A 253,960-nucleotide genomic window follows, 5' to 3' on the forward strand; every position below is an offset into this window, starting at 1 on the left:
GTGGCAAGAGCCCATGCTGGTGGCAGCTCTCAGCTAAGTATGGTGTGTTACACAGATTTGTGACTAATGGGCCACATTAATTCCCAAATGGTCTTAGACTGGATGGCTGTCTCTGGCAGAGGGGGAAGATTTAGGATGGTTGCAATTCCCATCTTAGGAAGCAGCTATTTACTGTTGTTACTGCACATTGGGGAATACTTTAAAAAGCTGAAAATGTATCAGTCAGATTTGAACCTCCTTTAGCAGGGAGTGGATGTGGGTCCTGCAGCTGCGGTACAGAGCTGTCTGAGTTCACACTGGAGCATGGCACGCAGCCAAAGCCCTTCTCCAGCGCCTCTCAGAGGGGGAGGTGTCCCCACTATGTACATCAGAGATGAAATTCCTTAACAGTAAAACCTGAAAAACAGATTTAAGAGCAGAAAAGAGGACAGCTTCCTCCAGGACAGCTTTTTGCCCCCTTTTCCTAAAGGTGGATCAGATAGATGCAGCTCTGAACCGAGATGCTCATGGTAAGACCCCTTCCAGGGCAGCATTCCTAACTGGGTGACCGGGCTGCTGGTCCTTCCCTCTTGTTTGCTTATACAGAACGCACACATGCTTATGGGCATAGGGGAAAGCAGAGGGCCTTGCTGTCACCTCAGATGCTGCTGCCCCTTTGGTGTCACCCCTAAATATGGTGAAGGCAATTGCTCTCTTGTCTGACAGCAGTCAAGGCCCAAGGACTAAGCCCTGGTGTCACATGTAACCCCAGCTGGAGCCTCTGAGCCCTTTCTGTGCAACCAGACTGTGTAGCACAGCACTGTGGAGATGCCCTCAGCTGCAAGTGGAATGCCAGCAGCATGCCTGGGAGGCAGGCTACCTGTTCTCCCATGCCAGACTCTGCTCCCACTGCTGCCAGCACAGCTGGGGGTGCTCAGGCAGCACCAGTGTGTGACAGGAAGGAACACAGAGCATTGGTAGTACTCAAAGATACTATGGATGCCCTGGGAGAGCAAGTTAGCAACCTTTTCTGTCAGTGGTACCTCTAGTGGTATCTCTCCCAGGATCAGTCTCCCAGGAACTGCACTGTCAGCCCACCAAAGCAACTGAATGCGGCTTCTGAGCTCTGCCCCTCACCCTCCCAGAGAAGCACATGGGCCAGGACAGGCAGGAATCATAGGAGGCCACCCACAGAGCAGCTCAGGCAGCAAGGAGGAAAGGAGAAATGAGGGTTCTGCCAGCTACACACCTGCTTGGAGGGCCCGCAGCTCTTGGAAAGGCAGCACCTTCCCTGCTCTGCAAGGATCCCCCCAAAACCTCCCAGCTTGGCTTGGCACCAGGGGACAGTGGTTGTTCCCTTTCTGAAACACACTGGCACTTACCCATGGCGTCTATGAGCTCAAGATACTGAAAATAAAAGTCATTATTTCTTAAATGCAAAAGAGGTGCAAGAGGGGTGCTCTGGATGCAACATGAACTCTCTTCAGTCAGGCTGATAGTGCTGGGTGTGCCAGGCAGAAAGAAAGTAAAGAAATGAAAACCATCACTCCTCCCCACCCCCAAAGCCACACACACAAAAAGCCAAACCCCAGGTCTTCAAGAGCTCTCACTAGCACTCCCTTAAAGTTGTTTCTCCACCACTCAGCCTGCCCACAACACACTGATGGCTGGAATAAAGACTGGAATGGCTTCCCATAACCAATATGGAAAAACACTGATGTCTAATGAAATCCTTATACTCCAGCAAACAAATGTTACAGCACTAAAGCTTTTCTTCTTAACAGCAAAAACACATGCTTCGTCTACAGCATTTGAGACATCCCTTTCTTTGGTTTACTGATACCAGTGCAATGAGCACATACTTCTGCCATGGTGTCTCAGAGCAGGACCAGAACAGTATCTCAGATGACTGATGAGAAGGACATCAAGAACAAGAAATCCTCAGCAACTAACTGCTCTGGAAGTTAGAGACTATTTAAAATTTTTGTCTTAATACCACAACCCTTGCTATTAATTTTCTTAAAATTCACAAAACAAATAATTAGAGCAACCCTTCTTGCATACTTATGTTTCACAGACAGTTGGCCTATATGTCCTATAGGAATAAAAACTGCAGTTTATTTATGAATAAATTAATTTTGATTTATAATACAGGTGTTTCAAGTTTTCCTTTGCAATTTGTCTTTTGTTCTTACTAATGGCATCTAAATCAAAAGTATATATCTGACTATGAAGACCCTTTCTTAATAATTTTAGATAAATACATCATTTCAAGTCACAGCAAACCCCAAGAAGGAACCCCCAGCCTTCAGGACCTCTTTCCCACCACCTTGTAGACCACTTTTGAGATATAAACCTCTACCAAGTGCTTCTAAGATGCTTTGTTTTGACTTAGTAGCCCTTTGTAGTGCAATAGGAGAAGTGGCAAGAGTAGGCATGTGCACAGGGATCAGACAGAAGGTTGTCAGACAGGCAGGTATCTGAGAACTTTTGTCCAGTCAAGAAGCCACAAATGGGCCAGAGAAACTGCTCCTGGGAGAGAGTTACCAAACCAATTTTACTTTGTCCTGTGGGACCTAAATTGAGAATTTAGATAGCAGGTGTTTCTGGCTCACACAAAGGCTACTTTGGTGAAGATTCCAAGGGAGTAGAATAGCAAAGAGGTTTTCCTTCAGCAGTTTTATGGTGTGTATGTGTCCTTTTTAGCTGGAACAGCCATTTTACTAGAAGCAGAAAAATTATACAGGTTTTGTCTTCACTGCACACTTTACCTACCTGACACAATGCCAGCATTCAAAGATCAGAGACCATCAGACCACAAACACTGCTGTAAAAACAAAGACTAGTACTTCAGTTATTTCAGTAAAATCTTTTTTTTAATTGTTACAAATATACATATGAATAAAATCCCTTCAACCTGTAATGTAAGTGGGTAGCCATGTAATTTGCATCCCCTCCCTCAAAAGCTGAAATGTTTTTACAGATGTTGAACAATATTTCTCATAGAATTACACATTGAAAGGAAGCTAATATGCAGACAGAACCGAGGAAGGCCTCCAGAAAACACCAATATTAATAAAATTTCAATTGCCCTCATTCCAATCAACTATATACATTAATATATGAATGTGGAAGCATACCATGGTTATACGTAATCCAAATCCTTCTCTGTTGTGCTTTCTGATGGTACACAAATGTAAGCGTTGGTGCTTTATGTACAGTAAGAGAACAGGAAGAAAGAAGCTCCCTATGGGAGAATGTAAAAACCATACCCAAGCATTTAATATATATAATCTATACAAATTATTTTTTATTAGTGTGCTCTTTTAATATAATTACAATGTGCAATTGCATACCGCAAGAATATATTTATAGGTAAGTCACGTGCAGATCTGACACATTTACATTCAGCAGTACAACACATTACCTGCTGTACAGTGTATTAGTGAAAGACAGTGTCCAGTTAATTTGCTTTGCTTTCTAAATGCCCTAATGCAGGGCACTCTTTGTAGCTGCTTCAGAGAGATTCAAGTAGAATACATGAAAGAATAGCTGGCTTTAGGCAAAGGCATGGAAAGGAATGCCTGCACTGTAGAGACCAGAAATTAAGGACTGAATCAATGCCAGGTGTATTGTAAATCACGATTGGAAGATCAGGTTTTCTGCATGGTAATGTACCTGTGGTGAAAGAGCAGCTGACTAAAAGGGCTGTTGATTGCTGAACCCCGATTGTTATAAAAAGCTCTTGCGCTACAAAGCACTTGTACTGATTGCTAAACAAAAATAAAGTCTTTATCTGCTTCTTCGCCAGAGTCACTGGACTTGCTTCCCTGATGGCCGTCTTTACTTAAGGACCTCTGTTTCAGTTCCTGGAACTCATGAGACTGTTGCCCAGGACTTCTTTTTGCAGCTGCATAGAACAGAAATATGACTTAATAATGACTGCAGAAGAGAAAGGAAGAAGAAAAAATAACAATACAAAAAGTCATTAATGCACATTGGAGTTGCTCCTGATCCCATTGAATTAATTTGCACTAGTAGGAGTAGGATAGGTCCATTAATTCTTCAAGCCACAAAAAGGTGAGAAGAGAGAGTTTGAGCAAGCTTTATTCCACTGTTGGTTGGCAAGCAGGCAAACTTGAAACATGATACTTAGTGTTTCACTGTGACATGGATAAACATTACAGTTAGAAATGGCCTGGAGATTTTCTTCTCCTTACACCACTTCCAAAACAGAATGGCATTCTTTTTTCCAGCTGGGATGGATCTCAGACAGCGAACTCCTGACTGCTTAGGCAGATGTGCCTGCTGGGCACCCCTCAGACCAGTCACGCACATCTCAGGCACGGCTGTCTCCCTAGGCAGGACATTCACCTCAGCAGCCAAGTTACCCAAACTGCTTCTCCCTGCCCCACCACACTGCCAGGTCCCAATGTCCTCCCTGTCCCCTGATACGAAGCACATGCATGGCTCTGAGCCCAACCATAGTCTCTTCCAGATGAGACCATGGGCTCTGCACCTTGCTGTGCTTGGCAATGGGGAAAACAGGAGGTCATTTCCACTTCCCACGATCTAAAAGCAAACAGTATCCATTTTGTTCACCCAGCACTCAATAATCCCCATAAAGCCAGGGCTTTCTCCAAACCTATAAGCTGCAAAATAAATTGGAAAAGAAGGTTGTAAAACCTTGTTGAGATTCCTGATCTAATCAGTGGCCTACAACTGCTATGGTAACAAGATGGTTATGCACATCAACCAGGGCGACCTTACCCAAGGACTGTTAGCACTACAAATCCCATACTTGCACTTAAAGTGAAACTTCCAAACACACAGTGGCCCTTAAATGTGACATTGCTGCAAGTCACCACACTTCACTCCCACACAATTAAATGTTGCCATTACAAGACCTTCTTTGCTCTACCATTTCTGCTAGAGATGGTCAGCTTTGGTTCACATTGATCCTTGCTCCTGACCACTTTTGTGAATCCCTCTCTTGACAGGGCACCAGGTGCTGCTGTGGTCATGCAGCACCACCTCTCCTTCCCCATGTACCACCCACCTGTAGCCTCACCACTGCAAGGGATAGCCTGCCCTGTCACCAGCAGCAGCCTGCCCCTGACCATCTCTGCAACCATTTCTAAGTGTGGCAGGCTGTGCTACAGACTTCCAGGAATGTGGGAAGTGCAGGGAGGGTTCCCAAAGCAGCCAAATAGTTCTGAGTCCAAAATATCTAGTTTCTCATTTGTGCTAGCCTAAATATGTGAGGAAATAAGGGCCAGCAGCTACACATCCCCTGCGTTCTTATCCTGACATTGCAAGTTGGGAAACAAGAAGGGAATTTGATAAAGGTTTTTAAAGCCATTTCATAGAATTTGAGAGTATTATCCTGTAAAAAAATATTCAGGCATTTTGACCTTCCAAAACACTGTTGCTTTCCAAAGAAATAGGTGCCTGGCAATTTTTTCAGTCATCCTTAACACCATTATTAACTCCTAATAATTACCTGGCCTTTGTCTGGCCTTCATTGACTCTTCAAACAAAACTCAAAACACATCCTGCAGCCGTCATTTTAGTTTAAGGCCTGATAAATATAGGCAAGTAGTTTGCCTCATAAATGACTGAAAGATCTATCAGGCATTTAAGTCCACACAGTGCCAGAAGATCTTACCCTTGCCTCGATGAAACTGTACACAGGTGACCTACAGTGGTCTATGGCAGGATCTCAGCTTGCAAAACTTACCAGACAGGTACCTCAGAATGAACTAAAATATAATAATTTGACTATGATAGAGAGGGGAGAGTCCCAGTTTGGATGGACTATAAATTCAACTACAAATTGGACAATACAAAAAGGATAAATTTGGGGCCGAGGGAGGTTTATGTGATGTCTTATAAACAGAAAAACAGTGGGTAAATGGAACTGTGTAATTCAAACACACAGTTAAAATACTTTAGAAAAAAGTAATTTTAAACAACTGTTTAAACCAACCAGTTAAGAGGTAAAGAGAAACATGTAAACATGTACCATTTGAGAACAGGAGCTTTTATATTTTAAAAGCACATAAAGGAAACAAACATTTTTATAGCCTACTGAATGAGCTCACTGTGAATCAAAGTTGCTCCTTCGACTAACAGTGTTGAGCCTGGATTCTTTAGGTGGTGATTTTGTTTGCTTTTGCAACTGACAGTCAAAGTAATGATAAATAATCCGATTTACCCAGTTCTCAAATGGTTTTGTGAGTGATGCACTGAAACTGGCACTAACAATATTCAAGCTGAAATGTTTTTTTAAACACTAAAGTGCATGGTCTTAGAAATGACAGGTGTGCAAGCACATCAAGCAGCAGCCAGCCTACCTGCAGCATGCCGGTGTTGCTGCAGAAGAGCTGTCACAGATTGCAGTGACTGCTCTTCTGCAGAGAGGCTGCATGCACTAGGTGGGACAGGTCACTGGAGTTGACACAAAGGAAAAATGCACACACATGTTTTGTCTGAGATTTCTTTCATGCCGTGTAAATCCCATGGGGACAGAAATATGATTAGAGCCCCAGGAGATTTTTACTTTCCTCATAAGGACAAATGACAAACCCACACCCTTCTGTGGCTTCTTTGGTATTACCATTTCTTAACAATTGTTAGTCCCAGTTATCAAGCACCACTGTGATGAAAAATGAAAACTTCTAACCAGAAGCTGGCTGTGCCATCCTCTGCCCAAGCACATTAGCTTCCTCTTCTGCACTGGTAGAATACTGCCCCGGAGTGGTTTTCACGCTGCCAGATGGCTTGGCACAGTCAAGAGCTGCATCTCTGTTTTGACAATCTCCTGTTTGCTCTAGCAAGGAAAAGGATTAATTTATACTCCTAAGCTGTTCTGTAGACCCACGTACAGAAGGTAATATGAAAAATTTCACTTATCCAACCCACTCAATCAATTATTCAGAGAGCAGTAATCAGTATGCCAGTTGTTTGTTAAAATGTAGTCCAGATATCTTGGGGTATTGGTAACTGCAGCCCAATCTCACAGCCATACCGTTCAAAGAGGTGTATTTTCAGATTGTCCCATGAAGTACAGTTAAAATCACCAACATAAAGCAATTTTACAATCAAATATCATCTAATTTGTAGCTTTATTTCACAGGAGATACAATTTTGTCACTACTCGGACAAATTTGCAGTGATTTACCAGTTGCAGAAATAAATTGAACTTGCTAGGCTGAAGAGAGGCAGAAAGCAAGGACAGAGGAACGGCTGAGTGAGGAAGTAGGATAGTAATGAATAAAAAAGAAAACATGAAAAGGAATAAAAATAAAATAAACAGAATTTACTCTTTCCCAAACAACTTTATGCAAAGCCCAGCAGCTCCTTAAGGACCTCACAAGTCTAAACTATCATTGATAAAATATATACAGTGCCATGTAGGGCCGAATAAAAAAACTGCGTTTGGCTAATTTGACTGGAAAGGTTTAAGGGAGCAAGGAGTAAGAAAGTACAGTGCCTGAGTCCTGTTGCTTTTGGCAATATGGATCATCTGAATGATGACAGTGGGCTCTGTAGGCAGCACACCTTCAGTCTTCACAACCCATCATTACATAGCTGCCTCAACTTATTTTTCCCCATTCTAGGCTGTGAAAATCTGTTGTCAGAGTGTGAAAGGGCACCCCTTTGTTTCTCAACTTAAGTGATGGGAATCACCTTAGATGTCTTTCTTGAGGAGAGACCCAGGAAGGAAGACATCTCACCCCCAGATTTCAAACATCATCACTTGTGCCAGCTAACACCATGGTGAGCAACATTCCTGCAACTACTTCTACACATGTCCTATGCTGTCAGATGAAGCTTTAGCTCTTCTAAGAGTCAACTCAGGGCATGAAAATGCATCAGCAAAAATAGAAATCCAGTGCACACATGAAAATCAGCACAGAGAAGAGAGCAGCCTACTGTTGAGCATAAAAGACAGAAGGTATCAAGCCTTGCACTGGCACACAGAGACTCAGTGCCTGAGGACAGGGAGGCTAACACTGTCACACACAGAGATCCCACAGAAAGGAAAGCAAAGAGAGCAGTGGGCTGGCTGCAAGGAACAAAGTTATGGCTGCTCCCCTGGAAATGTGCTGAACCACAGAGCTGCATTTCACATTACTGTGTGACCAATATGAAGCAGCATCTTAGTTCAGACCAAACCAGCCATAAATGTACACAACATACTAATCCCTTAATTGTTCAGTTACATTATTAATACCCAGGGATTGATTGTTCTTTTGATTTGATCAAAGGAAGATGGGTGGATGAGATGCTGAATAGGTGAACGGACACATTTTCCTTGCTTTTTGCACCTTCAAATGCACAGCTCTCCTCCCTTCCAAATGAAAACAAATCAGGAGACAATGACACATAAATTTCACTAGAAAACAGCAGGTTACACAAATACTCCTACCTTCTTGAGAAAATGATCTGACTGAGGGGCTGCTCTGACCATCCTTTTCTTTATCAGAAGTAACTTTCTTCAGCACTGGTGGAAGCAGGGCAATTTTTGGGGAACTGGGGCCGGAGGGCGACTCTGGAGCATCCTCTGTGGAGTATCACAAACGAAAGGGTGAGAAGGAAAATTTGTATCTACACTAAAGCTCACAGAATGATAGGCCAAGCCTCAACAAAATACACAAACAAGAAAGAGCCAGAACCTGTGTCAGAAAAAGGAGGATTCAGGAATTTACATTACAACAAGAGAACAAATTGTATGGACCTCAGTTCAGGTGAAAGACTTTTAGCAGTCAAAGAGAAGATCTCAATTTCAGCATTTTTCATGTGTGCTGCTATTGTAGTGCAAATAGAAATCTGGTGTGACCAAGTGATTTACCTGCAAGACATAAGTAATTTGTAAAGAACAGCTGAAAAAAAACCGTGGATGGATTGTTGGAAATATTTGTTCTACTTATATTTTTGTTGTTCTGAAACATAATGAACAGATCAATTTAAACATCCTGTTTCACAATTTATAAGGTCTAAAAGTGAACCAGGGAAACAAATTACATAAAAAGCATTACAGAACTCTGTGCTTCTATGAATAATGTCCCAGAGTATAACACAAGGGCATCCATAAAGACTTGCTAAAAATAAAAAATACTTCCATCTTCTGGACTGTGAGAAAATCTGAGACTTGAACTCGAATCCATAGTTTAAAACCATCTAGATATCTTGTTTCTCTAAAAGGCTGGATATGGATTATGTAAGGCAAGTGGACTACCATCTTTACAGTCCTTTCAGGAAGACCTTTTCAGTCTTACACTAGACAGACCTCATTGGGATAGTAGGGAAGTACAGCTACAATGGATTACTTAAACAGCTTTTAAGTTTGCTTCTCAAGAAGTAAACAGTGCCATGTGTACATAACACAGGATTTAGGAAGATACATTAGCATTGACAGAAGAACTCAGAGCATCATCTGTATTGGGTATTCGTAAAAAGAGATAATTCAGTTGCAAACTAGAAATTAATCAAAATTTATCTCTGATAAGGAGACATCACAAAAAGTCAACTGTTTCACTTTCAGCACAGGAAAGCAATGAGCTTTCCAAATGCAGTTTGGTATGAACAGATACAACAATTCTTGGACCTTCCCCATGCATTTGATATGCCTGTGAGGCCACTTGGGGAAGCTCAATACCAACACAAGGAGGAGCACAGTGATCGACAAACACAGCTAGATGTAGACTTTCAGTCTTTGACAATTTGTGGACATCCGAGCTGTGTTCCTTTGCACCCAGATTAGCAAAACGTTTGCTACTATTTGTGTGGCCACACCGATGGAAACAACAGCAAGAGCAAGACCACAGAAAGGAAGATTGCTTAGTTTTCTTCATCAAGTTGCCTGGGCATCCTTAGACAGTGGGTTACTACAAGTACTAGGATAGAATTGAGACTGCAACAAAGCTGTGTTGCTTTTACTATTGACAAAAGAGCTGGCTTATAATGGGTAAGTATTAATTACTCCCTTGTGTTAAATCCACAGTATGCTTTCTCTCTCTGCAGGAAATAGGAGCTGGTAGAAACAGACAGCTCAGGTCTTTGTGACTGCCTATTTTACAGATTAAGCACCACTAAATAATCCATGCTTTCCCATTGCATTCATCTTCATGAGCATCTTACCTGACATCCCTCACTTTGATGACCATTTCTAAAATGGTCAATAAAATAAATGTAAATAAACCTAAAATCTGAAGGTGATTTTTTATGTGAACAACATTCTACCCACTGGAGTGCAGAGACTAAGCAATGCTCAGGTTTCACATCAAGGGCAGGGAGGAGGCTGTAACATCCCTTTGACTCCTCATCCTTACATCATTCTAAGGTCAACAGTGATTATGGGAAAAGTCAAGAGGGTTGCAAACTCTTACAGATGGCCATGCTCATGTTTTTTCACTCCCTGGCAGTTAATGAGCTATATTTGCTGTAGATACTTGTGAAGTCTGTAACTGGCTTTTAATTCCCCTCAATTGCAGTGGCTGTACTTTGGGAAGAGGAGGTTGTGACACTGGCCTATTAAACAGCAGACAGACAAATGCTGCTGAAACATTTCCCACTACTGGAAACCTTAATATAATATGTGGGCAGGAGGCAGTCTTGTAGGGTTATAAAAGCACAATTACAATTATCTTTCAGTCAAAAGCAGTAAGGAAATAAAGGCTAAACAAGGAAAAAGAAAGAGACAGTTGGTTTGTGCAAGCTATTAAGATTAACAGGCACTTGCTTGAGGGGCTAAGAGCAGCCTGCCACAAAACCCCTAGGCTTTAGTATATAGAGCCAGGTGTTTAGAGAAATCACATTTCTGTCAGTGCTACTACAATAGGGCTTTGATGCTGAAGTAGCTTTTCGTGCTCACTTCTTCTGTGAAAGAAGGCTAATTCAAAACAGCTCTGCCACTGCCACTACTGCTTCTTACACTTTACTGTTGAAAATCGCAGATTAAACCATTGTAATAAGTTTATTTAAATTAGGGCAAAAGGAGCTGGAAAGGAAGGCTGTGAATCCAGAGCAAGGCAATGAAGAACCTGTCCCACTCCATTTAACTTCTGTTCAGGGTGTGGTAATGGGTGTCTCCTCCACAGCCCACACAAACAGTACCCAGAGCTGGGGACAACAACTGCCCAGAGGAGCTTCTCACCAGTACGAGAGGCAGAGCGTGGTTTCTGTGGCACTGTGGGTCGTCCTGCCAGGCTGGGCTTTGTTGACTGCAATGGGGGCTTTGGACTAGTCGGTGTATTGGAAGAACTTCTTGCCTTTGCACCAGCTTCTGCCTTTGGTTCAGCTCTTGAGTTTTTTTCTGATGATGCTGAGATGGAGTCGCCTTTATTTGATGCAAACCGACTCTCTGGAAGGGTCTGCTGTTGTTTAGGCACTGAAATAAATAGACACAAAATAAAGTCTGTTGCAGCACAGAAGGCTCCATGCACAGGTATAGTGGTGTGGAAAATACCAACACAAGCTAAGACAAGCACTGATATGTTTAAGAGGATCCCTAATGTCTTATTCAAAATCACTGCAAGCAAAGCATCTAAACCTGCTACTTTTGACATGTGCTAAGATTTGTGATTCAATTGCCCGAGACAGCAATTGCATGGCCCCCTTTCTAATGTATTTGGGATGATGGTTAGCTGGACCTTTCTCCTCCTTCATATTTCTAGAAGCAGATGGCACAGCCTACCTGCTGAGAAAACAGTGATGGATCAGTGGAAAAAGCAGCTCTTGACTGTTTTGTGTCTCTAAGACAAAAGGCTGGATTTCCAAGATCAACAGAGAAATCCCAGCCCAGAAAATAAATCCCAAGTGTGTGACCAGCAGGCTACATCTTTTTATTTGTTGCTTTTAGCAAGGTCTAAAACAGATTTTGAAACTCAGCCCAGATCAAAGTATTCTTTATATAGTATTTTGATTTGTCTAATAACATTGTACATGGCTTACAGTTACCACACATTAGTAAGTTTACCAACATGTTGTTTATCCCAAACAAAGACCAAGGTATTTAGAGATCAATTTTCAGTGACTTACAAGCAGTAAGTTAGTCCCATCTAGCTGTGCAAGCCGGTAGAAAGCCTGCTGGACTCCAGGTTGCTAACAAGCAAAAAGCCTGCTCTACTTTCCCACTCTGAAGATACCAGGAGGTTGAAGGCTTATATCTAGCAGGTTCAGTGATAATCTTGGAACTTGTATGTTAACCTGGGACTTTCAACAGTCTCCACACCTTTGTTCTCAGAAAAGAATCACAAGCAAACTGAAATGCAGAATGGTAGCCTTGGTACTTGGCAAAACCAAGTGTGTGCTCACAGACGCTGACTTGACCTAGCTACCTGCTATTTCCATTTGGAAAGCCTACGGAACCTGGAAGTGCTGAGCACACACATTTCAATGGCAGTGGGAGGGAGGGGGAGTGTTTATACAATTTGTTGCAAGCCAATCTCCAACATGTTTTTCCAGCCTATGTAGCTGTTTTCCAGCCCAGCTGGAGTTAAACTCTGGCAAAGCAGACAGCTGTGTGGTGCATATAGATGAGTGTGAGTGCGTGACAGGGAGAGTTTGTGTCTGCACACGTGAAACAGCAGGACACTGCCTGCACCTCTGCATGTGTGCATGCAAAAAAAAAAACAAACAAAAAACAGGCGTCATCCAGACACAAAGCAAGGAATAAAACCCCCAAAACTTATTCTCCTTCTGCACCACTAGCTATAGTTCTCCTGTAACAATATTGAGCAATTTTCCATTAGCTTTCTTTCTTGTCTTCCTGACCTCAGGCCTTCTAACATTATTAGAACACAGTAATTTAAAATAAATTAGCCCAAGCCAAAGACTAACTATAGCTGCAACAATGGAAAGGAGCCTTGGGGAGCTCTCAAACAAGAGTGGTAAGGAAACAACTGACAGCTGGAGGCCAAAAGGAAGCGGCAAGCACAGCACAGTGTGGTGGGGGTGAAACGTGTCTTATACAGAGACAAAGACCAGAGAAAAGTTGAGGTCAGACACCCTCAGCTACTCCAGTGCCCAAAGTGTAGACTATCCTTACTCCTCTGACTTCAGTATGCTGCCATCAGGGGACACATACAGTCCACAAGGTCCTCCTCAAAAGGCTTTCAAAGCACTGATTTATTGATTCTGGCATGTTTTGAATATGATTTTTTAAAAAAGCTTTAGAAGGACATGAAACTTCAAAATTGATATTTGAAGTGTTCAATCAAGACGGCTGCATTTGGGTTTTGATTTCAGCCTGTTTTACCAGCCTTGCTTCTGTATGTTTTAGCAGTCCTGTCTGCCAGGCTAGCAGGATACCACCACTGGTGAGAACTCAGACCTGGATTTCCTAGTTCAGACCACTCCTTTCATGTAGTAAGCACAAACCACTAGAGCTGAATCCCTTTGGAAGCCCTCACTGACCAGTCCCCTAAGTATACATGGAAACCAGTCTGTCAATTTGTCCTCAGGTGGCTGCAGTGTAGCACTGACATGTCAGAGCCCAGGACTGCAGCTTGACAAGGGCATGGAAAGATGAACACAGAGGGAATTGGTGCTGTAAGCACTCCAAGGCTGAACACCATGTATAATGTGTACATTTTGTACAATGGAGAGTTGCTGTGTGCACATGAGCAGTGTCCAGGTGCTTCCACAGCTTAGCAGACAGGCCTGGCTTCAATTAATTTGTGTAAATCCTGGGAAGAGCCAGCTGCCATGGACTAGTCAGGGAGGCTGACAGACTGACAGCACTACAGTCAGCACTACTCAAGTTAGTATGAGCAGACTTAAACCTTGAAAAGTGGTCACATTTCCATCCTCAGACATACTGAACACTTCCACTTCTTTGTGCACAGGCATTTTTGATGGCTCTTGGGTTGAGCTTCAGCTTTGCTGATCCCATTAAAAGCCAGCCTTCTTTCAAAGGCATGCCCAGGCATCTGCACCAAGTACTTTCTCTCCTGTGCAACAAGAGTAAAATGTGAGCTGCAAACTCAGCCCTAGGGCTGAGTTCATGAAAAGTGCCATCCATAGCATAAAAAGTGAGCTTGTTTCTAACACTCTTCACACAGTGTTAGCTCCGACTTTGCTTAAACAATTGCAGACATTCAATCTGAAGAGGGAAGTGAGATTTTGGGCATCAGGCATTTTGCATTTTCTAGGAAATTTATACCAGGAAATTTGTACTGTACCTGTACCACTTCCATCCAGTCGTTCTGAGCTCATTGTTGTGTCAAAAGACTCTCTGGGAGCTGTGTCATTCCCAAGTTTCTGAAAGAGTGAGAAAAGCTCTCAGATTAGTAACATATCTGCAATTAATACAACTTAATGGTCCTGTTAAGAAAAACCCTCTAATTTGGAAGCTGTGAGGTAGAAAAATCACTGATAGCAAGAAATGGTGCATTCTCTCTGTTTCAGATTTTGGAGAGCTAGGTGGGAAGGAAACTACCCTGATTTGTACCTAACTCTGCCACATGCCTACCAGAGCTGCAATGACACACTGCCTTCTATGTGACAGGTCTCCTAACACAGGAGTTGAAACTGTAGGTGTTAGCTGGAAACAGCCTTTTCTCCAAAGATACCTCTGTGTCTAAGAACTCCTTGTTTGAAATAAAAGCCTTTTTCTGAAGATCTAGATTTTGAATATGACTGTTGAATTATCGTATGCTCTTCCACACAGAAGAATAACTTCTTATTTTAGATAAAATTGCAACTACAGAGGTAGCAGTACTCACATATTTACAGGATTCCTCTAAAAACCAACAGACCTTACTTACTGAAAAGTGTTTAAAGCTACCCACCACAAGCACCTCTGGGTAATCAGCACCTCAAAAGAAAGAAGACTCCTGGTTTATATGCTGATATTTTGCCTCTTATTGTCAAACATGGGTTTCTTAACATTTTGGTCTCAAAAAAACTCCCAAAAGTAGAGACTTTTTTTCATGTCATAACTAAGTCAGGTTGAAACCTGTGTATTCATCAGGGCGAGCTTAGATATGCAGCACTTGTAAAAGAACCAGCCTCCTTTTACTGACTTACCTGCTGCTAAAGCTTAGGCAGAAGGACAAATGAGAGGATTCCACAAAAGCGCCTAGAAGTAGGTGCAGGATACAGCAAGAGAGAAAGCCTTGTAAAGATAACACTAGGGTTAAAAGTGAGGGATTTTTTAAAACTATGAAAGTAGGGATAGACTTCTGTAGGTGGGCAGCTTCAATCTTGATCTTTATTTAGTATTTCAAGACAGTAGGGCAAATGACTTAAAGCAAAAGATTTGTTCTGATGACCATTGCATTTGGTTACACACCCACGCATAAGTCATGCTGATGCGTTCAGGTCACTCCTACTACTCCAACACCAACTCTGACTGTCCCTGCCATAGCATTCAGAAATCTCTACCGTGTGCCACACAGCGTACAAACATGACCACTGCCCTTTTGGGGTTATGATCTGAAAGACTGCTAAGTATAGCATGTAGTTAAAAATGAGGTAAACTGTAAACGTAGGAAGGAATAAAATGCTTACAAGTAGCAGGAGTACATACCTACTTCAGAAACACTGATGTTTTTAGAGTGAAAATAGTATTTCAAATACAAGCAGAAAGAAATTCTCTCTAAATATCCATGCTGGCCATGTTCCTTTCTCAGGCATTTCAAGAGAAGATGATTTTGAGGAGTGATGCAGAAGACAGTGTAATTGGCCTTACAGATTTACGGATACCTCCACTTTGCTCATGTAATTTCACAGCTCCTAAAACAAAGCCTCTCTTCAATACAACAGAGAATGGAGATGTTGAGTGTTTGCCATTCCTGTATAAGACCTGGCAGGGTGATGCTATCTCCCAACATCTCCTCTAAGAAGAGGTGAACACTTAAAATGGCACACTGCATTAAGGAGGGTGCTATTAGAATAATCATTAAGCTTCCTGTACTGTAAAAACTGCCCTGATAAAATGAAGTCTTCTGGACAGATGAACTTTAGAAATGCTGTGACTTGCAGGGCCAGAACATTTAGCTGTGGTGTCCATACAGACAAAACAAAGTCACCTCCAAAGATAGCAGAAACATTAGGGCTTTATGCCACTGGGCAGAAACTCAGTTTTTATACCCAGTTCTTGACTGACATTGATATTTTGGCTAAATTCTCACCTGTTCACCTCCTAAAGTTACACGTTTTTCTGTGAGACAGTCTTGGCTATATATTGTTAAAAGGAATACGACTCCCCTTTTGTTGGATTTTTCTTCTGTACCTTGGAAAAAACACATATTTTTTGCAACAATCTTTTAATGGAATGTAAATTCTCATGAACTTTCACTGAGAAATTAGTTTTCTTATGTAAATACTGAAGAAAAATGCCTAACACTTAGCTATAGTAAATTACTTAGGAGAGCTGCATGACTGTATGAAACTAATTTCACTGTAGTTCCTTCCTCCCTCTCTAATTATGGGACTACTGGGGAAATATGACCATGCACCAAGACAAGTAGAAAAGTCAGTGCTGGCACCTATTAGTGTAGTACTTAAAAATGAAATTAGGATTTGAGCATGTTTGGCTACCTGCTGTACACACATTACAAACAGCTTATGGTCCCCAGAAAATACTAAACATTGGCTGCAAAAATTTACCCTGAGAAGTCAGATCAATGCAGGTGAATTCATCATGTACATAAATAATGCCCAGGCTGTATTTTTAATAGGAATTCGTGCAAGGCGGGGAAACACTGCAGAGCTGGGTGCCACTGAGAGGGAATAAACAGGCTGTGAATGATGGTTTCCTCGCTCCAAGTATTTAAAAATCCAGTGTTTAACACTAGATGGAGCTAAAAGATCTATTTCTGTGCACCTTAAAGCAACACTGATCTGAAAATACTTGATTCTACCATTAGTGCCAATTCCCACGTTGTATTCTAAGCAAAAGAAAACAAAAATGCAGTTACCATCTTTCCATCTACTCTGCACCTGCTCATGACTTTTATCTGTAACAAGACTGTGGTAGGGTATGAATGAAATAGTAAATTCCTTCTGGCTTTGTTTTCATGTAAAATAGCTCAGAGTATAAGCAGCCATCTGTACCTTACAGGAAAATACAATTTTCTATCATACTGAAATTCTGATAAATTTGAAGACATTACAGAACTTGATATCATAACCATTCTAAACAACATAGCAGTGGGATGCTGTCTTCTGCAGCTCAAGTGTCAGGATACTGTATGATTTCATGAATAAAAGTACAAACCTAAGTTATTTGATATTGCAATGGATGAAGTATATGAAAAATGCTTTTGAACAGCACTTCAATTTTGTTTCCTCTGAACAACATTAAGGATAGATAACTCAGTACACTGCTGAGTACACTGGGTACAGATTCCTATTTCAGTTCAGTTTTATTGTCACTCTTTTAATATACGTATATGTATAAAGACAGAGTTTTGCATTCCATAAATATAAAATTGTATAAAAATAATAAAAATATTAATATTTTCTTGTAAATTAAACCTGAAATAAAAAGACTAAGCTTTCCAGCCAGTAAATAAGTTAAATGTGGTTAAAAAACCACCCCAAAACCTTGGAATAGGCAACAACTTTTACTTCTGATGGATGAAATTGAAGTTTTCAATTAATGTTATGAAAGCTCACCAACTGAAGAGAACTTTTACCTTCCCTACTTAGACAAAAATGACAGATACTAATATTCTACATCAGTCATGTCCTTCCAGATTTGACTCACTGCAGATAGCAAGTGTTAAGAACCAAAAGAGCATGAAGCATAAACAATTATGCACCTGTAAAAATCCATGTAATCTGGAATAGCTTGGTATTTTATAAGTTGTATAATACTCTTCAAAACTGTATGGCATTTTATTTGAAAACTTGGTGCTTTAGAAGTCAATTAGACTATTCATGGACATTACTTAATACCAGTGAGAAAGGAGCGAATTGGTCATTCGTCAGAAAAACTGGTTTTGCACTGAGGATCCCTTTAATGATCCATAGACAACTGTATTAATTTGAATCTGCTTACGACAAGACTCTGGTGTCTGCAGGAACAGCTCACACATCATGGCAAGCACTGTATGAGCATGAAGAAAGGTAAAAATGGACTTTGGGTGCCTTGCTTGGCCACAGCAAGACAACTCTGTAGTGTTAAAGGAAGGAAAACACAACAAAGCATGAGATGAGCTTTGTTGTAAGGTAACACCTTTTAAATTACAGGGGACAGTGATGGCAAGTGGAGAACATCTGAGTGCTCTGCACATGGAGGAGGAGGAGAGAGGTGAAAAAAGGCTGATTCTTTGGTACTTGTGCAATATGCCAATTGCAGCTTGCAGGAAGCAGAGGATAATAACGGGGAAGACCAATGGCAAATGGGCATCAGGCAAAATAGGCCAGCACAGAATGCTTTGAAGGAACACAAGGATATTCCACTCTGTACATTTGAAGAGTGAAGCAGAGCTCCTGCCCAGGATCAGCACTTCACAGAAGAGAAAATTACAGAGAGCAAAGTGAATCTAGACAGACAATTGGAAATAATTTTCAACAGGTTATTTTCTTTCATTGTTAGTATCTGAAATATATAAATCAAAGGCATAAAACTAATTAGGTGGGTACAAAAGGACACAAAAATCAAAAAGTGCAACAAGAAAAGTATATGCCAAATATTGTAAACAGTGACTGGTAGCCAGATTTACCTCTCTGCATGGAATATATAATTTAATATACAGCAGACCTCTCCATCTGTCTACATCATTTTCTGAAAGAGAAGAGCACAGCCAAGCCACTGCTGTAGTTAATTCTGCCACATACCTGAGGTACTGGTGTGCAAGGAACACACAGTAAGATGCCTGTCCTAGTTTTACCTTTTCTGAAGCAATTCCAGTTTGAACTGTAAACAAACCACACATCATACAGAGTGGAGACACTGAGCTGGGCTTAGTAGTTGCCTCCAAGTTATTCTGTGATATGTGCAAACAATTACATGTTTTCTTCTGTGTCTGTGATGGTCTGACACCAAGTGCAAGGGTAGGCATCATCCCTTCCCCATGGGGAGTGAAAGTGCAGGCTTAAGGGTGCAATTCCTGCTCCACATGTGCAGACAGTGCTGTTCATGCTCAACCAACACAGCAGAGAACAAGTCACTTGCAGGAACACCATAATCCCTGTTGGAAAGCATGACTGATGTGTCAAGCCCCAGCCACCAACCCTTGCAGTCCCAACCCACCTCTCCTGAAGACACAGTTTTTCTCTTTTTTTTAACAACTCAAAAGAAATCATATTGCCTTCACCTTTTGAGCAGAGGCTGCTCTCTTCTCCTGCTTGGCTTTCATTTCTGCGAGAAGTCCACTGCCCATCACTTGCACACCGTACCTCCGGCCTCCCTGGGGGCTTCCCTTGCTGTCACCCCTCTCAGCTTTTGCCACATCATCTGTCTGCCCCTCCTCCAGTGAGTCTGGTGTCTTTAATTCCTCAGATCGCTCTGTGCCACCATTCTGCTCTGCAGGCTTTGTCTCCTTCTTGCTTGTGTCTAAAGCTGGACTTTTTGCAGCAACCTTGGGTGAAGAGGGCTCCTCTGCCACCGACACAGTCTGGGGGCGTTCAGATTTGGAGCCTCTTGATTTGATTAAGTTAAGGAAACCACTCTTCCTTGAGTCCCTTTTCTTCTTCTCATCACCTGCTTCACTGTGCTCGCTGCTGTCTGAACTTTTAGTTGATGGTCTCCTAAAAAAGACAAACATTTCAAACTTTTCTCCAATTCCCTCTTCCCTTTTTTAAATAGTATCGAATTACTACTTCCAGGCCCAGCTAATCTTTTATATGACCCATTTATTGCCCTAGGCCCAATCATTACTTGGTGTCTCTATATTAAAAACAGGACAACTAGCATTGATCATATCATCTTGAGGATTCCTGTGCTGCTTCGTGCAGTTGTTTCTGCACTGTGCATCCAGCTGTTTCTAACACCAGACAGAGCTCTAACCAAGCTGTCTATGCATGTATATACTGGGTTTGCATGGTCAGTTTTGGTAGTAGGGGGTCTACAGGAGTGGAAGGAGCAGCAGAGAATGTGTGATGAACTGATTGCAGCCACCGTTCCCTGTCCCCTGGGGAGGAAAGGGTAGAGAAAATCAGGAGTGAAGTTGAGCCCTGGAAAGAGGGAGTGGTGGGGAGAGGTATTTTTAAGATTTGTTTTTTTTTTCTCATTATCATAGTCTGATTTAATTGGTAATATAGCAAAATTATTTTCACCCAAGCTGAGTCTGTTTTGCCCATGATAGTAACTGGCAAAACATCTCTCTCTGCCCTAATCTCAACCCAAAAGTCTCTCATTATGTTTTCTCTCCTCTGTCCAGCAGGAGGGGAGTGACAGAGCAGCTATGGTGGGCACAGGGTCAACCCACCACAACGTACAATTTCAGTCTGCTCTGTTTCCAGAGCACACTGCCTGTGGTTTGTACCTGCCCATTAGTAAAAGGAGAAGAATTGATCTAGGCATATGTTTAACACAACTTTTGGGAGATCCTGTTCCTTAAGGGCCATGCTTGAAATACGAACTAGCTGGCACAGCCACTTTCACAGCCACTTTCTCTCAGTAAGGAATACAGAGGTCACTTTTACAGTGCAGATGCTCATCCTCAAAAAAAAAAAAAAAAAAAAGCCACAAAAACCAAAAGAACAAACAAGCAAAACTAATCCCTAAAGAGCCCACCTGCCACTAAGATTTTTCTAGAGGCATCTTCTGAGCAGAGTATTCACACTTAAAGGCAAAGCTGAGGCATACACATTCACATAAAAGCACCCAAACTGGACAGAGAGCCACTGGTGTCCCAAATAAAGACAGGGATGGTGCAGGGGATGTTCACAGGGACATCTGAAAAGAGCAGCTGGCAGGCACCCAAGGACATTGCATGCCTGAGAGCACTCTGAACTTAACCTGCTTAGGACATTTTTCAAAGATACCGTAATTTAATCCCTCTATATAGTACACCACACATGGCTTCACGTGTCACTACAGACATCTATAACCCATAGTGAACATTTGCTTTTCCTGGCACAGCTATCTACTAGTCAACACTTACTCTTTTCCTCAATGGATGTCACATACAGCACACAAAGGGTCATTATAAGTTGCCTGGAAATCACCCTGGCTTTCTCATTTAGTTATGGAAATATTTTGTGCGTGCATGTGCACAAACATGCATGAATTCAAGAACATCTGCATGCATGGTTCTGTAAATATACAGCCAGCTCCAAAGCAACTGCATAAGCTCTATAACCCTTATATAAAGAAGGAGGCATCTTTCAGATTAATGTTTTGCTTAAACCTGGAATAGCACAAACTAGTGAAACACATCTTTAGCCTATTTAAAAACCAGCATAAATATACTGCCATCTATGAAAACACTGTACCCAACAGCACTCCTCACTAGAGAGAAACACCCATGTGTACAACGAGCACTGGGGAGACTCTCAACCAATACAAAGCTCTACTTCAGCTCTAACAAGCTTCACTGAAAGATAAAATTAAGTCAACTGAATTATAAAAATGCACATTAGTCATAAATCCCTCCAACATGGTATTTTAAAGCAATTTATTTCAAAGTAGCCACTTTTAAGGGCAGGTAATTGAATTCACAACGTCTTGTCTACCAAGGTATTTTCTGACTTTGACAGCTGAAACACTGGATATTTGGAACAAGAGTCAAACACAGCTTGAAAGTGCTGCTTGCCCAGCTATCAAGACGAACTTTTAAAGAAGATAACTTCTAATTTATTTTTTTTAAACTTACTTTGAATCCATTTTTGTCACTTTCTTAGTGAAAAATTCATCCACACCTTCATCCACTCTTCCCATGAGGCCATTCTGATCCCCTTCTGGTGGAACTCCAGCAGACACCTGTCAGAAGAAAAAACTATCTGTTATACAATAATCTAAGCATGTTTGCTCCAGTGATAATAATTAAGAGTTAAGACATCATAAAAATTATGTGTGCCAACCAAAATTCAGTGCAGACAGCAGAGTCACTACTGGAATTCCCCCTCTAGCCAGGCCAACTGATGCATTGCATCAAATGCAAAGTAACCCAAAACAACAGTGACAAATTGGATGCTGCAATGCATGAAGCCAGGAATCAAATGCCTTGGGCTTGAGAGAATAGAGCACTAGGTCAGTCAGACAAGCAACAAAACACAGAAAAAATAAATACTGATCAGGTTGTGACCTGAAGAGAAAGTATTTTCAACAGCTAGTTGTTTCCCCATTTGGAGAAAAACCTATGTTCTGGAATTTGGACTAAGAGAGTTAGAAACAGAGTGCCAGCAGGCTAATAAAGTCTTGTCTAATTCATTCAGTCTGGCACTTCCAAAAGCAGAGACTCTAAATACAGAATCAGATGTTCTACATTAGAAACCAAGCATAGACTTTAGCTCAATGTCTGAAAACAGCAAACCTGCTCCCCATCTTTGGTTTCAGTGTCCACATTTTGAACATGGATGACCTCAGGCATATAAACCAGGCTGGCTTTAAAATACCTGCCAACCACAAAGGCTTAGCTGGTGACTCTGCAGCCTCCTGAAGATGAAACAAGCAGTCTCCTAGGAGTATTTCTCATGTGGCCTAGCTCTTGTACGTGGCTTTGATGTGGAAAAGCTCTGTTACTAGTAAAGAGACTTCCTTTAATTTAAATGCCACTTGGAAGCCTTTTAGATGACTACAGAGGACTCCCCAAGACCCAACCCAGTTGTACTCTGGGTAGTGCTGGGGACCAGGACACAAAATAACAGACTTTGTAATTTGAAACAATTCAAATCAAGGAATCTCCTAGAAGCCACCATAACTCCAGAGTAATCCTAACTTCCCTTCTGATGTGGAATACAAACTCTTTTCTATGCTTCACTACTTTTAAAACCTGCTATTAATATCAACCCAAATCTCATTAAGTCAGAATAATGGGCTTCATGTGAACCAGTGCTTTGACAGAGCCATGAAATTTTTACTTTCCATTCCTGAACCCTGTTATTTTGTTATCAAAGATAATAGTTAATATTTTATTGATTCCTGCTGTAGCAATCTAACGCTGATCTGAAAGCAGCCTACCTGGTAATGACTGCTTTGTTGCCAGTTCTCAATTAGAACTAAATTAGCACAACGATTTATCAGATTTCCAACTCTGCCATCTTTGGTATGTTCTGTAGAGAACTTGTTTAGCTGGAACATCTCACAGTAGGCAGGAGTGCACATGCCTTCATCTGGGTTGGTCTTGGTCACAAACCTCTTATCACTGGCATCTCAATCGAAACACAAAATAAAAGCGAGTGACGCATTTTAACAGAAGTGAGAAACCACTTCATACTGATACTGGAGTCCTCCAGATAGCAGGGATTAACATGGAAGTATCAAAAGCAAGAGCATCTCCTGAAAGGGGACTAATCCTAGGATGCAATGATCTATAGTAAATGAGATCTACCTCATAAAGAGAAAACTATTTGCACCTGAAACAGTGGCAAGTTCCTAAAACTTGATGAAAGATGTACAGAAATGTGGAGGGTCTAATAAGGTCCTCAAGGCACAAGATATTCTTATAAGTGTTTATTGTAAAAATTTTTACTATTAGCATTTACTGTAAGAGAGAGGTCTGGTTTATTTTGTGTTTTACCCTCCTAACTCTAAAAAGAAAAGTGCTAAGTCTTCATTTGTCCTTTTTAATCTCTTGTTTAGCTTAAGTTTAAAAGCAAGCATGTTTCTTTGTTAGGGGAAAAACTGGCTTTGAAGCAGAAATAAGTAAGATGAATCACAATCTCTTTCATCCATTAAAGAGTCATCTATTTTGCTGTACTAAATTTTCACACATGAGGGAAGGACTCATGAGGTTAAGATCTCACAAAAATCTAAATTATAAACAACTGTTTCATCATTTTGTTTCAAAGTTAAAACTACTTGAGAGTGGATGGTTTTGAGTTTTTTTTTTCATGTCATTTTCCCCCTCTCTAAACACTAATTCCAGTAGAAACTCTGAAAAAACTATAAATCTTTCTTCTGCCTGCCCACCCAACTCAAGTTAAAAGTTTGTTTCTCTTTTTTCTCCATTTTCCCCTTTCTTTTCTTACATTTTTCACCTTCCAAAGAAAAAACCTGTTTTCCAGCAAAACCAGAGAAGTACAGCTACAATCATCTGAGACCCCTTGAATTACTAAATACAAATAATGGGAACAGCAAACAACCCAACAGAGGTGCTTTAAGAGGCAGGAAAGGTCAAGATTTTGCCTCTCATATTTCAAATGTTTTCCCTAAGCACTGCTTTCTGTATTCTTGAAGTGGCAAAACCAGCAGCAAATCAACTCTGCAAGCACTGTCACAGTCTACTCATTACTCTGACCTCCAAAATCTGTCTGTTTCATTTTCAGAAGCATCAAAACAAACATCTCAAGTCTTTCAAAAGTTTGTTTGGACTCATTTTGAGGTCCGAACTAGTAAGGAACTAAATGGTTCATAAAAACAAGACAGGGACAAATGAATTTAAATAAAAAGAGCTCATTTCAATTTCTGCAACTAAATAAACTCCCAATTTCCTAATTAGTTCAATAGGAATGAGCATTCCCACAACACGGCACTATCTATCAGGGAAGTAAGACTTCTCCTCTACAAGGAGTGACCTTTTTGTTGCTGTTGAAGAAAATACTGCATGTCCTAGTTCCAAGCCTGGTAGTGAAGCACTTGCCCCTCCCACACCCCGAATCCTTCCACCTCCCTGTGCTGATGGCACAGGATGCACTGAGTTGGGAAGCAACTGGGAGAACATGTGCCTTCTGCAGCAATGGAAGTGGGAGAAGTAAACACAGATGTGTTTTCACTACATGGAGACAAATCCATTCTTCTGCTTCCTCTGACCTTCCCAGAGAAGCACAAGGGAATGGAAAGTTGGCTTGAATATTCAATTTGCTTGAATGTTTCTCCCTTTCCAAGTGGTACAAAAACCACTCCACTTTCTGATGTGATCTTTCCCAGCATTAGGGAAATATTCAAGGATCCTCTCAGCTGGAAATCCTCAGGAAGCAGAAGAGGCCACAGGCATTATGAGGCAGCCTAACAGAGAGAGGGGCAAAGGCTGCCCCTTGATAGGGCTACTTATCATATCAGCTGTGCTCTGTTGCTGTGAGATAACTCTGTAACTCCTCCAGATCTGTCCTTACATACCCCAAGGACACACAGAAATAAATCTTTACTGATGCGGTGTGCCAAGGAAATGGAACTGTGGGAACTCCACGCACGTATATTGAGTTCACACCAACGCCTTTCGTGAACAGACAGTGCTCTTCTGTTTTGCCTTTCCAAGGCAGGCTCCAGCATGAAAAGCAGATCTGTGACTATGCAGATTTGCTGGCCCAAACACCATCTTCAGTTTAGGAGCTGTGGGAAGCTGGGTGTCAGAGAGTAGCTCCTCTGAGAGCTGATAGAAATAAGAATTCATACCAAGTTACCACATCTTAATGCAGGCAGAAAAAAGGATTAGGACTTAACAAACCCTTGCAATGTAATTGAAAAGTCTCATGATATTTTGCGCATTTCCTGTGAAAGCTCCGAGCACCTCCTGAAACTCCTTCAATGAAAAAAAAAGAAAAAAAAAAGGCAAAATAGGAAAGGATAAAACATATCCTGGATTTAGGCTGTGTCAAACAAGACAAAAGAAGTGCAATAGAGATAGCACACTGAAAGACATGCATACCAGAAGAAAATTTAAGTAGCTGCTTATGGCTTTTACACCTTCAACCATTGTCCTCGTTTAACTGCAAGACCTGACTCACAGCAAAGAGCAATCAACACATAATATTGCCAGCAATATTTTAATGTAGACTCACTGCTGCTTGGCTGGGCTGCTGCTTTTTATTCCTTTTTGGCCTTAATTTTGTAAAGTGTTCCAGTTTCCTTCCTTCCTCTGATGGCAGCTCTGAAATTAATCCAGAAGTTCGTTTGTCTGGTCTGCTGGAAGGAAACGGTGGGTCTTCTATATGGATAGGTACTTCTTCCAGTGCTTTATCTAGATCAAATTCCATTTCTAAGAGAAATCAAAACTTTCTAATTAGATTTAACATGATATTTAAAACAAAGACAGCGCCATTCCTCTTTTTGGTGGCAAACAATTATAAGCACATTCAGGGAACTTAGCCACAGTACCTCTGAGCAGACAGAGCACTGTAAGCAACTATTTACTATTAAACACATTAGCAGAGTCCCAAAACAAAGCAGCCAATGTGGGCCATGAATGCAGCCCAGAGGGAGGGAGAGTCACCTGTGCTTTTCAATCAAGGACCATCTAGAACCAACTCAGGCAAGCAAAGAAACAAAATGGTTTTAAGGAATTCTCACTTACCAAAAGCTCTGGACACTGGCCGGAGCATTCTACTGTGGATGCTTTTCCTTTTTGATTTAGGAGTCATCTATCAACACAAAACAAAACAAGAATTACTTTAGGGGACAAAAGAAATTACAACAAAATAGTTTTTAAGGCCTATGAACCATTTAAAGATCTGATTTGATTTAACATCAGAAGGGAATGGGTTTTTTTCCTCCCTCTCTCATACATTCAGAACCTTTTCTAAATTTATATTTTGTTCAACTGACTTTGAACAGAACCAGGGAGGTAATTCACTTTCCTCACTGAAAGTTCAGGCTGCACATAGGATGATTATTGAAATTGTCCAAGTATTAACTCTTTGATCCTTAATTGTAAAACAAGGGAACTATTAAAATCTCACCTCTGCAGAGACCACAAGAGACTCATTTAAAACTTAATTACTTTATCCAACATTGCACAGTTAATGACAATACCAGGAATAGTCTACCCCTTGTTCTGGTTTTTATTTTTCATACAAAATACACTTCCTCAGTTCATTTGTTAATGGCACATAACTGGGAATGTATGCTTCTGGACATCACCACACAGAACTTCCCTAGGAAAATGAGCCTTGGAGAATACAGCCCTTCTTCAAAAAACAAAACAACCTTGTCAGTGTTGGCAGTATCTGTAGCAAACATATGACTTCCCTGGACTTTAGACAACTTGAGAAGAGGTGGAAAGTTCAGCACACGTTCAACACAGTTACTGAAATACGTGCTATTAGCCTTCCGATCTTCACATTGCCAAAAAAAGGAGTACGCTGACTTAAGAGTGCAAATACCCTGACTAAAGACTCAAGTTTGTTCTTTTTGGAAGAAAGTTGTCTTTCTTGTCTTAACTGAAGCCTTCTGAAAGTTTGCACGGTGAGAAAGTTTTGCTACAGAAAATGGATGCATCACCAATTCCAAACCACTTAACACATCTCAGCATTGTCAGACTTTTTGTTTAAAAGCTGACCCGCAGGTTTTCTCAAGAGTTAATTTAAAATCATTCAGCTTCTATACAATGGGCTCCTTTTGTGGTAGAGTTGTACATGCTGGCTTTAGTGATACCCATATACTTCCACTAACTTCCTAGTCTTGAAACCTAGTGACTTCAAATCTAGCAGCTTCAAATTCAAAGTCAGCAAGATGTTATGGCTTGCCACTCATTAACAGAATTGTTAACAAAGTTTAGTAGTACCTATTTTATATCAGCCAGAAAAGACATAGTTGGCATTAACATTTCAGACAAATCATGAACTGTTTAAGGTAAACATTTGCTAGTTTTTATGAATGGAAAGTTCAGTGCACAGACTTGCATGTACTGAATTCATATTCCCAAACTAGTCATGAGGATCATTACGCCACTACTCCCATGCTCAGGGTTATGACAGATTTTTGTGACAGGACAGCTATTACCCATGTTCTCAAGACCACAAAAGGACTTGAAGACTACAGAGTGGGCAGTGATAGCACTGCCTGGGCAACAGAGCTCTGGTTTAATCGACATGTACATTGTTGGGAAAAAAAAGATACCTTCAGCTGTTGCAGGTTTCCGCTTCCACATTTGACAACCATCAGTAAATGACACAATAGTGTCAAGACCAGCCAGGAAGAAGTTTGACACCTGAGCAGACTTACTCTGACACTAATGAGCAGGCAAAGTGTTGCTGCATCAAAAGGTCAGATATTACTTTCAGAGTTACCAATGGATTTGATGACGAGTAGATGAAGGGGTGCTGAATTTTTTCAGCCAAAACTGCAGTGGACTGTGCAAGAGGTAGGCAGCTGGGCAGCCTCTGAACTGCACTCCTCCACAGCTGTCCGTCCATCCATCCATCCATCCATCCATCCATCCATCCATCCATCCATCCATCCATCCCCCAAACCTCAAACAACCAAAGCATTCGCACCTCCTGTAAGAAAGAGTTGAAGCAGCTCAGCATTTGGGGGACAGCAATTACAAGTCACTATCAGTAGTCCTGGTTTCCTTTCCAGGCATGGCCCATTTCTCTTGTTAAGGTATATTCACGTGCATTTTGGTCTGTTTCCTAATTTTTCTGTGTCTCACTGGAAGTTACATTTAGTATATACAGCAAGTCCTGTGCTAAAGTAGATCAGAAAGGAAGACAGAAAGTAGGGCTGAAGGAAGACTCTGGTCACTCAGCAGCTGCACAGCCAGGGCCAGTGTTCTGAGTGGATGAACACAGACAAGCTGAGAGCTGCCTCAGTCCAGGGCACCAATGCAAAACAGCACAGGGCAAGTTTTGAGGCTTCTGTGCAAGGACCGGAATACTCCAAATACTTCTTCAACAGCCAGGAACAGAATGATTAAAATTTCCTTCCCAGACAAGAAAATGTCCCCAGATGACCCTGCAGAGACTGTACTGATGACCATAAGCCAGTCTCTGCTGTAACTTACTGTCAGCTTGGCATGATCCATCAGCAGCTTGGTTGCTGGGGATAAAGGCAGAGGGATAGAGATGCTTCCCATTTGCTTTAACAGCATGAATAACAGCTCCACATACACTTTTATTTGAAAACCTTCTGTTTTCTAGCCTGTTTAGGAAGTGCACAGATGAAAGGCTTCTTGCCAAGTGAACTTTCTAGATCACACGCAGAGCAAAATGGGTCAAAGCATTAATATAAATAGGCCAGTGTGCTCTTTTACAAAATATTAGGCTTAATCTCTGCTTAACATCTCAGCCACCACACAGTCTGCCACAGCAGCAGAGCACATGTCATTGCTAGAGGAGATATCCGAACTCTCCAGCCTTAGCTCCATTTCCTATATTTCATGGAAGTAGTTCAGCTTTGGCAGAAGTGCATCTTCTGCCTTCTGACCACCTTTGGCCCCACAAGCATAACGTGGCTCTCTGGCCTTATGCTTCCCTTGTGGCCTTTACATAGGAATAGCTGTCGGTATCACCTCCTCTTATACATAACTTCCACAGGCTTTTCATTTTAACACACCATCTCCTGAATTCTTCCTTGTTTTGCCTACTTTTCCACGAACATATTGTAGGCCGCTTGGCAGAACAGATAGAAATATTGACTGCATCTGTGGAATTTGAGAGGATCTCTTGTAAGTCTGCATGCACCTATGTCATGAGATCTCAGGAAACGGCTCCATGAATGTACCCCTCTGCAGCAGATGTTAGCCAGCAAGCCTATACCACACTTCCAAATAAAGGCTGATTTACACACTGTCATGTGTCCTTGCTGACTTTAAGCTCCCAGGATCTCTTCCCATGATCACTTTTCCAGATTCCTCCCTTCTGACTGCCTTCCTCACAAAACTGTCTGAGCTCTCTTGAGTTTTCTGAAATTTTATTACCAGCTGTGGAAGAACACTAGTACCTTGGGAATTGAAAACAACAACTGAAATCATTCTGTTTTGAATGCTAGAAAACAAGGTACTTTCAGAAACAGGATCTCAGATACTCTCCTTGTTTATACAGATAATTGAAATTACTCTCAGTGCCAAGGGATATGCTTATTTCCATGTTTTTCTCCTCCTACTTCAAAGTAATTTATATTCAATCCTATTTGATACAGAGATTCTCTGTGACCCTCCTGTCACTTCCCTATCACACAATTTCAAACAAACTAATGAACAACTTGCTGCTCCCTCTTGAAACTTATCTCTCCAACAAGTCTCCAACATATGGGTTTTCAGCTTTGAGAACATGTCAAGGACCATTCTTTCATTAAGCTGTATGATGCTTGAATATAAAAACAAATCAACAGATTTTTCCTTCTGAGCAGTAACATTTGTGCTTTTACCTCCAACATCAGCACTCTGCATTGGTTTGGTCTTAAAATCAAGAAATCCTTTAAATTCAGATGCTACATTAGCTGAACCTTCTTGCAAATCCCATTTTATTCCTGAACCACTGCCTATTTCATTTGTAGGTGCAGATGGATGGCACTAGTCTCCCAGGAGCCTCTCAAGGCAGTACAGAGGCAAATGGAGCACAAAAACATAAACAATAAGCCAGAAACAGCAGAGCTAAAAAAATACTTACACTTGTACAGCAGAGAGTCTCCATGCAGCAAAAAAGAAAGAAAAAAGAATATGAATGGGGAAGACAAAGCAATAGCAGTTCTCAGGAAAGGAGGCAAAACCAGGAATCACCAAAATAAAGAAAACTAAAGCCAAAACACTTGGAAGTCCTAGCAGGAAAGGTGACATGCAAGAATGTGGTAAAAATCCTTTGAATTTGGAAGCGCTATATATTTTGTATTTCCAGAGGATAACCAGAGGAGTATGTGATCTCTTGTTTGATCTATATTGGGACAAATTAAGGTTTTCTGACATTTGTCTCCAATATATGGCACTTGTCAACGGTGCCAACCTGCCACCTGCTGTCCCAATGTACTGTGTTTCCATTTTGCTGGCACCAGTAGCAAGGAAAAAAAAGTAGTTCTATTACTTCCTACTCTGAAGGAAGATTCTGAATTAAAAATTGCTAGTTTGTTGTGGTGTGCAAGCAAGCAAGGAAAATAAAACAAAGCTTCTCTTGAAGGAATGAAAAAGGATGTTCTCTTGAGGTTTAAATAAACCTAAACCAAAGCAACAGCATTTCTCCTTTCCATAAGAAGGTTTAGAGGCACAGACTTTCAAGCACTTTTGGCACATGAGAAAAATGCTGTTTCATGACTAAAGTACAACCTTTTTTCTTCCCTTCAAAAATTATAAGCAAAATAAGGAAGCAGCACAACCGTCACAGGAAACGAAGCGATGCCAAATGCCATATCCCATCTCTTCTATGGCTCATGATCAACCATGCTCCTCCCGAATTTAGGGTTAGAAAAAGCAATTATTAGAAGCACGGATTTGTTTTCAAGTTGAATGGAGACTGCTGCTATAACAACACTGCAGATGTTAGCAGAATGTGGCAGTAGTAGTCATGGTCTGGATTAAACATCTTGTGAAGAAAGTGCTGCATGTTCTTGCATCCAGCTCTTCTCCTTTATTTTCCTACTGTCATCAGGGTCAGTTTTTTGTTTGTTGGGGTTTTGCCTCAGGGTTTAAGGTTTTTTCATTTTTATTTTCTTCTACCCTCAGAAACTTTGGCTTTATGCATGGGTTCTCAGCTTGCAGTGATTCAGGCAAACCACCTCATGACTCTTGTTTTTGTATGCTATCCATGGACACATATACTCTTACTCAATTTCTCTGTCAGAATCTATGTTCTCTCTTCTCTTGCCCATCTTCTACACTACCAATCACTACAGCTCACTGCTCTGAGATTATTGGAGAGACTGCAGAATCCTTTGACAAACATCTCAAAAACTGAAACAATCTTTAAAAAACTGCCCCTGCGCACTTCAAAAAATAAACCTGCAACACTGATTCTCTTTCAGACAGCATTTGTGGCAATATTCCAGTGTTTTGTGTGAATTTGATGCATAGGCAGGAAAGTTATAATATATATGCAGCTGGAAATGTGATTAGGACCAAAGTGCAAAGCAACACACATAAATGGAAGCAATCCCAGGATTTGAGGGAGTTTACAGTCTATGGTCCTGATCCAACAAGGTCTTATGGAAACTCCTACCTTCCACATTTCAGTGACTACTGAGGCATTTAAATGTTAAAAGGTGCTAAACACCTTATAGATGGGAAGTAAGGAGGGAGAAAGAGGTGAACAGCAGGCAAGAGGTTAGAGACGAAGCACCATTAAGCAAAGCAAAAACCAAGGGACTTGCCTGAAGCCATCAAAGAATCTGGCTGCTCTGCAGGGAACCTAATGCCAGCCTTCAGATCCCTGAAGCACTACAGACCATGAGGCCTCTCAATCTTTTCCCCCTTTCTTTTCTCTCAGCATAATTACAATATGAAGTGGTCTGCCTCCCAGTGTACAGGGACCATCCCTGAAGATGAAATACCAGCCCACAACCAAAAGTCCCAAGAAAATTCAACCCAAACAAAATCAGAATCTTCATCGGCAAATTCGAACAGTGTGCCAATGAGATTTGAGATGTCATAAAAATATTTCAAAGGAATTTTACAGAACATATTTTTCCATTTACCATTCCAGCTGTATGCATTTTGTGGGGTATGCCTTTTTTAGAAGGAGGTATAAGAAAAGGCATTTAATCACAAGTCCTGTTGTTTTCTTTTGCTGTAAGGAATTCTGAGCTGTAAAGCTGCCATGACAGCAGTTCAGTCAATAAACATTTCCAACACTTATTTTAGTCTCCTAACTACCTCTGACAGTGTTGCACATCTGTTGTCTCACTTAAAAATAAATAAATAAATAAATAAATGCAAAAATTTTAGGTATACTTAACAAAGCAGAGCAGCAAATTTACCAGTTCTGGTTTTTGAACATGAAATCTTTGGACATGCAGGTATTTCACCATCTATATAGAAAACCTTAGAAATGAGAAAGCTGCTATTATTTACTTCAACTACAGAAGATTTTATGATATGGTTTCCAGGGTGAAACCTCCCACGTGGCTTCTGAAAACCAGTGATGCACTTCCCACTAGCAGTGACACTAACCTGAGCCACTGTCCTTAGGATCTGCCCCTCGAGTGCCATCATCCTTGGAAAGTTAAATGCAGTGCTAAAATACATGACAGCTAATGGAGTATTTTTCAGCAGACAGGCCAGCAAAGCCCTTCCAAGTCCTGAATGTAGGGGCTATGCTTTCATATATCAGCAGAGATCTTCATATTTCAGAGTTCTGTACTCTATATGGAATATGATAGATAGATAGATAGATAGATAGATAGATAGATAGATAGATAGATAGATAGAGTAGTTTAAATAAATATGGCATACAAATAATCCCTATGTGACTTTCAGGAGTATGTGTGTTTATTTCCCTCTCTCCCTGAAGAGCTGAATTTCTAGAGAAGGAACTATGGCTCAGTATTAATTCAATTAGTCTCATACATACCATCCTGACCTTTAGAATTGCTTTGTACTGAAACATTTTTTGAAAGAAAAGGAGTAGCACTGCAGTAAGATAAGCTCAGTACATTTGCCCTTGAGCTTGTTATATTTCACTAGCCAAGAAACCTTTGCTTTTCTCCTTGCTGAGATGTGGTGCATGTACTCCGATATTTCATCAAGATTTCAGTATTTAATTTTAATTAATAATTCTGCACTTGCATCTTTCAAGTCATGTAAAATTCCTGCTAATAAATATTCCTGCATAAAAACAACCAAAGCTTTCACTATGAAGAGTGAAAAATCAAACACATGAATTACACTGAGTGGTTCCTAAAACTATTAAACCAAATGTTTAATTCCATATTCTGAATTAGTATCCTGAAAGGAACTCATGCCTGCAACTCTCACCTGAGAAAGAAAAAGCAATTCTCCATAGCATCAATTCTGCTTTCTATTTGCTCATAAAGAGGCTAACATCTTCTACAGTACCTGGGCTTCAAGATGATCCAAGAGGATGGTTCCAACTACATTGCTTTTGCTTTTATAGTTATTTTAGTTAACAAATAAGTGCAGGACAGAGAGCCGCTAGCACAAACTATATCTTTAAGTCACCACAACCTGCTTGCTTGTCATTGTTTATTACCTTCAGCTGGCAAATGCTGACCCAAAAACTACTTTGTTCATGACCTAATCTTCCATACAGTAAGAATAAAAAGCTCTTAAACTTGGCGAACATGTAGGAGTGGACAGCTATACAGGATAGCCAGTTCTTTAACAGCTACCATATATATCAGGTGCCCTGGGCAAGAACATCTTTAAAGCAACTCAGAGGCAATGTACTCCTAAATGAGTGCTCAAGACAGGCAAAATGGGGCTTAGGGTGACTTGATGTAGCAAAGGGTGCTCCTGCCCATGGCAGGAATTTGGAAGTAGTGAATCTTTAAAGGTCTCTTCCAACCTAAACCATTTGATGATTTTATGAAAAGAAGTATTGCACCTGCTCACCTAAGAGCTTCCCAGGACTGAGAACCAATGCAACTTCTGCATCTCTCCTTCTGTTCAACAACCTGAAGTGAACAGCTAACCAAAAGGACAAGCAGTCACCCAGACAAAAAACAACCAGGTGCCTTTCCACCACTGGCAGAGCCTTTGTGGGCAGATAATGCATTGCTTGTGGTGACATTTGACAGGGAAAATGCTACAGGGAGTAGCATTATCACAGTGAGTTTACCCTGGAGGGGCACCTGGACTCCATGCTCAGAATTATGATGGCAAGTTTTACTCTTGAAAACCCAGGCACACTCAAGCTGTTGTTATTTTCTCACAGAAAATATTGCTTCAGACACCTCTCCAGCATGCACAATAAATCTCTATACCCCTTGGACACTCTGAAATATTCTATGAGCTAAAACATTAAAAAAACTCTCAGCTTTCTGAATTTTAAGTCCTATCTATACTATATCAAGATATCTTCCTATTGAAAACAGGAAATAACTAGACAGGCAACTAACAAATATTCTAAGACCCTGTGTGAGAAACTGAAATACTTGAGTAGAGTATTTGAGTTTCTTCTCTGAAACAAACTGATAGAAAATGTCAATCATTATTTACCAGAGAGGATGACAAAACTCAAAAGTTGACCTATGCAGTGATGACACTAAAGTATGACATGTGATTTAAATAATGGTGCTTGGTCAAATAGTCATGGGGCAGCACATGAGCCTTGGAGGGACAGAAACACCATGACAGGACTGGGAGATGCCTACCCTGCAAAGCAGGGCTGGTCACCCACAAGCATGGAATTAAGTGTTGATTGTATAGACACAAACTTCCCAGGAGTATCTAAGTACTATGGTATTAGAAATGACTCACAGCTAAACTATACATGATAAATAGTTAAACTGTGCAAGATAAAATGAGGTTCTGTTCAGCTTTGAGTGAAACCAACCTGATTTTTCTATCACTTTGTTGTTCTATTTTGTTTTTTTTTCTTTTAGATTTTTTTAATATCTGCATACTTGAAGATTCTTTCACCTGTTTAAGTGCTTTTAGTTTCAGATTTGTATTCCAATCCTGCCACTACTCACCTCAGAAATTCACAGTAACTTGATCTAACCTGAGATACGATCTCACTGCAGAGATACATCCACCACTATGTAATGAGGCCTTAGCTGACCTGCATAATACCCAAAGAAAGTATGTTTACCTTTAAGTTCTCCTCTAGAGTAACAGAACTATGTATTGAGATGAATTCTGATGGATTTATGAATAAGGCTGTGTGATGCAGTTGCCAATGATAGCAGTGATGAGACTTGATGACTTGGAAGCTGTCTTCCTGCCTTTTGGCACGATGTATTCTTGATTTTATTTATTTATTTATTTTGAAGTTCTTATAATGGTAACCCAGCTCATCCTAACCTACTTTTCCTTGACAAAATACAGCTAAGCCTAATGGTACTCTGTAAATGCCTGCCCTAACACAGACTTTATCTCCCCTCTTCCTGTGAGGAGCTATCCTTTATCCCTGCAATATGAAATATCAGTGTTGCAGAGCAAAAAGTGGCAAGCCTTGTGTGCTTCCATGAAGCATTCTTAGTGAGACAGACTCATGCTTGTTCTATTTTCAGTAGGCTCTCCAGATTTCAGAGTAAACAAGATTTCCCCAGACAACACAGATTCAAGTACCTCATGCCAAATTGTTCATCTGAGATGCTGGAAGAATCAAAAAGCAGCAGAAAGGAGCACTCAACCTATACAGAAAACTCCTCAACCATTTTAGAAGGTCAACTTGCCAGATACTAATCAAATTGTGACACATCATGACTGCAGAGAGATGCGTGCTATAGAAATAGCATTATCACAAGTTATTCTCATGCTTCTTGCTGTTGTGCCTGTGCCAAAGGCTCCAGAGCAGAGATATTGGCAAGAACTACTGTAAAGGAGCTCCTGCTGATCTACCATGAGAAATGACAAGAAGGTTCTTATGAGCAGAGACTGTGGGAAGATGATTCTCTATCTGAACATCATCTGACACCATGGCTCTGCTGGCAGAAGGGATCCATGAGTGCCCCTTGGCCCAACCTGTGTGAAAGGGCTTTGCCCTCATAACCTGTTAACTCTGCCTAAAGAGGTTAGTGAGCTCTTGGGCGATTCAGCTGCTGGCTGAATGGGCAAGCAAATGCAGGTAGGGACAGTCACCAAGTGGAGGATGGGTGTCCAGCAGCAGGCTGTGACAGCCTGTGACACCTAGCTGGTGCCTGCTGAGATGCCTGTGCTGGCAGCCTGGGCATCCAAATTCTTGCCAGCAGAGTGGTGAATGGATGGATTGAGCAGACAGGGCTGCCATTACTCACAGACTGCACAACTGCACATTCAAGACCTTTCTGTCCACCACAGACAAATTTCTTGGTAGTAACTTTCTTAAAATCCCTGCAGGGAAGTTCAGCCCTGAAGACCAGTGTTTCAGTGGGTGGTTTGTTACTGAACTCTCCTTTCAGTGTGGTTTTTTTCATGGCACATGAAGTAAACCAATGGAAACTCAGTATCAGCAAGACAATTACTGCCACAAAGAATGGAACTGCCTTCTTGTTTGCAGCTGGGAACAAGTTAATTTTCTTCCTAGTATCTGGTACAGCGCTGTGCTTTGGATTTAGCATGAGAATAGTGTTGATAACATGCTGGTGCTTTTAGATGATGCAGAGCGGGTGCTTGCACTAGACCAAGGACTTTTCAGCTTCTCTTGCAGCCCTGCCAGCAAGGAGAGTGAGGGTGCACAAGAAGCTGTGAGCAGGCACAGCCAGGAGAGCTGACCCCAGCTGACCAAAGGGATATCCCATACCATGGATATAAATCTGGGGGTAGTTGGCCACGGGGTGGTGGCTGCTCCTCAGGGACTGCCTGGGGCATCAGTCAGCAGGTGCTGAACAATTGCACCATGTATCACTCGTTTTGTACACTTTTTCCATCATTATTACTATATCCCCTTCCTTTTCTGCTCTAAACTGTGTTCTTTTCTCAAACCATGAGTCTTACTTTTTTTCTGATTCTCTCACACATCCCACTGCGGGGGATGTGAGCTTAATGTTCAGCTGCCTGCCAGATTAAATCACAACCACTACACATCCTCCTCTCCAGCTCCAGCACAAACTGGATTTTCTAAGGCACCAATATTACAAGGACCACAAGTGCCTGGTACAGGTGTCACCACCCAAACAGAATACCCAGCAGCTGCACTCCAGAGTTCTTCCTATAACCTAAACAGAAAGCAACCTCCAAATTTATAGTACCTTTTTTTTTTTCTTAAACAAGCATGCAGTGCTGTTAAGCAGTTTATCACAGTCTTCATTTACTTCATATTGTGCCAATAATGTACCCTAGATTATGAGAAATAGCTTTTAACTCTAAGAAATCTCAGCTGGTTTAAGAAAAACAAACTATACATAAATTATCTGTCACCTCCTTCCATTTAGAGACCCAAGAAAAGACATTGAAAGCCAGGTTTCTTTTAAAGTGTTTCAGCTGGGAATATGTAACCCCTCATAAGCCTGTACTCTGTAGTCTATGCATGTAACAAGTACTGAATAAACATGTGTAAGGGCAGTAGTGAGGATGCTGCAAAACTATATATAGAGGAAACTAGGAAAATATAGGTAATAAATATTCAGTATTAAAACTAATGTATTCATAATTTGAATGAGGGTAACACATAATTTGCAAACAAGACATTCTGCAAAATGATCACACTGATTCCCTTTGTGAGGCACTTTCTCAACCACAGCACTGCATGTGTAGGGAAAGGCATAAGGAGGGCTCTGGCACTGTGCTTTGCTCCTCCTGGCAATATTTCCATAATCTGTCCTAGTTCAGGGTGAGTCAGAAATATGACTGGACTCCTACTGAAGTAGATTTGCTCACATGCCTGTGAGCCTTTTCAGAAGCCAAGAACAGTCTCACATACCATAATGCCAGTCTCTAGCTTCCCACAGAGTGATGCATTTACTGCACATCAAAGGCCCATTTCTGCTAATGCGTACAAGAGAGAAACTCAAGTGTCACAATCAATTTAATCCAGCATTCATCCAGGCTGCTGCCTTTGCCCTCATCCCTGTCTGCTTGTTTCTGCCTCTCAGGACTTGTTTTGTGGACTCAGCCAGGGGACTAGCTGCTCTGTAAACTAACCTGGGAAAGAAATCCTCTGTGAAAAGCTGAATTGTCAGTAGAATCAATTCCCACACCCAGTTTGTTGTGAGGCTGTGGGCAGGAAAGTGCAAAGTGTGTATGGGGGAAAGTGGAAATGCTCATTTCAGGAAAAAAAAAAAAATTTCTGGATTAAGTCAGTCACAGAGAGGGAGCTTTATTTGTAGTGCAGGAGAACATATAGAAATGTGGAAACAGGAAACAGGGTTTTATTGCAGTAGGTGTTCAGTCTTTCATCCAAAAAAGCTGAGTCTTTATGCCTGAGACAATTCTGTCGCAGGTAAATAGAGAGCAGCAAGAATCAGATGTGCAGTAAATCAGGGCATACCAGAGAATCTGCGCTTTGGGTTTTCTTCCTACAGCATCAGTGCACACATTCCTGAGTGTGGGCCATGATCTCCTTCTGCCAGTGAAAGCAGCTGAAGAGGTTTCTGTTGCTTTAATTCAAACTTGCTGCTGATGGGAAGGGGGGCAGGGGTTGGGGGTGGGTCAGGGGAGAAAAGCTCACAGGTAGTGCTTTATGAGTTTGGGGTGGTGTCTTTGTTTGTTTGTTTGAATAATTTCATTTTTAGTGAGCGCTACTTCTTCCTTTTCTCTGAAAACATTGAGGTCCATACACTCCTTGTCCTTCAGAACACACAATGTCATAAGGTTTTAATTAATAGAGGATCCATCAGCTAAATCTTTGACAGTGGCTAGCCAGGAAAAAATAAACCACCAATCTACAAATGTTCTGCTACTGCTGCAAATTTCTTCTCTACTCTACAGGTGAAATATATTTTTCATTAAAGAACTTTAATTTATTGCTCATGAGATTTTTTTTAAACTTTCCTCCATTGAAACCAAAGAACAATTTCTGTGGTTAAAATTAGAAAGAGATGAAAAATGGCTAACACTCAATATCCGTCACAGGCATTTCTTTCCTATTAGCCAGTAGCATTTTTTCAAACACAATTTACCATCCAAGTGTTTCAATCTTACACTGAAATGCTTTAAAGAAGAAGTTATAGGCAAACTTCTGAAATACAAGCAATAATTCCTTTACATGTTTCAAAGAACTTCCTACCATACCTCTTCATAAAACAAATAACTTCTACTTTGCTCTAAAAACAATATTTATCCCGGCTGTGTGCTTGTTACAACCAGCAATAAAGTTATATTCCTGAAAGAGATATTTTTAAAAAAAATGGGTACATGGATTCTTAGTAAAAGAAAAGCTATTTCTCTCCCAAAACATCTTTAAATTGTGTCTTGACTCTATTGAGCTCTAGTTAGTATTCTAGAAGCCAAAATAACATTCAAATAGCAAAATAATTACTTAAGAAAATAACTGTTAAACACAATCTGACAAAGAGGCTCCACTATCTTTTGGCGGGGAGTTGAGCATTATTTAATATTTCTTACTTCTGCAAAGTACTAATGCACAGGAAAGAATAAAGTACAACTAGAAGCATTATGAAAATTAAAATCAGATAGTATCTACCTATAGGGTTACACATACCAAGACATATGACATTCAGACTCAGCAAAAGAGGGTGCATTATTTAAAGTTAGTTTCAAAATGAATGAATGAGTTGAATATGTGTCATGCTCATCATATACACACAGAAAAATTTAGACAAACCATACTATTTTATGAAGTTAATCCATGATCAAGTGTAAACTCTGAAAAGCAGGCCATGGTTTTTCCTTTCATCTGAGAAAAGCAAATAATTTCTGCATAAAGATTCTTCTTTCCATCTTAGTTGCACACAACTTTTATCTAATGACTTATTACCATCAAGGCAGCCCAAATTAAATGTAGACCACTAAGACAGCTGCAGAGTAAGGAAGCATCTGTTTACTGTAGTGTAGCTCAGGGAGATCACAGACTCTCAGATGTGTAATGTTCCAGCAATCTCATCCTACGCTGGACCACTCAGTTGCTCCCAGTGTTCTTCACAACTCATTTAACAGACTGGCAAATTCTGGTATGAATGACAAGTCTTCCATACTATGGCCTCCCAGGCCATTGTTAAAGGCTGGATAAGAAACTGACCCTAAGCTGAAGCTAGTAAGTGTTAACTGCAGAGTTTATATTTAGGAAGTCCTAATTCCCACGACAGAAAATACTAGAAATAACAGGTAAGAGTCTATTTTTTCAGTGATGCATTTTGTGAGCCCATTTGTGAAATTTCATTTTGTCTTTGTGTTGTTTATACATATCTAAATTTCTACTCTGTCAGGGAAATCCTCCCAGACACAGCCACTCCACACTCTGCTTGAGAATAGGTGGGCAGGCTCTGAAATAGTGCCTCTTTGTTCCCTCTGTCACCAGCAATGGAGGTTTCAGGTCCCTTTGCTGCCAGTCCAAGCGTTCCAAACTTTTCTGTATTCGGATTTCAATCCACACAAAAACAAATAGCTCACAAACATTTTATTACCAATACATCCACTTCACTCCCAGTCATTCATATAACTTCAGTGATACACAGTCTACCTTCAATCACAATCAAATGTGAGTTCAGACCCAGTTTTTCTCCACTTTGTTCAAATACAGCTTCACAGGAAGCTGATGAATACAACATGAGGCTGTATGGTTTACCCCTGCCAAAATGCTGATCATAAATAGGCTTGCTGAAGAGAACAAGAAGAAAGAATTGATGGAGATAATGGTGGTTCTCAAAACAAATCCTGTTTTGCAAATGGGAAACAGCTTTCCCCAAAATGGTGGTCCAAGCTCAGTGCCTCTCCTTCATGACCAAAATCTCTTCTTCCAAAAACACCTTGACAGCCAGCTGGAGCACGGTTTGGCTTAGAAGAGGTGAGTTTTCTCTGGTATCCCAGCAACACAATCAGACACATCCTGTATTCCAAATACTTTTGGCTATAGGAGATTAGGCTCCCAAACAAGCACAATACTGAGCTGCAATTCAAGGTTTCAGGTTTGAGATTTGCATAACACACAGCCAGGTGCATCTAATCAAAAGGCTAAGATCTGCTTAAGGATTTCCAATGACCAAGCAAGGCTGTGTCTTGGACTAATGCCACTTTGGAAGCAATATTTAAATATCTATTTCTCATTTATGATTAAAAATAATAAAAATAAATTAGGTTCCTAATTATAGTCCATAAAACATGTGCTTCTATTCCTAGTAAAATCTCTCAGCAACTTATGTGTCTCCTGCACTGACCAGCTCATAAAGCATCGCTATGCTCCTTTCAGAGGGTTCCTTATTTCCACACAAATACCTGTGTGACACTTAAAAACTGCCACAAATCAGGTTATGTTTATCAAGAGAGTATCTGAACTCTCTAGAATTTTCCCATAGCTAAAATAAATAATTTGGAAAATGCTCTCTTTGAAGTTATTAACTCCACACAGAAGATACAGTCTTAGAGTGCTTTTAATTGCAAAAAAAAAAAAACCTCAGTGAGGTGAACACTAGCTCAGTAAAAATCCCTGTATCACTCAGCCTTTTGGAGCTGTGTCATTGTGACAATGTTAAAATTCAACAAGGTCAAGTGTTAAGTCCTGCAACTGGGTTGGGGCAATCCTAAGCATCAACACAGGCTGGGCAGAGACTGGACTGAGAGCAGCCCTGGGGAGAAGGATCTGGGGGTGTTTGTGGATGGGAAGCTCAACAAGACCTGGCAACATACACTCACATCCCAGAAAGCCAACTGTAGCCTGGGCTGTATCAACAGCAGCAGGGTGAGGGAGGGGATTCAGCCCCTCTGCTCCTATCTTGTGAGAACCCACCTGGAGTGCTGTGTTCCAGCTCTGAGGCCCCCAGTTTAAGGACATGGACCTGCTGGAATGAGCCCAGATGAGGATGATCAGAGGGCTGGAGCACCTCTCCTATGAAGACAGGCTGAAGGAGCTGGGGTTGTTCAGCCTGGAGAAGAGAGGGCTCCAGGGAGACTTTACAACAGTACCTAAAGGAGACCTACAAAAAGGCAGGACTTTTTACAAGGGCACATAGTGATAGAAAGAATGGAGAAATGGCTTCAACTGAAAGAGGGTGGATTTTGATAAGAACAGTTGGAAGAAATTCTTTACTGTGAGGGTGATGAGGCACTGGAACAGGTTGCCCAGAGAAGTTGTGGATGCCCTGTCCCTGGAAGTGTCCAAGGCCAAATTGGATTGTGCTCTGAGCAACCTGGTCTAATGGAAGATGTCCCTGTACATAGAACATGATCTTTCATGTCCCTTCCAACCCAAACTATTCTATGAATTCATCTATTTATATTTTTACTGCAGCAACCAACATAATTTGCAGTCAGGATGCAAAAAGCAGCTCCCAAATATGGATTGCAGTTTTTAATAAATGGATTCATTAGCACTGACTAAGATTATTGTCTAATGTTTATTTGATGCTTCATTCTCTTCAGAAATTAGATATTGATGAGAATCTGAGTCACAAAGGTATTTGAATCTCCGTGCAAGATGAGGGTGAATGAAGAGAATAAAGACATATAAACACTTCTGAAGATAAGTACAGTTAGCAACTAATGCATTTTTTAGAGAGTGTAAGCAGCATCACATTTTCATTATTTTAATAAAACCAAAGTGAAAGAAAACAGCAGAGTAATATGATACATTCATATAACCATGGTGATATGAGACAAAGAGAGGAGCTACTTTTTACATTTCCAGTATTACTATCATTACCAGGCTGCAAGAATAAATTTAAAGGTGACGAAATCAACCATTAGCTTAGTTTTCTATATACGAAGCCCACATGCAAAAACTACCTTACAGGTACAGTGTTCAGATGCCACACATTTTACTTGGATGTCTCTCCCATAGGAGCTAGGGCTCAAAATGATTACTGAATGCTGGCCACAGAAAGCTTCTGGAACATGATAGTACCAGTGATGAACTAGATGATGTAATCAACACCACAAGCCTCACAGGGATTTGTGATGCTCAGACAAATATTATATCAAATCAGGTATCAGTGAAACAGGAGATTTGGAAAGGAGAGAGAACCTATTTTAAGCTTGTATTTGCAATGAACGTGTGCTTTTGTTTTATAGATAGATGAGACCAACAGATAGCTGCTGCAGATAGCAGCAGCTCTGCTGCTCCTTCTCCTGTGCTGTCTGACTCTGCAGTACATATATCCAGGGAGCTGAATCAACAAGCCTGCTGCAAAAAGCTGCAGTCAGATTTTCTGCCATTTTAGCTGCTGGTGAAAGCACATGGCCAAGGAATCAGGTATGAAGGTACAGCAGAAAGCTCATTCCTTGCAGGAGTGACCACCTATTAGACTGACTAATTTGTAGTAGAGAAGCACTTCCTAAAGCTCCTGTCCACAGTAAAGTTCCCCAACAGACTGATTTGGGTGGAGGGCAATTTGAGATTGAGAATAGTTATATTTGCAATCATGTGGGTTCGCATCTTGTAAGGATGATGATATGGCACAGCCATCTTTATAATAAAGTCACACATAAATCAACTTCTGTTCATGGTCAGTAACATAACTTTCAGGCAGAAATATTTTTTGTCAGAGGTGAAAGGAATCCAAGTAGAAGGAAGACAAAGGCACAAAGCAGCATGTTGTCAAAGGATATTGTGGTCCAATTTATTACCTCAGCTCTGTGAAACTGTGCCCAGTGGAAGAGGTGTTTACTGCACTAGCAGTGTATGCAAGAGAAAGGCCCTTGAACAGGCACGAGGAAACAAGTGAAGAAAAAGGAAAAGCTTTTCTTCTGCTGAACAAGATGCAGTTCAGGCAAAATCTTCCAAGCTAACATTTACTTCTTCTAGAAGCTAATTCCTAACTTCCATTTTCTGATATCATGAATTTGCTAAATGACATTCTGAAAAGTGTCTTTCCTCATTACCTGTGTGCTTAACCACACGAGCTGTGGAATGTGTCTTACCATACACGTGTCCAGATCCTCCAAACGTTCTATCTCTGTCAACTCCTCAACTGTGATCATGGAGCGTTTAGTGGGTTTTTCTTCAGCTAACTCAATCTCCAGTGATTCTTGCTGTGGAAGTGGTTTGCCACGTCTGGTCAAATGATCAGCCTGGAGATAAAGACAGGAATACACCAGTTCAAACTTAAAAAAATACAAAGAGAACCCAACCAGAAAGTTTACAGAATTTCAGTGATCAGAAATCCTGTAAGACCAAGTACAAAAGGAAAGCTCACTTATGTTGGTTAGTCCTCACACTGGGTTTGTCTTATAAAGAAAATGAAAGTGTGAAAGGGAAGCTTTTTCTTGAAACTTTTTTTTTAAATTAACAAAGACATGTACAATATCAGCCAATATAATTTTCATAATTATTCAATGGCCAAAATATTATAATCTGCTATTCACAAAAAACAACACAGTTTTAAATACCTCAGTTCTGTTTCACTGAAAAAATAGATAGGGAAAACTGTAACAGCAGTGAAGTCTGTTTGTAGACCTGCATAGCAAAAAGTGCTACTAGGACCACAGAAGGTGTTATATAAACCACCCTGGATTGTATTTGGAATGAAGTGGGTTCATGATGCCATGAAAATGATTAAATATTTTCTAGTTCTTTTGATAACTGAAGAGAATATTAAACTAACATCTGCTAAAAGCAAATATTTTGAAGACCAGCTTTCCCAAATCAGTTGGACACAGAAATCTTCAAAGAGGCAGCTAGGGAGAGCTGTAGTCCACTGCTTCACATCAGCAAAACTCAGGGCAACCAGTGGACTGCTGTTTTGTTAACCATCAAAAAAAGGTAAATAGATGACCTGAGTCAATTACAGCTCATTTAGTCTGGTGTTTACTTAGGAAAAGCAACTAGAGAGCTGCTATGAATTTATCTCCAAGCACACTAAAATAGCTGCAATAATAATTAATGCTAATCATTATCTCATTAGGTCTGAGGTCTTGTCAAACAAGGTTTATTTTCCAAAGTTCCCTCAAACACTACTATGCCAATACAACAAACACAGACATTTGTGGGTGGTTGAATTAGTAGAACATGACACTCCAATTTAAAGAACTGGCTGAGAACTGCATCAGTGCACTTAATCTCAGATTGCAGCTGTCAGTTGAAGATTAACAGTGTCAAATTACACAGGAGTTTCTCTAGCAGCATTTTTGAGATTAGTACTCATCAAGGTTTTCATCAGCGCTCCACTATCTCAAAGAACCTGCAGCTAACAGAAACAGGACAGAGTCAAATGGTGAAAGGGACACGTTAGTCGTGTAGGTCAAAATGGATCACAAAGCAAATCAACCCAACCCAAAATATACAATCATTCCTTAGAAACCAAGAGCACTGGCAAGTAGCCAATTTCACAATACTGAAAAGCAACAAGTGTACAAAAGCCTTTAGTGGGAGGGAGGTCTAGGAGACCTTGTCCTAAACTGAAACTCTAACAAAAGAAAATTCTTGTATTCTTGGCTATGTAAATACAAGGAATAAGGAATATGAAGAGAAAAACAATTTCACTCCTGTGTACTGTGCTGGTTAAAACACTTAAATAGTCTGTCTGGCTCTGGAAACCACAATTTTAAAAGTGAGTTCTTAAACAGCTGGAAAAATTGCAGAGTATTTTCAGTGAAGTGACTCAAAGGCTGGAGAAAATGACGTACTGTGCAGGAACCAGGGTATGTCCAGGTTGTGCAATACCACTGGACAGAAACAGCCCAGTCACTGCTCATTCCAGCTGAGCTTCCTCCAGGACAAACTGGAGCCCATTCACGTGGCCTCTCCCACAGCAGGCTGCTGCTGCTGCTGCATAGCTCCAGAGACCACAGGTCGTACCTTTACACAATGCTGCTCTGTATTTCAAAGATGCATGCTCAAATAAGTCAGTCTTCTATTAAAAAAAGGGGGAGAGGGGGCAGAAAGAGTGATTTGTTTTATGCATGTGAGGACTTTCACAGAGAGGAAATTTGGAGAAATATATATAGTTCCATTATCTTGGAGAGAAAAGCATCTGAAAAAATTCATGACTGCAAGTTGAAGCCAGCAAAATTTCAATTAGAAATGAAGAGCAACTTTAATCAGAATGACCACCCACTAAGTTCTTTAAAAATAGAGTGCTGGATTGTCCTTACAAAGCCTTGTTGCATTAGAAGCAAAAAAGTTTTCTGTGGATACAGTTGTTTATTTCTTCTACTCTTGATGATGCAAGTATATCTATAATAAATATCTGTGCCTCCCAACAGCTCAGGACCTTCAAGTAACAGCGCTTTCTTTCCTACATTCTTTGTCCTTTCTCTTCAAACTTGATACCTACATTTCTGAGGTAACCTCAAAACATATGCATTCAGGGAACAAGGTCTCAGCAGTGCCTAAAGGATTCTAAAGAACGAAATCTTACCTCTCATTTCATGAGCAACCAAGCCTTATACTCTCACCTTGATAAATACCAGGACTGTTCTTAACTAATGACTCAATGCTGCATCCTGATGGCATTTTTAGTTCTACATCTGACAACAGCTCAAAAGGTAATAGGACAAGTCTATAACACAGTCTCATCTAAGGCTGCATCTTTCTTACAGCAGAGGCAAGAGCTCCAAAATCATATTTCAAAAGATGTCAGGATATCAATGAAAATAAGACCAATTTCAAAATAGAGCTGTCGAAGGAGAAACTGAAGAAGTTATGAATATAAATGGTATTGTTGAGTTCTGGTATATCATATATCAACCAATAAAAAACTCACCAGTTTGTGATGGCAGTGGGAAAGTGCATCCAGGATTTCATCTACAACTCGGTCAGACAGGAATGAAGCCACTGTCAGCTTGACTTCACTGTATGAGGATTAAAAATGAGAGAACTTCTTAATTCACACAGGAGATTTTTGCCTTTATTACACATTCAACAGTGTGACGATTATCCACAGTGCTGTCATTTTATTTGAAGTAAAACATTAGAGGGTGTCAGGATACATGACTGCAGGTTTCAGAAATAAACTCATGAATCACACAAACACAGGAGCCTCTGTACCATATTTAACCTGCTTCTAACAGTTTTCCATGAGATGAAATGAAAACATCTGGGTAAGAGAGCTGAATAAAAATAAGAAGTGAAACTCAGAGAGGAATACTCCACCATTAAAATCAGACAAACACAAATCTCAGACGAAATGGGATTAGGACAGTGCTGCCTATATAACATTACTCCACTGAACAACCACATTCATTTCCTCAATTCCTTTTTGTGTTGATCAGCTGGCAAGAACAAGTGTACAATGCTGGTTCTTCTGACAATGCTGTCACAACTTTACTTCCCCTTTTCCTCTAGGCAACCAATTTCTGTCTCAAGAACTTTGTGTCAGCCATTTTTCCACTCCACAGACATACATGGAACACCACCACACCTGCCCACTGAGCCTGGGTTTCCCTAGTAACACCCTATCAAAGAAATGTCTACCTTGAAATGTCAACCTCTACTCCCCTGGGGTCCCATCTTTGGTGACAGCACCAAATGCTCTGGCTGTGGAGGGCGGCTGATGTGGAGCCAACAAGCACAACTGCCCAAGCTGCAGCCCAAAGCTCCACCTCTGCTGCCTCTGCTTTCAACACCAACTCTTTCAACTGGCACGTGCCAGCAAGTGACACGATTTTGGTTTATGCTTTTTATATGTGGACTGAGCTGTATTGGTTTAACAACGTGTTATTTCTGCCTGGGGCTAGCATTACTGCTGAATTGAGCCTGGAGAAAAAGGTAAGGAACCCCTTGGAAAGGCAGTGCACTTCATAGGGAGGTAGAATAGTGGCCAAACTGCAGTGGGAAGAGAATGAGAGTGAAGAAATCTCTCTGAGCTACCAACGTTAATTTCAAATAATAAAAGGCAGGAAAGATCACAGTGTGGCACCCTCACCTTACTGACAGTTCCAGCTCCTACAAGTAAAAGAGACAGTATTATTGTCTTTAGGCCAAGATTCATTTGATAGGACTGAAGTGCAGAAAAACGGTTTAAGTACAGATAAACCACATTACACTGTGTAAATATATTCTTTGGTATACATTCAATATGAAAAAAAAACCAGTAAAAGGTCAGGTAAAAGCCTCCTTTTCTTTACATGACAAACTAAGAATTATTTAGGGTAATGGTTTCTGCTCCAGGTTTGTGGTTTGAATATCCAATTTTCCATTTTTAAGTACATCTGTCTGCTGTCCACAACTCCCACACAGTCTTAGAGTGATTGCTACAGCTATAAGACAAGACCAAATGTAACAACAGACAAAGCACTGCCACCACTCAAAGAAAATAGTGTCATTTCCTTCTATTACATTCATCCAGTGTTGTGTGAGAAAATAAAGCTTACTTGAAAAAGCATTAGTCATGAAAATGTTATTTGTGTACCACAACCCAAATCTTTCACTAAATAAGGGAGCACACGAATTAATGATCTAAGTTAACATCCCTAGAGATTCCAAACACACGAATCTAAGTTCCCCAGACCTGTAGGACAATTTCCTGCTCTTTGAATGCTTTAATATAGTTTCTTCTGAGTCACAAAAGCATTCCAAAATACTTCCACTACACAAACACACATACCCACAACCCAAAACCAAATTCCAATTTTGTTAGATTTATCTCCTAAAGTACCTAATTTTATTGAGGATATCAATTCCAGATTGCTCCAAGAGGACATTTTTTACAAAAGTGCGTGGGATGGAAATCTTCTCGGTGCTGGCCTCAATGAGGTCTTCACGGATGCGAGCCTTCTTCATTACGTTTGGGCAAAGGTTTTCTGCTGCATCCACCATAGACTCAAGGAGTGTCTGCAGCACAGTAAGCAAAAAATTACATTAGATACTGGGATTTACTTTAGCTGGGAAGTGACAGCATTTTTCTGGTGAATAGCACTATGACACTTTTAGACTCGTAGTTTTTACAATTCTTCTTCCGGCTTTCCAATCCATTCTTCATCCAGCTGCAATATAAGACATTTTACAAAATATAGCTTTGAGAATCAACACACTTGTTCAGAAAATGACCCGCAACTGTACTTGTTTGCCTTTTCAAATATGAAACATTTACATCTCTGTGTGTTCAACTGTCAGGACAAATTAGCTTCACTTGTGCACCCACCACTGCAGTGGATGCTCTGCTGCAGCTGCCTCCCCTCTAAACTGTGCCCTGAATCACCAATTTTCATCAGTGCTCCAGACCTGCCAATTTGTAAGAAGCATCAGTAAATGAGGAAGGGAGACTCCTGAGAACTCAGCATGCTGTAGATGGCTGGAATACACCAGCTGAATATTAAGAAGTAGCTACAAGCGTGATCTGCAGTTGGCATGCAAACCTTTAGTAAATGGATCTCATTTGTATACATGTAAATCTACAGCAAACTTTAGGTGTAGCCAACGATTTGTTTTCACACAGAATCACACAACGGGTGAAAGGCTGGAAGGGACCACTGAAGGTCATCTAGTCCAACCTCCCTGCTCCAGGTTTCCCTAGAACTCATGGCACAGAACTGTGTGCAGACAGAGTACCTCCAGTGAGGGAGACTCCACACCCTCTGGGCAGCCTGTTCCAGTGCATGGTCACCCACACAGGAAAAATCCAAAGGAGGTGGAAAAAATAAAAAAAGAGAAAGGCCAGAGCCCAGCTTACTGAAATGGGCCAACTTATCTCTGAAAAGACTGAAGGTTGATAACCTCACAGAAGAAGGTACTTACAAATAAAAAAAAAGAAAAGAAACAACATTTTTTTGGAACGGTGTACTAGGTAAGCCTAGATCTTACCTAGGCATTTGTAAATTCCACAAAAATAAGAACTGCATCCCTTGAAAACTCTGCTGATTTCCTTTTTCTTCTCAATCCCATACCACAGCTAAGTGACTACAGATTCAACTCCATTGTATCAGATCTTTATTCTCTTTACACAGCCTTACTATAATTTCCTTATGCAGACAATGAGCAAGAAAAAAACCACCACTGCTACATAAAAATTTCAATGATTCAAAGCAGTATCTTTCAGTCTGTAGCTTTTACAGTCTGAAAAAAAACAACCAAGGAACACGAAGCAGCCACAGCGTACAGGAAAGTCCAATCTTTCAACATTTGATTTAGAGTTATAAGGGACAACTGCCATTATAGCTAATAATAGATCTTGTTGCTGGGGTCTCAAGATGCCCTTTAAGAAGTCTTCCCACACTCCCTCCTTCAATCCTCAAGCAGATTTGGGGGCAGCATTACTAATGAAGAGACTTTCAAGCCTCTGTGGCCATATCCCCATGGGGGATGAGGAACTTAAATGTTAGAGAAAACTCAGCCAAGTAAACTACTAATGGCAGCTCCTGATATATCCATTTTTGCCATAGCATTTATTCACTGGTGCAACTGTGTAGTTTACTGCGAAAAAAAATCCCTGGCCTCTCAAGAGTTACTGATGAATTGTAACCATAAAAGTGATAGACTTGCTATGTTGAATTACAATTGCAGTCTAAGCTAGTTCTTTCAAAACAGATCATGTGAAAAAAATGCTCTGTCAAGGCATCACTGAGAAGTAGCAGGAAAAACTAGACCTTTCATGAAATTTCCAAAATCAATTTTTACTCAAAAAACTGAGAGAATGTGAAATTTAGAAGTCAATTAGAGTTTGGAACTCATCTTTAATTGCACAACTGAACATAATTTCTTCAATGGTGGATTTTAGCTGTTGATTTCACATGACTATTATCTACAGAAGGTATCCACAGAAACCTTTCCTTAACCCTAATTCCATGTCCAAACCTTTCACTGATGGAAAACCATAGATACCAATATTGACTGGGAAAGGGCACACCTTTCAGTCACAGGGCTGCAAGCACCAGTCACCAAGTGAAAGAAAATAATAAAGTACTACCCACAGTTGAAGAATCTTTACATTCAGGAGATAGATACAGTGAGGTAAAGGACTGAAGAATGATGATAACAAAATAAAAAATGGAACAGGTGATGGAACCAACAATCCCTTTGCTCTAGGACAAAATTCAGGAAGAGTATTTTGACCACTCCTGTTGCTACAAAACAATTGTGTTATGTAGGTTCCACTTGTCTTGCTTATTTTCCCTTGGGCCTTTGCTGACTAAATAAAAGATCTCCAGGTTCTGTGTGTCCACAGTGACACCAGCAGGAAAAGCAAAAGGCAAGAGTCTTGCTATAATTTCTCCTCTAGTCAATCCAACTCATTCCAACATATTGTTTTTCCTTACTCTAACTCGTCTCTTTCCTTGAATTAAAAAAAAACAATTAAAAAGGAAAAAAAAATTAAAATCTATTTACTTAAAATATGTTCATTGGCTTTAACCAGTTTCCAAGCTTCTTTTCAGAATCACGCTCTGGTTGCTATGGAAACTAAAAATCAAAACTCTTACAGCACACAGGATTCTTTTCCCTCAACAATTACAAGAAGAACTGTGCTTAGGTGAGTTCCCTTATCTATCCTAACAAATCATAAATTGCTCATGATGTTTTGAATTGAGCTAAAAAAATGGGGAAATTATTCTAATCCATGTTCAACACTTCCTCCTCCACACACAGAACTCAAAGGGGAACCTTTCCACCTTCAGTGAAAAATAGTAATAAAAACTAGTATTGGAGTATATGAAGAGTATTATGACTACAGTTTTTCATAAGCCACAAAACTTGAATGCCACACAGATCAAAAGTGAACATAAAAGTTCAAATACCTGAGTTAAAGTGCTTTTTGTTGTAAACGCATAAAAATATTAATTGAAGACAAATTAATTCAGGAACATTTCAAGTGCCGAAGAGGTGCTTTATTTTCACCCTCTGTAAGACTCTCCAAGATGAACTTACTGAAGTGCATGAGCCCAGCAGGAAGGGCTGACCTGACTACTCCTGTCCCAGTAATACCCCAGAAGTTCCACTGGTATATATTTTATGGATAAGTCACTTTTATGTCTGCAGAAATGTTCACCTTATTTCATATAATGGGGAAAGGGAGAAACATACTAAAAATAGAGCACCATTTTCCTCCTCATTAACTTTTTAATTTCAAAAAAGTAATTACTAATATGGCATTATTATTGTTCTTCATTATATTCCCACTGACTGAAGCATTCTCATGTTGCAACTGAAAGATCAAAGAATCTGAAGATGAAGGTTGTAAAATGTTTAAATACTGCAGAACACAGACAGGGAAGCTTAGTCATAAACAAAAGTTGACCTGAGCTGCCCCAGAGCCATATTTTTAAATTCACCAGCTTCCATACAGATCCCAACTGTCATTAAAATTTTTCAACCTTGTCTTCTTCCTGGACTGATCCTTTTGCACATGCTGTATGGATGGGTCTTCTTTGCTTGTTACACAGGAAGGGCAAACATAACTGAAGGTTCAAGTTTCTGAGCAGGAGCTGGCTGAGCACGCAGGTGAGAACACTTACAGATCAATGGCATCTATTTCAAGAACAGAGGGTTGACAGGCAACTTGTGAGAAGATTTTCTGTAAAGCCTGTACCAATTCTTTGGGCACTCTCAATACCTAAAAGTTACCCAAAAAAAAAAAAAAATCCTGCATCAAGTTCAAAAGAGACCACTGAGAAAAAATATCTGCCATGGAGTCTATAAAAAAGCAGCTTTCACTCTACTAGGACCCCTTAACTACTGAGCACTTTTCTCCAGGGCATGAGGCTTCTTATATTGCTTGAGAAATGCCTTTATAAAAGGCTGAAGGAGCAATTGATTAGTCTTCCCCTTTGAGCAGATGAAAAAAGATGGCAATAAACAGTATATGCTCCTTATGCCCACTGAAAACAGTAAGCAACATTTTTTTATTCCAACTGGGAAAAAAATCCAAATAACAAGGCCCAAAGTTTTAAGAAAGTAAAAATAGAATGACAGCTAGCTTACGTACAAATCTACAAAGAAGAAAAATGGAAGCGTGACACACTTGCATTCAGCAACAGAAAACCACGTTGAGATGTGAGAGATGGTAGCACACCTATCCACAGACCTTAAGTTGCTCATCCACTACTCTTGTGACTTCTCCAGCCATGGATTCAAGTGTCTCTTGGATTGGATTGGAGAGTGAACCATTTGCTCCTGCCCAAGAAGCTCCACCGAGGTGGTACAGATTTGGTAAGAGCTGTAAGACAGGAAAAGCATCTTCAGAAAATAGGCTCATCACTGTCTTCAAACCAGGACAAACAGCAGGAAATATCTTTGGCTAAATCAAAGTCTTCATAAATTAGAATTACCTTATCACTTTCAATACTACCTATAGCTGGTCATCTGAAGAAAATACTCTTTTGCGACACATGTTATTATTTTCACTGCCCAAACAGAGAAAAGCTGCAAGCACACACAGAACTGCTCTCAGCATTGCCAGCGTGCTGGGAAAGGCTTACTGTTTTGGAGTTCTTAGCATCCCGCATCAGCCGTTCCGCACATTTGACATCCTCCTGTACAACATCCACACCGCAGTTTCTTAAAGAGTTGAGATGATCTTGCACTTTTACACATATTCTGTCAATCATCTACTTGAAAGAAAGAAATACAGAAGATAAAACATCAGAACGTTGGTCAAACACAACCTTAATCCAGCCCAGGTATTAAATCAATAATAGCATGATGAGATTTGCAGTGACAATATAACAACTTAGACAGGCATGATAAAACCTTGAAAGTATGTCAATACTATTGAAGGAAAGAACTACATCTCATAAAGACACCCCTAAGCATTGCAAAAATAAATAAGACTTTACCATCAGGTAAAACAAATGCCGTGGAATATTTCCCCCACAGTAAGCTCCAGGATAACTGCAAATAATTAACAAGTTATGCTATTTAAGTGTTACTCTGGTTTTTTGGATCAAATTTAATGTTGAAAATGTTGTTGATATACCTAAGACTAAGGTCTAAAGGTTTCTGAATTATTAAGAAGTTCAGGCAGTAAAAGAAAGCTTTGTCACTACCCATTCAACAAACACTAACAGTGATTTCTCCAGTCTAAGCAAAATGCAACTGCGCAGGCTTCTGCAGTATTCTTTCAAAATGTAAATATTCCTAGTTGCAAGGGAATTAAAACTATCAAAGCAGAAGTTTCCATCAGACATTTCACAGTGGGATAAAATGAATTTAATCTGTACCCACAAGACAGTTCATTCAATGTGCTGCAAATGCAGGGCAGGTGGTATAATGTATCTTACAAGACAAACCATTAAGAATGCCTGACACACAGTCAGCTTTGATTAAGATATATGAGGCAGGGAAATATAATAGTTAAAAGTCTTTATCAGCCCACTTAGCATATATTAGAACTGGCTGTTTGACATTTTGAAGCAACATCTGAGCGCACACCCCATCATATAAAGTCTACAGTTCTAGCATCTTATATCATTAGCAATGAGAACTGAAATAATTTCACAGCATGCTCCTCTCTGGATCCCCATGACTCTTTCTCTTCAAAGGGTTTTGGGTGGGTATTTTTTTTTACAAGTACAAAAAGCTAATTAATTATTAGAGAGCACAAAGTCTCATTGGGACATTTGGACAGAAAAAATACACTCAGGGAATAATAATAATAATGCAATTTTATCATACTAGAGAGTCTTTTTCAGCTCTATTTTAAAACTGTTTTTAAAATCCACCCTTATTGTACACAATTTAGTACAGAAATTAGTAATTTTATTTCAAAATGACAATAAATTATGTTTCCTGAAACTTGATGTGCATGTGGTATTGGAGAAAAGCACAACTAAAACCAACAAGCTATAAAAAAATCTAAACTTATTTCATGTAGAGGTTATTAACTTGGCGAGGGGAGGAAGTGGCATTGGAACAGAAACACTACTAGAATGAAACAACTGCTCTTGCAGTTTTTAGTGCCAGTATATCTCCTTGTACCACCTTCCCCCTCAAGAGGTTAAAGTACAATTTCAGGTTCCAGTAACGAAACACTGTCCCATTAAATTTTAATAACACAGGTAGAGCACAAACAAACCAAACTGTTTACTGTTGGTTTCAACAGTAGTTTACTGGGTAATATTTTGAGTCTTTCTCTACATGGTACTGCTGCATAGAAGACCTTCATCTCACAAATGCTTTGCTTCCAAATATATTGTCATTGATAATTATTGTTTCTTGGGAAACAGTATAACCCACTCGGCACTTCTAAAAAGTACTCAGAATGAGAGACAGCTTCCTCCCCAGGCAGTTTTTAGGCACTGAGATGTCCATTGAGTAACAAAGCCTCACCTGCTGAGTGGTGCTAGTGACAATGCCTTGCTGCAGTCGATATGCTTGCTCCTGTAGGTATTTCCTGGTCTCATGGTTACGAAGCAAGTAGTTTTCTATCTAAAAAAAAAAAAAAAAAAAAAAAAAAAAGAAGGCAGTAAAGAACTCAGATTAGGAACCGGTTGGACTCTTCACATTGCAATTTGCTTTCAATTTTGCTGCTGTGTTAGAATTGGGGACTGACAAGAAAAGCTGCCTAATTATTTATCATCTGCAAACTTTATTTTGTGTGCCTCGGTGCTTAATAACCACACTGGCAAACACTAATTCACCCACAAACTAGTGAAACATGGTTAAACATTGTGCTTTTGCCAGTGTTTTCTGAAAGAGTACTCTATTTTGAACAATTTAGCAAGTTATGCTAACAAAGGATTAGATCCTGCTTTGAGAAATATTTGAAGGGACCCTGAAGTGTTCGGTGTTGTAGAGATCATGATGACTCAAGATATTTGATTAATTTCTTTTAGATGTCTTTGGTCCACTGCAAAGGCACAGATTTGAATAGCAGTATGTCTGAAGAGAAAATAAACTATCTAAAAGTGTCTAAGTGATAGTGCAGCCTCAGTTCACATGTTGGTTAATTAAAGCTAAGCAGTACAGAAGTACTCTTTAGAGGAAAGTGATTCCTGCTTGCAAGCCACCACAATTGTCACCAGCAGCAAGCACCCACCATCAGCCAGCTTCATGGCACACCCCCTAACCCTGCTCTATCAAACTTAATGAAAAGGAAGTGCTCTTTGCACATAGTGCCTAATTAACACACAGAATATAAATCCCCATGGTCAGAAGGTTCCCAGTACTTTTTTCAGAAATGCACCTACCAGTCTAGATATGGACCTGGCCAATTATATTAAATGAGATGCAATAAATATGTCCATCCCCCATGAATCACATTTTTAAAAGCAGGACTTCGATTATTTTCATGCATAAAAGAAAAAGATACTAACCACCAGCACTTCTCCCCATGATACTCAAATTACTGAAAATAATAACCATAGACATTTGCTTTCTAATCACAGTTATTGTTAAGAACTATTTATAAGGTTTTTATGGCCTTACCTTGGCTGAAGGAAAGCTACTCATTAAAGAGATGTGAAATGTATGCTTCCTGATTGAGCAGGAGGCTTGCTTGGAACTCGCAAGATTTATCATACTAAAACTTAGCTGGGAGTTTTATAACTCATGCAAGTGGAACAACTACAGATACTGCCAACACCTTTTCATCCAAGAAAAACATGCTGGTAGAATTGCTTACTTAGGGCAACACAGTGTGTGAATTTTATATGTACAATATAAAACACAGGCAGTAAATGTTTTCATCCTCCCTCAAATTAAAGAACACCCTTTGTCTTGTACTGACTGCGCTTTTTATGCCAATGTAAAAAAACGTGCACCAGTAATTCTAAACACTTGGTAATACCCACAGGCATATATCTAGCAAACACACAGTTTCTAAGTCTCCCTTTCATAATCAGGTACACAGCAATAACCAGGTCTAGCTTGCATTTTTTAGTTATGACATTCTATACCACTGCATTCCATCAGCCTTCACTCCCAGCATTCTGTGGAAAAAAAGGCTGTTGCAGCACTTGATTACCAAGTATATGTCTGTGCAAACCAAACAATCCTTGAATCCAGCAAAGAATCCTTATTCAGCCAAGCATGAAGTCTCATTCACTTAAAATTACTGTATTTTTGCTGGTTTTATTTCTGTTCACTGGTGGCATATGCAATACCTTTTGCAGCGCCTCTTCTGTTTTCTCAGGGTTTGTTTTGAGTGCTTGGGAAGCATCATTCATTGGTATAGGCATGAATCTCAATGTATAATTCCTAAAGAGGAAAAATATTTATGGTGAAAGTTAATCTAATTACTGCATTTCTTTATAATTACTGTACTTCTATATGAAAAATAGCCTAGAAGGGAGAAATAAAGTGCATCCAGCTTGTCCATGGAAGGTACTAAGAATGTATATTTCACATTTTTAAGTGGCATAGATGGAAGCTTGCATGCTCTTTTTTTTGCTGCTAATTCTTCTTTTTCTAGGACAGATGGGTAGATTTTGAAAAGCAGTTACATGGTCGATGCCCAGTGGCTGCTGATTAAAAGCCTAGCTGCCCTCTGTACCTCCGTGCAAAAGTTAACTGAACAGAACAGGGAGCATCAGTGCCTGCTGGCAACTATATCAGATCTAAGACTAAATGGAAATATTCAGTAATAGACAGATAGCAACTAAGAGACCGAGTTTTAGAAATTTACTATTTAATAACTTCTTGTGTTTACAACAATTTGAAGACACTTGCTGAATTTTTAATAAAAAGCTGACAACATAAGCATAGCATCTCCACATTGCTTTATGCAAAAAATTGTTCCCTGCATTTTCCTTATTTGCTTGTAAAATATTTCTGCAGTTTTGTTCATCTGCTGCAATAAGAAATTAAAGACAGGAGTTTGGTCCTGAGTTAAAATTACATTTAAACCCTGAGAACATCAACTGACTATCATACCACACTTATACCTAAAATGCTACCTACAGTGGTATGTCCACACAACTTCAGACTTGAGTAAATGGAAAAAGAAAAAAAAAAGAGCAGGAAGTTTTTAAAACCTGGAAAGGAAATTATTCTTTCTATTTTCAATTAATCCTTTATTTTCTGCAAACACCTCTTTCTTCTCCTTCTGCAAACATCCCACTAACCATCTGTTCCTATTCCATCCAGACTTGCACAAATATGCTTGGAACCCTCTATTTTTGAGCACTTTAAAGTTGGCAATTTCAACTGAGTCACCACCATTGATGACAGTAGACCACTCCTCACTAAATGCACTAACTCCCAACAGCAGACACCTTAAATAGTGTGAAACTCCAAGCTTCGTTCACTTCTCCCACCAGGTGCTCGGACACATGCAACACCTTTCTCTGGAGGGCAGAGTCCTCCTGAATTGCAAACATGCAGATTCCTCATTGATACAACCCAACATTTTACTTGAAATGATAAAGGAAGACTTGCATGTTTCTTCCCCAATGCAAACATGGTGATGTACAGCTGTCAGTGGCAGGCAGTCAAGGCCCCTGTCCTTCCACAGTGTCCAGCTGTCTACTGCATCAGTCAGAAACTTAACTCTTCTTTCTAGTTGTCTTATCCTTCAAAAGAACATTGCAAACTATACAGACCCTGTTATGTGTCCTCATGTAATACTTACCTGTGCATAAAAATGGCTGTCCACCACCATGGGGAGAATTTTTAAATGTCAAAGATACTGAGCTCAAAGACAGATAATTACAGAACTTGCTGATTGCCTGACAGGTGGGGTTATTTATTTATTTTTAAAAATAATTTTAAAAGGAAAAATGGTAGATTTCTAAGGATCTCTGCAGCTGTTTGACATTTAATACAGCCTATTCAATGAAATCTGTAATTGCCACTCTTATACCAGCAGTTATATATTAAATTCAATTTAGTCAAAGGCACAGTGCACCCTCCCTCACACATACAGACTCACAGAGCAGGAGGGAAAATGAAAGGTAAGGAGATTTCATGGACACAAAATCAGAGAGGTAAAACTTTAGAAGACCACTATCCTAAGGAAGGAAGGAAGGAAGGAAATCCCCTGGACTTGGGTTGCTTTCAGACACACAGTATTATTTTCATCTAAGAATTAACCAGCCCTTAGGGGAAAATACCAAGAATTTAAAGCTCACTTTTCAACTTTATCATTGTGTTGTGTTTTTCTCTGTTTCCTTGAAGCCTAAAATACTCCTCCATTCTTCTTTTTATTAACACTCCACTTGTATCTTGTAAATGAGTACATTTTTCTACAAACTCAATCATCCAGTAATTTTCTAATGCATCAATATACTCAGCAAAATACCTATATTTAAAGGATGCTAAATTTCAGAGAGATGCTCAAAGACTGTAAAGGATGCTCCAAAAGAGGTCCGCAAAACCTCTTTCTCTGCATACAACATGTGTGACAACAGTCCTACATTTCATCACATTATTTTCCCTGCAGTAACTTCTGATCCACACACTCCTCTGCTGCAGTGGAGATTTTACTTATTAGTTCTTTAAAACCAGGAATAAGATCATCTGTTTTTCAGTTCAAGGAGTGTGAGTTTCACACCACTGCTAAGGGAGGAATTCATAGCCCTCTAACAAGCTCCAGCATTTCTCCTCAGAACTTCAGCTATTTCTTCAGTCAGTCCATATGGAAAAAAAAAGTCTTTCAGAACACAAGACAATGCTGTAGAGTCCTGTGATAGAGGGGGCTCTAGGCTGCAAATCACATGCTTATCTTCATATACCACATGTTTATCTTTAAAAGTGCAGAGATACAAGGTCCTGCTTAATGGCCAAGCTGAATAGGATGACCACTGTCCTCAAATACCCTGCTGAACTAACACCTGTAAGGGACTCTGCAGAAAATCTTCTCAGCACTATACACCACCTCTCTGGGACACCCCTGGGGCAAAGTCTACCAACAGCCACACTCCTGGAATTCCCTTGCAGGAATAACATTTTAAAAAGCAATAAGCAGATGAATAAAAGCTGGGAGAAGGGGAAAGACAAAAAAAAAAACCTTTCAATTACTTCAGCCTGTTTCAAATCCCCTCAGCCTCCTGCCCATACTACAGAAGTCTACCTTTCTTTTTTGTTTTGTGGTTTGGTAGATGACTACTTTTCTTAAGATTGAAATAACACATAGAACACATATCCTCAAGCATCTTCAGTGTATTTCTTTCCATTTTGAGCAATGGTTCTTTTCTACAGAATATTGATGGCTTCTGGTATTTTTAGGAAACATATGGTGAAGAATGTTCTCAAAATGTCTTCAAGATGGATTGTTTACAGCCTAATTGTTTTCAGCCAGTAAAGGCAGTCCCTCTCTTCACATTTAAACCTTTGTTGCTTGCGGCTTAGTTTGTGATGTTATCAGTGTTTTTGACAATTTAAAAATGTTTAAGGCAACCTAAAATTACCACAGCTTCCTAGTTAAATAAATGAGGCATCACCCTGAAAAAGTACAGTGTCACATAATCAGCTGCAGCATTCCAGGGGTGTTTTTGTTTAGATTACTTGCCTTTGCCACAGGATTTCTCCCCATTCTCTATTTACTCATCCAAACACTTTGGAACAGAGGAATAAAGCTGATGCTAACCAGAAAACAAGTGTATTTCTTTTTCTACCAGACTTTCCCATACTACTGCCCATTAACAGAGAAATGTCTGCAAATTGACAAATAACCTTTGCAAATTATTGCTCACTTCTATTAATGGAACCACTGCACAATGATTTGCCTAAAATGATACATCATTTATCTAATTTCCCACATCAGTGCAACTGGATTCCTTTCAAAACCTAGCATATAAACTACAATAGTTTCATAAAACAAGTTACTTTATAAGCTCTAGCCTCATGACCCCTTACCAGGGTTAAGAAGCTCCCTTTAGTAGTTATACAGTTTTATAAGACATCTTGTCTAGAACCTAGCAATTGTAGGTTACATTCACTTTCTAAAGAGAGCCTTTGCTCCTGTCTGAGGGATTTAATGATGTGAAAAAACTTCAGCTGCTGCTTAATTTAAATCTGTAATTCTTCTCTCTTAAAAAAAAAATGTAATAACAACATATAAAGACATGTGATGGAAATAGAGAGAGATGAAAGCAATTTAACTATCCCTGGTAATGGCTGCATCTGTGAGTAAATTCATGGCAGCAAAATGACCAAGACCACAGCAGTTACAAAGAAAAACTGCAGCTCCTGAAATCATCACTATTAGCTTCAGCTAGCTACAGAAAAGAAAAAAAGTCAGACCACAAAGGCCCACTTCAGTAATTTTCTGTTATTATATACAGCTTCATTCACTAGAACAGAATTTCTGCACACTGTCAACACAAGAGAATAAAGAAAAGGGGAAACAATACCAAATTCAGAATATTAACACTAAGAGCAGAACTCAAGGATCTTAATGCTGATAGCAGCGCATGGATGAAAGAGCCACAGAGTCTCTTCCCATCCTTTTGAAGGATGTGAAGTCATGAATTTTCCCTTAGATTAAACATCCTGATGCTTAAAATTGAGAGCACTCAGCATCTTCAAGATCACATTGACTGCGGTGAGAACTGCAGCTGCTCAGATCATTCAGGACCTTTGGCCTTTTCATCAGACATTCAATTGCTTGAGACTTACTTTTCCAGTGCCACAGCTATGTCCTGGAAGCCCTGTGCAGTGATGTTATTCTTGTCCCATATTACAGTTCTGAGACGTGGTGGGAAGAGGAAAGAAAAATAAAAGTTAAACAAGAACCACTAAATAAATCATTAATGAAACTTCGCATATTGAAATAACACACTGCTGAATATTCAAAATTGCAGAAGGCAGCACTTTAAAACTTTGTCTTTATTTATATCTACATTCTTGAAATGACAGAAATTATGGACAAATACCCAAAATCCAGTTTCCCTGACTTTAAAGGGGACTCTACTGTATTTTCCATTATTAACACAAGTACCTTATTTTCTAAAGCACAATTAATAGAAAGCTTTGGACATAAGTTCCTGCTTTTTTGAGGAATAGCATCAAAAGCAAAGTTCATTTGTCTGCTTTACAAGGTTATACTGAAAAAACCAGAAAATTGCAGTAACTGGTAAATCTGTGTTCCACATAGGTTGTGTGTATTTTATAAAAATTCATGCTGATCAGAGGTCAAAATTTGCAGTCTATTACACATTCAACCCAGCACTAGGCTTATCACACTGTTCACGTGATTCCACATGCAACACAAGTAGCTGGCAATATAAACCATTAGGTTAGGTGCATTAAATTGTGGCTCTTTTGAATACACAATAATGATAAGAGTGATCAAGCCTCCCCCTCCTCCCCCAGTTGAGACCACTCAAGCAGACTGCCTGGCAATTTGCAAACACATGTTCAAAGATCTCATTAGTAGGCAGGAGAGACAGACAAGCAGATAAATTTTGCTTCTGCTACAGCACCAGTTGTAGCTGTTCTTATTAAAAAAAAAAAAAAAGGCACAAAACCAAACAAAGATTTCTGGCATTCAAAAAAGAAAAAACAAGTTAGATGGCACACTTTTACAAGTATTGACATCCTTCTGTTGCTGCAGAATTACCCTTCTGGTTTTCAGATGAAAGGTAAAAAAGAGAGGAAGAGAGATTCTACACTCACTCTGCAAACATCAGGTATGCTAAGGGTCAAATCTTGAATATTTTTGCCACTGGAAAGTGTGTTTATATTTCTACCTGGGTGTCATTTTTATAACATTTTTGGCAGAGACAGTTACCATTGCATTATTCAGTCCATAATCACACCACAGACTGTGGTGACAATATGTCAACTATGACATTCAGCATACTGTGAACTGTTTCAGTCTGCCACCCTGAAACATATCAAGACTATTTCTTCAGATACTGTGGTCATTACAGGTTAATACATTCAATAAAACTAAGCCATCCCTCCAGTGTTTTCTTGACATTTTTAATATTCAGTTCGGGCATAACAATGCAAAGGCCACAAGATCCCTGCCTCTGGTCAAAATAGCCAAGATTGTTTGTGGGAATTTATTATCCTCCAGGGAACAAATACTTGGAGATCAAGTAAAAAGTGGTCTTTTTACACTGACAATACACTGAGGGAGATTCATCTGCACAGTCTGACAAGGAGGAGGGAGGATTATCTTTCCTGATGAGGGTGACGTATTTAAAGGTCCCCATCCAGATTTGCACTGATTGAAGGTTTTACTGTTTGTGAAACACATGCTGGAGAGAAAAAACAGTGATACTCTCAAGCCATCAGTGCCAGACATGCTAAAAAGCAGTGAAGTTTTTGGGCAGATGAAGTTGCAGAGAAGATATGCCAAGGTCCATCAACACGGTAGGAAGGGGAGACAGGAAGGATAGATGGTCCATGCTGCTTCCCATTCTGAATTCCACATGCTCTTAGTTCTACAGACTGACACTTCAGAAGACAAAGAATAATTTACTTCGGTTTCCTACCCAAGTATCAGAATTTCATCTGCTGGGAAAGCCTCCAGTAAGAAGGAGAGCAGAACAGAGGAGAAGAGTAGTTAAGCACTAGAATTGAGCTCCCAGGGACACTGTGGAATCTTGGTACTTGCAGATCTTCAAAACCTTCAGGACTGAACAAGTCCCTGAGCAACCTCACACAGCTTTAAAGTTGGCCCAGCTTTGAGAAGAACATTGGATTTAATTAATAGAGAACTCCGTAAATTTTTTTCCTGTAATTCTAGAAATTTTAAAACTCTTTTGATTCCAACAAGAGGTCTTTCTGTTCAAATGTAGAAAATTTTCTTCAGTTTCAGTTAAGGAAATATTTTTGAAGGGACAACTTGCTTCTCTTGTTTTCCTGTTGTAATTTTCCTTTCTCTTAAGAAAAAGGAGGATGAGAATCCTTCCAAATAAAGACACTCCTTAGAGGCTGTATGCAGAAAGGTTCTGAAGAGAAACAGATTGAGAATAAGCCAACAACTTCAGTAATATTAAGCCATTCTACTGTTTGCTGCAAATACATTTCCCTTACCTGAGTTTGGTGTTTATCTGTAGGGCTTTTGCCAGCATCTTCGCTCCCATATCTCCCATGGCATTTCCACTAATATCCACTTTTGTGAGAGAAGTATTGCTGCCCAAGGCATTAATAATGATGGTGACCTCAGTCTTCAGCTTGGAATCTGCGAGGGACAGTGACTGTAGAGGCTGTGGATCATAGAAAAGGCACTGATAACAGAAACATCTGATAATGCACTCATTCCTCAAACACCAACTAAAAGAAGCTAAAAGTTTCCCAGACTCTTGGGGACTGTTGGGACAATAAACATCAAGGAGTTATTTCTGTGTTTGCTGCAGATCCTACAATACATGATAAAGTGGGAATCAATAACTTACAGCACAGGTATCAAACACATGCACACAAGCAGATTAAGTTGCAACATCCTGTGAAAAAAATATTTTAAAGTGGCAGTGTCTTCAACTTCCTGAGTCCTATTAAGTACAGAATTCAGTGTAAACCTCAAAAAAGGCAAGATGACAACAGCCAGCTTCACAAAACAACTTCCGGTGTCCAGTGAGTTTTGCTAAACCAGCATTCACATTTTCAGTGAGAAATACAAGTATCTACCACTCCCCTTCTCTCCTTCGGGCTGAGACATTTGCCCAAGGGCAAATTACAGCCCAAAGCATTGTTAAAACACCAACAGTTTCCTTAAAGTGCTTTATTATTGCTACTTCAACTTTAGGAGCGATTTTGCATATCTGTTCCTGCAACAAAGGGCATGGACTTCTGGAGGAAAGATAAAATTGCAGTAAATTCAAAGCAGCACTGAAATTCAAAGCAGCACTGAGTAAGTCAATAAGTGTTATTAACAACTGTGTTTTGACATCCATAACTACAATATCTTTCAGTAACTTTATTTTTTTATGCAGCATATTAAGCTGAAACTACCTTATTTGGCTCCAGCAAGTTACACTTCAAGCCTTAAAAAAAACTTCTCTAAAAATGCCCATATTTCCTCTACTCTCAATGTCCCCAACACTCAACAGCAGGAGCTCAAGAACCACAGTCAATCTATCCACATGCCTTGCAAAGATATTACAGCTCCTAAAAATGCATTTTGTCTTTGGTGGTGAATGAGCACTCCACAAAACATTTCACTTGCTCAAGTGTGAGTCCATATAGAGGAGTGTATTGCCATTATCTTGCCACTTAGGCACGTATTGGAGGATGAACTTGTGGAGCCTAAAACCCCTGAACTGCCAGCACAGGAAAATCAACACCTCATAACAATAAGCCACAGCACTCATGTTAGATCCTGAAGTTTAGATCAATGTAAATAAACCAACTAAACTGTGCACACCTTCCAGGGTTCAAGGTGCTTGCATCATACCTGCCATACAACGGGATCCTGCCCTCCAGACACCACTTGAATACAGTGATAACCAAAAAACTTGCAACAAGAAGAAATGCAGTTACTAATGAGGAAAAGCACAAAAATTTGGACGCACAGCAGGCTTATAATTAAAGTCTAACAATAAAATAAGCCACATGCTGGTTTTATTTTAAATGGAAGTTATTAAATTAATACGCTAATGCCCTTAATCTGTTTTCCAATTTTATTGCATGACATGAAGAAGAGTGCAAATAATTATTAAGAATTTAAAAGCAATATTAACATAAAAATGTTAACATCACATTTAGAATGGTACCTAAGAGCTCTTGACAGAATTCTGAGAAGCTCTTTAGCTGACAGATTCCCAGTAAAGCAGCACCACACAGCACTAGGAGAAATCAGCAATAAACCTGTGAATGTGACACGGATTCTGGTTCTCACGTGACACTTTAGAAATGGGCATTGGAATAACTGAGCTGCAGGTGATCCCTCAGACATAACTTTTCTAAATCTCAAATACCCTCCCAGGAAACTCCTTGCATTCCAACACTCTGACAAAACACTGTAGGACTGAAAACCCTGCTCTACTGTGTTCTATAAAGATTGACAGCCATACACCATCTATAAATATTAATTAAATTTTTATCTGAACACTAGATTAAAAACCCCAAATTAAACAAAAATAAGCAAAAAAAAGGAAAAATCAAAACCAAATCTCCCACAAATATGGTCAGTACTCTACAAACACATACTTCTTTTCACAACTTAATAGTTTTAGCAAGATATTGAGAAAACAGAATTCAAAGGAGCACTTTCAGTGTCTCTGCTACAGAAAACAGGTATTTTGCCTGTACAGAGAAGATTCCTTAACACAATCTTTTTAAGGAATAGAAATTGTATGATTTTATTCATTGATTCAGTAATACTTCTGCTGGGAAAAATCCCTAAGAATTAAATCAAGCTGAATTTGTTTTTCCTAAGAACAAGAATGTTGTAAAAACCCCAAAAAAGCCAATTCTGCACCAAACACTGAACTAACAACTAAAGATATTCTTCACTAGAAATTCACTGCACCTGTGCAGGAGTGATTACCACTCTGAGTAACAACACTGCGTACCAGCAGTATAACATCAGTTTTTGCAACAAGAAAAGGAATGGCACAGTAAGAATACATTATAATAGTTTGCACAGTATAGCACCTGCTTAAATAGAAAAGATATTAAAAGAACCCCAAACAAATGAATCTAAACATTACATTCTCTTTTATATAAAACTCCTGTGAAGTTCTGCTATGTTGTTTACTACTACTGCTTTTAAATTGTGCAGAATTACATTTGGATATTGCTCTATTTTAACAGTCATAGAACCAAGCCACTGATTGTTTAAATCACTGTACTCGTGACTCACATTAACACAGCAATAGAGCTATTTAAAGTGTGAATAAATATATGAAGAAGCATTTATATATGATTGTTTTAGATTAAAGCCTCTTGCAGACAATGTGTGGCCCTAAAACCATGCAGTGTGCTCTGGGCAACATCACACTCTGGTCTCTCCAACTGCATCTTAACTTTTTAATATCCTGTGGCATTAAATGCATACTCGTGGTAGAATGAGGACCACCCCATTTAAGATCCAAAACCAAATCAAAATACCTAGAGACTTAAAATAATTTTCTAAGCATAAAGGTACAGTAAGGACAATCCTAGGCAGACTTCTACAACACCTTTTCCCCACAATGCTACAGTGTCTGTCCTCTACTCTTTTGCTTCTAGGAGATGGTTCATTCTGCTTTTAGCACTTGATGAGACAGAAAAAAACCAAAACAAAATAAAAACAAGATTCCTTCACTGAAGAGGATTAACAAGATAACAAAAGAAAAGAGTACAGGGAAAGAAGAGGCAGGGTAACCCCAAAAGGATCATATCCTATATCCCAAATGTTAATGCAAGACGTGAAGGACAGACAGTTACTTTAAGTATCTAAATAAAAGGACTTTTTGGTGAATGATTTTTATTATAACATTGTTTGAAAACAGGATGAGAATACATTGTGCAGTTTAGGTCAGGAAAATGTGGTGGGTTAAGAATTACAGGAGCACATCTGACCAGTAAATAGTGTAAAAGGCAGAAAATAGAACAACAAATTATGTCACCCACAGGCTGAAAAGGAATGCAAGAAGTGGAAGTCAATGATGCAAAGAAGAGAAAGCTGCAAGAATGATACCTACAAAATTTAGCAGCTACTTTTTCCAGTGACCTGGAAGCTTCAGAAACAGAAGCCAGGGGGGAAAAAAATAAAAGTTGTAACACTTCAAATAGAAACAAAACAGTGAAAATTGAAGTTTTTGTTCTTAAGAAAAGATAGCATGAAAAAGAGAGTCATGAAATTGGGGAAAACCCCCAACAGCGCGTTTGAGAAGATGATTTGGGTACTGAAAGGACAGAGAGTGCATTGACAAGGTGTTTTAGGATATGGTCTGAGTGGGAAGAAACATTCACTTGCAACAGAAAGAAGGAATAATAGAGATAGAAAATATACTGAATTACATTTGCTGGTGATTATGTTCTTCAGGACAGCTGTGAAAGGATAAGCACGAGAAACAGGGCACGACAGAGACAAATGCCCACAGTGAAGAAGCAGGTGCTATCTGATTAAATTAAACCCTTCAGTACAGGATCAAAAGGTAAAGGAGAGAAGGGGAAGGCAGTCCTGCAGCATTCCCTTCGGAGGCAGAGTAGAAGGAAGTGGTCACACAGCACAAAACAAAAAGGCTAGTTTGGTACACGAGGTAGTAACAGAGTTCCACCAATACACTACTCAGCACAACCCTACATCTACATTGTGCAAACAAGGACTCTCATTAAGGCGCTTTCATTACAGGGGTTACCTCGATTAGAATCAGTTTTGGTATCTATATGCAGAACTTCACTGCATCACACTGATATCCCATGTTTTAAGGAATAAAATACGGAGGAAGGCACAAGAAGAAGAATCAAGAAACACAAGTACCACCAGTCCCATTTAAAAGGACAGAAAGAGCATAGAGAATTAGTTAAGAAAATCACTTCAAATACAATTGAGAATTAAGAAAAAGGGAACACGGGATATGAATCTAATGACTTTGCAAGGAAAGAGACATTAGAAATCCTGGCTAAAACTGGATTAGACACAGATGGGAGGAGAAGATAGCCAAGCAGTTACTATGGAGAGCGTGCTTGGAGGTGAGACAATAAAGACACCAGGAAAGAGCAGGTGTTCAAACAACCTGAGTCTACAGTTGGCTGTTTCTGGAGAATGAGGAAAGCTTGGTACTTGCACAGGAAATTAAGGAGTAAGAAAGGACTAAGAGTAGATAAATAAACATCTACAAGCATGAGAGTAACAGAGGATCTTAAGATCCCCTTCTAACCAAAACTAGGATGCCAAAAATAGGCAAAAAAACAAATGCAACTACAAAAGTCTTTCAGAATCATGAAAGAGTGTGGAAATTAATAAAGTGGGCAAGCATCCCAGCAAGGTACCCTGAAGAGGTTTTATGAAATTGTTCCCACGACTAAGAGAAGTTGAAAACAGCACAGTGAATAGTTTATTTGCATCTTTTGAAGAAGGAAGGAGTTCCGAGACATCACTGCAGTGACCGTGCATTTTGTCAAATGCAGCAAAAAAAAAAAAAAAAGGTTAATAACAAAGAACAGCTATCAGGAAATTATGCATTCCATAAATTAAAAAAAAAAAAATCTTACTGAGAACACTACCATTGCAATCTCTTATCAGGACACAAAAGTTCTGAAAATTTGTGCCTGAAGGGCTGTATAATTCAGACCTAAATAACTAGGTTACACATATCCAACAATTTTAAATTAATGTTTTTCAACAACCACAGATCCTAAGACTATGCTCAGAAAATGTTCACCTACATGCCACAAATTAATCCAAACTACAATCTGAAAAAAAAAAGCGAACCCAAAATGTTGGATGTATCTGTGCAGGGTTGTGGTCAAATCTTATGCAGCAAAACAGTGAAGAAAATTATCAAAATAGACTGTAAGGGTACAAACACACATGATGATAGCAGACAGAAAGATACTCACTGAATCCTCGTCTTGAATCATCTGAACTAAATTATCAAGTACTGGAGTGAGATTTCTGAGGGAAGAAAAGTTAGGAAGATGATGAAATCAGCAGTTTCTCCTCATTTATCCTCTTGTTATTTAAAAGAAAGAAAATCCTTACTTGGATTTCATGTTGTTAAAGTTTTTGCCTAATGCCAAGTGTCTTATCGATCGGTTTTTACTAAGCCAGACTACAAGGGTTGAGAGGTCAGATTCTAGGCCTGTAAAGAATCAGATTAGATTAGGAATTAAAATACATTTTCACAAAAGACCCAGACCAGGTCCAATTATTGATGCTATATTCATTCAAGTAATTATATCAGTGTACTAATTTCCAAAATGTGTAGAAAAATTTCCATTCTTCTGTCTTGAAATCTTTTTCTCATTAGTGCCTCTGCTTTTCTATGAGAATAAATACTTTCTCTAAAATAAACCCTTTAAATCTCCATGCTAATCAGCTATAACAGGCACCTCTCAGAAACATGGAAGATAATTCAGTCCCTTATCCACAGTCCAACCACCCAAGGGTAGTTCCTCACACTGTCAGGCAGAGTCTGAAGTTCCTTGGAGAATTCTGAAACAATGCTAATCACTATTAAGTCTTACTAGAGCTGTGTACCAACAGTATATCAAAGCCTTCAAAAGCCTGTAAAAAAGGCTAACATAGCAGACTATGAATAAAATGACCTGAAAAACAAGGCAAATTTTATTCTACTCATGTGTAAAAGTAAAATAACTTTTGCATTTCTAAGGCAGTTATGTATTTGAGGATTCCAGTAGCTAGATTACAATTATTTAGAATTCAGATTCACAGCAAAATTTAGATTTCAAATATCTACCCCTATTTATAAAAATAAATCTTTTTGCATAACTGGGCTGAATCAGTAGCTCTCAAAGCTTTTTACTTGTCCATGCCACCCTTCTTGGGCATTCCACTGTACTGAGAATCTGTTTCTGAAATATTTCTGCATTTAGTTGATAGAGGGACAAACACAGCAGGTGAATTCTTCCAGTTTATACATCTTACACCTTGAATCTGCAAGATGAGAAGCCAGCTCATATCCCAGGAATATCTGTGCTAGGAAGCACAGACACTCGAAAGCAGAAATATTCACCAGACTTTTCCAAAGATTCAAGCAGGCCTCTTCTGACCTGAAACTGTTGGCTCTTTGCTCCATTTTTTTCCCCTCAGCTTCATTCTCTACCAGACCTTTCCCTTTGTTCTCTCACTACACTTCCAATTCTCATTCAACTTCTCATCCTCTTGTACTTAAATCAAATTTACTCTGGATCTAATATGAACTTGGTGCCATTATTTTATTCTGCTGTGTTACACTGATCTCAAACAACAAACTTTTGAGGATATAGTTAGTCTTTCAAAGTTTCAGCTTGGTTATACTGTGAGCTGAAACAAAAATCATTTCTTGACTCCCACGACCCTCCATTCCTCTTCTGTGTACTTACCATTGTCTGAAATATCTAGGCTGGTGATATTGTGTATTTCTGCTATGCATCCTTCCAAGACTTGTGCACCTCCAGATCTTAACTAGAGACAAAACATCATCCATTTTTGCAAACTAGTTATGGTTTCAAGATCACACAGAAGACAGTGGTAGGAGCTTTGTGAATACAGAAGGCACTAGCAGCAGCAAAAACAACAGCAACAGAAGAAGTTATAGACAACAAAATGACAGCCTATGCACACATTCCTACTGTTCTCATCCTTACTCTCAGCATCTGCATACAAATGAGAAAAGGGACTCTTTCCTTTCTCTTGAAACTACCTTAATTAAATATTAAGGAAAATACTTAAATGGTTCAACAGAGCAAATCCTTTAGAACTTTTTTTTTGCTGGGCAGTGCCTGAAGGATTGGGGTGAGCATTCCCTACATGAACAGCCCAGGACATTTCTAGAGTCTGGTGACTAAAAAAATAATTAATAAATAAATTTAGACCAGCCTATCAGCTTGCAACACTGACACCCTTGAACTCCACTACAGTCAAGCCTTATAGTGAGCTCTTCTTCCAGTTCTTAGCACAATGCTAAGGTATTCATCTCAAAGATAAGTGGGAGGCATATTAAAAAAAAAAACACCTCAAATTATGCTCCCTGTTGCTGAAAGGAAAATTCAAATAAACCAATTGTAAAACAGCCATAAAAGACCATAAACAAGAGAAAACAGTAATATAGTTATTATTAACTTAAGAAATAGCAATAAAAGAAAAAAATTGCAACAATAACAATAATGCCTGGCTGCAAAGTATCAATTATGATATTATTAATCTGAAATATTACACGACTATAAAAGAAATTATAGGATTTAATGAAAAAAGAATTAAATGTTCTAGGAGAAAACATCAACATTAAGAATTAAAGTTATGAAATCTTAGACACTTATTTTTTAATGCTACTGAATTAAGACAACCTTGTTTTTCCAAAGGAACAAAAGCATTTTCTTATTTTTTGCAGCTATGCACATTTATATAAGGTGCATTTCACTTTTTAAACATCCCCCAGTACAAGACTTTAGCTAAAGTGGGAAAAAATTCTATGGAAATTTTATTTTTACATTTTCTATTTTCACAGTATTTGCTTCAAAAAGAATGGAATGCTTTTTCAAATCTCTTCAAAGCTTTTTCACCCCCTTTGCATAAAAACTGTGTGATATTTTACTTAGTTTACTTACTCGGATAAATATCCTGAGTCAACCTGCTGATATTTCTGTGGACCATCAACTTTTATCCATGCTATAATTAAAGAGCCATAAATGCCTTCTAGAAGCATTTTCCAATAAAGACTTGATATGGCACTTTTTTGAAAGTTTGAGGTATGTGATGGGTTAACAAGCAGCTGAATGACTTGACCCAAGTATTTGGAGAATGGTGGTCAAAGATAACACCTAAATCATAAATCACATCTGGATTGTAAGAAGTAGAGAACATAAGGCACCTTTTCCCCTCTCCATAAATCAAAGCCTGCCTATCCTACACCTCACCCTCTCAAAAAGCAGTCATATTGCAGCACTGTATTCAGGCCAGAAGTGCTGCAAATTTAACTCAACTTTATTGTGGCAAGAGCATTTATAGCATTTGCTGTATGGAAGACAAAATAATTCAGTTTTGCTTTGTGCTGCTCTCTCACTGTGGATTGCCACAAGGCAACCATTTTACACAGAGTGTCACATCTACTATTGAAGAATCTATGGAAGATCACATGTGGAACTGGACTGGTTGTTGGTAAGGTAAAGTTCTATACACTAAAATTATACTCACAATAGAATCCAAATGTTTATGGCTATATATACTTCGAGGGCTACAGTGGACAATTTTTCAGGAGTAGCTTTCAATCTTGTATCAGATAACTCTACATTCAAAACTTTAAATATATAAACATTTCACAAGCACAAATGGTGATATCTATTTAATCTGACAGTGATGACAAAAACTCCGCTTTTAGGTTCACAATTTGCTGCAACTGTGTTAAAATATACACATAAATATATATATATAAAAGCAGAGATGAATTGAAGTGCTCCTCGTGAATGTGGATTGTTACACTGACAAAAAGACCCTCTGCAACAGCTCCTATATGACATATGTCTGAGACTACAAAGAAAAGCTCTTATTCAGAAAATGAAGAATAACCCTTCTACAATTAAAAATGCCAAGTGTGTTCAAAGCTATGAGTTACCAATATGGCAAGGGCAAACAAAGCTGCTTACTGATTTAACAATTAAGGTAAAGCATGGAGGGTACTTACACAGTGACCAAGCTAAGGGAAGCAGAAGGGAAAAGAGTGAAATACATCAGTGCTGAGCAGGTAGAAATAAAAATGTAATTTTCATAGTAAAAATAATTAAAACAAAAAAAAAACAAACAAGCAATAGAAAATGATTAAGCTTGGAGATAATATACCAGAAAATTATGGGAGCAAATGAAAAATGGTGGGAGAGGGAAGGATTTACCCTTCCATACCTGAGTACAGGTTGCCTGATGTAGGAAAGAAGAGGGCAAAGCAGAAGCATCAGCTTTATAGCCCCCTACCAGCATGTGCTTGCAGGAACTGGGGGTAGTGGTGACTGGCTCCAAGCTTCCCAGCACTCTCTTTCTGGGTATAGATTACCCTGCCCAGATCCCAGAGGGCCAAGGAGAGGTGGAGAACGATGCTGAGGTGCTGAGAACCCTCCCAGCTGCCAGCACATCAACTTCCCTGCTGGTGGAAGCACTTCTTTCCAAAGAACATGAGAATGGATAAAGCTCAGTGATGGGGAAAAAAAATGTTAAGGGAAGGATCTAAGGAAGTGCTGTCAATTTGGAGGGACCAGCTACAGGAATGCAACACTGAGTTGGGCAGGATTCCTTCCCTTCTGTTGCAAGAGTCAGCCATGACAACATGTGCTTTGGTGTCCAGTAAATCTCATTGCCCCTTGAAGGGCTCTTTCACATCCCATCCTGGGTGTTAGTTCATGAAAGGCTAATATTTTATCTCCTGTTAGCCCTTGTTATCTACATGCTAATTTGTACTCTCATTACTTGTGTTTGTGTTTTATTGATTTATTCATTTAAGGCTATGATCATAGGACTTAATTTTTATTACATTAATTACTCCTCCCTTTTCCTTCCTTCCTCCGAAAGATAAATTATCATCCACCTGATCCTTCAGCTCAGAAGTAAGAAGAATGTGTACTTGACTTGAAAGCTTTTCTATTTGGAATTTACATGTAGCACTCTTCAAAGTAATAATATATTCCAAAAAGTCTAAAACATCAAAAACTATGATATGCATTCACAATTATTTGTTTTTTTTCTTCATCAGGAAATCTGTGCACATTCCAAAAGCAATTGACCATGAACCTAAAGGCAAGGATTACTGCACTTCAACAGGGTTATCAACATTGCATGCTTTCTGCTTAAAGGGAAACTACTGTGTTTGCAGGCACTTCTAGAACATATAATACTCAGATGGCCTTGGAAATAGCTAACAAATGAAGGCTTAAAAAAACAGGGAAGTCAGAGAAGGCCTGATCCTAAACTGGTTCAGGTTGGTTTTGGCAAGAGTCCACCACAGAGGTCTCTACAAAATGACTTTGCCTCAAGTGGCTCCCTGGGGTTGTGTCTGATCTTTTCTCATTCTGCTATAACCATGCAGGAATGACCCTGCAAGAGGATGGGCAATCCTGGGAAACAAAGTGCACAGCAAAGCACAGGGAAGCAAGATCAGGCAAATAAATTGCCACAATTGCTCTCATTTATTCTTGAGGCCATTTTTACAGTGCTTCTTATGTTAATAACTTTTACCAAAGGTCCTTATTGGCTTGAATTGATTAAAAACTGGAAAATGGAATTTCTCCCAAGGTTAAAAAGTAAACCTGCAGAAGAGGAAGCATGTCTTTGGTTCTGAAGGAAGACAATGGAATCACAGCCTCCAGGGCATTGCAGCTTCCTTTGAGCCATTCAAATTTGGGCACCTTGGAAAATCCTGCTGCTAATCACACCACCAGAGAGCAGAAGCTGCCAAGCATTCAACAGGCTGGCTCAGTGTGTAGTACAGCTGCACTGCAAGCAGGCTTTTACTGATCAGGTGCTTTAAACCTCTGTGCTCACTATTTAGGATGCTGTAACACACATCCTAACTTTTACTATAACTGCTTCTCTGAGTTCTACCTTTCCCACAGCTTTTGACTACAGAGGAAATACCTCACCCAGTGGATTTCACATGAACTCTAAAGCCTTGTCATTGCATATTTTTATCACATCCTGATAAATATTCCTTACCTCACAGCTACTGAGGTCTAAAGACACCTCCTTCAGATTGTGATTGCAAGCCAGGCCTAATAAGAGCGCTCTGAAAAAGATCAATTTTAGAACCGTTTTAAAAAAATAAAGGGCAGCTTTACATCATCATGGAAGAGGTCACAGGTTAATACACCTATAATGCAAAGATTCATTTCAAAACAACACCAGCTGAGCAGTTATTTCTTAAATGACAATGGCAACACAAGCCTGCCACACTCAGAACACTCCAGGAGCTCCTAAAACTGCAGGGGTGCAAGGCCAATGAAGAAACTCTAAAGCACCATCAACATTTAATAACATTCATCGGTGGTTAATTTTCTTAAACATTTGCTTTCCAAGACTACCAAATGATTATAAATGGAGTGTTCTGTCACACAATCAATCATGCAAATGCTCTGATTTTCCCAAAATCTAGGAAAGGTTAGGTTTTTAAAATACACAGGATGCCATGCAGCCATCCATTTCAGTCAGGCACAATGCCTGTAACACTCAAAGGCTGGAACATGATCCAGTACCATAAAATTCTCCACTTCTACAACCCAACAAGTATTTACAGATTTCAAAATGATACTCCTATCCAATGGTATCCTCTGCCTTTAGGCAGATTGGCAGACACGCAAAATAACGACTCATTGTGGTTTTCATAAATCCACTTTTAAAGCCTTACAGACTTACTATCTCAAAGGTAGTGTTAATATCACACTTATATTAATACTGTCAAATCAGAAAGCACAACAGTATGTGTAACAGAGAAGGAACAAAAAAAATCTGTGTATGCCTTCTAATATCTTTATAATAGATGCAGTTTTGAATTAATAATGCAACAGAGAAACAGAAGGACTTTCTTCTCCAACTTCATTTCAGCCAAAGGCAGCTAACCAAGTGACTTATGCATGGAGATCAAAACCAGCTCCTTCTGATAAGCCATTTGTCTACACATTTGCTATGCAAATAGTGTGTCAAAGCTATATTTAAAATGTGTGTCTTGAGCAGTTTTTTTAAAAAAACTATTTATATCTTCTGTCCTACAGGTATAATCGGACCTTCCCTATTAACAAAGTCAAATGTCTTGTGTTTATTTACTTATACTATTAATATACAGGGTGAAGTGGGGGGAAGTGAAAGTTCTGCAACAGTTTTCACACATCTTTAGATGATCTTGTCTATCTTTCTTACCCAGACATGTTTTTTATTCAGTTAGTCTGGCTGATGGTTAGTTTGCAAAGATCTTCCTTAAACATTTCCAGGAAATAAAAAAATACAGTGCAAGCATAAAAAATGCAGATTAAAAAAAAAGAGACACAGTGCTGCTTCAGTTGTACACTCTTCATAGGAAGAAAAAAAAAATTTTTCACTAACCTCTTCCCTATAAATTCACCCTAAGAAAAGCCCCTTATTTCTCAATTCTTTGTCATGAAAAGATCACCAGCCTTCAAAGGGCCTGAAGCCAGACATATTATAGTTATACTTGGCCACTATGTTTAAATCACACACATGGCAACACATGGAGAGGTTTTATCAACTGTGCATGATGCAGAATACAAGAATTGGCCTCAAAATTAGCATTTGCATGAGCAGCATATCAGAAACTTGTCTTCTTACAGCACTGACAGATCAAAACACAATTTTTGGCAATGTCTGTAAAATTCAACAAAAATGCCAACTTACACTTCAACAAGGACAAGAATACAGTGCCTCCATTTAAAATGGTGAAAAAAAAGAGTGAGCTGCAATGGAACATTAACTATATTACCTATGTACAAGGTATACCCTCTCCCCACCCACCACATGGTATCCTCACAGTACAGCTTTATCAGCAAACCTACTCCCTGAAAGGCTTGATTTACACTGTCCAAGCAAGTTCATGTCCTTCACAGGCTGCAGTGATTAACCAGTATCTTTAAACTCGATGAGTTAGCACATGCAATTAAACATACCACAACTGTAGTGCTAAAGGGAGCCCATAAAGAAATCAAATAACAATTAATCGGGGGAATTTGGAACTCAGGATGTCAGGAATCTGCATTTTATCTATCTCTTTATTCTCTCAGCAGGATTGATCTTGAATCACTTTTTCAACTTGGTGACCTCTGGTTCAAGGACCCAAACCAGGATCTCCTCCTTTGTGACTGGAGAGCTCCAACTCCAACAAAAGCTTTTTGATATACGCTCTTGAATGATGACAGGAAAGTACTATTTTGATACACCCTAGTATTTAATTTTTTTCCTTCCTGGAGCCATCTCTCATGTGCTCTTGCAGTCTTGGCAATGACAAATAAATCTGCCTGAAAAAAAGTGTTTCTATCTTCTTGTGTTTAACCAATACTGTGATTTTGATGGTTCTGGAGAAGTTTTGTAATTTCTTGCAGTTAAGAGCAAAAGGCTAAGCAGCTGTCCCACAATACACATCCTCAGTCCTTTTAACAACAGATTAACTTCCACAGGACATTTTTGAAGTGGATTAGTCAAGCCATGTAGGGTTTGAGAGGTAAAAAGAAAGTTGTCCTGCAGATCAAAGTCCTCTGCAGTGTTGTGACACACTCAGCTCAAACTGAATGAAAAATTTAGGTCAGAGAAAGAGCACATCACAGAAGTTACCAAAAAGTACTAACAGTTTCTATCCTACCTCCTAGGCAGAGGTGAATGCTGCCACCAGAACAAATGCAGTCCAGGCCAAAATACTGGACAGCTGAGAGTGGCATGGATGCTCTGAGACCATTCACACCCAGCTGGGCTTTTCAAAGATGCCCCGCACTGGAGCTTTCTCTACTAGTCAAAGAGCTTTGTGCTCTCAGCTCATCCTATGCTTCCCACCACTGCCTCTTTACTTCCACCAACACCAGCCAGATAAGTAACTCCCTCCAACCCAATTCAGTCAAATTGAGCCAGATTATCTTGAACATTACCTGAAGCAGTTTTTTGCTAATGTGTATTTTGAGTGAAAAGGACTAGGAAAATACTATTTGCTGCCCAGCTTGTAGGCAAAGAGTCCCAAGTTTTTGGGATAAATTAATATAGTAACTTCTTTCATGAGCACTGGCAATTGTACAGCACCCACCTGCTAAAATTCCTCTTACCGTAAGAGATATGCAACATGACAAGAAGAGAACTTTAATGAACCTTAATGTCTGGTGCTTCTCACCTTTCCTAATTTCTGGGGATCTATTCAGTGTCCTACAGTATTCTCTTTTTCCTCCCAAGCCAATACTGACTTTTGTAGTAGTCACATCCATCCTTGTTTTTCTTCTCTGCTGCCTTCCACCACAGGACCAATAACTCTAATTAATCAGAATCAACCATGTTTCAAAAAAATTGCCTTCTGTTTGAAAAGACATCTGTACCACACCTTCCTAATACTGGCAAAGTCTGAGCAAGCACAACCACCAAAAGTATCACATAGAACAAAGTGAAAGAACAGAGCTAAAATGGCTCCTGCAGTTGAATATGGATTTGAATCCAGTGCATCTAACTTTGCCATCAGGCCCTTCTTGGAGGTGCCAAGCAACAAGACAAGAGGCCACAGGCAGAGACTGATGCACAGGAAGTTCCACCTGAATATGAGGAAGAACTTCTTTACTGTGCAGGTGATCGAGCACTGGAACAGGTTGCCCAGAGATGTTGTGGAGTCTCCCTCACTGGAGATACTCAAGAACTATCTGGATGTAGTCCTGTGCCATGTGCTTTGGGATGATCCTGCCCAAGCAGGGAGGTTTGACCAAATGACCCACTGTGGTCCCTCCCAATCTGACACATTGCATTCTGTGATTCTGTGATATTGTACTACCCTCTTCAATACTGTACTGCTTTAAATAAAAATACTCCAAAACTACGGGCAATACTCTTTCTGCTGTTGCACTTGTCACTCTTCCCTCCTTTAGCTTTCTCCAGAGTGTATCAAAAGCTTTCCATCCCATTCTCACTAACTCCTCATTATATGCCACACCTCCGAGTTTGCCATCAACTCCTCTCCATTAGATACTCCCCATCTCCCTTCCCTGTTCTCCCTCAGGAGGCAGGCTCCCAATCACACAAGGATACATCCCTGCACCTATATCCCTACTGGGACTGCAAAATAGTGAAGATGTCCTGCTACAGATAAAGTTATGATATATATTAACGCATATTAGTTAGGAAGCTGACACTTTGAGAAAAGCCCTTTCTTTAATTAAGTCGAATAAACAACAGTATTCTGCCAGAATCACAGAGTAGCCTATCTAGACTCGACCTATCCATCTAGGCCTATCCTGACTTTAAAACACACTTTTAAATTTCATGTCTAAAAATTTCAACACAGTTCAAATCCACACATATCACAAGAAGGGTGACAGCGCTTCACAACTTCCCTCTGCTTGCAGAACCTGTTAGTCACAGGTTGGGTGACATACAACAAGGAGACTCATTGCACTTAGCATTCTTGGAAACAGCTGCCATTGCCTCCTCCCCCAAAGGGAGATCATAGCTCTGTACAATAGGTTTGTCCTCCCAAACACTGCAACAGGTTCTGTTTCATTATGGCTGTTGCAATAATGCAGTCCCAAAGGAATGGTGCTCACACAAGTCTATAATCCCATTTCACTGTGGAGCAGTTTTGTTCGTAAGCCACAAAGAAATATACCCCAAAAAATGCTGACAGAAGCTAAACAACTCTCACATTCCCACAGCAAAAAAGTATGATTAATAGTCTCAACTGTGAAATGGAAAGAACACTTTATCAATGTGTGACCATCACAAAACTCACTCCTCTAATATCAATAATACACAATGGGGGGAAAAAAAAAGAAATCAAAATTCTTTCACGTTTTTAATACGAGGCTCTCATATAACAACAACGCAAACTAGGTTTTAGGCAGAGAAGAAAATGAAATTAAATTCTTACTTTAGAGGCTCAGGAGGGAGTTTAGTTCCTGAAAGGTTAATCTGCATCAAAGCAAGTGAGCTGCTGAAAAACTGTTTGAAGGAGGGAGGGACTTCTTTTCCTTTTCTGTAAGTAAACAAATTCATTAGGAAGCAACATTTAGACACTCCTCCTTCCAATAAATAGTGAATGCAAGCCATCAGAAATGTAATGATCTTTTACAGTTTAATTGCTCTACCTTAGGCAGTTCTGTAATCAGTGGCTCTCAATTAGCTTAGAATTATAATGTCATCAAAATGTTGATTCAACAAACGATCCTCACAACTGCACTGCTGCACAGAAGACATTACTATCTACCTCCTGTTTGATGAACTACAAAGAATGACCATTTAGGTCTGGTTAATAGTGAATGTACTTACATCTCGAAGATCAAACAGGACATGAACAAAACCCTGAAATTGCTTTTTCACCACTAGAAATAATTACTCAATGCTAGAATCTCCTAGGATCAATTATGTGTCATCTCTGATAAGAACCCAAAGCTTCAACCTGAAGAAAATGGAAGCTAGTATTTTCTACAATGCAAGTACTCTAAAAAGTAAATGTTCAATCCCAAAGACTTTGTAAGGGAGTTCCTCCCAGAAGACAAAACAGGAAAAAAAAAGCATTTTTAACCATCAAATACAAACTTTTGAAACCATATATAAAGAGGAATCAAGTTAGTCAGACTTCAAAGCCTGATGCTATGCCCTTTCGAGACAAAAGATACATATATATATATATGTGTATATAGACTTTCTGTTGCATCAGTATCACACAAACACATATTATACAAAGTATCTTACTTTACAGACCTTTAGGAAAGAGCAAAAAGGGAAAGGAAATATTTTGTTTAGAATAAATAGTACCTATTTCATCAAGCACTAAGACTTCTAAGGCTTTATAAAAAAAGGCTCAGATTTATTCTTAAAAAGAAGTGTGCTACATGAGTGCAAGAAATTATAAACCAAAACACTAGAGGAGTTGAGGATAATGAAATTTAAATTGTACCTGTGAGAAAACAGAGTCCTTGAGAGGCTAAGGACAGCTAGATGCTGAAGACATCCACGAAGGAGGGCTCCACACACCTGGTTCAAAATAAGGGCAAATCATTTTACTTTATATTAACCCAAAAAAAGCACCTAGGGATGAAAGGAGGGGAATGTTTCCTTGGTGTTGAAATAGTCACAGAAATGGTCTTTACCATATCCAGCGCACACTCCGTGTTGGATAAATCCAAGTGAACGAGGGCATTTGGCTGGGCCAAAAAATTGTACAGGCTCTGTAATTATTAGATGGAAAGAATTATAGATATTAATATTTATATTATGACAACAGTTACTATCTGTCATTGCATTTTCAGCTTTTACTATAAAATCACTGAAACTTCACCCAGTCAATACAACCTGTTTTACTTTTGCAGGCTACCATTTTTTTTTTTTTTAGTAGTGGGAAAATGGAGCTCAGACTACACTTACTCAACATTTCTCTTAAAGCACAGGTCTTGTGTTACTACATTTAACTTTCACAGCAGATGATAATTAAGATGATTATTAAACAAAGATTTGTTATCTCACTCAGATTGCTGTTACATTTCAGAAAGGGTAATTTAAGCATGAGGGAAGCAACTAATTTGCACCTGAAGTCCATGGTTAGTACTTAAAATCAGCTGCACATTACAGGTTTAGGGGAGAATATAGAACAGGCAATAAGATTTTAACATTGATGGCTTCAGCACCGTATAGAATATGTCATGTAAATGTTAGCATATTTAAAGTTTCTTACTATACATCGTTTCATTTTGGGCTCTTTTTAGTCTCAGAGAGGAACACAAAGATAGAAGTGTGACCTAATTCACAGAAAAGTGGAAAGCACAACTCCACATGAAATCCAGCCAAACAGTGCATGCTTAACATTTCTAAAATAGATCCATTTTCCCAAAAATTAGGTCATTTAGCCCCTACACCTACATTACAATAGAGGTCTTCACTTTAAAAATTCCGTGCTTTCCTAGGGTTCAATTGATAAATAATAGGATTTCCTTGCTCCTGTTAGAAAACTGATTCCACAGATTAAGAGATATCAGTATTAATAATCTTTATCTTTGAACCATCCCTCTGACAGACTAAGAAAAGCCCCACTTTCTGCATTTATCTCTTAAAAGATTGTAGGTAGGCCTTAGGGTTTTTTTAAACACTGCCTGCCAAAGATTTATTACATTTTATTTTACCTTTTATTTTTACATTATTTACTATGTCATTCTCTCAGAGTAACTCACTGTGTTTCTTTACTTACATTTAACTTACATTTATTGGCTACCTTTAAAACCCTGTTGTCCCACTGACCCTTTCACCTCATGTCTGAAAAGGCTAGTTCTATGAATATGCTGATGAATCTGCGAGTAAGATATATGAAAAAGTCATAAAGTCATATCTGACTGCACTTTCAAAAATGAGATTGGTTGGCCATATCTTCTTTTGCATCTTCTAGATGTTCAATACTTAGAATTCAAAACCTCACAGTTACGTGCACATAACTATTGATGTGAAAGAGAAATGCAAATGTAACAGTCAAAAGTAAATTTACATAAATTGAGAAGTAAGTGGCTTATGTTAGGGAGGAAATAGAGCTCCACCTCAATGCCAATTGATAAACTGAACAAAATAGTTTAAAAAAAAATTACATTCTTCGAAGAATCATGGGTTCCAACAGCATGTGTCAAGGAGGTGCACAAAATTATTTATACAAACGAAAATATTGAAAAACAGAAATTAGCTCTTTATTCTCTTTATTATTAGTTCTTTATTTTATTATTAATTCTTTAAGCCAAAGGAAATAATTTGCTTCCAACCTTCCAATGAAAAATTTGTAATATTCTTATCATTAAAAAGATGATGAGGACTTTTTAATGGCATTTTGTCACTTTCAAACAGAACTCAGAGGGAATGGTAAGTCCACTGAAAAAAAGTGGCACCCTTGCACTTTTCTCATGTATCACTAGAAGCCAAAGACTAAAGCATGAACTAAAATTATGTGGATTTTTTTCAGTTGTGTGGGGCAGTTCTCTGACTTTATACCAAAGAGCAGAAATAAAATTGTTGACCTCTACCCCTGCTAAAACTACAGAAATAAAGGCCAAAAAGGATCTAAAGTGAAAGTTTTCTGCCTTTCTCTCAACCGTTAATTAAACCACCCATTCATGATCTCCCAAGTGGGAGAAAAGCGCTTACTGAGAGATCATCTCCGCGGAGCGCGTTCCCTGAGAGGTCAAGATAGACGAGCGTGGTGGCGATCAGCGAGTTGGCACTCAGTGACTGGGAAAGGCTGTTCACCCCTGCCAAAAATAGAGGTCACAACTCAGCCAAGCCAACTCTTCACAAAACTGGCCCAGAGCCTGCAAGGACGCAATTTCAGTGAACAGACAAAAGTTTAATGACTTCCTGTTGCCATCACTGTCCTGCAGATGAGGAATACAGATCACCAGGCACATATGAGACCTTTCCCTGACACAGCATGCCCAGCTCCACCAGGACCACGCTCTCCCAACTTCCCTGATGGAGTCACAGTGTTCTATATGTTCTAGATCCAGGATGTACCCAGATCCACTTTCAAACAGATTTTTAAAACACTGTTTACTCCATAACGTTAACCCAGTGTTTACCTACAAACAATAGTATTTAGATAAAACTGTTTGTGGAAGTCGATGAAAGCATCTGTGGAAGACCAAATACATTAACAACTACAATTGCCAGAACTTCAAAAGCAACTGATGAGACCTAGAAATTAAAAATATTTCAATTAATGTACTTGCCTGTGATTTCATAAAAATAGTTAATTAGAAGTATCAAGAGATGCATAAAGACCCTCAGTTGCTTATCAGAACAAACACATATTTTTCACATTACAATTAAAAAGCTCACACTGGGAACAAACCAGTCAGGGCTTTCTTCCACTGAAACTTTTCAGCTTTTCAAAATACAAATTAGGACATGGCTATTTCTGGTTCCTTCAAATCTTCGTCTTTCATCTGAGGGCTCTGCAGCTTATCATAAACGTCTCAATTTATTGTAGATGGTCTTTGCTGCCTTTCAACACTACATGTATTGTGTTTCTTACATGCATAAGCATCACTGTGTCCTTTAGCTGATGCAGCAGTTTTTTTCTAGGTGCCTGGCCAAAGCTATAATGAACTGATCTACTACACAGCATTCAATAATTTCTCAAAGCTGGTCAGTGAAATTGGATGGGCATTCGATGGATGAAACACGTCCAATCTTCACTTAAAAACTTACAAAACTGATTTTTCAGCAAGGATATGAAAGAAACAGGTAGCAACCTACTGGAGGCAAAAATACCTACAATCAGTGCTTTAATTTTCTGAGCTTTCAAATATTAAGAAAGTGTCCCACATTAGTAGTATGGCTCCCAGCTTCAGGAGGCTTTTAAAATTGGAAAATACCAAAGCACAGCAACACCTTTGTCAAGTCCTAAATCTTATCTGCTTAGAGTCATTTTTCTTTTAACTTGAGACAGTGTTGTTGAATCTATACCCTATTGCTAAAGGTAAACTGCAAACTAATACTTTTTGAAACTTCAAAAGATCTAAAAGCTCTGTTTAAATGCTTGACATTACAGCTTTGGATCCACTTTCATGAGCATTCTCAATGATGTTTACAAGCAACAACAGGAAGGAACAAATGCAACTTTGTCCTGGTTGCTCAGTGGTACCTAGTTATCAGTTGGGGTTCCAGCTGGTTTAAACTATCAGCAATTCAACATGTACAACCAATAACCAATTCTGGGAATTCAAAAGCAGAGTCTGAGTTTAAGGGAGAAGAAGAGCTATCAAACAATTCATAATGTTGCTGCTTGCTTCATACTTAAAAAGGGGCAACTGCCCAAAATCAGCCACATCAGTGAAGGCAAACAATGTTAATGAGGGATTTTTTTAATTAACCTCTGGCTTGGGCTCAGAAAAGCTAGCTTTATCTTTGAATGAGCATACTAGAATTTTTCATTTAACCAGAATCTTCAAATCAATAAATTTATGTTTGAACTTCACACTACCTCATGCTATACTCCAACAGTAATCTCACTTTGATTTGCAGACAATCTCTTATACTCTTTTACCACTCTCAGGAGGCTCAGACTGTTAATAGCTCTCAGGAACTTTGAGACACAATATTTGAAGAAAGATCAGCTGGGAAGTTGCCACCTGAACTTCACTTGTCAATGTTAGAAACTTATCTCAAATAGAAATAAGGTCAAAGCCTGTGAGGGATTGTTCTGAATTTCTGAAAATATTAAAAAAAAAAAAAATTTAAAAAAAAAAGTTGGAGGAAAAAACACATGCACTTTGGAGTCTACTGAATCCAAGATCCAAGGACTCTTTTAGACTTTATCCACAGAAAGTACTACAAGTTCCAAAAGAGCCTCCCAAGTTAAAATCAAATCATTACTATCTTTTTAGTTTAGAGAGAAACTGACAGCTTTGCAGCAACCTGAGCTGCTTCAGGGTTGTAAGAATTCCCATTTTAAGACATGGCATAAAGTGTTTTTAAGAAATGATGAGAAGCTTCCATGGGACAGCATTAATGGTAACATGTTACTCTGAAGGCCATCAGTCATCAGGTCATCATTAGACACACTGGAAAATATTTTCAGCTTTTGCTTGAAGATCATCTTTTAAAAAGTATGTTTAGGTTCTTTTAATAACCTCAGACTTCACTTTCAGTGATAAGAGTTGTGTGGGTGAATTTCATCAAGCTGACATTTATTCTTTATGAAGAAGGAAATGCTGCTAGAGCGTTCTCTTGACTCAAACTTCACAATCACTTGCCAAAATAATCCAGCTCACATGAAGAAAAGTAGAGAATGAATAAATATACCAGAACTGCATAAATTTCTGTTAAATTCACAAGTATCTCATTTCAAGAGTACATGTTACATTAGACAAGATTCTTAATCAACTGTCACCAAAAATTGAGTTAGCAGTAGAAAACAACCCTAAATTTTGATAAATGTATTTTTAGTGAAAATCATTATTTAACAAATTCACCTTAGAATTTACTATTTACTTAAGCATATTAAGAGCCATAGGAACTCATAATGAAACAACAAAAAGTCCTTTACCCCACCCATATTTCCCCAGGTCAATCCTAGAAGCTAAGGAGAATACACAGTCTGCACTTCACAGAGCAGCAATAAACAGGATAAAAGGGCATGATTTCTATCTGTTTTCAACTAATGTCCTTCATACTGTTAACTCAGACATCTTTTCCAGGTCATCAACATCTACAAAAAAGCAGCAATAATGTCAGTGTGGTTTTTCTATTTTTAACACCCATTAACTATACAGGAGACCCTGGGTTTGTGCAATCTGTGTAAAAGGTCACTGCTTCTATTATTTGTAAAACAGAAATGCAAAAAATCCTGAAAGCTTCTGACTTGTGTTTCACTGCTGTTACCGCTTTTAAAATAAACAACCATTTCAACCACAGTATCAAATCAGAAATTTGTAATTTATAAAACAAAGAAGTCTTTAGTCAGAGCAAGTCACCAGCCATTGTCACAACGCTTGGTTTCATAAAATAACTGTGTACAAAACATTTGGAAATTGCCCTACACATTTTTGCTTTTTCAGAGATTTTTTTGAAGTGCGTATGAAACATATCTTTCCTGTCAATCCTAATCTCAGTCTTCCTTTATAATACAGGTTCAAACTGTACCCTTACAAAACCAAGTCTGAGTTTATCAAAGTGCTGAAGGGTACTCAGAATCCAGCCCAGGGTTCAGCAACCCAGGACTGAAAAAACAGCAGCTGCACTGTTGAGAAAATACACGTAAATAAATTACAAAATTAATCATTTTATAATCTAGTAAGAAAAAGTACTTTTTGCATGTAAGTCTAAACGTTTTAGAATCGAAAAAGAAGTATATTTATAAAACATACCTTTAGGTGACAAGGAGGTTTTAGATAAATTTAAATGCTTCAGTCCCTTTGGAAGTTTGGCGAACTGGATGCTCAAAGATGACACACCTTTTTGGGGAGGAAAGACAAAATAGATGTCTTCAGGTGAGCTCTGTGACCTCAGGGTTTCCCAGGAAATCTCTGCAGGGGCAAACTATACCAGTGACACCTGGGGAGGAACTGCACTCACTGTGCAGGTGGGCTCTGTCATTTTATGAACCTTTTACTGATGTAATCAAGATCCCTGTTTTGCTAACCACTGAACAGATAAGAAACTTTGTTTTTAACCATCGGTAATCGTCCTCATTTAGTTTAAAAACTTTATAAAACACACATACTTTTGAGAAGGAGTGAAAGTGAAGCTATTACACACACCAAGCAGTCAGCACTTGCAAAATCTGGAAGCTTTATGTTTCAGAAAAAAAAACTAAATTAAAAAATCCAGGCTAACAAATTGAACTATGCTGTTCTACACAAAACTTCAAACTCTTTTTATTTTCTTTTGAAAGGACAGGCTGTCAAAGCAAGAAAGGCTAACATTAGCTAACATCAACCCACTTTTTCTGAGGCAAACCCCAAGAGCTTGACTGAAGCCTTTACCAAGTCATAATGGCCACTTAATTCCCTTACAGCAGCCCACAGGCTGCCAGCCAGGACACAGACTTGGAAATGCCACAACTGCTTGCAATCCTAAACAGTAAAAACCTATTAAGATGCTGACACAGACTGGACTACCTCAGCACAAATTCAACAAAAGAAGAAAGCCATAAGAAGGTACTTTTCATTAAAGCCTTTACCCTGTTTGTCCAAGTTTCCCACTCCACAAATTTAATTCTTCATTTTCAGTAAAAGACTGAAATTTGATTAAGGGGAAACATCCTAGATAACAATGCAACTAAGGTGTGAAATATGTATTAGAGGAATAAATCAACATAGAAACTCCAGGCTTAACCTGAGGTGTGAAATACAGTTGTCTACATCAATTCATTTGGAGAGAAATGGGCACAGAGAAAGAGGGTAAAACCTTCTACTTGGTTGAAAACATAGTAAATTAAAAAGCTGATACCCTTTCCACATAAACAGACATGAAACAGTCTGTAAAACTGTAGATCACATACCTAGGTTTACTCTATTTTTATTCTGTTTTACTTATCAGCGATAAAGAAGGAGCCAGCCACCTTGCAGATACTGTGGTAGGATTTGGTTTTTTTTAATGCTGTCTGTAAAAGCAGGTTGTGTACAACACTTGTGCAACTCAAAACAACACACAGATTTTTATTTTTTTGCTAAAACATTAGACCCATGAGACCTTGGAATCATTTATTGTAAAGCACAATGGTAACTAGATATCTTCACCAATTTTCAGCAAGAATGAATCATATCATACTAACAGGATTTTCTTCCGTAGCACTATAAGGACAATCAGTACCACTAAGGATACAACAAATACAATTTTTGCTGTTAAGCATTTTGACTAAGACATGCAGCAAATAGTTTTACCTCTCCATCTTTGTATTTAGCTAACAATTTGAAGATTAATTATCATTCTAGCCAACCTGAACAATTTGCACATCTTACTAACACTGGGGTTAAGTTATAGTTATAAGATACAGAAATAAGGTGCAAAAAAGAAAAAATGCTTCTGGTTGCTCTGGCCCTTGAACACCCTTTAAGTCAATCATTTTTGCTAATGGCCTAACAGAGATGAGAGTTCACATGGCAGAAGTGGAGTTAGCTGCATCCAGGCACACAGTTTGGAATTTGAGTACTACTAGGCTTCAGCATGTTTGCTTTGCATTATTTTTAACATAATATGAGATTAGATTCTGATCCTAGTACAGCCAAAAGCAAAACTGCCATTACTTCAGAGTGGCTAGATTCTTACAGACAAGACTGATATCAAACTTTCCAGGTTTTAGTCTCTCAAATATTGACAGTACCTTAAAGCACAGCCAAACACAAATTAAGAGACTGGTGTCAGTAAAAAAATTCACTGTATATAAACACTGCACTGTATTTGAACTGAAGACAGGTCCTATGATTTAGGTAAACTAAACAGACTTCCCATACTGTTGGAATACAGACAGTTGCATTAATATGTGATATTATCATGCCTTCGCTTATTGGTACTCAACAATATATAGTAGTTTAGTGTCTGTTAGTGTTCATACAGGGTACAATATGCTCTTCTCCAGAAAAAAAAGAACTCTGATTTCCCTTATAACTGCAAAATTACCTAGTTCCAGTTCCTGAAGGTGATTTTTTTCCATAGGTATTTTCCAAAATCCATATGTTTGTATGAATCGCCACTTTTACTTGTGGAATCCTTCCTACTACTCCAGTTTACCACAGTCAACTCTACCTTGCCCCCAAGGAACTTTCCTGAACTGAAAAGTTGCAATATTTGCACATTGCAGTTATAATTAATTTCTAAGCATTCTATAACCTATCTAATTTTAATGAAAAGGTCAAATCTAAATTGCATATTTGATAGGAGAGGCTGAGATGATGAAAAAACCCTACTAATCTCTCCAAGATGTAGTTTCTGCATTTCATATTTGTCTTATATGTGGATACTGTGGAATGGGTTGAATCTACAGGTTGGTTTCAAAGAAAGCACCCCCATGGATATGTTTAAAAAAATGAAAAAAAGATCCCCTGCACTGTAGAGTACCCAATGTTTGGTCAATTGTTTTGCTTCCAAGATAAAAATTGAGCTCCTTTGGAAAAAAAAAAAAAAACAAAAAACCTTTCAAATAACACAACCAAAACACACTTCTTCCAAAGCAGAATCAACAATGTAGCAGCCTTTTTTTTAGCTTACTACAGAAATTTCTGTAAAATGTAGTAGGCCTACAGCACATTGTAATAATAATGCTCTTCAGCAAAGCACTGGCTTTCATGTGGTAAGAATTCTAAACAAGGACAAGCAATGATCAGCTGGCAAAAGGTAATCAGAAGAGTTAAAGCAAGTTATGTGAACAATTTCAAATAAAAAACTACTCAGAATAGGTTAAAACAAAAACATTACCATACTTGCCTCTAGTCAAAAGAAAAGTTATACAAGTGTAGAAAGGGGAAAAAAAACTCTTCCCAGCTATTTTTCTCCTCACTGAACCAGCAAGAAGGGACACCTACAAAATTCTGTATTAACAACATTCTGAGTCCATCAGGTTGTAATTACAATGAACATCTTTTCTATTTTGAATCATGACAGCAAAGAGAACAGAAAATTTCCCCCAAATAAAACAAGAAAAGGTTCACTGTGTAAAATTCTTATTTTTCCTTCTGGCCCAACAGGAGCACAAGGTAGTCTGATCCCAGAACACTGTGTGCCTGGAATGCATGAAGTGAAGCAAATGGAAATCTCACAGGGGCAGTGCTGAAGGGTCAACTCCAGACTGAAAGAATGTAACCTTATTTTAAAAATAAATGTCTCTTGGGTGAAAAAAGAGTAGACAAGGGAGAGGAATGACTTGATACACACTGAAATCATGCTTAGCAGTGCCTAGTTTGAGAAAAGCTGAGCTGTTCAGCTTGATTTTACATCTTTTGGAATTAACAGCACTTTGCTCCATAGAAATGCCAGTTATGCCAGTATTATTGATCATCACCAAGACATCACAACAGGGCAAGCTAGCACAGAGCTGAGAAAAAAAGGGGTAATTTGCATACCGAAAAGAAGTACGGCATTACAGCTGAAATAAAAACACAAAACCATCAGAAAAATACAATCCAAGAAACAAAGTTGCCTTGTGCTTCATCTTTCAACTGATTACACTGCTTTTAAAAATACACACCTCTTAAAAACTAGAGGGCTTTGGTTTTTTTACTCTCTAGTCCTAAACAATCACTGTGTTCTATCTTCCTTTAAAATCCAGGGTTGGCTTAAGACATTTAAATATTTCTCAACACACCAGTGGATATGCATAAATCAAAAAGAATGGCAATTCCCAGTCATTTGTGAACAACAGAAATTTACAGTAACATTATGCACTAAACAATAACCTATTTTTCAGGCAAAGCTGAATGGAGCAGCAATAATCCTCCTATTACGTTTCTAGAAAGAGAAAAATGCAAATGTTACAGTACCTCTGTCTTCAAGTGGATTGCTAGCAAGGTTGATTGTATGGAGTCCTGAGTTGGGATTATGGGCTAGGGCACTGGCTAGTTTCTGTGCAAAATCCCTGCAATGAAAAAAGAGATGGAGAAGGAATCCTGTTATCTCCTCTGTCATCAGCACATTCAAAGGCTTAAAAGCATGAAGGGATGATTAGTGGCCTTTGCTACTGTAGAGCACTGACTGATTCCTCGTGGTTCTAAACAATGTTTATCTGGCTAATTTGCTGTCTTTCACATATATTTGTTATTTATTCATTCTGTGACCTTAGAGACTGAAAAGTATAAAATCACACCCTAAAATCCTTTTGACAGAGATCTGAAGGTTGCACAGAATAACTCAAAACTTGACCACATCTTTCATCTCTCTGCATGTCACTGGATTTGGAGATATACATCAACTGCACACCACCACCTCCTTCACTCACAAGCCATCCTGCTCACTTGCAGCAGCTTTCTGCCAACAGTCACTCGAACAGATGGGCTTTGCAGCATATCCAGAAGCATTTCTAACCTTACAAAACAGCAGGAATGGCTCTCCCAAAGAACAGAAGCACACTGATGAGCTGGTCTTTCACTTCTTTGTACAGTGAGAAGCATCAAAGGACATGACCAGCTGATCACAGCCTCAGCAATGGATCCAAAAGAGATGTGGAGTATCAGTTCTGTAACGCTGATCACAGCAAGGCTAGGTAGCACAGAGAGCTTTGAAGCAACCTTAACCAACTATGGTAGGCAGATGTAATAGCATGACCTCTGCTCCAAAGCCACTTGAAAGGCAAGGGAGCACTGCCCTGTCTGCAAGTGCTTTGCACAGCTGACTGCCACCACCCACAGCACTAAGTTGAAAGCTGGCTTGGGTCTTCTTGCACACCACACGGTCACACTCTGGTGGAGACACATTCCTTGCATGAATTCAGAAGGCTGATGTCTTATCAGCTCTAGGACAAATCCTCAAACCTGTTCTTGTACCAACTGAGAAGTTATGATGTGATAAGAGATGAGACCTACTGTGGGCCTTTGATAAAGTGAGGCTGAAACTTCAGCGTTCTTACTTCACCTAAGACACCAAGATAGAAAGCAAAACTATGTCTTGAACTTCTTTCTTTCTCTCTCTGCCTTGAAGTACATTATTTCTCCTCCTGTAGGCCAGTGGTGGAGAGACATAACCCATCCTTTGGAAGGTCTAAATATGTGCACGTGATAGTTGACACATTTTCTGGAGTATTTGTATCAGCTCACACAGGATAAAATGCCAATCACACCATCAAGGATTTTCTCCTCGCATTTGCCACCCGGGAGTCCCTGAACAAATCAAAACTGATAATGGGCCTGCCTATAGCTCCCATAAGTTGAAAGATTTCTTCAACCAGTGGGGGTTAAAACACATAAGGAGCATTCCCATCAATCCCACAGGATAGTCCATTGTAGAAAGAACCCATCGAACTATCAAGAGTCCTCAATCAGCAACGGAGAGAAACAGAAATTATGTCTCCTGTTGAAAGACTCTGTAAAGCCCTCTATGTTATTAATTTCCTAAACTGCACATCATCGGAACTTGACCCCCCAATACTCCGCCACTTTGCAAATTCAACCCATGCAAAACTTACTGAAAAACCACCAGTGCTAGTGAAAGACCCAGAAACACATCAAATTTCTGGACCTTTTCAGCTGATTACCTGGGGGTGGGGGTATGCCTGTGTCTCCCTACCATCTGGCCCAAAATGGTTCCCAGGAAAAAATATTAAACCATACTTAGGCCCTGCAAACAATACTCCCACAAACAAGAATTTTCCGGAGTCCGATACAGGACCACCTCAAAACCAAGCCAGTTCTGCATGGAGACGGAGGCGTCGCTAGATGACCATGAACCAGAGAAAAGACCATCCTGTCACTCGTCTGCAGACAAAACAGAAAAATCTACAAGATACTACTGTATGAGTCAATTCATAAGTCTTGCCACAAATTGCTTTCTAGTTTGTTTTTATGTTTCATGTTGTTACCTCTCTTGCCCCCCCCCCAAAAAGACCCTCATGTCCCCCTCCTCTCTACTCTTGCCTGTACTTCCCTAAACCTAATACCTATCTCCCCACTCAGATTTTTATAAAGAAAGGGGGACTGAGAAAAACACTAACTTCCCCTTTCAACCATAAAGCTAACAAAATTTTGCTTACATTCCTTATCAGAAGACCCATCCCTGTCCAAAGATGAAATTAATCTATGTGAGTGCTGTTTTTCTGCCTGGATGCTCCTCACTGTGCCACATGTCTCCGGCTGGGTTATTCCATAGCCCAGCCACAATGTTTGGGTAACCCTGGCAAGAACACTGAAGCAAGACAACTTGTACCTGTCCATGGGCAGCACAGATAACCCACTTTCCACGTGTCTAGTAGGAATCCCCTTGGTAGCAGATGACCATCACCAACTCAAAGTTCCTTCGTACCACAGGTAAGAGGCCCAATCTGGTAGACGCTTGGGACGAGTGGACAAAAATTTTGCCAAATGCTCTAGAGGAACCCCAAGAATTAGACCTGCTAGGGTCCTCCAAAGCAACACACTGTGTCAAATTTTACTTTAGACAACCAAGTCAACATTGGCCAGGAATTGATCAGACAAAAAATACATACAGAAAAGACACATTGCCAATTAACAAAGCCTATAATAATCCTAATTTGTGTAATTACACTAGTTGCATACTCTCTGTGTCCTCACTCCATCCCAAAGTGTTGCCCCGGGCAATGTTTCTTATCTGTGGTGACTTTGAGTATGGGCTGGGACCCCCTCACATCTCCAAGGGGGTCCCTGTAGCCTTGGTAAGCTTTCTATCCTCACTCCAAATAACACATTATTACATAATTGGAAACAAAAAGGTGAGTCGACACGTCAAAAGAGATCTTATTCTGAATTTGATGAAAATTGTGATAGTCAAGTTTACAACTGGAACACAGGAAAGCGAGTTGCGGTTTCCCTGTTTTTTCCTTGGATAGCGGCAGTTAAAGCGCTTGGTGACATAAATCACCTGGGGTGCTGGCTGAGCAAGCAGGCCAATGTGACATCTGCTGCCCTAAGTGACCTCTTAAGGGATGAAGAGACTACCAGACACGCATCCCTAAAAAATCGAGCGGCAACAGACTTCCTACTGCTTGCCCATGGACATGGCTGCCAGGACTTTGAGGGAATGTGCTGCTTCAACCTTTCTTCACACTCAAAATCCATCCACGCAAACATCCAGAAGCTGAAAGAACAAGTAAAGGACTTAAAAGTGGAAAACTACCCTGACTGGGTCAATGAACTTTTTGGACAATGGGGATTAATGGGATGGGTTTCATCTTTGGTAAAGGCTATTTTGTGGATTTTTGTTGTAATTCTGATGGTGTTGCTTATGTTTTCACGCCTTTTTCGTTGCTTCAAAAGAACTGTTACAGAGGCCTTCTTAGCAAATTCAGAAGGGGAGTTATGGAGGCCCATGGGCCTGCCACTGCTCCACCCATGGCCTTGCCCTGGAGGGATGTCCCTTGAATAGGATGTCCTTTGAGTGGGCTATGGTTAGCTTATCTCAACCCTCCTGGAAGGATGCTCCTTAGGTTGGCCCACCTTTTATCATGGTGAGCTATCCCCAAGCAGTTTTCTTATTCCACCATGCCCTAGTACCCATGTTAATCCTTTGTAATCCATTGGTCTTTCCCCCTTGGTACCACCCTTGCTCTCCCCTATAAAAACCCCAGTATTTCCCCCAGTTTGGAGGGGAGCAGTCATTCCTGGCTCCCTTCACAGAGCTGCTGGATAATAAAGGAATCTCTGTGGAATTTGCCATGCAACGGTTCCTGTCTCTCTGTCCCTGAGTTGGCCTGGGATAGCCTGGCAAGCAAAGCTGGAATCACTGAGCTGAAATCACTGATCAGAGCTGATCACTTGTGGCCACGGCCACCGCTTGCTGAGGCTTATCCGGCGGCGGGAAGACCAGCCAGAAGACCCCCTGGAAGGCAGTTCCTTGCAGGACTCCCTCTGGGAAGGTTGGCGGCTTCCTGGGTCTGGAGCACTGGATCTCCATGGACCCCCTTCAGTGGAGTGCTACCAAAATGCTAATTAACACTGCCCTCTTTCCTTGGAACAGATCCTGCCTACCATCTTACTCTGTGCTGAGAACCACAGTGGAGGTAGCATCCTCTTCTAGGAGACTGAAGAGCAATAGCACCAATAGCTTTTGCGTATCTGAAGTTGTAAAGCTTACTGGAGTACAGAGAAGCTCCAGGGAAGTTCAGTTTCCTTTTGAAACCCTATGTCCTTCTGGGACAAGAATTGGTTCCAGCATTGCAGATGCATGATGAAGGTCTGCCTTTAGGAAAAACATATTCTCTTCCTAAAATACAAGCAGCATGTGAATAGAAACACTCAACAAAAAGAACTTCTGTCTTGAAACTTTGCCACCTGACAGGCCCCAGGGTCTCCTGCTTTGCTACCAGCTGCTGCTGCAGAAGACTACAGATTTCCTGTAGGTCTTCATTGACATTTGCCAACACTCTGGAAATCCTCCAGCATTTCAAATGGTGCTAGATGCCTGCCCTTAGGCAACTGAATTAAGCTCCTTATGTCCAGCCAAGAAAACTGAGGTTTTGAGTTAAAAAGCAACAAACCCTTTCCTCTTGAGGAGATTCCTCCTCTTCCTTTATCCCTAGGAGATTCTTGTCATTACAATACTTTGCCTATACCTCCAGGCTTGTTTACACACTGCTCCAGCCTTTGCCAACAATATAGGCAGGATCACCAGAACGTTTTGGACAACTGGAGTGTGTGTGAACTACTTAGCAAAGGCACAGCAAATCGACTTCCACCAGAAAGCACTGGATTATCTACACTGGGCTCACAGGGCTCCAAGGCTCTGGAAAAAATAATACAACAAATACACACTCCCTGTGCAGCCTCTGCCATAAACCAAGGCACCTTGGCTCTGCTCATGGGGGAACATCTCTTCTCCCTCTTTGCTCACTATTTGTTTCAAGTAATGAAATTTGTTACTTCTTTTGGCTGCACACTTATGAACAGAGCACAAGTCTGAAACTTTCTATAAAGCATCAAGCTTGCTCTGTACGCATTACACAGCCATGCTTGGCTGAAACAAGTTTATTCAGGCTTGGAGGTAAAGCCCCAAAAAGATTCAATTTAACTATAGATATGACAGACTAAGGATATTTCATCAAGGGAAAGAATACTACCAATCTGGAAATCTTAGAACAAACAAAACAATTCCTTGAGATCTGTCTAGACAACATCCCTGTAACAGAAAAAAACAAGGATGTGTGGGAGGAAGCAACACTGTTAAGTCTAAGGACATTAAGATCTTGTCAAGAAGGGGAAGATAAGACTTGACATGACTGTCAAAGGCCCTCTGGATACCAGCAACAGGCACTTCTGTTGTTCCTCGTGTGGCAGCTGGCCACTCCCTTTGGAACAGGGCTACACAGGGCAATGTGAAAGGAGGCAGGGACATTCTGCCTGCCAGCTTTCAGAGAGTGTGCAAGCACAACAAATAAATCACTTGCACCAGCTCCTGCAAACAGACCTTTGCAGACTGGGAAGTCTGTCTTGCAGTTCCATGGAAATCACAGAATACCCTGAGTTGGAAGAGACTCCCAGGGATCAAGCCCAACTCCTGGTGCTGCACAGGACACCCCAAAAACCCCACCACAACCCTGAAATTGTTGTGCAAAGGCTCCTTGAGCTCTGGCAGGGTTGGGGCCATGACCAGTGCCTGGGGTGCCTTTTTCCGTACCCAACCACCCTATGGAGAAAGAACCTTTTCCAAATATCCAAATCCCTGCCATTTAGCATCTCCCAACAGAGCAGGCCAAGGGCAGCTCCCACCATACACAGACTGTGCCTCTCAGGTCAAGCTGCAAAGCCTGGTAGACACAAAGCCCAGCCTAATCAACAGACTGAGCTGCCCACTTAGAAATCAGTATTTTGGTTATCACATATTCCTCTAAAATACCTCAGGGATTAATCCTCTTTTCAAGCTCATTTTTTTTTGGGCCAGACTGAATTACTCTGCTGTTCCTGAACACTTACCAAAACATTAGTGATTGCTACATGCACTGAAGACTTTGAATGTTTTCTAAACTGCATCCTTTATGTGTAGTTAAAGCAATAGCAATGGGGATAAAATTTCCAAGAGCAACTAAGCTAGCACAAATCTTATCAGACAGGGGCTTTCCTTTGACATCTTGTTTTTCCCAACAGGAAGTTCACATTTCCCTAGTTCTGGGTCCTTATTACTGCTACTGCACCATAGTTTGCTGTTTCATCATTTGGGAGGATGACAAGTGTTTATGAGGTTATGGCCCAAACCAAATCACAGATATGACTGGCTGGAGATAGAAAAGAACAGAATCATCTTAAACTGACTCTGCTGCAGGAAGAAGTATGCTCTTGCAGCTGCTAGGGTTATTTCATAGAGCTTTACTCTTGGTAGCTCTTTCTTAACCCTGGTTTGGCATTCTATCACAGCTCATTAAAAATGACTGGTCTGTAAGGCAGGGGAAGGAAGATACCCAGCAACAACAGGATCTCCTAGCAAACAGATATGAGAAATGGCAAAACTGACAAATGCATCCTTGGCAAAAACAGACAGTGTTGATCAGAACAGATACACACCAAGGCACAATGCCAAACACTCTGCATGTAAATGGAGACATGAAAACCAAAGTCACAGGCTGATTATCTGTCAAGTCCTGTTAAAACTGAAAGCAGTTAATCCAACTGTGATAAATTAGGGTAGGCAACATGCAAAGGTAGTCAACATATCCTTTAATATTAACGATTATCACTAGATTTCATGGCACATACTGGAAGAAAAATGAAATTAAAACCAGGGGCTTATGTTTGAATGACAGCTATTGAAGGCAGAAAGTTCACATATTATACCAAACTCAACCTCAAATTTCTTGTGTCATGTAGGCAATTTTCTTTTAAAGTCATCTCAATTCAAAATGTACTTTAAAAAGGAGAAAAATACTCCAACAATAGGAAACAATGTAAGGCACACCAAATATTTCCCCTGTGCTTGTTTCCCTTTATTTGTAATTCTGCATAGTGTTCTGCTTCTCCCATCTTTACACTGTTCTTTTTTTTATTTTAAAAAAATTCATTAGCTCTATAGTTTATATTGTCTACATTGTCCAAACAAGCACTACAAGTACAAACTTACACAGCTGCAAGTAACTTGAACTTTGCTTCTATTTCCTGTGAAGGGGGGGAAAGCAAATACCTAGTAACTACAACTCACTGTATTTAAAACGTATGCAGGGATTTAATTGTAGGGAATATTTCTGTGTATCTTCCTTCTAAGTCTACTGCAAACCATCAAACTTACTGATCTACTTTTTTCAAAAAAGTTGTTAATGTAGAAGTCCTGTTATATTTGAGCAGACAGCAATCCACATTAAGATAACACCAGCTTATTTGGAAATAAAACCACAATTTGTTATGCAAGATGGAATAATACGGGGTTTTTTTAAAAAAACCTAAACCACTGGTTTTTAAATGGTAAAAAGGTGTTGATACTTCAACAGAAGCCATATTTGGAAAAGAACAGTACAAGCCAGTTTAAGGTTTATACCCTCTTTCAATCACTTTGCTCCACTTAGCCCGACTCTCCAGGCAGAATCTTAAAAACACCACTTTGAAGGGATTTCTTGGACATATGGACCCTCCGGAAAACCTGACAAAAAGCTTGTGACTAGAGGCTTGTCAGAACTACACAGACATTGAGCACAGCTTTTTTAATGCTTATTCTGGCTGACATACATCACAGATCCCTTTTTAGTGAGGGCAAGCAGCATCTAAGGTAACATTTCAAAGGAATTACTTACGTTCTAAGCCCGGCATTCTCTAATACCAGCTCTTCCAATCGACTGGACCTACTCACCACTCGCAGTATCTGCTCACAGAGATCAGTGGACTGCCACAGAAAAGACAGAACAGTGTTAAAGAACACAAACACAGAACAGACAGTTATTGAGTTAAGCTGTACATTGTAATGGGATCCAGCCACAACCATATTCTTGTTATACATAAATAGGAAGTAAAAATACCAGAAACATCCAGAAGGGTCAACAGAAGACTTCTGCAAAAGACTCAAGAGAAGCAGGAGGCAGACTAAAAGCAAGTATCTAATGAACAGGGCCAAAAGGGGCAGAATTCCTATAATGACAGTGAAAACAACTTAAATCACGTGGCTCAAAAACAACCTCTCACTTCATTTTTAAAGAAATTTTATTCAGATGCATGCCACTCCTGCAGAAAAAGTGGCAACTAGTGCTAAGGAGAATGAAGCCTGACCAGGAATGACAAGTCAATACAGAGAAAGATGTTAGAAGGCAAACAAAAAACAAAAAAAAAAATCCCAAAAAACCTCAGAAGCAAAAGTACCCTAGCTAGGGAGGTCCTCCAAAGACTCCCAAGGACTAGTGGTTAAAGGTCAGTATACTGGAGTATGAATTCTTCCAGCCTATGCAGAAGGAAATCCCACCTCATGTTCTTAACTGCTGTTGATTTCTAGAATTGACATGGATATTTGCAAGTGCCATGAACAAAACATGACAACAAAAGAGTTTGTTTGCTCTGCTCATTCAAATAGAGATAAAACCGTAATCATTCAAAAGCCATGCAATGAACTCTGTACCTCATCACCTTTTATTATCAACTTTTATTTTGCTTCTGGACTTGACTTTATTTTTTTTCCTCCCACAGCTCACACTAACCAGAATGCATGTGATACCCAAAGCTGAATTTAAGTCATGATCATGAAGTGTTGAAACTATTCTGTTATCTGCCTTTAAAAACAACAATGTGACATTCATACCTGGGATATCTTTGTCTTTAAGGACTGTCTGACATTTTCTAGTTTGTGCATTTTTCAGGGTTTGGGATTTTTACTTTCAAACTGACTGAATGTCCAAAAAAAAACACCCTAAACAAAACAAATCCGCTCTATCAGACATGTAAAATTTTATTAATACGTTACACAGTAAAGGTTGACCATTTTTGGTGAAGACTGTCAACTGAGCCATCTTCCTAATACTTTCTTTACCATTCACGTTTTAATAACTCAGAATATTATCACAATCTTTCTACAGTACTGTGATTGCAAGTGGAAAGTTTCATGCCTTTACTCTAAAACCACTGTGGGTAGTGTGTATCAAACACAATGTGTATCAGAGTGGGACTCCTGAAACACAATGCACTGGGGGTGGCCTCCGGGTATGTCTGACCTCATAATGACCCTTGGCAGTGTTCTTATGGCATGGATTCACTGCCCATTTTTTTGGCTTAAAAATGGAGTGTGTGGAAGGTAAGAGGTTGGGGTTTTTTAAGCAACTGATCTATTTTCTAGACTGACAAAATGCGTTTTCCACAGGAAAGCTGCTAAGAAAAAGCCCTGAAACATTCACACAAAAGTATCTCAGATAGGTAAGAGGGCCAGGTTTTATTCTGAGCAAACTACACCAGCCAGTCTTCTAACTAAGCAAACTATCTCGTTTCACTGAAGCAGAAACTGATTAATTGCATTGTACTTTTTAACAATGTTGATTTTAACAGCAAACTACAACAGCACTAAAAATACCACCAGCTTCATTCCACGCATAACTTAGAGAGAAATGTCCCAGCAGGAAAGAAGTTTTTTTGCTTATTCTTTTGCCAGGAATCACATCAGTTCATACTGAATTTTCATTGAAAATGATATCTTAGGAATATAATGAGAGCTTTACAGATCAGTAAAACTGCACCGATTTAAACAAGATTAAACTTAATTTTCAAAGGCAAAAGCTTCTGGAGGCAAGCATGAAAACAATATCTCAAACAAACCACTAACTCCACAGGTGACTATAAACCTTCAAATTTAGAAGAAATAGCATATTTTTGTATATTTAAATTGTCACTGAATTACTGCTTTTCTTGGCCCTTTTTCCAGTACTCCAACTTGTTTAGACATGCCTGCTCTTTGCTTTCAGGAACGAAAACTGATATGGAAAAATACCAGTGCCACAAAGCAGTGCTTTGGAAAACTGGGAGAGAAAATAATCAAGTTGCAATGAAAATTACACGGAAGAAAGAGCTTTATGCAAGAAAAAAGATCTTTAGAATCTCGGCATTTTCTTTTCACCTCCAAAAAGCAACTAAGATTTCTGGCTGCTTTAGTCTCCTATTAGTCACATAGTATTGTTTGAGGGAGTCAGCAATGCTTAATGAAGTTTTATGGGCTACTACTATCAACCAACGAAGTTTTCAAACTATATTATTTGAAATTTTGACAAGACTTTTCTCTCAGCAGTGTTTTTATGGTGCTAATTGACTATCAACAGTTTGTATTTTCATTATATGATTCCAGGGGGGAAAAAAAAAATTGGCGGTAGATTGCCCAGTTGTACTTGCCTAAAAAAAAAATCACTTTAAAAAATGTAATAGCATCCTTTAAAACACAGCACAGCCTAGTAGAAGCAGATAAATAGTTTCAATTTATTACTTACTAATTTCAGATCCTTGGAGGACAGCTTTGTAAACCACTGATTATACTCCAGAGCAGCAACTATAGGTATTAAGTCTCTAGAAAAAGAAAACCACTTTTACACACATTTCATACAACTGTCATTTGAAACAATCTCTTAAGTGTTCTTCCATGTCTCATTCCCCATAGTTTTGCAATGCTAATTGCCTACCATGCCCATTATAGAAAGCTCTGCATTCTAAAAAACAGCAGCAGCAGCAGCTGCATGTCTTCCTCTTATTTTAATAAACATTTCTGACTGGCCAACTGTCATCCATTCTAGCATGAATTTTAAAATCAGGAATTTGTCTGGGCTGCCATTCCTACTTTTAGCATAACTTTTTCTTCAGCATGCGACATGTTTGAGCTTCCTAATCACCTCTAATTATAATTTAGTATGATGCTAAAAAGCTTTTTTGCAGTCTGATGATTTAATATAATTCCATGACTGAATGCTTCTAGAGAACACCTCCTTGTCTCATCTCTATAGTTAAACTCCCCCAGGAAACAGGAGACCTGTAACAGGATAATGCGACATTCAGCACAAACCCTCCTTAATTGTGAAAGGGGTTTCACAAATGAAATTCTAAATTATTCCCATTTTCTTCATTACAAGCCTCTCCCTCTGTTAAGTTTCTCCAGTAGCAGACGTTGATAAATGTCACGTCTGTACACTACCCCACAGCAGAATCATTCATCAAGCACTATCACACCATTTAGCAGTGCAGCACTTGGATAAGTTTGGTGCTGCATATGAAATACTTACATACACCTACACAGAGGCTTAACAGCTCCTTAGAAACCCCTTGTCTTTATAATGAAATAAAGAGCTGCGACATATACAAACTAACTTATCAAACCAGCAAAACCGTGCCATTCAAGCTTGTTTTTCTATGGAGAAATTTAAAAGTGTTGGCTTTTATGAGCTAGTCCAACCTCAGCTCTTCATTCAGGATATGTGCAGGTAGGCACAGGTCTGCACTTAACATGCAGCACCCTTTTCCCATCTTCTTTTTATTCTTCCCCTCCTCCAGTTTTCCTCTGCAAACATGCAGACACTTCAGGGTGGTTGCTAAACCCACAGGAAAGCCAGGAGACAAGGCGACGTCACGTGGACAAGCATTCCATAGGCTATATTGGGAACTGCAGTTGCTAGATTTGGAAGTACAAGCATCACTAAGGTAACAGATCGAAGGTGCAGCATTTTGCAAGCAAAAGACTGTAGCCCACCAACTGAGAAGCTCATGCAAATTGACCATTTTCACACTCCTGCAGAGGAACTAGTGTGGGGTGCCCTTCAAGGATTTAAGCCATCTTTCCATCTTGTTCACAGCACACATCACCTTGTGTGGTGAATTCATTTCCACAGGCACAGCAGAGACTTAGCAGCTTCACGGAGTGTATGGATTTATTTCTGTCCACCACGGTGTTTTTGTTCCCACACGCACACACATTTCATCTCCATGTAAAGCAATAACTAACTGGTGAAATGTTAGGTGAGAAAAAATAACAGTCCAGAGGTACTTCCCCCTTCCTACCAGGGCAGGCAGGAATCTTTCCATGGAGTATGGAATGCCCACAGACAGAGAGTTTGCTCCTCCTCTGTGCTTCCCTGGTGAGACTGGTAGAGTGGTAATGAATTTGCAGCTTGGAAGCCCCTCTTGTCACTGCCTTTGCCTTGGAAGTGGAATGAATATAAGAGCAGTTTTTTTAGGTGAAATTTCAGTTTGTTGCAGTAACCAGGCAGCACAGCTGGGCAAACAAGGGACAGGCTGACACTGGTGGAGAGCTGCTCATGCTGTGGATCACCACCTCCAAAAGCAGCAGAAGGTACCATGAGCATTTGTAGCTCAGCCATCAGCCCAAAGGAACAGAGGGACAATGACTGGGATCACCAGCTCTGTTCCCACTACCAGGGAGCGGTAAGGCAGCTTGGAGGACTGGCAAGAGCCCAGGAACTTCTGGGCAGGAGAACTTGCCTGAGGCTGTGCCTTTTCCCCCCTTTCCTTCCCCGGCTCCATAGGGAAATGGCTGGAGGACAAGGGGTGCTCAGCCTCAGCGGCACTTTCAAGAGGTATTAAAAGATGAGAACTTGCAAATCGGCTGAGCTGTTTTAAAATATTCCTGCCAAGCTGCAACAGTTTCTTGAATACTTTAGTCTCCTGCAATGTCCAAAGTCTGTTTGTTCAAGCCCCAGTCAGGCACAGACGCTGCCTGGGACCTTCACAAACAAGCACCAAATGCTGACTACTCACACTCCTTTTCCCCGCTCCCAACATGCTGCAGATGATGGAACCCCTGCCTGCTCTGCAAGCAGCTGTACTTGCTGCCTAGACACTTTGCTTTTTCAGATTATACCATCTGATTTTAAGGGAAGACTTTTTGTTTTCCATTTTTGAAGGTGCTTCTGACCAATGAGAGTCCCCTTCAGGAATTTACCTCTACTCCTTCTCTTACTTGAAGCTCATTTAACCCCAACATTCTTGCTATCGGGTTTCAATTTTCAAAATTATATATTGTTTTATTCACTTTTATTCTATTTCAGTCTAAATGTGGTATCAACAATAACCTGAATTCTAATATGGTATGAAATAAAGCTAAGAACCAGTTGCAAAAGCAGGGCCTTCTCATAACTTTCCCTCATTGAGTTACATCGAGATGCTTATATTAATTAAAATTACCATCCAGAAGAAAGTAATATCATAAAAGATAAATCTGTGCCATCTTAAAATAAAAACAGATTCTGCTCTTCTGGAATGCAGACAATCTCTCCAAGCCTCAACAAGATTCCAGCTTATCTAATGCCTTCACTTTTATTCAACATCTCTGTCCCCCAGTGTATTTCAGATGGCAAGAAATCTCAACAGCACAATGCAAAAAATCCAAACAATAATACTTTTCTTAAAATTTTTTGAATGTCCAAATAAGCTAAAACACATACTACACAGATGAAAATCACGCTAAAGTATCAAATAAGCCCTTTTTCACTTCTTTTCACTTTGAGTCTTTTTCTTCGCTAATTATATGGTCCACAACAAAACATAACTTCAGATAAAACCTCAGAAGTCATGTTCCCATGCAGCAAGCCATGCTGTGATGCCGTGGGAACATAAATTCATCTATAATTCAATTCCATCTTATGCTGACCTTTAACAGAAATGTTTTACTTGGAAAAACACAAATTGTTTCTTTTTGCAATGCATAGGCCCTTTTTTTAGAGAACTTATGTACCTGTCTTACCTTGTTTCAGAGCTGCTACACAACATAAACTACAGAGGTTCAGCAATCCCAAAAATTAGGTGGATGAGATACACAACAGTCTCTCAAAATCCAAAGTATAATGGCATACTGTGAATTTATAGCAGTTCCACTGTCTTAAATATATTGGAAAATGCTTACATACATTCTTGAATTGACTGGGATTTCAATTCTTAATTTGTATTTTTAGTGAATAACAAGGGTTTAGCTTTCTTATAAATGATAATCTTTTGAAATTTGAATCCAAAACGTTCCTCAGTTCAGTCCTCAACGTGTAGAAGTTCTCATCACAAGATGGATTACACAGTATATAAATGGCTCCAAAATAGATTTGAATCTTTGGACTTGGACAATTATGAAACACTAAATATAGACTTTTCTTAACAGCGCAAATACTTTCAGCAACATCAAATTTTAAGGTATATTTTAATGAAAAACTTTTCTAAAAAACAAACCTATTATTTCATTTTCTGGAAGCCAAACTCATCTGCACCAGCTGAGATTTTCTCAATATTTAAAACAATTCTATGTACTCTTTCCTAATAAATTGCTTGAACATTTAATATCTATTGAGGCTGAGTATCTGTAGGTCACTTGTTCAAAACGTAGGTCATTTTTCAAGAATGCTCCACAGTCTTCTCATCACTTCTTCTTGCAATAAATGTTTAAAGCATCGGTAAGTTCTTGCCCCAGATTTGCTCGTGCTTAATACTATTCTCCCCTTGTCCTCTTTCAGCAAGGCTTAAGCAAGGAAAGAGTCTTTGGCTACATCTGTCACGTGCCAGTTGCAGACCTGTAGTCCTGAGTTACCTCTGAATTAGTCAAAACAGATACTGCTTGGTAACTTTGCCAAGGGATTCACTGCAGACTGTGAAAATATGTCACAGAAAAAGAGCTAAGTCTTTGAATGGGGCATTCTGTAAGTTCACATACCAGAGAGCTTAAAGCCACAAAGAACACTGTGGCAAAATACTCTTATTTACCTACCTCCAGGTTCAGCCTTTTTGCTGTGATATTCTAACATTGTATCTGTGAGAGATTCTTAATTCTTTCACTGGGTTCTCCCAAAGAAGAAAATGCTTTCTCTATCTTATTTACACCTCCTTAAATTTGCCATTTCCTTCATATAATGATGAATTTGAGTTCCATTTTCTCCTACTTGCAATATCTCCAGATTCAACTTTCTCAGAATCCAATTTTCTCAGCCAGCTAAATTCAGTAAACTACCTACAACACTTAGTTAAGTTTCAGCATCTCAGAGCAAAATTACCCTCAATTAGTTCCTTTCTGGAAGGACATATTTTTGAGAGCATCTATTATAAGTGAAGAGACAACTGGCTGGAATTCAGTTGAACAACTTAAACCTTCTACTGACTTGTTGACAAAAAATTTCCTTTGCTGTGTACACCGTGAGAAAAAGATTCTGCAGAAGTAAAGACCGCATAATTTCCTTTTTTGCTTTGCCCACCAGATGTAGCTGCATGTTTTATCTGCTAAATTTGAGCTCTTATATCCGCCATCACAGGAAAAGTATATTTCTGCTAACTTTTTGGATTGCTTCCAATAAGAAAATATATTTATCTTCTTAGGCTCCTGAATGAAATGTGGTTTCCATGGGGCTTTTGTACAGAAAACAGCAGCTTTGTATTGAAAATGAAAAAGCTACAGATGGTCATTTCACAGGTCTACACAATCCAGTAACAGCTATGGGGCCATCCCACTTCATCAGTATTAGCATGATTACTGCACATGGTTTACCTGTGGTCAAGGTGGCTGAAGTCTTGCAAATTCAGCTCTCTGGTATCTTGTGTCAGATAAATCGTATCAACATCCTGTAAAAAATACATAACCAAGAATATCTTTACAGAACTGAACTGAGGTTTGATTTATTTTCTTTTTGTCAAGCAGTATGATTTTACCTATTCTTTCATCATTAGTACAGGTAGCTGAAAAGAGCTTCAGAACAAGACGAGCACTTACCCACTGTACTTCTTCTCTGTAGGGAAATCCAAGCCAGTCACAAACACAAGCATACATCTGCGAAAAGCCTCCTACAAACAACCCGAGAGACTATTTAACATAGCAGTCAAACAAGCAAACAAATGTACAGCTAAAAGGACACTTTAATACTTAAAGATCCAGTTTTTCAAAACTCACTCTCTTTTCCTCTCAGAAGACTGTCCACTGTGCTTATGAAAGGAACTGAGACTATGCTGTCTTTGCTTGGTAAGTTGCAAGAAAGCTTAATATAGTGCCTTCACCTACCAATCACAAGTCTGCTTCATACTAATTTCACCTTAAAACTAATTACACCTTCACAAGCTTCTGCCAGAAATAGAATTAAACTTCCTGACACTGCAGTTCCAGCCCTTTTATATTTGAGCATTTAAATTCATTCTCACCACAAGGTCCAAGTTCTGCCACTGTCTGACTGTCCCACAGGGCCTGGAGATTAGCCAGTCTTTCTGAAGGCTCCATAGTTACTTTTTTCATAATCCTCCTAGATGGAAAAGAGGGGGGAAACATCATTCATGGCTTTGGAAGTATTTTTAAACACTTTTTTTTTTTATTTTATGAGCATTTTTAAATGAGTGTACTGGAAGAATTGCCATTTTTAATACAACTCACTTTCCTACCTAAAAGGCACACACATCATTATGCAGCACAGCAGGAGTAACATTTATTCATTCTTTCTCTCTTTCTTTTGATTAACCCTGTGACTACTGGAGCAACTAAACCTTTTTGTATTACAGGATCACTCCATCTAAGGAGACCTGTGACACTCATCTGACACCAGGATGCTGAAAACAGGGAAGGGGCATGGTATTAATGATTATCCCAAAAGCGCTGCTGTATATACAGTGCTTTTATGCAGAAATAGCACCATGGTGCAAAGAGATGAGCAGTTCCATGTAGCCTCTAGGCTGCACTCCTGATATCCAGCTCCAATCTTTTGGTAGCAGTTTCCTTCCCTAGACAGACAAGAAAGACAATACCCTCCTGTCTTTTAAGAAATAAAATTATCTGTTTTTCTGAATGGCAAGACTACCTCATAAACTCCAGAATTTATGTGGGGTCTAATGGGGTGGGAGCGGAGCACAAGAGAATTAATAAGCAATAATAACTGGAGAAACTGCTTCCCCCCTTTCTTGCCTGACCTGATTCTCTATCCTCTACACAACTCCAATGCCTTCATTTTGGAAAACTCTGCCATCTGAGAGAAGAGCAAGAAATTTGATTTCTTTCCTGGGAAACAAGCACTCCATGCAGCTCCCCAAACTGCTCCAGCAATGCTCCCAAGAAAGCCCATAGAAAACATACAGAGAGCTCAAGGCCTTCATAAAAAACCAGAAAAATAGTCAGTCTTGCAACCCTTTACTTTTTTTTTGTCTGCATTTCTTACACTATTACTGAAGTTTTATAGCAACCCTGCTCACAAATATTCAGTTGTATTCATGTTCTTTGAAGGGAGAGATCAATCTCCACTAAAGCAGCTAACAACACTGTCTGAGAGAAGAATTGGATGTGGAAAAAAAATGGAAACAAGAAAAAGGTACTGCCAACCAGAGTTTATGAACTTGATTTCCTACTCCACCTACAGGAAAGGTGAATAATAAAGACATGCACCCAAAATAAAACATGTAAGTTTAGCCTAACTCTTCACATCTATTGTCTGTTACTAAAGTTCACTTATAAAAATCAACATGTCCAGGAAAACTTTTCCACAGCCAATTTTTTTCTAATAATGCTGAAAACCAGGAGCTGAAGAGAATACAGGAGAGCTGCATGATTTGGGAGAGAGGGATGAAGATGAGGCAATGACTGAGAATAAAGAAAAGATGGAGAAACTACTGAGAATAGCTGCAAGGTAATAGAATCCAGAGACAAAGTTAAGAGAGAAAACCAAAGGCACAAATAATGCAATTAAAATAAAAGCCAGAAAAGGAGGTAAATAATTCAAGGAGTCACTTAAAACATGGAAAGTATATGACAAGACTGCTCAGGGCTCAGTTTTGAAGAACAAGGCTCACAATCGTGTGCATTGTTTCACAAACACTGAAAGCAAATGGAACTCTTCCCTCTTCTCCCAACTCAGATTTTACTTCTGGTAGGACAAAAACAGTACAGAAAAAGGAGCCAGTTACAACAAAAAAAGACAGGACCTAAGCTATACCTGAGGCTGGAGAGGCGACAAGGTAAAATAAAAACTTAAGACCTCAAATAACTGCACCCCCCCGTTCAAACCAAAGGCTCTTATGACCCTACAGGATCACACACAGTCTACCTATGCTCTACACTGTCTCCTGGTTCTCCCACACACCTGGACAAAAGCTTAGTGCTTGTGGATGTGATTCTTATATCCTCAGTGCATTTCTGAGATCAGACTGGGGAGACCAGCAGACAAAAAGGGGTGGCTTGTCACCACTTCCATACAATCTGTTCCCACTAGAGGTGCCCTAAAGGATACTTACACTGGTGACAGTCCAGGGAATATCTTCCTTAGGCAGGTCCCAATGTGTGCCAGCACTTCATTCACATCCTCTGAGGACGCCATCTTCATGGAGATGCTGCATTTCTCAGTCTCCATAATCAACTATAAATAAAAGTGCAAGAGGCTGAGAAGGGTATCACATAATTCATGTCGATGAATTAAACAGCAAAACATTTTGAATGCCTGTAGGAATCTGTAATTCTTTAAGTCATGACACAGCAGTGCTCCAGGTAAAGTTTCTGAAAGTTGTTCTTGAATGTACAAGACCCTGTACTCAAACCTTGTTTTTTCTAACAGTGCCCTGCTTCCCACGGGAATACAATTTTCAAAGGACCTTGACCTCAGCTGACACTTTGAAAACCAAGAACTTTTCACAGCATTGTCCTCTTTTGAAACACATCCCAGAACACCAGGAGAAGCAAGCACAGCCTGACAGGAAACTATTGAATGAGCAGGGTGCCTGTTTCCTCCGGCAAAAAGTAAAAGTCTTTAATGGCTGTGATCCTCTGGAAAAGCTCTAATGCTTTGTTCTGCGCTGTTTAAGAAAAGGCTGTGGCACTGTGTTGTCTCAGTGCAGATGAAGCAATAACTCAGCCAGCATGACTGTCCTGCTGTCTGGGAGATATGTGCTTGAGAGAGGGGGATAAATAAAGCCTTTTGCAATGTGCCTCCCTTAGATATTGAGTGTTCAGAACCAAATCAGATTAGGGTGTGAGTGACACATCGGCTCTGCTGCTGCTTTCAGCTGCATCACATGAAGCAGCGTAATGCTTCTGACTCCAGTGTGAACAGTTAGCACAGCCCAAGTCATCATCTCTTTCAGATGAGAAGCTGTGCACGCACAGAGAAAAGGTAACATTAGAAATAAATAAGTGAAGACAGACAGCAGGAGAGGGCTCTCTAGGCAGTATGATACAGGGGACTGCTTCTCACTGAAGCTGGTTCCCAGGGCTCTCTTGGTCCCTGGTTCATGCCCAGGGTCACCACCATGATAATCCTAGAAGAGGCTGTATTACCCCTAAAGCACACTGAGATTATTTACACCTTTTGCCATCAATTCAACTCCTTCCTGAGCCTGTTGCCACCAATCCTTGATGACTAATGAGTGGGCAACTTATCACAGTTTTTCATCATCACCAATACTGACACAACATTTCCTTACATTACTCTGTCCATTCGTTCACTTAGCTTTACAGTCTGAAGCTCTTCATGGCTCTGCAAAGTGTCTAGCACAAAACTACACCCTTCTGATATCACAGCTATAATATGCTGTTTGTAGGAAAACTGCAACAAAACCCTTTGTTCCACAAGAAATAATCTAGGATTCTCTCTCTCTGCCTTCAGTTGTAAGCCTCACACAATTAAAACACAAATGAATGCAAACATGAAAAACCTTAAGAAATACTTTAGGAAAAGTATATGCTCATCGAGGCTGCTGAAAATCTCTTGTAAACACTGCTACGACAATGATTGTCTGTGCCTCCAGGAATAATTAGCAATAGGTACCTGGCATTTTAGTACCTTATAAAAACAAAAAGGCCACAAAAAAGTAGAATGTAGTAAATGTCGCCCCATTAAAACACCTGGACTGTTTTTTGGGGTTTTTTTCCCTCCTTTAAGGAAATCTTCAAAAGACAGGTTAAAAAGATGACATGTCAATACAATGAGAGCATTTCAGAGTTCAAAGTACCTCAGGCACTCCCATTCTTAAAAAGCTCTTTAAAAGCCAAACACACATGAAACACATGAAGACTTTGATACAATTGAACTGTCAAATCTTGTCAACATGCTCATCTTATGAATTAAAAACTCTCTAAAGGCATTCTTCTTTTCAGCACCTTCTCTTTGACATTTATTTTTTTGGGCACGTAACTTGCTGTCAAATATATTTTGTGTTGTACACAGTAAAAACATGAAGAATAGTTGAAAGCAAAGCATTTCTGCCTGGAATGTAAGCAGTAGCTTTTGGCTTGGTGAATAGAGGTATTCACCACAGAAGCCACTGCAGCTTGTGTGGTGCTGATTGCACACCAGCCACCACTGCATTACCAGCTCTGAGAAACATATCCACTGATGATACAAATGGAAACTTGTACCATACTGAACTAGAAAAACAACCCAATCTGTCCCTTATCGTTATTCCAAGTGCACAGGACATTCTTAAAACTAATTATTTAAATTCTAATTGTTATTTTTAGGACTTTAGACCAGCATGAATGCAAGAACACAAATGCACCGCGTGCTCATTGGAAGGGCACACCTGCATGTTAGAGCATTACCTCCTTGACTGGAACAGATTTAGCAATGAGTGAACAAGTTATCTTTTATCTAGAATACACTCACCTGGCCTGGTTTACTGGATGTTATTCCTTGGATTTCCAAGTAGCTGAAAGTTAGTTCTAACTGTAGTTAGAAAAAAAAACACCACATTAGTGCAAACATCATCTTATTTTAAAAAGCACTTACATTTCTCAGTGAGGTTAAGAAAACCTTGAGAAGGCTACTGATACTTGACACCAGTTTCTGTAATTGACACTAAATATTTTGTTAATACCTGAACGCAATTTTTCATTTAAAAAATACTTATATTTGCTTGCTACAGGTTTAAATGGTTATTAGAGGTTATAGGAATACCACACTGGACATTTTAGTACAAGCTATAAGCACATAAGCTTATAATCAATTATATGAAAAAGAATTATTATAAAAAGCATCATTAATACAATACCCTACTGATGTGTACTCTTGTGACTGATTAATCATTTATTACAATCCTTACAGCTTAGCAATTAGTCTTTCATTAGTTACATTGATCAGAGATGTGACAAATTTTACTGCACAGAAGCTGAAGGGATATGTACACACTATAGATATATAAATGTGTGTACATATATATATATACAATGTGTACAAGCTTTAGCTTGTCTAAAAGTATGAGAGGAAGTGATACATAAGCTTTGTCTGAGTGGTTTATTTAGATGACAGTCAGACTAGGCAGGGAAGAACATACTGAATCCAAATGGAAGCTTAGAAGGTGGCAGGGAATTCTTCTCCAAGGACAAATCTAGAGATACAGGGAATGTGCTAAGATCTGAATTCACATTTATGTAGACAATCATCTTGACAGCCAAGATATACAGAAAGAAACAAACCTCTTGGACTGAATCATAACTATAGGGCAAGACAATAGCTCATTTCCTTTTAGTTATCATTGAAGCTGTTGCAGCTGAGCAGTCTGTCTGAATTGCACGAAGTTTCCTGTATTTATTTTATCCTAGGCTCACAGTCAGGGTGCTCCCAGACTAACTGGCAAGCACCATATCATTCTATGCCTGCATTTGTGAAAAAGTGAGCCCTGAATGACTGGGGTGCTCAGAACCCAGACACAGCTAACAAGACTCCCTCTCTGTAATGGCTGGAACAGCACATTGGAAAGTCAGGAACAGATGTACCAGCTTCCAGCCACCAAAAACTTTCCAGAAAACTTTTGTTATTACTATCTCTTTGTTGCCTATTTTCTGAATCCTTATCCCTTCAGTTGCCCTCATGATTTGGCAGCATCAGAAGATTTTTGCACCCCTCCCATTTTCTGTGCAAAGTTCACCTTCAGCCAAAGGCTTCTCTTGGCGAGCAAACTTTACTCTGAAGTTCTTGGGACTTTGTGTGCTTCATTTCACACATTCTGCTGCAGGGGCAGCATCCACAGCACACAGGCAGTTTCAGGGGTGTCATCACATCTGGTTACGAAGCAAGAATGAGCAGAGGGAACTGAGGTAGGAGAGGCAGAACCAGCACAAGACTCTTCTCAGGGCTCACATCAACACCCTGCATTTTCCCAAGTGCAAGGCGTTCATTTCTCTCCAGTGCTTTATTTCTAAACTAGGACTGGCAATCTTTTGTGCAGTTGACTTAGGGCAGAGAGGAAAAAAAAAAAAGGAAAAAAACAAACCCATCCAAAAAAATCTATAGCAGCTATTGTTAGCTACTGGATTAAGCAGGAAGGGACAGAAGGGAAAAGCTCTTCTTTTTCTAGTACTAATTAAATATATCTTTACCAAAATCACAATGAAATTTTAGGGGGAGTGTTTCTGTGATTTAAATCCTTCATATTTTGAAAATTATTTACCTATCAACTTGAAGTATGTACAAACACATATATACCTGTATGTATACACATCAAAAATATTTGAAAATTCCACAGAGATCCAAACTTAAGAATTTAGTCTGCAAATCCCCTCGCCTAGAATTAACAAATATCAGGAAACATGGCACTATCTCTACAGCTGATCTTTGGTTCCTTTTTCTAATTAAAAATATGAATTTATAGTCCTTGCTTTGCAGCAAAAATGTAAAACACACTCTGAACATCATCTATCTCAACCTAAGAAATAATTTTTACAAGTTTTAAAAGACAATCTCATTTATTACCCAAAAATTATATGTTTTTTAAATCCTCTTAAAAAGCTATGTGTGCCTCTCATTTAGTAACCTTTCAGATACCCAGACAGTTAATTTCATACTTTTCATTTTTTTCAACCAAAACTCATAATAAGTTGCACTATAAATACATTCACAGATCTGAATTACAATCCTACAAATATTTTATATGCTTATTTGTGGGCTGGATGACGCATTCAACATTTACTAATGTTGCAATTACATTTTATACAGACTGTAGCAAGAATTAGGTTTAAGTACTGTCCTTCCTTTCCATTCAGTCCATTTTGATTAGGGGGAATTAACTTACTGGACCAGAGTGTGAAGTTTAGAGGTGGCCATTGTAATATCTTTGCTCTAAAGATAATAGTGTGAGTTGGTACTGTAGTAAACCAACATCAATTCTTTTTAGCTTTGATCCTTGTTTAGTAGATACATCTCAACAGCATTGTTTAAGCAAAAGTATACCTTGGAATTGAATGCAGCAGTAACAGTTACTCAGAAATGGCCATCTCTAGGCATACTCAGTTTTGTTATAGGTCCCCAGACAAATAATGTGTCTTTGCTGGATGTGCTCAGCTGTCTTTTGAGCAGTTACTGGCCGAGAGTCACACAGAAGTTCTCAGGCTCAGAAAATACTACAGACATTAGAAAATTTACTCAGTTTTACTAACCCTGCTAGAATCCTGCATTTTCAACTATCCTAATAACTTTTCAGACATAAAAAGTTTAATTTTTACATAAATCACAAACACAGCTTCTCATTATCTTCCTTGTATTTGCTATCACCAAAATTACATTTCTACTAGTACAGAATACGTATTTTAGATTTTAATGAAAACAAAACCATTTTTCGACTAGGCAAATCTATTTAACTATTTCTGAGAATTGTCTGAAACACTCAACTAAACAGAGTTATCACTTAGCACTCCAAGCCTCAGCCTTCAAGAGCTTTTTGATGACTTATAATGGCTTTGCTATCGTTTAACAAGATCACAATTACCACCTATCATGTTGCCATTGCACTGATGTCTGAGCTATTCATCAACTGGATCTGTCTTTCCAAGTAAGCAGTCACAAAACCCTGTCTTAAAAAGCCCTGGCTGAAAACTGCAAACCAACAGACAACCAACTGGAGACATTCATGCTGCAGGGACGGGGTCATTGACTGAGGAAAATAAGTATCAGCAGAAATTCAAGCTGCAGTTCATCCTACCTGTCAGTCAGCATCTTCAAATTATAGCTAAGGATGGTCACATTTACCACTGAACACAACTGAAAACTTGGTATCAATAGTTCCATTGATGGATTCTGGTATTTCTATAAAGTGTGTACATATATATATATATATATATATATATATATATATATATATACACACACACACACACACACACGTCAAATACAACAAAATCAGATATGTGCCAAATTCCCGTTCACTGATTCCAAGCTGGACAAGAGATATTCTTCCACATCAGTCATTTTTATTCATGTGGAAATCACCTTTCTCTTCTACAACAATCATTATGAATTGTCACAAGCACAGAAAAAATACTTCGTTGGCATTGGCGAGGGAAGTTGCCACACTGCTTTTCAAAATGAATAGCAAAAATCATTAGAAAACAGTAGAATTTAATAAAACTCAACAGTTTCTGTCTCCAAATCAAATATAATCCTATCTGACATTACAAACACTAGAGGGAACAATGCCATCAGCTTGTTTGCACATAAACTGTCATTCTATAAAATTCATCACTCTCCTCTCACAGTTCTTCAAGTTGGAGTTTACAACACAGTTTTTCAGCCACTTGTATTCCTAGAAGTTAAAATTCCTCTGTAAAAGTGTGTGGGTGTGTATATATATATGCATATATGTATTGAAAAATTTATTTAAGGCATATGCTAACAGAAACACCATTCTAAGTCAAGACCATGCAGCACACCATTCCTCAATGATCTTTTCCTTTTAGCAGATGTACAAGTATAACTAAAATATGCTAATCTTTTGCTATTTAGTTTATGCAACTTTCAGTTGTTAGCCCAGAGTATTTATAGAAACACAGTGATTTTACCTTGGTGGGAATCCGAGATGTTAAAAGGAATGCCCGACATGATGCCAACACCTATTGAAAAAATAAAAAAGACCAGAATTTGTAAGAAACATTTCATATCTTAAAATATTATTTTCCAGGAAAATCCTGAAACCAGAGGGAAAAAGCAGAGTGAGTGTAGGTTCCCTCTGCTGTCATACACCGAAGGAAGCAAAACTGGGATCAGATCCAGTAGAACACACTGAAGAGACTGCTGCAATCTGATCAGCTGTAAGCTAGTTAGCACACCAGTGAACTGAAGAACTCTATTTAACCAGTCTCTCAAGATCATATAACAGAAATCCTAGCGACATTTTAAAAAGAAGCAAGGATGACAAGTCCTACCAGGAACATTTAAATGCAAAAAAATTATACAAAATTATAATGATATTAATAGCAATATAAGAGACTGTAAGCAAACGGGAGTTTTGGACACATTTAGGGCATTTCCAGAGTAAGAATACAAAGACTTCTCATTCATTGCACCTGAATTTCTCCTCCAGCAATGGCAATGGAAAAATTTAGACTAGTGAGACCAGTGACTCTGGGGGAAAAGCACAACAAAACTAATATTTTGGAAGCTACTGCTAATCGAAATGTAATACTTCTATATCATATCACTCCAATCTCCAGTAGCACATCCCACTCACAGATTTTACTCTTTGCAAAAGGAATGACTCATCTTGCAAAACTACAGTACTGTTTGTTGATTTACCCACAGAATTATCTGCTGTTGGCTGCATCTTCTTCCAGATTAAAAATAAAAGAAGGAAAGAAACTGTATTCAAGCACCTGCTTCAAAATCCCAGAGCATGTGCAGAGCTGTTCACACAGCTAGAACCTCCTGAACCCAGCCCTGCTCAGTACCCATGATCAAGCGATCAGGTTGACACAAAACACATTCCTCACTTAGAGAGGGAGAAGCAGGCTGAGAATGCTACCCAGCATCCAACTCTGAACACTGTTTGAACACTTCAGGGATTGGATTTCAGCCTCAGTTCCTCAGCTGAATCACATCTTGCTAAATCCTAAGAGCACCAGTGTTGAATATTAGCAGATTGTTCCAGGGTTGATATGATTAGACCCCGTGCTCTGGTTACCACTAGCGTACAGCCAAAGTGCTGCAGAATAACCCTCGCCTCCTGTAAGGCTCAACCTTCACTGAAGCCCCGTTATGACAGACTGGTCCTGTCACACAAATCTGCTTCATTTCCTTGCTCATGCATAGGGGAGAGACAGCCTCTTGTGCTCTCCTCCCAGCTACACCTACCCCAAGCGTCTCTTCCAGAGTCCAGCACAAAGAGAGAATGGAAGCGCCTACCCACGGGATTTTTCCCCTGCTCAGTCACAGTTTCCCCAGCCTAGAAGCAGCTTTCTCTCACAGCAATAAACCCTTGATCTTTTCCCTCCCTCACCCACCTCCTCAGGGCAGCCACACACAGTAGGTGCACACCACTCTCCTGGGAGCCTCTGGGTAAGATCACACCCATGCTCACAAAACAGCTTCACTTTCAGCAGGAGTGCCACTCTGACTCGTGAACCCAACCACAAACTGCCCGTGTCTTCTGAAGGGGAGGGGGAGGTGATGAGGCATCCTCCCTGCACTGGCATCACCAAAAAAACCTCTCCAGTATCACAGGCAGAGCCAGAGTTCTGGTCACTACACCTCAGATGCCCAAGTGAGACAGTCAGAGGAAAGGAAACTTTTTGAAGAACTGCTTTCCATATTTACCTTCTAGGTAGTGGTCAACAGCATTAGAGGTATGAGTGCTCTGAGTATGCCACCACAGTGGGACAGCTCATTACAGGAGAACCACATCACAGTCTTGGTCTAAAATATTTGCTCACATATACAGGCTCAAGCTATTGTAAGAGCCTAGAAAGGGTCGATTTAACATGACTACAGCACACATGAGCAGTCCAAACAGCAAAGTTAAATGTAAACCAGGTAACCAGAAGGTCCTAACAAAATTATGTTGGAAAAGAATGTTCCAGTAGAGCGCATGGCAGTGTACATTCTTGTGGCAGATATACCAATGACCTCAAAGTGATCTTTCTAAAACCAACAGAGCCGAAAAACCCGCTTACCTTAAGATGCATTTATGTACAAAGAAAAGGCCTGCTGTATAATGACAGTTCCCACTCAGCAGGTAAAGGGCTACTCTTGAGCAATAAGATGGCATACGAAAAAATAAAAAAAAAATAATTTTTAAAAAGCCTGAATTTTCTAATCCAGTTACATAAATTTCTACAGTTTTCACAGCTAAGACTCTCACAAAAAAAGTCAGAATTTGATTCTTACATAAAACCAATTGAAGAGAAGATTAATTATTACTGCAAAATTAATGACCCATCCTGACAACAGCAGGACAAGATTTTTTATTTTTTTTAACTTTTTTTACAATGGCAGAATGGGCTAAGATGAGGCCATTATTTATCACAGTTTGAGGTGTTAAAAACTGCAAGTACACACTGTGAACTTTGAAAGGGTCCACTTTGGTTTACTGCTGATGCTTTTTTCCTAGTATTTTCAAAATTTTACTGTGACATCTGCATTTTCACATCACCATTTTTGCTCACGTTTAGCAACAGGGTGGCCTGTACCCCAGTTCAACCTAAGACTTGCTGGATGAGCTGTGAAATAATGAATGGTGTGCTTTCAATGACTTCCTCCTCCTCAATAAGGCCTCAGTGCATAAACAAATAATGGCTCTTAGGACATGGCTCACCCATGTCTCTGTCAATTGGATTCTCCATGGCTGTTAGTACTTGCAAGGCCAACAGAACATGTACTGCAGTCTACTCAAAAACACGCACCACTCTAGTCCTTCCCTTGAGAAATGTGGTGCTGGTGCCAAAAGCAGAGTCACTGGAGGTATTTTCACACTGACAGTTCAAGTCCCCTCTTAAGAAATAAGTTATTTTTGTGAAGGAAGACCCAGGTCTCTGTGCATTCCTCTGACAAGAATAACAAATATGTATGTGATTGCACAATTGTCTAGGGCTTTCAGAAGCACCCAGGAGCACTGTTTTTCAGGAACAGGCAGATTCTAGATTTCCTGGGGTTTTTTTTATTTCTTCATACAAAGAAACTAAAAAGCAGAAGCAGCCACCCTTACTCTCAAGCAATCTTCAGGCATCTTACCAAGAAGGTTCTGCCACCTCAAGCAAAGAAGTGTCATGGTCAAAGTCACTTGGAAGTCCAGAGACTCAGAGCAGCAGATACCCTAACCCCAGGGATAACCTGGAACAAAGAGCTCCTTCCTGATGACTCACAACCATAAGGAATGTCAGCTGGGCATGGTGTATAATCCACCTTATCATCTGATAACAAAATGATCTCACCTGTTCACCTTCATGCATCACAACCCCACTCCTACACAACTGTTCTGTTTGGTCACCAGTAGTACTCAATTGTTAATAAAGTTAAAATATCTCAGCAAAAGACAAACACATGAAAGGTAAAGAAAGGGGCTCAGGAGTTAATTAATGCTTTATCACACCTATAAGCCAAAATGTTTGTGAGTGACTGATGCGAAGACAGCAAGTACACCCAGGTAACTTTTATACAGAGTACACAAACTGGCTGCTACTCCATGGAAAGGACAATAAAAGAGAAATGTATTTAGTTAATAGCAGCTTTGGTCTGTCTTCCTACTCTGCCTTTTTTAAGCATAAAATAGGATTATGTTTTGAATTTTAAATGACTCCTACTCACACACAAATACCCAAGTTGATGATTTCTCAATGTTTTTATCATTCTAAATTCTCTAGCACTCCCTACACTGCTCAGAATGTACATGAAACAAAATCCAGAAACATTCACCAAAAACATATCATGCAAATTATTATCTCCAGAGACTCATGGCCTACAAGGTCATCTTCTATTTACCAAAATACATAATATGTTTCAGCAAATAATGTAGATCCTCCATGAGCACATCAATATAACAAATATACAGATGCATTTTGTCATTTACTGTCAAAACCCTAGCCTTATTACCCATTTTAGCACTCTAAGTTAAATTAACAGGGCTGCACTGGATTAACCCAGCTGTCCCACCTGGCAGTCACTCTTGGGAAGATCACTAGAGAAACACAGCTCTGTGCTAATTGCATCTATTTTGCCAGACAAACCACAGCAACTGAAGCTAGCTTATCTGTACTTAAAGCAGTTTCAAATCCATAAGGAAATGAAAATCTCCTGAAAAACACCACTACCCTTTTTAAATGCCTAGGAATAAAGAGTTCTGGAAAACAGAGGGAGCATACTTGGGATTCGTGGCTAGATATGAAACAAAATGAAACCACCTTAGCACTTCATGGGCCTGGGAAGTTGAATGATGCTCCCACCACTCACTACCACAGATGTTTTGAAACTTCCTTCTCCTGAAATCTCAAAATAAAGATGATTAACCAAATATTTTTCCCTTGCTGGGAACTGATTGACATGGATACTTTAAAAAATCCCAAAACCCCAACTTTGTACTTTTTTGATCAACTGTTTCTTCAATTTTGCTTCTAAAAATGTACTCTCTGTACCTTTCCTTCTAGTTTCTTTAGCCCCTGGCATCTGCCATTTTGTCAGCCTCTAAATTGATTCAGTCTCTTCCATTACAATTTAGTTGAAGAAGAATTTGTAACAAGTTTGCTTATTTCTTATCACATTCTTATGATAGCTATCATCTTGAGAATGCCTTGAATCCAGAAGACAGTCATTTTTCTGTATATACCTCAGTTATACCATCCCCATTTATCTCATTATTCATTACCATTATTATTCAAAACATCATCCTTTTAAAGTTTCCACCTCTATTACTTCCTTTATGATTTCTCTCATAAGCTTCCCATTGCTACTGCTGACTCAATATCTAATGCACACACAATAACGTGAGGTAAAACAGCAGCACTAATACAGTTTTTGTTTTGTTAAAACACGGATGAATCAATACATGTTAGAGCATCCAGCCTCCCTCAGTCCCTGTAGGATCGACCATCCACCTCCCGGGTTGCAATCCTGATGTTGTAAATGCTTCATCCTGAAGCAAGTGGAGTTCGATTAGATAAAAGGCCCCTTTCAGCACCACGCTAGAGATATTAGAGCTGGGTTTGAGAGAGGTAGCTCCTGCTAAAAGCACTGAGCCTCTCTACACAAAGAGGCTAGCTGACATCCTGGAGGACTTTTTGGAGGGCTGATTAGCTCAGGCAGAGCAGGAACATGTATGCAGCATCATCTGAAATGGTGGCATCGCTTGGCACATGGTGGGTTTCTCTGCCAAGCACTGACACCAGTGAAAAAGCACAGCTCAGTCCCAATCTGAGGGCTTGCAGCACCACCACCTTCACCCACACAGCCCTCGCCGTTGAATTTGACTCTGATCATTTGGTCTCAACTACTTTTGAAGCTCCATCTATGATAAAACCATTGACAGAGCTTATTCACTCCTATTCCAAATGTCCCCTTATTTTTACACCAATACTAAAGCAGTCTTTTGCTGCTGAAGAAGTACTATTAGTAAAGGACTAGAGCATTTCAGTTCACACACAAAAAAAACCCAGTTTCTCCCTCCCTGAGCTGACCCTTAGTCAAGCTGAACACACTCCCAGGCTCACCTAAGTTGCTGGTGCCTGTGTGGCCAGCCAAACACCAAAACACAGCTAGGGGAGCTGCTGCTTGCATCAGTACAATTCTCTCCTGCCCAAGACAGGGGGAAGCTCTGCAGCACAAGTGGCTACCTCAGCCATCCCCATGAAGGGCTGCTCTGCTGCATGTTTCTCTGTTATCCTTCCTCAAGTCAACCACTTCTTCCTCAGCAAGGGCCCCTTACTGGAGCCATGGACAGAGTGTGAGCCTACCTGCCATGGGAATGCTGGGCAGATCACAGCTTTCCACTGGTCCTTACTGCCACCACACTACTTTATCAATTCAAGCCTGCCCTGAGTTATGAGTCAACAAATTCTGTATTTTCTGGATGGCAGAGGATGGGGAGCAGTTTTTAGCTGGGGTTTTTTGTTGTTGTTGTTTGGGGTTTTGGAGGTCTTTTTGGTTTTGTTTTTTTAATGTGTGCTCAAATATCAGATGAGATGCCAATAAATCTGCCGTGTTTAGAGAAGAGAAGCACCTTTCACATTACTGCAGGGAAAAATACAGGGGACACCACAAGATGGCACAATGGAGTGCCTCACACACATTTCCCTTTCAGCCCAAGTCAGAGGACCCACTAACAGAAATGCTTATCTAGCTCCTGGAAAGCTGTTCAAATCTGCAGAGCAATTTCTACTTCAGAGGCAGCTATGAACAAATCCTGCCTAGAAGACAGGTAAGAAAAAAGTACCCTTGTTTTAGAATTAATAACAACTAAGGCATGGACACTGAAAGATTTACCTAAAACAAAAAGGGAAGATGAAGTGGTAAAGCTTGGAAGAGAAGCTGGGAGTAAAAGGGTCCTAATTCTGATGTTTGAGAAGAAACAACATAGCTTGGAGGTTTATCAGGAAATTAAGGCAAATTTTCCAGACATAACTACATTTGTTTCAACAGCTCTAGCAGCACAAGCACTACCAGCATTGTCCTAGCCCTGTGAACTGTTTATTAAAGACACATGAATCAAATTGTGCTTCTTTATAACCTGTGAAGCACAAAGAAACATGAACACTTGCTATAACCCTGTCTGCAAGGAGCAAACAATCCAGTTATTTTATGAAAGGTGGGATTTCAGAAGAAATTGAGACGTGCTCACCTTTGGGCAGACATCACCTCTGGCAGCAACAGGACCCATGGACACTCCAGCTACCAAACCCTATCACTGGAGTAGGTTGGGATGCAGTCACCAGTGGTGGAGACTGGGACTGTCCTGATTTACAGATTTTACATTCAAAAGTTTTCTATCTTAGGCTATTAACCACCAAGCTGCTTGAGGAGGGGTAGCCACCTACTGCCTGTGTGTACAAGGCTCCCTTGTTCTAGTAACCAATCACTCATGAAACAGAGTTTCATGGCATTGTGAAAGATGTCCAACACAGAGCATTAAAGGCAACACAATCCTCTGCAGACTGCAAAGCTTCCTTGTCATCCTGCTTACCACCAGATAGTTCCCAACAACAAAAAACCATATAATGCTGTAAAACACTAAATACCAGAAGACCCACCTACCAGGTAATTTAAGTCTCCTCTGAGTCATAAAAATAGGAATCAGCAGCTGCATTTAAACAATTCAAAGTCCTCTCCATGGCACTGGACATAGCCAGGGCTGATCCCAGCTGAGGTAGAGGAGGGGAGTGGGCTCAACCACATACCTTCACTTGTAACTCATCTATAAGGGGTAACACCCCAAAGGGGCTCTCCTTCTCTGTACCTACATTACACAAAAACAGGTCACTAGCACATTGGTGTTAAAATACCTTTATTTCACTTTTTCTCCCTGCTTCTTCTCTTCTCTTCTCTTCTCTTCTCTTCTCTTCTCTTCTCTTCTCTTCTCTTCTCTTCTCTTCTCTTCTCTTCTCTTCTCTTCTCTTCTCTTCTCTTCTCTTCTCTTCTCTCCTCTCCTCTCCTCTCCTCTCCTCTCCTCTCCTCTCCTCTCCTCTCCTCTCCGTAGCCATTACACAGATTCAGTGCTGAAATTCAGGTTACAATGTGCCTCAGCAGGATACCTTCCCCAAATACTCACCTTTTACAAAGTTCTAGACCCCCAATACTTGTTTAAAAAGCGGGTTGGAAACACGCTGTTGACTTGTAATTCAGAACACCCTGGGCTCCAGCATTTTCTATGCAACAATTTTTTACACTTGTACTACTTGTCTCCATCACAAAAAGATCCTACAGGCACCCTTTAGAAAAAACCCTCTCATTACCTGTCCATGGTGTTTATAATAAGGAACACCCATACACCTTCCCTCTCCCTACACAGCTTCTTTCTGTGTTTACACACAGCAGTTAAAACTGGAAGCATTTTGGTGTGCTGCAAATGATGCTGTTTCTATGCAGAAGTAGCTGGAAATAGAGTTTGCTATTACAGTGCTTTTATTCTTATCTTCTTTAATTTCATCACTTAGAAATGCCAGATTAAACATTTTGCAGTGATCCTTAGTGATGGGATTTCTAAGTGTGTCACAGCAACCACACTGAAGAACTTAAAAAAACAGAAAACAAAACAAAAACTTCAGGTTCACAGGAAATGCAATTTGATCCACAACGTAAGCATTTTATAAGAAACTCCTCTACAGACATTCCTATTTGCTTTTAGCTACCAACAATTAAATAAAGATTCAATTACCAAAGTGCAATGCACTTAGCTACACTTAATATTCAAATAAATTAAATAAGCACAGTAAAACCATTTTCCTCAATAGCCACTGCTATAAACCACAGTTTCAAAAAAAAAGACCTTGGATAGCCCCAAGAGCTAAGGGCCAGAGAAAGATATCAGGTTAACAGATCTGTAGAATTAAGTCTTTTGCGTACTCTCCACGGCATAAACAAATTGAAACACAAACACAAACCAACGGGGGGAGAATCATAAAAACCCCCAAGCCAAAGCAGTTCTTTCCCAAATAAACCATTGCTGTGGGTGCAAGACAAAACCCTCTTCACCACTAGGTCCTGAGGGGATGTGAGATCATCTCCTCTACACTACTAGAAGAGCCTTATTGCTGTCCTCAGGTTGCAGTCTTGATTTCCTTTCTTCCTCTTGCTTCCCCACAGTACCCCTTTCCATCTCTATCATCTGTAAAGTACAAAGTACTCGCTGGAACAAACATGACTGTGACAACCACTTCATCCTTAATCACCAGGGCTATGCTGCAAGACTTAATCTTTATATACTTTGATATTTGAAGACCATCAGTCTTACTCAAGTAAGTAAGTGAGTGCTTAAGTGCTGAAACCAGCTACTTGGCCATTTAAAATCTTTAAAAGCCACCACTATACTCACAGCCCCCAAACTCAGATATTTTGTTATACTGCTTTACATTTAATATAATCTTTTTTACATCTAAAGAAATATTTTCTTTCACAGTTTAAAACACCTTCCAGAAATGGCAAAAAGGGAGCAAACTGCCCCCCTGTCCCTGCACAAGAAAGTGGGGCTAAAAAAGCAACTTCACCTTGCCCACTGCTATCCCTGCATGAATCAGGCAATGAAAGGGAGACCCCTTCCAGTATGGAGCTTTCCCATGCTCTTTATTATTTAAGTGGTGGGAGCTGAAGGTGGCTGGGGCATCCCCTGATGGCTTACCCAGGACCAACCACCCACTCAGCCGATGAGTAGCTACCATCTCTTGGAGAAAACTCACAATAGGTTCTCTGACATGCACTCTACTCTTACAGCCAGGGCAGCTAAATAACTGAGGTGTGAACAGTGTTCCCACTTTCTTGTCATGCAGGTGCATGATGCCAGATGCATTTCTTTCTTAGGAAATTCTGCACCAGACAAAGTCCCCTCCTTGCTCCCACTCTTTATCTAACAGGCAAGAAACCCAGCAACCAGGCCAGCTTCAGGCAGTGACAAAGGTGATTGCATCTGGCATCCCCTTAGATAGAAATTCAGGAATTGTCACATTCCTGAAAAGCAATTTTGCCTCCAACATGCTACACAAAAAACATTTGGCAGTCTACCCCACTCTCCAAATGTACACTGTCTTGTCTACCTAAGAAGTACAGGCTGCATTGGCTGGGCAAATACCACTAAGTAACCATTGAGGGAGGGCTCTTTTTCCTTACACTGATTTTTAGAAGTCTTATGATGTCAATTATCTAATGCTATTAACTATTAAAAATTAATATGCTCCAATTCAATAAAAAATCCATTTTCATAATTTCTGGTTTTGCAAAGGTTTTTGAGTGTATCACACTAATATTGCCTGTGTTACTTATGCAGCTTCTTACAGTATATTAACCTGTAAAAATGCATGTAATAACAAAACATCCCCATTTGTCTGAGAACAACATCAATTTCTAACAGCCAAATGGAAAAAGCAAACAAACAAACAAAGCCAGAAACCATGCTCAAAAAGAAGGAAATTACAATTCACTGACTGGAAAAACCAATAAATGATTCTGCTCTTCAAATTCAGAAGTATAACAACTGCTGCAACTTGGTAGCCAACATTCAGTATCAAGTTACTCCTTGCTACACTAAGAATTTCACTAGTTTTTAAACTACCTATGCCTCTGAAAATCCGGGGGAAAAAATCAGCTTGGTTCCCCAGAAAACCTTCACAAGATTCTGATGTAGAAGTCTTTTAAGTCAAACTCAGAACAGTTTTGTGTGTGAATTTTGCTTTTATAAGCACTGATCCACGTGCTTGATGCTACTTAACCATTGCTCATTTCAGAACACAAGAGTCTGAAGCAGAGGAAGAGAGCTTTTAAAAGCTTACTTCACTATATTATTCTAAATTGTGAACTCTGCTTGTCAGAGCAAGGTACAGAAGTGTAGAGTGAACCAGATCCTCCTGGGCTTTATCATTTTATCCAGAGTAATGATTTAGAAGCTTCTCAGTTTGTGGACTATCTTAATTTACTCTATGGAGCAATAGCACAATCTGCCAAAAAGGAAAATAAACCTGAGAATGATGGCCTTTGCTCTTTTTAGATAGGTTTCAAACCACCACCATCTATTTAAGTTTAGTTTGTAAGAACAAGGCTTGCAAGTGCATTTTTAAGTTTATGCCAGTTTTAAAGTATGCCATTAATACACACATACCAGTTTAGCTAAATTTGCTTCTAATGTAACTATCATCCTTAGCTTAAATTCACAGTAACACTGATTAACTACTGCTGGAGTTATACATCAACCTTTTCAATAAAATCACCTGCATTCAGTCAGTTTTGCTGGTATTTTCACAGAAGTCAGAAAGAAAAATGTCATTCAGTTATGCTGCCTAAATAACTGATTAATGTGTGCTTATCACAATTTTTCTACCCACTTCTTGTTTATCATCTCTTCTGAAGATCTTCAGTTGCTTCAAGTTCTAAATGTTTTCTTCTTTTGTTGAGCTTTGATACTTATATCAACACAGGAGTTTTGTACAATTAAAATTAGAAGTTTTAAAGAAATCACTATAAAGATTTTTAATTACATGGCTAATCTCCCAAACATGCCATAAATAAATAATCAGTGTCTTGTTAGCAGGTTTGCACAAAATTTCACCCAACAGACTATCAGATTTATGGAAGATTTGAACCCTGCCCACGCGCAAACACTTGTATTACTGAATAGTTAACTTCATTATTCAGATGAGAACATTACTGATGTCAGTAAAGCACAGCCATCAAAAATCAAAACCTCCCACCCACAACTGCAACACTGAAAAGAGATCCCAGCTTCATCTTTTATGTCTTCTGTGTCAGGGTCCTGTAATCACTCAATTTGTCTACATCATTGTTTCTCATTTTCTTGAAGGCTAGATACAGATGTCTCCTCTTTTCCTTCCTTAAATCCTAGCATTTCTCACACAAGTGCACCAAGAAATGAAGACAAGGAACAGAAAGCATCATCCACTTCCGCATGCCTGTGATGGAATGACTTTTCAAATTCAGTTGCATGGCAGAGCTCACACCAGTTCTGAAAAGGCCACTACCTCCCCTTTGCTCATAAATTAGATGGGAACTATATTCTGTCTTCAGGTATAGATTCTCCTAAAGCAGAGGTCAAGGGAGATGGAAACAATGGGGCACTCTATTGACATCTGCTCCAGGCTGAGAAAAGAAGCTCCAGGAGACACTGCTTTGCTCAAGTTAAAAAAGCAAGTGTGCTTACTGCCCAACATATGTAACAGAAAAAAACCAAAATCTGTCCTTTTGCCTCAAACAATCGCATCATCATGATCATAAAGTACATTTTTAATTAGGCCAGGCCTACCCTAGAAGCTGTTAAAATACACAGACATGTAATTAAGGCCCTAATCCAAAAATGCAGGTGGCAGAAGCAAGTAGATATAACCCTTTCAAGAAGGGATGCCAAATACCAGTGTTTCAAAATAATGTAACTATGCCCACTCATTGCATGATAAAGACCACAGTGTTTCATCCAACAATATCAGCATCGAGCTTGTAACCTCAGCTCCTCTCAATCTGATGCCTCAGTTTCAGAAGCTAAGCATCTGCTGTGGTTGCTAATAAAAACTCTGAAGAATACTGCTTTCAAATATGCAAAAGTGGGTGGGGGAGAGGGGGCAGTTTCACTTTCCCGCAGCCACATCAAGATACATAACAGCTTTCAAAGTACATTACTGACTCACTCCTGGTAAAAATCAATCAATTCTATGACATTTCTGGAGCCTGGTAAATTAGCTAGAAAAAACACCAGCTTCTCTGGCTCCTTGGGGTTCACAGTATGTGAGCTGACCCTGGCTGTAACAATCATGTCCCTATAAAGAAATGATGAAGGAATCACAACTGTCTGGAAACACTGGCAGTCAAAAATACGCCTTCCAAGGGGGTCAAAGCCTATAGACCACAAGCATCAAGGAGCCCTGCATAGAGCCAGTGCAGCAACAGCGAGGTCACCAAAAAAAAGTGAGGTCACCAAAGGCAGATGTGATGTAAAACACAGCCACACAGGGAGAAGCATCAGCTCTCCTAATAGGGTATCATTAGTGGGGAGGGGAACATGAAAAGGATACTTCCCTGCAATCAAAGCAGAAAGAGGATTTAATACAAAGTAAAAACACTACAGAAGTGAAAAATGGCAAGATAATTCACTTTAAGGACTAGCATAAGAGTTTTTTCTCTTCATTCAATTTCTAGTCTCTGCCAAGTTTCTGCTTCCAGCAGGCAGCATAATCCATCCAAAGACTTCAATATCACACAAAAATCTTCATTGTTAAGGACAGTGATTTTTATTTATACTGTCTGAAGTTGCTACTTGCCGGCAACCTGCCAACTTTCTGGGGCAGAACTGGTAAGAAGTAAAATCAGGCTGAGGCTGAGCAACTGCTTCAGCTGTGGTTCTGTAAGATTTGTTCTATGTAGAAACAAGAGAGATTACATTTGCACAGAGCAAGTTATGTTGCAAAACATTTCCAGTTGCATCTGGAAAGCCTGGGCAGCTCTGCAGCTCTGCTGCATGATAACAGCTCTGCTCATGCTCACCCAACATGCATGAGACACGCTACGCTTCCTTGCATGAGACAGGCAGGTCATGCAAGACATGATGGATTCTGGCTATTGAGTTCAGGTAAACTTCAAAGAGTAGCTGTGATACCCAGAGACCCAGCACCCATGGTTTCACCTGGATCACCAAAGCCATGGAAATCCAGGAGAAATGCACCATATCTACCTTCCATACTCTACCAAGTTCTGGCTTCCCCCTACCCTAAGTGCCATCAGGTACCTTTACTGGAGAAACTCAAATGCATGGGAGTTGCCAAGATTGAGGACAGAGCTTCACAAAAGGGTTAATCTGTGCCAAGTCAAGCAGTCCTGATTTAAAAGCTGTGAACACCTGACACCAACTAGGGACTGAGCTCTCTCCCAAAGGCAAGTTTACCCTGGACTAAATTTGTCACCTTTCATATGCCTATGTTGCAGTTCTAGTACACTGAATTCTTACTTATCAAATGCACAGCCTGCCCTTTTGTCTGCAGCTGCTTCAGTGCTATTTGCACCATGTTTCTGCCTGGAGGTTTGTCCCTCTGCTCCTGCGCCCATAGCTTGAGAAGCTCATAATTGGCAGATCTGGGACACTAAATAATTCTTAGTGAAAGCCAGGAAGCTTCTGAAACCAACAAACAAGACAAAAAGCATCTTAGTTGGGGATGTGTGTATGTGTAATGAATGAAAAGCAGTGGTAACATAAAACTGTGAAAATATTTCTTTCCAGGTCACTTTTACCATGGAACGTGTTTTGATTCTCTAAATTCACTCTGTTGATGTTTTAAACCCACCCCTTTTCATTAGCAAATGCATAGATGGCTGCAGAGCCACACTTTAAATGAGACAGAGCTGTGTTCTATTCCAGACTGTTAGTTTTTAAATGTCATCCCTTGCAGTGCATTTACTCCTGTGTACATACAGCTAGTACTGCCTTCATAATGGAGCAGTGATTCAAGTGTTTTCTGGTCCATTCTAACAAACTAACACAGAGAGACTACAAATACGAGGTAACCAACAGTTTTAGAGAAGCAAAAAAAAACCATACTGGTTTGTGTTTAATTTGTTGATTCCTGGAGAAGAAAGAAACCTTTTGAACCTACAAACAAATGAGGCCATCTGAAAAGTATGAAGGAAAGGATAAGACTTAAAAACTAATGTATTTAAAAGACCCAAACTAACTAAAAATTATAATCAGTACTATCTCCACAACCCATAAAACTGGTACCTTTCTGCTACAACTTCAGAAATCAATTTTGTAATTGAAATACAGCCAACAAATCTATATAGCACACACACAAAAGGAACACTAGAATTCAACAATCTTCTCTGTCTTACCCTTGTTATTAGTTAAAACAGATGGCAGTGGGGGTGGTAATAGCTGCATACAATTTGGGACAGTAAAGAGGAAGACATCAAGTTTTATAACGGTCACACAAATACATGGTACCTATTTTTCTAAGCACATATTCACACAGAAATATCTGAGGATGATCCAGCATTAGAAACAGAGTCTACCTCCTCTTTTATGCATGTAAACTGCTCTCTTCCAAGACCAAACTACATCCACTAGATCATTGGTAACCAGTGGGAAATTTAAATCATTCAATCAATGATGAAAAATCTCCTTATTCTTAAAAAGGGGAACTAAATTAATACCCTGGAATAATACATAAAACTGCTTGCAAAGCAAGGAGCACTGTGTCAGACTTGGCACTCCACATTCATGAATCCACATGGCCACACTTGCACAAAGCAGGCAGAAAGTGAGGGAAATCAATTAGAAGTGAAAAGGCCCTATGCACGTGCCAAAAATGCAGCCTTAGGATGCAGCTGTGTATCCCATCTAATCCAGCGTAACACAGCTAACCCAGAGAGGCTGAGCCCACTCCCCCCCAGTTCCATCATGCTGAAGGGCACTTCCAAAGCCACCCAGCTGCTCAGGTAGGCTGAGGGGCTCCCACCGTGTGCACACACGCTGAATCTGTTCTCCAGCACCTGACATAGGTGTCTATTGCTGTGTCAATGCTACAAACCCCGAGTGGGGAGCTGTAACCTCTGCCAAAGGGGCAGGTGGCAAAGAGAAATGGAAACTTCCTAGAATGGACATAGCTGGCTCAGCCAGAGAAGGAGGAGGAGGAGACTAACTTTTCTTTAGGAAAGACCAGCCATGAGATGGGGATCATTACTGCAGGAAAGAGCAGGAGAGGAAGGGCAGTGTAATTAAGCACCTAGTGATGCACCACAGCTGCATGACTTTGAGTCATCCTGTGGTCCAGGTAAATAGACCCAGCCCTGGCAGCCCTGTGCTGGCAGCTCACCCCCAGCATCCTACCAGACACACACAGATCATTTGGAGATGCATCTGCTGATAAATCAGGCAAAGCTGCTCCCAGCTGAAAGGGCAGCACAGGCATGGTGGATGTTCCTGAAGGACAAACAAATGCTGGAGGCCAGTAAGACAGAACACCAGAGCACTTAAGTAGCAGAGTAACAAGCCCACACAAGGGTTTATGTATTTGTTTAACCCTCTCACTAGAACAATCACCGCCATTTGGCAGAATAACCTTAAATAAATAAAATGCTTCCTACAGTGAATGAAAACCAAAAATGCTGCATGAACTTGTACTCAACTTTTCAGAACAACCAGAAGAAACTCCAGCTCTCCTGACACTGTGCTAGCACCCATCCTTTCTTTAATAGCTGTTACCTCTCATCTTTATTAATCAGGGACCTGTTCAAAGTATCCACAACATGAGCTCCAAATTTCAGTTTAAGAGTTAACTTGTACAAAGAAGCTAACACTTGTTCTGTCAGTCCTTGCTCACTCTTGGGAAAAAGGAAGCAACTCAGACATGTTGCAAAACTGCTCATCGGCTCCGTCAAAGAGCTCAAGCAGTAATTGGAAAACTAATATCACTGCTTCAAATATGTGCAAAAATACACAGTACAAGGCCCATTAAGAGGATAGATGAGGAGACAGACATGCAACTCCTCTCACTGTCAGGGCCTCTTCAGAATAATTTAATGCAGGATCCAAAGAAAATGTCCTCCCCCGTGTATTGATGCTAATTCACAGAATTAAAAAGCAAACCTAAGAATGCTGAAGCAAAGAAATGAGTTCACAGTAAAATCAGGTTCCAGTTTGGGCAAATTAACTTGGTAGCATGCTTCATTCATATGCTCTAACATACACAAAGTATGTCATTTTGGTCAAGTGGTCTGTAAATCTGGCACTCCTGCTATCCACAGATACACAGGTGGTTTCCAAACAGCTCTTTTAGCTCCCTTTCAGTTATTGCATCAGCCAAGACAAGCACATTTATACTTAAGACTTTTAAGTCTTAAGTATACTTTCTTTTTTTTAAAAATGCTTTTTGAGAAAAAAGTAAACCATAATCAGAAAACAAGTGTATGCTTGAATATGCTCACACAAAGTCTGCCTTGCTAATAAATTAAAAAGCAGAGGTCACCTACATGATCAGCTTCACAGCACCATGGAAGAAGACATTGTGTCTACTTGGAGTAAAAAGGCCTCTATCTAATACAAAGGAAAATACAGATCAGCTATGCAGCTGGTTAAGTAGAAAGGGAAAAACATAAAAACATAAGACCTGATAGTTCTCTTACTTTTAAAGCCATCAGCAATTAAATAGAGGAAAAGAAAAGAAACCTGTTTTTCAGTGTTGTCTCCATTGGTCCCCCTCCCCATACATGTATACAGGGGAGGGAGAAAATACACAAGAAGGGTCCACAGATTTATTTTCATAGGACTTATTTGGTAAAGGAGTAGAAGACTTCATCAAGAATTTCTTACCATTTTCTTCACATTACTACAAGAAGCAATCTATTTGTCATGTACACTTAGCAACCCCTTGCAGATTACTAATATAAAATTGTAGTAAACATTCTTTCAGTGAAAGATAAAATGCTTGGCTGCATAAAATCTTAAGCAGTATGTAATAAAATATGTTAGGTTAGTCACAGCATTTAACACTGCTGTAACTATATCCATGTTTGCTTTCCAATGAGAACAACATGACAACATACAGCATCTGTCCCAGAACTGTACACAGCAGTAACATTTCATTTTATAAAAAGCATCTTCTCTTTCAAGGTACTAAATAAACAAAAGACACCTGAAAGAAAATTGAGTCTCATCTTCAAAAAAATGCTCTAATAAATTACAACCTAAAATTAGATATTTCAAATGACAACATTTGCCAGGGTCTCTTTATACATTCACAGAGCTCCACAATTTTATTAAAAACAGCAAAGATGGCTACAGAGTCATTCTTTGGAGTCTGCACATTTGGGCTGCACTCCAGCCCCTGCCAGAGCATCTCTCTGAGATCCCAAGCATAGCAGTGGCTCCTTGCCTGCTCCTGCTCAGACCTGGTCCCAGCCTGGGCTGCCTGCAGTTCCCTGGCCCTCTCTCAGGACTCTGTACCCTGAGTCTTCTCCCTCCTGAAAAGTTATGGCCATGCTAAATTAGTAGGCAAGCTGCCTTTTCCAACCACTAATGAATCTTATCGGTAGAAAAACAAAATAAACGAGTATGGGTTTGAAACAACAAATACATATTCCAAACCCCACTTACCTAAGTGACGCAAATTCCTGTGATGGAGACCTGGGAGAAACCTTACCTTCTTCATACTCTCTCAACAGCTTTTCCAAAACAAGGGCCCAAACTCTGCCAGAAGTGATTTTTTTTTTTTTTTTTAACTGATCATAACCCTTTGGCTCACTGGTCCACACAACTGCCAGACAAAACATGTTTTGTAACTTGGCTGGAGTTCTGAGCAGACTTTTAACAGCTAAAAGCTCAGGAATTGTCTATTAACCAACCATGAGAGACCTCCAGAAAGTATTTTATTTCAGGCTATTGTTTTGCTACCAGCTTTTCCAACAGCCTGTTGCTACCACAGCACATTCACAGCTAAACACCTCAATAGGTAACTGAATGGCACAATACAAGGTAAGCAAACCCCCTGTCGAATGAAAAGTGCATTTTCTTATTTAATTACAGGGCAGTTGTCCATCAACACATGCATTTAAAGACCCAACTCCAGAGCCTACAATCATCAGAGAGCTGCCTTGTGTAAACACACCAGAAATACATAAACACCCTACCCATTGCTGCCCCAAACAACTATAGATAAATAATATGAATGGTAATCTACCTGATAAAGAGCAAAGATGAAAAACTGCACAGTTTTCATGGTTGGTTAATGAGATAAGCCACAGCCCAAGGCAACAGCCTCTACCAAACAGAGTAAGAGTGCGTTTCCAGCTTATTTTAACTACCTACATTTTTTTTCCTGAGAGAGACAAACAGCATACTTGCTGTGTTATCTAGGATGCTAAGGATACATTAAACAAACACGGCAGAAAATTCTATTGCTATTCATTCCTGTAGAGGAGTTACACATTCAGTGATGAACATCCACCCAGGTATATGAAATAGTTAAGGAAGAAGTTCAGGAATTAATTCTGCTCTGCTCTCTAGGCAGCTGTCAGACTGCAATGATGAGCAATTTATCTTCCATCTACAACACTATCAGCAGACAAGCAGAGTCACTGGGGAAGCCAGCTGCAGTCCACACCCTTCACAGTATGAAATCCATGCCTTTGAAGAAGGAGACACCAGGCAATTTAGTCATTTGCCCAGCTGCCCCATAAACTGTGAAATACCCGCACTTCTGTGCTTTCCCTTGTCTGGTGCCTGCTGCCTGAGCAAAGAGGAGGTGCTCCCTGAGGGAGCAGTTCCAAAGACACGCCAGCCATCCTCTACACTGTGCCACCTGTGGCTTGGAAGGAGTTGTGCAGACCCCCACACCTTTGCACCTCGGTGTTACCATAACCTGAGAACCTCCACACGTGGAAGCTTAGAAAGGTGAAATGCCCCACTTACCTCTGGTCTTGAGGGTGTCACAGAGAGGCAATCACACGTGTGCAGCCAGAACACTTATCCCAGAGCATAAAACTCCCTCCTACACAGGAAGAAGCAACTTCAGACCTGCAGGCAGGCAGCCTGAATTGGTGGCTGCCGCTGCCAACTATGTGCAGGCACAAGTGTTTCACCTGGAAGAACAGGTGAGAATTAGATTTCTCTTCCAGATCCACAGCTCCTGTACTAGAGGAAATGCTGACACCCCCTTCCTTCCTTCCTTCCTACCAGGGGTTTTGCAAAACACCTGTAATCTCACAAGGCTGAGTTTTTATCAGGCGAGCTTGCAGTGATGGCAAGGCTCTTTTATTTTACTCTAAATGCAACAAGAAGTCAGAAACCACAGAGACACAAACTTGATGGCACAGATGCTGAGCTGGTCTGATAGAGAGGCTGGACACACCACACGACTGAAGGGACACAGCACTGGGGTCCTGGCTGACCGGGCAGGTGGAAGTAACAGTGCCCTGAACATTTTGCAAGTCCTGGTAGGTGCCTGAGGAACAGAAGAGCATGCTGAACCAGGCCAGGCCTTATCAGCTCACTGCACAATCCCATGACTTACCTACAATGAGATTAAAACCATCAACAGTCTTATCTGTCTGTAACCAGTATCAAACTGTGGAAACTCACAGCTCTTTGTCACCAATGACTCCAGAGGAGGTCAAACACACCAGAAATATAAACCATGTGACCTGCTTAGTCATCTATTATGAGTAAATCCATGACATCGAACCAGAGTCCATCCCCACAGATAGCTAAGGGTGCATTAACTCCATCCTTTGTTCACAAAATCACTGTTATCCAATTTACCTTCAGAAGCACTACTGACAACTGCTTAGAAGCACTACTGCTTTTCAGCCATGACTCACTGCCCAAAACATAAAATAAATTGCTTTGCACCCTTAGGAACAACAAAACACTAAAAGCTGGTGGCCACCAGTCATGCATTTGAAGTTTTGTCTGACTTGAAGTATCTGCTAAAACTGAAAACTTCAGGAATGGGCTTGTACAAAGTTGTTTGCCTTGGGTCTTGTAAGTATTAACGTCCCAATTTTCATCAGCAACAATTAAATTTGCTAAGCAAAGATATTAAATAATGTGCCTCTATGAACTATTGAATGTTATCATCAGAATAGTCCATCTCTGCTTTTTGCCACAAAACACAAAGCTTATCTCAATACCTTAAGAACATTCAGAAAAACAGGGCTGCAATAAAATCTCCTTTCTACAAAGACAAATATTCCAGCCAGTACCATCTCTCCTTTCGGGATGTGCTTCCAATGTTCTTACATCAAATACACATTTCAGCATTTTCATATATTCATTTTTGCTGAACTGCCATGATTTCTCTCTCAGTTCTGTGAGGAAACTTTCAAAGAGCAGTTGAGATTTGCGATGCCAAATGTGATCAGGAGTATTACAAAAAACAAACAGAAACCCCAAAACCAAACCAAACCAAACCAACAAATAAATAAAATAACAAAGCAGTTATTTTCTACTTGACATGTTTTCTGCCTTTGATTAGTCTATCCAGCATTAGAGGTATTGCTGTCCATTATTATTGTCTTTTAGCAAAGAAAATAATGTCATGCTTTTTTATATAAACACATTACACTGAAAATTCATTAAACGCATTAATGATTGTAGATCTTTTCTGTAACACCACTTAAGCATATTTCTGTGCTGATTTAGTCATTTCTCTCTCCACAAACCTAACTTGTCATAAAGACAGAACCATTAATGAACAGTTGTTGATTGATAAGAACTAGCTTGTGATTTTACACAGACCTCTTTTCTTTGGAGTCCAAAAGGGCTCTTGCCCACTATGAAAAACCCCTTTCAGCAACAGAAATGTCACACTGGTGCAGCATGAGACCTTGCTGACTTCTGAGTTTATAGATACCACTGCTAATACCATAATGATTTCCCTTCCTTGCCATGCTCCAGAGAAGTGGCTTTGGTTACCTATCAGGTGGAGGAGCTGATCCCCTTCCCTATGGGGCTGAGCAGCAAGTAGGACAACAAGAAAACCAACATTAGGACTGCAGAGAAATAACTGCACCACATACCATAAGATGGAAGGAAGACAGGAAAAAGGGAAGAGCACAAATTAACCCAAGCAACATTAAAAAAAGAGCTGCCAACCAAACCAAATGCAAACACTAATTGAAGTTTGCTCTGTAACTCATGGAAAGTGGTTGTGGATTATAAGCCAAAATCATTTTTCATATAGAGACCTGTCACCAGCTGCTTTATGTGCTCAGACTCTGGTCACAAAGCAGTTCTAGCCATGTGTAGCCAAGTAGCAGCACTTCCTATTTCTAGATTTACAAGTTCATGCTTTCCAATTCTTATGTTCAGTCAGAGAGCCCCACTGGCCTTCCTCCAGCAAATCTGTAGCCACCAGGAACCTGGCTTACCGAGGATTTTTTTTTTTAGATTTTGAACACATTTAATTTTGGAAGAAAAACATTTAGTTCCATCAGTTTTGAAAAAACCTGCGCATGTGGAAAAGCAACAGCTGCAGGTTCGAAGCTGAACAAAGCCAGCCTGCAATGCTCTTCAAAACAACTCCCTATCTTATGCTAAATTGACACTGTGAAAACAAACCATTATATTTGTGAATGATCCACCAGCAATAGCTTAACCAGAGTCAGTAACTGTTTGGCCAGAAATCTGGTCACCTTTCTGCCATTCCTTTCCCAGAGACAATTACTCGGGAACATGCACACATGCATGCTTGCACACGGAGTTATCTCAAATGCTGTCCCTCCAGAGCAGGTCACAGAGCCTCCTTAACTGCATCCTCCACACAAACCACACTTGATTCCCCCTCTCTGGCCCCCATCAATGACTGCACTTAATTAGCTCTGTTTACCAAGCTGCAAGCTCAAGCGTGTATCAGACCGGGCTGCATGAGCTTCCTAAAGTGCTGGGAGAGGTGGGGAGTAAGTGTACAAAGGTCCCATGTAACAACCTGTTCTGTCTCAGAGCACATGGAGAACAAAGCAACTCACTTCAGGCACAGTCCAAATGCAGATTCCAAAATATACTCCTTTTGTTTTTTCATTTTGACTGGGATTAAGATGTACTTTTATGTCTTCTGGGCATATAAATAGGAATAGAGTGCTTTGAATTATAGCAAACAGGATCAAAAAGATACACTGTACAACACCCTTTGTGCTGTCTTGTAAGTATGAAACAGCAAAAACTAAGAATCTTCATATTGTCACAACCAGGTAAAAACAAGCACTGAGCTCATATTGCAGAACAAATATGAGGTTAGCTCTTGTACAAGGCCTCACCTTCCACTGTTTGTGCTCTATTGTCATCTTCCTAGTCTTGGAGGAATCTTTTCACTTACTCAAAGCAATGAAACCTCCGATGGCTGCATGTGCCCTAGTGCAGCTCTTCTTTTCCAGAAAATGAGGTATGCTCAAGAAGGTGAATCAAGTCTTCCCAGAGGCTTTCCTGTGAGCCATGTATGTCTTTTTCCACAGAGCACCACCTCTCTCAGCAGGAAGGGCTGCCTGAGCAGCTGAGTGCTTCTCTCTGTACTACACACACAGGGCCTGACGAGGAGCTGTGGATGCTCTATGAAGCCATCTGGAAGCTGAACTCTCCTCACACTCACCTGCAACCCAGCAGATTTACCTGGAAGCTGCTGCCTGCTGTCAGCAGTACCCCCGTGATTTTTTTTTTTTTCCCCAGAAGAAAACTTGACACCTAGCTCCACAAGATGATAGTTTGGATAATGTCATCACAAAAAGTAGGACCTATTGTCAATATGCTAAGGCTGTTAGCCAGTTCATTTTGAGCAGGGCAGCGTGGTGCTGAACATCTTATTCATTCACACTCTGAAGATGTAGCTTGGGCACACCATCACAAAAAGCAGCACCTACTATCAAAGTTAACAATCCCAACTATTTTGCAGGGGATCTTAGCCATCCTTGGTGTAGAATGCTGTCCAGGTGCACCAGTGCTCAGGAGGAGGCGAAATCCAGTAGCATTCACCTAACCTGAGTTCTGTCAGAACAGCTTAAACCATTATTCCCTCCCACAGATCACGGTTGCAGAGGAGTTTGGCTGGCAGGTTGGGAAGCCAGCAGCTGAGGGAGAAAGAGAGGGAAGGCTGAGCAACAGAACTTGCTGGCTGTGGCTTGTAGTCAGAACTGCAAGCTGGACTATGGTATGGGTGCTGAAGCACAGAGCTTCTCCTCTGAAGCACTTCACACTGCACACACAACTATGCAAGGCTTTTGTTTCCAGAAAAAAAAAATTCTACAGCAGGAACATACTGTGAACAGATATGGCATTTCATTCTGTAACACATGTGCAGAAATCTTTGTAATGAAAGTCTCCATCTTCCTAAAAAGGAAAGTGGAAATGCCAACATCTGACAGCAAAGTGAGGTAGGCGGATAATCCAGTATAAACAGCTATAATGAAAAATATATTAATTCTACAGCTAGGCTATAGGTCTTAAAGAAAGAAACTACAAATCATATTTTGCTTTTATACTTATATACTTTATACTTATACACTGAAAACACTTGAAAAACTACAGTTCAGATAAGCAAGCTTCCAAAATAAATTTAGGCAAAAAATGTGTGAAGAAAATTCAAGGCACAGAAAATCATGACCTCTCCTCTAGGTCCTCTTTTTGCACCCATCCAATTTCACATCTTCTCTGTACTATGCACAGCTAGCAAAGAAACCCACAAATCCACTGTCCCTCATCTCTGAAAATATTTCTATATAAACAAAAATTTTTGTATCTATTTCTTTAGTGTACTAGGCATACAGAAGTAAAACATCCAGAATCAGTCATAATTTCTTTCATGCTTATTTTAAGTTTGACTAGATCAGACCACACCATTGACAGCTATGTCTGCAGTGTACACTTCAAATGACAAAGAGAGAAAAACTGTCTTTGCTTTCACAAGGTGCGTAGATTTGCCACGTGTGATACTCACTGGAATGAAAGAACAGGAGGGTTTCTGGTGCCCAGGAACTGTCCTTTCAACTCAACCATGCTTGGTCACAATTCAGCCTCTTCAGGTGCCTGAAAAGTTGGAAAGACCCCAGATACACATCCTCACTTCTAACCACTCTCAATTTAGCACCTCAGTGAAGTTGCTATTCCCTCCTTCCCCACGATAAAGGCAGCACCAAAAAGGAACACACTAAAACCAACCAATCTGGCCCACGAAACATGAGCTACATCCACAAGACAAAAAAAGAAAGCTTTCATTATCAGACACATTACCACACAGCACAGGACGCTAAAGCTTGAGGCAGCAGTAGGTTTCAAATGCTGCTCAAAACGGGAGTGAGGCTTTCCTTTCCTGCTCTGTGAAAGGCTAAGAGAAGTTGGCTTGGCAATGACAAAACACATTAGAGTTCAACAAGCCTCTCCAACAGCAATCCAAGCAGGCAGCTGTTTAAGCAATAGCATCGTCCTCACTTCATAAATTCTCCTGTTCAGAAGGACAGTCCTTGCCTCCTCACTTCTTCTGATTCTAAAATGCTACATTCTAAAATCTTGAAATAATTTTAGAGCTTTAAAAGCTTAAGATTTTAAATTACATTTTTTTTTTAATTTTTAAGATTTAGTCCTAGCCCCCAGAGGAATTCAGGAGGAAAAAAAGAACAAAAAATGCACAATTTATATGGAGTTGACACTTCGTGAACTCAAAAAATTGTACTTGCTTACAGCCCTCCAGCTTCTGTCTCTAAACAGCAGCCTGAATTTAATGGGGTTTGTGTCTGCTCCCTAGGTTTTGGGAAGGCCAGATGGAAGGCAAGGAAGGACCTGAGGAAAGCAGAAACACTGTACTGCTCCTCTGTCACGGTGTGTCAGGTTCTTCCAGAAGTCCCCTCAGCCTCCATCTTTACAGTCTCAACAACAGATTATGAAGCCATCTGCTGAGCTACAGTTTTTTAAAATGTTTTTATTTTAAGAGAACTTGTCACCACGCAAAGTCACAACTCTTCTTCAAATACACTTTTTTTGTCATGGCTTGATCTTTTTATCTTATCTATTCTTACCCACTCTGTAATTCCCCAGGGAAACCAGAAACCAACAGGTTTCACTGACCTCACTAGCTGGGAAAATTGTTGTTTATGAATCTGAATGGACTTTAACACACAGCAAACTAGAAACTACACAAGTAATTTAAATTTGTCTGAGTGAGCCAGCCTGGCTCAATTTCTCATTCACATCTAACCCATTCCTAGCCTTACTACACACATTCAGTGAACATCTTCTGGTATTTATCATCTGTTGAGAAATACCACATTTCAATACCCAGATATGTGGCTTTGCCTCTTTTGTCCTAGCAAAATCCTGAGACATAGGAGACAAATTGCTGCCTGCTTTGCTTTTTTTATTGAATGAGTTCAGCACAGCAGCAGCAGAAGCACAACTTCCCTCCTGGGCAAAAGGACGAGGTGGCTGGCAGAGTTGCATGGTGGATGGTACATCACTGCATGGTGGAGTGGGCACTGGAAAGAGGAATTATTGCAACTCCTGCTTAGAATGAGGGAGCACCCAAAGCCATGTTGAGGAGGAGCAGGATAAATGTTCCATTAGGGTGAAAAGGGAAATGAAGACAGTTTTATATTTCCCATGGCATTGCTTTGCTTACTTTTAAACAATGAAATGAAAATTTCACTTAGGCATCCCACAACACTTGTGCAGAGCATCCAACATCAAGATGCCCTACAGCCCACTTTCAATAGTCTCAAAATGGAATTAACTTTCTTATTTTACAGCCTGGGAAATTCAAGATGCCTGTAAGGCAAAGAACATGAAAACAGCAGCAAAACTCAAAGAGCTTAATCCATTCGAAACTAGAAAAACCTCAATAATAATCATCAGTGGATTCTTAAAGAACTGACAAATGAAATTGCAGGACTGGGTGCAAGGGCTCTAATAAAACTATAAAGTATAGGGTGGTATATGATCTAAAAATATTGAATAAACACAGCAACTAGATTTGAAAGAATACATCACAGAGGAAGTGACAAGCAAAGCCATATCATCCAGACAACTACTGCTCACAAAAAACACCTCAGCAGAAACACAGGTCATTGGAACACATTGTAGGGGCAGGCATCATTAAAGAATGTCCAAATGAAAGCAGAATAAGACACAACACTATCTTGCCAACACCAGTGAGAAAAATCACATCAGTCCAGCATGAATTTATTTTTCAATGTTGTAGTTCATTTTCTGGATGAGAGAATTATTAGCTTCAGGTGAAAGAAATGTTTGCTTTAACACATCTGAGTACCCTAAAACATCCACCAGCATTGTTGAGGATTCTGGAGGTGGAAATGAATAATTTTAATGTGAGTAGGAAACCTGTTATGAGAGACAAAATGAGGGTTAGATAGAGACCAGACTATTACAAGAGTCAAAATGTCACCAAAGACACCGATACAAAAATCCTCAGCATTAAGTCTAAAGGCCTCACCATCAAATGGCTGAGGGGAGAGGCAACTCCTCATGTGACAGGACAGCAGAAAAAGCTCAGTGTATTTGCATTCTGATGGGACTGTAAATGTCACTTTACTGATTCAGTAAATCTTGAAAGACGAGAACTACTTAAATTTTCAGTTATTTTAGCTGGAACTAGAACCAAGTATGGTTAAACTACCAACAACACGTCAGAAATTGGAATGCTCTTTACCATCCGGGAAGAAAGACATAGGATGGGTACAGTAAAAGCAAGAACCTTACAGACAGAGTTTGGTTAACATATGAGCACTGTATCATGATGTGATATACCTGTAACAGCAGGAAGTAGAGTCAATGAACCAGCCCTCTCTTGCAAAGGCTTTTTTCATTGATCAGTATTTTAACAGATTTTGATGCAGGGGCCTTATTCCTCTTCCACAAGAGCTTATTCAAACAGGTGGTCATACAGGAAAACTTGTCAGAAGACTTTAAGCCTGCACTAACTTTTCCATTAAATATGCCCACAGTGTGAGAATACCAGAAGAGCTTCATTTTGGGGAGGGGAAGGAGAGTTGCTTTGTTTGATTGTTTGTTTCTTTAAACTATGTTATGCTTCCTTTGCTCAGATCAAGTCTCAAAGGCATCAAGAATCTCTCCAAGAACAAGTTTTGGGACTGGGTTCAGGGCAGGAACATCCAGCACACCTTCTCCTCAAAGTGGGAGAGGATAAAGGGGATGTAGCACTAGTCTAGTTAATGCATTACTCAGCTGAAATGCAACAACGACCTCACTGAGGAAAAGAGAGGTCTAATAAGAATAATAAGAAGTGAATTTTAATAATGCTACTGTAAGGTCTTGATTTTCATGTAAGACATACCCTACACATCTAAACTCTACTTCAGTGTCCAGATTGCTTACTCCCCACAGACTAGCCTTTCCTATTACTATTTATCTCTCTTTGGTGGAAGTCTGGTGGAATTTTTTTTAAACTCTTGTGCAGTCCTACTAGACACCTGAGACTCTGAAGGTCTGTAGGTATAGCTAGACTCAGCTCTGTGCAGGTGGGTACAGCAGCAGTTCTCACTGACTATCTGCTGGATCTACAGAATTCATGTCAGATGCACTTATATAGCAAAATTCTATATCCCAATTCAATTATAGAATAACATTCCCACTAATGCATCTCATTAGGAAGCTGGAGAATGGTAGATGTAATGATAGGAAAAAGATTTAACCTGAGTCTTGAAAAAATGGCTAGCAAAAAACACCCACCCACATGCACGGATCCAGAACAGCATGGTATGTAAGGTGGACAGAAATAGCTGCCAAGGATGATGTGAGCAGTAATAGAATATAATCAACAACAAAAACCCTAGAACAGTTGCTCAATTAAAAAAAAAGAATCAAAATATCATTAAAATGAGTCAGTAAATCAGATCTTATTTATTCCAGTAAATTGCAGTAACAGGAACAATAACATGCCCAAATTGGAAGTTATTGTTTACTTTATATAAACACTAAGCCCACAAATCTACATTGAAATAACATGCACTTTAAAGTGAGCAATTTTTATTTATTTATTCATTACCAGCATTTAAAACAAAAACACACTACACTTCTAGATTTCTCTGTTACAGAAAAATAAATGCTGCCAGAAAGTTCATTAATTTCATATAATGAAATTAATTCCTACAAATCCATAATAGTTCACATCCCTTCAAAACAGTTCACATTCACTAACAGAGGAAGTAAAATGGCAAGATGGTAAAGAAGCAGAAAACTAAGTTCATGTACTAAGTGCAAGCAGATTTCTATTTCTTATCAGTCCATCTTTTATTAGTTCTGCTAAGGAAAGATTACCCTGGAGTTTAAAACAGCACACAACTGCCAGATATAAATGCGTCAGCATTTGCAGAAATACTACAAATTTAGCCATTAAGACACAAACTGCACTTCCCTGCAGCCTGCTGCAATAATTGTAATCTAGAGTTTAAATCTCTTTTAGATGCATTTGGGATCTCACAGAAAAATCTGGTCTTTCCAAAGTCTTTGACTTGCAGCACACCCCAAAAACCAAGAAAGCAAAGGAAACTCATTTGCCATTCCCTGAATTTACCATACACGCAACGCTCTGTCAAGAGGCTTACAGTTTCTGGCATTCCTTTTTTTTACTCCCATGTTCTTCATTTACTGAATGATTAGAGAACAAGCTACACACAGGCTCTATCATCTAACAGATCAGAGCCTGATGGAGACGGACAAAACCTCAATTTGTTCAGGACCTTGCCAGTCAATCCAAACAAGTCCCTATACTTCAAAGAGAATCCTGATAATCCTTCCTTACTTTGTATATTGTACAGCTTTGGGAAAGGACAGTGCCTTGGGCAATGTGTAGCTGTGCCCAGATGGCATGAACTGCAGCATACAGTACATGAACAAGCTGATAAAGCAGCCCAGCTGCACTACTATGAAGCTACTGTTCATAGCTTCATCGCCTCCTTTCTGTATTACACAGTTTCTAGTATCCAAGTTAGCAGGGCTTAGGCTTACCCAAGAATCTCTAGCCATTACATTTAATACTGTGGGAAACTGCTTTTGGATTTATAGACCCCCCATTATAATTAAAAATGACAGAAGAACAGATCACACTGAAAATCTGTGTTTTTTCCAGATCAGAACAGAACACAGCTCAGTCAAATGTCCTGCTCTTATCTGCCCAGGAAACGCTCAGGCAGTGTACATGTGCTTTGCCAATTCCACCCAGCAATTTCAGCAGCAGCCTCAGTTTATGGCTCTGGCTCACCTGCTTTGAGGGACCAGCAGCAGGTCCTACTCGAGATCAAAGGACAGCATAGCACAAACCCATGGGGTAGTCTCCATTAAACCAGACCCTTCCCATAGACACAGCTCTTTCAATGTGTCAACATAAACACGCATTAGAGATCATGCACAATGGGGAAAAACTGCTTTTTTCAGTATGAGACAAAGTTTAACAGGCAATTTGGATGTGTTTAGTGTATTTGTTTGACATTTCTTCTCCTTAATTCAACATCAGATTGTTAAAGGCAGTCCAAACATATATCTGTCTTGAAATCCTTATTCAGGGGATATACAACTCATATAAGAATATGAGTATACTGTGCATATGGAATCTGATTTAAAAGCAGAAACATTTGTTTTATAACCATATTACTTAATAGCCCATGGTTTTGGCTGGTATATTATTCAGCTTAAAAACTGAGACACTTTGGAGACAAATTGACTCTGATGAAGGCTCAAAGCACCTCCCATACTCATAAAGGAGCCATTTCACAAATGGCATCATATTCCTTAACATGTTTATCCTGAGGAGCATTCAAGTCCTAATTAGGAACAGAGCCACTCTCTGCTAAAACTGAGAAAAAGTATATTTAGATACCATCTATCCCCAGTGATCTTGCAGGAAGACACATAGCATATGGCACATGAGAAAATCAGAAAAGGGGAGGGGGCAGAAGAGAGAAAGAGACTGTTAAAAATACTTCAAATGAATACTTTAGTGAAGAAAAAAAAAAGGTTTAAAAAAGGGGAAAAACCACAAACATCACCAAAATACTTTGTTGAGAGCTCAGCATTTCATAGAAAGATGTAGAGATGCGTAGACAATTTAAATTAAAATCACACTGACATTTCCATGTCAATTTCTTTGCCCTCTATCTTTGCATTAACAAGAGCAGACACAGGTCTTAGTTTTATTTATCATCTTAAACTATTAATTATTTTCTTAAAATTTAACACCATTACTGAAATTCAACATTTTAACACACAGACACCTCCCAATGGTATTTCAGAATTCTTATTTTATGAATATTTCCCAAAAGATCGATTGGTTTGTTAGGGGTTTTTTTTTTATTTATTTCAGATAAGAAAACACTAATTTCCTGTTGCAATGGTAGTAGTAGTTAAAAAACACAAAATATGAACAAAGTGCAGCATTACCACAAGCCAATGATTCCTACTGCAAGCTAGTGACCTTTTAGAGGTAACTGAGAATTTCCATGAGCTTACTTCAGGCAGAATTGTGAAGGGATGTTAACCTACCTTTCACCATTTTACTGCCAAGTCTCATAATATCCAGTGGTTTCATAAATCCCACATCCTGATGTTAGTATCAGAGTTATATAAGAACCCATTTTATTTGCCAAAACCACCTGAACAAAGACCTCAGTCTTGCAAAAAAACTTTGGATATATTACCAGTGTCTGCTCTAAAAGCTATAAAATCAGAACACAAATACAGCAAGCCACTGCTTTAAGGACAAACACAAACATCACAAATTTCTCATCACCTAACCCAGAAAAATGTCAAGTGGAAAAATGGAATTCAGGAGGTGCTACTGCACAGGTTTGAATTCTTCTCTTTGGTGAGAGGAAGAAGGCTCCTAGCACAGTTTTCTCTACTCTGTCCAGGGACATGCCCAAAAAAGCAGGCAAAATGCACTGGTTTTGTAGCATGCTGTCCTGTCACTTGATTGTCACCACCCTTGGCAGACTGTTCTAGAGCATGGCCCTGTACAGAAACACCCAAACAGCACACAAAAGCATTCAGTGCAAGACATGGAAGTTGCCTCCTGGCCTCCTACAGACCCTATCCCAGGCCACTAAGTCAGCTTCCCAAGGAGTAAGTTGATCCACACAGAATTCCTACGCTCCATGATTCACACTGGAAACAACTCGGCCAAGTCTTGAGACTGGGTTATCTCATTGCATCACCCCTCACTCAGCCTTGGTGTATGCAAAGCAAAGGGAAGCTGGATGAGGAGTCCAACAGCAGAGAAGCAGCAAGGAGGCTCCATGAGACCCAGTAGAGCTGTGGAGAGCCTTCACCCCTGTTTGGGACACTGGCCAGGATTAACACAGCCCCATCTATGAATGTGGACTGTCACAAGCTCTCTGTGAGGCTAGAAACCAAAATCTTCAGCCTTTGGAATCTAGTCACCACCTGCCATCTGGCACCTGTGACAAAGGAAACTGTTCAAATGAACGTGGTAGTGGCCTCCAATAAACTGCAACCCATGTGCAGCTGCCAAGGAAGTGAACGCAGAACTGAAGCCAAGCACAGGCTCTGTGACACAGAGTCAGGCTGTGAAGGTGAGGGGGCTGCTGTGCAGCTGCAGAGAGCAGCATCCTGGACAGGCCTGCCCTCATCAAGTGCAACACCAGGGTGAGCAAGAAGCCATCACCGTTCCCTGACAGCAGATGACCCTTGAGGTGCCTTCTGCCTCTCACTCTGTCCCAGTGAGGCAGACAGGACTTTATCTGCGCACTTCTTTTTGACTGAGGTCATCTCAGATATTCAGAGAGTTGGTTATAACCACATCTCACATAAACAAGCCTGCAGTGGCCCTGGTGGTAGGGTAGCAGCCAGGTGTGCTCTCAGAATAATGCCACCATCCTTGGCTGCTTCCAGCCCCAAAATGGTGGAACTTCAGGCAGTGGATATCTTCCCCACACACCCCTGTGTATTCCAAGCAGCCACTGCCAGATGAGGAGCCACCAACCACAAGGAAACACCAGCTGAGCACACACCTGGCCACCGTGGGGACATCTTCATCAACAGATGTCATTCACCTACCAAGGAATCGCTTCCGTGAGGGCAAAAAGACAAAGACTCAGGTGACCAAGCAGCAGAAGTTACTTGTGAATTTGCTCAGACTTTTTCGGCCTTCCCTTGCCTGTTTGACAGGCCTCTTAGATATGTGCAATGACCACTTGGAACCTGCCAGCCTGGGTGCCCACACTCCCCTTGTTGTTTATCTACATCTCACTACAGCAACTCATTCAGCAAGCTGTTACACTAAGCATAAAAACAAGCAAATTATACAGTAGATAAAATGCCAAGCTCATCTTGCACTGCCAGCTCCATTTGGGGGGGAAAAAAGTGATGAAGTCTGCATGAATATAATCACATTAATTAGACACTTGTAACCAGCTGAACACCAAGCATGCATGCTGAAATTAAAATTGCCCAGTTTGAAAACCTAAGAGGGCAGGACCTGTGCAGTCCTATCTTGTAGAAGAGGAAGGAAGTATTTTTTTTTGGCTAATTCAGCTCCTTCTCAATGAAAACCCTACAGCATTTACCATTTATCACTCACTAGAGAAGGGCTGTTGAGTTTGTTGTATATTAACATGCTCATCATAAATAATTTTTTAAATTGAGGAATTTAAAACTTGGCTGTGGGTGGCCAGACCTACATTTGAACAATTTAATAGTGCTGTGTAGTTTCAGTTTGGGTTTTTTAACATTTGATTATCTTGCTAGCATTAAAAATACCTAATTTGTAAGCCCACTGTCAGTGGTAGTCTTTTTTAAATACATTGTGTAGCTACTCACTGAGACAGCCACTTCACAAAAGTCTTTGTGAGTTTAAATTAAGACCCTACTAATTCCTTAGTGCTTGCTTTAAGTGTTCTCAGAATTAATATGTCAACAAAAGTGTAAATCTGTCATAGAATCAATCTTCAGTATTGGTACTTGTCACATAAGATAATCCTTTTAAAACTAGTCTGCTCATCCTGGAGACGCTATTGCTAACATCAAACATCAAAGTTAACTCCCAAACAAAGGACTCACTAAAGTTTAAAATTGTCAACCCATGCTTTTCAAAATTTCCATCTTTTATTGTATTTTCAAACTCTATGTCTTAATCTTCCCTTTTACCCACTAAAGCAATGACTTAATTTTAAGAATATTGCTTACTTACTGCAAAGACAAAATGGTAAACAAAATTTGTTCTGTTCAGGACAAGGCAGTCACTTATTTTCTGTGGATATGCCAGCCAAGTTATCCTGCAGTGGGAACTAGAAGTAAAGCTAAGAGTAATCTCAACTAACTCTTTAAAAAAAAAAAATCCTTGTTCATTTTTTGTTTGCGTACACTATATTTTTCCATCCCATATTATCACAAAGTCTTGAACCTACATATTTTTAAATCCACAGACTACAAATGTCATTAATTTTACTTAATGTATAGGGAGCCCACTTCTTCATTCACTGAGATTTTGCAAGATACTTGTCTGACATAATTTATTTCCTACTGAATTCTGTAATAGCAAATCAGCAAAAGACACAGAATAATGAGAAGAGATTATGGGGATACAACTTTATTTTGGAACTGTATGCTTCACATTGTCATACTTCACTGGGTAAACATAGAACAAATTAAGTCTTCATGGAGGAGAATAAAAAAATGCAGGGATTCTGTTGCATGAGTAACACCGGGTTTAAAAGTAATAAGACACCATTAGAATTGTTCTAGTTGTTCTTGCTCTACTGTAATCAACTCAAGTACATAATTGGTGTAACAAGAAACAAAAACCTACCATGAGAATAAGAGAATCATAACATTTTTAGAATGTAATTAGTGCCTTGTTTGATGAAGCAGAATTAAAATTATAACTCATTATTACTCATGATAGGTATTAATCATTTTATCCTCTGATGACTTTTCTCCCTACTCCTATAAAGTTCAGCATTGATAAGACAGAGATAGAACAAAAAAGCTCTTCACGTGTTATTAGATAATTCTGATATATGTTGGGGGTGTGACAATGTTGCTTCCTCTAAACATTTACTATTTAAATTTCTTTTTAAAAGGGGGGGGGGGGGGATTTTCCTAAGGCATTTTAAAGAAACTTCTCCCACAGCCAAAATCTTATTCTCAAGAAGTTCTTGATACAGATCTTCATTCACATTCTGCTTTGTACTCTTCTAGAAGTAATTTACTTCCTATTTTATTACACTGTTTTTATGAGAAATTGCAAACAAGCAGTTTGTGAGACCAGATTCTCTCCTACTGTGTAGAAAGAATACTTCCACATACAGAGTTGATAAATCAAGCTGAAATACTTGAAATACAATCGCAAACAATAATTGTTTAATAAATCCTGGAGATCTTCCATTTGCTGAAAAGCAAGAAGTAAAGCAAAGAATTCCCTGGCTAAGAAACTGGAGTACCTTGCTTATTTGCCAACAGACTGCTAAGGCCTGCAGCTCTTCTTGTCAGGATCTACCAAGCACTTCTAAAGGCTTGGCCACCAAAAAAGACACATGCAGGAGATACACCTGCGAAAGAGATCCTAACCAACTCACTGAGGGTAAAGGCAACCGGGTATGAAATTGAAGAGGTTAATATAAAACAGCTGTTGAGAGTCTTCATCCTTGGCCAGCCAAGAAATGGGTTAATATGGGTGTGTACATCATGAGCAGCTGCTTTACTGAAGGATGCAAGATCCAATGGCTCACAGCACATGTCATGGCCAGGATAAAGCCATTAGGAGCCACAGTTGCCTTTCCCACCCTGCAGACCCATCAGGATGTTATTGCTGCTGCCCACATCTCCGTAAGACAGCAGCTCTCACCAAGGTTTGTGACAGCTTCCCTTCTTCATACAACTTGTACACAAGGAGATTCTAACATGTCAGCAAAACAAGAAGTGCAAAGCCAGTGGCTACACACATGCAGCAAACAAAAACTTGGTGCTAGTGAAGCAGCTATGTGACACACAGGCATCAGACCTATTGCTCAACCATCCAGCCAACAGGATAAGGACAGACATCACAGATGCTGCTCTAAGTTTGTCAACAGCTTCAGTGGCCCTGTGAAAATACTCCAGACACAAATGTTCAAAAGAAACTATAAAATATCCATCAGTCATCAGTACATCCCAGGCTGGGACAGGTTTTTCTTTTCTGAGAGATTCTTTTCCAGGCTTGTCAAAAGGCACCTCAAGCTGTCTGACCCCTGCCAGAGCGTAAAGCTAACAGGCAAAGTCCTCTGAATTTTGTCTCTTTAGAAGTCACCTGGGGAAACCCCAGGACACCCACTTTTCTCTGGGTTTATGTTAAGCCTCAGAAACAGTTTTGCTGAGAAAGAAGTTCTGTGCAAATTCACAGCTCTGAAAACACCAAAATCCTCTGAAACAGTCAGAAAAAACCCTCCCTCTTATTATATACTGCATTTTATCACCATCAGAAGCCCAGAATAGAGAACACACTTAAGCAAAATTTAAATTATTAATTAAACAATTAAATAAATTATAATAAAATTATTCTTAATTAAAAGTTTAGGCAATGTTTGGTGCTTCCTAGCATCAAGCAATCCATGGAGGTACCCCACTGCCAGATCACTTGACACACCTTTATTAGCCATTCAAAACTAAACAGACACATTCAAATGTTTCTATTACTTCAGAAAAAAAATGGTTTCTTTCCAACCTTCTTCCCAGCCCTGGAAGAAGTTTGTTCAATGACAGATTATCAATCATTAACTAAGACTTAAGCTTGATAACATTCAGATAATACCTGCCTAGGAAGAAAAAAATTACCTCAGGCAAACATTACTTGCAAAGACACCAAGAATAAACCTGAAACAACTCATACGGCACAACTAAGTCTCTAGCCATAAAGATTTTTACAATTAAAAAAAAAAAAAAAATAAAAAACCCCTGAAAATTCTTCAACTCTTTCCTCAGAAGCCCCTTGAACATGTAACTCTGTGCTGAAACACAGATACTGCTTGAAAAGCTGGATTTCAGTATGTGCTAACCTACTTTGCTGAAATAGTTCCCAGGTAACTTATAAAAAAATGTATGCTGTATTATATAAACAACTGCCTAACATAAAAGTTATGTACCTCACTAGATACCCAGGCTTCCTATGTTTAGACCTAAAAGAGATACCTGCATCTGTTTAAGAAATATTAGCTTACATTGAACTTGATAGTGATTTACAAAGTCTGCAAGTTATTTGTACCCCATGCGGTCACATCCTTTTAGTCTGAGATTTAAGGGAAAAAAAATGGAGGGCACGTAGCACAATGCCAACTTGTTCGGAACTTTCTCTTATATCAGTATAGAAAACAGTCAAAAACAACCTTCAAAGAAATGGAAGAGGTCAACTAAAGGCCATTTTACCATTGGCAGGAATAACAGGCCTGAAAACCAAAGAAATGTCTTTAAAGTCTTGTACAATTTTCTATTCAGCCAGTTCACCTGGTTTTTGAGCTCCCATAAATCATTCCTCAATGCTACTGCTTGCTTAAAAAGCTCCAGTAATTAAAAGTTAACCTAGGCCATGTGGGAAAGTGTACCATCAGTCAGTGAAAAAACACTTTGATCCAATGCCACCATTCCCAAGAAAAGCCTGCAACACTTGGCAGAAATGCAACATTAGACTTATGCTTTGAATGCCGAGCCTGAAAAAGCAGGAATTTTGCCTCAAAAAGGCACTTAAAGAGCAGAAAAACAAGTTTAAGAATTACTGATTTAATGAATAATTTCTATTTAAATAAACTATTATTTCAATAAACTCCCAATGCACTTAGCAACAAACTTCCTGATTATTTTTGAGCTACCAGCACGATTACTTCATGACATCTAACAGCTTACCACCAAGTGTACAAAACTGTAATATGGGGAGGCAAGCAAGGAGATTTCCACCCAATCCTGTGCAGTTCTTGCTACTCACCACCTGCTTTAAAAAGAAGTATCCTTCTTGACTGTCTTTTTTTCCACTGCATTACCAAGGGCTTCCTCATGGTTAAACTCCTCCCAGTTTAGCTCCTCCCTATAAGACCCCCCTAATAAAGGTCTAATCCAGAAGACTATGGGCTCTCCATAAAATATATCCACACGAAGTCAGGCGGTTCACCCCAGGTCAGAAGAATGGCAGGAAAGAAGATAAACTATCCAAACCTGAACAGTCAATCATCATTTCTTCTTCAGGATTCAACATGAAGCCTTTCTGGAGGTATGACCATCCTCAGCAAATGCAGCTGTCACTTAGATGTACTTAAAAGGGCTGATTTTACTCTGAGGGATTCAAATGCAAGTCATTTGCTCTTATTACTACAGTGAGCAATTTGTTAGGAACTAGAAGCACGGGAGACATTTATAATAAAACCAACTTGACTGAAATTCTACTTGGTGTGCTTCTTTTAGCACTCTGGCTACTTGGTTGTGCAAATTAAAGATTTAAATAATATAGCACATTTAAGAAAAACTTAAAAGAGTCTGGAATGGCTATACAGGAACGTGTAAGAAACATACACTTTCCAAAATAAACTGTAATAATTGTACACTGAAGCTCTACGCAGCAGGTCCCTACCTTACTTAGCTTTGTACTCTGTATAGCCATATGCAGTAGGATTTTGCTGTTTGTTAGCCTACATCTGCACCCATTTCTCCCTTCAAAACAACATGAAAACAGGGATTCAGAGTAGAAGAATGCCCATGCCCAGTGCAACATCCAGGAGTTGTCCCAACAGCTGATCCTTCCCCCGTCACCTCTCCATCTCTTCCAAAGCCTGCCAGGCTGAAAATGTTCTCAGGCCCACTTATTTCACTCTGTTCTTGCAGCTTTCAAATAGCAGGCACTGGGTGCTACTGTAAAGAATAAGAAAAGTAACAATAACAGGAAGCAGGATAGAAAGAAAAAATATACTTTTTCTCAGTATTTAAGTCTTTTAAACTGAATTAAAACACGTAAATCAGATTTTCACTAAAAGAGCCACCAAAAACTTCTCTCGAAAATAAATTCTGTAATAAAAATGGGAAAGTGCTGTAAGGAACAAATTAACTCAGAAAATAATCATAATTATACAATACTTACGCATATCAGCGCTTTATTTGCCACACGCTCAGCAACCTAAACTTACAAGAAATAAACTTTTAACAAAACCTATTGGACAGCCAACATATGACCTTCCTCCATGAGTGCAGTAGCAGAACATCTAATTACTTCAAAGATCAGGCATTTCCCTACTGACACATCAGCTTTAGGTGGAAGGTGAGACTGCTGGATGGCAGAGCAAGCCTGGGATCTGCTGCAGATTGATACCTATAAGCTGTGTGGACCTAAGAACTTTGGATAGAAACCTTTATAGAAGATTAAACATGTTCAGGGTAGCTACATTAGAAAGATCACACCTTAAAAGAAGAAAGAGTAAGGGGAAATATCCACAATTGCTGTGGATTCTTTATGTTTTTTTTTTTAAACTACTGATGGTAATTAATTTAATTTAAACTAATGTCATTTAATTACTAAGCATTACAATCATAGAATTGTTTAGGTTGGAAAAGATCTTTAAGATCATCCAGTCCAACCACCGACCCAGCACTGCCAAATCCACCACTAAACCAAGTCCCCAAGTGTCATATCATATCCACACCTCTCTTAAAGAGCTCCAGGGATGGTGACTCTCCCACTTCCCTGGGCATCCTGTTCCAACACCTGACCAGTTTTTCAGTGAAGAAATTTTTCCCAATATTCAATTCAAACCTCCCCTGACACAACCTGAGGTCAATTTTTCTTGGCCCATTGTTTGTTACTTGGGAGAAGAGACCGACTCCTGTCTTGCCATAATCTCCTTCCAGGTAGCACCAGAGAGTGATGATCTCCCTGCTAAGCCTTGTCTCCTCCAGGATAGACACCCCGAGCTCCCTCAGCTGCTCCTCATCAGCCCTGTGCTCCTTCCCCATCTCCACTGCCCTTCTCTGGACATGTTCCAACATCTCCATGTGTTCAGTTTTGGGCCCCTCACCACAGCATTTGTGGTGTGGCCTCACCAGTGCCAAGTACAGGGGGATGATCACTGCCCCAGTCCTGCAAATTGTGATAGAGGCTGTTTGCCAAGGAAGGCTGGATGATACCATAATCAACTCACTGGGTTTAAGAGGAGCCTTGCTCTTCAATGTACAAGAAAAGTGACTGGTTCCATTTATAAGATATTCTTTCCTCACTGTGAAGTCAAAACAATTCAATAATGTTTATGAGGGACTTCCTTCATAAGCAGAATAGAAATTAACAGAAAGGTTTATATCTTTATCCCAAAGGGTAGGAGAAAAATCACCAACATAGTTAATTACAAAAAGAAAAAAAAGCACTCTAGGGTAACCACGGATTTGTAGTGAATGCTGTTTGAGAGCCAAAGAATAGGAATTATCTAACACAGATGGACGTCAACCACTGCACAAGCCTGACATTTCCAAGAAAACTTGTCTGTCAAGAAAAGCCTTGGATAGGCTCTGAAAACTTAAGCAGCAAATCACTTTACTTTCTCAGCAAATGGCACATATTTTCAGAAATAATTAAAAAAACAATCCAAACACTGCCCCAACCACAAGCCTTGAACCAAAAAGCTACCAGTATTTAATATAGCATCACTTGTTGACCCCCCAATATATCAATCAACATTTTATAGAATAATTTTTAAAGCAAATTAATAGTTGATAAAACATGGAATAGTATTGAAAAGAATAAGATTAATGTGTCTTTACAAACAGGCCATGAAAATCTTATTGTAGATAGGGCCAGGAACTTAGAGATAGGAAAGTAACTGAAGAAACTATCAGTTCCTAGAAAATGTTACTAGTTGACACAGACTGCTGCTCAGCCAAAGCCATGTAAAATTCCTCAACTTGGAGAAAAAGAACAAAAACTTAATGGAATTATGAATAGGTTGTTTGTTTTTTGGGTTTTTTTTTTCCTTTATCTTACATAACAAAAGGGGGGTACATATTAGAGGAGAGCACAGAGTAGGTGATTTGGGAAGTCTGTGTCTTCTGGGTACTTCAGCCAATGGGGAAAGGAAGAGGGTGATGCAGCAGGGAAGTTAGGATAGAAAGGGGACTGTGTCCCTCAACAATTCAAGAGATGCCAGGAAAATGACCCATGGCCTCTCCCTTTATTTGAATTTAATTTTAATTTTACTGGACTCCTCTGTCTCCTTTATGGACATAAACCTCTGGTGTTCTGAATTTTTCTGTATAATATCTTCTCTTTTTATCTTACAACTAATTTGAATCATATCCTCCTCTCCTATCCTTTATTGCTGGCCACCAATTTTATGCAAATTTTGTCAAATTAATGTGAATCCTACTTCAAATTCCATGAAATTCTTTAATTGCGACTTACAGAAACACTTTACTCCAATTAAAATTTTAAATTTTTATGGTACACTCACTTAAAGTCACTAATATCATTGAGTCTTCCGTATGGCACGAATTCATTGAAAATTTGAGAAAAGGTTTCCATTATAAAAAAAAAAAATATTCATGTGGTATTTAAGAGACTTAAAGCAATGGCTAATAATGTAGCAATAACTATGAAAAAGATAGTAGAACACATAACATAGATGTCTTTCCCATATAGCTCAGAAATACTTTTCTGAATTTAAGTTTGGCTTTCTAAGGAATGCTAAGTGTCCCTGGATTTCTTGTGTATAAATGAGGAGAGGCTGGTTCTCAAAACTAACAACTTGATGTCAGATTTGTGAATGAACTGTTAAAAACAAGAAAAAGTAGATGATGAATGGCAGTACTGTAAGTAGTGAACCTCAGGATGAGGAACATTCACAGCAAACCCCCCAAAGCTCATTCCTCTGCTATTCACAGACTTCACCTTGTACCAGCGAATATTACGGGCACCAGAGAGTTTGCTGGAGAGATAACAGGCAATAAGGGTTTGGGGGTTTTACACTTTACATCTTTACAAGGCTTATTTTACTCTTCCAGAAAACATGAGTGGAGGAGTTCCTAAATTAATTTCAGCTCCTTATGGAATGTTTCTCTTGGGTTTGTTCACAGAGGTATTCAAAGCCTTTGCTGAAGCTGGTAAAATGCCTGGTGGCTACCTCAGAGGCCAGCCTTTCCCCAGTGACCTGAGTAAGGGTGTTTGTTGGGATGAGGCACGAGAGCTGAGCTGAGCAGAACAGACTCTGCATTCAGACCAGCTCAGAGGACATCTCTGACTCCCAGGCAGCAGGGAAGGGGCAAAGCACAAACAGCAGCAGTGAGTCTGGCAGTCCAGGATGGGCTGCCTGCAAGGCAGAGTCCTTGCTGCCCATGGTCAGTCTCCTCTGACCCAGAGGGGCAGCCAGAGCTGGTTCCTGCCCTGCTCCTCAGCCAGTCCAGCACACTCATGTGGTTCGGGGGCTTCCACAGGCAGGCACCCAAACCTGCAGAACCAGTGCCACCACACACGCAGGGCTGGAGCCCGAGCAGTAACCTTGGTACAAACTCATGAGCCAATTACTCCATGGCAGCTGGAGCACAGGCTCCGTTGTGTTCCCTTTCGCCCTTCTTAGCCCAGGCTCCTGGACCTGGATTCCTCCGCTGTGGTCATTTCTTCCAGCCAATCTTATACTCCCAGAGAATAAAAAGGGAGCAAGATTGAGGCATGAGGCCTGCTAGCATATGAATGGAGCTGGGAAGACTTCCCCTACCTACGTTTTAGCTTGTGCTAAGTATGTGCAGCTTTTATGTCTTATAATTACTCTTCCTCACTTTTGAATTGCTCCCTCTCACATCCTTGTCTTCCGTAGCAATACTTCACTGTCATTTGCCTTGACTGAGGCATTACTGCTGCAGAAGTAATTTCATTATTCTAAGAAGAATGTTCTCTTTTGTCACACAAGTTGAAGATTAACCTAAGGAAAAAAATCTTTATGTTGAAACTCATCACAGCACAAATTCTTCTGTGAAGTTGTAATATTAGTACTGCCTCATTTCAATAGCAAGCTTTGTTTAACCTTGGTGTATGTTTCCTTTGCTCAAAAACACCCCAACTGCAGTGCTGCATACAATTTTGCAGCTTGGCAATTCAAAAAAAAAAAAAATTAAATATATATATATATATTACTATGTCATAAATGCAAGCTTTTTGTTCTGTTGCTTTATTCTGCCTTCAAAACAGGAGACTAAAAGTTCTGGTGAGCAACACCACCAGTCACATAATCCTCCAAAGCCCTGGATCCATTGCTGCTGCTCCTACTCCTACGGTATACTAAGCCTTCTGTGCTCTGAATCAAACCTTCAAACTCTTTACTGAAGAGGCATCCAAAGAGTGTGCTTGCCTAAATCCACAAGATGTTATGTTCTCAAAAAGGAGGGAAGAGGTAACAGAATTCTAGACCCTCCAGAGAGAAGCAGCAGCACCCTCAGAGTCAAAGCACTTTGAGAAGGAGGTGCTTTGTAGAATTCTCACATGAAACCCTGTTCCTGGAGAGCACTTGGCTGCCTTAACCTTGAACTAACTTGCATACACTTTAAGATTTTGGCTATGCATCCATGGAATTTTTTTCTTTCTGAATGCCTCTGTGTCTTAAGGAAAGTCTTTATGCATGTAATGCTTTCCTCTGGAGGAAATAACTCTAGGTTAGATAAACAATTAATGGGATGTTTTCATTACAAGTACAGTACCAGTCATGTCAGAAAATATGATGTAATTGTTTAGTTATGCTTTCCAAATACTAAAGTACAGTATACTAGCATCTAAAAACCAACTTGAAAACATCAGTCTACAACATTGCTCTATAACTATCACTTGTTGAACAGAGATAGGGAGGAGTTAAAAAAAAAAAAATCACTATTTCCCCCAAATATCTTGTAACCATTTAAAACTTGTTTATAAGAGTCATTTTTCTTTGTGGAGATTTAAACCTCTCCAATGCTGTAGCCTTTCAAACAATCTCACAGACCTATGGCAAATTTTCAGAGATCACCACCACAATCAGTCACATGGCACACAGACAGGATGCTAAGCACCTTGATTTTGTGTTCTGCAAAACCACAATGCTTTGTATCTTTATCAAGTGACTTACAAACTGATTAACTACTTATGGACCAAATCCTAGGAGACATCGAATTGCAGGTTTTATTTTATTTCATGTATAGCACATACATATGAATACACACATAATTCCAAGCTCAGCTGTCATGTGCGCACATATTTGGGACCCAAACGTGTAAAAGTGTGCTTTTCCATAGACAATCAGTCTTCTCTGAAAACACAGCACTTCTCACAGCAGCTCATCACCAGAGCCAAGGAAGGGAAGTGAGCACTGGTGCTCCAGCAAAAACTACCAACCAACCCATGAAGGTGGGATGGCCACGAACAGCCACAGTGGGAGAGCAGGAACTCCTTGTGTTAGGAGTGGGCACCCACACTCGTTTTGTTCAAACGTGTCGTGTTTTCTGCATTCATCTTTACCTCGCTCTCTGCAAGCCTGAACAAGCCAGCCCTGCCATAGGACACAATTAACCTCCCATTCTCTCAAGAGCTCTGACAATTTAGGCACACTGTAAATAAATTTATGCCATAGATAGTTGTTGCCTATAAGCAATCAGCTCTTCCTATTGCTTTGGAGTCGACAGCATTTCTGCTGAAGTACTCTAAGCAGTTATTACAATCCAGCCTCTCAACTGAATAAATACAACTCTATTTTGTTAATAACAAGAAAGTGCTGTCCTCCTTGGGAAGCCTTTCCCTAAAGAGTTCATGCAAGGTTAAAGGTGAGTTTTAGCTGAGCCCAAGCACTGCAGAGCACACAGCTAGGAAGAGGCAGGGGACCTGCAGGAAGGTGGCTGCAGCCCAGCTCAGGCACTTGTAGCTGTAGGGGAGCAGCAACCCAAACCCTAGCAGCAGAGACATGCTGGCTTGACACCTTAGAGAGAGGCTTGCCACTTATCAGATCCCCAGAAACAGGAGAGTCCTCAGTCAGCCCATCTGAGACCCTGATTGATACTACACACAGGTTCTTTCCTCCAGTGACTAACAGGACTCTTCTCTTCCTGCAACAACAGCATTATCAAGCTGTTATGGTACTGGTTTTTGTGCCTGCAATCCTTGCCAGTAAACAGTAAAATAGTAAATCCTGACAGCTGACAACAGAGGGAAAATATCTCAGGGGAAAGAAAAAACAACCAAAAAAACAAACAAAAAACACCAAGTAAAACCCTGACTATTTTATGGAACCAGATAAGGAGCTCCAGATCAGTTCAAAATATGGAACTGCCTCAGATATCCTCCTTTGTAACTGCACACAAGTCACTTATGTCTGTGCCACAAGTCTCACCTGTGGCATAGACACATTTCCTCAGCTCACAATGGTTTATGCAGTCCCAAGGCACAGCTGATGTTTTCCAGTCCCATCTTCTACTGTCAGGCAGGCCCTGAAGCCTGAATTCTCCCCTGCCAGCACATTCCTGAGCAAGCCATTCAACCTTTGTGTCTTTGTGCACCTCCCAACAATACCCTGCACTGACTGATTTGATAAGGAAGTAGAAGCAGCCATATCACTCACTGTGTGGGTGGGATTCCTCTGCAAAATGGGGCAAGGAAAGCACCTATCATGCAAAGGTAAAAAAAAAAAAAAAGAGGTAGGTCATACTACTTTGGATAATGCCATTTAATCACAAAATTAATAAACACATTACTTTCACTTTATAAATTTATTGTCCAATGACTAAAGCATCTTGGAACTGGAGCAATGATATCACTTTCAGTCCTACTGTTTTAATGTTATATAAAAAAATGTCCTATTAATGACAAAATGAAGTACAAGTGAACTGCTCAGTGTGAACCACATTTTAAATGTGAAGACAGAGATCATTATAAAGCAAACACAAGTTTATTTTCATTTGCTGAATTTTACTTGCTCTCCAAAAGAAACATTTAACAGCAAGGCATGTGCAAAGATACAGTGTGGAAAAAAAAAAAAAAACCTGGACAAATACACATTTTTTTCCTTAAAAATCCCCCAGTATCTACTGATGGACAAGAGCTGCAAATAATTAAGTAGCGATTTTCACTACAAAGCTAGGAATGGAGAAATCTTTCCTTGAAATCAGGTTTTCCTAAGAGCACTACCAACATCCATGTTCCAAAGTGATGGAAAAGAGGGAGTTAACTGCCAAACAAAGAGTATATTCACTTGGCTTAACATGCCAGCAAGTGAAAGGTTGAAAATCAGGAGCCAAGCCAGCAATATGAAAACAAAGCATAAACAGAGACTTGCTTTCAGCTCAGTTCCCCGACAGTGAGTACATTATCAGTGACCACCTTACTGACACTTTTTGCCCCCTTGTTGGGGAAAAATTCCTCACGTTAACAAACATTTTGATTCCTCATCGTTACAAAATTACTTGTTTCTTTGTTTTGAAGTTGCAATCACAGAATTCACATTCCTCTAGGAAAATGATATGCAGCTAAGAAAGCAGCAGGTCAGTTTTAAACAATAGCAGATTTAGAAAAAAAAAAAAAAGTAGGAAAGCTCATGTTCTTTAGTGATCTGAACGTCCTGTTCTTGCTGCCTGGTGTTACTCACTGGCACACGTCACTTCCTTGTTGTCCACCCGCTGCAGTGACTTGGGCACTGTTTCTGCACCCCACTGCCAGGAGATGTGGGACAAACCAGGAGCAGATAGGATTTGGGGGATTATTTTATCCTACTCTTAAACATAAACACGCACTACCTGATGTTGGCTGGTCTCTGGCACCCAGACTCGCAGTTAATATTAACACAACCCACGCAAGCTTTTGAACAAACATCTTTATCCAGTCAAACCAATATAGTCCAAAAAACACCACACACACACACACACTATAAATACAAGGCAGTAACTCCACAAAATGCAATCTTGTAAGAGAAATGTCATATGGAACACCCCCATTTCATGGGATAGCTGTCATGCGCAAGTGTTGGGTATTCAGTGTCAGCACTGGCCTTCAAATCCAGGGAAAACCCCTACAATTCCTCACTAGCAGAGCTTGGCCTTATAATCATGAGAATAAGAAATTGCTTATGTACAATGACAATTTTTCTGCAAACTGTGGTAAACAAAGCCTTAAAGTCTTTATTACTTCACTGCAGCAAACTGAGAAAAATGCTATTAAAAGCAAGAGAATACAGAACACAAGGCCTGCTAGGAAGGTGACTGATTAAACAGATATTCATATAAATTAGAAAAGGCAAAGCCTCATGAAACAGATGCAACTGATCCTATTCCTTTCAGAAAGCATCATCCAACCTTTATCTAAGTCAGATAAATGCACATTTCAGTGGTAAAAGAAAAAATAAATTAAACAAGCACTGTGCTGCTTCTCCCTGTGCAGATAAAACAGTTGTGGGCATAAACACAATGTATTCTCCTGGAAAATTTTGTTTTGCCTGCTCCTATACATGGCACACCTGGTTGCCTTCCTAGTACCCTCCTGTCCCTCTCTGGAACTCAGTGAGAGGATTTCCTAGTGTCTGTCAACACACAACCCTTTTGGATAACTGCAGTCATCCTTCCTCTTTTCAACCATCCCTAAAAGGAAACAAGCCCTCTGCTATCTCCCAGACCTTACAGAGAACCTCCTCCACCTTCTGAAAGCATTTTCTTGTCCCCTTTTATTATGTTTTCCCCATCTTTATTAAGTTATCTACTCTAGAATCATGCTTTCAAGACCTACCTATAAGTAAATGTGGAAAGAAGAATACCTCAAAGCATCATGCCTCAACAAGCTGAAAACCCTTCAGTTCCAGAGAGCCTTTATCAGATGTAAACAACTGGTGCCACACCTAAAGACAAACAAACATTTCAGCTGCATGTTTCCCCACCATGTCCACTGTGGCAACTCAGTATGATGCTTTCCTGGGCAAAGCCTGGGAAAGTAGAGGAAGCCTGCAGCACACTCCATGAGTCAGAGTTCAGCTGCAAACTTCAGATTTTGGGATAGGCACCACCTTCTCACAATACTGCTTGATGGGTCATCATTAAGTCAGCTTCCTTGCCTACAGAAAGCAGGGAGCATTGCCAGTTTTCTACAGCCAAAGAGAATCTGCTTCTGGTGATTTCATCAGCCATGAAATAATAACTAATCTTTCATGTGATACAGTTTGAGGTGGAAGATGCATGACATGCTTAGCTGTAAGGATAAAAATATTAATTAAATGTAATCACAAATCCCAAGGTAAAAAAATAAAAATGCGCCTCTTTGGATGCTTCAACAGCTTCATCTTATTTCCTAGAAAACACTGTACTATGAATACTAAACAAGGACCTTTCTAACTATTAATTTTTTTTTCCATTATGTATCCACTGAGCCAGTCAATGCAATTTACATTTTTATCACTAAAAAATAAAAAAAAAAAAAAAAAAAGGAAGAAGATAAAAGGAGAGGGAATAAACAATATTCATTATACTGGGAAGAAAGGTCATATGCTCCACAATATTTGGAAGCTACTACTTCAATTCTTGACACAGGAAACATGAAAAAGGGAATTGGCCTAGTGCTGTTCTCTTCAGTTCTGAAACCCCCATACTTCTGCAACTGCTGGTTAGTGAACATCCTTCCCCCACCCCTGTGGTGGCATTCCTGCCTGATGTGGTCATCCACAATATACTGACAAGTCACCATTGTCAACTGACAGTGCAGCCAGTGCCAAAAATCAAGCACAATATTTTCTATATGGGACATAGACCATAGCACAAATTTAGAATGATACCTTCTGGAAGCAATGTGGAATGATATGCAAAAGACAATTTCCAGGAGGACTTGATGGGCAGGTTAACATAGAACCACTGAGCAGTTTCAGAAATAGAGAACTGCATTTACCAATACAGCATGTTTAAATCACACTGATAGATTTTTATTCCAACAATTACAAATGGGAGTCTTCATTGTCCACGCAGACATTATCCTGCCATGTCTGGGTTCGTGCCAAAACTGGAGCAATAAAACTAATGAACTGTCAAGGCAAAACTTTTCAAGGGAAGTTCTAAGTCCCTGCACTTGACACTGCAAAACTCCCTTTTTTTTTTTCCTTCTCACTTAATGTATACTGAAATTCTGAACTTTTGTAGTACTCCCTCTTCTCTCCCAACCAACCTCACCCTTTCCAAATCATGTTCCACAGGAGCATGACAGCAGAGGATATTCATACTGCTTAGAGGTAGACCAGGAACTAATTATTTGCATTCAGAGCTAAAGAACAATCAACAGTAAGATACACAAGTCTCCACAAAGAGATTCAGAGGAAGGGTTTAACCTGGATTCTCTTAATTACTGTCTGAGAAGCCCTTGGATCTATACACTGATAACAGAAGGAACTTCACTGACCAAAACTGAGTGGTTTCATTTATCCATCCTGCTCTAGCCTTCCAGCACAAACACACTGATTTTCTTATCTGGTTTTTAATTATCCCAGTCATATGAACATTGTCAGAATTTTCTAAAATATCACAGAAGCCAAAGAAACAATAAAAAAAAACTGGAAATAAAAGAAGTGTTGGTTTGCAAGATTTGATTCCACTGTGTTGGCTTCAAAATCACCACAACCAACCTTTCATGCTACTTCCATAAAATGCTCCACAGTAAAACTAATCCAGAAAATTGTTTCCCTACAAAGTCTTTCATTTTGTTGATCCTCACAAAGAATGCTAATTAATGGAATTTCTTTCCTAATTTTCCATCAGTTACCAGTTAAAAAGCAGGTTTTCAGAGGTGCTATTGGAAAATATGCTTATAAATGCAGCCATGAAACAAGCTGTATTTTCAAAAGGTCTGCAACAGGCTAGCTGCAGAATGCCCTTTAACAGAAAATTCTACCCTTACATTCAAAAAAAAAATTAAGGCAGTAAGAAACATGTGGATTTGCTATCAAAATTCTATCCACACATGTTGCCACACCTAGTTAATATCGCTGCTTAATTAGTGGCTCATTGTTTTCTACAGGAAACAGAAAAAGTGATCCTCTGTTTGCTCCACTAGAGTACAGAGTAAATTTAATGCATTTATCTCTCCAAAATGTCAGTAAATTAGAAAAAGCAGGACTTAGCCATTATTCAGAAAGGTGAAGTGACAAACAAGAAAACATTTTAAGATCTTCCTGTGGAGTGAATATTGATAAATTAATGGAACACAGGACATTAAGCCATTTCTTAATCATTCATTCATTCCGAAGTAAGTCTTTTTGAGGACACAGATGCACTCTCTTCCTGACAGTTTTCCTCCTTTAAGATGCTCCAGATTTAATACATGTCTCCCATTTTGTTTTACCTTTCTAAGTCAAGTTTAAAAACAGCATCTTTGTTTACAGCTTTTAAAAATTAACTTTTCCATCACAGAAAACAGGATACAGCCAGTAATGTTAGTGGAACTACACAGCACTGGACACTAGAACAGACATGAGACCTACCACCACTGCATAAGTACTCTTACTTGGTCGGTTTGGGGTTTTTTTTAAACTTAGTACTGTGTGACAGTCTATATCCATGTTCTCATTTCCACTCCCATGCCAATAAACCCCAATTTGATCATGCCACACTAGGCCTAGCTGTAACAGAGCTGCTGGACACTCAATGTTTCTGGTGGAATTTTTAGCCAACCCCCTGTTGTTGTCCCACTTTGCTGTGATGAGCAACACTCCTGTTTCCCCCACGCCTGCCAGGTTGGCCTCTTGCCCCCACATTAATCTGCAGTCCTGGTGGTGACAGCACAAGGCAGGCTTAGCTAAGCTCCTTCCAGTCCTGCTTTTGTGCTCCAACTCACCTGGCAGCTCTTTTCCCAGGGAGCCAGCAGCATCCTGGGGCTCTGCAGCTCCCGTATGTCCCTACAGAGAGCATCACTACAGGGCCGGGGCAGGATACAGGAGTCATGCAGCAGCAGTCAAGGACAGAAGGAGCAAGTTTCCTGGCTTCATTTTTACCTTCCACATCATCCACGGAATCAAAACCGTTAAAGTAAAAGCCTCTGTCTCTTGTCCTGTCATAACCACGAAGAGGCAGGTACACCTGCAGTCACACTGAGGGGACATACCTCAGGAATCTTTCCTATGGAGTTCATTTTCTCAGGTATGGTTACACTCAGAGGATGAAACAAAGTTTGCCATTATTTCACTTTGGAACTGGCTACCATTTCTACCAAACTATATCAAGCACAACTTAGAGCTTGCACCTCTTAAAAACAATGCAAGACAGACAAGAAATACTGAGAAACACAACAAATGTTTTTTTCTCACAGTTAAAATGGCATCTAAACATCAAATCAACCTAGGAGGCTTCAAGCAAAGGAATGTACAGGCCATTCCAAATCTACTCGTGGAAAGTTATTCTCCAAAACAAAGGAAGGCAAACAAGCAACAGCTTCTCCACTGGACTGCAGTCCTGCTAAGACAGAAGCCAGGAAAAAGTAGCCGAGAATCCTGCATGCAAATCACTGCATGCTCTTTTTTCAGCGAGGGTTTAGAAGGCTCAGGGGTTTTTGAAAGATTTTGGGGTTTTTCAATATCTGGTGATTCTAACCCAAATCCTCTGGAAAGTGGGATGAGGTACTGGAACACTGCTGAGATGTCATATTTGAGACATAAGTAAAATTGCTGATAAAGAAAATGACATCTGGTACTTGGGTGCAAAGGAAAAGCAAACAAAAAGTCTTAGCAGCCTATAAAACTGTTTATTTTTTTTCTGTGACTGGGACATATATATCTAACATGCAACTTTAGCAAAGCTGCTTATTACTACCTCCATAGGAACAAACACCTATTTGAACTGACAGTCAATAGCTACATAAATGGCCTCTGTATGCAGCATTCTGGTAGATCATGTTCAGTCACAGAAATAAGTATCTTTGCTGAGATGCCTCTCACACTCCATATACAGAACCCTGGATCAACACTCTCTCCATTTCTTCCCCATCATTGTGATCAGCCTAAACATCCTTGGCAACATACACATTCCTAACAGCCTGGCTCACTTGGCTTAGCAGAGACAATGAGTTACCCACTGATCTTCTGCAACATCCACAGCTGCCCCTGTTCACCAGAGGACTGTGACATTGTGGTTGTTAGTGTCATGCCCACCAGCCACCTAAGGCAGTAGCAAAGCTCAAGGAACAGTTTTTGATGTTGATGACATCAGCCAGAAAAGTTCATAAAAGGAAAAAAATGCCTTGGATTCCAGACATTTTGAGTATTTCCAAGAGTAGTCTTGGCCATTTTAATAGCCGTTCATTAAACTTGTCTCTATTTTATATCACAAGCCAAACATAATACCACAAGCAGTTCCCATTTAATTATTATCTCCATTCAAGAAGCATCTACAAACCATTTTAGAAGTGAGAGTACACTGTCCTGCTTGAATACAGACACTGCCCCATCCCAAAAAACTTCCAACCTTTGAGACCAGACATCACAGTGCAGCAAACAGCAGTAGGAAAGAAGGGATGGAAGACAGAAATAAATCTACATGTTTACAGAAAGCTGCATCAAGAGGCTAGAAAAATAATTAAGAGTTCTTGGGGGAAGGGAGAAAGACTAGGAGCTCCATGAAATAAGGCATTCAGTGGCTATATCATATTTACCATGGATTATTACTCTTCCCAGGATATTGTGTTTAAGCAAACATTCTGTGAATACAAAATAGGATCCCGTGGCTAATATAATAAAGTAGACTCACAGCTGGACTTTCAAAAACTGCCAAGATAATATTAAATCAGAGCAAAGCAAGTCACCAGTTCACAGGCTGCTTTTTGAGAGGCCTGTTACCAGCACTGTAACAAGCAATTCCTATGTGAGGAGAGGAAAACAAGCTTATGTTATTTCCTGAACTGTCTTCACTGCTCCTGTGATACACTCCCCAGCTGCTACCTAGTTCAGCTGAGTTTTGGTGAGGATTAGAAAACACTTTATTCTGTACATCTTTGATTTAAGAGCATTTGCCTCTGGTCTTTTAAATTAATTGATTTAAAGTAATTCTGATCTTTGGAAGACCTGTTTCCAGAAACAAAGGGAAAATTTCTGGTATCATGGTTAGAACAAAGCCATTGGGAGACAGATGATGAGAGGCATTTATCTCAAAGGGAAAAGCACACCTCCTTCCTCCAGCACTTGGTGGGACTCCAGTCACACCTGGACCACAGAAGAGGCAACAAATGCTTTAGCAGTCCTGTGGCCAGCATGGATGCATTTCCCAAATTTACTGTAGCAGGATAGTATCAAAGGTCTCCATTCAGGATGGTCAAGGAGAGCCTTGCAACTCAAGAGACCTGTAACTTAGGTAACCTGCTTTTGACCAAATCCACAGTCATTCAGGGTTGCCTTCTTTTCCTGAGAGAGGAACAGCAGGCACTGGACACTTTAAATATTACAAGGAGGTAGAAAAGGTGCCCAGCAGATGCCACAAAACATCTGCTAAATGCACTGCCACAGCCCACAGCAGGCAACCACATAAACCATCATAGGCTTCAGAAGAAAACCAGAAGCTACAATTATAGCATGCCACAGCAGCCCAGATGGAGAGATAACAGCATCAAGTACCACACACTTGTGGAAACCCATCACAGTAAGAACACCCTGCATGCCAGCAGGATACACCATTCAGGAAAAGGGATGGTTATTACCCAACACAGCACCAAGCCACTCTTCCCTCCCACAAACATGAAAGCAAAGTGCAGAGAAGCAAGGTGAAAAATAATTTTGTGCAGTGTGAGCCATCTAAAAGACTTAGACATTTAGCCTAAGATGAAGCCTAAGTGACCTCTTTTGGTCCTTCTCTAGTTACAGATGGGGGTTCAACCTCTGTGAAGAACAACTGAAGTTGTTACTCAATTACTTAACTAGCTAAAATAATGAACCCTTTGCTTTTAGCCAGCTAAATGTGCAGCAGATTCTGTCTTGCCCAGGAGACTAGGGATGAACTGAGCTGTGGTCCCCTGTTTAAGATGGAGATGTAAGGTTAAAACACCATCTGAAGAACCTGGGTCTGGAGCTCGCTCCTCAGTTGGTATCACATCTCAGCAGCAAGTGTGACAAGCTGACCCCCACACAAGAGCAGGTGGGCTACCCAGGACTCATCACAGCTTAACAGCAGGCATGCAGGCAAACACCAGCTGTAACAAATATGTTAGATATTGGAACTCCAGCAATTCAGGCAATTGTTTGTGTAACCCCAGCTAATGTTTTTAACCTCTTCAGCTATGCCTGCTTTGATGTAGCTGGTTGTTCTAAAAGGTAAAGTATTTCTAAAGCATCACACCCAGCTGTTCAGGACCCCTATAACAAAAGAAAGAAAAAAAACCCCTACAGGTCCATCTTTCAAACCACACTTATAATTGGAATTTTAGCCAATACCAAAGTGTCACTGAAACTGCTGATGTGATGAAATTACTCAGGCAACAGCCATCCTACCCTTTCCATCCTAAATAGAATTTACATCAGACCAAACTACTCCTGCTTAAATCTAACATAATCAATGCAAAAATCTGAGTTTAGCATAAAGATAAACCTCAGCACAGCTATTCTTATGGCTAACCACTGATGTCTATGGATTGAACCAACTCTAGAGCTGTGGATGAGCTCTAAATTTATGCATCTGTACCCTTTCAAACACCGTCTGAAAATACACACCTCCCAAGTTGCTAGTGTCACTCATTTTAACCTCAGTAATCCTAACCACCATCACTGCACATGTTCTGCAGAATTTTGCCATTCTGCAGCTGTTCCTTGGAGAGGGAAAGGAAAAAAAAAAGCCACAAATGAGTTCCTGCCCTCTTCAGGTTACTTCTTCCTTTGCTGGGACCTGATCCTCATAAGTACAGCAGGACTTCCTCAGTATGGACTAACATTTCTATGCTCTTCAGCAGGCAAGGCAGACACACAGATCTTGTTGAGACTAGGGTTTACAGAGTGATTCTGGGCAATTGTTTTCCTTGGCTCTGCAGCCTCTGATCTAGTTTAAAAACCTTCCATTCCCCATAACCTCATTTTTAATTGCAAATTGCACAACGGTTTATTTGTGCATTCTTCATACACATAGAAAAGCCTCTGCCAAAACAAGTACTCCTAAAAAAAGCAGCTGGGTTAACTGAGGCAGACTGTAAGATCTTTGAGAAATGAGGCTCATTAAGTACTTAACACTAGTGCAGTGTAAGCCTCTCATTCAAAACTCAGACCACAGATTTCCATTACTGACTGAAATAAAAGATCCAAGAGACAGGAAAGGGGAGGGAGGAAATGCATTTGAGCGTTTCCATCTGCTTTTTTCCTTCTTGGCACCATAAAGCCCGCTAGCTATAGCTAACAAGCTCTTACACCACACTTTGATTTGATACCTGGCTTCTGTCTGCACTAACAGGTATAAGTGCCCTGCAGCAGCCCGAGTCTGCTCAGCACACTCACTGCTGTCACTCTGCTCATCACAGCAGCTCGCTCAGGAAAACACAGCAGACCTTGGCCATGGGCAGCTGATCTCTACCTGGAAAGCCTTTTCCTCTCCTCCAGTGAAACATGAAAACCAGCCACAAAGAGCATGGTTTCTCACCTACGGCTAGCATAACAAATGATAAAGGAAATTCCAGGGTAGAGAGAAGGTTTAAAGTTATTGCTGTGGGTTTATTCCTTCAAAACATCCATAGGCTGCTGCTGCTCTTCTCTTTATTAAGGGTGGGGCACTACAAATAAATCAGCTGTGGTGTTTTGGTTTTTTTTTTAAACACAGGTAAGAGAAAAGATGCAAAAGTCAAGTGTGCCAAAAATATTAGGTCTCTCCTTAGCAATCATACAGCTACCCACATTTCCATAAAATGCTTTATCAAATGAAAGATGCTTTAGCAAAACGAGCATAAATGTGAATGTAAAGCCTTGCTTGAAGGGACAGAGCACTCAGCAAATGAAAATCAGAAAGGAGTAGTTCTTCAGAGAAAGCCACATAACAACTGTGGTATCAAGTTTTCAAGGAATCAATAGACTTTGCTACAAAGGAAAACAAACCAAGTGAAGCATTTCCTTAACTGAAAAAATTAAAACTATCACAAAGCCCAGGGAATTTGGCTTAACTCCCTTAGCTTAGCAGTAAAATTCTGATAGTATGTGACTTTTCAAAGTTACTAGAAAATATTTCAAATACATTTTAAACAGCAATGACCTTCTAAATGGAAACTAGTTAACTTCTAGAGAAAGGATTATACCACATACCCCTCTGTATAAGGAAGTTCACAGAGTGAGTCAAAATCTGATCCTGTCTTACATCTGGCAAGTCCTAACTAAACAATCTTTTCAAACAAAATCAAAAAGAATCATGGTCAGTCCATTTATTCACTATACACACAGAAAACTGAGAAGTGCAAAGAAATTAATCACTTGAAGACCACTCAGAGTGGTCTTTCACTGCTGCCATTTGACACGGTCATTCAACATTCTCACTCCACAGCAAAGGCCATCCTGACCATGTAAAGTGTCTTTTCTTTCACCTGAACTGAACAGAGAGGTAGTCTCTATCCTAGACCTCTTGTGTTACAGGAATCAATCCCAAAATCAAACTGAACCTAAAAAGTTTAAAAGCCTCCAGTTTCTCTGGCATTTTATATAGCTCATATCCACTATTTAACTATTAAAGAGCAATAGCTCTTATTTAAAAGCTGCAACATTGTTTTCAACCTAGTTTCTTAGCAAAGATATCTGTTTTTCAGCCTCATCAATCAAAACTAGATAAATACTTAGGGATGATTCCCAAATCCTAGCACACCTTCCTAAAGTCTATCTGAAATCTATACACAACTCCACCAAACCAGATACTAATGTCACCAAGTCAATATCTTCAAGATTTTTAGTCACAAGGATCTGACCTACCCCCTACCAGACCCACATTTTCCTAAGCAGCATCCTTTCACATTAACAAGACCAGATGCACTTGCATGTTTTCAAGGTAATTTGAAAAACAGCAGACCTGCAACACTGTAAATATTTTCTCATGCCCTTGCCTACTGTGTACTTTTGAAATCTGTTAAATACCTTTTCTGCCTCACAATATGTTTGTCCCTATTTACAATAAATCTGCCTGCATAGGCTTTTTCTTCAGAGAAGAGCTTTACATCCCAGTTACAGGTGATATTATTCAGAGTCAGAGACTGAGACAATTCCCTTCTGGTAGGTTTTCCCTTTGATAATATACTGCAATCCTTTGCTATAATGTACAAGCATTATATGTATGATATATATATATATATATAAGATATATATGTTTATCTCATAAAAAATAAGCATTTTGAAAGCAGAAGGGTAGCCTATATTATTAGCATAAGAGAAATTTCTAACTACAGATTGTTATTTGTCTTAGTCAGTGGCTATGTCTGCCCCAAGCTTATTAGTGTTCAAGGGCACTAACTTGCCCTGGAAAGAAAATAATTGTCCAGGAGATCTTGTCACATGGAATTCACTGGAAAGCATCAGAACTACACCACAATAACATAGAAAATCAGAAGATAGAGAAGATGTTGGAAGAAAACTATTTTTTTTTAAAGATTCAGCTTGTTAAGCCCAACTCAAACTGCATTTTTGCTTGATGTGTGTTTTCCCAGCTGCAAAGGGGAGCCTTTCCAAAAGGGCTTGCCTTCCTATGAAAACAGACAGCTGCTGAAACCTGACATTCTTAAGTCCAAGATTCAAGACCCTATTCTCCTGTCATTAAACCATTCCCCTCATTCCATGCAAATAACCACCTTTTTAATTTGGTAGGGAAGAATAAACAACATTGATTTCATTTGTCTTGGTCTGGGGCATGGGGGGAAGACCCAAGCTACAGACTCAGCATGAATGGGTGTAAGATGATTTATGTGATGGCTTTAATAGGTGACAGCTCCACTTGACTACTGGATGCAGCTGCCTAGAGGTTTTTATACATCTGCACCACAGTATTTAATGCTATTAAATAATCATAGTTAACATTCACTCAGTTATCAATAGACTGCTTGAAGCTGCTGTTCAGATTTTTATTACCAGTAAATCTAAAGAAATGAGCATGGCAGCAGACATGACTGTCAATAGGAGCTGAGGTAACAGATTTTCCTTCTGGCTTTCTGTCACTAGAAGCTGCTGTATCCTAACTTTCTAGCTCTTCACCAATAAACTCAGAGATAAAATGCAATGTAATTCAGAGTTAATGCCATCTTTTTGTACTCTGATACAATGCTATCTTGGCAGATACCAGAAGCACCAAAAAGGAGAAAAAAAAACAAAACAAAAAAAGGAGGTGGGGATTATTCTCCAGTTTATATTTGTTCATAATCATTCTCAAAAAAATGACAAAAGGCAGAAAGAAAAAAACAGTGCTTTACTGAGGTATCCACTGCTTTTGAAGAGGGCAAGGCTAAGCCAACAACCACACACTGTTCTCAGCAGGCACCAGCAGCTCTAAGTTAATGTTCTCACTCAAGTGCTCACTCCTTCCAAAAATGTTTAAGAAACAAAGTTAACTGAAAAAGCACCCACAGAAATGACAGTGGGGCTTTGCCCCATAAGTATTCACAGAAGACAAATATTAATATTCACAACAGAAATGTTTCCAGCATCTGCAAATTTGGGTGTGGAAAAAGCATTCAAATACCCAGTAAGGCAGACTCAAACTTCTGAACAGCAAGTGCTGAAAGAGCTCTGCATATCTGCCCAAGATCTTCAAGAATGGTGTTAAATCCACCTAAAAACAAACACCATGGCATTTTTGTAAAAACAATGACCATATGGATGAGGTAAGGATACAAATTTATGCAATTACTCATTGCAAATTACACGCTTGGTTCCAGTTAGTGCTCCCATAACTTACACACTTTTTGTGGCTCTAAAAAGAAAGGAAAGTTTGACTCTATGCCTTGGAAACTTAAGCATTTCAGCAGATCCAGTGTTACTGAAAAGAAGAGCGTTCACCTGATAACCACACTTCTGGCACTGAACCAGCACTCCTTAGCAAAAAGGGGTAGTGGTGCATCTGGAGCTAAACCAAACCAGTACTGACTGCAGGTCTATCAAGGGCCATGACCATCAGGAGCACACTGATCCTGGAATCCAGCATCTCTCCTCTGAGAAGATGCTATGACACAGAGGGAGGTGTCCTATCATTTCAACACAGAGTGGGAGACCAAGAGCCTACTCAGGAGGAACTGGTTTCTGGAAGCCAGCATTTTGAGGAGCTTTTCACATCACCTGCCACACTCATGGCTACCTGACAGCTATTTCAGCAGCTGTAGGGCTTGGAGCAGACATACAGCTGCCCCTTGGCCAGGTAAGAGTGAAGCTGTGGGACTGCTAAGATGATCACAGTTGAGACTAGATAAAACCCACAAGTCTGAGGTGTGGGAATGTACAATTTCTTGGACTGCTTTGTCCATTTTCTAATAATGGTCTTAAAAAAAAACAATCAGCATGTAGACTGACTTCCCCAAAGACTCCTTTGCTTTCTTCTCAGCTGCTCTTCACCCAATTAGATAAACCCTAATTGACCTGTGCTCTGAGAAAAAGAACTTGTGCCTTTGCTTACAGGTCTTCCGCTGCACAGAGGGGGACAAGGTTCATAGCTGTGGTTTGTCAAGTACAGTGAGCAAAAAGAAGGCTCACTCAGCAGTCTAAGTAACTCCTCTGGCCTTGATCTCACTCTCCCTGGCCTTGCTTTCAAATATCCTTCAGATAGTCTCCCATCTGCTTCTTTGTTCTTTTCTAGGGGAAGAGTCAGCTCTTCCACTGCTGGTTATCTCAGACAGCAAAAGTGCTGTCCCAGGTCACTGCTGGTGTTACATCCAACTGCAGGAGAAATCCTGAGGCTACCTCTCTTGACTCAAGAGATGAATCAGACAGAAATCTTACAGTCCCAGACTGATTATTTTCAAAGCAAAAAGTAAAAAAATACAGGTGAAAACTGAGCTAAAAATCTGCCACGGCTATATTTTCTGAGAAGAATTGGGAGCAAAACGCCTGTATTTTGAAAGATACCTTCTTATTAAATGAAGATCAAGATGATAAAGACCATCTCTGTTGCACTCCCTTCGGTGGAAAACCTAGAGTCCTGGATTAGTATCAGGTATGTCTATAGCTCCCAAATACTGGAATGCTCATCTAAGAAAGGATGAATAAAATATAATAAAAACGAGTCAGAAAAGACCTAATAAGAATTGAAAGGCAAAACAGTGCTTACATAAGATACAGCTTAGAAAGGAAACCCAAAGCCCCAATTTGTCTGTTGTTCTCAAATGATCATGAAACTTCAAAAAACCTCAAATACTTCAACACTGTCTGCACTCAGTTAATTTTAAAATACAGCTTCAGAAATCTAGAACTCTTGTGGCCCATATTACAAAAGCATACCTTTCAGTTTTATGCTCTGTGTTCCTAATGGGGGCTGCATACCATCTACGTTAATACAGAAGAATGTAATAACACACAAACCACACAGTAAGAACATTAATTTTCATGTAGAGCTAATATACTATCAGACCTCTAGAAACATTTTTTCCAAAACACAAGATATTCTCATTTCTGTTTCCAGTAGGAATCTGGAAAAATCTAGCATTTATCTTTTCATGACTGCATGGCTTAAAGAAAAGGATAGGGGGTATCCACCAGCCTAGTAAGGAGTCTGGTCTGAAGAGCACTTCAGCAGAAAGTAAGAATGCATATATTTGCATTTTAAAAAAATTGATAACCCTTCTAGACTCTCAGCAGAGGTTCTTGGGTTCAGCCACAGTGAAAGGGATTTTATAGCGCTTGTCAAGCAGAAAGTACATGTTTAATAATGAACAAACGAAGAAGATAAAGCTACAAGAACTCGGCAGTACAAAAGGTGAACCAGGCTATGGTATTTCACAGCAAGTGTCAACAGAGGACTGTGCTCAGCCTGAAACAAATGGGCCTTGCAGAATCTGCAGATGCACTCCCTGTCTGGGGAAAAACACATTTAGCAACTGAACACCATCTTGATGCAAGAGGCAGCATGCTGGGCTCAAAAAACTTGATTTTATTGCCTCTTGTTTCAATTACTCTACTAACCTTAAAATAAGAGCATAACACTACAATCTTTGGAATTTATATAATCTATATATGATATATTAGGCAATATATAACCAAGTGGCTCTTTACATCACAAACCCATCTAAAGCATCAACTTGCGCAACATTATAGGCATTGGTATACATTCCCGGAAGGGGTGATTACTATGCACACATAAAAGCTCAACATTCATTTTACGCATGAACTCTACCTACAGGAATGGAAAAACATCAATATTTCCATTACAGATGCTTGAAAGCAACCTTATCACTCTGTGGCACAGTGATAACTGCAAACCACTATGAATCTTTACCTCCATGTAATGCTAAAATCAGCCCAGGACAGATTTTCCATCACAGGGAGAATTAAAAAAAGAAAAATTAGAAAAGGACTATTTTTCTTACAGTAGCATCAACTAAATATTACAGCCAGAGGCTACTGTAACCCAGATACTAAATTTCTTCATGTCAATGCATCCAAAATGCCCCAAGCATTAACCTAATGCCTCATCCAACTGGCTTGGCTCCATCACACACCGAAAGAGCCACTAATCCTTGGACTGTGCAAGAAGCACTAGACAGGGCAATCCAATCCATTCTTCACCTTGCAAGTATGTGGGGTCCAAAAGCTACGTGAGAGTGCTCTTGCACCACAAGAGATTACAAACCAAAATCAGATTTGGTCACATCTTCAGTAGATACAGTTCAACTAAGTGAACAGATGGATTATTCAGGAAGCCAAAAACATAACAGATTGGTGTTTAATGGATTTTCACCACAGAAGCTTTAATGACATGGCAAGACCAATTCCACCTGACCATGTATTTTTGTTTGCTCTCTTAAGACAATGCCATCAGATTATCCAAAGGTCAATTATGAAAACATTTCTGCACCCCAAGGGAGGATCATCCAATACCCATGTATGTAAAGTCGATTACCTAACTTAGTGTCTTTCAAGACACTAAGTGGCAAGAACCACTCTGTACTAAACAGCTCAATTTTGCAAAAATGTATCTGGACCCTATATGCTCAAGGATTTTTTCAGCCTACTTTATTATATCAGATATTAAGCCAGAGAACTGTACTCAAAGGCTAATGTACAGCTTGAAACTGCTTTGGGGGAGCTGTATTTCAAAACACTCCTGCAATCTGACCATTTGCTAAATTTCCCACAAGGGTATTCCCACAGAAATAAAACCTATTCAAAAGTTGTGAAACCACAACAAGTTTTCTTTCAAAAGTAACTACAATGACATAAGTAAATAAATGAACATATGAAAATAACATATTTTCCCAAAGGTTCTCAAATTACTTTACCAATAATTAATGCCCAGTGAGACTGGTGCAGTATGTTTGCTGGGTCCATGGAAAGTACACTTGAAAAAAAACCACAAAAATACAAGAACAACTAAGGAAGCCCGCTTAATTCCTGCCAGGCTTCTGACAGAGCCTCATGTCCCTGCCAGCTCTTCCTCTTTATATTCCAGGAAAAGCTGCTATTACCACTTCAAAAACAGTGACGCAGAGAGGTGGAGAAAGTTACTCCTTTTTGGTAGTTCTGTCACACTACATATTCCCTTTTGCACAAGCTGAGGTTTTACAGAAGTACTATCAATAAAGAAAAAAAAAAAAGGAGGTGAAGATGACATGGAAAACATTTCTTTGGCTGGCCCTTCATAGAGCAGGTATGGTTAAAAGGCTGGTGAGAGCAAGTAGTCTTTCTGTTAGACTCCCATACTCTCAAGTTTTTCAACGCTCTGAAGGCAGTGAAACCAGTGAATCCCTTCCTCCCATCATGTCCTGGAGCCAAGCAGCACCATGCAGATTCCTGCATGTGGCAAGTGAGAGGTCTAGCATTACAGGAGGGATTGTGCAAGCAGAGACACCTCCTTCCCCAGCACAGTCCAGCCTCTTCCAGCCTCCCTGCACGAAGTTACACAAGAGCACAAGCCACGTTTGTGGACTTGAAACAGAGAGGCTACTGCACAGCAAAGCTTTCTTTGCAGCTCATCTCAAAGTACATGCACGATGGAATTCCTCCTCCCAGGCACCACCCTGCCTTTGCTCTGAGGCACAGAGCACCAGCACCAGGCAGCTCTGGCTTCCAGGGAAGGCAGAGGAAAGTTGGCTCCCAGTGCTCTGTGCCAAGCACAATTCCCTGACCCATTCCACGCAAGGTGCACGCTGCTCCAAGCTGAAGGAAGAGGTACCAGGGGCATCGTAGGAATCACAACCCAGAGAGTAGTGGGAGACTGGGGCAGATTAAGAGGTGAAAAGAGAGGCCAAGAAGCTGCCTTGGCAATGTTTCCTCCAATTATTAGTATGTCCTTAAGGCCAGTCTTGATAGCAAAGAACTGTCTGCGATTGTCTTTATGGTGAGAGGAAACAGACACTCCAAACAGAAAAGCAACATAAGGAATATTCCAAAATAAACAATGGAAGATAAAAATAGAAAAATAAGAAAGAGAAAATATGGAAAAAATAAAATAGAATAATAATGTATTTGGGGCAGACTTAAGTCCTCAGGGTGAACAAAAATCTACTAAAATTGCATTAAGGATACATTGTGATAAACTAATACCATATAAAGAGCTACAGAATTCTAATTTCACACAATTTCACGCACATATAAACAATAGCAGGACCATCTAATAATGTTACAGGAAATACATTAAAAGGATTGCACCACACTGGATATATTACATTAAATTAGTATCTTCAGGTTTTCTATTTTTGGCTAAATGTTTTCAAAATATTTAACACTGAGGAATATATTTCCAAGGCTTACAGTAAGCATTTACCCAGTTTCAGAAATTTTTGTCAGCTGGAAAGGGTCACAGTTTAACAATGAAAAGGCAAAAAGGCAATGTATGTTCAGTGTCACCATTAAACCTGCAACCATCTAAAAATCTTTCGAATCTGAATATGTAACCTGTAAGAGTTGAGAGCTGCACCTCTTAGCTTTTTTTAGTAGTACTCATTGTAGGCAAAAAAACAAGCAAATTTAAACTTGAAAACAAAAACAAAAAAATACCAAACAAACAAAAAACCCCACAACAACCAAGACCCATAAGTTCCTGTGGTGTTAGGTGACTGCTGAAGACTTTTCTTGGCATTTGGTTGAAGACTAAACACACACTCTTCTCCAGATAAGCAGCCTTTCCAAACTTCAGTTGACATTCCTACATAGAGCCCCATGAGAATCAGCATTCAGCTTCTCCTGCAGTTTGCCAACAAGGTGTAGTTAAGCTAGTAAATAATAGAAAACTGGCTTTGAAATCACACATGAAGGAAATAGTACAGATTACATAAAATGCAGTTAAATTCCACCAGCAGAGTCAAGTCTCAGAGGCTGTTCTTCCCCAAGTAAAGATAAGACTATAAAGCTTGGGTAACAAAGCATCCTATTCATAGATTAAACCCTTCTAAAGCTATTTTGCAATCTTTTACACTGCTCTGGCACGATCCACATCAGCTAATTACATTTAAATTACCATGGTATACTACAGTTCTTTACTTGTTCTAACTTTCCCCCTTTTCTCAGCCCAGCTGCTCCTGCACCTAGAGATGTGGAGAGAGCAAAGCAAGTGAGTTGTGTCCATCATATTGCCTTGCCTCTCCTCAGGTCAAGCATGATTAACTCAGCACTTTGTTGAGATGTTAGCAGTTGGTTTGGGGTTTAATGGTGAGGTTTCGCTTGCTTTATTTTGCTTTTGATTTTTTTTTTTTTTGTTATGTTGGGGTTTTTTTAACCCAAGAGACCTGCTTTGGGAAAGGTGGAAAGAGCTTAAATCCAAATTACACAAGAACACTAATGTCCAGCATGAACCAAACTGCCACCATGACACAAATAATACAGACCTAGCATAGATTTTAATAAAAATGTAAAATAGGAAAGCAGAGAACCTGGCTAGCAAGACAAGATAAAAATATATACAGAATAAAGTTTATGGCAGCCTACAACATTCTTTAGCATAGCAGCATCATGTTCTGTCCATCATCCCAGTATTTGCAGGGATACTGCAGAATTTGGGGATATTTGTCTTATCTCTGTAAGGAAAGGAAACAGAAGTGGGAGAATATGGGCTATTAGAAAAATAGGAATACTAGTGTGAGAAGAGGTAGACTAAACCCCAGTCCTGACAGCAATCTGCCACAGGAAACCTTCCAGGGACTTTTTGTAGCAGAGGATATGGAATGACAATTAAAAGAAAGATACAAGGTAAGAAAGAGCATAAAGATACCCATAGCGTATGCAACAACTGTACACTGAACACATCAATATGCTTTACCAAAAATGAAGGAATTTCAGGACTTTCTTGAGATGAGAAAGACCAAAGCCTGCACTTTTCTGCCACTTGAAAAGTGCAGATGTGAAGAATAGCACAGTCAAGAAAACTGCTTGCTATATTTCAAATTCATTTTTCATGCTATAATAATAAATGCATCATTTAGTTTTGGGATATGAATAAACTTATCAAGGTGGCAGAAATTATTACTCAACAAAGCACCAGTACCTAACAAAGCTAATATTTCTTCAAATATTTACTTGCAACGTTCTAAATACCAAAAGAAGAGATTGCCATCTAAAGCCAGCTGCAGTAAAAATCTGAACATCTGTTTTGACCTACCTTCACTGCTCCCTTCCTAAGGCTCCTCAGCTCCACATTGGAGTAGAGGCTCACATACATGGCTGTAAAGGGTATCATTCTTAACCATCAGCCTCTAGTGTTTGATAAGAGATGAGCCTCTGAAAGGCTTCCCCTTTATCAGTAGTTCTCTGTGAACAGTTTCAGTCTTGCTAATGGCCTTCCAGGCAGAGAGGGAGAAGCCTTTTCATTCAAAGGTTGACCCTGAACAAACACAGCAGTGCCCTATCTCCCAGCTCAGATTGGGGTCAACAGCCATTCACTTCCTCTAATCAAATCTGAGTAAAAACTGCTCTGCAGCAGCTATCTCACCCTCCTGGTTTGCTCCCTGGCCCCAAGAAGTAGGAATCTATAACTTGGCTCAAATCCTTGAAATTCCATGGAGCTCTACACAAAAGCAGTGGTTTGACCAAGACTTGGGCACGAGGGAAGGATTGCTGTTCAAGGGATGTGCACCTTAAGTGCCTACTCCATGAAGACATGCCTCTGGCAAGAATCTTTGAGGCTCAAAGTGGAAATGGCTTGCTCCAAATGACCTCAGCTTCCTAAACCCTGGCTAAGAGAGTGCTTCTATGCTTCTAGACCACTGCCTACCTCACAGGCAGCATGCTGCTAACCACTGCTTCAGCTTGGAAAGGGGAAAAAATTAGTTATCAACTCATCTAAAAAGCACAGAAACAAGCGCCACTTGAAAACAATGCAGGATGACAATCTTAAGGGGAATATAGTCTTAGGATCTCCTCTTCTGTTTTCCACCTCCACATGCACACTTTGAGGCCCAATCCTGCTGTCACACAGGCCTTCTACTCCATGTAGAGATACAAACATCAGCCAAGGGGGTAAGCTGCATGACATCCACACCAACCACAATTATTGTTTGTTTTTTTTTAATAAAGGTCGCTTTGCAAAGAAGATCCAGAAACAAAACCTGTTCAAATAAGAGCTGCTCCTCACTTGATGACAGTTTCTATCCTGCAAACACCTTTCCAACAGCCTCACAGGATCCAGGAACCCTTTTAAATGGTATCAACATCAGCAATGTGACTCCTTCTCTGAGCTCCACAGCAGAAACTCGTTGTGTTGTGCTAACTTTCAATTTCACATGCCACAGCTATTCAGATCTTATTCTGCAACCCCAACTTCCTGAGCCAGGGTCTCTCTTCCCCCATCCAGCAGACCAATTAATTTAGTTAATTCTGTTTCAGGAATGTAGGGTTATAAGAATCTGGCTCTTATAATTACATTTTGCATCTTAACAGTTGTAATCTGATATAATGAAATTAGGGAAGCTATCACTAAGACAAAGATACCACTCATGAGTTGAAACAGAGTAGAGGTTTCAGAAATGGGAGAGATGAGAAAGGCAGAGAGATGAGAGGGGCAGAAATCAGCCTGGGTACTCAGGTAGCTGTACATAGCACCACTAGCAGCAGCTAAATTTAAAAGCTAATTTTATATCCTGGGTCTGTAATTACTTTACACAGAATTAAATTACAACCACCATGAGAAAAAAAACATGAAGAATTGTAGGTGAGCTAAAGTAAGAATTTTAATAATCTAACAAATCAGTGGCATTCACCAATTTTCCAGCACAGTAGTGATTGAAGGGAGGGACTCTGAGCAACAAGAAGTATTTTTCGCAGTACACTGCACTAATTTTTCACTAACAGACCTTGCAGCCTTTTTTCAAGTTTACTGTGTCCTCACCCACACTACTTACACTAAAGTGAGCCACATTCTCTGCATGAGAAGTCTTTTCCTAAAGTAAGTCAGGCAGATAAAACAAGCTGTAAAAGGGAAAAAAGAAAAAAAAAAAGAAACCCCACACAAATAAAAAAAAGAAAAAACAAAAGAAGCCCCACACAAAAATATGTCTGCTAAATAACACATTCTGTTCCCCTCCATGTCTTCTCTTTCTTGGGGGAAAAAAGGCCACCAATGGCAAAGAGTTACTGAGACACAAGTTGACCCTAATGGTCATTTTATATTTTTTATTTTCAGCTTCAGGGAAATTATATGTAATAATCAGTCTTCTGCCTCCCTTATGCACAGATTTCAATGAAAATCCTTGCTTAGGTGGGCTCCATTTCATAAATAATGGTGGCAAGGAGTCAGGCCCTCTCAAAGCAAAAGCACATTAGCAAACCACTTTGGTACATTATATGTTCAGCAAGAGAAGTGGAAAGAGTGTGGCAGCTTAAAAAGGAAATGCTTTCTAATTGGATAACAAAAAAACTGACAGGAGGAAAGATTCCATGATCAATTCAGAACCACAGTGGATTACTCCCTCCTACCCCCTTTTTTTTTTTACCCCAATAACTGCTAGAGCTGTGTACAGAAAAGCAGAAACTGCTAAGAGTGAGATTGTGTTCACATTTCCTCCTTCCAGAGCACTGCAGGTGAGTGTGCGAATGCAAAGTACATGAGCCAGGACAACAGCAGGTGCTTTCAGGGCACTGAAAAAGGAGTCCCTTTTTCTTTCCTGTTCCTGCTTGTACCAGTTGCCCAAAACTAAGGAAAGGTAGAACAAGTGAACTGCATTTCTGTCCTCCCAAAGCATGGAAAGAACACACTATACCCAAGGTGCAAGAAATCATCTTGAATTTCTGCACTTGCATGCACTATCACAGCAATTCATTTAACCACTGAATCACTGAGCCATAGAATGGTTTGGGTTGGAAAAGCCTCTAAAGATAATCTCATTTCAACCCCCTGCAATGGGCAGAGACACTCTATTAGTCCACGTTGCTCAGAGCCCCAACCAGACTGGTCTTGAACACACCCAGGGATGGGGCATCCACAATTTCTCTGGGCAACCTGTTCCAGTGCCTCACCACTCTCACAATAAAAAATTTCTTCTTTACATCTACTCTAAACTAACCCTCTTTCAGTTTAAAACTATTCCCCCTTTTTCTATCACAACAGGTCCTGTTAAAAAATTTGACCATATTTTTCTTATAAACACACTTAAGGTACTGGAAGGTTGCAATAGGATCTCCCTGGAGCCTTTTCTTTTCCAGGCTGAAAACCCCCAATTCTCTCAGCCTGTCTTCATAAGAAAGGTATTCCAGACCTTTGATCATCTTCATGAGACTCATCTGCACTCACTCCAGGTCCATGTCCTTACACTGAGGGCCCCAGAGCTGGACACAGCACTTCAGATAGGATCTCACAAGCATGAAGTAGAGGAGCAGAATGCCCCCAGATTCACTCCAACAGGTCAGTCCATGTCCTTCTTATATTGGAGGTCCCAGAGCTGGACACAGTACTCCATAATGCTAGGTTCATAAATCTTCCCACCAGTTAAAGGCAACCTTATGGATCAGTGTATTACAAACGTAAATTTCAGTGAAACTTGCACATGTGTATTTTTTAAATGTTTCCTATTTTGTAAACATATGCAACTGCATGACTGAATTAATAAATTCTATTTCATGCAGTAGTCTTCTTACTTCAGATTTTGTAGCCATCTTACCGGCCACAGTTCAGTTGTTTCCTAAGAGGCACCTTGTAAATGTATTAAAATATATTTTCACATCTAAGTATTTTTTGATTACTCTACCTCACTTCATTTAGATTTCCTGACATGAGGAATGTACCAACACCTACCTCCTTTCATCTTCATAAAGACACACTTAAGATATATGTCATAACAATCAATGTTCTGGGCAGGGAAAAGGAAACACCATTATTTTTAAAGAATGTCCCTATTTAACATCATTATCACACACCAGCTGTCATGTAATAATGTGTGAGATTGCACACATTTTATGTAAAACCAACCTTAGACAACCCTGAGAGCTTCATGCTCTTAGCGTTTTAAAAGAAGTGCATATTTTTAAGGCAGGATGAGAAATTCATCTCTATTCAAACTGAGTATCATGGATGGATCAAGACAAAAGATGAGCAATGGAAAACAAGCACCACAGCTTTTAATCCCAAAATAGTTTTGGCAGTGCAAAATACTACTGCCTCCACCCCGAGACTGCCACCCTGATAGCTGAACAGGCACAGGAGCTCATACAGGCTTTTTTTCTCTGTTGCTTCATGAGAGTCAGCCACATTGTTCAAGCAGTATTCAGAAGCCACATGGAGAACACATAAAATGGCCATAATTGCTCCTTTGAAAGTAAACACAGATAGATTTTATTTTTTAAATAGAATTCCAGGCTTTATAAGAGTCTTTAGAAGCAGAACGTAAAATCTCAGACCATGTGCCCAGAAAAAATATAAACTTCTTTGACAGGAGTCAACTCAGGAGTTTTTTTTTTTTGTTCTAAAAGCACATGGAAACATATGTCCCAGAGAAAGTGACAAGGACATATGAATTGCTCCCAGTGAATTTATGTTGGGCATACAGTACATTTTAAGGAGAGCCACCTGCCAAAGCAACTGTCTCAATTTCAGAAGTAGCACTGTGATATTTTAACAAAGAGAATGTAAATGACTGAGGGCAGAAGTGTAACAGACTCCTCAATGGGATTTCCTAACAGAGTGCTTTTGGTCACTACATCACATCACACTATTCTATAGCCTTAAGATGAGGAAAAAAATAAAATAAAAACAAAGTAAACCCAGCAACAAAGCAAAGAAACCTGACCAAACATATAGACAGCACAGCCACTTGCAATATTTCCTTATCTTTTATGTCTAAAATAGTATTACTTTAGAGGGGAAAACTAATCTCAAAGGCAACTAGAGCAGGAATATTCTCTTGTTCTAATAGTAGAGACAAAAAGAAACATGAATCCTGAATTCTGGCCTGTCATGAACCACTCCTAAAAGCCTCAATATTTCATAAGGAGTTGGCCACATTTATTTCACATACTGGCTTTAGCTCACATTTTAACTTCTTGATGTTTGCTGCTAATTATGATAAATCTGAGAGGAAGAAAAGGCAGTAGGAAATAATCAGCAAAATTATGTACAGGTATCTTGGCTATTTTAAGTGGGGAAAAGCAGCACCACAAACACCAAAGCTAAGTAGCCCAGTCTCCTAACAGCATTTGTCTGCAGGTGATAACCTGACAGACACGGAGGCCTCTGGATTTCGGGGGGGGGGGGCGGAAGAAAGAAAAAAAAAAAAGAAGAAAAATACTAAAGTATCTGTCAGACACGGACAGGGCATTCTCAAAAGGTGGAGGCCACAGAAGAGGGAGTAGGTATGAAGTTTCTCTTCTTTTTCTGGCTGTCTCCCCCAACTCCCCTCTTACCATCACAACTGAGACCTCTCCATACCCATTAGCTTAAGCTGAAACTGGAGAGAAGGTCAGAAGTTGTCATAGTGAGGAAAACCACCCCAGGCATTCAGCACGATGCCTTAAACCTTGATCTCATAAGAAACCAGGTTTAAACAAAACAATCACACAAAACCAGAGCAATCCTCTGCTGATTAGAAAAGAGAGACATCTTTATCTATTTTAACCCAGTCAGAACACTGTTGTGAGCATCACAGGGAAGCCAAACACAGCTGGGTCCACTCCTGCAGGAGTACTCTGCCTCTGGCTGACAGCTGGGGCAGCCTGCTCAAGGGCTCTGCCACAGCTGGGCTGCCTGCAGCCAACACAGTGCAGGTATGTGACCCCAAAAGTAGGAACGAGCCTTGACCAGGGCTCCCCATCTTGCTTTAGACCTCGGGCACTCAGCTGTGGCCTGAGCAACACCACAGCTACACCTGCACTCAGCTGCTTTCCCAGTGACCACCAGAGCTCAGCTGTCCCCAGCTGCCCCCCCCCAGCCCTGCTGAGTGTCTCCCCAGCCCACAGTGGGACTGTGCCCCGTTGGGGAGCCCCATGATGTCTGTTCTGCTTGCTCTGTGGGGCAGCTTGTCACCTTTCAAGGTTTCCTGTACGCCTGCATGCTTCCTCACTTTCCCCAGTGGCAGCTTGACTCTGCCAGAGTACCCAGATAGGACTGGGTCCAGCCCCAGTTGCTTGAGGACTGATTTTTTTTCTGCCTGTTCAAGCTGGCTATTGCCTTTTCAGGGTTGGATACACGTTTGCTTCCCAAACACATGAGATTTGGTGCCAGCAGACCAGAGGCAGCTCAGCAGCTCATGATGTTTACTGTTTCACATCATTATGACTAACTGAAAAACTAAATAACTGCAGATTAAGATCACTGAGGTAGCAAACTCCTTGTGCAGACTGAAAAAGTCTGGTTTATATCAAAAGTCCTAGACATAATTTCCAAACTCTGGCACCCAAAGCTGGGATCCCAAAGCATCTTAAGGCATGCATGGTCTTTATCCACCAACTTCACCAGTTTAATACTGGGACCCTATTGCAAGCAACACCAGAGGGTTTGCACTGTTTTTTCTTTAGTCTCAGCTTCTAATTTCCATCTTAATAATCAGAGGAATTTCCTATAGCAGAGTGATTCAAGTAGATGGTTACATCCATATTCTAGGACTCTGTACCTTGAATACACTGTGAACAGGGCCAGAGGTCAATTGTTTTTATAGTTACCTGCCAGGAGCAGTCATTTTTAAATAATCTCCCTTTCTCAAAGTAGTACTGATTTTGCTGGATTTCCCTAGGAAGAAAGGATGAGAGATCATTTAATTAAAGCACAGATTTGGGTGTCAGGGCTCAGTGCCAGCCTCTGTGATCAACCTCCTCTAAAGCCACGAGCACATTTCACAACAGCTCTGGGGTTAGCTAGGTGAGAACAACTGGTATTTTCTCCCTGTCAGGAGCTGGACCCAAAGTACGGCACCTAATTTGCTTATATACACCCAAATTCTAACAAAATTCAACCCAAAAATCTCAAAACAGTCCATGGCCACACATGCACTCAAGAGAGAGTACTTAGAAGATTAATGTTTCAAAACTAAGCTCTCAGGAGTCGAGGAGCGCTGGCACGAAGGTTGCCCATGCAATCACATTTGAGCCCTCTGGTGCGTTCACTTAAGGATAGAGTCTTTAATTACTGAACTGCTTTTGCTGCCAGCACTTCATTCAGCATTCCTTCTGACAGGCTCACCCAAGACACAGCAACTTGGTTTTACCCACTCAGGTCAGACTGCGGCCATATGCATTATTTACTGAACACTCTTAAACTCCAGCTCGGAGTACTGAAATTCTTAATTTTGCTGTCAGATTTCCTATAGCATTTAGTATTAGTAACTCAGATACTTCTGAAGCAATGAGAGAAGGATATATGTCCTCTGCTACACAGGTAAGAGGTGAGACTGTGTTGACAAACTAAGGCAAAAAAGTCTCCATTAATTTGAGGCACCAAACTTAAGGTGTTTCTGGTGTAATTTTTTTCAGAGAATTCTGCATTTCATAGAGCTTTGCATCCCCAAAGTGAACCACAGCCTCTACAGGCCTTTGCCACAGCAGACAACATTCAGCACCTCTGCAAAAAAAAAAAAAAGAAAAAAAAACTTGCCAAAATTACAAAAACATCTCAAAAACCCAAACTAACAAAAAACCCAAACCAAACAACCCCACAAAGATTTACACAGTCAGAGAAACACTGTAAAAAAGAGCATCTTTAGTGATTTGTAGAGCTTCACAAAAGGCAGTTTTCTTCTACGGCAAAGGAAAATGCAAAATCCATCTCCAGCAATCAATAATTAATTTCTCTAAGAATAAAAACTATTTTTTCCCCACCAATAAAAATCCCCTGCATTTCTGCATCAAAGAATAAATGGTTATACCAGACAACATCCAACACTTAATCTTGTGCACTGAAGACAACATGTATGCACACAAGTAGTGCTCACTAACCCATGAACCTCTGAAAGGTTCTCTCCCTTTCAGTACCTCTTCAGTCATGGAAGGTGAAAGTCCCCACCGCAGAGCTTAGGAGATTAAAGAGAGAAAACACCCAAGTCATCACATTTAGGCATTTTACTGCCAAGTAGTACATCCCTCAGAAACCTCACTGATGATTCAAAGCTTGACATTCTCTTGGTCCCATCAGTTCAGAACAGTATTTCAGTATTTCCACAATATATTTCACTGTTGATAATAGTTATGATGCCATGTAAGTCAAAAAGTCAATCAAGTGTAACCACTTCAGTGAAACCTATCAGCCTACCCTATAAACATGGCTTCCAAATAAACAGAAACAATCAATCAACATTCATATATTCAATCTATTTCCAGTACCAAAACTGTAAATCAAGGAACTAGATATGACATGGGTATATATTAAGCAGAAAATATTTCAAGTTCCTTAAGTAGCAGCTCTCACAGAAAAGTGAGCCATTATCTACAGTCTTAATGCCCAGGGACAGCAGCTCATACTTTACCATGATAATTCAGAAGTGATTAAAACGTTGTGGTTTTGCAAGACAAAATAGTCCATCTGCATGGAGAATGTACCTAATATCTCTAACAACAGCTTTGGCAACAAAACTTTCAAATATGGAATAGCACAAACACAAGACACCAAATCTCAAATATCTTATAAAATATTATGGCAGCATTGTATTTATTTGTGTTTGTTACTCAGAGTTCTCCTGATAGATATGTATCAAAAGCAAGGAAATACAGTTTCATGTCTTTTTGCACATTCAAGATAGTATGCAAATGTAGCGGCTCATTACCACAGCTTTCTTCCTATCAAGAAAGGCCAGCAAAATTATTCTTGAGAAAACAGGAAAGCATACTTAAGTGAGATTAATTCGACACTTTCCTCCACTACAGTTTTAAGAACAATTTAGAATCCCACACATTAAGCATTTCTTTTAAAATGCAGATGTATGACTTTAACAGAGAATACCAAAAAAAACCACAAATAGTCATTTGAGTTCACAAAGCCCAACAGTTTTACTGCTGCTCTTCACTGCATAACAGCTTCATATTCTCAAAATTAATTCTACATGCTTCATTTTGCATTTCTTGGCCACTTAAAATTCTTAGGGATGTAAACAGGAAACCTAACCAGCAAAGACAGCAAAATACTTTAGAACAGGTTCTGATAATAGCTTGCTATATCATCAGTCCACAACACAATACCCAAAACTCTGAAAATTAACTCGGTGATAAACAAGTGTGTGCACACATGCACAGCTGCCCACTGACTTCCTATGCAGGCTATCACAAAAGCAAGAAAGAGTAGTAAAATAAATTACATGGATATCTTGTGGCATGCACAAAGTTCAAAGAATATTTCCAGAGGAGAATTAATGCCTTCTAAAAAGATACTGTTTTTTCCTTTACATATGCAATCACAGTCATTCTATTGTACTTACCAATATTTTGTTATCTACTTTATCTCCCTTGGTTTCCAGCTTTACTTTCTTCTTGACGGAAATTTTGATTTTCCTCCCAATAACATCCCTGACACTTTCTGAAACAGAAGAAAATATCTTAATTAAATACCTTCGGTGTCGATACAAGAAGGAAACAGATGCCACTGTCGAGTTTTCAGAAAGACTCAGAGCTATGTTGTCCAACTGCTTGCACTCATGGAAGTCCTATGCACAGGCACCAGAACTAAACACAACCTAACACAAGAACAATTTTCTAAGTATGCCATCTATACAATAATTTGTGTCTAGTATGATAGGATTATTGATGTCATATGCCAGGATTCTAAACACAATTTGGTATTTTTTTCCGTCACTACTTACATATCAAAAGCATTCCCAAGCCCCAGTGCTGTTTAGCTCCATTCTGGGAAAATACAACAAATTCCTCACCACTATTATTTGTACCTGAAAAGCTTACTAAAGCAAATTAGCTCCTTGCATTGCACAGATTTCTGCCTCTTGTTAATATCAGGGAGGCTAAATGGGTCAGGCAATGGAAGAGCAACTGTTCACACATTTTGCATTCCCTGCATTGAAGTAGCAAAGCAAACCAAGCAGACTTTCAGATAGTAACACCTGGCAGCTATGCAGAGGATGCTATGGAGGCAACATTGGTCTGGGTCCAAATCCCAGCAACGTAGCCGCTCTGTGGTGCCAAGACCAAAGTTACATTAGTTGCCATAATGTTTTAATATGTGCATGCACACACATGTATACACAGTCTCTGCCAAGCATGGCACGAACCAGCTTTTCCCATTACCATTTGCACCCTGGCCTGAAGGGAACATACACAGAGCGAACTGTGTCTAGAAAGCTCATACAGCTACTGACACTGATGTAATTGAGAGATAAACAGAGGAGTAGATAAACAGAGGAGTTCATCTAGAAGAGCCAATTTGGCACCTCCCGTAAGTTTCACTCCCCAGCCCCCACTGAAAGGGAAGGAGAAAGAAATCTTTTAAACACATTAACCTATCTCCAGCCCAAAAAACAGGCATCTCTAAAAGGCAAGTCTCCACCCTCTCCAGACACACACTTTGCCTTTGGGCACGCTTAGGTTTAAAGGCAAAAATGAAAGATAATAGGTTATTACTAAGACTTTTAATTATAGTGCTCTGTATAGCACTTTTCCGCACAATTTTCATCTGGTAGTCAGAAGACGTTAGCACAAACAACACACTATTTATTAAGTCTGGATGTTTAACCCAGGCCACAGTGTTCTGCCTGCAGGGCAGAAGGGTGTGCAAGTCAGAAACGTGGCTGTGGCCGGTCAGAGAGAATCTTCGCCAGCAAGAGCTCTTTCTGCAGAATCGGCATGTTTTCCCCAGGAATTTTAATTTTCCTATCAGGAAACGAAAGCTCCTCGGTAGCAGCGGCTTGCCCAGCGAGAAACCTGTCCCAAGCCCGCAGCAGCCCCGGTGGAAGGCAGCCAGCACGGCCAGCTCCCGGAGCAACCGCTTGGTCAGGAGCCAGGCTGCGAGATCCCGGAGCAGCCAGGTAAGCAGAGCCCGGGGGAAAGTCCAGCCCCATGTGAACTGCTCTCCCAAGGCTTCCTCTCCCACGTGTAATGCCCAATTCTGGCCTTTCTGTCCCTGCTTGGGAACCCTGAAGCAAGCTGATCACAGCGTCTTTTTCATCAAGTCCTGTCTCCTTGTAGAAGGTATTGCTGCTGTCTGTCTCTGCTACTTTACCTCCACTTGCAACCTGTGCCTTTTGGTTTCTCCTCTCCCTCAAACAGCTCCAAGTGCCTACATCTTGCACGGGACTTCCTCCTGACACACCTGCATGGAGACACGTGCTTCCCTTTGCTGTCCCATGGGTCCCACACAGCAGAAGTGGGAATGACTGCAAGCCTGTTATATACGGGTATAATTTTCTCACAAGCTGTCAGCACCAGTGCTCTTACTCCATCAAGCCATAGGGAGAGAAGGGGCCTGGGACCCCAGGCTGCACAAAGCATCATCAGGATGTCAGCTCTATAGGCCTGAAAGGGCTAGAAACACTACTTCAAAGAGCTAAGATACAGATTTCATAGATACTCTCCACAGGACTGAAAACAATTCCCTCCACGCTGGGTGGCAAGTGGACTCACTAAGTAAATTTTCAGACTGAGAGATGGAAACATAACATTAAAGTTCACATTTTAAAGTGTTCATCCACTTCTAATGCTGGAGACTTCAGACATCCACACTTGGGAGGAGTGGATCCAGGCAAGCCAACAGCAGGAGAGGGTTTCTTTGAAGACTATGACCTACGAGACCTGACAAAGGTCACACGGGAAGTGAGTAACAGAACAAAAACTGCAGCTCAAACACTCCTACCCCCAGTTTACTCTCCACACTCCAATCACTTCGTGTTAAAGCACATCCTTTCATCCTGCACTCAAAACACAGTTATTGCAAAAAGCCTATTTAAAGGTTAAAATATAAACATGCAGACGCCAAAATACTGCTAGAATTAAAACCAATCTACATGAAAGAGATCCCCACACCCCAGAATAGCCCTTGACAAACCAAGCTGAGTGGGTGCAGGGTACCAGGGCTAGGAGGGTAATTCTCAAAATTGCTCAAAGCCACCAGAGTAGGGGATGCCTGAAGATGCCCACCTTATTCTTCCCTGTAATGCACAGTACACCTCACCTACAACACTTGAGTGCAGACCCACGGTGAGTAAGAAATGCTGTGTACTAGCACTTCAAACATGCCTGGCCACTTGAAAATAGAAAAACTCCATGGTTTTGACCATAGCTGCTCCTAGAATACTTCCCAGCTGATCACTTCTTAGCAGTAAGCTATAGACTACAGTCTCTCTGCAAACCACATGGTTTGGAGACCTAAAGGACTACCAAAATAAAGCTATTTTGGCTACAGAAAAAAAATCGGCAGCACCCGCAAATGTTCACCCAGATTTTACCAGTATTGGATAAATGCTAAAACCACTTGCTGACTGATGAAACTGAAGGAAATGCAACAATGTAAATTACCAAGGTAAGGTCTGAAGGATTGTATTCAACTCAACATGTACCTTGTTGCCTGACAAATTTGTTTCCATCTGTCATTCTAATGCCGGTGAGATCTTCAGATAGCTCTTCAACAGGCAAAACCAAAGGAAATTCGACCTGAACAAGGTAGCTGAGGGGCTGGAGCATCAGACCGGTTATCCCTAAACGGCACTGGTTACACACACGCCGCGACAACGATCCATTTAGTGGAAGCTCCCCAAAAGTGGTGACAGCATTTTCAGGGTCCTCACCATTACCTGGGACCGAATTCCCAAGGGTATACCATGTAGGATGGGGGCTCGCGTGCATGGGGCCATAGAACTTTAATTACAAACACCCTACGTACAGAGGAAAACGAGACTAAAGCTACACAAGGCCCGGGGGGATAAATAAAAAAGCACCGAGTGTAGCCGCAGCTCGCCAGGCTGAGGCGCTCCGAGGACGTGCCCCGGGCGGGCGGCGGTGCGGGGGGCCAGCGCGTCTGCCAGAGCTCGCAGCCTGCCGGCATCCCGGACAGACCCCTCCGGAGAGGGGACACACACCGTGCCCCGCCGCGGCTCCCGAGGGCTCGGTCTCTGCCCGCGGCCGCCTCCCCGCCGCCCGCCGCAGCCCCGCAGCCCCCGCCCGCCCATTCCCGCACGCAGCAACGCGGCCTCGCCGCCCCCCGCCGGCTCCTCCGAGTCCCTCCAGCCCCGCGCGGAGCCCCCCCGGGCTCCCCGGCCAGCCCCCGCGGCGCTTCCCCTGCTCCACGGACCCAGCCCCGCGTTCCCCCCAGCCCCGTCTCCGGCAGCCCTGCATCCCGCGCACGGCGGCCTCCAAACTTGCCCCCGCAGCGCCTTCCCCCGGGACTCCACACCCCCCATCCCCGCCGCCATGCCCCGTCCCTTACCGATCAACTCTTTGGGGACGTCGGAGCTTTCCTCGGCCATGGCGGTGGCGCTGCCCGGCGCCCGGGGGTGCCCGGCGGCGGGGCTGCTTCAGCGGCGCGCCGTGTCTGCGCCGGGAGAGGCGGGCATGCACCCAGCGGGCGGGGGGGGGGAAGGAGGAGGAGGAGGAGGAGGGCCGGCCGTGCGCCTCGCCCCGCTGCGGAGCGCCGTGTGTGTGTGCGGCTGCGAGTGCAGGGAGGGAGGGAAGGGGCTTCTCCCGCCCCCGCGGAGCCCACTCCCCCCGCCCTACATGCCGGCCCCGGCTGCCGGCGCGGCCGGGAAGGGCATTTCCAAGGAGGGATGGATGGCCCGCAGGCGGCCGTCAGGCGCGACGCTCCGGGCTCACGGCGGCCCCCGCACCGGCGGCTCTCCCGTTCCCGCCTTCGCGCCGCCCGGCTCCCCCGCCCGGCACCGGCGGGAGGCGGCGGCTGCCCCCGCCCCGGGAGGGCTGGCACCAGGGCCCCGACCCGGTCCCCGAGCCGCGCGGGAGCCGCCGGGAGCCGCCCGCGCCCACCGAGCACCCGGCGACAGAGCGGGAAATGGTGGCGGTAGCTGCCGGGAGCATCGCCCTTAGGAAGCCATCGCGGCGAGGGAGGAGGAGGAGGGCAGGGGGCTCGGAGATTTAGCGCGGCGACGCCGGCCCCTCCTTCGGCCGATCCCGCCGACCGGCGCTGCGGCGGGGGCCATCTGCTGGCGGCCGCGGGCTGCACCGGCCCGGCCGCGGCACCCAGGTACCACATGCGGCGGTGGCGGCAGCGCCGATCTCCCCAACAGACCGTGCCTTCCGCAGCTGCACCCTCAGCCTGCGCCCCGCGGGAGTTCTCCTCTGGGTTCATTAAAACGGGTTTATGGTACGAAGGGGGTGGTTGTCATCGTCACGTCTATCCTGGCCGCCCGGGAAAGGGATTGCCCAATTCTTTTCCAGAAAAGCTGGATCACTTCGAGAGCTGGAAGAGGCTAACCTTTAGTCCAGAACTCATCTGCCTCTCCCTCGCTCCGTCACCTCATCTCCATGGGGACGGCGGCTGTCTCGACACCTGTTGTGAGATAACGCCATGGCTAGAGAAGGCTTAGCAAACTCCTCGTGCAGGGAGCCTCGCTGTTGCTGAGCCTGTGCTATGTTGGAGGGAACTAAACGTGCCTCCTTTCTGAGGACCAAATTAAAATCCACAAGTTGCAGCGTTTTTGCTTGTTGCACTTTGCCATTGAGGATTTTTGTCATGCGTTAAAAGCCACATTATAGGAACACAGCACGTGAGCTGCCTCATTGCACTCATAAATATAGGCACAGGAAGATGCTTATTGGATGAGAGCAAAGGAAGAGGTTCATCAGCCCTGGGAATTCGTTGGCTTGCTTCTGGTAATGATGCCTGCTTTCAGTGAAAGGACCGTTTTCACTGCAGCAGGACTGTGATTGGTCGCCCTCCATCCTAAAGGGGTGGATTACTGCATAAACCTCATATTTCAAGTGCTGTACAAGTGTGTGGTGGATCTGGCACATCAAAGTCATTTATGTCTAATTAAGAAATCTGAAATGCATTCAGTGAGAGCAGCGATGTGAATCCAATAAGAGTTATTTGCTGTACCACACTGCTGCACTCCTGTGTGTCACAGACTACTGTATACCATGGTCTTTAGAAGAAATATGACCACTTTGAAATTGGTGTCACTTGTCACATAGATGTATCATGTTTTCTCTTGGTATCAACCAGATCTCTAATTTATGTCAGAAATGATTTTACCAACACAGATATCATTACTACCGAGAGGGATATGATTTGCAGTCTCTACAGTTTGCTGTTTACATGCAAAGATTAAACACGTCCTTTAAAGAAAATAAACACTAAGGGAATATATTAGTAAAATAATAAAGTAACCTGTGTGCTTTTAATATACAGCAATGTCAATCAGTCTTACCTGGAGATGAATATATATATATCTCAATAAAATGCACTGTATTCCTTTTCTCCTCTGCTCTCTTTTCCTTACTGTAGCTGCATCCTTTTATGATGGACACAGAATACCTGCTGACCTCTTCCTTCCTTTTCTGAAATTTTTCCTTGTGGCTCAGCAGAAAACTGATTTCTCGATTTCTTGCTCACGGGATACATAAAGGCTTACTTCCATCCCTGGGCCCAGATTCTTTGTTTTGGCAGCAAAAAGATTAAATAAATTTATATATATATGTATATAATTTCTTATATTTTTAAATACCCAGAAGGGAAAAGTTAGGCTATCAAGTCTGCATAAGAAAAGCCATATAAATTATAATTTCATATAGTTACTTATGTAGTGAGTCTAATTCCCTGTCTTCAGCTAAAATGTCTAGAAAGATAACTTGGATTCTATTACTATTCACCTGCTCTACAACAAATATATATTTTTGGATCTATGACCTCTTAACCATAACAGTTTCTTATGCTACTACACCACTGTCTTGTTTCCGACACAGTATTTGAAGCATGGACCTTCCCTCTTTGGCTGCTGCCAGACATCCACAGGCCTCTCAGCATGCATCACCTGCAAAAATGATGAGCTCCTTCTATGCTTGCCTGCCTGCCTGTCTGCCTGTAGCATTCTGCTGGAATACTGCTACCAACCTCCTCCACCCTAGTTTCCTACCATGAGCAGACACATTCAGTGAGCCCAGGTTGTGTAAAGAAAAAAAAAAAAAAGAAGAAGAAGAATGAATTATGGCAGCAGGCAAGGATTTTTTTGTTTTGTTTTGTGTTTTTTAATTAGCAGCTCTAGAAGTTAATGGAGTAGCACTGCCAAGGATACTGTGTAATTCCTGTTTTGGTGCTTAGGAGACTGGACCTGGTTCAAGGTAGGGAAGGTACAGACTAAACTCAGGTGGATTAGTGCTGCCAAGACTAGGTTCAATCAGCAAAATGCATCATTTCCCATTCCTCGTTCCCTTGTCAGGAGGCAGAACATGATTGCTCAGGCAGGCTGCTGCTCCTGCTCCTCCTACTACAGTAATGCCGAGGTATTGACACTATCACACTGTCACTCTGGCCTGTCAAAACAAGGGTGCTTCTAATCCCAAGAGTCCATGTCCCAGTGCAGACAGGACTGGAACACCATCCCAGAGATCCCAAACATTTAACTCCCAGAGTCTCCAGAAACTCAGCTCTGCAGTTTACAGGCAAAGCCTCACCATGGAGAGTTTGCTGGCTTTGTAAGAAGGTGTGATTTTCATCCTTTCCTGTTGGCCCTTACTCTCCAGTAGCCAGTTCAGCAGGGATGCAGGTATCACTGGCATCTTTCCTACTGGCAAGGATGCTTGAAGAAGTTCAGCCCCCTGTGACAAGTCATCCATATCCACTTGTGGCTGTTTACCACTTTCTGTGTTGTGCCAGTGTGAGAAGTTGTTTTACTGTCTTGTAACCAGATTTAGTGAAGGGGGACAGAAAGGGGATTTTCATCATTTCAGTAACTGAATTTTAATTGTCTTTTATCCCTCCTTGCCCACCAATAAAGGCACATTGGCACAGCTGAGGAGAACAGAGATGCTCAATTTAAACTGCAACAACAGAATCAGATGCAGATGGGTTTCTTGTCTCATCTCAGTGGCATTCCCCTAACTCTCAGGTGCACTTCATGTCCTGGCTGCTCCCAAGCAGTCCTGGCTATGTGTGCAGGGCCTCACTTTAGGGGCACTGATGCAAATGATCACAACATAGGTGCCCTAGCTAGGATCACACTCCACTAGAGTCACAGAATCACCAGGGTAGGAAGAGACCTTTAAGATCATCAAGCCCACCTGTCAGCCCAGCACTAGCACTGAAACTCCTAAACCACAGAACCACACCACCTAGCACCAGATCCAGATGCCTCTTAAACACCTCCAGGGATGGTGAGTCCACCACGTCCCTGGCCAGCCTAATCTGAAGTCTGACCATTTTAACAATGAAAATTTTGTTCTAATATCTAATCTGAATCTCCCCTGTCTCACCTTAAGACCATTTTCTTTAGAACTCTCACTGTAGGGCACAGTAGAAGAGACTGTTCCACCTCAATGCAATCTCCTTTAAGTGCAGCAGGCACATGGAGATGGAAAGAGGCTACATGGTCTTCTACCACAGCAGAAGATCTTTGAAATTATTTTAAAAGTCTTTCAAAGGATAACTGATTTGTCTGCCAAAAGAATGAGATGTGTGCGGTTTTGCTGAAGACACTTTTTCTCCAAAGGGTGCTCGAGTTGTTGTAGCTCCTGGTATGACAGAAATGCTGACGCGAGTGGTGGGCTGGATCATGTGTGGGTTAGATGGCTGCAGGGGATGTTGCAGCATCCAGAGATTGTATTTAACTGACAGTAATAGAGCAGGGAGGGAGGAACTAAGAGCTTCAGAAGAGACATTGATCAGTGAGACATTGGCACAGAAAGGGTTGTGGAGAGGAAATGTCCATCCTCAGAACTGTAGCCTTTATGCATCAGATTAAGCATTAATTGCACTAAGTAACTTTTGATGGACTTTTGGCTCCACCTCTTGCAGGTCTATATTATCATGGCACCTCACAAGATGTACTGACATACAATATAACATATTCCTGTTTCCCTGCCTGTCTGCTGCCCTTGTCCTCCTTCTCAGCCTAAATCCTGTCATCTCCTGCAGATAATGCAGGTGTCAATATGAGTGGTTGCCAAGTTGTGTACACTGTCATAAGGCAGGGTATTTATAGTCTCAAGTGTTGCATGTCCTCCCTGGTAACATCTCTGGCCCTCGTGTAATGGCTTTAGCACTGAAGAATTTATTTTTTTTTTTTCCTGAGAAGCAGTAGAATGATGCTATCAACATCAGGAATGATCCTGCTGAAGCCAGTGAAAAGATTTCAGGTGCCAACAGCATGTCTCTGACTGACATTCAAGTTACACCCTGGAGTCATCCTGCTGCATCAAGGTGGGAGAAACCAGGTGATCCAATCTGACTTGTGAAGCTGCCTTGCAGCCTGAAGTAAAAGCTGAATGTCTCATAAAAAACAGTTGTAGGTATAAATGACCCAGGTTTCCCATTTGCATTTCTTACAAATCCAAAGGGGTGAACTCTTTCCCAGATATGCCTGTGCAATCCCATAGGTTCTGTTTCCTGTCCTGTTTGAAGGCAGACAGAACAGGGCCATACTGGCTCATGTACCTACAGTACCAGCCAGCCAGGTGTTTCCAAGAGCAGTGTCATTTAAGGAAGTATTTCTTTTCGACCACTGCAATTATTATGGGCATTTTGAAGAGCAAAAAGCAGCTTATCTGGCACTCTATGGAAGCACATGAAGCACAATTAAGACACATGCTTCCAATTATTTCTGAGCCCAGTTGTTAATGAAATCTGCACATCCATGCCAGCTTTATTTCCACTCAACCTAAAAATAATTTACGGCACTTCCAGTTTTGGGATCTCCCCAGTTGTTTATTTGTTAAAATTTCTACCAAATATATATCTTTCTGTTCATTGTTTATGTGCGGTGATAAAATTAAATGTGATATTTAGGCCCTTCACATCGATAACATGTTTTAAAACCTATGTTTGGAAATTCCAGGACTTGGGGATCTTTTGACAAGGACCTTTAGTTAGGAAAAGAGCAGAAAACAAGTAGCTAGCTAATTGCACGACGATAAATATGTCTTATATTGCTGGATGATTGGGTGCCTTCTTTGCATTTCACCAGTTGAGACAAAATTCCTAGGGAGAAATGTGTGTCCTACATCTGTCCTAGTTTGGTAAAAGAAATGACAGACTTTGTAAGTAGTCTCCTGTAGTTATCTGTGACTGAGTCTTTTCAAACCCTTTTCTCTGTATGCTCCTATGATTGTTTCAGTACCTTGCACTCAAAAAAAAAAGTATTTTGTCTTGATTTTAAATAGGGTGAATATAAATGCAGCAGTAAAGATGTATGTTTTGATAAGGCATACTTTGATGGTAGTGTTAAGAAGATACTTGGGAAGAGCAGCTGATGCCTCATGAAAAATCTTAAAATGAAATAAATTATTCAGAAATATTCTGGTTACTCCACTGTGTTTGGAGGGGGAAGGGGTTAAAGTCAGGCTCACTGGAGATAAGTCTGGGAGGAGCATGCCAGCGTTTGAAGGACAGAGCACTATCGAGGTCCTCATCTGTTGTCTCAGTGGAGATAGAGGATGGGGATCCATGCAAGTTTCATTGATGTGTTAGAAACCACAAAAGTGCCTGCAAATGGTCAGGTAGGAAATAGGGCTTCTCCCTCCATGAAGGTGGCAGGACCAATAACCCAGCTGAGGTACATCTACACCAGTGCATGCAACACAGGCAATAAACTAAAGAGGAGGAACTGGAAGCCACAGTGCAGCAAGAAAACTATGACAAATTTCCACCACAGAAACATGGCAGCATGACTTGCACAAACAGAGTGCTGCAGTGGATGGCTACAAGCTCTTCAGAAAGAATAGGCAAGGAAGGAGAGGTGGTGGGGTAGCCCTGTATATTAGTGAGTTTTGATTGTCTGGAGCTTAGAGAAGGTGATCATAGGGTTGAGTGTTTATGGGTAAGAATCAGGAGGAAGATCAACTAGGCAGATATCCTGGTGGGAGCCTGTTATAGACCATACAGCCAGGATGAAAAGGTGGATGAAATATCCTGTAAGCAGCTGGGAGAAGTCTCAGAATCACTGTCTCTTGTACTTGTGGCAGACTTCAACTTACCAGATGTCTGCTGGAAACACAGCAAAAAGAAAATAAGCTAGGATGGTCCTGGAGTGTGGGGAAGACAGAGCTGGCAAGGGAGGCAACTAGGGAATGTACACGCTGGGCAGTTTGTTTTTAAGCAGAGGAGGAACTGGTGGCTGATGTGATAGCTGAAGCTTGTCTTGGGCAAGAGGAGGTTCAGATGGAATATTAGGTAAAATTCCTTCACTGAAAGGGTTGTCAAGAACTAGAACAGACTGCCCAGGGAAGTGATGAAATCACCCTCCCTGGAGATATTTAAAAGATGTGTAGCTGTGGCATTTAGGGACACAATCTAGTGGTGGACTGGGCAGTGCTGCATTAACAGGTGGACTCCATGATCTTGGAGGTCTTTTCCAACCTGAATTCTATGATTATTTTATCATGTATTTCTATATTCCTCTTGCTTCAAACAGTTTTAGCAGGCATATTTATGTAAAACTAGGATCACTGTTGCTAAAGAACTCATTTGCTTCTGCTACTTAGCTCTCTCTCATGAAAGCATAGTCCTTTGCATATCCCATCACACTTAGACACTTAGAATTTTTATAACTTGAGATGAACTAGGGGCAAAAGCAGATCATTCCTAAACAAACTGTCTATCCTGACATCCTGTTTTCCTCCATTCTGTACAAGGCATTACTAACAATATGTGGAATACACTGAGCAAGATACTGAATGGAAACTTAACATTTTAAAGCTTTTAAAACAGGTATGTGAGCATTGCAGCTACTTGGGGCACCTGTTACTAAGGCAAGTTCCACCATCTTTAGGGTATGTGAAATGTCATCTCTCCTCTACTGGAGAATTTGATAATGTCAGATGTCTTAGCAAGCCTCTTTTTCTTACCATTGACTCCAGCTTAATCAATCAACACTTCCTGATTGGTTTCCAGCCCTGTGATATTAGCTAGTACCTGTAATCGAGGTGGTGAAACTTCACAGACCTTATTTGTACTGGCTGAGATTACTGAAGAAGACAGATTTGCTTTGTAGCAGTGAAGTGGATGGAATGAATCTGTATACAAATAAATCTGAAGTAGTTCTGACCTAAATTTCAAACTGAGCATGATTCTCTCTTCTTTTCACTAGTTTGAGCTTCTCTCTCAGCCTTTATTATTCTTACTTCTCCCCTTGCAGAAACTACTAACAGCATTTCCATCAATACCAATACCTTGTGTTCAACCTAGCAACCTCTGCTGCAAAAAAAAATATGTTCTTTAAATCTCAAAAAGCATTCTCAGAAGCAGCACATTCTGGAGAGGTCATTGACCATATGGTGTGTCAAGAGCCTTTAAGAGAGCATGCTAAGCCTAAATAGTGAGACACATAACTCTCCAGCTCACACTGTGATAGCCTGAGAGACAGGGGACAAAGGGTGAGAAATGTGTAGGAAATGTTATCTTGGAGTATACTGCTTTGGGACCAGAAAAAATATAGCGTGTGTATATATATATATATATGGAATAAATATATGGGATATATATATATAAAATAGTATATATACATATATCTGGAATATATAGTGACTAAAGAGAACACTGGCAGCAATTACATGTGAATTTGAAATCCAAAACCAGATTTCTAGCTACACCGAGCTATTAACCTTTTGAATTGCAGCCACTTTGGGGTAAAGTTTGGAATGTGGGTAGAACATGCAGGAGTCTCCTTTCACACACGAGACCTGAACTCCGATGTGTGTTGTAGCAGTAACATTTGGTATGGTACTTCTCCCTTTGCACAGACTTCTTCCTGCAGAGGAGCTGACACAAAGGAGTTTGCTCATCTTTGCACCTACCATGCAAATCCACAGTTATCTCTAGATTCATGAGAACTCCCTGTGAGGATGAGATCTTTAGAGAGCTCTACTTTCCATTTCCAGAGTGCTTGAGTTGTTCTAGATGTTTTGTAAAATAAAATAAGGAACACAGATTCTGGACAGCTTATGAAAGTTTTACAAATAAAATACAGAGGAATTAGCAAGCAGGGAAAGCAATGTTAATAAGCTGCAAGAATGTCTTAGCTGCATGTCCCTAATATAAAACAGCATCAGACATGGTACTGTAATGTAATAGGAATTTACTGGCAAAATGAGATTGCCATTTCCAGGTCTGTCCATAACAGGATATTAACATAAGAGTTGACTAACACAGTAACATTGAGATCACATCAGGTTTTCTGGATGGATATACTTCATCAATGACTTGGACAAAATTATTTTTTCAAGTGCTATTATTCATATTCAAATCATCACTCTTCAGACCTGAAAAAAAATCCTGTGCAGTAGGATTATCACCAACACACACAACCTCCTTTCATCAGCATACATGCCTATGTTCCTCTGAGTAGGTTTACTTCCACATATGGCCATTTCAGCCTTAGTGAAAAATGGTATCTTTAGGCTACTAATTCCAATTTTTCCTATTTTTAATTCCTAAGAGGGTTGGTATTTGGAGACAAATGCCACCACTGAACCAAATGTTTTGAGAGTTTTTGGTTTGCTAAATGGGCAATAAACAGTTCTTGCCATTGATTTATTGTGGCCCTCGGAGTACTGCAAGGAAGTCTACCAATGATGGAGGGTATCACATCACATCCCAGTTAGGTGTTCTGCCTATAAGCAAAAAAAAAAGAGGTAAAAATAAAAGAGCATCTCTCCTATGAAGACAGGCTGAGAGAGTTGGGGCTGTTCAGCCTGGAGAAGACTCCAGGATGACTGTATAGCAGCCTTTCAGCACCTAAAGGGAGCTTACAGGAAAGCTGGAGAGGAAGGGACTTTGTAAAAAGTGGACTTGTAGTAGGATAAGGGACAGGGGTTTTAAACAGACTAAGAGTAGGTTTAGATCAGATATTAGGAAGAAATTCTTTACTGTGAAGGTGGTGAGGCACTGACTGAAGCAGATTGCCCATAGAAGTTGTGGATGTCCCATCCCTGTAAATGCCCAAGGCCAGACTGGTTGAGGCTTGGAGCAACTTGGTCTAGTGGGTGGCATCTCTGCCCATTGCAGGGAGTTGAACTAGATGATCTTTAAGGTCTCTTCCAACTCAAACCATTCAATGATTGTGTTGCTGGGCAATAAGAATGATGAGCATGTGGGGGATTGTGTCTGTGCTAATGAACCCCCTTAGCCTTCAAAGGGTCCATGGAGCACCTTAGTCACTAAGCAGTGACAGAGAGATGTTTGCTAGCTGGCACTTGGCAGCTCAAATCCAGGAGCAGCTTTTTAATGCAATGTTTGCTTTCCAGGGCTGAGAGGGGTTCCTGGCACAGTTTATTTCTGCAATTTACATTAAGCCTAAGCATGTTCAGTCTCTCCTCCCTTGCATGGTGAAGGGTGCTCAGAGAACTTCTCCAATAAGTGAAATCACTGGACATTTTGCTGCAGAGGCAGTGACCTGAAGCCAGCAGCACCAAAGGAACACTTTGAGAACAGTAGAAGGAAAAACACTTGTAAAATTCCTGAGATAAGCCACAAATATGAGGAGGTTGTGGAAGGAAAGCTGCCTTGAAGTTCTATGGAATGCCATCAGCAAAAACAGCCTAAGACATTTCTGCTCACCCTATTGCCACATTTCATAGTCACTTAACTGGGTTTACTGGTTTTGGCTGGGGCAGTTAATTTTCTTTGCAGCAGCCTACATGGTGTTATCTTTTAGGGTTTTGATGAAAATTGTATTGATAATAACGCAGGTATGTGTTAGCTACTGCTGAGCAGTGCTTGCACAGTGTCAAAGCTGCTTTTACTTCTCACATTGATGCACCAATGAGTGGGCTGGGGGTGGGCAGGAGGTTTGGAGGGGACAGACATGGGGCAGAGCTGACCTCTGTGACTAAAGGGACATCCCATACCATACAGCATCATGATCAGCAATAAAAACTGGAGGAGTTAGCCAGGGCTGCTGTTGTTTGGGGACTGGCCAGGCTAGTTGGCTCAAGGACAGCAGTTGCTATTTCTTGCATCAGTTGTCTTGCTTGGGTGTTTTTTTTGTTATTGCTTTTGTGTGTGCATGTTTGTGGGTTTTCTTCTTGTTTGTTTCTTTTTTAGTTTCTTTCCCTTTTTACTTATTAAACTATGTTTATCTCAACCCATACCTTTTGTCACTTTGCCCCTCCTACTCTCTCCCTCTACCCATGGTAGGAGTGAGCAAGGAGCTGTGTGGGGCTGAGCTGCCCATCAGGACCAACACACAAACCAGGCTGTTACAACTCTTTGCAGGGCTGTACTGAAATCCAGATGAGAGGATCCACATCAAAACTAAATCAATATATCAAGATACTGAGATCACACTCATAAAGAGCAGATGCTCCAGAAAAATTACAGATGATCTTTTAGCTTGCTGTGAATGCTTTAGACCACTCTCCCATTTCTATGACATCAAATCACCATTGGAAAGACCACATACTAACTGAATGTATTAGCTATCAGGAACCCACATAGTTCTTCAGAATGTGAGCAGTGACCTGCAAAGCACAAGTTTATGAGTAACTATTTGCAGTTTCTAATCTCCAGCCCACATTTTGATCTCAATTACAGATGCCGCCCAGTCAGGGGAGCAGAAACAAGACCACATTATTTAAGGCAGGACATAAAGATGGCAAATAGAAAAATGTATGACTGGCTGCAATATTCACAGTTTGCAAACTGTCTTCTTCTGTCAGCAGTATAGGTCAAATGGTATTCTTTCTGTTCCCCCTCTGGATGGTTTACATAACAAACTAGTACAACAAGAACAACTTATTTCACAATCAGCCTGAAGTTTGCTTTTAGCATGGGAGCACCAGTTCTCATCAAATTCAAGTGCTCAAATGATCTCTGAAAACAATTAATGGTTACCTCCCCAGTGAAATAATTAATTTAATCAGAGATTTTTGGAAGAATTTTCCCCAGTCACCAACTTTGGCTGTCATTTTCTGTAACACCATTTCTCAAAACAAAAAATATATCAGATTATTATGATTATGCACAGTAAAACAAAGCAGTGTCAGGAACAAGCTCTTCAATTCTTTTCATCTTTGTTTCAACAGAAAGGATCCATTTAGCAGCCTTCAGTCTGCCCCTAAGTGGTTAATGTAGTGTTCAGAACAGGTTTTTATTGCCCTTTCTTCCTTCCCTGCCTCACTGCACACACACTCATCTTTTTTTTTTCCTGCAACTTGATGCTTTTGGTTCCTTTTACTGTGTATTATCTGCTGCTGGCAGTAATCTTAGCTCTTCAAGTGACAGCAAAATTATGAGGTGCTCTGTACAAGATGACAATTTTCCTTTCCTCATTCTAATTCATTCGCGCTGCCATCAAGGAATCAGCGTCATCTTTTCAACACGTTAACAGCTCTCTGCTGATAGAAAGCATCAGCCCCCCATTCTTCAGCAAGAGGTCAAAAATTATTCTTGTTTTGCAACAACCCATTAAATTTTGTGCTTTGGAAAATTCCATTGCTCTCTGATTTCAAACAGCCAGGCTGTTGTCTTGGTTAGCACAGAGGGAAGACAGGGTTTGCTGTGAGGTACCAAGTGACACAAGAAGCTAAAATCCATTCCTAGAGAGGACCTTAGTCTACCACCAGACTGGTTGATTACTTTGGTTACTTGCTTGCTTTTCTTTTTCAGATCTCTTTTTTTTTTTTTTTGCCTACTCTTAAGGAAGTCTCTTCATTTTGATATTCACACAGAGGCTCCCAGCATTGTTTTCTCTACCTTTAAAATGATTTTTAAATAAATGTTGCCATAGGCTTTTTGAAAGTTAAAATAATCTGGGTTTATATATTACCAGACAAGATATAATCTATTTCTGTATATGTAGCATGGCTTTATTCAGTCTCCTATACAGCTGAACTTATCAGGGTAGACAAGTGAGTTCCCTTGTAGCTTCCTAACAAGAAATTCCCAGGTAGCTTCATAACAAGAAACCTTGGTCAGTGTTACACACACTCATATTGCATTCAGTGTAAAAGAAGATGAAAATCTTTGTCAGAAATCTTGCATTAAATTGTCCAGTGAGCATGGCTGTGTTTCTGACGGCTGTACAGGCAGATTACAGATAGGACTTGAAATGAGCCTGGCAGCAGACAGAGGGGTCTGTAGGGGCTGAGAGGCTGTGCTGACCCTGCCAACATCCCCAGGCACTGGAGCAGAGCCCAGCTGACCAGCTCAATTCAAGGACACATGAAGCTGGCAGTGACGCTCCTTGTGCTGCAAGCAGACATATGGATATGGGGGTTTTCCTACCTCCCTTTTAATTGCAGCACTTGGAATAAGCAGAAACAAAAAAAAAACAAAAAAAAACAAAAAAAAAAAAAGGAGAATGAGAGATGGAAACAACACAGTTAAAAATATCCTATACAGCAATTATGCAGTAAAATATTCATACGGCAATATTTGCTGATAGGGCTGGGAGGAAGCAGAGGTGGAAAACTGTGGGTTTGGGTGAAAATAGAAGTTGAAGAGCTAATTCAGCATTCACCTCAACACTGTCAGAGCCCTGGCAGAGAAATCAGCAGGACTCCTGAGATCTGCAGCAGCAATAGGACACCCAAAGGACGGGGTTTTAGGAAGAGAAATCCATTCCTTTGGGGCAGAGGTGGATGACAGAAAAAAAACCCACACTAATATTTTGAAAGTGTTGAGGAGATCCAGCTTTCTTCTACTCCATGTGCTAGCCACAATTGCTTCGTGCCTCTCCAGGGAGTTTTGAGGGGTTCCTGACAGGCCCTTCTACCCCTTGCTGAGCACGAACTGTCTGACACAAGTCAGGCTGAGTGCTCCTTTCCAAGGGCAGTGTTGTAGTCATATTTCCCAAGAAACTAGAAGCTCTGTGAACCTTTAGTTTATTATTGTTGTTACCTTGGGAGCAACTGTATCTCTTTCCAGTTTTACATCAGACAGCATCTGAAATAAATGTTCTTTAATAAACAGCAAAATATGTGTTGTTACCATCTCAGGGTGAGCACACATAGTCTCACCTTTGGCAGACCTTATTTATGTTCTACCTGCGCCTAAGAATGATCTTCAGATTTTGTCCCATGCTGTCCTGTATTGATGGATTTAAGTTTTTAGCCGTGATTCAGTAAAGAGAGGGAAAAACACTGCCACAAACACAAAGACTTCACTCCTCCTCGCTCTTCCCAGCTGCACACACCCGACCGACTCATTTCCTTTCCCAGCAAAGGAATTAGGCCCCCGCAATGCTCTAATTTCCAAAACAAGGATGTTCAGCCATAAAACTTTTGTTTTTGTGGTAGAGAAAATGTGCCAGATGTCCTTGCTGCACAAGGGATGAGCCTGGAGACGAGCGCACAGCACACACCAGTCAGTTTGGGGAGATGCAGTATCTGCCAATGTATTTAATGCAACACGTGCCAGCGCACTTAGTGCAGAGTGTGCCAAAGCTGCTGAGCTGTGAGACAGCAGGAGATGCTCACCCCAGGGGATGGAAGCTGCCCAGTGAAGTCTTTTCAGTTCCCTATAGTACTCACACAAAGTAATCTCTCTAGAAGCGACTTCCTGCTTCACCAGACTTACGATCCTCCTTCCTTTTTTTCCAAGTTATCATTTGCTTCTTATTCTCTTGGATGACCCATCTAGTTTATGCTAATTCCCTTGTGAAGCGCAGCTTGTCCCTAGAGACCCTTCACAGAGCTTGCAATGTTTTCCTGTGTACCGATGATTTATTTCTCCATGAAACAGGCTTGATTTGAAAGAGAAAGTGTTTCCTTGAGCTGCCAGCTCAGCCAAGTCTCCAGCAGCTGAGCTGGCTTTCTTCCACTTTAAGCTGGAATTGACGCTCGTAGTCGAGGGTCGTGCTGACAAGCTGCAGGCTCCGGCTGCGCCTGTGTGACCGCGTGGCATCAGCCGATGCTCTAAGTGACAGCTCGCTCGGTCTGGTGGCTCTAACACCGTCACACGGGGGAACCCACTGCGATGAAGCCAGCGGAGCTGATGGTGGCCAGTGCTGCAGAGGGGTGCTAAGAGCCATGAAAGGCACAAACGACTAACTGAGATCTGGAGATACCTACTCAAGTGAAAGCACACCATGGTTAATCAATTTTCAGAGTGTCAATGCACTAAGAGATTATTTTGCTGTGGACTGGACAGAAAAAAAAAATTCTCCCCTTTACAGCTTTTCCCAAATGTGTAAGAAATCCCTAAGAAGACCAAAATGCCTTCCTCCTCCCTAATATGACACCATGGAACATAAATTCATGCATATTCAGACACAATTTTACAGGGGGAAAAAGCCTAGCAGCACTGAAAGAGTTCAGAATGCCACTAAATCACATGTGCCATGTAATTTGTATTTTTCCTCTTCGACAAATCAGTGCTATTGTCTCCTGCTGACACTCAGTGTCGGTACTTGAATGCAGAGCCGCCACTCAGAGCACATGGAGTTCACCCGGGAACCCAGAGGGAATGCAATGTCCATTAGCAGCTATGGTAAAAGGGAAAAATGTCTTTGCTATATTTCAGCTGGACTGTTAGCGCTCTGCTAGGGTTTCTGAGGACAGAAATACCGTTATAAAGCATCAGTTGGCAAGAAGGTGTTTCATTACTGAAGCACAGTTGAAAAATATGGCTATTTAACAGAGGCGTAAATGCTGAGCTTTTTGAAAGCCTGAGTTTTCCTTTTTTGTCACTGTTTTTTTCTTCTGTCACTTGTTATTCTGAAGTGTTAAGTTTTTCTGGATGTGTTTCTAAAGCTTTCTTGGTTTTTGCTGATCTTTTTCACATCTTAATTAAATAGAAACACGTTGAGGAGAGTGCAACTTTTTAATATATCTCATCAAAATCGAAACTGAAGTACTGCAGGAAAATAACAATGGAAATGAGTTTTGATTTAATCCATTAGCTATGCAGGAGAGCTCTGTATCTAATACTACAAAGCATGTACATGATCTCCTTACAAGGTGAAAGGAGAAGATTTTGCAGTTGAGTTTTATGCTTGTCCTTTGCATTTACTGGCTTTTCATTCCATTTTTCCCTGAACTGCTCTTGCTCCTTCCTGGAGGAGCCATAAACTTTGCTTCAGCTCTGCTTGAGAGCAGTATACCAGCCACTATTTCTCTTGTGAGTAAGGACTGACACCTTGTGGCTGTAAAGCGCCATAATAAAAAGAACCCCATTACATTTTGAATCACCTGTCCATTGCCTATAAGCCAAAGCTTTCTTTAACTATCATTTCTTTGAGGAGCCAAAGAAGTATCAGTATAAATATGGGTTTGGGCTTTTTCATTTATGTTTTTACATGGTTAAGAACCATTAAACTTTCTGTCTCTCATGGAGAGAAAATAGCTTTGGACTCTTTTCTCACCTAGAAGCCAGACACAGGTTTTTCACTCCAACCAGATTGTCTTTAGGGAGAAGTTAGCCCAAGGATCATCTCACTGGGAGACCTCACTTCTAGTCCTTTGCCGGGATTTGAGGAACAATTTTTCTCCATAAAGCCATTTGCAAGAACTTACCAAGCAGGAGTAGGATGATTTCTCAGTAGATTTTTATGGGCTGGTCCTCTAGCCCCTTGTCAGACCTTCGCAAGACAGACTGTGGCCTAGGGAGCAGAAGAAATGTGTGAGAGCACCATGATAATCTGGGAACATGATAAATTTTGGCTTCAGGATACTGTTTCTGCTTCCACCATAAAATTTAACAAATAACTTTTGAGATTCTCTTTAATTTGCTGGTTTCTTAATTGTCCTACTAGCAAAAAACCTTTTCAGCTCAAGGCAATGGAAGTGTAATGGGCTTGAAACACCCCTCACTCCAACCTGGCATTTATTCCTGTGTGGTTATTTATTCTTATTTTTTCAATTGCACCAGTTCCTAGGAACTCAGTGTGCTGGGCTTTGTACTAACAAAATATTCAAAGGTAGTTAGACATCCCCTCATACCCTCCGTGTCTACACAGTGGAGAAGTATCAGGTAGGCAAAATGGATTAAAGGTGATGATGTGCGCCAGGAAGATATGAGTGAAAGAGGTAAAAAACAGACATTCCTGCTCATCCATTGAGTTTAGGCAGTGTCAGATGAGAATGATTTGTACTTCAGCACGGGAAAGGTGAATTTTGAGCCAGAGAGGGTATATCTAACTTCTTCAGGTACTGGCTGAAAGCTTTGCCCAAGAAAAAGAAAAGAGTGAGGAAGACAATGCAAATCATCTTCCTGCTCTTTAAAAGTCCACTGGGCGAGTCCAGAAGCTGGCAATGAAAGTGGTACCTGACTCAAGTTCAGTCTGTTTTGCCCACACAGACTGTATAACTTCTCCCAAAATACAACAGTCGTCTCTTAGAGATGCCCAGGGGAAAAAAATCACTGACTTTTCCATAATTATAATTATGTAAATGGCCATTTACCCACAGTGACAATGTCAGACACTTTAACCCATGCAAAAATTAAAGTCAGGATAACCCAGATTTTTGAGCTCTGTTCCCTTTGGGGTTTTAAGATCACCTTTTAATGAACCTTTATGAACTTAAGAGCTGACTCATCCAAACCTCTTTCCTAAGCAAAGGGCTATGTTTGTTCTGGACTTCCCAGATTGGATTAATATTCTTTGCATGAACATGTAGCTTGTGTAGGAGCCCTTCTGGACACCACATATCGTTCCAAGACACACAAACCTTTCAAAGCACAGTTGGGAAGGGCCCTGAGGAACGTCAGTTGACCCCAGTCTGAACATGGAGTTAGATCAAATGCCCTCCAGAAGCCCCTTCCTATCCTAATTTTTCTATCATTCTCTGAGCAAGCTGTGTGACATGTCAAACCAAGTCTCAGACTAGAAAGCTGTTAATAAGGCTGTGATCAGGACCTTCATTTTGAAGAGAAACTCAAACCTAACTCACAGTTAATTTACATCATGGTGCAAGTGTTATCACTCTGTTGGAGACATGGGATGCCTCTTTTTGCAATTTTATTACAAATGTTTGGAACGTAATTTTCAAGTTTCAGCTTTTGAAGCCTGAAGGTTTCAGAATTTCAGAGGGAAAAGAATGTGCCTGTGGAATTGAGGCAAACTACTTTTGGAACATGGCTTTTCAGATTCAATTATTTGTTTGTATTTTCTGGATGACCACTGGTGTGCCTTCACAGCAGTGCACAGAGTTCAAGTCTTTGATTTTCTGCAATAAGCCTAAAAGATTATTTTTACACAGTCATTTGTTTCAGAGGGGAGTGAGGTGGGCCAGAAACAATGCCCAGAAATGTTTCATCAGACATGCTTTTCTAAGGCAGTCAGTTAGTAAAAGCATCTGAGTCATGAGCCAGTGGAAGGAAAAGTTTCTGTCAAACTATAGAGTAATTTGAACCCATTTGTCTCCTACCTGGTCTCTTGTGCAACCTCAGTTTGAGAATACAATAGGTTAGAATACAGGTTTAGACTTTTCTTTGGCTTTGAGTCATGCCACTAGGGTCTCCATCAGATTTACAAAGTCAGAAATCATGAAGGCAAACAACTGCACTGGGACTCCATGTAATATTAGCCACAAGAGGTGGTGATTCTTGGATTATGTCCGTTCTAAGAGATGAGCAACACCTTCTGACAAGATTAGCAAAACAAACAAATTATCTTAAGGGATAGTGGGAGGTAAATAACAACTCATCTTTAAAAATATTAAACTAAGTGCCACCTCTTTCTCCAGTTTAAGGTAACCAAGTATGCTATAATTATAGGAGATAATTAACCACTTCTTATTCTATGGAATATTATTAAAAATTCTGGAAGCATAGTAATAATCACCATTTTATAAATATAGAATCTGAATCCAAGGAAATAAATTTAGTTACAGAAAGTCAGTTCTGAAGACTGAAATGCAAACAGGGTGTGAGCTTCCCTCATAAACCCTGATATGGGACTATATACCATGGTGCTTGCAAAAGCATAACTGTTAAAAAGAAAGACATAAATTCCTGGCCTGGGAAATCCTGGAGTGCTGTGTTTGGTACTGGAGTCATAATTGCTAAAATGTAACTTTAAAGAGAAAAATGCAGAATAATAAAATAGTCAGGGCTGGAGAAAACAGTAATGTGTTAGCAATCAGTATATATTTAAAAGGAGTAAGAAGAGAAAAAATACTTACAAGAATAAAGAGTACATCAAAACTCAGGAAATTTCAGATGAAGTTAACAGACAAGTTGATTAACAAAACTATCAAAAATGATACTTTGAAAGAGTAAGTAAAGGAGCAGGCTTCAAAGGAAAAGACTGAAAGCAGCTCAATAATTTGGGAATGGATACCACTTAAAATCATACTTACTCTTAATTATGAGGCATTTAGAGTGAGACCCACTTATCTAATAAAAGCATTCTAATAGAGTCTTCCAAAAGCTCTTAACAAACACAAATTTGCTGTGTACTTTCTGGTGTTCTGCTTGGGTGCACCTTTTCAAGGAGGAAGACTACAGTAAAGTCATACTGGGAACTTCCATTTGAGGTCCACTCTCACAGCAACTCCTATTTTAGCCGCTGGTTTATCTCTCACTCCTGTGAAAGGATGGATTGCCTGAAAGCTTGGCTTAATGAACTGGTTTCACTGCATTGGGTAACTCTCTGCAAGTGGGAAAAAAAAAAAGAAGTTTAGGAAAAGATTAAGGAAACAACAGAACTTTGCCTGAAGTACAGTATTTATTTATTGACCCGTAAGTGGTGCAGCTGTATTTTTGATGTTTGATGAGAAAAAACTAAGATAAATATTTTAAGAGGTATGACTGTCATGTCTCCCACCGTTATTCTGGGCCAGCAACCTAGTTTGAAAGCTTTTTCTTTTTTCAGAGGTGAGCTTCCTGCAGTGTTTCTGACTCAAATCTATGTACGCACATGGGAAGCATTAGATGATTTCTAAATCCTACATGTTTAATGCTTTGTGGCAGGTCCTGCAGGACAGTTTAGCACAGAACAGGAAATCTCTGATAGTTACCTAAAAATACTTGTACAGTGGTGTGCCAAGTTTATTGGCAACAAAATCCAAATGCTTGACCAATGTTTGAAATTGTTTCTAAAAATATTTAGTCTATATGTGATCATCCAGTTGAGATTTCTGGAATGAGTAATCCAATTAATTTTAGAAGAAATTGCCTGCAGGCCAACAAGTAAAATGCAAGAAAAATGCATTAATTAAGATCACACACTGAACTTGAAATAATTAGAAAGAAAATACTGTGTCCCAAAATACAAAATTTATCCATTGTCTCTTTGTCATCCCCTTTAAAGAGCATATGAAATTTACATAATGTTCTTATTATAGGGTGAATAAGCCTGCCATATCTTCCCATTCAATAAAGAGTTGCAAGAGGCAACCCATTTAGCAACGAAGAGAACTGAAAGCTTATTTTCCACATATTTTTAAAAATGCACATTGAGGTCATGGCCTCACTGAAATGTGCAGCTGGAGGACAGCACAAGTAGGAGGAAAAAACTGCAGCTGGAAGTAATTTCTCCAGCATCACTCCTTGGCCTGGTCAGGTCTGCTTTGGGCCCAGAGCAAAGCAGTCATTTAAAATCATATGTAGAAAAAAGTGTCATTCTGACCACACTTTTCCTTGTGAGAAGCTCTAAAACAACAACCACCTGCTCTGACAGGGCAAATACTACAGCCTCCACAGCGCCCTGATGGTACTGTTGTGGAGAACTCACTTATTGGTGAAACAGTCATACAAGATTCCCAATCCCAGCCTTGTCCCATCAATGTGCTACTCCTTGCATGTTTCTGTCAGCTCTTGATGAGGGCTGGAATCACCCTTTTCAACCTGAAGTTTCAGAAGGTCAGGTGCCCCAGCCAGAGTGAGGAAGACGGTGGCTACCACAAACACTTGCAGAGCAATACCAATACTGAGCCTACTATAATTGTTTAAGCCCCTGTTTCACCTCTGGCAGAGCAACTCACAGTATTAGGCCAACACCATCTACCCAAGATAAATGCAAATGGGCAGCCTTACAGCTAAACCTACACAGGAACAGACTTTTAGGCATTTCAGAAATGTTTGGGGGAGGTGGGGGGAAGAGGCGTAGGGGCACATATACACATGTCCATTTAGCCACTGCCTTGACTTACAATAAAAAGAAAGTTGAAAGAATTATCTTAATTCTACAGGGTGGTTCCAATTTTCAGAGGGCTGGAGAACCAAAAGAAGAGTAGTTCTGTGCTAACACAGAGCATGGGTGAGGAAATGCAAGGCTGCATTTCAATACGACTCCTTGATATGGGAATTAGAAGTCAAACCCTTGCCATAGCTCAGCCACATCCCAGAAAGCTCCTATGGACAGAGGGAAAACTCCAGCTAGCTTCTGATTTTGAGCATCTGGGCAATCATAATGATTTCAGCAGGGTATTACATATTTCAAGAGAGAAAGCACTGTCGGACCTGACACACTGGATAACACAGACCATCCCATCCCATCCCATCCCATCCCATCCCATCCCATCCCATCCCATCCCATCCCATCCCATCCCATCCCATCCCATCCCATCCCATCCCATCCCATCCCATCCCATCCCATCCCATCCCATCCCATCCCTGCACTGAGCCAGCTAGTGTGGGATAGGGTGGTTCAGCTCTAACTTAGAGCATGTTATCAAGGCATGAAGACTAACTGTATTCAACAGCTATTAATTGCTTGGGCAAAATCCAGCATCAGATTAAAAATATTTCATTTAAATTTAAAAATTTAAAAATAAACTGACAAATGTTCCGTTTCCGAATTGAAAGCCAGGAGGAAGTGGTCAGTAGGTGGCACAAGAAGAGCACAGCACTGCACTGCAGTACGGGATCTGAGCGGCCAGGGTTGTATCCCGAGCCAGCACTTTCCCACTCTCTTTGCAGTATTTATAAACCCTGTTAGCCAGTGATTTAAATAACTGAATGACTGCACTGAAGCACGCGGAGTGAGGGGCTTAAGTGGAAGCTTCCTCTGAAATGCTCCTTATTCCATCCCAGAGTGTACTGTGTACTCTTGACATCCACTGACATCACTACATCAACTGCTTTCAAGTATTAAACAGGATTGAATAGCAGTGGACAACAAAACAGAAATTTGACATGCCAAAGTACAGTGCTCCGATACTTAGCAGGGTTGTGGTTTGTTATCTTGAAAAGTTCTTGCTTATATTGCAGTCAGAGCACCTCAAAGCCTTTTAGAGTGTTGGGGGGAATATAGCCCCCAACAGATCCCTTCTGCTGAGGAAAAGGTTTAATTAACTGTGTTTATTTATGGGCAGCATATTAAGGAAGACAATAGTAGAGCCACATGTCAGGGCTTGAGGCAGCAGTTCGTGGTCGTCTTGACCTGCCAGAGGTCCCTGTTTTTCCAGAGGAATAACAGCAGCTGCTACACAACCACATTGCACTGGGAGGTCAACGGCAAGCATCAGACTGAGCAGTCGTATTTAACCTTAGGAACTCTGTGATGACTAAAAGATGCTGCCTTTGTTGGCTGATGGCTTCATTAGCTGTTGCCAAGGTTTTTTCTTGTAGGTTGAAATTAACAGGAGCACCATGACTGGGTGCAAACCAGCTCAACAGTTCCCATTCCTTTTGTGCAACTGCACGTCTCTTTCTCTCCACCAAGGTTTTGAAGAAAAATGCAGAAAGACACATGTGCTGAGTGCCCAGCCTTGTGACTCTGACATGTCATCATTCATTTACAGGAGGAAAACTGAAGGGGTGGTGGTGTCAAAACTGATGTGCATAATTAAGCTTTTCTGAATCTCTCCTTTGCACTCTGGTGCCAGAGGACTGCACACAAATCACACAGAATGTTATGAAAAAAATAATACTGAATTGGAACCAACCAAATGTAAAAATTATGACTTCTGCCTAGTCTAAGGTAAAAATATGTCTACAAATAGCTAGTTCTAAGCTTAGAACTAGCTAAGAGCTGGCTAGAGCCAGCTAACACTGGCTGTGTTTGTGTTTAAGAAAGAAAAAAGGGAGGAGGACAAACATCAAATACTGAAGAAAACAAGCTATCATCAGCACAAATATACTTGTCACTGCAATGTATTTTCCTTAAACAAGCAAAATTGAATCCTACCTAGCCCATCTCTTACATTATTCTGTTTGTCTGTATAGTTCTAAAAGGACAATTATAAGCATTATTAAAGCTTATATAAAGCATATATAAAATACACCAAAGATGTCATACTTTTCTTATTTCAGGTCTAATTTCTGTTTCCAGCCCACACATACCTGCTGTTAGATCTCATTTACTGCTGGAAATTATGTGCATCAGCATCAGTGTGAGTAACTGATGATACTGAGATCACAGCTGTGGTGAATTCTAATCAAGAAGTGAATTTTCACCACCTAAAGTCCCCTGCACTCCTGTTTCCTTTTTCTCCAAGTTAAACAAGACAGGAAGCCTAATTCTGAGATATAATTTATTAAAGACTTGGAAATATGCTGGGATTGTCAAAGCAGCTGAAGCTGGACATGGTGACCCAGGAAATCCTTTCACTCTGGTACAGCCATGGTTTCAGCACATCCAAGCATCATAGGATGAGTCTTTCTTGATGGAAATAGGTGATGGTGCCCATTGAAATACTGGAAGCAAGTCAGTGGGGAACATAACCTGGGTCAGCTGCTCCCTGTTATGCCACCAGTGTTGCCCTCCACAGTATGTGACCAATTTGCTCTGACCAGTCTCCAGCTGCATAGTGACACAAGAACTCAACATGGATTCTTCATACTTTTCAAAGTGTTTCTGTGGTATCTATTAATTTCATTTCTGATCAGCTCCAAATGAATAATCTGACATCTGCTTGGAAAAATGCAATGAGTCTCTGTGGAACTTCATATCTTGATCTGACAGTGATTTGTGGGTTTGGTTTTAAATCTCTAGGCTGCTTTGGGTTGTCATGCAGAATCTGGTGTGAATTCCCAGTGTGGATGAGCCATGCCTGAGCTTGAACGCAATCTTCAGGGGCAAATAATGCTGAGATTTTCACATTCCCAATAGGGATTCAAAATGGTTCATTTAGTCCAGATCAGGATTAATCAAAAGAGCTTTTAAATGAAGCTCAGATGCATCTGCTGGGTTTTACCTACCATTACAATGAGAACACAAGATTTACCTGCCTATGTCAAGAGCAAAAAATCAACTATGGTCGTTTGGATGACCTTAGTGTGGGATTCAAATAGCAAGGAAACCTGAAACCTGGCCATCCACCACTCTCCAGTTACTTTGGTGCATGTGGCAGCCTCGAGTCAAACCTTCAGTGGTCTCAGCTGCATGTGGTAAGGGAAAAGATTCAGGAATCCTTCTGGGTAGGATATCGCCTATACATTTGCAATGCAGCCTGTATACTCCAGATCCACATCTTAGATTTGCTCTTGCCTGTAAAGGGTGTGCAGTATGTGTGTGTGGTAACCTCTTTCTTGTTCAATATAGGGAACATTTAAAGTAAATCCTACAAATGTATTTCTTGAGCTAAAGCTTAAAGGTATGAGAGCAGGCCTAAATTGCCAAATGTATGTACAGACTGGGGAATGAAATGCTGAAAAGCAGCACAGTGGAAAGGGATCTGAGTTTCCTGGCTGATGGCAGGTTGAATCCGAGTCAGCAGTGCCCTGGCAGCCAGGAGGAACAACCCCGTCCTGGGGGACAATCAGGGACAGCATCACAGCCAGGCAAGGGAGGGGATTGTCCTGATCTGCTCTGAGCTGGGGCAGCCTCACCTCCAGTGCTGGGGGCAGTTCTGGGTGACACAATAGAAAATACGGAACTATTAGGGAGTGTTAAAAGGAGGGTGATGGTTAGGGGAAGCTGTGTGAGGAGCAGCTGAAGTCACTTGTTCTGTTCAGGATGAAGAGGGAACTGAGGACAGACCTCATTGCAGTGTACAGCTTCTTCATGAGAGGAAGAGCAGGGGCAGGCACTGATCGCTTCTCTGTGGTGACCAGTGACAGGACCTGGGGGAATGGCCTTAAGCTGTGTCAGGGGAGGTTTAGGCAGGATATTGAGAAAAGATTTTTCACCCAGAGGGTATTTGGGCACGGGAACAGGTTCCCCAGGGGAGTGGTCACAGCACCAAGCCTGACAGAGTTCAAGGAGTGTTTAGGCAATGCTCTTAGGCACGTGGTGTGACTCTTGGGGATGGTCCTGTGCAAGCTAGGAGTTGGACTTGATGGTCCTTATGGATCCTTTCTAACTCAGATTATTCTGAGAAACTTGGTGGTTGTGTGAACTCATCAGAGAAGGAGCCTTTTAGTTATGTTACAAAAGAAATGCTTCAGGCAGCAGTCAGCGTCAATGTTGTGAGGGCCACTCTGGGAATTACTGTGCATTACAAAAGTGCAATTAGAATGTGAGAAATGCTGACCACCCCTACCAGTGCAGCACTGACATGGACTTGCTAAGATGTATTGCCCTCACATGCTCCTGCTTCCTCACAGGGCAGCAGCGGGGCTGAGGTTTCAAGCGCGGGCCGTGATTTTGTGACCAGAGTGCATATGGGTTTATGCAGGGCTCTCTAATCTTTTCGGACCTCTCCTCGTTCCAGAGTCCCCGCAGAGCAGCACCTGCAGACGCACACGTGTGAACTTCAGAGGCCGGGAAAGGGCCCGTTCCTGCCATGGGCGCCTTCCCCCGCCCCAGGAGGGATGCTCGCTCTCCCCAGGGACTGATGCCGCGGCTCGTCCACGTCGCAGGAGCTCACGTAGACACCAGGCGCGGAGAATCGGGATGAAATTACCTTCATGCATAAAACATGGCATGGCGACAAAGGGACGGCAGGGCCTCGGTGGCCGCCCGCCGCATCCTGCCGGCGGCTCGGAGGTTGGTCGGGGGCTGCCGCAGGTTGGCCCGGCGGGGAGCGGGCCGTGCGCGGTGGCCCCGGGGACGGGCGGCCCCTCGAGCAATGGACCTGTCGCCGTGCCTGCGCTGGGTGCGGACGCGGCTCTGGCGCTGCAGGGACAGGCGGAGGCAGTTCTGCAGTAAGTGTCGCGTCCCAGCTCCCCGCGCACCCTTCCCACCCCCTGCCTCGGCCCTCGGTGCCTGGCGCCCATCCTGCTGCCATGGAGCGAGGCCCGCGGCGGGACTGAGCCCGCCTGCCTCGCCAGGTCCATGGCTCTGGGCTTGGCCGCTGAGGGCCCGGCCATGGCTCTGTGTCACCATCAGCCAGCCCATGGCTCTGGGCTTGGCCGCTGAGGGCCCGGCCATGGCTCTGTGTCACCATCAGCCAGCCCATGGTTCTGGGCTTGGCCGCTGAGGGCCCGGCCATGGCTCTGTGTCACCATCAGCCAGCCCATGGTTCTGGGCTTGGCCGCTGAGGGCCCGGCCATGGCTCTGTGTCACCATCAGCCAGCCCATGGCTCTGGGCTTGGCCGCTGAGGGCCCGGCCATGGCTCTGTGTCACCATCAGCCAGCCCATGGCTCTGGGCTTGGCCGCTGAGGGCCCGGCCATGGCTCTGTGTCACCATCAGCCAGCCCATGGCTCTGGGCTTGGCCGCTGAGGGCCCGGCCATGGCTCTGTGTCACCATCCACCCTGAGACGGGGCTGAGCAGAGCTCTGCAGCTGGGGGATCGTCTTCGGGACAGGATGCTTTAAAAGGGTCCCTGCCTGACGCAGCTGAGCGCTTTTCCACTTTTCTAAGGGAGTTTTTAGACGAGATGGTTTGTGCAGTGAAAGGGGAATAAGGTAAAATGTGCAGTAATAATGGCTCCTTTTTTTTTTTGACCAGCTGCAGAATCAAAAAAGTTTGATTAAGGGAGCATAACCAGATCAATGGTTTGTGAAGTCACAGCGCAGACAACACCCTGAAGCTGCCCACTCCTTTGTCTGGTTAGAAACCATGCACATCACTGATGTATGTGTGTGTGTGTCTATATATATATACACACATACGTGTATATAAATGTATATATGGCCTTACTGCAAGTTGCTGGGGTATGTTATTCACCATTTCACCGTAGTTTTGCTGGAGGCAGTTTGCTTGCCTTCCCTGACAGACCCTATATATGGAGATCCAGCCATTTGTAGCTGATTTATTCAGGCCTCCTTTCAGCTGGCACCTTGGAAAGAAATAGTGCCAGCAGTTCTACAGAGACACAGAAAGGGTAATGTATCTGTGACAACTGATGAAACAGTGGGGATTTCTTTTGTTCAGTCAACTGTAGTGTCTAATCACTCCTGAGGAGATGAAGTGGCTTGCTCCAGGAGGATGGGCTGGGTGGGCCGGCCAAATGAACCATCCTCTCTTCCCATCAAGGTGATAAGTTGTAAAAGGGGTCTTGGAATGAGAATGCCATTAGAAGTACACTGCAGAAGGATTAATATGATAAAATGAGCATGCTGTCTGTCAACTCTGCATCAAGTACATGTCATTTCAGTATTTTAGTTTAGCCATGGAGATAACAAGGTCTGCTTGAATTTTTCTAACTCATAGCATTGCAGTAGAGACACAAAGCTCTCACAGTTACCTTCTTAAATATTGTTTTGCCATGAATTCAACTCCAATGTGCCGTTCAGATGCAAAGTATTACTGGTAGATGTCAGAAAGACTGATTTTCCTAGTTGTCAGTTGTCTGTAGGCTGTGTTCACTGCTTTTCAGTGCTTTCACCCTTGTGAGTATTTTGGTCAATTTTCTGTCTGTTATTGAAGTAGAAAAATAGAGACAGTTTTGCTTTCCTGTCTACTTAGGATTACATTCACCTTTTCCATATGAAGTTCCCTACTCTTCAAATATATGTATTTGGCAGATAGCTTGCAAATGTGTATGGAAACTTCTTGCCACAATATTCATTTTGAGCACTAATTATCTTGTGAATACATATGTTCCTTACTTGTGCTGTCCTGTGAGTTAATAAGGAATATTGCCAAATGCACCACTTAGCTGGAGCTCTAAGAATGAGAAATTTGAGAACATCAGATGCTCTGAATAATTGAAGGAGGTTTCTTTGGTTGACAATTGGTGCTATCTTTGCATATCTGTCAGAGCCCCTCTTTTTAGCTGGCCTGTGCCTTAGTGAAATATTGCAGCATTAAACCCAAAAAAATGGGATAAAGTTTTTTTATTTCTTAATGAGTCTGAAAAATGCTAATCACTCAGAAGAGGGTTCCTTGGCTTTGTTACTAGAAATAACTTCTGGCATCTTTAATTAGGTTGCTTTAGCCTGGATCAGTGAAGGAGCAGAGCTTTCTGTGATCTGTGCTGAGGCCAGTCCTGAGGAAGGACTGCTCATTGCAAACTGCTTGTGTTCAGATTCATTTTGTCCTCTTTAGCTGTCTTCTGCTGAGGCACTGCAGCAAAACTGCTGCTGTTACAGGAGACATGCTAATCTTCTGTTTAAAAATGTGCAGCTGAGAATTAAAAAAAAAAAATTCTAGTGAGGAAGCTACTGCTGGCTGGTTTTCGAAGTCTCTACAAGCACAGGCTGTCATTGTACCTCCTCGTTAAGGCAGCCATTCAAAGAAACAGCCGGGGGACTTTGCAATCCTTCTGTGCCTGCCCTTGTGGCCTCATTTTACAGCTGAGTCCCTGAAGGAAGCTCCCTGCAGGCACGTGTGCTCAGGGCAAAAGCACTGCTTTGAACAAAGGCACGTTTTCAAATAGAAGAGCAGTAGTTTCCTCATTTTCCTCACTGCCTGGCTGGATGTGGCTGTCCCTTCAACCAAGGGGAAGCAACTGCAGCTGGCACCAGAGAAACTCTCTGAGAGGCTTCTGACATTCACAAAATTAATTCTCTGTTTTCACCTCACAGCAAGGGCTGGTTCCAACAGAGGGACATTGGACAGAGAGTGTAAGTTCATCATACTGCTGTAAAAAATGACATTGGAAATACTGAAATTTGCTTTTCCTCTGGACACTGCTGTGTCCATGCAGATGGAAAAACACTGTGAAGCTTTCCTGGAGTGGGTCATCTACAGCCTCTCAGTCTAGCTGGGCTCTCTGAGGTCTCATACAGGTTGGCCTGGTTTTCCTTCCACTTCCACTGTCCCAGCCACACATATAGCTCATGTACCTTGTAGAACTTGGGGTCTCCAAGACTGCTGCCTGGCTGACAAGTTTGATTTGAACTGGCCAGGACTTTAAAAAATACTAATTATCACTATGCATAATGTTTCCTTAGGAAAACAGGCTAATAAGTCCTGCTCATGCCAAGGTTGGAAGCTGAGCTTGGATCATGCTAGTAATAACTGCCTGGAACAAGTCTTAAAACTGTGTTGTGAAGAGTCTGAAAAGCAGCTGTTTGCTGCTACTCCCCAGAATGTACTTGGCTTCTGGCCACCAATGCATGTTAAAGCCCTGGGGATCTGTGGGGAGGCAGTTTCTCTGGGTTTGCCTGAACCTTAGCAGATGGGGTTTGCACAGAAAATATGAGGAGTCCACACCAAGCAAAATGATTATCTGTCCCTGATGCAGGTCAGCAAATAGAGAAATTCTGCTGTCTGTGTGGCCAAGGGCTGTTTTGAATGGTGTTTGCTGGCTTGCCATACCAGCCCTATACTCAGAGGCTGCTCTGGTTGTGAGTGGTTTTGTCAGTTCTGCAGGTTGGGCTCATCTGTATCTCTTCACATATTGCTGAAAACATTTGGTTAAAAGGCAGGAGCTGGGGAAGCCACAGCAGAAATTTAGCGACTTGTTTAGAGCCATAACGCCGGGTGAGGCTGTAGGGCAAGACACAGGGTGTCTGTCCACAGGCTCACCCATGAGCACTGGTGAGTCTGTCCCACATAGTCACCCATGGCACTGTGATGGATCTGGTTCTGGGTCCAGGTCCAGGTCCATGTCTGGGTCCAGCCCGTGCCAGCACTGACTGTCATCAGCACAGACTCATCCTGGAGTGCTGCCAGGTATCTGGGATCCAGCCATAACAATTATTGTGCAAGGGTGGGCCTAAGAAGCTGCATCCTCTGCTGCTAATGTACTTTCACAACCTGTAACATTTAAGGCAAGGAATTGATGGCAAGCTTTAAGCAAATCTTGTTAAGTGTTCATTGTTAGGCACATTTTTTCCTCACCAGCAAGGCCTACTAAAGTAATGTTGTGAAGAGTCCTTTATTATTTCTGATCCAAACTGGCTGTGCAATTTAGAAAGAAAAAGGTCTGGTTTCTGCTTCAATTTGTTTCTAACTGAAAAAAAAATAAATTGCTGTGAAAAATCTGAGAAAATAAAGGAACCAGGAGCAAAAATGTCATGTTTAAAAGAAAAATGGCAAAAGCATAATTTCTACATGAACTGCATAGCCTCACAATATGAAAATTTATCTTATTTTGTGATATGTGCAAGTGGTTTATAGAAAAAAAACCCCAACATATGAGTCACTGGTGCAAGAGAAAGAAGGCAAGAATATTATTTACATTCATAAATTGAAATAATCTATAAGCTAATAGACAAGTCTGGATTTAAACTACACTTAAATGGCAATAAAAAACAACTGTGCTGTTTATCCTACTCATTTTTGGTAATAACATAATAATTCTAAATTATGCTTTTGTTTTGGAAAGAGAAGGAGATTGTTCTCCTGCAAAGGAGTAGACTTCATGCAATACGGGATAGCTGTACTTTTCTTCTTATCTCAGAGAAATGTTCTTTGGAAACACAGTGTTGTGTACCTGAAGGCATGGCGCCCTTGAAGTGCTGTGATACTTGCGTGGGCAGAAAACCTTTTCCCAGAGGAGTCCTTTCAGGACCAGTGGAGATTGGTGGATTTCAAAAACATCCAAGGCACAGCTCTTTGTCTCGTCAGACCTTTGACGTGTGGAAAGAAGAACATGCAAGTATGACTAATATTCACCCATGGCTGTGAAAAACCTCTTCCCACAGAGCTTTTGTTAATTCTGTACCCATGTGATGCTTAGACTCCGTCCTTCAGTGACTGGAAAATCATAATGGGATTCAAGGTACATTTTGAATAGTGATTAAAGTACTGAGAATGTCACATCAATTAGTCTTTCAAAACAACCTCAAGAACATTTGCATGGTTTGTTTTGTTTTTCTTAGAGTCGCCCCTTGACCATTCATTTTGTGGTGCATTTGAGAAAAGGTGGAACTTTTTTGTCGTTGTTCATTACAACCAGGGAACCTGAGAGCTTAATGTTGAGTCTGCAGCAGACCCCTGTCAGGGCAGATGGTGATGAAAATGTAGTAAATAACTTTTTATAACATGTAGTAATTCACAGGTACCAATATTAAGATTTCCAAGGAGATAGGTGATGAATAACTGAGGAAATTACTTCAGTTACCTGAGGATAACAGACAAAACCTTTGGTAACTTAAAACCAGTAGCAATAGTTATTTTGTTTGTTGTATTTTACCCCTTCCTTTAGAGGACATTGCTCTGCCTTATTATATGCTTAACATGTAAACAAATCCTCCTTCATTTCATCGTTCTGGGCACAACAAAACCTTAGCCTTTCTCAGCTGAATTCTCAGGAAATCTGGTAACTCTCAGACAGAATGGTATTGATCTCAGTTAAGAGGAATTGTGCTGGGGCAATATGCTGGCTCTTATTGGGATGGCTCTACTGCTCCTCACTCTCATACAACACAAGCTTACATGTGTCCTGGGAAGCCTTATCAAGGATGCCTTGACCTTAGGAGACGACTGCTGAATAACAGGAAGGTGTCCAGTCACCAACCGTCTCCCAGCACTTGTGGGACTTACGATGAGTTTCACCTGGGTATAAAACAATGCTTGACACACACTAGGGGCGCTGCAAGGGTGTAATTCTGTCTGACAGCCAAGTGTTTCCCTTTTTCCTTGCGTTAAAACTGCTGTGTTCATAAAGTAAGGACTTCACTGTTCTGCTGGACATTAGTAAAACTCACAAGCCCTAGATTTCCAGAGCAGGCTGCATTACCTAATGCCTTGCGCTAAATAGCTTTGGTAAAATAAAATCCATACATAAATTCTAAAGATTTAAATCCCTGGGTGGGCTTAGGACCAGTGCCATTTAAATCCCTCTTAGACTGTACTTAGGGGTGGAGTATGAGCCTTGAACTACATGGGGTAGGTGGGAACTGCCCCCACAGCATCTTCTCCCAGGCAGAGGGCACAGCACAACCTCCAGGTCTGAGCATAATACCCTCAGCTCCTGCTCTGAAGACAAAGGGGATGCATCAATCTGGACATTTTTGTATTGCCATATCACTGCTGCTGCTCTCCTCCCTGAGAACTGTATGGACCTAATCTAGGCCCCAAACTTAGATGGATGTAATTAGTCAGGATAAATCCCTCTTGCAGTGATCTTCTGAAGAGGGTTTCAACATTTTTTACAAAATTGGTAAGGGTGTACCTGTGAAGAATAATAATAATAATAATAATAATAATAATAATAGTAATAATAATAAGCTGTTTCAAAGCTGGTCATTTAAACAGAGTGACTGCAGTGTCCACAGCACAGGCACCAGCGACCCTGTGCCAACTGTAATGTCTGCTTTTGTTAAGCCTTTTAGCTCCGTTAATCCTTGTGATCAGAGTGAGGAGTGATATATTGAAAAACTAAGTTGGAAAGGGAACAGAAAATGATGAGAAGGAACAGGCTATGCCTGTGCAGAGTGAAGGACATCAAGGCAGAAGAAATGCACAGAACACCTAAGAGCCTTAAAAGCATTAGTACAGTCACCAGGCATGGAGTGAGTGGTCACTACACTGAGCAGCTGGTTTGAGAAGTCCAGATAAAATTAGCATGTAACTTATATTTTAAAATACTAAAAATAACAAAATTTAGCCCTTGCCACATGAAAACATAAACACAAACAGTATATAATGCAACAGTATATAAAACGCAAACAGGATAAATGTATCACTAGTGTAGTCACTGTGGCATGGTGTTTATTAAGAAATGGTTTTAATACCTTGGGATTATGATCCTGTGCCATAGGTAGAGGTAGCCTTTCTCAAAGCTTCCAAGTGCTGGTGGCAGCTTTCCAAGAAAGACACCGGATCCTGAAGTCCTCTTGGCAAGTCACCTTCAAAAGCCAGCAGGGGCTGCAGTCGCCCGTGGCTGAACTCTTGCACCTCTGCAAGAACCGAGTGTTCCTCTTGAGAAGAACCTGAGTTACAAAAGTATTTGTAAAGCATTGTATTAAATAATGGAAAACAGCTACTTTCTAAGTGATGGACAGCTGTAGGGAATATCAGTATGCATCATGCAAATTCTGGAAGGAATGCAGACCTCCAGTGACATACTACTATCATGCTATTAAAATTGAAAAATACTTTTCACTTTACTAAGAGTTGCTGAATTTTCTGAAGTTAGCTCTTCACTTCTAATTTTCATATCTGTTATTCTACAACATACATAAAAAAAAGGTGCTTTCATGTTTGTGACAAGCAAACCTCTCCACTTCCAAAAATGTTACACTGCTTGCTCTGATGCTGAAATCAAATTGCTGGGGTAAATTTTCTGCATGCAAACAAGCATATTCAAGAACAATACAGAAATGAAGCTCAAATTTCCAGTTTTGTTTTTAACTTACAGTTTTTAGAACACCAGGACAAAACTGAAAAAAAGATGAACATATTCTAATTATCAATGAAAAAGTCTCTAGTAAAATAATAGCTATAATCTTGTCACCAAGTGTGCAAAACTGCTTAGTAGGAGTATCTGTTATGTACTTTTCATAAGATTAACAGTCATGTAATGCTTTCACACAGCCATGCTTCAGTGGAACTAGGCCCTTCTATTTAATATAAAATGTGAGATAAAATTTGAACCCTTATAATAAAACAGCTTCTGTTGCATTCACCAAATCTCAACAGAGTAGTGGATAGACCCACAATTAGGGAGGAGAGCTCTGCAGTGCAGAAGTGTCCCCCTTTCCCACTCCTGATTATCCACAGAGAGCAAGAAGATTGGTCTCTCCCAGCAGCAGAAAACACAGACAGGGACCTCAGAGTCTGGCCAGGTCAGAGGAGCCATCTTATGGAAAATATGTAAGATAAAGTAACTCCCACAGCCAGCTTTACCCTACTTACCCTTTCTATTTAAAACCTGTATTGAAGTTCAGTATCTGAGAAGGTTTAGTTTTGGGGAAGGGATGGGCCAATGCATAATTGAATCATTTCTGGTTTGGAGCGGCAGTACAAAGCCAGGCTTTCACACCGAGTTCCTAAAATCTAACCCAAAAATGTCAAATCACCTTGAAGCAGAAAAAAAAAAAAACTTCTAAGAAGAATGTGGAACAGAGAAATTCAGTTTGCTTATAATTGTTTTTATTTCCTTGCTTTTCTAGCACAAGAGTGCTGGATAAATCCGGTGTAATTTAAAACTTAACTAATTAATATTTTACCTACACATGCATATGGGGGCGTTTTAATATACTTAGATGCTCTTTAGAAGCATTGAAGCATTGCATCAACTTTTTAAGCTGGAATTGAGAAACTACCATATTTTTAATAGAATCATAGAATATCCTGAGCTGAAGGGACCCATGAGGATAATTGAGTCCAACTCCTGACAGGAGAGCCCCAAGGGTCCCACCATGCACCTGAGAGCATTGTCTAAATCCTTCTATAACTCTGTCAGGCTGGTGCTGTGACCACTTCCCTGAGGAACCTGTTCCAGTTCCTGACCACCTCTGGTTCAATCACAGAATGGTTTTGGGTTGTAAGGGACCTAGTTTCAGCCCCACTGCCAACTTCTTGATGCTGAGATGAGTGTTAGCTGATGATATCTCTGTAATGAAAACTGTCATGAGGTAACCTCACAGCTCTTGAGTGAACTATTCATTGCTCATTAATGCTGTGCTTGTGGTAGTAAGCTTGATTAAACCATTTCCGATTGCCCTTTGTACAATCTCATGAGCTGGTGTGACTGCTAGGAGGCACTGACTTGGGAGCTTGACTCAGGAACACACTTTCATGGTGCTTCCTATGTACCTGTACTGGGAAAAAAAAAAAAAAAGTCAAATTATTGCAGCCCCAAGAAGACAATTATCTGCTGAATATTGAGAAGTGTTGTGCCATGGCCCCCAACAGCAAGGACCTAAAGGAGGATCACAAAAAAATCCCATTTTTGTGCAATATGCAGGTAGGATGCAGAGCTCTCTGACAGGCAACCAGAAAGCTGTAAATTGTCAGGGGATAAAGGATAAGGAGAAAAGCATCACAGCATTTTGCCAGCTAGTGGACCCCCCTGCACAGTGACCAACAGCCACAGAGAAAGGCAGCAAATACGCAGGGAGGAATTTCCACAGGAGATGCTTGGTTCACAGTCCAGGGCATTCCTGTGAGCTGGCCGTGCTGTACTTCCCTCCTAGCTGATGGGCCAGCCAGTGGAAAGGACGGATGGACTTCTCTAGGAGGTGCCACTCATCCCTCCAAACTGAAATGGTTTCTGCTTAGGTCATTTGCTTGGAAAAGTTTTTAGGTGTGTATGAGGTAATACTCTCCTCTTATTCCCCATGCATTTTCTGTGGGACAGGGAAGAGAGGACAGGGAACGTCAGTACTGACGCTTCCTCAAAGCAGCTCATAGCTCAGGCAGATGTTGCTTGGTTACACTTTGAATAATTTTCACAGTTTTCATTACCATCACAAGGGCAAGAGATTTTGAATACGTATATAAATCAGAGCTGAGATTGCAAGAAACAAGTTAGCAGATTTTGAAACAAACACATGCATATAAAACTGAGTCCCTGCTAGCTTGACTAAGCCTCAACCATGACATCTGAAAAAACAATTGTAACATTTTAGTGACATTTTCCAAGGTTGCTGGTCCTGATGGCACAGGTTGGGTTTGAAAATACAGCTGAGCTGTTGAAGCCAGCCACCACTGGAAGATGTGAAGAGAAATCACATTAGCAGGTTCAGACCCTCAAGAGATGTCAAAAAACCAAAATCCCTTTGCAAATATCTGTGGAAGGCACTACATACCTTTGATGAGCATGAGCTTGCATGCTTTCCCTTGCTAATTGTGGCACTTCCTACCAAGCATATGATGTGTATTTAACATCAGATTGGGTTGTCAGGAAGGACAAAGGTTGCTTTCTCTCTCAGTTTGGGGACTGGGAAGTGTCCTGCTTGCTCTGCTGAGCCCTCAATTGCTCAGCTGTCCGTGCAGACATCCGTGTGGGAAATCCATGTCACTCCCACAGCCCGGGCTCAGGATGGGTGCAGGGAAGCTAAAGAGCTTCAAAAAAAGCCATAAGTTCATCAAGAAGAGGTTTACTTCAGGGCAGGAGACAGCAGTGATCCTTCTCCCATGGTGAAGGGTCTCCTTCACAGCCACTGTCTGCCTCCTATGGCATCAGGACATCAATATTTCACATGAGTACTATGGAAGCATAATTAAATGGTTATTTCTAAAAACCATGGTTATTTCTAAACCTATGAACTCTGTTCAGCATTATCCAGCCAAATGAAAGGCAGGAAATACTCGTCCCTTTGCAGCAGGTCTGCATGGATTCTGAAGGTTGGCTGGAGCTGGAGTAGGAGTTTGCCTGAGTCAAGTCTGAAGGATCAAATACTTAGAAATAGTCCCTCTCATTTTGGTATTTCATAACTGTGTATCTTCAGTGCAGCTGTCACCTGTCCCCAGACTCCAGATGAGTAGCAGAAATATCAGCCCACATTATTTACATTTTTAACATTAATTGGCAAAATAAGGGCAACTTCAGTTTAAGTAAGTGTCGGTAAGGTACCTGCCCTTGGTTTGGTTTGCTAACCCTGCCATAAATCACAATTACACAGGAAACTAATCTCATGATCTCAGTTTTTTTGATGACCTCAAAAAAATGTACCACAGTGGTTTTTTCTACCCTTTCTAATAGTCATTATCACCAGGTTTGTTGCACCTCATCATTAGCTAAGAACACAGTCATGTATTATTTGTGAGTCAGATCAGTCATTTGAGATCAGTCATTACTACTGATATTAAAGTTCTCACTCTTTTAAAGGTTCACTTTAAAAAAAAAAGCTTTGGTCCTTGTGACATCTTAAAACTATTGCAGTCAATTTAATATATTAAAATGATGGGAATTTGGGTACTATTGTTATATTGCCATTTGTGTTTAAATTTTTTCCATTCAAGTACCCATCAAGAGAGGCTCTAAAAAGGTCAGAGGGAGGTCTGGTAGACTAAAATCAATCATTTCCATGGTGCTACCCTGCTGAATTAATCAATTAGAAGTCTTTTCAAGGATCTTTTGTGCTACTTCCAGAACTTGTGTATTGCTAGACTATATATTCAAAGAGTCATGCTGCATGAATTAGCTTTTGTGGAGGATATGCCTTTCTTTACTTCTTAAAAAAAAAGGCTATTTAATTGGTTGCAGGAAATAAGTCTTGTTCAATGAGTGCTTCCCTGGGTAAATGGTCAAAGATGTGTCTATTTGAGGGCACTAGGCAAAGAAAATTCATACAGAATTATAGATAATATTTGATATGTGATACATATAAATATAAGATGGTGTATATATTTTAGCATACAAAGAAGATTTTAAAAACTGTAGAAAGTGAGGAATATGAGATCACTTGAAGATGATTATTTGGCTAATTGTGTTTCAGCTCTAAGACGAGGGATTGCTGTGATCTCTCCCTCCATCTTTACATGACAGGGTGGCCTTCACCATATATCAAAAGCTACGCAGTTCTTCTCTCTCATACACACTTAAATTAAAACCTGGAAAAAGTATTAGTAGGGTATTATCTGTTCTGGAACTATGGCTGAAGATCATAATCTTGTGTATCTGGCACAGAGAACCATGGTCATTACCCTTTGTACTATGACACAGTTATTTTGGTATTGCCTTAATTGGCAACCATAATTGCTAATTAAGACAAAAACAAGGTACTTTGTGTCTCAGGTATTTTTATTAGATATAATTTACTTCAGAAAAAAAATGAACAGTGGCAAAACCAGATTTCAAGGCTCTTCTAAGGCTAATTTTTTTCCAGCATGGGCTTGGTGTGTATGTATGATGGTGACACAAGCAATGTGGCTGTGCTGTGTGTGCACCAAGGGCTGGCAGGATGCTCTGATGAGCACACCTGTGGGAGTGGGGGATCTGGGGGTGCTGTACCTCCCCCTGGAGAGGAAAGGGGAAGCTGCCCTTCAGCAGGGCCCTGGAGAGTCCCCCTCCTGAAATTGCTCTCTACTCTGATTTTTCTTTTTTTTTTTTCTTTTTTTTTTTTTTTTGCAGATTTTGCTCTTGCCGTTGCTGAAAAGCAGAAGCTTAAAACCTTCTTGTTGTGGTGGCAGATGGGATTTGGGGGGCATTTATTCCTTCAGGGCAAAAATGTGTGTCCAACTTATGATTTCATTTGTGTGGAAACATCACAGTGTGGCTGGGGCAGAGACACTGAGTTGTTTATTCCAGACCTCTCTAATCAAGCTCTCCATAGAAAGTGTCAAAAATGAGGCCATTTATTTGTCTCAGTTACTTAATAAGAATTGTTCATTCACATAGAAACAGTATGTCTGAAGAGAAATATGCAGGTTGGTATTGCAAGTATCCAATTGGAAGAAGGATAAGGCTCAATAAATGCAAATCAATTGCATGCATGATAAACCTTTATGTGCTGCTAAACCCACTTGAATTACTAACACAATATACAGCAAGTCTGGTGGTCACGGCTCTTTGGTGGCACATTTTTGCTACAGGAAACAATCGGGGGATTGAGTGATCCATGCTCCCTGCCTTGTGAGATAAACCTGCCACCTTTTCCTTCCCGTCCTTGAGAGCCCCACCAGAGACTGTGACTGCTTATTTTCCCCACTGTTGGACTTGAAATTGGTTAATCAAAAATGCAGCATGAAATCCTAAGGTCTCCCAAAGGAATGTTTCCCCCTTTGAGGAGGAAGAGAATAGGGGCTGGGACTTCCAGTATGATCTATCTTGTGCTCAGCTATACCCCCAGATTATGTGGAATTAGGTACAATTTGTCCAGCATTTATGTCCTTGAATGTAAAAGAACCCAAAGCAAACAAACCACCCTGTGAAGCTGAGGGAGAGTGGTGTAATTCTCCCATCCTTGTTTTAGATGAGGCCATAAAGGGACAAAGGACTAAAACATAGTGCTCTGTCTTCTGAAGGTTAAACTTGCTGTGACCTCCTTAGTAACAATCACAGTTGTGCACTTTGCGGGAGCCTCTGTTTCAAGCCCACTGACAGGGGATCCTGATCTTCTCTCAGATGAAGCCAAACCCTGCTAGTTCTGTCTGCAGTCATTGCAGTTATTGCCAGGGTTTCTGCATTCTCTTGGGTGTATCTCCTGTGCAGCTACATGAAACAAGAAATTGAAAAATAATTATCATTCTCAAAATTTACATAGGTTGTTCTTTTAGCTGTAGGTCTCGAGAGGGATCACCAAAATTTGGCTCCTACAGAGACCACTTTCATTACAGGCTTACCCCCTAATGGGCTTGAATCTCATGCCCACCTCCTCACAGATGATGTGAGCTCCTGTCCACTAATTCAGAGGGACACCTTTGTCTCTGTGAGACTCTTCCCAAGCCATTAGAGACACCTCTGGTGAAGACAAGAGGACAAACCATCAGTAGCCTTACAAAAATGAGCCTCCAAGCTGCTGTGCCTGGGTGGACCAATTCCAGCTCCCTTTCCTGATTCTCCAGAGAAAAAATTCCTGCCATGTTTCCAATGCCTTCCTATTTGCTTGCTCTAAGAAAGGCGCTGAAGATCATCACAATAGGATTTGCACATAGTATTTGTACAGCATGACTATAATACACATCATAATGTGACTGTTTTTGTCCCAAGGCACTACATAGCTTAATTTAGATAGAAAAATCAGCAGAACTATTAATTGAAGCCTAAAAAGCCATGCTGGGATGTTGCAGTACATCAGATTAAAGTGCAAGATAGGGTGAATAAATATACTTTTCTTCTGATAATGTGTCAGCCTATAAGCAAGGCAATTGTCATCTTGTGTGAGATGTTCTTCTGAGAGCTGTGATTTTTATAAGAGCAGAACAGAGCAGAAGCATGGCTACTGCTGGTAGCTGCAGTGTGGATGCTCTGTGCTGGACCTGTACCCATGCAGGCAGCCAAGCAGCTATCTACTGCCCAGGGACTGCTCTTGTCCTCGAAATGCCCGTTTTCAGAAAGCAGAAAAGGATGCAAAGCATGAGGCAAGCAAAGCAGAGCCGTGAACAGCACTGGGTACCATGAAAGGGTCAGTGATTTTCTGTTAGCACCGCCCTGATCGTGCACAGGGAAGAGCTTTATGTACAAGTGGAACGTAAATGCACTGGGTTATGCATCTGGAGTTATTCACTCTAGTGCATCATCCTCCACATTTGTGCCATTTGTGCCTCCTTATTACTGTGGTCAAGGTTTGTCATGATCTGGAGGAAGCTGACTTTGGTCTCATTGCCTTCAGTTCCTGATTTCATGCTCATTAGCCACAATAGCTTAATGCAAGTCCTGTCTTTTTCTGTCATTATTTTACCATCGATGTTCCTTTCTTAAATACACAGAGAAGCTATAAATGGAGATGTCAATAGAAATGAATTTGTTAGATTGTTTGAATGAGCCTAATTCCCTGTGACACTCAGTAATGCCCAGCTGCATTTGCCTTTGCAGGACAAGAATTCTGGCACCATCCAGCATTGTCTGTAAGCACCTATAGCTATAGTCCAGAAGCACTCAAAGTATTTTGGACATGTTGCTAATTAAAGTGCAAAGCTACAAGAGGATTTAGGTGGGACCAACATTCCTGACAATTGTAAATATTGAATAACAAAGTAGCACAACTGCTTTGTGCATGTGCAATACCCACAGGCTGGTGCTGTGTTAAATGTTCAACAACCCACCCAGAAGACCCAGCTGCTCCAGGAAATTGTTCTGTACCTTAGGTTTTCCTGATTGAGCTCCTTTAATGGACTCTTTGTGGGAGTAGGTGAGAGCTTGTGTCAACAGCAGAGTGGACAGGACCACAATAAGGCCTGTATAAATGACTTTATCCTGTGAAGGAGCCTCCTCTCTACTGCCAGGGGACACTAGTCTGCTGCTCTGAAAATTGTCTCTTGTCTGAGAGGTGCTGAGATATATGGTAGCCTCTCTGGAAGTCAGTATGAAACTTCATGGGGGTGTGCTTACTGGTATTGATGCCTCTAACCCTTGAGGAGCTTTGGCTAGTCTGTCTTTCAATGCTGCCAGTGGACTGAGGAGGGCAGATTCCACTAAAGTTGCACTGTAGGTCAAACAGCCTTTGTTATTTTTTGTTTGGGTTTGGTGTTTGTTGTTTTATTTTAGCCTTTCCATTTTGACAAGCACAGAAGACAACACAAGAAAGCAGGTGAAATTCTGATTTCACAACACTTTCTGAGAACTTTTCAATAGGTTTCCACTGCACTTCACCCACTTTCTTTTTATGTGCCTAAACTTAAGTTTGTAATTCCTGCAGTTCTGAAAATACTCCTTCCCCTTTGTTCCCTCTGCCACTTCACCAGCATTGCAACAATAGTCATGAGGGATTCAGGACTCATAAAATTACCTTTGGAATCTCTTTTACTTTGGAGGATGATAGAAAGCCAGTGTAATTGGTAACCTGTGTATTATCTAGTGACCTTCTACAAGTAGATTAGTTATGGCTAAAATACAGTGTTGAGGTGTTGAAAATAAGACTGATTGTTTGGTTTGGATTGGAAGGCTTCCTGCTGGATATCTGTGAGTGGTTTTACTTGCTAACTGCTGATGTTCAGTATTTAGCAATAGGAATACTTAGAGAGGAGAACCTGGAAAAGCCACAAATCCACAGTATTGCTGAAATCTGTGGGAGGACCGGATGCCAGATACCAAAAACTCTGTCATTATGTCTAATTATATAAACTGTATAATGGAGAGGTCATGAATATAACCCAGCTCTTCTTAATTTCGGCATCTTCCAAGTCTGTTTGCTCACTGTGAGGTAGTTGCTCTGTCTGAAATAAGACTCCTCACAGGAGAGAAGGACATACTGTCACTCCCACATTAAAACTGCTCAGAGCTAACAATGATGCTAGTTAATAAGTTCAGAGTATCAAATTAATAGTTGCAGTGAGACAAGAATGAAGGGGACCTCTTTTCAGCCTACAGATATAACTGAAAATGCAAAACATGTGTTTTTGGACACAGAAGCTCTTCTTCGGATGGGAAGAAGCAGACTAAAACTGAGTCGTGTATACTGGGAGTTGAGTAATACTGCAGAATTTATCCTAACAATACTAATCCTTTAGATATCTCAAGAGAAGAGCATGCCTTGTAACCAGGGAGTAATGGGGAATGCTAGACAGAAAAAAGGTGATTAAATCATTAAAATCATTAATGTCATTAATCTTTAAATAAATGATTAAAAATAATAATTTAAAAATCATTAATTAGCCCCCATCATATAGACAAGAAATAGGTAACTATCATGATAAGAGATTAAGTGGGATGAGACATGGAAGAATTACTGTTTGCTATGAAATCAGTGTCTCAATTGCATTTATTATTTTTAATAATAGTAGAACTATGACTTCTGTTTCCCAGTCTAGTATTTGGAAATATTTTGTGGACCTACGTTAGGGGTGTTTTTATGTTTAAGAGATGTCATAACATGCATCAAGAAGGGCTCTGTGGGATGCAAAGAGTGCTGATATTTCAGTGTGGGAAAGAATAGCACACCAGCTTCCTGCTGTGCCCTGGGCAGACATATGGCCTTTGGGACATTTTTCTATTTTAGGTGATGTGGTGGGCACTCATGAGAGAGGAACTGATAGTGCTATTTTAACACCCCAGTTTCAAGAAAAAGTCAGCCCACAAAGCCAGAGCAGTTCCTGCTACAGCTGCATCTTGAGCCTCAGTCTCAAATGTCCTCAACCCCAAAACTATCACAAGTGATCATTATAACTGGGTTCTCCTCTCTGCATGTCACTGTGGGAGAGCCTGGCACCAGTGAAAAGTGTGAAAGGTGAGTTAATGAGATTGACCAGAATTGAAGAACATTGAGAATTTCCATGAAAGGGAGGAAAGCCTGTTAGACTAGTTAGATCCCAAAGAAACCGTCACTGTCTGCAGCAGACTTGAAGATGAGTTTTTCTACTTGGCTACAACTGGGTTTTTGTAAACATGGATTTCTGTTTGATGTGTTCAAAGAAGAAAATGGTGGTAAGGGGAGGAAAGCCTCCAAATGACTTCTCCAAGCATTGGCTTCTACCCCTATCTATCTTTAAGCAGTGGGATGATTTCTTTTTCCCTTACCTTTTTCTTTTTTTTTTATTTAAAGAGGGTCTTGCCAAGGGGTATGCTATGACAGCAGCATCCTGCAGTATGTTATTTGCTTCCTTCCTAATCAAAATATTATGGAGTTGTTATTGCATATTCCTGCTGTAATTTTGGAAATGTAATCCCCAGCATTTGGGGGGGATCACACTCCTCCCTGCCATGTAAACTTCCTAAGTGGATTCTCTGCCAAGTTTTCAAGTGTTCCAATTTCAAGTTATTTTGATCTTATCTCTGTTGTGTTTCCATAGTGCACTTTATCGTTTAAGATTCTTTATCACAGTCAGAAATTACATACAATTACATTCAGGATCTGTGAACACAGGCCATGCAATCCAGAGCTCTCTTTTTTAATGAAGACTGAGCAAAAAGCTTCCTGGGCTGCTCCAGAAATTCGGTTTGAGGAGAGGCACAGATTTTGTCGCTGCAATTTGAACTGCTGGAATCTGGCTCCCCTAACCTTAATATACCACATAATATACCCTCTCACTTTATCTGGATTGAAGAATAAATCTCAATAAACAATCCTAGAATTTTCTTGTCTAAAAGCTACAAAGTTCTGCCAATAAAGCCAAGCTGATGCGGGTATAAAAGAGAAGGAGTTTTGACTAGCATCCCTAAATGATGCAATAGCACAAATAGGTAGTAAATGTCCTCTCCTAATTCCTGAAAGCTCTCTGTAGAGCTGGGGTGTCCTGAGGGAGTTCCCCCACCAGCTGCTTTTCTCTGCTTGTTGAAATGCCTGCCGTGCATAGCAAGGACATCGGTGGTTTGAGATTCTGTCACACAGACTTGCCTTCAGTCCTCAGCTGCTAAAGACGACTCAGCTCAGTGCCTGCCAGCCACACCGCTTGGGAACACCCACAGCAGCTCCAGCACAGCTGCACTGCCTTTGCTCCTGGCACACACATTAATTCAAAGATGGAGAACATCATGTAACAGCCCAAATCTTTATGCTGATCCTGGGGCTCTTCTTCCTTAATGGGGAAGAACTTTGTGTATTTTGGGAGGATTACATATTTGATTTATTTTTTAAACACCTTTTCTTAACTGCTTGATGTTCTGCCCTTTCTCTCGGACACCAAGTCTCTCACAGCAGAACATTGCATGACAATGGAAGGCACATTCTTCCTGGTGAGACTTAAGCACTGTAATCCATGGATTCATTTGCACTCACACAATCAGAGACTTATTTCCAAATCCTGAGTTAAATTCAAGATAGGAAGCATACCTTCTAGCTGAACATCCATAGTATATCTTGGATCAATTAAACACTTCACACACCAAAATGATGCATTATGCACAAAATGTAGATATGTTGAGGGGGATGGAGGCAAAGACTAACTGGGAAACCAATGGAAAACTGGCTTTAGGAGAAGAGCTTTGGCAACTGTGACCATCCCATGGAGCAGGCAGGAATGTGAGATGCTAAGGTTGCAGACAAAAGCAGAGAGTAAACACAGAGTGCCTAATTTACCTACCTTGGTAAGTAGGTAAATTGCTGCTCCAGGGCGCTGGTGACACTGTGCTATGGCAAGGTGAGCACTGCATGATCCACCAGGCACTGAATGAGAGGCTAAAGAAAATACTCAAACACAGTCAGACATCAACAGCTCTGCCATACTATGTGCTAGTGAGGAATAGGCAATCCCATCTCCTACAGAAAGTGAGCTTCACACCCTTGTGAAGCCAGCCAGCCACAGTGGGGTCCTGATAGTCATTCTGAATCCTACCTCTTCTTGTCATGGAGAAAGGGCTTCCAAAAAGCTTTAAGAAACATTTTACATCAGCCAAAATCTTGACAATGCGCAGAAAAGCCCTGTGTCAAAAACTCCATGTGGTACCAGTGAGACAAGTAAAACAGTCATTTATGAGAGTTTTTCTCCCCTGGGAGCTGCTAGGGTTGCTGGAACATAATTTGCAATCTTGGATGAGCATTCCCTGGTTAATACCCCATCCTCCCTGGGATTTCAAGTTACATGCAAACCAGTACTCTCCTGCTGGGACAGTCATACAAGTAAACAACTCACTGTTATTTTATGACTCCCCTTGATTTTCTCAGTGAGGCATTTCTAAGCAGCAAATAGTGACAGCAATACCGCATAACGTTATCTCTCTGCACTTGGAGAGCTCTAGCAGTTGCAGCTGGGCACCGCACATCCTAGAACATCCTGGCTTACATATGAAGACCATTGTCTTCTATTTTCTTTATTACTGATTTTATTAAGCCTCTGCTTATTTAAAGTATTTCCTTTTCTTATGAAAACTACCAGCAGCAGCTGATTCGTGATGTTATTCAGCTGAATTAACCAATTCATTCCTTGCCAAAAATAGTGTACGTTCTGCCCCTCTATGTCATGTACAAGCAGAGTTTTCCCACCAAGACCCGCTCAAAACAGCTTCATCCAGGCATGGTTGGTCTCTGCCAAGCCCTGTACCTCCCAGCATATTGTGTGCTTGTTACAGCTCATGTACAGTGTGATATCAGATATTTGCTGTCATGAGTGGCCAGCTACAAGCAGAGCTGAACCAGTGCCAAGCACAGGGGCTGTAGCAACACTTAAGCATCCCAAACTTCCCCTTCTGGCAGCAACAAGTATCAGGTGTGGTTCATTTGGGTTTGTTTTTTTTAATTTTTTTTTTTTTTTTGCAGACCCAGCTGTGAGGTCAGGACAGGGCAATGTGGGAGGAGCCCCTGGCAGGGCACAGAGGGGCATTGGAGGCAGGGAGAGAGTTGCTTGTGGGGGTACCAGGCGGCATTGGGCTGGGGGATTTGGAGCAGCTGTGCCTTGGTTACATCATTTCTTGATGACAATCAGTCTGTTGCCTACCTGGTTGGGGTCCCAGAGCCACCCAGTCTGCAGTGAACCTGTCGGACCAACACTTTGCATGCACCCCTTGGCACAAACCCAGCCGGCTGAGGGTGTGATAAGAAACCAAACAGTAATTTAACTTCAGAAAGGGGATGTTATACCCAAAACCATAATTCTTTTGGACTAGTACACATTTTTGTTTCCTGAATTTGTCTGTGCTCTTGTGTTGTCCCTTTGACAAGTGACTGTCAACAAAATTCAGGGCAAGGCTTGAGATTATTGCAAGTAAGTGCTTCCTAAATATCTTTTCAAGAAAAATAAGGAAAAAAAATCCCTAATCAATATATTTCCTTTAAAATGTACATAAATTCAACATATTTGCTGGTAAACATTGCATCAATGTTTAGTCTTCAACTGCAGCAGGACAGAGGTGGCTTAGATTTTAGGCAACATTTTTTAAGCATGGACACCATGGAACACTGGGACAGGCTGCTGAGAAAGGCCAAGATGCCTGTAACTCAAGGTATTAGGGAACAATTTAGCAAACATCAGTGTAGAGTGGTCTCATCTTGGGGCAGAAGTAACTTCTTCAGGTCTGGAGTAGCATCTGTAGGCTGGAGAATTGAGTGTAGAGAAATGTTCTAATGAGGTTCAAAAGTGCAGGGTCCTGCACCGGTGATGAGCAATCCCAGGTACCATGAGAGGTTAGAGGCTGACCTACCAGAAAGCAGAGAAGGACCTGGGAGTCCTGGTGGGTGACAAGCTGGCTATGAGCTGGCAAGGTGTCCTTGTGGTCAGAAGGGCCAGTGGTATCCTAGGATGCATTTGGAATGGTGTGGCCAGCAGGTCAAGTGAGGTGATCACCCCTGTCTACTCAGCTCTGATGTGGGCTGTTCTGGGCTGTTCTGGGCTTCTCAGTACAAGATGGAGAAAGAGCTGCTGGAGAGGGTCCAGTGGAGGCCACAAAGGTAATTTGGGTCTGAAGCATCTCTCTTACGAGGAGAGATAGTGAGGACTGGGTGTGTTTAGTCTGGAGGAGAGAGGACTGAAGAGGGGCTCTTGTTAATCCATGTAAATATCTCCAGGGCGGGTGCCAAGAGGATGGTGCCAGACTGTTTACAGCAGTGCCCAGTTACAGGACAAGAAGCAATGGCCATGCACTAAATCACAAGAAGTTTCACCTCAACATGAGGAATAACTTCTTCACATTGAGGGTGGCAGAGCAGTGGAACAGGCTGCCAGGAGAGACCGTGGAGTCTCCTTTGGAGACATTCCAAACACACCTGGAAGCGTTCCAGTGTAACCTCCTCTAGGTGACCCTGCCGTGGCAGAGGGGTTGGACTCCATGATCTCTGGAGGTCCCTTCCAACCCTAACAATTCTGTGATTTTGTGATTCTGTCTCTTCCAACCCCATTTTAATTTTCTAGGCTTCTAGGTTTTTCCTTTGTACCTCTGTCCTTAACAAATGTCCCCATTCAGTGTAGGGTAGCATGCAGCAACAGGATGGTGCCAAGGTGGGAGATAGATGCCATGCAGGATGCAGGAGGAGCCAGGAGGGGAACTTCATGATGTTCATCTCCTCTCTGAGCCACAGGAATGGTGATGGAGGCAGAAATCTCCTGCTGAGATGTGACTGCTCCACACCACACATCACAGGCCAGGACTCCATCCCCATCATCATCAAATGATGTCTTCACCACCTGGCTGTGTGACTTCTACAATCAGGCTTTTGTGCTGAAAGAAGAAGAAACAAAAATGCCAGTGCATTCTTCTTTTAAGTTACTCTATGAATGAGATTCTCAGCTTTTAGTATACTTTATTTTCTTAGATTGCCAAAATTCTGCTGATGAGGAAAGCTGCTGAGGTTTTGTTTTGTAACAAGAGGGCACACATTTAGAACACACTCTGGGATTTGCATAAGGCAGCTGAGCACAAGATGCAGTAACTTGTATTTATTTTGTTGTGTCATCTTTAAACATTTTTCCTGCTCTTTAAAGACTGACTTATTGTCAGGAGAAATAAAGAGTTTTACATGTGGCAAATAACTTGTTGTCAAGCAGTGACCTCCTGGCAGTTGCACCACCATGGTCAGCTTCTGCCTTGAGAGGATATTTTGCCAAGTGGTTTCAGCTAGAAATCACTCTCATCATTCAATGCCGTGGATTTGGCTGATGACAAACCTTTTTGGGTAAACCTGTTCCTCAAGTGTGCCTGAGTTTTCTCAACTCTCAAATATTCAAAAAAAGGTTATGTGGCTGCTGAGTGTTTGCTGATGAGATGGGCCCTACCAGTTCCATACATGACCCCAGTTTTCAGATCAAGAGGAAATTGTGGCTGATTGTGATTTCTGCCTCTACTGGTAAAATGCTTAATTTCACTGAGATACTACAAAATGTCTTATCAGTAAGTTATTTGGGATCTTTTCTGAGAATGAGATTTTCACCCTCAGGTGGACTACAACTTTCATTTAGGGTTTTAGCATCTCTTTCTATCAGGAGGTGTCTCTCTCAGGCATCTTATACAGCTACTGAGGCTTACATGGGCTGGGGGCTTAATTTGGCTGATGCTACGCAACCAGCTCTTTGAATTCCTTCCTTCTTTGTCCCTTTTATCTTCATCCTCTCCTTCAGCAGAAAGATCTGGCAAAGATATATCCAGATGTAACTTCGGTACCTGGGGGTCTTTCTCACTCTGCTTCTGCAGTTTTATAGTCCCATGATTTATCTACAAATTATAAATTGTCTTCTTGAAAACCATGTTTCCAGCCAATAAGCAGATTAAGTGATTGCATAGCCAGAAGAAACTGGTGTTTGGCTGACAGTGATTTCACTGGATTTATCTCCAGCATAGTATATTTATGTTAGTTAAACTTGACCTTTTAAAAAGAAAAATTATGTCTTCTTAGATAAGATTATTAATTGTATACCAAAATGTACATATTCCACCATGGCCTTTTATATTCCTGTATTCCACCATGGGCCTTTTTGGGGGTTCTTTTGTTGGGGTTTTTTGTTGAATTTTTTTTAGTTTGCATCCTTTTACATCCTTTGCAATTGAAAATTTGTCTTCAGAGTTCCATTCCTGACACCAAAGTAAAAAAACCTCCCCAGTGTTTGTTAGGAGAGGGAATTTGCATTGGTGAAGTTGTGCTCAAAGAGATGTACCAATATACTTCTATCTATATTCTCATACAGTTTGAAATCTCACTCCTTTTAATAGAGCTGATTCCCAGGCATCAATTCCCAATTACTCTGGCGTGATTAAAGAGACATATTCCAATTCCTTCTGCTGTCCTCCTTCCCTCCCCACCATATAGAAAGCCATAAGAGGAAAAGTTGTTTCTCCACCCACCTTCAGTCTGTTGGCAACCCCGAGGCTGTTTCATACCCAGTGGTTGTGGATGCTGCAGTCGAGGGTGTGATGCTGTAGCTTTCCACAAGCTACTCTGGAAGCAGCTGAGATGGATGTAGCTACCATCCTTCCATGACCCTCAGCATCTTCACCTGCTCCTCTCTGCTGTAGATTGTGAGGCTTCACACGGTGGTGTCTCAGCGGTCACCACAGCTGGACTGCCCTGAGGAATGTCACTGGCACCTTGTTGAAAGCCTCTGGCTGAGAGATTTGTTTGCTGTTTGTGGTCTGCACAGTGTCTATAAGTGCCAGGATGGGCTTAAAGCAAAAGCTGAGTGTGGGAGACCAGGACTTCTTCCTCACCCTCAGGAAAAGCCAGGAATCTAGCCCAAAACCAAAATTCTGACAGCTGTATGCATAGTGCATTACTTTTGGTGGGACTAATGCTTACTCAGTTTCAGTCTCCAGTGGTTTGTGTCTGATGGTTCCTTGGCCTGCCCATGGCTCGGGAGCAGAGGAGGCACCTTAACTCCAGCAGCCAGTATGGATTTTTTTGGTGCATTCTTCCATTAAAAGCAGGTATTTCTGTGCAGGTTGGTATGTGAAGCTTGCAGGCTTCCTAGCCTCCAGGGACAGCTGAATAAAGGACATTATACTCTCAGATCTTCCTGTACCACTTCCTCCATGCTAGGATATCAGCAAAATAGCTGTGCAAGTAATACTTTGAGAAACAAAGTGCCACAATGCATTAAAGAGAACATTGTGAACATTATCAGAAGTGAAACCATACAAGCAAAGCAGAAGAAAGCTCTAGGCAAAAAACAACTACTGAGTCCTTGGCCCTGGGAGTGTGTTTCTGCCCAGGACATGTGGCAGCAGGGCTGTGGGGCTCAGGCAGAGGTGTGAAGAGCAGAGTGAAGAGCCCAGGGCTGAAAAAGAAGGGCTGAGCAAGCAGTGAAGGCATGCAGGACATTTTCTAGCTATGCTCCCAGCAGTACATTTACACAGTCTGTCCCTGGGACAGTGGTGCACAGTACCTTCAGTGCCTCTCAGGGTCACTGTGACTGACTACTGAACGAATGCATCGGCCATCTGGAAAAGAACTGCCTTCTGCCTAAGAGTGTTGCCATCTCATGGCTATTCGGGCCATGCCCATCTGACTGTTCCTCCCATCTCCATGGTTCTGAGGTACTGTGCAGGTCCTGGCAGTGCTCCAAGCTGCACCATCTTCTTTTTGTTCTCTATTCCATGCCCTGGCAAAAGACTTGGCACTGCCTGAAGGTACTGATATCCTCCTTGACAAGCACCAGTCCTGTTTTTACATGTCTGTCACCCTGCAGTTCCTGAATGCCAGCCACATGCTCACCTTCACATAGGGCAGGCTGTTTTATCAAGTGGGCTGGGGTTTGTGGGTTTTTGGTTTAGGGTCTTTTGTTGGAAGGGTAGGGTGAAGCTGTAGGACTACGAAGAAACCAAAAAAGTTGTGTCTCTTCATTTATCGCCTTTTAAATCTGCCTGAAATTTCTGACCATCTGACCTGGTTTTTAAGGCCTGTACTTCTGTCACAGACAGAAACAAAACCCTGAATGACAACATTCCTGAACCAGGAAATTTTGAACTGTATATTGCCTGTACCCAAATGTAATACCTTCTAATATTTCATTTGAATTCGAGAAGTACATCGCAGACAGGAAAACAAACCCAACTCTTTAAGGTAAGACTCAGATTAAATCTTTCATTTTACACTCTGTGCAGATTTTATCTCCTAAATATTTGATGTTATGCTTTAAATGCCTACTTCCTGGGTTTTCATTTTGCAAGTGATGAGAACATATCTAGTCTAGCAACTCTGTATCTTCTGAATACATCACACTGTATGTGCTTGTGCTGGCAGTCATTGCTTCCTTGATGGAGGAAATGAAAGGAATCAAGTTTTTCACCATCTTGGTGATAAGAGAAATTCAATACCTTCATTACCTACGCAAGCAGAGAGTCTCTTTTTAATCACAAAGGACTAAAAGCAAGTGAGTTTACCTCCAGATCTCCTACCATGGATTCATAACACATCCCACATTCATCACATAGAATAATGAATAAATAATGTAGGAAGAATGCTTCTAGCTATGAGTGGCATCCTTATTACGGGAACACACAGCATTTCAGACTCAAGAAATCTGAGGAAACTCAATGAAATGAGTTTTAAAATAGCTGCCATAAAAATTCACAGGAGGCTGGTATGAAATAGAGGTGGCTTCTTCCCACCAGAAGCATCAGCAGGTTCAGAGCAACTGGTAAAAAGCTACTGTCACTGAAACACAGAAACAACAGGAGTGAAATCCAGCAGGAGCATCTCACATCCTGTTCTGCTCCTGGCTTTGCTGGGCAAAGTGCACAAGCTCACTTCAGTCCTAGCTGTGAGGCTCCAACCCAGCTGCCAGCCCAGAGTCATGCAGTAGGCTTTTTTTACTGCATTTTAATTACAGTGTGCTCAGAAAAAGAGAATCACTCCATCCCTAATTTCCACACCTGCTGGATGAATTGGTGAGGGGATGCCTACCTCCCATGAAATCTCCCTGGCTTTAGCCTCAACAGTGGCACCAGGAGCCAGTGCAGCTGGCTTTTATTGGTATTTTTGGGTTGTGATCTGGGGGCTGCATAGCTCTTTCACCTTTCTTGGACCTCTCTCAGCCCCTTAGATGACAAGTGGGTCTGTCCCTGGCACGTACTGCTGGCAGCTGGTCTGGTGGGGCAGAGCTGAGGAAGGGAGGGTGCAAGGAGGCACTGCCTGTGCAAGGAAGAGTTGCTGTGGGCATTGCCCCATCCCCCTGTTGCTGAGCTATACTGCTGTGGCAGGATGACAGACAAAGCAACAGAGTGGAAGCACTGAAAAACCCAGTCACAAAATTAATGCATTGTGTAGAGGTAGTCATTTATCTGATGTTGGGTTTTGAGCAGTGAAACTAAGGAAGACAGTAGTTAAGGAGTGAAATTTAGTATAAGTAGTTTGTAAATCATTCAGTGAGAATCCTATATATCTTTCCATGCAGAAAAGTTCTCATAGTAACCAGCTTTGTAGCCCTACTTTTGATCGTGAAGGTTTTTCATATTTTCAGCAAATTTCATATGTCTTTTGTTAGTTCTTTTAAACTAGCTGTGACGTGTAGCCATCTTCCTACACAAGCAGAGCTGCTTCACTGTCCTGTGCTCCCCAAAGTGCTGGTGAAAAGAGTTACTTGTCCCTAGCTAGATTTATTTGTCAGTTGTCCCAAGATAGTGAATCCTTCATGAACTTCCATTTGTATTTGGCAATTAACCAAAGGAATTATTTAGCTGTTCCCAGCACTTGCAAAGTAGCATCAATACCATAAACCAACCATCCCTGCCTTAATACACTTTAAATACTCAATTTCCCAAGTACCAGTCAACTGTATATATAAAGGGAGCAACACCACAAATGAGCAGAGCGCTCATTGTCAGTGGAAATGAATGAGATGATCCTTTGGAATGCTGCAACTCTGGCTGAAAGGAAGAAAGACCTGGAAGAGCATTCCTAGTTGCAAAGTAAGAGGAAAGGACTGAAAAGGGATCTGCTGCTTGGTGCATTCTGTATTTTCTGCACAGCAAATTGCATTTTTGCCAAGTATAATCAGGGTGTCAGTGCATGGGGATTGGGTCATGTTGTCTGAGCCTTCTGCACAACAGTCTTTGGACTGAATCACCTCAGCTTTTCACTTACAGACCATGAGAATCCAAAAGGCTTTTTATGTCATTCTGGCTGAAATAAAACTCTCTCCTTTCTGAAAATTAATTATTGAGTGCTGCTTCATAATGTATTTATGTGCTCTTGGGAACCTCTTTCTGTTAGAGCACAGAAGGCAACATCTTAAATGCAGCTCAGGCAAGAGAAGTGCCCAGCTCTGCTTTGTGATGCCTTTCCTGCACGCAGATCAGGAGGTGATGCTATCCACAGGCAGTGAGCACTGCCCACAGTGAGTATGCTTGGATCTCCTGAGCACTGGCTATGAAATGGAAGATAAAGAGAACCCTGATGTTCAGGATGGGCTGCTACTCCTGTGCAAAGTACTTTGCTCAATGGGCTTCCCTCAGATTCAGTTTAAATGAGCACTGTGCAAGCATGCAAGAAGCTGTATTCTATATTCTGCTGAGGTTTCCACCTGGACTCATGCCCATGGCAAGTGCAACTTCCAGGAGCGTGACAGGCACTGTGGCTGGCAGCTGCCATCACCCCCCTATCCTTGCTTCCCATCCCCAACAGGACAAATATGGGCAGTGTAGTGTTTCGGTGACCTTTTTGCTTCTGGCTTGTGCAAGTTTTTTTTCAATGAATGTAATTTTACTATCATGTATATGTTAGGGAAGACCACCTAACAAAGAGCAGTCTAGGCTGGGGACTGGGTCACAGAAGCTCACCTGCTCTTGTAGCAGTCCTCTCCACCAGCACGAGCCAGCCACCAAGGAGCACATGTCCCTGTCTCAGGTGGCTTTGCTCTGCTCATAGGGCTGTGGAGCAAGCAACTGAGGGGTGAGAGCTCACCCACAGTCAGGTCTGACAGATGGAGGCTATCCTGTGCAGCACAGCTTTGTTCTGCCTTCCCTGCTTCCAGAAAAGAGTGCTTGAGCAAGCAAGGATTCTTCACCCTTGCTTGCTGGAGACAGGCAGAGTCACTTGACTGTGACTGAAGGTGAGAGATGAAGGAACAGGAGAGCATGGGCTGAAATCTCAGTGTGTTGGTGCTCTGGTAGCTCACTATCACTCTTACAAAGCAATTAAAAAAGTAAAAATTCACAAACTCATAGGGCTGGGTCAGTCCTTCTGTTGCTGTTGTGTTGTTAACATATTTTGTGATCCTCCTACGCTGAGTTTCTTTCTTCTTATGCTTAACCTTGACCTCTAAGGAAAAAAATCATCTAGCAACTTCAAATCCAAAGATTCACTCTACAAGTTACTGCATTTTCTAAAACACAATCTACTCTGAAGTCCTAATTGCATGCTTATTGCCTGCCTCAAAAGTTTGCTTTTGGCCTAGAAAGTGGAAACAGCTGTATTCAGGCACGCCTACAGAGCTGGGCATGCAAACACAGCTGAGAAGGATTGCTTACCTGAATGCTAAAGCAACTGGGAACCAGGGGGGATTTCATTAAAACCTTCAAGAGAAGGCCTTTTGCTTTGCTTTAATCAGTCACAAATCCCCAGATGTGGCACAGGAACAAGTGGGTACTCTGAGAAGTGTTTGGGTGAGTTGGCATTAGGCAGCATCCCAGGCTTGTGGTGCAAGGAGAGTCAGAATCAGGCTATCACTCTGACAAGGCACTCAGAGGGCAAATTGCAGTAAACATGAAGAAATAAAGATTAAAACTCTATGGAGGTTTCATGTGTGAGAAGGATCGTACATGTATGAGGAGTTTCCTTCAGGTATTTCCTTCCCACCTCCAGTTCCCTACTGCCCCCAGCAACATCCCCCCTGCAACTTGTTTGCTCCATTTATTATTTGCTTTTAGGAAGGACAACACAGCAAAACCAAAGGGCTTGGATTCACTCAACTCTTTATTCAAAATGCAAGCCCTGAATACCAGGTTGTGAGAGTAACCAGATTTGGTTCATGGTCAACTGCATAGGCCTGGCCGTGTTTCAGCCAGGGGGCTTTGCCTGTTCCCCCTGCACAGAAGAGGTGTGTGCCTCTGGAAGAGATCCCCCCCATGTTTCCCACAGCAGTCTCTAAATAACTTCCCAGGCAATGATGGCCACACCTGGAAACCCTAACATAATTTGTCTCCCTAGCATCTTTCCTTAGTCTATTCTAAGTCTTAAATTTACCAGAAAACTTGCCAGCAAGATTCAGAGACCAGATTGAGATTAATTTAAAATCTGGCCGACAAAAGAAGGCTCAGACAGAGCCAACGCTGCACTGAATATGTCACCAGCTGCCTTTCTTCTCTGCTCTGCTCCAAAAGACAGCCTATCTACTTCAAACAGGCAGTCTTCTTTTTCTACCTTTCTCAGATGTTTTTAAGCAACCTAGTTTCACTGGAAAGCAATCCATGGGGGCTGGGGTTTCTTACTTTGAAAATGTGAGACCTTCTGGGCATCAGCTACCAGGAGAGTGCCAGTCACCAAAAGCAGGCAGTTTTGGAGGGTTACCAAAGCTGCTGCAGAGGCAATTCTCCACGGGGAGGAGAAAGGTTCAGAAATTGTTCTCAGCCAGCTTGGTCCACATTGTGAAACTGTTGCAAAAAGGAAATGGTCTTCCTATGTGTCAGTTTTGACATTGCCATCCTGTTTCTTTCTGCATTTCAGCATGCTAATTGCTTGGAAAGGTGGGGGGTAAAAGATCTTATACTTAGATCTTTGTGTAGGTGCTGTTGCTAAGATGCATGATGGAAAAAAAAAATCCTTTTTTCTTTTGATTTTATTCCCATCCTGGCCATACTCTGCAGAGGAGCTGGGAGGAGGGGTACCATTTCCTTGCACGCCAGCCCAGGGTCTGGCAGGAGGCATCCTGTGGCAGGGGGCAGACACGCTGTGAGAGGTGGGGAGAGGCTCTTCCTGGGGCTCTGCCTCACACCACAGTGATGGATGGCAAAGATGAGCTGCTGTGTCCTGGGCAAGGCCCAGCACTGCTCACCAAGCCAGTCCTCACTCATCTGCTCCATCCTTGCCATCTTCCCTGAGCAGTGTCATGTCTCTATTTGTATCTAGGACTGTGAAGTCAAATTGAAATGAAATATACTTCCCCCTCACCCCCAAGTTTTTCACAGCTGTTTTTGCAGCACTCTGTAGAGTGCTTTTTTGTTATCACCAGTTTCTTGTCTCTTCTGCAGTTTTGAAACCTGTGTTGATACAGGATTCATCCATAACACTGTCATGTCCTGAAAGAAAGACCATCCCCACAGGGATATACTGTTTGTTTCTGGTTTTCCTTCTTTTTGGCCAGCTTATGTTATTTTCTATCGACCATGAATATTATTTCTGAATTGCCTGTTGTGTAAAATACTAAAACTCATTAACATCAGACTGAGCCATTTCTTGCTTACTGTGAGAAACTAGCTCCATGGTACACTACTGTTTAGAAGAACCTCATAGTTTCAATGTGTGTGTGTGGTCTCTAAACAAGAGTTAAACTTGTTAGAAAAAGAAAATTCAGGAGATGCAAATAGGAAGAAAAGTAATTGCATGAAGTGCCACATTTTGCAGAAACTCTTGTTGCTATTTTTACTTTTCTGTGTTGTACCACTTCTGTGAAGTTGCTCTCTCAGCAAACAAGGCCAGGATGAAAGACAGGCTGATTAGCAAAATCAAGGCTGCTGAAGAATCACTGATGCAGTGGGTGGTGATCTTTCCCTGAGCTAGCTAAGCATTAGTGCAGCAATGCAGCAGGAGGGATCCAAAATCCTGGTCATGTACAGACAACTGAAGGTTTTAGGTACCTTTTATGACTGAAGTTTGTTTGGGATACCACGGCCAACAGCTGCCATTATTTAAAAGTGGAAAATCTGTTCTTTGCTTCCTGTGTATAACTACTTTATATTTGCAGGGTAGAGGACTGCAGATGCTTGCAAATGTTTGCAGAGATTTCCTCATTCTAGGATACTCTACAAATGCTGTCATTGTTTGTCCACCTAGCTGCCAGAATTTCATCCTGAAAGACGTGGATGTGGCTTTTCACTACTTTCTCTTGAGGGACCTCAAGTCCACATTCTTTCAATTGACCCCCTTATGCTTTGCAGGGAGGGGAGAACTGTTACTCTTCAGTTAAAGGCAACCAAACCCAAAAATGCCAAATAAGTCTTCTATGGTCATTGCACTATTTCTGAGCCGCTAAACTCTTCAAGAAATTGCAAAAAAGAGACACTATTCTAAAAAAGTCCTCTTTTCTGCCCTACTTTGTAGGAGCAAGAATGAAGCAATCCCTCCAGGAGAGCTATTACCAGCCCTGTGCACATCAGCCCCTGCACATCAGCCCCTGCACATGCCCTGTACCACTTGCTCAAGGAGGAAGGCAAACAGGGTGGGGATGCCTTGCAGCGCGATTTCCTTTACCACAGGTTCCGTTCCCAGCTATGCTTTTTTCCTAGGGCTTCAGATAAAGGAGAAGTAAATCCTGCTGTTGCAATTATTCAGAGAACTCGATCCCAGAGTGTTGCCAATGTACCAAGAGGCTGCAAACACAAAACAGGGATATTTTTTCAGAATGATTTCTCAAAAAGCCACCTGAGATATAGAACAAAATAAGCCCATCTCAATTTAACCTTATTTTGTCCTTAACAGAAGTGTTCTCCTCTGCTGACACATGCACAATAGGCAATATGAAAGTTTATGCATCCTTTGGAAACAGCTCCTTGTTTTTCTAAAGCCAAGGTGCTCCAGTTTTAATACAACCCCTCTGCTGACTGCCATGGCCACCTGCAGTGTATGGGTTGGAACTGGGGAAAGATCAAAAGCTTGAGTGCTCAAATTGCCACTATGTAGGATTAAATGCTCAGAATCCCTGCAAGGTGACATATCAGGAACACGTGGCCTGGGAGATAGCACCTAAGTCAGGGCCAGTATCAGCAAAAGTTTCACAGAAAATGGACTTGAAATGGGCTTGAAACTAAACTACTTCACTGGTGAAGCTGGTGTTGCACCATCTTTGTCATTACCTGTGTGAGCTACAATGAAGTGATGCCTGACTAAAAAACAGAGGAAGTTCAAGGGTTAGAGCTGTTTCAGCCCTTGGAGATACAGAATCTGTGTTAATGAAACCATTCAGATGCCACTCTGACAGTCACAATCCCACTGCCCAAGATTTTAACTGCTGAGACTGAGGCCCCTTCGCAGGGGGAAGTTCCAATGAACCAATGGTCCCCCATTTGACTTTATCCACACGCTACGCTCACACAGAAAAGTTTCCCTTATCCCTTCAATCCGAAGTACCCCATAGCGAAGTCCCAGACATCTGGCTTCTTTAAGTAATTTAATTGTGGTGCTGTGGCATGATGACAGCTCAAGCTGAGGGGCAGGGGGATCCTAAACAAAGAAATTCCTGGGCTTCAATACCCTTGCAGTCTGTGCACCCACTCTTCACACTGCCTGAATTTCATACTCCTCTGTTCAGCTTTATTTGCAGAAGCAATTCCTTATGTCCACTAGTCCCTGCTAAGTGCTCTGCAAGAGTCATTTTAAACAGTAATTTATAGCATTTTGGGGACTGATGAGAAGAATGCATTGTAGGCAAGGGGAGAATGCTGAAAGTTGGCAGTGTCCTGGAGATGGAAGCAGCTAAGTCAGACTGCCTGAGAGAAATGCACACTGGCTCCTTTGGGAGCAGCCCTAGGCAGGGTCTGAGCCATCTCACAACTGAAACTGCCCATCTCACCCGCAGTTTGCCTGAATATGGGAGAATGTCTTTTAAAAAACCCCTTTGGCAAAGGAAAAAACCCACACTGTCTTGCAAAATACTCAAGATCAGTTCAGCAAGAGCACTGCTGGTTGGAGCTGGAAGAAGCAAAGACTAGGGGAGAAGGCCAGCTCCTGAACTCATTCCAGCAGCTGGAGAAACTGGAAACACAATGTACACAATGAAGAAAAGGCCCCCAAATTGAATAGTTCACAGGCAGAATTATTAATGTGAAAGAAAAGCATTCATCCACAGACATCAGTTGTTTGACAGTGTGACCTGGGAGTCAATAAAATAAGTTACCTGGGGCTTTTACTCAATTTCCAACAATCTACCTAGAGGGAAAGAAGGGGAACTCATATATTTATTTAAATATTATTAAAATAATGTTGTGAATCTCCTTATAATAGCCTTTGCCTGGGATGGAAGACATACAGCTGAACAATGAGTTTACTTTCTTGCCTGCATTTCCTCCAACACCCAAGGTAGTTCGTATTGGAGAATAAAAAAGTATTAATAACAAGAATTATGGTAGAGAAGATTGGGAGGGTCTCGTGGCTTTGGCATAGGCATTAGAATATTGTCTAGACCTCTTGGGTTAATTTTAAAATTTGTTCACGTTGATAAAAGTATTACATAGTTGATACCTGACTCTTAGTAAGACATAAGGTTTTGATGCTTAGCAGGATTGAACACAGTTGTTGGTTATGCTGGTGATAGCAAGCTCCCATATTATTATGGTATGCAGACTGCTTCTCTTTAACAATTTATAGAAACAATCTGAGGTACTTCTGAGAGAAACCCATGGGATTTAATCATCAAAGGATGAAAAATCTATCCTCTGTTCTTTGCTGATGACAGTGACTTCACTGGATTACAGAGGAATACGTGACAAAAGAACTTGGAAGAAAGAATGAAGGCAAAAGCAACCAGACATGAAGACTTCTACTGAAGGAGAAGGATAGTAGGGATACTTAAATTGCCTGAAATAGCAAAAATATTCCCATCCCAGTCAAGAGCCACTGGAATGTGCTGGACACCTCAGGCAGTGGGAAGATGTAGCACTTGGCTAAGTGTCACTGAGAAATAAATTTAACAAGTAGAAATCCAGTATTACTCAAGAGCTGCTCTAGCAAAACAGCACTGAGTCTAACCTCAAGAGATCCCCTATTCCCACTGTCCTTCCCTAAGCCAGAATCAACCATTCTTAGAATATTCCCAATAGCTGCTTTTCTGCTCTGTTCTTCAAAAGCCTTGTACATGCTTTGTAGGTTAAAGCAGCACGCTGATTCACTCAGCACTGACTCACCCAAGCGCTGTCTTT

At 40.8% G+C, this 253,960-nt stretch overlaps 1 protein-coding gene across 1 annotated transcript; it reads right to left on the reverse strand.

The window, feature by feature from the left end:
- Positions 1 to 3,175: 3,175 nt before the first annotated feature.
- CARMIL1 (capping protein regulator and myosin 1 linker 1) lies at positions 3,176 to 194,242 on the reverse strand. The gene is made up of 37 exons (XM_062487400.1): positions 194,203 to 194,242; positions 190,253 to 190,350; positions 116,258 to 116,308; positions 112,092 to 112,151; positions 109,729 to 109,850; positions 107,659 to 107,756; positions 107,237 to 107,307; positions 107,015 to 107,088; positions 101,982 to 102,057; positions 99,324 to 99,412; positions 91,429 to 91,523; positions 87,319 to 87,405; positions 83,597 to 83,700; positions 81,571 to 81,648; positions 81,378 to 81,454; positions 80,349 to 80,453; positions 75,452 to 75,521; positions 71,140 to 71,221; positions 69,797 to 69,896; positions 69,655 to 69,709; positions 64,198 to 64,370; positions 61,828 to 61,896; positions 57,375 to 57,468; positions 55,600 to 55,698; positions 53,751 to 53,879; positions 53,357 to 53,488; positions 48,998 to 49,173; positions 47,105 to 47,192; positions 44,322 to 44,471; positions 26,337 to 26,403; positions 25,825 to 26,021; positions 21,759 to 21,865; positions 19,272 to 19,689; positions 13,402 to 13,408; positions 11,141 to 11,308; positions 8,414 to 8,548; positions 3,176 to 3,889 (listed from the first exon to the last, which is right to left on the reverse strand). The coding sequence occupies exons 1-37, from the start codon at positions 194,240 to 194,242 to the stop codon at positions 3,753 to 3,755; spliced, it is 3,978 nt and encodes a 1,325-aa protein (XP_062343384.1). The 3' UTR covers positions 3,176 to 3,752.
- Between the last annotated feature and the right edge of the window lie 59,718 nt (positions 194,243 to 253,960).

This window comes from Cinclus cinclus, chromosome 1, assembly GCF_963662255.1.
Source record: "Cinclus cinclus chromosome 1, bCinCin1.1, whole genome shotgun sequence".
Lineage (NCBI taxonomy): Eukaryota > Metazoa > Chordata > Aves > Passeriformes > Cinclidae > Cinclus > Cinclus cinclus.

Excerpts from the sequence above, each read along its gene's own strand:
- CARMIL1 (XM_062487400.1), bottom strand. The coding sequence starts at position 194,242 with ATGGCCGAGGAAAGCTCCGACGTCCCCAAAGAGTTGATCG. Across the intron at positions 107,757-109,728 it reads TTCCCTGGACTGTCACCAGT|GAGGATTATGAAAAAAGTAA; the intron begins GTAAGTATCCTT and ends TTTTCCATCTAG. Across the intron at positions 81,455-81,570 it reads CGGAGTGTGCGCTGGATATG|GTGTGTGGAGCCCTCCTTCG; the intron begins GTAAAGACCATT and ends ATTTTGAACCAG.